The sequence below is a fragment of the Bufo gargarizans genome, chromosome 7 (genome assembly GCF_014858855.1).
Source record: "Bufo gargarizans isolate SCDJY-AF-19 chromosome 7, ASM1485885v1, whole genome shotgun sequence".
NCBI lineage: Eukaryota > Metazoa > Chordata > Amphibia > Anura > Bufonidae > Bufo > Bufo gargarizans.
The window spans coordinates 18,045,011-18,333,368 of NC_058086.1; the positions used below are offsets into that span (position 1 = coordinate 18,045,011).

General features: G+C 44.0%; 2 protein-coding genes across 2 annotated transcripts; both read right to left on the reverse strand.

Moving 5' to 3' along the window:
* Positions 1–13,440: 13,440 nt before the first annotated feature.
* Positions 13,441–31,896, reverse strand: LOC122943564 (store-operated calcium entry regulator STIMATE-like). Its single transcript, XM_044301405.1, has 8 exons — positions 31,645–31,896; positions 25,404–25,452; positions 22,776–22,871; positions 20,131–20,252; positions 18,295–18,407; positions 17,456–17,536; positions 17,224–17,373; positions 13,441–14,908 (listed from the first exon to the last, which is right to left on the reverse strand). Exons 1-8 carry the CDS (start codon positions 31,790–31,792, stop codon positions 14,792–14,794), a joined length of 876 nt encoding a protein of 291 aa, XP_044157340.1. The 5' UTR covers positions 31,793–31,896; the 3' UTR covers positions 13,441–14,791.
* Positions 31,897–85,555: 53,659 nt separating this feature from the next.
* On the reverse strand, positions 85,556–213,033 carry SFMBT1 (Scm like with four mbt domains 1). The gene is made up of 21 exons (XM_044301725.1): positions 212,929–213,033; positions 170,710–170,825; positions 167,387–167,481; positions 166,742–166,982; positions 156,667–156,755; positions 154,978–155,218; positions 154,762–154,856; positions 152,656–152,757; positions 151,652–151,805; positions 150,763–150,845; positions 146,743–146,869; positions 144,848–144,961; positions 144,461–144,500; positions 142,753–142,814; positions 130,597–130,733; positions 125,004–125,113; positions 116,018–116,193; positions 109,132–109,310; positions 101,135–101,332; positions 93,305–93,433; positions 85,556–87,899 (listed from the first exon to the last, which is right to left on the reverse strand). Exons 2-21 carry the CDS (start codon positions 170,813–170,815, stop codon positions 87,759–87,761), a joined length of 2,619 nt encoding a protein of 872 aa, XP_044157660.1. The 5' UTR covers positions 170,816–170,825; positions 212,929–213,033; the 3' UTR covers positions 85,556–87,758.
* Between the last annotated feature and the right edge of the window lie 75,325 nt (positions 213,034–288,358).

Below are 288,358 nucleotides of genomic sequence, written 5' to 3' on the forward strand. Positions count from 1 at the left end.
CACCTACATTTAGTGCACTGTAGTACACTTAAGCTTATATTACACAGGCAGATAATCTTTCAGATGTGTAATACTGCCACCGATTACCCGATGAATGAGAAAATGCTCGTTCATTGGGTAATTGGAATCTTTCAATCCTCGTTTGCTGGCGGCAGATTGTGCTGGGTAATCATGGTCTGCTGCCGGCAAACAATGATTTAGTATGGCGACAAGCGATGGCATTAGGGATCGCTCCTCCCCATACTGTGGAGGAGATCGCTGCATGTAATAGCAGTGGTCTCCACTGACGAGGAGGTGATTGCCGGGAAGGAACGCTTCCCTCCCGACAATCACCTGCATGATCAACTCGTGTAATATTAGCCTTACACATTAGCTGTCTTACATTTAGACATTAGAAAGTTTGCAACAATACTTTAGGCAGTATTTTAAACATCCCAATCTATGCTTAGTGGATAATATAACTTCATATAGTTCCTCAATGCTTCCACTCTGCAATAATACCACCCACTGTTGACGATGGGACTGAATGAAACACCTGAATTCAATGCTGTGTCCTAGTACTTTTATCCACGTAGTGTAGTTCTACAAATTTTCTAAAACTTTTAACATGACCACTATTGTGGTGTAAATAAATGCACATATATGGTGCACGCTAGAACTGTGCAATAATTAGTGACTTTTCACTTGTATCATTTTTGCAAAGTGGTGGAGTTATAAATTATAGTTCAAAGCCGGCGTAGATTGTCCCTTCCTGGGTGCCCTCCTCTCACCCAAAGGACTGTGAAAAGATTATGGGGGAGATTAATCAAAACCGGTGCAAAGGAAAACTGGCTTATTTGCCCATAACAACCAATCAGATTCCACCTTTCATTTTCCAAAGGAGTTCTGAAAAATGAAAGGTGGAATACAATTGGTTGCCAAGGGCAACTAAGTCTATTTTTATTGCACCTTTTGATAAATTTACTGTCACGGTCTTGTTGTTGTGTACCGTGACACGTTAGCAGTGCATGCTGGTTGCCAGTGGCAACGCTTTGTGGTGCAGCATGTTTGTGCTTTCCTTCTTTTTCTGGTTCTTTCCCTGTCTGGTGCTGGAGGGGTTAACTTCCTGGCTAGGTGCGTTCTGGGTGTGGCCTCATGGTTCTTCTTAGGCCTCTTTCACACTACAGTATGTTGAATTCAGTGTTTTGCGTTCCGTTTTTCACGGATCCGTTGTTCCGTTTTTTGCTTCCGTTGTGGTTCCGTTTCCGTTCCGTTGTTCCGTTCCGTTTTTCCGTATGGCATATACAGTATACAGTAATTACATAGAAAAAATTGGGCTGGGCATAACATTTTCAATTGATGGTTCCGCAAAAAACGGAATGGATACGGAAGACATACGGATGCATTTCCGTATGTGTTCCGTTTTTTTTGCGGACCCATTGACTTGAATGGAGCCACGGACTGTGATTTGCGGCCAAATATAGGACATGTTCTATCTTTTCAACGGAACGGAAAAACGGAAATACGGAAACGGAATGCATACGGAACACATTCCGTTTTTTTGCGGAACCATTGAAATGAATGGTTCCGTATACGGACCGTATACGGAACGCAAAAAACGGACCGCAAAACGGAAAAAAAAAACGGTAGTGCGAAAGAGGCCTTAATCTGGTGTTGTGAGCGTGAGGTCAGTAGTTCTCCAGCCTTGGTGTGTGCTGGAGCTATGCAACTGCTCGGGATATTCCATCCTTCCAGTGTGAAGGCCACCTATTTAGACATCAAGGTCATCCTATGTCTTCCTTATTTATTTTCCCATTCCTTCCCTTGTATGTTTAGTGAGGGTTTATGTACAGGGTGCGTTGTTATGTCTAGTGTTGTGTTCCATGTCTGGTCTGTTTTTGTGTGTTTTTTTACAGCATGGTTGCTAGACATTGCCCTGTCTGTCTGTGCCTTCGGTGAGAGGGCCCCTGGGTTCCCCGGAGGGTGAACCACAAGTCAGTGAGCAGCTCTGCCTGGAGCCGCCATGCATTCGGTCCGCATTGGGGTCCAGGTAGTCTTGGTGCTGGTGTTCCCCCTGTTGCTGCGCCAGGTAAGTGCTTATTCCGGTGTGTTGTCGTATCTCGGGGTTCTTACCTGCCGACCCAGGTGTTTTGGAGAAACAGGTCGTCTCTTGCTCCTAACCTTTATTCAGGGGTCATCAGGGCAACTCAGGGTCCGAGGTTCCTGTGTATGAGCCCACCTACCATCTGGGTCTGCTCATACAGTTAGGAGTCAGGGCAAGGATTAGGGCGGCTTTCCAGGCCCAGTTGCTTCCCCGTTTACCCACCCTTTACGGTGGGGAGTTTTCCCCCACTCCCCATAGTGACATTTACCCCAGTATTCTATAGGCCTACTGTGCCAGCCATGGATAAATGTGTCCCACAATGATGTGTTTTGTGAAAAATCTCACAAAAAAAGTATGTTTTCATGACCCTTATAGGGGCTTACGAGATTTTTTTTTTTTTTTTCCAAAGACAGTGCCACTGTAGTACATGGGCTTTGTCTGGTGCTGCAGGTTGGCTTGGTTCAATTGAAAGTAGCTCAGCTGCAATAGCAGGAACAGCCAATGGAAAAAAGCGGCGCTACTTCTGGGAATTACATTGTCAGCAGATTGTATATTAGTATACTTGAGTTGTTTTTCCTTGTAAATGCCCTTTAAGCTCCTCTGCTGGTTTCCCACCTGCTGGGTGGCCAGGCTGCTGCCGGAAGCTTCACGGATACTCCCATTTCCTTTAGTACAGATAGGTAAATTGTCCATCATATGTATGTGAGATAAAGGCCCTATTAGGCTACATTCACACAAACACATTTTGTGTCCGTGTCCATTCGATTTTTTTTTTTGTGGATAGGATGCAGACCTATTCATTTCTATGGGTCCGCAAAATGACCATATGTCCATTCTGTAGCCCCACGAAAAAAATAAAACATGTCCTATTCTTGTCCGTTTTGCGGATAAGGATAGGCATTGTTACAATGGGCCTGAAAAAAAAAAAAGATGCCATACGGCCGTCATCCGTTTTTTTTTGCGGAACACAAAACACATACAGTCGTGTGAAGCTAGCCTTAGACTGAACAATATTCAGGCCAATTATAAGAACAAATTATAAGTGTTCATAGTAACGCTCATTCTGGATAACTGGCCCGTATAATCATGCTGCTGATGAAAGAGCGGCTAGTTGGCATCTATCCTGGATGAAAGATGTCCGATTTTCAAAAGCACATCTTTGTGTAATCAAGAGTTTGCTGTAAATAATCAGTAGAACTAAGTGAGTGAGGAACAACCACAGGCTCCATCCTTTCTCCCCCATTTAGGGATCATGTACACAAACTTATTTTTTTTTTCCATGTTCATTCTGGGTTGTTTTATTTGCAGCCCTTATGCGGAACCTTTCACTTCAATGGGGCCACAGAAACAACAGAAATGTTCCGCAAAAAAATAAAACAGGTCGTATTCTTGCCCACATTACGGACAAGGATAGGACTGTTCTATTGTGGTCTGGACGGTCCATAAAATGCGGACTGTACTTGGCCGGTATTCGCAATTTGTGGACTGCAAGACATCCAACGGTCGTGTGCATGAGCCCTTACTTTGGACTCGTTCACATCTCCGTTTGGAGATTTGACAGGCTATTCCGGCACAGCCTGCTGGGTGCTCATTGACTGCAATGGGGTCTAGCGGTTATCCGATTGATTTCCGGCATAAATGCCGTTTTTTTGTCCAGCCGACATTTGCGCCTGATCAGGCAACCAGATTACAGAAACGGCAATGTGAACACAGCCTTTGCATTAGCCTGTGTCACAGGCTGATGGATGTGTATTTTTATCATACTCTAATATCAGACAGTGTAATGGGGCCCTTAGATTGTATGTCCCACAGGTGACAGGGCGTGACATTAGGGATGACAATCTCTATACAGCGCTGTAAAATATAATGCTGCTATATAAAAAACTGAATTAAAATCATTTAAGGGGATAGGCTGCGGCTGATAGCAACCAGAGGAAAGATTCTCTTATTACAGTAATTGACAGCACATTGCTAGGATATGCCATCACTTACTGATCAATGCAGGTTTGACTGCTGGGAATCTACATTAATCACTCCAAGAAAGTTGCCATAGAGATAATAAAGCAGATGAGCCCTGGATTGTTGTTCTCCTGTGCAGAGCCACTCCTGACACTGTGCAAGTACCTTCATTCACTCCTAATTAAAGAGAATGTGTCACTTATTTTTTTATCCTGCTAATTAAAACCAAATAGTAGCATATTTTTTTTATTTAAATAATGTTTTATTTTCCGATTGTAGATCTTCTATGCAGGATTTACGGGGCAACCATCTTTCCCGAGCTGTTGTTAACAGCATCCACAGACACAACAGATAGGAGGAGAGGTCCTTCACATGTCTGGGAGAGTGTTGTGGGCATGCTCTGGGACCTGTGCAGCTGTTACTGTTCTGGAACAGGACCCTGATAAGTTGCGAGCATCATGTATTGTGAATGGTGGATCCAACGTTATCCATACATAGGTGTTATCTGTCAGTGTAATCGTGCCTGTGATTAGATGATTGCTGAAATGTGATCTATCCAGAACAGAAAGTATCAGCCAGTAATTCTAAGTGGTGCAGGAGCGCACTGCGTCATTGGTTGCTATGACGCCGTGCGCTTCCTGCCGCCGCAGTACAGTAATACACTGGTATAGATCATACCAGTGTATTACTGTACTGCGGCAGCAGCAGGGAGCGCACGGCTTCATAGCAACCAATGACGCCGTGCGCTCCTGCTCTCAGGAGGAATCCAGCCCGTGGTTCCACGGACCGCTCACGGCCGTGTGCATTAGGCCTTAGAATGTGTCCAGTTTCCAGTAACTTGTAAGCAGTCCAAAAGTAGTTTGAGTTGTGTTATAGGGCCCTTTTCCCATGGAAAAAACTGGTGGCTCCCCTATGATGTATGTATAACTTATCGGAAGATCATTTTGACTAGATTTCCCCATTAAGGGGTTGTCCTGCCATTTATATTAATGACTTCATGATAGGTCTTCAAATACCAGATCGGCGGGGGTCCGATCTGGGGAGGAGGTCATTACATTAGCGGTGACGCAGTGCAATTACAAGTTCTTGCTGAATAGCAACATGTACTGTACTGAAGACATAGTAGCGCTTGCACAGAGCCCTGCCTTCTCTTCAAACAGCTGATTGACGGGTGTGACAGGTGTTGGATCTCCTCCAATCTGAAATTGATGACCTGAAGATAGGTCATCAATATACAGTCAGGTCTAAAAATTGGGATATCAACAATTCAAAAATTTTTGGCTCTATACACCACCACAATGGATTTGAAATTAAACAAACAAGATGTGCTTTAACTGCAGACTGTCAGCTTTAATTTGAGGTTATTTACTGTACATCCAAATCAGGTGAACGGTGTAGGAATTATAACAGTTTGCATATGTGCCTCCCACTTGTTAAGGGACCAAAAGTAATGGGACAGAATAATAATCATAAATCAAACTTTAAACTTTTTAATACTTGGTTGCAAATCCTTTGCAGTCAATTACAGCCTGGAGCCTGGAACGCATAGACATCAGCAGACGCTGGGTTTCATCCCTGATGATGCTCTGCCAGGCCTCTACTGCAACTGTCTTCAGTTCCTGCTTGTTCTTGGGGCATTTTCTCTTCAGTTTTGTCTTCAGCAAGTGAAATGCATGCTCAAATCGGATTCAGGTCAGGTGATTGACTTGGCCATTGCATAACTTTCCACTTCTTTCCCTTAAAAAACTCTTTGGTTGCTTTTGCAGTATGCTTTGGGTCATTGTCCATCTGCACTGTGAAGCGCCATCCAATGAGTTCTGAAGCATTTGGCTGAATATGAGCAGATAATATTGCCCAAAACACTTCAGAATTCATCCTGCTGCTTTTGTCAGCAGTCACATCATCAATAAATACAAGAGAACCAGTTCCATTGGCAGCCATACATGCCCACGCCATGACACTACCACCACCATGCTTCACTGATGAGGTGGTATGCTTAGGATCATGAGCAGTTCCTTTCCTTCTCCATATCCTTCTCTTCCCATCACTCTGGTACAAGTTGATCTTGGTCTCATCTGTCCATAGGATGTTGTTTCAGAACTGTGAAGGCTTTTTTAGATGTCCTTTGGCAAACTCTAATCTGGCCTTCCTGTTTTTGAGGCTCACCAATGGTTTATATCTTGTGGTGAACCCTCTATTCACCCTGGTGAAGTCTTCTCTTGATTGTTGACTTTGACACACATACACCTACCTCCTGGAGAGAGTGTTCTTGATCTGGCCAACTGTTGTGAAGGGTGTTTTCTTCACCAGGGAAAGAATTCTTCAGTCATCCACCACAGTGGTCTTCCGGGTCTTTTGGTGTGGCTGAGCTCACCGATACATTCCTTCTTTTTAAAGGGAACCTGTCACCGGGATTTTGTGCATAGAGCTGAGGACATGGGTTGCTAGATGGCCGCTAGCACATTCGCAATACTCAGTCCCCATAGCTCTGTGTGCTTTTATTGAGTAAAAAAACAAAAAATACATAGATTTGATACATATGCAAATTAACCTGAGAAGTCCTGTACGTGAGATGAGTCAGGGACAGGACTCATCTCAGGTTAATTTGCATATGTATCAAATCGTTTTTTTTACACAATAAAAGCACACAGAGCTATAGGGACTGGGTATTGCAGGATGTGCTAACGGCCACCTAGCAACCCATGTCCTCAGCTCTATGCACAAAATCCCAGTGACAGGTTCCCTTTAAGACTTTTCCAAGCAGTTGTTTTGGCCACGTCTAATGTTTTTGCTATCTCTCTGATGGGTTTGTTGTGTTTTTTCAGCCTAATGATGGCTTGCTTCACTGATAGTGACCGCTCTTTGGATCTCATCTTGAGAGTTAACAGCAGCAGATTCCAAATGCAAATAGCACACTTGAAATGATCTCTGGACCTTTTATCTGCTCATTGTAATTGGGATAATGAGGGAATAACACACACCTGGCCATGGAACAGCTGAGAAGCCAATTGTCCTATTACTTTTGGTCCCTTAACAACTGGGAGGCACATATGCAAACTGCTGTAATTCCTGCACCGTTCACCTGATTTGGATGTAAATAGTTAAAGCACATCTTGTTCGTTTCATTTCAAATCCATTGTGTATAGAGCCAGAAATGTTAGAATTGTGTCAATGTCCCAATATTTATGGACCTGACTGTAAATGGCAAGACAACCCATTTAAGGAAAGCATAATCTCCTTATGATTACTGCTATATTTTAAGTTCGGATAAGCTCCTTCAGCTTTCACTAGGTATTAGGAATATTCCTACTTGACATTTGAATTGAGCAAACCTTTAAGCCCCATGCACACGACCATATGTATTTTGCAGGCTGCAAACCGCGGATCAGCAAAATACGGATACTGTCTGCGTGCATCCCGGAGTTACCTAACAGAACTGCCAAGAACAGGACATGTTCTATAATTTGTGGAATGACTGCAAGGATGCAGCCAGTACACTAATCTCTCCGCATTATTTGTAGCCCCATAGAAATGAATGGATCTGCAAAATAATTCGGATCAGACACGGACCCAAAATACAGTCATGTGCATGAGCCCTTAGCAGGGCTCCAGATGGCGACCAAAATGGTCGCCAATGCGACTAAGAATTTACAAATGGCGACAAGACTTTTTAGTCTTGTCGCCATTTGCGACTAGACCCTCCGCGGCAGCTCTGCAGTAGAACAGCGACGGGCACAGGAGCTGATAGTTCTCTGCCGCCGCCGATGTTCTCCTCAGTCTCAGTCAGTGAGTCACAGCACACAGACAACAGCAGAGCCGCTGGCAGCAGGGAGGGGAGGGGCTGGGAGGAGCGTAATCTGATCCTAGAGTGGAAGCTGCTTCTGCCAGCCCCTCCCCTCCCTGCCCACCAACCAATCAGAGCTGAGGCAAGGCAAGCACTAGCAGCTCTGAGTCACTGACAAGTACAGGGAGAAAGAATCGAATGAGTTACAGGTGAAAAGAACTAAAGATCCGACTTGTGACTCATTCGATTCTTTCTTAGACTCCCTGACTACAGTGTGCCCCCCCCCCAACACCCCAGTATCAGAAACATTGGTGGCACAGTGTGCCCCCCTCAACACCCCAGTATAAGAAACATTGGTGGCACAGTGTGCCCCCCGCCCCCCCAACACCCCAGTAAAAAGAAACATTGGTGGCATAGTGTGCCCCCCAACACCCCAGTATAAGAAACATTGGTGGCATAGTGTGCCCCCCCAACACCCCAGTATAAGAAACATTGGTGGCAGTGTGCCCCCCCCAACACCCCAGTATAAGAAACATTGGTGGCACAGTGTGCCCCCCCCAACACCCCAGTATAAGAAACATTGGTGGCACAGTGTGCCCCCCCAACACCCCAGTATAAGAAACATTGGTGGCACAGTGTGCCCCCCAACACCCCAGTATAAGAAACATTGGTGGCACAGTGTGCCCCCCAACACCCCAGTATAAGAAACATTGGTGGCACAGTGTCCCCCCCCCCCCGCCCCCCAACACCCCAGTATAAGAAACATTGGTGGCTCAGTGGGAAGTGCCAATGAGGGTTAAAAAATAACTTTAAAAAATTAACTCACCTCCTCCAGTTGATCGCGTAGCTGTCGGTCTCCTGTTCTGTCTTCAGGACCTGTGGTGATGTCACTGAGCTCATCACATGGTCCATTACCATCATGGTGATGAATCATGTGATGTATCATGTGATGAGCACAGTGATGTCACCACAGGTCCTTTGACAGGTCCTGAAGAAAGAACAGGAGATGATCAATTGGAGGAGGTGAGTTCATTTTTATTTTTTAACCCTCATTGGCACTCCCCACTGCGCCACCAATGTTCATTATATTGAGGGGGGGCACACTGCGCCACCAATGTTTACTATACTAGGGTGTTGGGGGGGGGGGTGCGCACTGCGCCACCAATGTTTATTATATTGAGGGGGGCACACTGCGCCACCAATGTTTATTATATTGACCTTCTACTCTGCATTCTGTATTAAAGAATGCTATTATTTTCCCTTATAACCATGTTATAAGGGAAAATAATACAGTGAATAGACTTTCATCCTAGCAACCATGAGTGAAAATCGCACCGCATCCGTACTTGCTTGCGGATGCTTGCGATTTTCACGCAGCCCCATTCACTTCTATGGGGCCTGCGTTGCGTGAAAAACGCACAACATAGAGCATGCTGCGATTTTCACGCAACGCACAAGTGATGTGTGAAAATCACCCCTCATGTGCACAGCCCCATAGAAGTGAATGGGTCCGGATTTAGTGCGGGTGCATTCCGGTATTTTGAATGCCAGATCCGGCACTAATACATTCCTATGGGAAAAAATGCTGGATCCGGCATTCAGGCAAATCTTCAGTTTTTTTTCGTCTGAGATAAAACCGTAGCATGCTGCGGTTTTATCTTTTGCCTGATCAGTCAAAATGACTGAACTGAAGACATCCTGATGCATCCTGAACGGATTACTCTCCATTCAGAATGCATGGGGATATGACTGATCAGTTCTTTTCCGGTATAGAGCCCCTGTGACGGAACTCTATGCCGGAAAAGAAAAACACTAGTGTTAAAGTACCCTAAAATATTAGGTTTAAATCCCCCCTTTCCCAATTTTACATATAAAATATATAAACAATAAATAAATAAACATATTACATAGCGCTGTCCAAACTATTAAATTATTTAAAAAATGTCTCCTATGCGGTGAGCATTCGCCATTTTTTTGTCACCTTGTCACCCCGAAAAATAGGATAGGACTGTTCTATTATGGGCCGAATGTTTCATAAAATGCGAAATGCACGCGGCTTTTTTTGGTGTTGTTTTTTTTGCGCGGTATTGAGTATCGCAATAGTTTTTTATGGTGACGAAAGCGAATCAAAATTTTGGCATCAAAACAACCCTATGCCGATCTGATCGGCGTAGCGTTGTCACGATACCAAAATTTTGATTCGGTTTCGATTTGGCGACTAAAAATTTGATTTGGCTCCTAAATTTTTCAGTTCAGGAGCCAATGGCTACTAGGTATTTTTTTTAGTCTGGAGCACTGCTTAGGCATACTTCTACTTGGGCAAACCTTTAAGCCTGATGCACACGACTGTACTTTTCATCCGTGCCATTTTTCTTTTTTTTGCAGAGAGCACATTGGTCCATTTATTTCTATGGGGTGATGTGCACAAAATTTTTTTTGCAGACCCACCTGGTCGTTCTGCAACTTATAGGACATGTCCTGTTCTGGTCTACATTGTGAGAATAGTCCTTTTTATTGATGGGGGTGAGAAAAATGCAGAATGCACATGGAAAGTGTCCATATTTTGCGTATCCCTTGTTTTAAGCTCATTTTCAGTTTATGGCCTCATGCACACGACACGTTTTTTTTCACGGCCCGCAAAAACGGGGTCCGTGATCCGTGACCGTTTTTCCGTCCGTGGGTCTTCCTTGATTTTTGGAGGATCCACGGACATGAAAAAAAAAGTCATTTTGGTGTCCGCCTGGCCGTGCGGAGCCAAACGGATCCGTCCTGAATTACAATGCAAGTCAATGGGGACGGATCCGTTTGATGTTGACACAATATGGTGCCATTTCAAACGGATCCGTCCCCATTGACTTTCAATGTAAAGTCTGGAGTTCTGTTATACCATCGGATTGGAGTTTTCTCCAATCCGATGGTATATTTTAACTTGTAGCGTCCCCATCACCATGGGAACGCCTCTATGTTAGAATATACTGTCGGATATGAGCTACATCGTGAAACTCATTTCCGACAGTATATTCTAACACAGAGGCGTTCCCATGGTGATGGAGACGCTTCAGGTTAGAATATACAAAAAAACTGTGTACATGACTGTCCCCTGCTGCCTGGCAGGTGCTGCCAGGCAGCAGGGGGCAGACCCCCCCCCCCCCTGTTTTTAACTCATTGGTGGCCAGTGGGCCCCCCCTCCCCTGTTGTTAACTCGTTGGTGGCCAGTGTGCGCACCCCCCTCCCTCCCTCCCTCTATTGTAATAATAGCATTGGGGCCAGTGTGCGCGCCCCCCCAACCCCCCCCCCCTCCCTCCCTCTATTGTAATAATAGCATTGGGGCCAGTGTGCCCCCCCCCCCCCCCCCCCCCCCATCATCGGTGCCAGCGGAGTAGAAGATTCATACTTACCTGGCTGCTGGCTGCTGCGATCTCTGTGTCCGGCCGGGAGCTCCTCCTACTGGTAAGTGACAGGTCTGTGCGGCGCATTGCTGTCACTTACCAGTAGGAGGAGCTCCCGGCCGGACGCAGACATCGCAGCAGCCAGCAGCCAGGTAAGTATGAAAATCTTCTACTCCGCTGCCACCGATGATCGGGGGGGGGGGGGGGGGTGCGCACACTGGCCCCAATGCTATTATTACAATAGAGGGAGGGAGGGGGGGGGGGGGGGGGTTGGGGGGGTGCGCACACTGGCCCCAATGTATTAAAACAATAGAGGGAGGGAGGGAGGGGGGGGGGGGGTTGGGGGGGCGCGCGCACACTGGCCCCAATGTATTAAAACAATAGAGGGAGGGAGGGGGGTGCGCACACTGGCCACCAACTAGTTAACAACAGGGGAGGGGGGGGCCGCACAATGATATTCAAACTGGGGAGGGGGGGGGTCTGCCCCCTGCTGCCTGGCAGCCCTGATCTCTTACAGGGGGATATGATAGTACAATTAACCCCTTCAGGTGCCGCACCTGATGGGGTTAATTGTACTATCATATCCCCCTGTAAGAGATCGGGTGCTGCCAGGCAGCAGGGGGCAGTCTTGTACACAGTTTGTAGTGTATTCTAACTAGAAGCGTCCCATCACCATGGGAACGCCTCTGTGTTAGAATATACTGTCGGATCTGAGTTTTCACGAAGTGAAAACTCAGCTCTGAAAAAGCTTTTATGCAGACGGATCTTCGGATCCGTCTGTATGAAACTAAAACCTACGGCCACGGATCACGGACACGGATGCCAATCTTGTGTGCATCCGTGTTCTTTCACGGACCCATTGACTTGAATGGGCCCGTGAACCGTTGGCCGTGAAAAAAATAGGACAGGTCATATTTTTTTCACGGCCAGGAAACACGGCTCACGGATGCGGCTGCCAAACGGTGCATTTTCCGATTTTTCCACGGACCCATTGAAAGTCAATGGGTCCGTGAAAAAAAACTGAAAACGGCACAACGGCCACGGATGCACACAACGGTCGTGTGCATGAGGCCTAATAGCGGGGAAAGCGTGAATTTCACCAAATAAAAATTGACAAACTCAAAACCAGGCAGCAATCATTCTCAAACAACCCTGCAAGTCAAATAGCTTAGACACATATACGAAACATACAATGAACAGTTGCAAACTTGCATTTATGTTGAAGAAACAAAGGTGGGGGAAAATGTAACAGTAGACCCCCACTCACCCCGGTTCATATGTTATCAAAAAGTGCATACATCCGATTCACTGAAAGCACTTAGCAATGTAACACATTCCTTTAACCTCATGTCCGCCAAAAAAACACTACCAATGCTTTAGTATAGGTCTGTGGTGTCACATGGCAGAGCGGGTTAAGAATCCCTGAAAAACATCATCTACATACTGAACATATGTCGAGCAGAATGCGTCCTTGTCCGTGTAAAATTATGTGCAAAATACCAGACCAAAAACAGAAATACTCCCGGACAGAAGCGCACCGGAAAAGCCAAAATTCGACTTTTTAACTCCAGCGTATTCCGTGTAACACAAGATAGTTTTAAAAAAAATTAAACAGACAAAACTTCTTTTGTCACCCTTTTTGACCTTTTGCTGAAAAAAAACACCTTTTTTTTTATTTGTATGAAAATATAAATTAAAAAGACTCAAAAGACAAGACTAGACATATGGCAGAACCCCACTCCCCCGTGATGACAGAAGGAAGAGACACGCATTGCACAGCAATAGCGTGCAATCCTTCCCCGAGAGCAAAGGGGTCTGGGAATGATCTAACTGGGTGGGGACTGTAACAATAAAACAAAGTTAAGGCAGAGTCTTCCATAAAGGATTGCGAGAGGGGGGTTTACGCGATACTGAGAATATCATTGGCTTTAAAACATCCTACAGGTATGCAAGCCATTGTTCAAAAGGTTCCTTTGATCTGGCAATGCTGCTCGAAAGAACTGTATCAAGCCACTTGCATATATAGATCCGGGGTGTGGACAACGTTAGTGTTGTACTGTATATACAAAGGATCCTAGCAGATGCTGTAAAGGTTCATACTTAAAAGTTAATATATTAAACTCAGGCTCAAGGGTATCTGTCAGCAGTTTTGTACCTATGGACCTGACCCCGTCACATGTGCACTTGGCAGCTGAAGGCATCTGTGTTGGTCCCATGTTCATATGTGCCCGCATTGCTGAGAAAAATTATGTTTTAATATATGCAAATGAGCCTCTAGGAGCAACGAGGGCATTGCCATTACTCCTAGCCATTACTCTGCTTTTTCTGCAACTGCCGCATCCTCTGCGCTTTAATCGAAAACATCATACCGACTGGCCCTGTCAAAGTGGAAAAAGCGCGGCAGTTGCAGAGAGAGCAGAGCATCTAGGCAATGCCCCCATTGCTCCTAGAGGCTCATTTGCATATGTTAAAACTTAATTTTTCTTAGCAATGTGGGCACATATGTACATGGGACCAACACAGATGCCTTCAGCTGCCAAGCGCACATGTAACAGGTCAGCCAGTGTCATAGGTACAAATCTGCTGACAGATGCCCTTTAAAGGCAGTGAACCTATTCGTAGGATGCCACAAATGACACAGTAGTAGTAACAGGGGTTGGGGGCCCCAATGCCTAACCTGTTGCAGAGCCCCTAAATCCCACATGCAATTTATAAAACTCCTACATTACTATTACTTAGTGAAGGAGGGGATTCTAGGCTCCCTCAGGTACCAGTACCTGGGGGCGACTCCAAACTTCTGCATTTGGGCCATGGAGGATTGAGACTAAACAATCCAAAAGAAAATAGCACAGTATGGCATGGCCAGGATTTTAGTAACCATTTTTTAATGGCAATATTACGTGTAGGCACATGCCACCTTATGCATTTAAGAAATGCAACAATGCATAGAAAAGAATATGTTGGAATGCTATAAGAAGGTTCCTGTATTACTGATACTATGATGAAAGCATCTGGGATTATAACTCCCATTCTGATAAATAGCACTGCAGCTTGATACAAATCAGGGCAGATGGCATTCAGCAATAGAAACATGCCCTGGCCATGCTACCCTGTGAACAGCTGGTATCAGGCAGGAGACGAGTGTTAAAAGGAGGAGGCAATTAAAACACCCTCATTCTTCTGGTGTTAAGAAAAGTAAGAAATCTAAACAAATTAAACGGAAAAAAATTATATATAGATCAAGCAGTCGGGTTAGAAGTATGCCAACAAGCAGGTATTGACTTTGATCTATGGAACACCAGGCGTCTGCATCTTTTACAGTTGCAGGAACTGCATTGGGTACAGAGGTGGGCAGCAGCATTGGAGAGAAATCAAAGTCCAGTGCCCATTCCATAAGGTTCTGACTTGGAGAAGAAAAAGGAAAAAAAAAAAAACACAGTCTATCACCTCCATCTCTGAATGCTGACAAGTAGAGGTAGTGACTCGAAGAAATCTTGTGCCGAGAAGCCAGACCTTGTTTTCTCCTGTAAAACCTCAGTTCGATGGAGGCATAATTGTGCAAAAACTAGAGGAACATCATACGGACAGGCCAAATCGGTGCTTCTTTTTCTTAACAGGCTTGGAATTTGTTAATCTGCGGAGGTCCTCGTCAACATCAGACTCTTCCATTTCATCATCTGCTGAAATGAGAATCTATTGGGAGAAAATAATGGAAATGTCAGGCAACTAAATCACGGTTTTAAGTTAAAAGGGCGTGCGTCAATTAGAGAGATGATATCACTGCCTGTATAGACATATAGTCAGGATGTTCATCTCCTTCTGCATGGCATTTATATACCAGTATAGAAGAAAGCATTGTTTCTGGAGAGATGAGAGCGTGTGCATGTGGTTTTATCAGCCCGATCACAACAGCAAGGCTGAAACTGCAATGTTCCTGAAAAGACATTAATACCTTCCCTTTTTAAGGCTTTTAAGTACCTCAAAAGGTTGGGAGGAGGATATGGAAAGAATGGAAGCCAAGCCAGTGGTGCCTCCAGCTATGCCACTGTCCTAAATAACACTGACGGCATTGTTTAATGTGCTTGATGTTAATTTGTATCGCAGACTCCTGTTGAAAACAGAAAGCTATACAGCGAGCTTTGACCAAGAGAATTTATGATGAGGTTTTACAATGTTCTTGTTATATATTGGATAACATGGGGGCTGTCCAGGATTATGAAACAGGCACTTTTTAACAGAATAAGAGCAATCCTTATACATCTGCTGTGTCTGGTGTTGCAGATAATTCCCCCTTCAAGTGAACGAGGCAGAGTTGAAAATCCACCGCATTGTATAGTATCAGCAAAGTGGATGACAATTTAAGAAATCTTACACACTTTGGGCCAGATTTATCATGACTGACAGCTCACTCCACTTTCACATATGGCTAAAGTCAGTTTTAGCCAAGTCAGATTTATGATCGGCCCTTTAAGACTGTAATAAATGTGGTTTGACTGTAGCAGTTTATCTGTCAGTAAGCAGCTTTACAAAAGTCGCACGTTTTTATGAAAAAGTCGCACGTTTTTATGAAAAAGTCGCATGTTCTATTAAAAAGTCTCATAAGATAAGCATGGTCCTCACTGGAGTGAAATTGAGACTTTTTTGCAACTTTTTAAATAGTCCCAATAGTAAATGTGTCTAGAGATTCATTTACATAAGAAAACACGCCCACTTTCAGAAAACTGGCGAGCATAGTGCAGAGAAGAAAAAAGTCGCAAATTTGTGCGCAGTTTTAGCGTTTGGGACTTTTTCACTCCATTATTCTGACCTGAGCTAATGATAAATCTGGCCCATAGTGTGGCAGCACTCTAAGAAATCCTGCATATAGACACAGAGCCAAAGAACATTTGTTTGTAGCCTCCATAAAATATTTTTATATTCTTATTGTCACATTGTAGTTTAACTTGTTCTCCATTCCATTGGAACAAAATAGGAATTGAAGTGCCAGCGACATATCATTTAACGGGGCTGTCTGAGAATATTTCTATGTTATACCTCCAGAGTATTGCTCTGCACACAAAAAAATGTGTTCCTCTGTAGCTGATTCACTTCAATTCACACGGCTTTATTAGAAAATAAGTGTCATGAAGTAAAACACCTTGTCATGTCACCATTAAAGGGGTTTTCTGAGACTTTAGGTCATCAATATCTGATCGGTTGGGGTCCTACACCAAGGACACCGCCTACCAGCTGTCTGAGAAGGAACAGGCGCTCTCAGTAGCGATGCAGCCTTCTCACAGCTTTTCCTAGGCCAGTGACAACACTTTCATCAGTCACGTGGCCTAGGTGCAGCTCAGCCCCCATAGATGTGAATGGGGCTAAGCACAATACCAAGCGCAGCCACTGTACAACGTATGGCGCTGTGCTTGGTGAGCAAGAAGCAGGCCGTGGCGCTCACAGGATCGCCAATGACTTCTCAAACAGCTGATCGGCAGGGGTCCTAGGTGTCGGATTCACGCTGATCAGATCCTGATGACCTATCGTGAGGATAGGTCATCAATAAAAAAGTAACGGAAATCTCTTTTAAGTGACTGTGGCCTATCAATTTTCTACACTTTGGTATCTAACACGCCTTAGGAGCTGTTCACATCAAGTGTTAGTTCTGTGCTGAGATTTCCACTGGGGGATATGTTTGAATACCCAAAAACAATACTTAAATGTATCCCTCAGTGGATCCATTCACTTCCATGAGGCAAACAGAAAACCATTTGACCCGCTTTCCATCAACTTTTTTTTGGAGGGCTCTATTGCATAGTAAAGTGTACAGATGGAAGGGAGGTCTAATAGAGTCCAACGTTTAATCTTTTGGTGTCTTGTTTACCTCACTGAAGTGAATGGAGGTATGTGGTTGAGTATCATTTCTGAGTTTTTAAACACAGACGCCTGGCTGAAAGCTCAATGAAGAGCTAAAATGCAATGTGAACGGGCCCTTAGATAAAGTTGGAATAAAAACATGGTTACACACTCACTTCAGATTCAGAATCATCATATGACGCTGCCCTCCGATACCGGATCTTATTACCGTTCCGGGACTCTGGGCTACCTTCTTTCTCTTCTATTTTGGCTTTTGTCTTGCCCTTCTTCATCAAGAAGTTGTCCACCACCCAGAACATTAATGCCTGTTGGTAAAAAAGACATTCCTTAGGGATCATCTATAAAGCGACATGTTAATAGAAGTGAATAAATGGGACGGTGACTCACATTAACAAAGAAGGGCACAATAAGCATTACAATGGCCAGCTCCAGCTCTGGGTTCGGGAAAGCAGGCTTTATCATGGCCACCTGTATACAAGAGAAAAGACACATGAAAAACATTAGAAGGTGTATTTTAGACAGCCAGCTCAGCTATTTTTGTACAATAAAATATTATATATATATATGCGAGTATGTGGACCTCCTAGGCATCCTCCTCATTTTTGTAGCCACTTATTCAGTGGGGTTACTCCCATGCTAAATTCTGCGCATAATTTTCTCATAGATCTCAATATGTGCACAAGAGCATTGTTAGACGGATAATGGAATGGGTCTTCCATAAACTATTAAAATTACTTTCAAATATCCTATTAGGGCCTACATATTACAGCGAAGATGAGAGTTCATTTCAATCATAACCGTGTAATGCTTCATTTCTCCTGGGGTGGCGCTGCAGGAGAACAGAACACTTGCAGGTGGCAGATAGTCGGGGATCCCAGTAGCAAAATACTTTTTGTGAGAAGGATCTCCTGACGATAAGCTGATCACTAAGAGATTGTCCAATGCAGACAGAACCCCTTTAGGATTCTGTTCATTGGAGATATTTAGCTCAGTTGAGAGGAGGGCAAAGCATGAGATGGGGATCTACGCAGGTCCTACTGATCTGTTCTGGTGCTGATGTTGCTTCCAAGGGAAGTCTGGAACTCAATATAGTATGTAGTAGCTGAGGAGCAATGAGCTAGGTCAGTGATGGCTAACCCCCGGCACTCCAGCTGTGGTGAAACTACAACTCCCAGCATGCTCCATTCATTTCTATAGAGTTCTGAGAACTCAAAACAGCATCTCACCTCTTTTAGATTGGGTATAAGCAGGACAAGAATTATTGCAGTCTTCTCAAACATCATGATAAGGATGTAGAGTGCACACTGTCCAACCCAGGCTTTACACTGTAAAGGGTCCCCTGCAATAAAAAAATATGAGGCAAACAGTTCATATACATCAAATGCACCAAAACTCGATTTGTAATGGAAGACTAGTCGACATATCTATCTATACCAGAGGTCAGCAGCCTCCAGAATCCCAACTGTTGTAAAACTACAACTTCCAGCATGCTCCATTTAATTACATTGGCATTTCGAACAGCCGAGTAAGGGCTCATTCACACGACCATAGCCCGTTTTGCGGTCTGCAAACTGCGGATCTGCCAAACATGGATACTGGTCGTGTGCGTTCTGCAATTTTGTCCATAATACCGCCAAGAATAGGGCACGTTCTATATTTTTGCAGTTGTCGCTGAACGGACATACAGATACACTTGTGCTGTCTGCATCTTTTGTGGCTCCATTGAAGTGAACGGGTCTGCATCCAACCCACAGAAAATTCAGATCAAATGCGAACTAACACAACGGCTATTTGTAGGAGCCCTACGTTTGAGTGCCGGAAGCAATAGTTTCACAAGAGCTGACCCCTGATCTAGTGACAGATAAAAAAAAATATTTTTAACAGTCCCATATAAAAGGCTGGAAAGTTGGATTTCAGAATTTTAGTTTTTGTAAGCTTGAATGTCAATAAGAACATAAATCATGTGAAATTATCTAATGTTGGCCTTAGCTGTCGGACCAATGACTATTTAGCCATAAGATTTTCCTCCCGGATTCCTTCATAAGTATACATGCTTGGCTCATTGGAGGATGCATGTCATTTCCAAAGCTGGAAAGACAAAGCCTCAGTGGCGACATGTGCATGAGCAGCACCTGACTCAGACAACCCCTTTAAGGGGAGCATCTTCTTGTGGACAATTACACTCAGGAGACACCCTGAGCTCATACACTGACTTACGGTCTCTCCTGAGAGCATATTAAAGTGGGGGCTCCAAGGTGATAATTTAAAACGCAAGACTGTTTAGGTGTGGACAGAGAAAAGCAAATAATACTCACTAAATGGCTCGCTCAGTCTTCTACCTCTGGTTAAAAGTTTATTTACAGTTTTTATTCTCAGGTGTTGGACCCCTACCAATCTAATCATTGAAGGCCTATCCTGAGGATAGAGCATCAATAACAAAATCTTGGACAACCCCTTTAATATCTGTTGAAAGGTGGTGGTCATGCATGTGCACTATGGCACCGTTCACACTGGGGACTTCAGGACACCCATTCTCGTGATCAGTGAAGGTTACAGCATTCGGATCCCCAGCGATCAAACGTTTATCACCAATCTGGCATTTATTTCAAAGGGAAAGCAAGTATTTATTAGTCCTCTCAAAAATCTGCCATCAGCTTTTCATATTCATTACCAACATGGAGTCTTCTTCCTCTTATCACTTCACTTTTCTCCTATGATCATTCAGAATTCCCCATTACATCTCTATGTGCACTGCGTGGGGGGCACTGACAGAATCCTATTTTATACATGTGTGGTAAAGCCACTATAATCATTAAAAGGGTTGGCCCATGACAAACACATGACATATACCACCAGAGTTGAATGAAGCAGAAGTGCACATGTGTGACCACTGCTCCATTCAAATGTGGGAATATGGGGGTCCCCTGTTCTCATGCCCGGTAGTGGCCCCAGCAGTCCGACCCCCTGCCAATCAGACACTTATCCCTTGCCCTGTGTTTGCCATGGGCCAACCGCTTTAACAAATGTCAACAATAAGATATAGATACATATATACCACGTACCATATTCTCCAAACCTCAAGGACTCCCACTGCCTCCATTCAACCACACAGCTCACTGCTCGGACCCCTGCGTAAATAAGTAACATGCCCAGTGTGGCATCCAGGAGGAAGTTGATCAGATAGCTGTCAATGGAAAAAGAAATAAGAGTCAGGATATGTGCAGGGATCCACTTAGATATCAATAAGAATGTGCAATATAAAACGCAACGAGACCATAAGACAGACACATAGCATTTTGGTGACAAACTGATGTTATCCCCTTCAGATAAAACTCTAGGATTGGGGCCTGTAGTGTCGCAAGTTTCAATGCAGCATCTTAACATGGACACATATACATCCCACATAACAAAGATCTAATAAAATGTGAGGGTCATTATCAGGCAAGCTAGATCCTGGATATTATACATGACTGGCTGCAAATGTCTCACCTGTTAACATTGTAGTAGCCACATGGTACCAAACCACAGATATGAGCAGCTAAAGCAGCCCCCTCCCCCTCAGTGTGGAGGAGAATGAGGGAGCAGCTGCAGAGCCGACAGGCGACGCAGAGGCTAACACTGGGTTCACACCTGAGCGTTTTACAGCGCGTTCAAACGCGCTGTAAAACGCTCAACACATGAAAACCAATGCTTCCCTATGGCCCTGGTTCACACTTGAGCGTTTTACAGCGCGTTTGAACGCGCTGAAAAACGCCCTACGCTCAAAAAAGTTCTTGAGCTTCTTTGGGGCGTTTTGTCGCGCGTTCCCGTACATAGACTTTCGGGAACGCACGACAATAGGCGTTTGCTTGTCTCTGTATGCGCGATTGTAAATGCCGGTACAATCGCGCATACAGAGTGCTCCTTTCAGAACGCTCAGGTGTGAACCCAGGGTAAAACAAATGCTTACTGATTTCATGTAATTGCAGGGCTTGTCTCTGGTTAGCTGTATGAGAGAGGATACACACTTCTTGAGGTTAGTAGGGGAAGTTATCTGCATTCTGATTGGTCTTGTCTGTCTCTGGCTATCTGTATGTCAGAGGATACACACTGCTCTGGGGTAGTGGGGGAAGGGATCTGGATTCTGATTGGTCCTGCTAGTTCATGTGAGGAGAGCAAGGGCTTATGGGAAGTGAGGGAAATACAGGATGGCCTCAAGGACCTGGCAAATATCACCACAGGAAGTGCAGCAGAGACCATCTTAGCAAGATGCTGAAATAGAGGCACAGAGAAATCGGGTTGCTAATAACTTCCTCACATATGTTAGGAATTTCATTTTTGGTAGTGAAATGGCAGTTACACTTTAAACAAAAAACATAAAATCCTGCATTTTTTGCCACTAAGCCTAATAATAGGCACCACTTCTTGGACTGTACAGATCACTTTACTACAATTACCTGCTTATATGTCATTCTAATCCTGCCTGTAATGATATCAGCTCTATGTATAGATAAAGGAGGATCCACCAATCACAATATGTGATTTTCAAAGCTTATTTGTTCTTTCCTTGTACAATGACCTCTGCACAGGTCATGCCCAGAAAACTCTCCCATAGAAGTCAATAGGGTCCCCCCCTGACTACTGTGTCTATGGACAATGTGGCTGCCGTAAAGCAATGCTTTAAATACAGCTAAGGACATGGAAAAAACAATTTTCTCCCCAAACCCTCCTTATAAAAGGGAGGCGGACAATTGCTGCCACAAGACCAGGTCCCACTACAGAGGAACAGAATTTTATTTTTTTTCCAAAAGTAGAAAAAACCTTTAAAAGGGAATCTGTCACCTAGTTTGAGCATATTAAACTGTTAACATAGTAATGTTCAATAAAGTACCTTCATTCCAGCATGGGTCTTCTTTCTTTTATTCAAGTTGTCATTTTGATAAAAAAGCAATTTTTCAGATATGCTAATTAACCTTCAAGGTGCCCAGAGGGGCGTTATTCCTCTCCTCTAGTGCCCAGTAACGCCCCCCCTGCAGTGCCCGGCCTGCCTTTATTTCAAGCCCAGCACACCTCCTCATAAATAAATGTACTCCCACAGCCGAGCCGAACGGCGCGCCCCCTCCGTGACGTCATGTAATTTATTCACCCCACGATCCTTGCGTCCTCCGTCCATGCCCATGAAATCTTACGCAGCCGCAGTATCGTTGACTGCCTGCGTCTGTCCGTGAGGGCAACAGCCTTAATAGTGTCACTGGGCATGCGCAGAGCCCAGTGATGTAATCAGAGCGCTGTTGCCTCTGCGGCTGCGCAAGATTTCATGGGCATGGAAGGAGGACGCAAGGATCGTGGGGTGAATAAATTACATGACGTAGCGGAGCCGTTCGGCTCGGCTGTGGGAGTACGTTTATTTATGAGGAGGTGTGCCGGGCTTGAAATAAAGGCCAGCTGGGCACTGCAGGGGGGGGGGGGGCTTTAATGGGCACTAGAGGAGAGGAATAACGCCCCTTTGGGCACCTTGAAGGTTAATTAGCATATCTGAAAAATCGCTTTTTTATCAAAATGACAACTTGAATAAAAGAAAGAAGACCCATGCTGGAATGAAGGTACTTTATTGAACATTGCTATGTTAACAGTTCAATATGCTCAAACTAGGTGACAGATTCCCTTTAAAGGAATGAAACATAAGAATATTGCAATAACCAGCAAGCGAGCACAGTAGGAATCTTACAGCGAGCACGGGTCTTCTCTTGTAAGATCTGATAAGTAGATATTTGCAAAGTGGATGAACAGCATTCCAATCGCTTGCTTGGACGTATCTAGGAACCTACAGACAAAAAGACGACACGATTTTCAAAATGTAAAAAAAAAAAAAAAAGATTAAATCAGAAAGAAAGAAAAGACTGAAAATCGTCACATCATTTGTAACTGTCTATAATGGGACATTACAGAGGACCTGTTGCCTCTATTTTAGTAAAGAATTCCATTCCACGTGAAGTGACAATTCTGGAACATCTATTATTATGACTATGTTGAGCCATTCCTGTATTATTCCTACTAGAAGTTTATAAATAAAATGGCAACTGGGTGTTCTCAGTTGGGGGCATGTCCCTGCACAGTGTGATAATGTCCAATCAACGCTGCCAGTGTCAGACTCTGCAGGGACACACCTCTACTACCCAGTTGGCAATTTATTGGTAGATTTATAGGAGGAATAACGGAACAGCACAACCTACAGTGCTATCGGCCCCTTTGATCTGATATTGATGACCTATCCTGAGGATAGGTCATCAATATAAAAAAATAAAGCGGACAACCCCCTTAAAGGGGTTGTGTCACTTCAGCAAATGGCATTTATCATGTAGACAAAATTTATACAAGGCACTTACTAATGTATTGTGATAGTCCGTATTGCTTCCTTCACTGAATGGATTCATTTTTACTTCACATTATACGCTGCTCATTTCTATAGTTACAACCACCCTGCCATCCATCAGTGGTGGTCATGCTTGTACACTATAGAAAAAAGCACAAGCCTATGTGCGCTACCACAGTCCCAGCCACCAAAGAGGTCGGCGCTTTTTTTTTATAGTGTGCAAGCACGACCACCACTGATGGATTGCACGGTGTTTGTAACCATGGAAATGAGCAGTGTATAATATGATGGGGAAAAAAAGATTTTTGTACTTACCATAAAATCTGTTTCTTTTCCGTTCATTGGGGGACACAGGCTTGACCATGGGTATAGCTGTTGCCGCTAGGAGGCGGACACTAAGCACACAAAGTGTAAGCTCCTCCCCTTCAGCTATACCCTTCCTACAGGGACTAAGCCCGTGATGCACTGCCCAAGAGGCCCCCACTGCCCGAGCCGAATGAGCAGTCACCCGTAAGGGAGGGGCCCGGTACTTCCGTTGTTGTTTTTTTGTTTGTTTTTTATACTCACCTGTTCGGCGTTCTTCTGCCCCCCTGGCTCCAGCCGGATCACCACCTTCGGAGTGCAGCCCCTTGGGGAGGGATGCTACACCGAAACAGAGAGCACTTGCGGTGGACGGCTGTGGTGATCCGAACAACAGAGGCTTTGCAGCAGACCTGCAACGCAGGAAGGTCTGCCTCCTACAGACACTAAGCTAAAACTAATTTAGCTTAGTCCCTGTAGGAAGGGGATGGCTGAAGGGGAGGAGCTCACACTGTGTGCTTAGTGTCCGCCTCCTAGCGGCAACAGCTATACCCAAGGTCAAGCCTGTGTCCCCCAATGATACGGATGAGAAATGAATCCAGCCAGCAAAGGAGGCAATATGGACAATTACAATACATTAGTAAGTGCCTTGTATTAACTCTCTCTACATAATAAATGCCACTTGCTAAAGTGAGACAACCCATTTAAGGCCTGTATACTGATGAGTCGCCTCCAATGTGAGCCAAGCCTTGTGCGTGTGTGTGGTGGTTCCGGTAAAACCTTGCAGGAGGGGAGATACAATTTGAAGGCCTTGAGGATGAATCTCTGCATTTTCTACGTGTGACCTCGCATTCAGTTAGCTACATGAACAAACTGGTCACTTACAATCATGCATATAAAGTGTCTCTGGAAATAAGGCATGCCAGCAGTCTGTAAAATGGGAGTTTGATCGTACAGTGCACTTTAATCAGCTCTCTGGGGACTCCTCCTCTATTTAAAAGCAGTAAATATGCTTTTGTCCGATACCATATGGCTTTTCCTACAGACCATTCCCTCAGGAGCTCACATAATACCAGTCCCATGAATTATGAAAATAATATCAGGCTGGCCATAGTTACAAGCTTAAAGTGGTTGCCCAGTCTTTTTAATACAGGCTCAAAGCTGCGTAAATAGCCACCTCACCGATGCCCCAGCTCTACGTCCTGGTCCCTGTCAACACACAGAAAATGATCGCTCAGTCAATCAATGGCTGCAGCAGTGACTGGTCTCAGCCAGTGATCTCCTGTGCTGAGAGAGACCGTCAGGGAAACGGGAAGGATGGGCATGGAGGCGATGTCGGAATCAGTGAGGCCAGTGCCACTCATTTTATTATTTTACAACTGATCTGTCTACAAAAGAGTCTCTGGCTGGATAACCCCTCTAACCAGTTCAAGACCAGGCCATTTAACCCCCCCCCCCCCCCCCCTTTTTACCTGTCCAGGCGCATTTCCATTTTTTTTTCACCATCAATTTTATGGGGAAATTGGCAATGGAGAATCTCGTCCTCTCAAAGCTAGGACCCACCCCTATCAGACAATTCTGTCATGCCCTGTGGATATGCCATACTTGTCTAAGATGGCAACACACCCTTAGCTTACAGAAGTACATTTCTTGCAGTAGGAGACTCCTCGTATTAAGACTTACCATATCCTCCATGGACGTCGCTCATGCTTTGGTTCTCGAAAACGTTTTACTGCAAATAAAAATACACATACGCGTTAACGGAGGTCTGTACATCACATTGAAAATGGCAAACACTTCCCTGCCGTACAAGCCAGCATATTGCCATATGTGGTCATATAATCACCAGGATGACGTTTTCATGCTCAATCTGATTATGGATATACCACGCTGAAATACTGTTATGTAACAACCACTGTAGGACGGCTGGTGACATGTTCACATCCTTATAGAGGCCACACGCATTGAAATAATGCTGGCAGGACCCAACGACTTCAATAGGTTTACCAACCAACTAATGTGTACGGGGGTGGCACGACTGTTGCCTGATGGCAGATGTTGAGGGGAAAGAAGGATCAGGCATATGATCTTCAACATGCCCTATCATTTTGTTTCGGGGGAGATAAGTCACTGCCTGAGCTACATGGTAGTAGCTTATTACCCTCTCCCCAATCAGAATCAGGCAGACTAAGTGTGTATATTTGTGACCAAGACCAGACCTAGTGTGTACATGGGCAACTGGGCGTATGAAAAGGGTCAGAACAATCCCAGAAGAATATGTAAAAGTAGAACACAGATTCTTACTCCCTGATCAGTGTGGGAATTGCGGACCCGGAAGTGCGGATCCGGGCAGCACATAGTGCGGCCCCACAGAAATGAATGGGTCCGCAATTCCGTTCCACAAAATGCGGAACAGAATTGCGCAGGTGTGAATGGAGCCTAAATGTGTCCCTGGAATCAGACTGACCATTCTCTACAGACGCACTACACGGCTGCACTCTTCTTGTTTGCTGTATGTCTGCCATGCTTCATGCTATGTACACAGTGTAACCGGTGGAAAGGTCAGAACGGCGTACTCGGCATAGATGGACGGGTCGGATGTGATCGAGGAGGCTGGAGGGCAATCCAGGTTACCAGAATATCCCTTTTGTTTAGCAGACTCTCAACATCTACCCACATTTTCTTATCAGATGAGGATTTCTTGGTACAATCCCAATGCTCGTAGAACTGCCATTTGTTTGTGGCTCCATTTTACAGTACGAACACTATACATTGCAATTCCCTTATGTAGTGCTACTGAAATTATTTCTTGAGCTATGGGGAATAATCCCGTAGTTCAAAAGGATTTCAAATGTCCTACAAACTTGTCAGCAGGTGCATGGTGTGTTCATGTCCATTTGCAGAATACATACTGCTGTAAAAGGCAGCCTGCAGTCTTCCTACAGGCCCCGAAAAGCAAGATCAGGGAATCTGAAACACCGTGCAACTTCACATACATGTCTTCTAAAGACATGTGCCCTATGAGGGCACATACGGGGCACACACGCTTTGGCAGACCCTGCTCGCCCTTGTGTTACATGGCTGGCATGTAAAACTCGATCCCATCAATATCAGCAGGACTATTTGACTATCTTATGTCTAGGGCGGCCACCCAACTATTCCGATATGGAGGTAATGCAGATCAGACAACTTTCCCCCCCCCCCCCCCCCTAATAGAGAAGTCTATGGGAAAATGTCGCCGCACCCAGAGCATGCTGCAGTTTCGAAAAGACACCCCAAGGCTGGGCAATCTGTCCTCAAATTAAAATCTCTATTTTTTCCAGGACGACTCTCGATTTTATAACAATTTTCTTGTTTTTATCCGGCCGTCCCATGCGCGTGGGGCGCCCTGACGTCACTCTGGAGCGCCCCGGGAGCCGCACGGAAGGTAAGTATACTGCTCCCCCGCTCCCCACTACACTTTACCATGGCAAACAGGACTTTAGCGTCCTGGCAGCCATGGTAACCATTCAGAAAAAGCTAAACGTCGGATCCGGTAATGCGCCGAAACGACGTTTAGCTTAAGGCCGGATCCGGATTAATGCCTTTCAATGGGCATTAATTCCGGATCCGGCCTTGCAGCAAGTGTCCAGGATTTTTGGCCGGAGCAAAAAGCGCAGCATGCTGCGGTATTTTCTCCAGCCAAAAAACGTTCCAGTCCGGAACTGAAGACATCCTGAACGGATTTATCTCCATTCAGAATGCATGGGGATAATCTTGATCAGGATTTTTCCGGCATAGAGCCCCGACGACGGAACTCTATGCCGGAAGAAAAGAACGCAAGTGTGAAAGAGCCCTTACATTGATGTGATCAAGCAATTTACCCAATTGGTTTGGATGCTAATTACCACCGCATGGTTACTACTTATTCCTCATAATATATATTTTTCTACACTGTATTTTAATCTGGACGGGTAAAAATTATGTTTCCAGAGTAGCTCAGTGATTCTGTCTTTACAGGGCTATCCTATCTTTGGCGATGTTATCTTTAGAATACATCGTCTATCACTCAGTCTGTCCTGACCCGCTTGCTAATGCTTTAGTGATTTTCATTACCACTGTCTGTCCCGAGACATAGGTAACGCAGCGTCATATGGCCACGCTGCCTAAAAGCCAACGCAAGTCACCAAGGTCATACGCCGAGTATACTCAGATTATCTGCTACTTGGGAAAATGCCTGAATCTCTGACTCACAACAGATGTCCTGGAAGAAGCGATGTCACTTGGGTCTTCTATTTTGCACTCTCATGGGAGGACAGGGCAGTAATTCAGAACGCCAGGACAAACTGGTTATGTTACACAGTAAAGAGCACGGCACAAGGCTGCTCACATTTCCAGCTAGTTAATAATTTAGTGATCTCAAGAATACTACAGCACTCACCCTGCTCCTTCAAGGGTAACTCATGTGTCACTCATAACTTTAGTTATGTCACTACGAGAATTCAAAGCCGGCGCATGCGCATTAATTACTGTGATGCCGTACAAGGAATGGGCATCGCAGTGCGCATGCGCCAGCCGACGGACTAAGTGCGCAGGCGCGGGATCTCAGCGAAACAAGTAAGTAAGTAGATGGGCGGTCAGAGGAAAAGGATGGGCAGGCAGAGGGAATGAACGGGCGGGGGAAAGTGACAATAAGGCTGAGTTAGCTGGGCACCTACAAGGGTAACGCCGCCCCTGGGCACTTGCAAGCCCTCATTTGCATATGCTATTAAGTTGTTTTTTGCTGGTTTTATAAGTCCAGGATTGCTCATAAAGGTAACGTTTTTATTAACTGTAAGGCTGCTAGAAAGCTATGGGAAGGGTTAAAAAGGTGAAACTTTGATGACAGACTCCCTTTAATGTCTTGCTGGCAGTGCCCATAGGCCGAAGGTTCTGAAAAGGTAGAAGAGTAAAGAGCCAAGCTAAGCGCTCTCTAGAGCCCCCACGCATACCCTTGCATGCCGCCCCACAAGAAATCACATCTTTGAAACCAAGTTTCCGTCCAGCTGCGACACACGGGCTGTACAGCTCAGTGCAGAACTGACACCTTCTTACCAGGAGCAAACATCGGCTGTTTTCTCAAGGACATAACTGAGAAGAGAAGGTTGCAACGTAGCTCAGTGCGCAGGATTACACCCTTATTCTACACGGCACCCGTAAGGGTAAATCCACACGGGACAGAATTGCTGCAATCGTATTCCGCATGGAAATATCAGCTTGCTCTGCTGCGGATTTTCACTGCCTACTTCACTACTTCACCACTTTCAATGTAGCACGTGAATGGGCAGAGAAATTTGCATGTAACGCGCAAAGATTTTGCTGCAGAATTGCAGGGAGATCACCAAAGATATAACCAATGCTACACAGAAAGTTGTGAAATCCGCCACGAAAAGCTGCAACGGAATGAGCAAGCGGAGGATTTGAACCACGTCTGCAGCATGCCGAGATATCCAAAGGGAAAACTCTACTGCATGTGGAAGAGATTTGTAAAGTTCCATCCACTTTTGCTACTTTAAGGAATTTCTGCGTATTTTACCATGAGATTTTCAGAGCTAAAATCTGCGTCACTACTGTCCCACAAGGATTCATCGTCATTGAGCATCTGCAGGAATCTTGCAGCGTGTGCGCCAAAGTCTAGAGAGGACTATGTGGCCCACTGTATCTGCATCACTCATTTCTAACTGGAGACGGCAGAAAACAATGACATGAGATTTACATGGCATAATCGGATATGACAAAGACATAGTGGAAAAACACGAGCGTCGCCCGGAGGATTACACAAGGAGCAGCCGCAGGGGAATGCTCCGCACAGCTGTGCATGGACAAAGGGAGGAAACTACTGATAGCACTGTGCACTACCACCATATTCCCCTAGGGGCAGTATCAAACTATAGGATTTTCAGACACTATGTGGATCTAGGAACTAAGGCTAGGTCTACAAGACGCATTTGTCGTGCGACAATTTTTATAATGATAGTCTATGTGTCGCACTGCGACATGCTGCGACTGAGACAGTCGCAAAAAATCCATTTGCAGTGCGACACCATAGACTATCATTATAAAAATTGTCAAATGTTGCAGTGTAGTTGCGCCCTACGTGTCATGCGACACATGTCGTCCTGTAGACCTAGCCTAAAGTGGGCACCAATGCCCCGGGTTTCTGGACCTTGATGGTTCTGACCCCCCCTTAAAGCTTTAATTATAAAGGGCAGCCTGAACCAATTAAGTCCTTAATCTTGGGTGAGGATCTCCCCTCCAAAAAGTTGATTTGGAGGGCGGAAAGGGTCCCCCCCGTCAGTTGCCTGCAATGGATCTGTCGCTGCAGGAATATCAACAGACATTCATTGTTAAGATGAAAAGTTCTCCGGTGGTCACCAACCGACTCCCCTCCTCCGATTTCCGTTTTAGCACGTAAATGAAGAGCATTATATAGTTTTTACAATATAACTCTAATAATAAATGTCATGTACTTCAGACAAAGACATCTAGAAGTAGGATCCCTGCCATATTTATACAACCCCTCTGCCCATAACGCAGGCCCCGAGCCTGCTCCGATTAGTCTGCACCTATTTTACCACTTTTTTCAATCCAGTCGATCACTGACCCTCATGCATCAGCAGGTTAGACAATGGGGACTCTGCAGGCATCATGCACATGGACAGAATGAAACCTGTACGTCTCAGCCTATGTGACCCCTCAGTATTCTCCCCTACTAAAAATGCTTTAAGGGGGCACCATAGTCCAGGAGGGCAGCCTGCTCTCAAGAAGGGGCCTGTGATCAAATCTGCTGCAATATGCATCTTATAAAGGGAGGGGCATCATGGAGGGTGCACATAATGTAAGTGGCGACCATACATACCCACAGGGAATACACATCGTATACACAGGGTGACTGACAATACATACGGTAGGTGATACTATACCCCCTGCACCAGCACTCCCAGGGAATATACACATACGGTAGGTGATACTATACCCCCTGCACCAGCACTCCCAGGGTATATACACATCAGGTAGGTGGCACTATACCCCCTGCCCTCCCAGGGTATATACACATCAGGTAGGTGGCACTATACCCCCTGCACTCCCAGGGTATACACACATCAGGTAGGTGGCACTATACCCCCTGCACTCCCAGGGTATACACACATCAGGTAGGTGGCACTATACCCCCTGCACTCCCAGGGTATACACACATCAGGTAGGTGGCACTATACCCCCTGCACTCCCAGGGTATACACACATCAGGTAGGTGGCACTATACCCCCTGCACTCCCAGGGTATACACACATCAGGTAGGTGGCACTATACCCCCTGCACTCCCAGGGTATACACACATCAGGTAGGTGGCACTATACCCCCTGCACTCCCAGGGTATACACACATCAGGTAGGTGGCACTATACCCCCTGCACTCCCAGGGTATACACACATCAGGTAGGTGGCACTATACCCCCTGCACTCCCAGGGTATACACACATCAGGTAGGTGGCACTATACCCCCTGCACTCCCAGGGTTATACACACATCAGGTAGGTGGCACTATACCCCCTGCACTCCCAGGGTATATACACACATCAGGTAACTGGCACTATACCCCCTGCACTCCCAGGGTATATACACACATCAGGTAACTGGCACTATACCCCCTGCACCCCCAGGGTATATACACACATCAGGTAGCTGGCACTATACCCCCTGCACCCCCAGGGTATATACACATCAGGTAGGTGGCACTATACCCCCAGGGTACACACATCAGGTAGGTGGCACTATAGTGTCAGCATATAAGGACGTCCACCTCCCTCTATACTGTCTGGGCATACAATACATACACATAGGGTGACTCTACCCCCGACACGTTATGGGCACACCGTACAGAGCGGGCTCCGTACACACATACTCACACATAAGGATGCTGAAGGCCATCACTGCCAGCAGGCCCTGCAGAAAGATCCCAAAACTGCCCATAAGAGCCCCACTGCTGCACCCCGGGGGTGAGGTGGTGGGGCCAGCCCCGGTGGTCATGTTCCTGTTCCCGGTGATCGGGCCCATGGCTCCCTTACCGGGCCCGGAGCCAGCCCCAGCTGGTCACCGCGGCAACCATGGGACGGTAGCCGGGAGGGGACGTGTCAGATGGTCACATGGGTGCCTGTAGTGTGCCACGTGACACAAACCGAGGGCGTTCTGTCAGAAACGCAGGAGGCGGGGCTGTCAGACCGAGACACGTCAACGGGGCGCCCTCGGAGGTAGTCACTGAGGCCGCCGCATAACCCGTTGTAAGCCAGTGGAAGTAACATATAAAATAATGCTACCGTACAACGGGACCCGGACAGTTCTCGCAGACCAGAGTCATCCAGAGTCTCGTAATAAAAAGTACTGTCCATAGCAACCTATCAGATAACTTATTTCATTGCTAAACCTTCCCTAGAAATATGAAAGCTGCCCTCTGATTGGCTGCAATGACTAAAAGCACTTCTATTAAAAAAAAAACCTCATTATGATAGAAAATGCGCTTAGTCTCCATTGCTGCATTTTCTTCTCATTTGCAGAAAGACATATTGTACAGGATATGATGGAATAAAACTAGCAGCCTGCCCTTAAAGCGTTTCTGTCGCCACACTTTTCACTATTAAACAGGCTGACATTATACATGTGCAAATATAACTTTTAGTATATGCTAATTAGCCTCTAGGAGCAGATGGGGGGGGGCGTTGCAACTGCTCCTAGAGGCTCCATTCGCCCACCTCTTTCCACTTCCTTCAACTCTTGATTGACAGGGCCAGGATAGCGTTGGTCTTCTGCTGGCCCTGTCTGCCGGGGAAATCTCATCCCATTCAGTATGCGGCACAGGCGCAGTGAGGGAAGGGCGCTCGCTGACTTCCTCACTGCGCCTGCGCAGAATATGTCGCAGTTAGGAAGCTGACGAGCATCCTTCCCTCACGCTAGATATCTCCCCACAGAAACCAAATAACGGTACCATGCTTGGACTCTAGTTGTAGCTGGAACCCAGGCGGCTCAATTGGGCCCAGAACCATCTTCCTTGCAACATTGTGGTCTGGGGCTATGACCCCTAAGGGGTTTTATGGGTCATTTGCTGCCAGCACCAATAGGCGGCGAGGGGGGCGGCCGGCTACAGGTCATAAGCCCATACAAGCCAGCAGGCGGCGTCTTTCTCTGTAAGGGGGTCACATCGTGCAAATGTGTTTGGAGAGACCTGGAAACCGCTGACATTACCACCCCCACGTGACTGCAGCTAAGGACTATTCCACCATCATAGAACTTTCAACTACCCGTTAACTGACACTTGCTCTGCTTAACCCTGTTGTACCCATATCACCTGTATCTGTAACCTCAGACCACTGTATATATTCTGTGTATATTGTGTTATATCTAGTGTGGCCTTAAGGCGGTTAAATATATATTTTAATCTTGTGCTATCTTGTATCTTGATCACGAATCCCCACATCCGTGTTTCGGCCTAGTTATAAGCTACCGCGGGTTGGTTTCTCACCCTATATAATCCCGTTAGTGGACCGGGCTTATATCAAACGACAAGCTGGTGGCAGATACCCAGGCTGAGACAGCGCGGTGTTCACTGCGGCAGTGAAAAGGCTCTCTCAGCTTGTTGCCTCTCTGTGCCCACGTGGACACGAGGTGTATTTGTAAACTGTACCAAGCTGACCTTACCTGCTCCTCTGGAGGGCGTAACGTCACGCTTTGGTAACCCGTGACCATACCGCGGCTCGTGAGCTCGACGTAGGTGACGTCAAGCGGGCACAAGGTTTGGTATTCGTCACAAATGGGACTATAGGGCCACCTGCTGTTTGCTCTTTTTCAAATTTCTCTGTCCTGCTTTCTGATACAGAAGCACATTTCATCCTTCAACTGCCACCAGCTTCAGCAGAAAGGACACTCCCCCTAAGCTGACAGCTTGAAATAAATCTATCAGAGCAATTGGAGCAGTGAATGGGGAGATCTCTGGATCCACATCAGGTACAGGGGTGGTTCTAGTTTTCTTAGAAAGAGGTTGTCATGTACTAGATTATGTATGACTTTCAAAGAGGGACACTTAAAGGGGTTTTCCATGATTTTAATACTGATGACCTATCCTCTAGATTGGGCATTATTATCTGATCACTGGGGGTCTGACACGATTAGTCATCATTATCTGATCGCTGGGGGTCCGACACACTCTGTTTCAGAAGGCATTGGTGCCCACAGTAGCAGTGTGGCCCTTTCTCATCTGACAAAGCACAGCGCAAGTCGTCACTTGTCCTAGGAAAAGGTGACAGTGCCGCTGCCTTCTCAAACAGCTGATTGGGGGGGGGGGTCTCCTGAGGGAAGGTCATCCATTCTAAAGTCTCGGAGAAACCCTTTAGGCCATCTGCACACGGGTGCAAGTGAACATACAGAAGATCAGCACAAATATCTGTGTGGATTTCTGTGCGTTTCTGTAGCATATCCGCACCAAAATCCGTAATGTATAATTGCGTTTTTTGGTGAGGATTTTATGTGGTTTCGCTGCAGATCTAAGGGTGAAATACGCATCTAAACCGCAAACATAATTGACATGCTATTAAATTTAAAATCCGTGCAGAAGGTCAATTTTCTCACTGAAAAAATCAGCAAAGTGTACATGAATTTAGTGTAATCTCATACACTTTGCTGGTACTTTATGATGCTGTGGTTTTTCCACATGGAAATCTGCTAGGAAAAACCACACGTATTCCACAACGTGTGCATGTGACCGTAAAGGGGTATTTCCATCTGAGACAATGGTGGCATATCGCTAGGAGAGTTGGGACCCGCACCTACACCGAGAACGGAGCGGGGAAGGTGGTGGCCAGAGAAAGGATAGGTACGGGTCCCATTTGTGGAACCTGCACATATCAGACACTGGGGGAATATACTAGCGATATGACTCCAGTGTCCAAAATGGGATAAACCCTTTAACCACTTCCAGACCGGGCCATTTACCCCTTCCTGACCAGGCCTAATTTTGCAAATCTGACGTGTCACTTTATGTGGTAATAACTTTGGAACGCCTTTACTTAGGGTATTTTCACACTTGCGGCAGGACGGATCCGACAGGCTGTTCACCATGTCGGATCCGTCCTGCGGCTATTTCGCCGTGCCGCCGGAGACACGGCGAAATAGCCGCAGGACGGATCCGACATGGTGAACAGCCTGTCGGATCCGTCCTGCCGCAAGTGTGAAAGTAGCCTTATCCAAACCATTCTAAGACTGTTTTCTCGTGACACATTGTACATAATGTTAATGGTAAATTTTTGTCAATTTGTGTTACCTTTATTTATAAAAAAAATCCAAAAGTTTACGATAATAATTATATAATTACCAGATGTTGATTCAGTTACATATTTAGTCCGAGAGAATTCTTGTACAGTCACTCAGAATTGAGAAAGCTCGTTGGAGGAACGAGTGAAATGTTTTCAAGAAATCTACAGTAAGTCCAGTTGACTTGATTTATTCTTTACAGATATAAGAGATAGGAGGCTTAGACAAGAGTTTAAGGAGGAGAAGAAGATGTAGGTAGAGGAGAGAAAGGGAAAAGAAGGATAGTAGAATGAAGAGGGAGTAAATGGAGGCGGAGATAAAGCATGAGAAAGGAGTACTTCGAAACTAAGAAGGGGAGGAGGTAAATAAAGGAGAGTAAAATAGGACAGTATTCAATGTTTATTAGTTTTTGAACACAGTGGGGGGAATTTATCAAGACTAGTGTTCCCATACACCAATCGTGATCCCCTGTGCTCTGGAGAAAGATGTGCCTATGCCTTTTTTTTAAAATCTGGCCCACCTTTGGCACTCTGTGCAGCAGAATGTCACATCTATGCCAGCTAGGGGCTGGCGTCAACTTGAACCATAACTTAATTTGGTTAAAGCTTAAGTTTTAGATAAACCAGAGGGCTGTGATGGGCCCTGCTTTCTCCCTCTTAGCCTCACCCTTTAAAAAAAATTGTGAGAAACTCAAAAAGTCACAAGTTACAGCACAAATATGGAGAGCGCTATCACTTCCGAGTTTTTAATGCTGCAGTAGTGGCGTAAGGACTTAGAAAAATGCCCCTCAATGACTTTTTAGTTTTAATGTAGGTAATAAGAAGTAAGCATGCAATTTACAGACATTGTCTGTCATGATCTGGTTAAGATGTGTTGTGTTATAAGTAGACATGTGTGTAAAATGATTAGAAATTTTTAAAAAACAGAGTTTACTGACCTGTAATAGATTTCTTTAGTCCCTTGATAGTAGCAGCATGTGGTGCAGTTATAGGTCTATTAAGTATACATCAGAGGATGATGGCTTCTTATTAATCATTAAAGATGTCCAAATTAGTGATTATAAACATGTCTATGCTATTTGTACTTTTCTGTCTATAAGTAATGTTTGTCACTGTTAGGTATTGTGCCAGCTGAAACAGATACTTAACAGCACGGATCTGGAAGCTTTCAAACAGGAAATGGAAAGTACCCATGTTTTATGGGAAAAACAAATAAAGGAACGGAAGGCCAGCAAATTTCACAGAGATTGCCAAGATTACGAACATAAACGGGTCTACCGATGGAAGCAGTTCAAGACGATGCCACGCAGCAGGAGTGTGTCAGTGTCCTCCTATGCCTCGACTGATGCCGAAGGGGCAAGGGGTGACGATGCCGTCGCCTCTCGCCCCACGAGGTATGGGGGTAAACGAAATGATCTGTTGAATAACCAGAAAATCAATAAAAGACACCGCACAGGGGATGCTGGCCCGTCTAGAGCTCAGGTAATTAATCTCTCTGATGTTAACCTCACTGATGCCCAATTAGTGGTTTTGAGTCTGGGCCTTAACTTTGTTCTAACAAATAAATTTGATGTGTTTACAGCGATAAAAGACCTGAATTTATTTGCCAGAAATCTGTTTTTTAAAAGGATTTTTCACAAGGATGGAGACCGTTTGTCGATACCCCTGAACAATGAACAAAGAGCTATACAAGATCTATGTGACCTGTTAGACGAACAGGACCCCAGCCCAGTAAGTAGACTGCCAAGAACTTTGGTGCCTAAATCTAAGAAATTCCCTCCTGTGTCTGTTTCCCAACATAGACATTTTTGTTAAGTTGGTAACTGATGACCTGAGGAAGATTTCCACCAGGTTTCAGTATGGTAATATGAGTGGCGAACTACGTCTGGCCATCAAACAATTGGGGAATATGAAAGATTTGATCATGAAAACCCTCTGACAAAGGGGTAATGTGGTTATTTGGCCAGTTACACTCTATGAGAGGGAGGCCTTTCGCCAGTTGAAGAACACTGTTTGCTATAAAAAACTTACTTTCAACCCTCTCAATTCCTTTCAGGATGCCTTAGGTAAAATATTGCGTTCAGCCTACGATCGTGGCATCATTAGTCAAAAGGAATCCAATTGTCTACTTGTGACCTACCCTACGATACCCAAGTTCTATTTGCTCCCTAAAGTTCACAAGCAGTTATCTACGCCTCCTGGCCATCCGATTGTGGCAGGTAATAACAACATGTGTGAACCTATATGCAGACTAGTGGACCACGTTTTACGACCCTTGGTTGAGAGTCTTCCCTCTTATCTTAAAGACACTGGGGACATTCTGCGCAAATTGAACGGGATTCAGCTGGAGGAGGACATGTTAATTGTGACCTGTTGCGTAGAATTGTTATACACCTCTATCTGTCACAAGGATGGAATGACAGCTGTGGCCCAGTTCTTGGCCATGTCGGATGTTGAAGGTGACTATGCTTCTTTCATTTTACAGATTTTGGATTTTGCCCTCAGGCACAATTTCTTTATGTTTAAGGGTTCTTTCTACCTGCAGCTCCAGGTAACAGCCATGGGGGCGGCGTGCGCGCCGTCCTATGCAAACCTTTTCCTGGGGCTGTGGGAGAGAGGCCTGTTTCTTACTGACCCGGTTCCTTTCATCGATAGGGTACATTTGTGGAACCGCTACATCGATGATGTGCTGATGGTTTGGCAGGGCACGACTGGAGAATTGGATTCCTTTATGACGAATTTAAACAAAATTCATCTGAATATTCACCTTACGTACAAGTCCGGCCGAAAGGATATGGATTTTCTTGATGTTCTTCTCCAAGTGGATCAAGATGGTTACATCTATACCGATCTTCATCGGAAACCTACCTCAGTTAACAGCCTCCTACATGCTGGCTCTGCCCACCCAAGGAAATTGATTGAAGGTATCCCCACAGGGCAATTTCTGCGGCTCAGGCGAATCTGCTCTAATGATGACTTGTTCGAAAAACAGGCACAGGAGTTGACCAGGAGATTTAGAGAGCGGGGCTACAGTGAATCCTCATTGAAGAAAGGCTACTTCAGAGCCCGCCAATCTGGTAGAGACGATATTCTACAGCAACGGCCCAGGGGGGCGACAGTCTCAAAACAGCATGGTACGTTTTATTACCACATTTAATTCCGGCCACAATGCAGTACTGAAATCATTGAGAACACACTGGAATATTCTGTTTATGGACCCCATTTTGAAACATCACCTTCCATCGAGACCTTCCCTTACTTATCAACGAGATGGTAACATCCGAGATGCTTTGGTCCACAGCCATCATCAGGCTTCTACATCCCCCAGATTATTTGGGTCAAAGGGTCCCAAATGGGGCTGTCGTCCATGTGGGCATTGTGTGGCTTGTGCCAATATTCTCACCACAACCTCTTTTACTGACTCCACAGGTCATAAGACTTTCTAAATTACCCATACAATTACTTGCAATACCATTGGTGTGGTATATGTGGCGAGTTGTCCATGTGGTCTTTTATATGTGGGGCTCACTTCACAGGAACTGAAGCGGCGAACCAGAGAGCATGTTCTGCGGATACAGTCTGCAGTGAATGAAGAGGACGATACCGGTCTTAAGATGATTCCACGTCATTTTAAGATGCATCATGCCTGTGATGGTTCCCTTCTTAAGGTAAGAGGCATAGACAGGGTGTTCGTTGGCAGTAGGGGTGGTAATTGGAAGCAGCTATTAGCCCAACGCGAGGCTAAATGGATTTTTCAACTGAATACAGTTACTCCATATGGGTTTAATGAGGGCCTTAGTTATGCCCCCTTCTTATAATACTTCTTTCCACGGTCTTCTGATTGTGAGCGCTGCATCTTTATGTTTATTCGATTTATCACTTTATTTTGTGTGTTCCTCTGTCATTTTATATATATGTGTCTTTATTACATGTTTGGGTGTGTTACCGTCCGGTACACATCCACGCATGGTTGCTTTTAGGTTTTAGGTTTTATATTTGTGGAGACAATCTGTTTGGTTGGTACCTTTCGTATATATATTAGTTGTTCATTGTTTTTAATTACTCTTTTTTCTCTGTTAGCCATTTAGGTGTGGCCGCTGCACTATTTCATCGGTTTTCTCTTCCCGTTCGTTCATCCTTCACCCGGCGAAGGCTTCATCGTGTACCTTACATGCAGGGGCTATCGATGTCTCTCGGCATTTATCTGGAGTTAGCACTTTATTAATTCTTAGCACTATTATTATTATATATCAGTGGCGTAACTACCGGGGAAGCAGCTGCTTCGGGGCCCGGCGCCCCGGCAGCGTGTGTGTCAGTTTTATTTTCAAGTTAGTTAAATATCGGGTTCAGGGCCCCTTCACAGCAGCCGCTAGTGTGATCTAATTTTACTGTCTGCTAAAGTCTCCTGGTCTGGGATTCGAACCCACAACCTAGCAGTGTATCAGTGGCAAAGCATTTACCCTCACAGCCATAAAGGCTGCATTACAACTCATTGAAAAAATATGAGACTTCTACTGTTATAGCTGGCTAATTGTACATCTATACACATGACAGCTGCCCAAACACACCTAGCACTGCTATATCTCTATACGACAGCTGTCCCTGCACACTCAGCTCTGCTATATCTCTATATATGACAGCTGCCCCAGCAAACCCAGCTCTACTACATCTATACACATGACAGCTGCCGAAACACAGCCAGCTCTGCTACATCTATACACATGACAGCTGCCCCAACACACTCAGCTCTGCTATATCTCTATATATGACAGCTGCCCCAGCAAACCTAGCTCTACTACATCTATACACATGACAGCTGCCAAAACACAGTCAGCTCTGCTACATCTATACACATGACAGCTGCCCCCAACACACCCAGCACTGCTATATCTCTATATGACAGCTGTCCCAGCACAATCAGCTCTGCTATATCTCTATATATGACAGCTGCCCCAGCAAACCCAGCTCTACTACATCTATACACATGACAGCTGCTGAAACACAGCCAGCTCTGCTACATCTATACACATGAAAGCTGCCCCCAACACACTCAGCTCCGCTATATCTCTATATATGACAGCTGCCCCAGCAAACCCAGCTCTACTACATCTATACACATGACAGCTGCCAAAACACAGTCAGCTCTGCTACAGCTATACACATGACAGCTGCCCCCAACACACCCAGCACTGCTATATCTCTATATGACAGCTGTCCCAGCACAATCAGCCCTGCTATATCTCTATATATGACAGCTGCCCCAGCAAACCCAGCTCTACTACATCTATACACATGACAGCTGCCGAAACACACCCAGCACTGCTACATCTATACACATGACAGCTGCACCAGCACACTCAGCTCTACAATATCTCTATATATGACAACTGCCCCAGCAAACCCAGCTCTACTACATCTATACACATGACAGCTGCCCCAGCACACTCAGCTCACTATAGCAATACTTAGAGATATATAGATGTAGCAGAGCTGGGTGTGCTGGAGCAGCTGTCATATATAGAGATATAGCAGAGCTGAGTGTGCTGGGACAGCTGTCATATAGAGATATAGCAGAGCTGGGTGTGTTTGAGCAGCTGTCTTATGCATAGATGTAGAAGAGCTGGGTTTGCTGGGGCAGCTATCATATAGAGATATAGCAGAGCTGAGTGTGCTGGAACAGCTGTCATATAGAGATATATCTGAGATACTGCTATATCTGTATATGACAGCTGTCTCAGCACATTCAGCTCTGCTATATCTCTATATATGAGCAGCTGTCATGTGTCTAGATGTGAACCAGCTATAACAGTAGAAGTCTCATATTTTTTTCAGTGAGGAGCAAGGCAGCTGGTCTGGTCTAGTGGTTAGCTGCTTTGCCTCTGAAGCAGAAGGTCGTGGGTTCGAATCCCAGCAGAAGCTTTTTCTGAAATACAAGCACTGACTCCATATAAGGACATACAGGGCGGGACACAGGAAGAGGCTGCATTGCATCGCTGACATGGAGGTAAGTAGAAGTGTTTATTTTTTTAATACCCGACTGTTACTGCCATGGGGGAGCGGGAGGCACCACAATGTACAGTATACCGCTACACTGTGCCAAAGGAGTGGGGTTTACACAGGAGGGAGATGCGAAGCGCGCTGGGGGGGCCCTTACAAATATTTGCTGTGGGGCCCAGTCACTTCTAGTTACGCCCCTGTTATATATATATATATATATATTCTTTGTATTTGGCATATATTCTTTCACATTGTTATTTAGTATATATTTGTTTGTGCTGTATATCACTGGTTTTAACCATCTTGATCACAGTGTGGCTTTCACCACTATGTATTTATATCTGCTATGTACATTTGGTTATAATATCACCATTATTTATTCCTCTTTACTGAGGTTTTAATGATTAATCACGTCTCCTTATAGTACTACCACTTATGGTCATACCTGTTCTGGCGCCGGTGGTGTTGTGGAGTGTGCCTGCTCTGTAACCTGCACTCCCTGAAGTGTATGGTAGCCGTCATGGCACCTAACAGGTAGTATTCAATGCAGGAACGTGGAACCTACACTCCCTGAAGTGTATGGTAGCCGTAATCGCACCTAACAGGTAGAATTTAGCGTAGGAACCAGTCTATCAGAGATCGCCTTGACGCTCGGCAGACGGGCTCAAATAATTTTGTACAAAACGATTTGCCAAGTATCTCGCACTTATAGTGTAGCACTTGTTATTATTATGCAATTTTGTACTCTATATTGCAGTTTATTGTCGCATTGCATGTTTCTGTCTTTTAATGTTGTTCCCTGCCATAGCAATGTGCTACTGCGGTTTGGTATGTGCTGACTGACCCCCTTTTTTGGCTTTTCTTTGCAGTTTGTACTGGAGGTGTGGCTGCCTCCTCAGTCATGCACTCCTGACCATCCTGTCTGCCGTATAGGCTGATTTTAATTAGTGTTAGTACATAGTCAGGCCTGCTCCCCCTCACTCACTGAAGCCATGGCACCAGGAGTGAGATAGTTTGTGGACTCTCACTGCAATCCTTGGTAGCTGTTTGGCGCCGGTGGTGTTGTGGAGTGGGCCTGCTGTGTAACCTGCACTCCCTGAAGTGTATGGTAGCTGTCATGGCACCTAACAGGTAGTATTAAATGCAGGAACGTGGAACCTACACTCCCTGAAGTGTATGGTAGCCGTGATGGCACCTAACAGATAGAATTTAGCGTAGTAACCCATCTAACAGAGATCGCCTTGACGCTCGGCAGACGGGCTCAAATAATTTTGTACAAAACGATTTGCCAAGTATCTCGCACTTATAGTGTAGCACTTGTTATTATTATGCAATTTTGTACTCTATATTGCAGTTTATTGTCGCATTGCATGTTTCTGTCTTTTAATGTTGTACCCTGCCATAGCAATGTGCTACTGCGGTTTGGTATGTGCTGACTGGCCCCCTTTTTTGGCTTTTCTCATATTATATGTACATAAGTCCGGTTATGTGCGTTCCACGGGTCATGTGATCGCCTTTTTGCGTTCCATGCCCGAGATACGCACTTCCGGTCCGCTCGATTTTTATATCTTTTCATTCGCTATTTCACCCTGTCACATCCAGTTGCCATCTATATTTTGCTCCTCTTCATGCCATTATTTTATTCACTTGCTGTATGTCTTCCAGTTCCCTGCTATTTAGGCCTTCTGCTCTTCATCCTGATGTACCGGAAGTGACGCCTTGTGTTCCACGACGCTTGTGCGTTCCATCCGAAGACCGGAAGTGATGCGATGCGTTCCAGGCTGGAACGCACTCGGATCGCTTCCATGTGTGTGGCCACACATACTCCCATCTGTCTACGATTTATCTAATTATATGGCTATAAAAGCCCTCCTAATAGCTCCTCCTATACATACATACCTTCTCCCCCTGAAGAAGCTTTAAGTGAAACGCGCGTTGGGGTTTCGGTTCACCACTCAGGTACCTATGCCATGGCTCCATTGTGGGCAGCTCCGCTGTAGATATCCAGGTTTTGTATAAGGTTGCACTTTGCACTTTATATTGCTTGTACTATTCTGGATCTCCATTCTGGTTTGTTATTGTGGCTTTGTCCTAATATATATATTTTTTAGGTATCCGGTTCATGTTATTTATTATGCTATTTAGATGATCTAATTAGTCTGGATATTTCTAACTATATGTACATGTCTATATATTAGTGGTGCCGTGTTTATATATATATATTTTTTTTTTCCAGTGTGCTCTATATCCACCTCAATATTATTCCTTATCTGTATTCTATTTTATATTGTCTCGTGTTGAGACCTCAATAAAGTTTATATTTATCTATACTTTTTTGTGCCAGCCTTTTTCCCTTTTTTGGTGTTCTAATAAAAAACATCCAAATTTGTGATTTTAACTCAAAGATTGCAGAATACAGTGTTCATTTTTACACTTAATGTTAGTCTGATTTCCTTTCGTTCGTAACAGTGTTGTTATGACCGATGAGGAGTCTAGGAGAGGGTTGGCTGGTTATAAAGGTGTATGAGGAGGCCAGTTATTTTTCTAATTATAATGTACATACAGTACAGACCAAAGGTTTGGACACACCTTCTCATTCAAAGAGTTTTCTTTATTTTCATGACTATGAAAATTGTAGATTCACACTGAAGGCATCAAAACTATGAATTAACACATGTGGAATTACATACATAACAAAAAAGTGTGAAACAACTGAAAATATGTCATATTCTAGGTTCTTCAAAGTAGCTACCTTTTGGTTTGATTACTGCTTTGCACACTCTTGGCATTCTCTTGATGAGCTTCAAGAGGTAGTCACCTGAAATGGTCTTCCAACAGTCTTGAAGGAGTTCCCAGAGATGCTTAGCACTTGTTGGCCCTTTTGCCTTCACTCTGCGGTCCAGCTCACCCCAAACCATCTCGATTGGGTTAAGGTCCAGTGACTGTGGAGGCCAGGTCATCTGGCGCAGCACCCCATCACTCTCCTTCATGGTTAAATAGCCCTTACACAGCCTGGAGGTGTGTTTGGGGTCATTGTCCTGTTGAAAAATAAATGATGGTCCAACTAAACGCAAACCGGATGGAATAGCATGCCGCTGCAAGATGCTGTGGTAGCCATGCTGGTTCAGTATGCCTTCAATTTTTAATAAATCCCCAACAGTGTCACAGCATAGCACCCCCACACCATCACACCTCCTCCTCCATGCTTCACGGTGGGAACCAGGCATGTAGATTCCATCCGTTCACCTTTTCTGTGTTGCACAAAGACACGGTGGTTGGAACCAAAGATCTCAAATTTGGACTCATCAGACCAAAGCACAGATTTCCACTGGTCTAATGTCCATTCCTTGTGTTCTTTAGTCCAAACAAGTCTCTTCTGCTTGTTGCCTGTCCTTAGCAGTGGTTTCCTAGCAGATATTCTACCATGAAGACCTGATTCACACAGTCAGTCTCCTCTTAACAGTTGTTCTAGAGATGTGCCTGCTGCTAGAACTCTGTGTGGCATTGACCTGGTCTCTAATCTGAGCTGCTGTTAACCTGCGATTTCTGAGGCTGGTGACTCGGATGAACTTCTCCTCCGCAGCAGAGGTGACTCTTGGTCTTCCTTTCCTGGGGTGGTCCGCATGTGAGCCAGTTTCTTTGTAGCGCTAGATGGTTTTTGTGACTGCACTTTCAAAGTTTTCCCAATTTTTCAGACTGACTGACCTTCATTTCTTAAAGTAATGATGGCCACTCATTTTTCTTTACTTAGAATTTGTATTATGGCAAGAAAAAAGCAGCTAGCAGTCTATTCAGTAGGACTATCAGCTGTGTATCCACCTGACTTCTCCACAACGCAACTGATGGTCCCAACCCCATTTATAAGGCAAGAAATCCCACTTATTAAACCTGACAGGGCACACCTGTGAAGTGAAAACCATTTCAGGTGACTACCTCTTGAAGTTTATCAAGAGAATGCCAAGAGTGTGCAAAGCAGTAATCAAAGCAAAAGGTGGCTACTTTAAAGAACCTAGAATATGACATACCGTATTTTTCGCCGTATAAGACGCACCGGCGTATAAGACGCACCTAGGTTTTTGGGGAGGAAAATAAGAAAAAAAATATTTTTAACCAAAAGGTGTGCTGTGGGTTTGGAACTAGGTGGTCTGTGGATGGCACTATTACTGGGGATCTGTGGATGACGGACACTGTTATGGGGGGATCTGTGGATGACTGACACTGTTATGGGGGATCTGTGGATGACGGACACTGTTATGGGGGGATCTGTGGATGACGGACACTGTTATGGGGGGATCTGTGGATGACGGACACTGTTATGGGGGCAACTGTGGATGACGGACACTGTGTTATGGGGGAACTGTGGATGACAGACACTGTTATGGGGGGATCTGTGGCTGGCACTGTTACAGGGGGGGGGATCTGTGGATGGCACTGTTATACATGTAATGTATATGTAGGTACTGCGCGACTTGTACTCCCTATTGCTTTCTCAATCAGAATGGCACCATGAAGATACGTAATGGTTATAGCAGGGACTTACAGTTTGGTTGTGATGTCTTAATCCCAGATGCTCCTCTGTGGGTGCTGTTCTCCTGCGTCTTTCCAATTTTCTTCTTTTCTTTTTTTCTTTTTTGTTTTTGGTGCCGTTCGGGATGAGGGAAGGTTTGGGGAGCTGGGCCCTAATAGTAACAACTGTTTTTTAAATAAGAATATTACTTGAGCTTGCCCCGGCCGGTGGCGCCGCTCGTGATTTAAAAGAAGCCGCTTGTTCGCGCTCGCTCGGAGCGCTGCGTGACGTCACGACAGTGGCTACGGTGGACCAGGAGGACCAAAGTTCTCTCCAACGCGTTTCGATTAGTTCGCTAATCTTCGTCAGGGATGCGTCCTCTGTCTCCCGATGCTACTTTTGAAGGTAAGTAACTCCTCCCTTCCCTGATTCCTACATCCCTGGCTTGCTTGATTGATATCTTAGTTGAAGGCAAATAGTTCTATTTCTGAATTGAGACCCGAGGGTACCAGAGTGTTTAAGTTAAATATCCAGCGGCTTTCTGATCTGGACATTTTCTTGATAAAATCTCCTCCTCTTTTATCTTTTTTAACTATTTCAATACCCCGGAAAGTGGTGCCGCTATATTTTCCTCCGTGTTTGTCCTTATAGTGTCTGGAAAGTGGGTGGCCCTCGTATTTCCTTCCTATGTTATAAATGTGTTCCCCTATTCTTTTACTTATAGTTCTCTTGGTTCGTCCTATGTATATTTTTTTGCACGGACATGTTATAGCATATATTGCACCCTGACTGCTGCAGGTTATATGATCTTTTATTTTATATGTTTCTGTGTCCCCTGTCCATTCATTTTTTATTTCTATGCTGGTGTGCTGTTTTTTGTTTGTCTTTAGTTTTTTGCAGACACTACAATAGCCGCATGGGACAAAGCCTCCCTGGGATTTTGTTCCAAGAATGGTTTTTTGTTTCTCATTCTGTTTACTCAAGCATTTGTTAGTGGGGGCTATTATACTGCCCACATTTTTGGCCTTTCTGTATATGAATTTAGGATTTTTTGGGATTTGGTCTCCTATTATTTTGTCTTCCTTCAAGGTTTCCCAATGTTTTTTGATGATCCTTCTCAGTATTCCTGCTTGGCTATTGTATTGTGTGATGATTGGTGGCATTTCAAAGGTTTCCGTTTTTATGTTTTCTTCTGGTTTTTTCTTCTTTTTGATTAACTCCTGTCTGTCTAATTTTCCTACTGATTCTTTCTGAATTTGTAGCTTATCCATGTTGTAGCCTTTCTCTTCAAATTTCTTTATCATTTTGTCTGCCTCGGTTCGGTATTCACTTTCCTTTGTACAGTTACGTTTTAGTCTCATCAATTGTCCCTTAGGAATATTTTCCAACCACTGTGGGAGGTGGCAGCTTTCACGGGATATGAAGCCGTTGACGTCTGTGGGTTTGTTGTATGTCCTGGTTTCTATTTTGCCATCCTCTATGTAGATGGTTAGGTCCAAGAAATTTATTTCATTCTGACTAAATATAGGTGTAAATTCTAGGTGGTAATCATTGTTGTTAATTTCTTCGAAAAATGTATTGAGGGCTTCCTTTTCTCCTGCCCAAATGAATATAATATCGTCTATGAAACGTTTCCATAGGACGAGATTCGACCGGAGCTCGCCGTGGGGATAGATGACTTGATGTTCCCACTGTCCAACATATATGTTAGCGAACCCCGGTGCGAATCTCGTCCCCATCGCGGTCCCCCATTGCTGTATGTAGAACTTGTCCTCAAATATGAAGTAGTTTCTTTTTAGAATGAACATAATGCATGCACCAATAAAATCTATTTGTTTCTCGGGGAGAATTCCCTGGTTCTGTAAGCAGGTTTTGGCTGCGTTACATCCTTTCTCATTTTCAATGATGGTGTATAGGGATTTGACATCCAGAGTGCCTAGAATGTAATGTGGTTCCCATTTGACCTGGTTTAAGATGTTGAGGATGTGCTGGGTGTCTTTCAGGTGTGTTGGTAATAGGTCTACACACGGTTGCAGGAAGCGGTCTATATATTCGGATAGATTGCTTGTCAGGCACTCTACTCCTGATATAATTGGTCTTCCTGGGGGGTCTATTATACTTTTATGGATTTTTGGGTTATAATAAAATTCGGCAATTCTGGGTTGTTTTGTTTCTATGTATTCAGCCTCTTTAGGGTTGAGGATGGCTTCTGTTTTCCCTTTTCTGACTAGTTCACCTAGTTCCTTTCTGAATCCTTCTGTAGGGTCACTTTTTAGTATTTTATATGTTTTTTTGTCGCCTAGTAGTTTATATGCTTCCTGTTGGTATTTTGCTTTATCCATTATCACAATACCCCCGCCTTTATCCGCAGGTCTTAGAATGATTTTATTATTTTCTTGTATCTTTGTTAATGCTTCCCGTTCTGCATGGGATATGTTTCCTAGGTGTTTTTTGTTTTGTTTCTGTTTTTTGGGGCTTTTGATTTTTCGTATGTCCTTTGTGACCATATTCATAAAACTGTTTAGTGCCTGTGAATATTCTTGCACGGGATGGTATTTGGATTTTGCTTTTAGATCCGTATGTTTGTATCCCTTTACTGGATTGTTGTCTTCTATTACTTCTGTTTTGTCGAGTCGGTGGGATTTATTGCTGTCTGTCCCATTAATGTTGTTTTTTTGTTGTTTTTTTATAAAATATTTCTTTAGCGCTAGTCTTCTCATAAATTTGCGTATCCCTATGAAAGCTTCAAATTTGTTGAACGACGTACTTGGTGCAAATTTCAACCCTTTTTCCAGGATATTTTGTTCTCCCTTTGTTAGTATATGTGTGCTAAGGTTAAAAATTTTTTGTTCTGACCCCCTTCCAATCTCCTTTTGTTTTAGTTTCTTCTTTTGGGCGAGTTTCCCTCCTCTATTACCCCTCTTGCGCTTTTTCTTCTCAGAAAAAAATCCTGTTTCACAGTTTTTTTTATAGTTGTTCTTTTTTCTCTCTGTTCATTACGTCCTCTTTCCTGCTCTTGAGATTTGTCTCTGTGTGTGTTTCTTGTTACCATTGTTGGGTTTGTAGTTCTTGATTCTTTTCTCCTGGTATCGTGGTTACTTGTAGTAACCTTCACATTATTTCCATCCATATTAAGTTCTTTCTTATTTTTTTGATTTTTTTGATGATGGTCTTCTAATAGGTCTTGTCTGTCTTTTTCTTCTTCTTTTTCTTCTTTTTCTCGTGTTTTCTTCTGTTGACGGGAGGGAGTTATTTCTTCTTCATCTGTTTCATAATTCGTTAATACATCATAGCGGTTGTCCGTCTTTGTTTCGTTTCTATTTGTTACATCGTTTTGTCCTCTGATTCTGACTTCTGGGGTTATTGGTATTGATTGTTCTATTTGAGTGTTCCCCTCGTCTTGGTAATTCTCCTCTTCATGTACTGTGAAGATGGATGTATGTTCCTCCACTTCACTATATCTACCTTCGTCCAGTGTTTGGAAGGAATCCTGGCTATTATGTTCCGTGTGATTTTTAGGTAGTGCATCGCGGTTGAATTTTCTGCTCTTCTTTTCTTTAATTTCTTTAATCAAAAAAATAAGAAAGAACTTAATATGGATGGAAATAATGTGAAGGTTACTACAAGTAACCACGATACCAGGAGAAAAGAATCAAGAACTACAAACCCAACAATGGTAACAAGAAACACACACAGAGACAAATCTCAAGAGCAGGAAAGAGGACGTAATGAACAGAGAGAAAAAAGAACAACTATAATAAAAAAAACTGTGAAACAGGATTTTTTTCTGAGAAGAAAAAGCGCAAGAGGGGTAATAGAGGAGGGAAACTCGCCCAAAAGAAGAAACTAAAACAAAAGGAGATTGGAAGGGGGTCAGAACAAAAAATTTTTAACCTTAGCACACATATACTAACAAAGGGAGAACAAAATATCCTGGAAAAAGGGTTGAAATTTGCACCAAGTACGTCGTTCAACAAATTTGAAGCTTTCATAGGGATACGCAAATTTATGAGAAGACTAGCGCTAAAGAAATATTTTATAAAAAAACAACAAAAAAACAACATTAATGGGACAGACAGCAATAAATCCCACCGACTCGACAAAACAGAAGTAATAGAAGACAACAATCCAGTAAAGGGATACAAACATACGGATCTAAAAGCAAAATCCAAATACCATCCCGTGCAAGAATATTCACAGGCACTAAACAGTTTTATGAATATGGTCACAAAGGACATACGAAAAATCAAAAGCCCCAAAAAACAGAAACAAAACAAAAAACACCTAGGAAACATATCCCATGCAGAACGGGAAGCATTAACAAAGATACAAGAAAATAATAAAATCATTCTAAGACCTGCGGATAAAGGCGGGGGTATTGTGATAATGGATAAAGCAAAATACCAACAGGAAGCATATAAACTACTAGGCGACAAAAAAACATATAAAATACTAAAAAGTGACCCTACAGAAGGATTCAGAAAGGAACTAGGTGAACTAGTCAGAAAAGGGAAAACAGAAGCCATCCTCAACCCTAAAGAGGCTGAATACATAGAAACAAAACAACCCAGAATTGCCGCATTTTATTATAACCCAAAAATCCATAAAAGTATAATAGACCCCCCAGGAAGACCAATTATATCAGGAGTAGAGTGCCTGACAAGCAATCTATCCGAATATATAGACCGCTTCCTGCAACCGTGTGTAGACCTATTACCAACACACCTGAAAGACACCCAGCACATCCTCAACATCTTAAACCAGGTCAAATGGGAACCACATTACATTCTAGGCACTCTGGATGTCAAATCCCTATACACCATCATTGAAAATGAGAAAGGATGTAACGCAGCCAAAACCTGCTTACAGAACCAGGGAATTCTCCCCGAGAAACAAATAGATTTTATTGGTGCATGCATTATGTTCATTCTAAAAAGAAACTACTTCATATTTGAGGACAAGTTCTACATACAGCAATGGGGGACCGCGATGGGGACGAGATTCGCACCGGGATTCGCTAACATATATGTTGGACAGTGGGAACATCAAGTCATCTATCCCCACGGCGAGCTCCGGTCGAATCTCGTCCTATGGAAACGTTTCATAGACGATATTATATTCATTTGGGCAGGAGAAAAGGAAGCCCTCAATACATTTTTCGAAGAAATTAACAACAATGATTACCACCTAGAATTTACACCTATATTTAGTCAGAATGAAATAAATTTCTTGGACCTAACCATCTACATAGAGGATGGCAAAATAGAAACCAGGACATACAACAAACCCACAGACGTCAACGGCTTCATATCCCGTGAAAGCTGCCACCTCCCACAGTGGTTGGAAAATATTCCTAAGGGACAATTGATGAGACTAAAACGTAACTGTACAAAGGAAAGTGAATACCGAACCGAGGCAGACAAAATGATAAAGAAATTTGAAGAGAAAGGCTACAACATGGATAAGCTACAAATTCAGAAAGAATCAGTAGGAAAATTAGACAGACAGGAGTTAATCAAAAAGAAGAAAAAACCAGAAGAAAACATAAAAACGGAAACCTTTGAAATGCCACCAATCATCACACAATACAATAGCCAAGCAGGAATACTGAGAAGGATCATCAAAAAACATTGGGAAACCTTGAAGGAAGACAAAATAATAGGAGACCAAATCCCAAAAAATCCTAAATTCATATACAGAAAGGCCAAAAATGTGGGCAGTATAATAGCCCCCACTAACAAATGCTTGAGTAAACAGAATGAGAAACAAAAAACCATTCTTGGAACAAAATCCCAGGGAGGCTTTGTCCCATGCGGCTATTGTAGTGTCTGCAAAAAACTAAAGACAAACAAAAAACAGCACACCAGCATAGAAATAAAAAATGAATGGACAGGGGACACAGAAACATATAAAATAAAAGATCATATAACCTGCAGCAGTCAGGGTGCAATATATGCTATAACATGTCCGTGCAAAAAAATATACATAGGACGAACCAAGAGAACTATAAGTAAAAGAATAGGGGAACACATTTATAACATAGGAAGGAAATACGAGGGCCACCCACTTTCCAGACACTATAAGGACAAACACGGAGGAAAATATAGCGGCACCACTTTCCGGGGTATTGAAATAGTTAAAAAAGATAAAAGAGGAGGAGATTTTATCAAGAAAATGTCCAGATCAGAAAGCCGCTGGATATTTAACTTAAACACTCTGGTACCCTCGGGTCTCAATTCAGAAATAGAACTATTTGCCTTCAACTAAGATATCAATCAAGCAAGCCAGGGATGTAGGAATCAGGGAAGGGAGGAGTTACTTACCTTCAAAAGTAGCATCGGGAGACAGAGGACGCATCCCTGACGAAGATTAGCGAACTAATCGAAACGCGTTGGAGAGAACTTTGGTCCTCCTGGTCCACCGTAGCCACTGTCGTGACGTCACGCAGCGCTCCGAGCGAGCGCGAACAAGCGGCTTCTTTTAAATCACGAGCGGCGCCACCGGCCGGGGCAAGCTCAAGTAATATTCTTATTTAAAAAACAGTTGTTACTATTAGGGCCCAGCTCCCCAAACCTTCCCTCATCCCGAACGGCACCAAAAACAAAAAAGAAAAGAAGAAAATTGGAAAGACGCAGGAGAACAGCACCCACAGAGGAGCATCTGGGATTAAGACATCACAACCAAACTGTAAGTCCCTGCTATAACCATTACGTATCTTCATGGTGCCATTCTGATTGAGAAAGCAATAGGGAGTACAAGTCGCGCAGTACCTACATATACATTACTTACATCATTCACTTGATATCAAACGGTGGCGATACCGTTGCGGTACCGCTGCGTCAGCTAAACTCATTGCAAGCGCCGGTGTACTACTATAGTATTACTGTTATACATGTGTCATCCACAGACCCTCCCAGCCCATAACTGTGCCATCCACAGATCCCCCGCCGCTCCAGTATACTAATATAATATGTCTGATTTAATTAATGGTTATTAAATATGCATCTTTATTCCTAATAGTACCTTAAATCCAATAGTACCTGCTTCAGTACAATGCCGGCAGGCCGGGAAGCCGGCGCGGCGCGTCACTCACTGACGTCACTTGCCTGCGCCGCCTGCTTCATTCATAAAGTAGGCGGCGCAGGCTCGTGACATCAGGGAGTTACGCTGCCGCCCGCCCGGCCTGCATTGTACGGCTGCGCTTAGGATTTAAGGTACTATTAGGCATAAAGGGGCATATTTAATAACCATTAATTGAATATGACATATTTTATTAGTACACCGGAGCGGCGGGGCGGGCCTTTAGTACAGTGACTGCACCGCCCCGCCGCTATTGCCGGCCCCAGCTCCTCCTCCCAGTCCCTCCCAGAGTCCCCGCTCGCTTTACATCGCTGCCAGCGATGTAAAACTGACTGCATTCGCCGTATAAGACGCAGGGGCATTTTCCCCCCATTTTGGGGGAAGAAAAAGTGCGTCTTATACGGCGAAAAATACGGTATTTTCAGTTGTTTCACACCTTTTTGTTATGTATAGAATTCCACATGTGTTAATTCATAGTTTTGATGCCTTCAGTGTGAATCTACAATTTTCATAGTCATGAAAATAAAGAAAACTCTTTGAATGAGAAGGTGTGTCCAAACTTTTGGTCTGTACTGTATATCTATGCTAATTTAATGTTTTCAGTCTATAAGAAACATTTGTCACTATTAGGTATTGTGCATTTCTGTTATATTTAATGACTTAGAGACACAGAGTCTGAGAAGGAAGAGTATAAAATGGGAGGCTTAGAAGGCAGTGGAAGAGACAATGGATTAAGGAGGAGAGGAAGCACTAGGTGGATGAGAGAAGAGGAGATGAAGGCTAAGTAGGAGAATAAGGGGGGAGGTAATGGAGTCTGAGAAGGAATAGTAAGAGATAGGAGGCTTAGAAGATAGTGGATAAGACAAGAAATAGGTTAAGAAGGAGGGGAAGAAGTAGGTGGAGGAATAAAGGGGACAATAAGGCTCAGTAGTAGAATGAAGGGAGAGGTAATGGAGGCTGAGGTGAGGATGAGAAAGGAGGTCTTAGAAACTAAGAAAGGGGAGGAGGTAAATGTAAAATAAGATGGGACAGTATTCAATGTTTATTAGCTTTAGAACTCATTGGGGGGCATTTAACAACACTGGTGTTCCCATAACCTTGATCTCCTGTGCTCTGGAGTAAGATGCGCCTTTCTAATAAATCTGGTGCACCTCTGGCACTCCGTACGGCAGAAATTTAAATCTATGCCAGCTAGGGGATAGCAATGACTTGAGCTAACACTCACTCTGATTTCCGGCTAATGTAATAGTAAATCCAGAGGGCTGTGGTGGGCCCTGTCATCTCCTTCTAAGCACCTCCTTTTCCTCACATTTTAAAAAGATTGGTGGGAAGCCCAAGATTCCTTTCTAATAAATCTTGTGTAGTGTTGTAAGTACTTTGATAAATACCCCTCATTGACTTTTCAATTTTAGTTTAGGTATTAAGCAACATAGAAACATTAGCTGTTATAATCTGTTTAAAATCTATTGTTTTATAAACAGATCTTTGTATAAAATATTTAGAAATTAAATAAAAAAATTCCAGTAATAGATTTACTTATTTCTATGATAGCAACAGCATATGCTAAAGTCATGGCCCTATACATTAAAAATCATTGCATGATGGCTACTTATTAATCGTTAAAGAAATCCAAATTTGTTATTTTAATGCAGAGATTGCAGATTACTATGTTCATTTTTACACTCAATGTTAGTCTGATTTCCTCTTGTTCATGACAGTGTTGTCATGACCGATGAGGAGTATAGGAGAGGGTTGGCTGGCTATGAAGGGGTATAAGGAGGCCAGTTTTTTTCCTAATTATAATATACACATATCTATGCTAATATTATTTTTCTGTCTAGAAGTAACATGTCTTACTATTAGGTATTGTGCATTTTTGTTATATTTAATGGCTTAGAATCATAGAGTCTAAGAAGGAAGAGTATGAGATGGGAGGCTTGGTAGGCAGTGGAAGAGACAAGGGATTAAGGAGGAGAGGACGTAGTAGGTGGATGAGATAAGAGGAGATGAAGGCTGAGTAGGAGAAGGAGGGGGAAGGTCATGGAGTCTGAGAAGGAATAGTAAGCTAGGAGGCTTAGAAGACAGTGGATGATACAAAAAAGAGGTTAAGAAGGAGGGGAAGAAATAGGTAAAGGAGAGAAGGGGACAATAATGCTCAGTAGTAGAATGAAGGGAGAGGTAATGGAGGCTTTGGTGAAGGATGAGAAAGGAGCACTTATAAACTAAGAAGGGGAGTGTCACGGACGGTGTACAGGAAACAAGACAAAGCAACATGCATATATGACTGAGTGGATCCAAAGCTAAGGAACCAAAAGGGAGACCCCTGCACAAGACCTGAGACTATCCCTGGCTGCTCAGCCTATGCAAAGATCCGAAAGGTGGAGGTTTGCATATCCACGTACCTTGACTATATTCCCCTGAACACCCTACAATGGTGAGGGGGCACGACCACCGGCTCCCTACTCCAGACACGGAGGGAGTCAGGGTCACCTGGGATCCAGCAAACAGAAAATAACAGATAAATGTTCAGCACTTAACTTTGTAGCAGACAGGAAAACAAGATCAGCATGCACACACACTCCAAGAGGAAGTATAAGCCGCCCAGCAATGCACCATGGAGAGGGATTTAAAGGAAAGCAATTAGTCTAACTCCATGACAGCTGAGAGAGGCTAACGAGATGAGGAACTGAACAGTACAACAAAGAGAACTCAAGGAGGAGCTTCTGAAAGGCCTCTGTCAGAGCTTCTCAGCTGTCTGGTTGTGACAGTACCCCTCCCTCTACGAGTGGACTCCGGACACTCAGAACCCACCTTCTCAGGATGGGACCTATGGAAAGCCCTGATGAGACGAGAGGCCTTAATGTCCGTCACTGGGACCCACATCCTCTCCTCAGGACCATAACCCTCCCAATGAACAAGGTACTGAAGAGAACCGCGAACAAGACGAGAATCCACAATCCTAGAGACCTGAAATTCAAGATTCCCATCAACCATAATCGGAGGAGGAGGCAAAGGCGAGGGTACAATGGGCTGAACATAAGGTTTCAATAAGGACTTATGAAAAACATTATGGATCTTCCAAGTCTGAGGAAGATCAAGACGGTAGGCAACAGGATTGATGACAGACAGGATTTTGTAAGGCCCAATAAACCTAGGACCCAACTTCCAGGAGGGAACCTTCAATTTGATATTCTTGGTAGACAACCACACCAGATCACCAACATTCAGGTCCGGACCAAGCACACATCTCTTATCTGCCACACGCTTATATCTCTCACTCATGCTCTTTAGATTATCCTGAATCTTTTGCCAAATAGATGACAAAGACGAGGAGAACCTGTCCTCATCAGGTAAACCAGAAGACCCCTCTCCCGAGAAAGTCCCAAACTGCGGATGAAACCCATATGCACCAAAAAATGGTGACTTATCAGAGGACTCCTGACGACGGTTATTTAAAGCAAACTCAGCAAGGGACAAAAAAGAACACCAATCCTCTTGATTCTCCACCACAAAACAGCGCAGATATGTCTCCAGATTCTGATTGACGCGCTCTGTCTGGCCATTCGACTGCGGGTGGAAAGCAGAAGAGAATGACAACCGAACCCCCAAGCGAGAACAGAAAGCCTTCCAGAATCTGGAAACAAACTGCGTGCCCCTATCAGAGACTATGTCTGAAGGAATACCGTGCAATTTGACAATGTGATCAATAAATGCCTGCGCCAGCATCTTAGCATTGGGCAAACCAGGAAAAGGGATGAAATGCACCATTTTGCTAAAACGGTCCACCACCACCAGAATGACAGTCTTCCCCGAGGAACGAGGCAGGTCCGTGATAAAGTCCATGGACAGATGTGTCCAAGGACGGGAAGGAATGGGTAAGGGAAGGAGAGGACCTGATGGCCGTGAATGAGGGACTTTAGCACGAGCGCAAGTCTCGCAGGCTGCCACAAAACCCTCAACCGACTTACGAAGCGCAGGCCACCAGAATCTCCGAGCGATGAGATCCAGTGTGGCTCTTGCCCCCGGGTGCCCAGCAAGGACTGTATCGTGGTGTTCCATAAAAATCTTGTGTCTTAAAGCGAGAGGCACAAACAACCTCCCAGGAGGACAAAGATCAGGAGCCTCTGACTGGGCTGCCTGCACCTCTGCCTCCAATTCAGAAAAAAGAGCAGAGACCACCACACCTTCAGCCAAAATGGGACCCGGGTCTTCAAAATTCCCGCCTCCCGGAAAACAACGTGACAGGGCATCTGCCTTCACATTCCTAACTCCAGGGCGGAACGTGACAACAAAATTAAACCTAGAAAAGAACAAAGACCATCTGGCCTGTCTCGGGTTCAGACGCTTAGCTGACTCCAAGTAGGCCAGATTTTTATGGTCAGTAAATACGGTAATAGGGTGTCTGGCTCCCTCTAGCCAATGGCGCCATTCCTCAAAAGCCAACTTGATGCCCAACAATTCCCTATCTCCCACATCGTAATGTCTCTCTGCGGAGGAGAGTTTTTTCGAGAAAAAGGCACACGGTCGCCATTTGGCAGGAGAGGAACCCTGAGACAAGACCGCCCCCACACCCACCTCAGAAGCATCAACCTCAACTATGAAGGGTAAAGAAATATCAGGTTGCACCAAGATGGGAGCGGAAGCAAAACTCTCCTTGATATTAGAAAAAGCCTTACGCGCCTCTACTGTCCAAGAAGAAAAATCTACCCCCTTTCTGGTCATATCAGTGAGTGGTTTAACAATAGAGGAATAATTCAAAATAAACTTCCTGTAATAATTGGCAAAGCCCAAAAAACGCATCAGCGCCTTCTGATTCTCAAGAAGCTCCCACTCAAGCACAGCGCGGACCTTCTCGGGGTCCATGCGAAAACCAGAAGCGGAGAGAAGAAACCCCAGAAATTGAATTTCTGGAACCGCAAACACACATTTTTCCAGTTTCGCATATAATTTATTCTCCCGTAGGATGAGCAAGACCTGACGTAAATGTTCCTTATGAGTTTTGAAATCAGGAGAAAAAAATCTAAATGTCATCCAAATACACTAATACAAATTTTCCCATCAAATGATAAAAAATGCTGTTCACGAAATGCTGAAAAACGGCTGGGGCATTCATCAAACCAAAAGGCATAACCAAATTCTCAAAATGGCCCTCAGGAGTATTGAAGGCCGTCTTCCATTCGTCTCCTTCTCTGACCCTGACCAGGTTGTATGCCCCTCTTAGATCTAATTTGGAAAAGACTTTAGCCCCAACAACCTTGTTAAACAGGTCCGGGATCAGAGAAAGCGGATAAGGGTCACGAATAGTGATACTGTTCAGCTCCCTGAAATCCAGACAAGGTCTTAAAGAACCATCTTTTTTCTTAACAAAGAAAAAACCAGCGGCAACAGGTGACTTCGAGGGTCGTATGTGTCCTTTTCTCAGACTCTCAGAGATATAAGCACGCATAGCGATCCTCTCAGGTTGGGAAAGATTGTATAAACGAGATTTAGGCAGTTTGGCGCCTGGGATGAGATTAATAGAGCAATCGTACTCCCTGTGCGGGGGCAAATCCTGAACTCCACTCTCAGAGAACACATCCGAAAATTCAGAGAGAAAAGATGGTACAGTCTTAGTAGCAACCTCAGAAACAGATGTCGTGAGGCAATTCTCTCTGCAAAAGTCACTCCAACCATTTATTTGCCTCGCTTGCCAATCAATGGTGGGGTTATGTTTAGTGAGCCAGGGTAGCCCCAACACTAGAGGGGTAGGCAAACCGCTAAGGACGAAACATGACACATCCTCAACATGAGCATCACTCACAATTAAACGGATATTGTGAACTATGCCCTTTAATTATTTCTGAGAAAGTGGAGCGGAATCGATAGCAAAAACCGGAATATCCTTTCCCAAAGTGCGCACCTGGAAACCATGAGTTATCGCAAATTGATTATCAATGAGATTGACCGCTGCTCCACTATCCACAAAAATCTCACAAAAAATGTTCTTGCTCTCTAGCGCCACCCTAGCCGGCAGGACAAAACGGGAACTACAAGCAAACGGAAAACCTTCAATTTCCGCCTCAACCCTGCCAATAGTAACAGACGGAACATTTTTAAAAGATTTTTTCCTGTTTGTTTCTTTATTACTCCCAGAAAACTGCCTGAATCTCCTAGAGGGACAAATATTTGCCAAATGATTTATACCTCCACAACAAAAACAAACCCTCCCATGCGGGCTGAATCTTCTATTGTCAGAAGCAGTCAACCCCAGCTGCATGGGCTCCTGCTCAGCAGGGGCTGACAGCGACCGAGACCCCTGCGCACAGAATGAGACCGCTGCACTGTCCTGGGACTGAGTATGACAGGAAGGGGACATCTCTCCTCTCTCTCTAAGACGCCTGTCAATACGAACGGCCTGAGACATAGCAGAGTCCAAAGAAATAGGCCTCTCATGAAAGGCAAATGCATCTTTCAATCCCTCTGAAAGACCATGGCAAAATTGACTTCGGAGTGCAGCATCATTCCAACCAGTATCAGCTGCCCATCTCCGAAATTCTGAGCAGTATATTTCTGCGGATTGTTTACCCTGGCATAATAGACGTAGTCTAGACTCAGCCAGAGCAATACGATCCGGATCATCATATATCTGACCCAGGGCTAAAAAGAATTTATCCACTGAACGGAGAGGCCGTGCCCCTTCCGGCAGCGAAAAGGCCCAGGACTGAGCGTTACCTCTGAGCAGCGATATAATGATCCCCACCCTCCGTTCCTCATCACCAGAAGAATGGGGAAGAAGGCGAAAATGGAGTTTGCAAGCCTCTCTAAAACGCACAAAATTCTCACTACCCCCAGAGAACGTATCCGGGAGCGAGATCTTAGGCTCAGAACAAACTCCATGAACGCAAGCTGAACCGGTCACTTGAAGCTGAGAAAAAGTCTTACGGAGATCAGCTACCTCCAATGAAAGACCCTGGAAGCGTTCAGCCAAAAGTGAAACCGGATCCATGCTTGAGACGGTTTTGGCGGCTTATAATGTCACGGACGGTGTACAGGAAACAAGACAAAGCAACATGCATATATGACTGAGTGGATCCAAAGCTAAGGAACCAAAAGGGAGACCCCTGCACAAGACCTGAGACTATCCCTGGCTGCTCAGCCTATGCAAAGATCCGAAAGGTGGAGGTTTGCATATCCACGTACCTCGACTATATTCCCCTGAACACCCTACAATAGTGAGGGGACACGACCACCGGCTCCCTACTCCAGACACAGAGGAAGTCAGGGTCACCTGGGATCCAGCAAACAGAAAATAACAGATAAATGTTCAGCACTTAACTTTGTAGCAGACAGGAAAACAAGATCAGCATGCACACACACTCCAAGAGGAAGTATAAGCCGCCCAGCAATGCACCATGGGGAGGGATTTAAAGGGAAGCAATCAGTCTAACTCCATGACAGCTGAGAGAGGCTAACGAGATGAGGAACTGAACAGTACAACAAAGAGAACTCAACGAGGAGGTTCTGAAAGGCCTCTGTCAGAGCTTCTCAGCTGTCTGGTTGTGACAGGGAGGAGGTAAAATAATGTAAAATAAGAGAGAACAGTATTCAATGTTTATTAGTTTTGAAACTCAGTGGGGAGCATTTATCAATATTGGTGTTCCCATATGCCAATCTTGATCTCCTGTCCTCTGGAGTAAGATATGCCTAATTTTTTAAGAGGCAGTTTCCTTTCTAATAAATCTGGTGCACCTCTGGCACTCAGTGCGGCAGAAATTGAAATCTATGCTAGCTAGGGGATGGCATAGACTTGAGCTTACACTTACTCCACTTCTGGCGAACGTTATAGTAAATTCAGAGGGCTGTGATGGGCCCTGCCCTCTCCTTCTAAGCACCTCCTTTTCCTCACCATTTAAAGAATATTGGTGGGAAGCCTAAAAAGTCATTGCGCGAATATGGCGAGCACCATCATTTACAACTTTTTAATGCGGTAGTAGTGTTGTAAGTACTTTGATAAATACCCCTCAATGAATTTTGAGTTTTAGTTTAGGTATCACAAAGTAATTAATTAAGCGATATAGAGACATAGCTGTTGTAATCTGTCTAAAATCTATTATGTTATATACAGATATGTGTAAAAAAAAAAATGGAAATTAAAAAAATTATTTCACTTACCAATAATAGATTTACTTAGTTCCATGATAGCAGCAGCATATGCTGCAGTCATAGGACTATAGAATAAAATCATTGCATGATGGCTTCTTATTAATCGTTAAAGAAATCCAAATTTGTGATTTAAATTCAGAGATCTCAGATGTCTATGTTAATTTTTTCACTCAATGTTAGTCTGATTTTCTGTCGTTCGTAACAGTGTAGTCATGACCGATAAGGCGTCTAGGAGAGGGTTGGCTGGCTATGAAGGAGTATGAGGAGGGCAGTTTTTTTTTTCTATTTATAATATATAGAAATCTATGCTAATTTTATTTTTCTGTCTATAAGTAATGTTTGTCACTATTAGGTATTGTGCATTTCTGTCATATTTAATGACTTAGAGACACAGTCTGAGAAGGAAGAGTATGTGATGAGAGGCCTAGAAGGCAGTGTAAGAGACAACGGGGTAAGGAGGAGAGAAAGTAGTAGGTGAATGAGAGAAGAGGAGATGAAGGCTGAGTAGGAGAATGAGGGGGAAGATAATTGAGTCTGAGAAGAAATAGTAAGAGATAGGAGGCTTAGAATACAGTGGATGAGACAAGAAAGAGGTTAAGAAGGAGGGGAAGTAGGTGGAGGAGAGAAGGGGACAATAAGGCTTATTAGTAGAATGAAGGGGGAGGTAATGGAGGCTGAGGTGAAAGATGAGAAAGGAGCACTTAGAAACTAAGAAGAGGGAGAAAGTAAATAATGTAAAATTAGAAAGGACAGTATTCAATGTTTATTAGTTTTGGAACTCAACACTGTTGCTCCCATATACTAATCTTGATCTCCTGTGCTCTGGAGTAAGATGTGCCTAATTTATTAAGAGGCAGATTCATTTCTAATAAATATGGTGTAGTGTAGTGTTGTAAGTACTTTGATAAATACCCCTCATTGACTTTTCAGTTTTAGTTTAGGCATTAAACAATATAGAAACATTAGCTGTTATAATCAGTTTAAAATCTATTGTTTTATAAACAGATGTGTATAAAATAATTATAAATTAAATAAAAAAAATTCAGGTACCAGTAATAGATTTACTTATTTCCATGATAGCAACAGCATAGGTGGAAGTCATGGCCCTATACAATAAAAATCATTGCATGATGGCTACTTATTAATCGTTAAAGAAATCTAAATTTGTTATTTTAATTCAGAGATTGCAGATTACTATGTTCATTTTTACACTCAATGTTAGTCTGATTTCCTCTTGTTCATAACAGTGTTGTCATGACCGATGAGGAGTATAGGAGAGGGTTGGCTGGCTATGAAGGGGTATGAGGAGGTTAGTTTTTTCCTAATTATAATATACAAATATCTTTTTTTTTTTTCCTGTCTATAAGTAACATTTCTTACTATTAGGTATTGTGCATTTTTGTTATATTTAATGACTCAGAAACATAGTCTAAGAAGGATGAGTATGAGATGGGAGGCTTAGAAGGCAGAGGAAGAGACAAGGGATTAAGGAGGAGAGGAAGTAGTAGGTGAATGAGATAAGAGGAGAAGAAAGCTGAGTAGGAGAATGAGGGGGGAGGTTATGGAGTCTGAGAAGGAATAGTAAGAGATATGAGGCTTAAAAGACAGTGGATGAGACAAGAAAGAGGTTAAGAAGGAGGAGGAGAAGTAGGGGGAGGAGAGAAGGGGACAATAAGGCTCAGTACTAGAATGATGGGGGAGGTAATGGAGGCTCAGGTAAAAGATGGGAAAGGGTCTCTTAGAAACTAAGAAGAGGAGGAGGTAAAATAATGTAAAATAAGAGAGGACAGTATTTAATGTTTATTAGTTTTGGAACTCAATGGGGGGCATTTATCAACAGTGGAGTTCCCATATTCTTGATCTCCTGTGCTCTGGAGTACGATGTGCCTAATTTATTAAGAGGCAGATTCCTTTCTAAAAAAATCTGGTGCACCTCTAGTACTCCGTGCGTCAGAAATTGAAATCTATGTCAGCTAGGGGATGTCGTAGACTTGAGCTAACACTCACTCCGCTTTCCGGCGATTATTATTGTTTATCCAAAGGGCTGTGTTGGGGCCTGCCCTCTCCTTCTAAGCACCTCCTTTTCCTCGCCATTTTAAAAAGATTGGTGGGAAACCTGAAAAGTTATAATTCATTGCGCGAATATGGCAAGTGCCATCACTTGCGACTTTTTAATGCCGCAGTAGTGTTGTAAGTACTTTGATAAATACCCCTCAATGACTTTTTAGTTTTTGTTTAGATATTAAGAAGTAAGTAAGCGATATAGAGACATTAGCTGTTGTAATCTGTTTAAAATCTATTGTGCTATAAACAGATATGTGTATAAAATAATTAGAAATCTAAATTTTATTTTTTTAAATTTACCAGTAATAGATTTATATAGTCCCGTGATAGCAACAGCATATGCTGCAGTCATGGGCCTATAAGTATCACTGAACAAAAAAAATTAAAAATGTACTTTTAACATAATTATTAGAATATAAAAACCAAACCCCAAAAACATAGATATAATATGGATAACTTAATGTCTTGTGCCTACACTCAAGATACAACAGTCAGTGTAGTGCATATACCATATTAGAAAGCAACAGGGACAATAGACAATATGACACCTGCACATTTGATAAAGCATAGAACATGCAGTTAAATAACCAGAGGTTGTTGTTGTAAAACTCACGGTTACTTGACACCAGGTTGTCTCTAGGCTAGCAGCCGACAAGGTGGGGTGGGGAAGGTGTGTTATCCCTAAATTGTCCCTAATGGCTACCCCTGCCAAGAAGCAGAGCACCCTCCCCGATAGGGGCGCCCCCACTTATCGATGGCTAAACTCGCAGAGACCCTGGTTGTCCCTGCTAGCTTTTACACTCTTTCCGACGTGTTTCCCCAAAAGGAGATATCCAACTGGTTCATCAGGGGACATTCAGCACTTAGTTAATAAATGAGTGCTGCAATTGGTAAAAGAAAAACACATAATGTGGGCACCAAGATAAAAAGGAACGCACCAGCAATCACACCAGTGTCTCCTTTTAAAGCTCTGCTGAAATCAGCGCATCTGACATCACTTCTGGTCACGTGATTGGTTGAAAATCACTGATAATCTTCTAAACCACAAAATACACCCCTTTCAGTGTCATAGAAAATTAAGTATGTAGAAGTACAAGAGGCGAGAGATGGATTAAGTGCAGGTACTGCATTAGAGATAATAAATCGGGCGGATGGGAGGTCACAGATGCGAGGTGGAATGCATCTGTGAAATGCCCAGGAGGTGGAACGCAACCTGCATTCCACCGACCGGAAGTCAAGTGCCTATAACTGAATGTACCTAGTAAAAGGCAGCACAAGTCATTCAGAGCGCTGCTATGGTTACAGGACGCGATATATGCCAGCACTGTCATTCTGCAACATCACCGGAGAGCAAAATACAGTGCCCTAATGAGGGGAATATAAGAGGAACTTATTAGAATTATAACTGCTGGTATCCATTACATGATAAAGGGAGGGACCCAGAGTGTCTCACAGAAAATTTATATACACATAAATGCCCTTATTTTTAGCTAGAATAGATAGGCAGGATAACAGTCTGTACACTGGCTAGGTGCCCAAATACTCACTATATAAATAACACTATATTGAGATGCATTGGCTACAGGAAGCAGGAGTAGGAGACCTGTTCATTGAGACCCAGTGGATTCATAGTTCTCAACCGGTGAATCCACTGGGCCTCCCTACAAAGGATACTTTTGTCCCAATCATTGGCATGATGTTATCTTATTAATCGTTAAGTCCGAATTTGTGATTTTAATTCAGAGATTGCAGATGACAGATGTTCATTTTTTCACTTAATGTTAGTCTGAATTCCTCTTGTTAGTAACAGTGTTGTCATGACAGATGAGGAGTCTAGGAGATGGTTGGTTGACTATGAAGGGGAACAAAAGTTACTTATAGACAGAAAAATAAAATTAGCATAGATGTGTTTATATTATAATAATAATAAAAAATAACTGGCCTCCTCATACCCCTTCATAGCCAACCAACCCTCTTCTAGACTCCTCATCGGTCATGACAACACTGTTACGAACGAGAGGAAATCAGACTAACATTGAGTGAAAAAATTAACATAGTCATCTGCAATCTCTGAATTAAAATCACAAATTTGGACTTCTTTAATGATTAATAAGAAGCCATCATGCAATGATTTTTATTTTATAGGCAAATGACTGCAGCAGATGCTGCTGCTATCATGGGAATAAGTAAATCTATTAGAGGTAAATGATTTTATTTTATTTTTAATTCTAATTATTTTATACACATATCTGTTTATAGCACAATAAATGTTAAACAGATTCCAAAAGCTAATCTCTCTATATCACTTACTTACTTCTTAATACCTAAACTAAAAAGTCATTGAGGGTTTTTTATCAATGTACTTACAACACTACTGTGGCATTAAAAAGTCGCAAGTGATGGCGCTTGCCATATTCGTGCAATGACTTGTGACTTTTTAAAATGTTGAGGAAAAGGAAGTGCTTAGAGGGAGAGGGCAGGGCCCATTACAGCTCTCTGGATTTACTATAACGTTCTCCAAAAAGTGGAGTAAGTGTTAGCTCAAGTTTATACCATCCCCTAGCTGGCATAGATTTCAATTACTACATATTAGGTATTGCCACGTCCGTAACCGCCTGCTCTATAAAAATACCACATGACCTAAAGAGGTTGAGGAGGCAGTGAATGAGTGGATGTGGCGGTGTAGGCTCACGTGGCGGTCTAGGTGAAAGCGGCGGCGAAGGAGGAATAGGTAGCCAACACAGATGTGTGTTATTTTGCTTTTTTACATAGGGGTATCCCCCAAAATATTGGGACATATAAAAAAAAAAGGAATAAGTGCACTTGAGTACAAGTATGGATGGTTGAGACTGTTAGAACTGTCTATTCTGCACAAGGTACCAGCAAGTCTTGTGGGATCCAGGCCTAGTTCATTTTAATGAACGTGAGCTTGTCCACGTTGGCTGTGGACAGGCGGCTGCGTCTGTCTGTAATGATGCCTTCTGCCATGCTAAATACATGTTCAGAGGGTACACTGGCTGCAGGGCAGGCCAGCACCTCCAAGGCATACAGGGAAAGCTCTGGCCATGTGGACAATTTGGAGACCCAGAAGTTGAATGGGGCAGAACCATCAGTCAGTACGTGTAGGCGTGTGCACAGGTACTGTTCCACCATGTTGTTCAAATGCTGCCTCCTGCTAACACGCTCCATATCAGCAGTTGGGGCCAGTTGTTGCGGCGAGGTGACAAAGATTTTCCACATGTCGGCCATGCTAACCCTGCCTTCTGAGGTGCTGGTGCTGACACAGCTGCTTTCACTTGTCCCCCGGCGTCAGTCGGGAATGCTCTCAGGAGCGCGTCTACCAGCGTGCGCCTGTAGTCCGCATCTTCCGATCACGCTTTAGTCAGGGAATTAAGGACGGCACATTGTCTTTGTAATGGGGATCCAGCAGGGTAGCCACCCAGTAGTCAAGACACGTTAAAATGTGGGCAACTCTGCTGTCGTTGCGCAGGCACTGCAGTAGCTCATGTGTGCCAGGCTGCCCAGAGGTAAGGACAAGCTGTCCTCTGTGGGAGGCGTATCGTCTGCATCCTCCGTATCCCCCCAGCCATGCACCAGTGATGGGCCTGAGCTGCGTTGGGTGCCACCCTGCTGTGAACATGCTTCATCCTCCTCCTCCTCCTCATCCAGTAGTGGGACCTGGCTGGCCAAATTTGTACCTGGCCTCTGCTATTGCAAAAAAACTCCCTATGTGGTATTGTAACGCTGATAACAGCGTCATCGCCACTGGCCATGTTGGTGGAGTACTCGAAACAGCGCAACAGGGCACACAGGTCTCGCATGGAGGCCCAGTCATTGGTGGTGTAGTCGTGCTGTTCCGCAGTGCGACTCATCTGTGCGTGCTGCAGCTGAAACTCCACTATGGCCTGCTGCTGCTCGCACAGTCTCTCCCGAATGTGCAAGGTGGAGTTCCACCTGGTGGGCACGTCGCATATGAGGCGGTGAGCGGGAAGGCCGAAGTTACGCTGTAGAGCAGACAGCCTAGCGGCGGCAGGATGAGAACGCCGGAAGCGCGCACAGACGGCCCGCACTTTATGCAGCAGCTCTGACATGTCGGGGTAGTTGTGAATGAATTTCTGCACCACCAAATTCAGCACATGCGCCAGGGAAGGGATGTGCGTCAAACCGGCTAGTCCCAGAGCTGCAACGAGATTTTGCCCATTATCGCACACCACCAGGACGGGCTTGAGGCTCACTGGCAGCAACCACTCGTCGGTCTGTTGTTCTATACCCCATCACAACTCCTGCGCAGTGTGGGGCCTGTCCCCCAAACACATAAGTTTCAGAATGGCCTGCTGATGTTTACCCGTGGCTGTGCTGAAGTTGGTGGTGAAGGTCTGTCGCTGACCGGATGAGGAGGTGGTAGAAGAGGAGGCTACAGGAGGCAAAGAATGATGCCCTGCGATCCTTGGCGGCGGAAGGACGTGCGCCAAACAGATCTCCGCCTGGGGCCCAGCCGCCACTACATTTACCCAATGTGCAGTTAGGGAGATATAGCGTGCCTGGCCGTGCTTACTCGCCCACGTATCTGTGGTTAGGTGGACCTTGCCACAGATGGCGTTGTGCAGTGCACACTTGATTTTATCCGATACCTGGTTGTGCAGGGAGGGCGCGGCTCTCCTGGAGAAGTAGTGGCTGGGAATGACGTACTGTGGGACAGCAAGCGACATGAGCTGTTTGAAGCTGTCCGTCTCCACCAGCCTGAATGACAGCCTTTCAAAGGCCAGTAGTTTAGAAATGCTGGCATTCAGGGCCAGAGATCGAGGGTGGCTAGGTGGGAATTTACGCTTTCTCTCCAAGGTTTGTGAGATGGAGAGCTGAACGCTTCTGTGTGCCATGGTGGAGATGCTTGGTGACGGAGGTGGTGGTGTTGGTGGCACATCCTCGGTTTGCTGGGTGGTAGGTGCCAACGTTCCTCCAGAGGTGGAGGAAGAAACCAAGGCAGCAGCAGAAGAGGGAGCAGGAGGGGCCTGAGCCCTTTCTTGGTTTTGAAGGTGCTTACTCCACTGCAGCCAGTGTCTTGCATGTAGATGCCTGGTCATGCAGGTTGTGCTAAGGTTCAGAACGTTAATGCCTCGCTTCAGGCTCTGATGGCACAGCGTGCAAACCACTCAGGTCTTGTCGTCAGCACATTGTGTGAAGAAGTGCCATGCCAGGGAACTCGAACTTGAAGCTGCCTTTGGTGTGCTCGGTCCCTGGTGGCGGTGGCCAGTAGCAGGCAAACTGTTTTGGCGACGGCTGCTCTGCTTTTGCACCCTGCTCCCTCCTTTGCTACGGTGTTGGCTCGGTCTCACCACTGCCTCTTCCTCCGTCAGTGGCACGACCTTCATTCCATGTGGGGTCTAGGACCTCATTGTCCCCTGCATCGTCTTCCACCCAGTCTTCCTCCCTGACCTCCTTTTCGGTCTGCACACTGCAGAAAGACACAGCAGTTGGCACCTGTGTTTCGTCATCATCAGAGACGTGCTGAGGTGGTATTCCCATGTCCTCATCAGGAAACATAAGTGGTTGTGCGTCAGTGCATTCTATGTCTTTCAACCCTGGGGAAGGGCTAGTCGGATGCCCTTGGGAAACCCTGCCAGCAGAGTCTTCAAACAGCATAAGAGACTGCTGCATGACTTGAGGCTCAGATAGGTTCCCAAAAATGCACAGGGGTGATGTGACAGACTGATGGGCATGGGTTTCAGGCGCCACCTGTGCGCTTTCTGCAGAAGACTGGGTGGGAGATAATGTGAACGTGCTGGATCCACTGTCGGACACCCAATTGACTAGCGCCTGTACTTGCTCAGGCCTTACCATCCTTAGACGGCATTAGGCCCGACCAAATATCGCTGTAGATTCTGGCGGCTACTGGGACCTGAGGTAGTAGGTTCAGTAGGACGTGTAGCTGTGGCAGAACGGCCACGTCCTCTCCCTGCACCAGAGGCTCCACCAACACCACGACCATGACCGCGTCCCTTATTAGATGTTTCCCTCATAGTTACCGTTCACCAAGCAAAGTAAAAAGTGGTTGAGTCTGTTAAAAATAATTATCCGCCAATAAAAACCCTGATGTAGGGTATTGCACAATTATTATTTTTTTTTAACTCTATATGACAGCGGTATTTGTGGCCTAAATTTCACAGTAACTTATGCACCTCTAATCCCAGATGTGCAGTATATAAAACACAGTTTTTTCCACCCTGGTATGCGAAAGCCGCATTTCTGGCCTAAAATGAACAGTCCCTTATGCACCTATAATCCTAGATGTGCACAATATGAAACAGTTTTTTTTTCACCCAGTATGCCAAAGCCGTATTTCTGGCCTAAATGTGACACTTACTTACTATAATCACAGATGTGCACTATATGAAACAGAGGTTTTTTTTAACCCCAGTGTCTCAAAGCAGTATTTATGGACTTGCAGACATGCAGATTTCCTGTGCTGGTGCACTATCGTTGCATAAAATGGCTGCCGATTATGTATTGACTAACTGAAGGAGAAAAAGTTCGTTTTCAGTAGTAGTTGGCTCAGGGCAGGCTTAAAACAATTGTGCACTGCACCCACAAAACACATTTGCTGTAGATCGCTGAGTAAAGAAGCAGTTATTCATAAGATTCCTCCCTGATCTCTCCTTCACAGCAGCTGCAGCCTATCCCTACACTAATCTGAGCAGAGTGACGGGCGGCGCTACGTGACTCCAGCTTAAATAGAGGCTGGGTCACATGCTGCAGTTGGCCAATCACAGCCATGCCAATAGTAGGCATGGCTGTGATGGCCTCTTGGGGCAAGTAGTATGACGGTTGTTGATTGGCAGCCTTTCATAAAGCGCCATAGAAATCGCCAAACCCCGAACCCGAACTTTTACGTAATTGTTCGGGTGCCGAAAAACCTAAAGTTCGGTACGAACCCGAACTTTACAGTTCGGGTTTGCTCAACTCCATTATTACCACATAAAGTGACATGTCAGATTTGCTGAAAACAGCCTAGGCAGAAAGGTAAAAAATGGCTCGATCCTTAAGGGGTTAAAGTAATCATAGTCCTTTAGTTTCTGTTTGTAAATCCATGAAGACAATGTAAAGCCAAAGTACTAGTCAACTTTAGACTCACACAAGAATGGTTTGTGTGAATCCATGTGCAAGTTAGAATTTGACACGTCCTATCTTTTGCCATATTTTGCAGGTCGCAGACCATTCAAGTCAATGGGTCCGCACCACAATATGGGATTCACACGTCCGGTGCCTATGCATTGCGGACCACTTTTTGCAGTCCACAACAAGAGCATGGCGACGATACGGTGGTGTGAATAAACCCTAAGAGAGACTTTTACATTTTCCACTCATCCACCAAAGGCAAACTGCGCACTATACAGAGCGCCACAGCTCCTAGTTTATACGTATTGGTGGGATGTCCACACACCTTATATACAGTCATTAGGCCTCTAGCTATTTCCTCCTACCTCCCATATACAGTGGACATAAAAATTCTACACACCCCTGTTAAAATGTCAGGTTTCTGTGATGTAAAAAAAATGAGACAAAGATTAATATTTTCAGAACTTTTTCCACCTTTAATGTGACCTATAAACTGTACCACTCAATAGAAAAAGAAACTTAAATCTTTTAGGTGGAGGGAAGAAAACAAAAAAAAATATGAAAATAATTTGGTTGCCTAAGTGGGGATGTAGCTGTGTTCAAAATTAAGCAATCACATTCAAAATCATGTTAAATAGGAGTTAGCATACACCTGCCATCATTTTCAGTGCCTCTGATTAACCCCAAATAAAGTTCAGCTGCTCTAGTTGGTCTTTCCTGAAATTTTCTTAGTCGCATCCCACAGCAAAAGCCATGGTCCACAGAGAGCTTCCAAAGCATCAGAGGGATCTCATTGTTAAAAGGTACCAGTCAGGAGAAGGGTACTAAAGAATTTCCAAGGCATTATATATACCATGGAACACAGTGAAGACAGTCATCATCAAGTGGAGAAAATATGGCACAAAGTGACATTACCAAGAACTGGAAGTCACTCCAAAATTAATGAAAAGACGAGAAGAAAACTGTTCTGGGAGGCTACTGTTATGCAAGCGGGTGTGGACCCACTGCGCCACTGACTGGGTATACTCTGGAGGGGCGTAACTAAGCAGCTACCTGGTATTCACTAGAGCCCCTGATGGTGGGGATAGGCTTGGGCCGTAGGGTAGCAGCCAGGTGCCACTCCAGAGTAGTCGACAAGTCAGTGGCAGTTGACCAGGGGGTCAGAGTGCTCGATGCAAGCATCCGGGTCAGGACAGGCAGCAATCCAGCAATGTCAGTAAGCGAAGTCCTAGGTCAGAGGCAGGCGGAAAACAAACAAAGTCCATAAACGAGATCCGAGGTCAGAGGCAGGCAGCAAACAGGCAAAGTCCAGGAGTTCAATAGCAGGTACACAGGAAGGCACGATAAACACCTTTGCACAGGGACTAGACAAACTAGACACTGAGGTTCCTCAGCCAATTCCTGTAGCAGGAAGCGCCTTTAAATACATGCTGCAATCCGGCCATTGGCTGCTGAGACAGAGGGCGTGCATGTGTTGCCACATAGGAAAGAGAGACACACCCACGCAAGCTTCAGCAGCAGTGCAAGTCTCCAGCAGCAAGGAAACACTGACATGGATCACATGTAGCAGAGTCAAGTTGTTGCTGCCCGTGTTTGTCAGCTGGGCGGCAGGAGGGAAAAGAGGGAGACCGGCGCCCGTGCCTGCTGATAGCGCCCGTGCCTGCTGATAGCCCAGCGGCCTGTGTCGGCGCCGCTGCCCCTAACAGCTACCAAGAGGCCTACAGCAACATTAAAGGAGCTGCAGGAATATCTGGCAAGTACTGGCTGTGTGGTACATGTGACAACAATCTCCCATATTCTTCATATTTCTGGGCTATGGGGTAGAGTGGCAAGACGAAAGCCTTTTCTTACGAAGAAAAACATCCAAGCCAGGCTACATTTTGCAAAAACATATCTGAAGTCTCCCAAAAGCATGTGGGAAAAGGTGTTATGGTCTGATGAAACCAAGGTTGAACTTTTTGGCCATAATTCCAAAAGATATGTTTGGCGCAAAAAGAACACTGCACATCACCAAAAGAACACCATGCCCACAGTGAAGCATAGTGGTGGCAGCATCATGCTTTGGGGCTGTTTTTCTTCAGCTGGAACTGGGGCCTTAGTTAAGCTAGAGGGAATTATGAACAGTTCCAAATACCAGTCAATATTGGCTCAAAACCATCAGGCTTCTGCTAGAAAGCTGAACATGAAGAGGAACTTCATCTTTCAGCATGACAACGACCCAAAGCATACATCCAAATCAACAAGGGAATGGCTTTACCAGAAGAAGATAAAAGTTTTGGAATGGCCCAGACCTGAATCCGATTGAAAATCTGTGGGGTGATCTGAAGAGGGCTGTGCACAGGAGATGCCCTCGCAATCTGACAGATTTGGAATGTTTTTGCAAAGAAGAGTGGGCAAATTTTGCCAAGTCAAAATGTGCCATGCTGATAGACTCATACCCAAAAAGACTCAGTGTTGTAGTAAAATCAAAAGTATTAGTTTAAGGGTATGCATACTTATGCAAGCATATTATTTTTATTTTTTTTCTTCCCTCTACATAAAAGATTTTAGTTTGTTTTTCAATTGAGTTGTACAGTTTAAAGGTCACATTAAAAAGGTTGAAAAAGTTCTGAAATGATTTATCTTGGTCTCATTTTTTTTACATCACAGAAACCTGACATTTTAACAGGGGTGTGTAGACTTTTTATATCCACTATATGTGCATTCTAGGTCAAGCATACATATGTTCTCAATTATGGAAGTGCTCATCTCTCTAACTGTATTGCCGTTCTCAGGAAGATAGTAGAAATTACTCTTACCGGTATTTGGATTTTCCAATAACCTTCACAACGGCACTGACAGGAGGGTGTCCCCGTCCCCAGGACAGTAAACAATGCAGGAGCACATGATTTAAAAGGCCTCCTCCCCCTTACCTATCCAGTCAGTAAGAGAGTACTCGGAATTGATGCAAAAAGAAAAATTGTATTAAATATCAAATTACATCATTTGACAAAAATAACACAATATAAGAATAACATCACATAATATGAATCCACAAGAGAGGGGAAAAAATTCTGTGCTGGATTGGAAAATCCAATTACCGGTAAGATTAATTTCTGCTTTTCCCCGACACCTCCACAACGGCACTGACAGGAGGATTAACAGAGTAATCTACTGGGGAGGGCAACAGCAGCAAGAATTCTATGACCAAAGGATGTCTTGATTTTTTTTGAACATCAAGTCTATAATGGTTGTAGAAGGTCATAGGGCTTGCCCATGTGGCCGCTTTGCAGATCTAGTCTAAGGAGACCGAGGCCGACTCTGCCCAAGAGGATGACATGGCCCTTGTAGAGTGAGGAAGGAGATCCTTTTTAATATAAGTTGTTGCAATGACCTCTCTAATCCATCTTGATATAGATGACTTGCTGGCCCGTTTTCCTTGTTGGCACCTTGATACTAAAGGAATAATTGATCTGAGAGTCTGAAGGACTCTGTGGCTTTTAGGTAAGCCAACACAGTCCTCCTAACATCCAGGTTGTGGAAATTCTTCTCTTTTTCGGTAATTGGTTTCGGACAAAATGAAGGCAACGAGATTTCCTGATCACAGTAAAATCTAGAGACCACTTTGGGAAGGAACGAAGGGCAATGCCTTAGGATTATACGGTCGTCCAGTATAGTTAGGTAAGGTGGTCTACAGAAAAAAAGCTTGTATTTCCCCGATCCTTCTCGCGGTGGTTATTGCTACTAAAAATACAGTTTTGTAGGTTAGTAGCTTCAAGGAAATTTTGTCCACTGGTTCGAACTGATGCTCCATCAATATTGAGAGAATTAAGATCCCATGGTGGGATTACAGAACGGACAGTTGGTAACTTTCTTGTGGCCCCTTTAATGAAGCGCTTAATAAGGGGTGAGTCATCAAATTTTTTATCTAAGAAGGCGCTGAGGGCGGATATTTGCACTTTTAGAGTGGCGGGTCGAAGGCCTTTGTTCAAGCCCGATTGTAAGAATTCTAGTACTTGAGGTATGTCGGGAAAAGGAGAATTTTTAGGGAAGGACAGGAAGGCTTTCCAGGTTCTTAAATACATTTTTGAGGTAATTGGTTTACGACTCAGCATAAGAGTGGAAATGACTTCACCTGACAACCCTTTATTTTTTTAATCTGACCGTTCAACTTCCAGGCCGTCAGGTTGAGCTTTAAGTCTTGGATGATAAATTGGACCTTTATGGAGGAGATTTGTGGCAAGGTCCAGAAAACCCCCGCAGATAGTTTGAGGAGCAGGGGAAACCAGGCCCTCCTTGGCCAAAACGGTGTAAAGAGGATCACCTGAGACTGTTCCTTCTGTATTTTCGCAAGCATCCTTGCTATTAGACTGGAAGGAGGGAACGCATACAGAAGAGTGTTTGGCCAAGGTTGGGATAGGGCATCTATCCAAAGTGGCTGATCTTGCTAGGAGAGGGAGCAAAATTTTTCGGTCTGCCTGTTGTCCCCTGTGGCGAACAGATCCAAGTCCGGATTTCCCAATTTTTCGCAGATGTTGCGGAAGATCTGGGGATTTAAAGACCATTCCCCTTCCTTCAAGGTTGTTCAACTGAGAAAATTTGTTCTCCTTTGACATGGACTGCGGATAAGGACAGAAGATTTCTCTCTGCCCAGAGAAATATGTCGCGAGCTACGGCTGCTAGGGAGTGGCTTCTGGTTCCGCCCTGCTTGGTGTTGTCTGATAGCACTTTTACGTGTTTTGAGGATAAGGGCTTGTGTAGAGAAGTGATGACTTTGTAAATGGCCGTAAGCTCTTTTAGATTTAAAGAGCCTTTTAACATATCCGGGCCCCATTTGCCCTGTACTATTTTCCTGTTTGCGTGGCCTCCCCACCCTGATCCGCTGGCATATGTAGTGATTATCATCTGATCTTTTTGTCTCCAATAAACCCCTGTGTTTAGTTTTTTTCCTAGTTTCCACCACATGAGGGATCTTTTTACAGAATTTGGGATGTAAACCTTATTTTCTAGGACAGAGATTGTTCCGTCCCACGAGGATAGAAGGAAGGACTGAATCACCCATGTATGGCTTTGAGTCCATCTGACTGACGGGATTGTGGAAGTGAGAAGACCCAGAACTGTCATAATGTTCCTGAGAGAGGCAGTCCTTAGACTGCAGAAACGGGAGATCTCCAGTAACAACCTGGTCCTCTTCTCTATTAGTAGAAAGGACATTAGTAGATTAGAGTCCAATAGAACTCCAAGGAAGATCTTTCTTCTGTCTCGAGACAGATCAGATTTTTTTTTATTTATGATCCACCCTAGGGTGGTGAAACAGTCCTGAACCAGCGAGAGATGGAGTTTGAGGAGTACTTCTGAGCCAGATGCTATTAAGAAGTCGTCCAGATATGGTATTATTAGAATTTTTTGGAAGGGCTCTGAATTGGAAGTGGCACAAATTTTCTCCCATGAAAACAGCGATTCATAAATATTTCTGATGGGGTGGATATATTGGAACATAGTAGTAGGCGTCCTGTAAATCTAATGTTGCCATGAAACAATCTTGAGGAAGCAGATTTACGGTGGATTTTATGGTTTCCATCTTTAATTTTTTGTATATAAACGACCTGTTTAGGGATTTTAGATTTATTATCAACCGAAAGGATCTGTTTGGTTTTGGTACTAAAAAGACTGGGGAATAGAAACCCTTTCCGTATTGATCTTTTGGGACCGGAAGGAGTACCTTTTTTTCTATTAAGGAGGAGATTTCTGACTCTAGACAAAGTTGTTTTTGTAGAGGAGACAGCTTTTTGTTAATTGTCAACTGAGTTAATGGAGGGGATAAAAATTCCAGTTTTAATCCTTCTTTTAGAGTGTTTATTACCCACGGGGAGGCATGGATTTGTTCCCACGCAGGAATGAAGCCGTTAACTTGCCTCCTACACTACTTCTGGCGTCATTGGGTGGGGCGAGAAGAATTTTCGGGGTTAAGTAGGAATCCTCTACCCCTGCCTTTGGAATCCTGCCTCTTTCTTTTTGGGGTCCACTCTATTCTTTCTTTGGTTCTGAAAGGACCGTCTTTGATGAAAATTTCTATTTTCCAGGGGGAATCCTTTTTTTTTTATCAGATGCTTTTTCAAGGATATCATCTAATCCAGAACCAAATAATCTGTCCCCCTCACAGGGGATGGAACACCGGCAACGTTTTGAGTCTGCGTCCCCTAACCAGGATCAAAGCCAAATTGTTCTTTGGGCCGCGTTTGAAAGTGCAGCTGATCTAGCGGAGAGTTTGCGGCAGAGGCGTCCGCTAGAAAGTTAGAAGCTTTTTTTAACATGGGTAGGGATGCAAGGATTTCTTCCCTAGGGGTACCCACAGCAATGTGTTCTTCTAACTGATTAAGCCAGATTGACAGAGTTCTGGCTGTACAAGTAGAGGCAATACTTGGGTGTAGCATGGCCGTGTTAGTTTCCCAAGCCTTTTTTAGAACATTTTCGGATTTTTTTATCCATGGGATCCCGTAGAAGGCCCATGTCTTCAAACAGGAGAGAAGATTTTTTGGAGATGCGGGCAACTGGTGCATCTATTTTAGGTGTTTTGTCCCATAAATCTGTTTCAGACTTTTCAAAGGGGTATTTCCTTTTAACAGAGTTTGTGACCGTTGTTCTCTTTTCCGGGTCTTTCCACTCTTTTGATATTAGAGATTTTATTTTATTATGGATTGGGAATACTCTTCTACGTCTTTCGGTCACGGCTGAGGATGGGGAAAACCCTCAGCCGTGCGATGCCAGAAGATGGATGGTCAGTGCAAGGCCAGGACAGGAATCAGGGAGCAGGTCATCTCCTATCAATCCCTAATTCTGACCCAGTCTCCTAGCCGTATGAGCCGACCCTGATGGTAGGAGGGCTCATACTCCGGAACCTGATATTCCTGCTAGCCCTCAGGGTGGCCCTGGACTAGGAGTTGGGTAAGACTACCTGTTCCTCCTAGATACGGACGAACAGGAGTCTCACTGGCCAAGCTATAAAGAAAGGGGAAACAGAAACAGACATATGGCAATGGCAGGTAAGTGCAACTAGTACCACACCTACCTGCCACCGACACAGAGCCTGGAACCCATGTATAAGTGCTGCTGTCCACAACACCACAAAAGACACAGCACACACCACACAGGAACCCAGGAAACCATACGCTGCAATAAATAAAGAGACCAAAGCAACATCAACTAAACATCACATATAACGTTTTATGACCACAAGGGTGGCCCTCACTGGCAGATGGTATTAGAGACCAGGAGGGTGCCTCCAGCTTACTAACAAGGCTGGAGTACCCCTCAGACTAGTGATCTTAACTGAGGCTTTATAGGCCCAAGTAGCCACACCCACACAGACACACCCAGTGTTCACACACACAGAAGGGATTTAACCCTTCCAACACAAGGCAAGGGAAGACGGCCACTTAAAGGGGAAGTACACACACAAACACACACTTCACCTGTCGCCGCGGGCAACGGCATGCGTGGCAACCATGTCCTGGGGATCAGCCAGAAGGCCGAGACACTGCCACCACATGCATACAACACCAAACGCAGCCACGGGCAACCAAGTGAAGGAAAATTTCACTATACACACCATAGGCTATGACACTCTCACCCCTCAAAGCCCCCTCACCAACACAAAAGGGAAAACAAGTGTGGGACCCCAAACAAGGAAGGGAGAAGGAAAAAAATATATATAGCAGAATCAGTGTCAGCGAATCTCCCCAGGACTGCTGCCAGCCTCTGGAACAACACACAGGGACCATGGTGCTGACTGCCAGCCTCTGGAATAACACACAGGGACCAGAGACCAGCAAAGAAACAGCCCGGAGAGACCGCACTGAACACTGCGTCCACTCTCAGCAAACGGTTCCCACAAAGTCGCTGCTAGCATGCATCCTCTCCCAGCACACACTAAAGCCAGTCCAACGAGGACTGCAGCCAGCCACACCGACATAAGTGAGCGAACCACTGAGACGTGGACGAAGAGAAACCAAACCACTAGTGTCAGTTCACAGACACTGCAGCAACAGCCACAGAGAACTGCACAGTATCAGGGTTCCCCTTTCACCCTCCCTCCGGAGGATAAGCATGTGTGCCAGAAAGCGGCAGGCACCACATGCTGCGCCCTCTTCCGAAGGCGGGAGACTCCCACCCCTCAAAGCCCCTCCCAACAACAAAAGGGGAAAGTTGGTGAGGCACAAAAACAATGGGAGGGGGAGGGGAATGACAAACAAGGGGACACCAACACGGACAACGGTGAGAAAGGAATGGCGGGGGAAAGCCACTCAACCTCCATAACGCTCTCCCTCCGGAGAACGCGCATGCACCCCGTCAGCAGATGATGGTACATGCTGCACCCTCTTTCGAAGGTGTGCGCCACGCGAGGAGCCTTTGTGGTTATACTGTCACGGCTGAGGATGGGGAAAACCCTCAGCTGTGCGATGCCAGAAGATGGATGGTAAGTTCAAGGCTAGGACAGGAATCAGGGAGCAGGTCACCTCCTATCAATCCCTAATTCTGACCCTGTCTCCTAGCTGTATGAGCCGACCCTGATGGTAGGAGGGCTCATACTCCGGAACCTGATATTCCTGCTAGCCCTCAGGGTGGCCCTGGACTAGGAGTTGGGTAAGACTACCTGTTCCTCCTAGATACGGACGAACAGGAGTCTCACTGGCCAAGCTATAAAGAAAGGGGAAACAGAAACAGACATATGGCAATGGCAGGTAAGTGCAACTAGTACCACTCCTACCTGCCACCGACACAGAGCCTGGAACCCATGTATAAGTGCTGCTGTCCACAACAACACAAGAGATACACACCACACAGGAACCCAGGAAACCATACGCAGCAATAAATAAAGAGACCAAAGCAACATCAACTAAACATCACATATAACGTTTTATGACCACAAGGGTGGCCCTCACTGGCAGATGGTATTAGAGACCAGGAGGGTGCCTCCAGCTTACTAACCAGGCTGGAGTACCCCTCAGACTAGTGATCTTAACTGAGGCTTTATAGGCCCAAGTAGCCACACCCACACAGACACACCCAGTGTTCACACACACAGAAGGGATTTAACCCTTCCAACACAAGGCAAGGGAAGATGGCCACTTAAAGGGGAAGTACACACACAAACACACATTTCACCTGTCGCCGCGGCATTGTGGCAACCATGTCCTGGGGATCAGCCAGAAGGCCGAGACACTGCCACCACATGCATACAACACCAAACGGAGCCACGGGCAACCAAGTGAAGGAAAATGTCACTATACACACCATAGGCCGTGACACTTTCTCCCAGACCCTGAAACATATGGTCTTGAATTTAATGTCACTCTTTAACATCTTCTATGTGCATAGTAGCATGGATGGTTTTAAGGAGACCGTCAGTTTCTTCTGGGAGAAATAAGGGCCTGCCTGAGCCCTCATCAGAAGAGGCTGAGTCGGATTCAGAAATCAACTCTCCCTCATCAAGATCAAAAGGCAATTCAGAGGTATGCGATCTCTGGGATGTGGATGGTTGTGGAGATTAGGACGCAATTCTTAAGTCTACAGCCGTATTCACCTCCTCCTTAATAATAGTTCTCAGGGACTGTGTATTTCTGGCACAAGGGTTTTCTATTTTTTGAGGTAAAGGATTTTTTGCAAATGGCACATTTTTTGCGTCCTGCTTCCCCACTGACTGGCTTGGGAGTCATGGACTCAGTGCCCTAAAAGACAAACTAGAGGGCAGTAGGACCATGAATCCGACACTTGGACTTAGCCACCACCTCACCAGAGTGAAAAAAAATGTGTGCCATAACCATGCCCAATAGTGAATCAAACAGGGTTAGTTACACAATAGAAGGTAGCATAATCATCCTCCAGGGGAGAAGGCTTACTGGGCTGAGGGCAGAGGCAGCGGGATCACTAGAATTTCTAGCAGCGTCTTCCATTGGAGCGAGCATGGCAGCGTCCTGCAAGCGGTGAGCGTGGGCTGGCCGGCTTCTCGCAAATGCCGGCATCTCAGCCCCGTTCTTATCCTGGAAGTGCGCCGAATTATCGCGAGATTCTCTTGCCCTAGGAGAATCTCGCCTGGTGACATCACAGATCCCGCGCGATTTCTCTCTTCTCATGGGAAATCGCGAGCCCGGGGATGCCTGCACGCAGGTCTTACTCCGAGGGACGGGAAAGGGAGGCACGCGCGTCCCTGGGAAACCTGTCCCCTGCACCAGCCCTCCCACCGCGTGGGGAATGAAGAATGAGGCTGGGCGAACTGAAAATCTTCCTGGCACGACAGGAGCGGCTCCTACGGATCCCGAGGACAGGAAACAATGACTGGATAGGTGAGGAGGAGGAGGCCTTTTAAATCATGTGCTCCTGCGTTGTTTCCTGTCCTGGGGGCAGGGACACCCTCCTGTCAGTGCCGTTGTGGAGGTGTCGGGGAAAAATGCAGTTAAATTCTTCTGTGGGGCAGGGAGATAAATGCTCCTTGAAAGGGTTCTGCTTCTGTATGCACCCCGATTCCTCCTTCATCCCCAATGACAGGCGTCTGGAGAGCTATGTCAATGACACACACACAGTATGGCCTTTGACTCCTTTGTCCCACAGTTCCCTCTGATAGGCTATAGGCACTAGGTTGTCATCATCGCTCTGCCTGAGCCAGGCTGCATACAGCTCAGGACACAGCCCAGAAGAGGCCTGTGTCCTGCACTGCATCCTGAAGTGGTGTGTAGGTAAGTATTTAAGTTTACTATTTTTCTTTGGCAGCATTTCATTGAGCCTTTAAGGGGGGGATCATTATTATAACTAGAGGGCACTATGGGCACATTGGTTCTACTGGGAGCACTAAAAGGGTTATTTTTTGTACTAGCACACATTATAAAAGGGTATTTTTGTACTGGCACACATAAAGGGAGGAAACTCTGAACATGTCCACTGGGAGCACTTAAAGGGGGTACTTTTGTACTGGCATACATAAGAGGCATTTTTGTACTGGCACTTATTATAAGGGGGTATTTTTTTGTACTAGCATGTTATAAGGGGTATTTTTTTAAATGGCACACATAATTATTACTACTGGGGGCCATTATAGTGGACTTTATTACTACCGGGGGACTGTGGGGAACATGATTACTAATATGGGCACTATGGGGGGCATTATTACTTCTGGGGCACAGTTGGGGACATTACTACTATTTGGGGCACCGTTACCACCAAGTGCACTCTGGCAGAGAATTATAACTATTGGTGGGACTTTAGCGAGCACTATTACTGTGGGTGGCACCCTGGCACACTATCAGCTTAGCACAATTATTTTTGTATGTACGACACTATTACTGTCAGGGGCACTCTTTGCTGGCCACAGTTATTTTGAGGCCACTGTGTGAAAATAATTATTGAAGGGGGCATTACCTGTGTGGTACTGGTATTTTCAGGGGAATTATCCATTTCTGCAGTTTAGTATTGGGGAGCACAGTGGGCACAGTATTGGGATGGCAGGATGATGGAAAAGTAATAAAGTAAGATGTCTGTGTCAAAATCTGCAAAGACGAGAGATGGCTGGAAAAAACCATCATGGCGGTCTGGACTGAATGGAGAAGATGAGGAATGAGAACATCTACATCAGAGGAGACATCACTGGATGTAAGAGGTATGTGGTGTTGTATTAACCTATATGTTTTGTAGTACTGCATGTAATGTTTTTGGCACTATTTCAATTTTCTCCTCAGACAGCATAAAGGCTATATGCAGCCCTGGCAATAAGCCACTGCCAGATACAATCTGACATTGGCAGGTTTCATACTAGCGTGTCCACTACGTGAAATACACTCTCTCTGGGATAATTATTTCCCATAGTGAATACTGGTTCTTTTGACCAGACCGCACAGCATTATGATGATTTAGAATACTGTGTGTCTCTGCCTGACCCCACTGTATTGATTTGTACTGACATAGTGCAGTCAGTACAAATCATTATGGTTGAGGTTGGGCAGAGACACACAGCATTCTAAATCATCATAATGCCTTGAGGTTTGGTCAAGGGGGCAAAGTTAGCTATGGGAATTTACATTCCCAGACAGGGTGTGTTTCACGCAGTGAACACACTTATCTGAAATTGGCCAGTGGGAGAGAGTTGAGATACCCCTATGCACATATATTTGTATGGGCACCATTACAGCAGTCTGATATCTTCCACCATATGCTAAAATGCTTTTAGTGCATTGAGGCTGCAGAAGAGTTTAAATTAAAAGGTGCTCATACACCTCCAAAGGCCACTGGCTACAGCTAGCTCATTGAACCAACTGCTCTCTCTCCCAGCTCCTCCATACACTTGGTTTGGTGTTAGCATGTATGTGTTTTCAATAGGGAGAGGGGAGAAAGCTGGCTTATCTCCCAAAATAATCGAGCATTACAATTCAAAGTTCTGGATCCCTCTCTTCTTCAACATCTTTTGTCAAGAGAGAGTCAGGAGGCCCCATACACATTAGACCAGTGATGGCGAACCTTTTGGAGATTGAGTGCCCAAACTGCAACCCAAAACCCATTTATTACAAAGTGCCAACAAGCCAATTTAAAAGGGTATTCCCATCACAGACAATGGGGGCATATTGCTAGGATATCCCCCTATTGTCTTATAGGTACGGGTCCCAGAGGATACGCCGAGAACGGAGCGGGGAGAGTGGTGGCTGGAGGACCCCGGGTTTCTAGGGGTCTGGCCACCACCAAGCACTCTCCCCATACAAGTGAATGGGAGTGCACCGCGCTTGCACGGCCACCTCTCCCATTAATTTCTATGGGGCCGACGGAAATAGTCGAGCCAGCGCTTGCCTATTTTTTCGGCGGCCCCATAGAAATGGATAAAGGGCAGCTGTGCATGCGCCCTCCACCACCTTCCCTGCTCCATTCTCGGTGTTGGTGCGGGTCCCAGAGGTGGGACCTGCATCTATCAGACAATGGGGGAATATCCTAGCAATATGCCCCCATTTTATGTGATGGGAATACACCTTTAACCTGAATACTGAAAAATATCGGCCAAGTTAAGCTGTGGGGGTGTGGCTTAACACAGGCCCCAGTAAAATGAATGCCCCTCTTGGTGCCCCCTAGTAATAATATTCCATTAGTGGCACACTGTATTCCAGTAGTGGCCCCCAGTATTAATAAGACCCCCTTTAGTTGTCCCCAGTATTAATAAGGCCCCATTAGTGTCCTCAAGTATCAATAAGGCCCCCATTAATGGCCCCCCAGTAAAATAAATGCCCCCATTAGTGTTTCCCTAATATTATTTTTCCTCCATTAATGGCTCCCAGTATTAATAAAACCCCCATTAAAGGCTACAGTATTATTGTCCCCTTCTCCACTCTTCTTGCGCAAAAAAAAATATAAACTCACCTCATCTACTTCATCACACCACAGTGAACACTTGCTGTTCATTGCATGTGCAGGACAAGACCTGCGCTCCAGCGTGATGACATTTTGCACGTTCTGCTGCTTCCAGTCAATGCTGAGAAACATCCTGCATATCCAGTGAGCAGCGAGTGTTCCCCGCGCCATGATCAAATGGATGAGGTGAGTTTAATTTCTTTTTTTAACACAAGCAGAAGAGGGGGGCAAATGCTGTACCAATGAACGCTCCACAATGGAGCACAGGTGGCAACCCTACAAATGATAAAGAAAAAAAAAGAAAAAAAGAAAAAAAAAAAATGAGGAGGTTAAACAAATCCTCTGGGTGTAGGCAGAGTCCCTTGAAGAAGATGTGAAACCTTTTGGGCGCCTGCAGTGATGGAAGGAGGAAGAGGAGGAATAGAGCTACTGGATTCCAATGGGGAAGGCAGCTAGAAATAGCGTTAGTGATTACTAAACGCTTGATAACAAAGAATTGGTGAAAACAAAAGAAAAGGAACTGGCGGTAGTGGAAGGTGGAATCATCCGCCAGGTTAATAGGATCACTTGCTAAATTCCGAAACTAGGAATAAGCAAGTGTTGAGAGGTAGCGCCACTCCCCAATAAAGCCAATAACGGAAGTATAGAGTATATAGTGTCAAAAGATAACTGTTAATTCGTCCCTTATAGGATAATCATAAAGGATAGTCATGACTTAAAAAATACTATATATAAAAACAAGTAGGTTTTAAAATAGATAGAAGAAGATATAAAAATTATCTCCACTCACTTCACTGGGGCGCTGTCAGCAGGATAAGCTCAAGACACCTGAGACATTTGAACCCCCCTGGCCAGGATGGCATGTAGAATGTTGGAGATTGAAGTCCGCGTACTCTCTTTATTAGGGTAATATGTGGCTCAACGCATTTTTTTTTTGTTTTGTTTTTTTAAATAACCCCTTTTTCAGGAGAATATACATAAAATAGGCAACCCTACAAATGGACCACAGAGAGCCGCATACCCACAGAAAGGGCTCAGAGTGCCCCCTCTGGCACAGGTGCCATCGCCACCACTGCATTAGACTGTCAGCTGGTCCAGCTAAAAAGGCCAAAAATAGTATAATGTGCATGTGGGGTTTGGACACACTGAAGCAAATAAAGGAGTGGACACTTCATATTAAAATATTACAAATTTATTAAAAACCTGTTTAAAGAAATCAAGTCTGATTCATTGTGTTCTAATTTGTACATCATATACACAAGTTCATTCCAAACATAGAAAATGTATTTAAATAAGTTGGTTTCATGGCTAGGAGTAGAATAATCATTTAAAAGGAGGACACTTATGCTACAAGACAATGCAGCTGTAGGAAGGTAGTCTCACTCCATTACAGTGCACGCATTAAATAAATAACACAGAAACGCAACCTTGTGTTTCCGTTTGTTATTTCGATATCTAAATTGGGTAAGTTCAAATTAATATTTCCAAAAATGCACTGCTAAGATGAAAAAGAAGTGGCAATAAATGCTGATACAACAGAACCTAATTAGAAAGGTATAAGCCGGACATAACTTCTGTCATCCCACTAAGCCGTTTTTTTTGTTTTGTTTACTTATAATCCCTATACTGCGATTTATGCATACATAATCTAATTAATCATTTCGGTTCAGTAGATTGTGTTAAAAACGTGCTTTTAAAATATGCAAAATTACCTTGCTACCAGCAAGTAGGGCGGCTACTTGCTGGTAGCAGCCGCATCCTCTGATCCTAAAGACGCCCCCTCCGCATGTTGATTGACAGGGCCAGTGAACGGGATCGTCCTCTGCTGGCCCTGTCTGCTATCAAGATCTCGCGCCTGCGCCGTACTAGTATTCAGTTGGCGCAGGCGCACCGAGTGGCGGCCGCTCGCTCGGCCGCTCCATCCTCAATGCGCCTGCGCCGATGACGTCACATCTACACCAGGCGCATTGAGGATGGAGCGGCCGAGCTAGCGTCCGCCTCTCAGTGCGCCTGCGCCGATTGAAGACAGGTACGGCGCAGGCGCCAGATTTTGAATGCAAACAGGGCCAGCAGAGAACGATCCCGTTTCCTGGCCCTGTCAATCAACATGAGGAGGGGGCGTCTTTAGGATCGGAGGATGCGGCTGCTACCAGCAAGTAGCCGCCCTACTTGCTGGTAGCAAGGTAATTAGCATATTTTAAAAGCACGTTTTTAACACAATCTACTGAACCAAAATGATTAATTAGATTATGTAGGCATAAATCGCAGTATAGGGATAGGGATTATAAGTAAACAAAAAAAAAAACGGTTTAGTGGGGTGACAGAAGCTCTTTAATGCTTTGCTGATTTACATAACTGTTTAGGCGTCTAACCTGTTAGACATTATAGCTACATCACTACCTAAATGCTGAAAAGAGAAAAAAAAAAAAAAAAAAAAAAACACAAGAAAAAGATGTACAATAGGTAAAATACTGTTCACACAATAATGGCTCAGTAGCAATAAAAAAACAAAAAAAAAATCACTGGGTTATATAAATAAGCCTCTTTACATAGGTAGCGCAAGTAACGTAGCACAGAACTCTAGTCTTGTGCAGCTTCAAGTATATACACAAGTATATATTAATGGGTCATTTTAACAGGAGATATTGGGTTCCCGTTTCCTAGGTGGCAGCAATCCGGGCCGTTTAGGGGGATCTATCACAAGACAATTTGATTGATAGCACAAGTGTTACGTTGGCCATATACATAAAATAGTGGTCAGCCGAATGCTCACTCATCTGATAGAGATCTCTACCAATCTCCCATATACATGTGCATTCGGCTCAGCCGAGCAAGCATATATTCTCTATGGGAGAGGAGAATAAGCTAGTAAGATATCTTAGTCTTTAGTCTTGTGGTAGATTCCATTTCCTGAGAACAAAAGGATCAGACATGTTGAAATTCAACACGCCCGATCATATTCTCCCCAACATCTAGTCATGGGAGATTCAGAAAGCCCCCCATACACATTAGAAGGTCAGCCGGTCCCAGCAAAATCGTTGGGTTTGGCCGACATTAAGTCATCTAGACTGTTTTTAAAAACTATAAGTGCACAACTCGTCCTCAAAAGCTGAACTGTACAATATCCTAATGACTGCAGCCTATAGTTCTTTGAATGGACAGAGCAAAGTGGCTACTACAATGCCCATAAGGATATAACAAAATCCTGCATGCTCTCTCCCCTCACCGAAAACAAGGATCTACACTCTCCGGCCCTAGAGGGCAACAGCATGAATTTGATATATCGTCAGCAGCTCTGCAGTATTACGTGATGTGTCCAAGATGTAGGGTCCTCCAGCCAATATCTTTAGACACTCTCCATTCTGGACACAAGGAACTTCTTTTCATATGTGCAGGCAGGATGCAGGGATTGAAAAAAATGACTCGCCTGTCACCGATGCTCCAGTTCCAGCACCAAGCTCCCTTCTCCACTTCTGGTCCCCGATGGACTGGAGGCTTGAAGTGCAGTCTACATGCACGTCACTGCTGCTATCCAATGTATAGGCATGGCCTGATGCCAATTATATTACAGCTAAGGCCACTGATTGATGAGCAGCGGTGAGGTGTGTTTAGATGGCATATCATACCTTTGGTCCAGCAGTGAAGGAGAACGGAGCTTGGTGTTAGAACAGGAGCTCCTGTGACAGTCGAGTCAATTTTTTTGTAATCCTTTGTCCCAGTCTCAAAGAACCCCTTCAACTGAGAACTCCTCAACTTATTATTTAAAAATGCATTACCAGATACTGCCTTTAAGGAGTACTTTAAGGATTGCCTTTCAGGATAATACTTTAATCAAGTATTTTTGCCTAAAAACATATAGAAAGCTGAAAGATACTAACTTCAGTTTTAAATTGCATTGGTTAAACTGCTGTCCAGAGATTATAACTCCCATCTTCTTCTCCATGTGCATGTTTAGGACAGAAGTGTATGTACAAAAACTACAACTAAAATTAAGACTTTGTGCAAAGTTAACACACAAAAGAAATAAACTAAACACATCTTAAAAGGTCTTTTTCAGATAAATCCATATTTCATATATCATACAACAGCGTCCCTTTACAAAAACAAATTAACTTTCTCTAGCTCCAGAAGTCTAAATCAATAAAGAAAAATGGCTGCTTATCAAGTACCCTCGTCACTTCTTACAAATACAAGTTTTCATCCAGCTTGCTATACTGCATTGCATATCACATCCCCAATAACCCATGGGTGAGTTGGTGGCTGCTGTAGTAACTGCACCATAAAAGTAAGTGGGTAGCAGTGACTATATACACATCTCCTCATATTTCCAAGCCTAGGACTGAAATGGCCTGAGGACTTGTAAACAAGTGACAGTTCTATAAAAGTGCAAATCCCTTAAGGCTGGTACATATATGGGCTGTGCCGGGCACAATGTATGTCCACTATCCAAAAACAGGATACTTTATTGAGAAAAGCTTTGGTAGAAAGCCAGCTTCACTCGTTCAATGTGGTAGCACAGTTTGATGGCCATGGCAGGCTTGAGATCCATACAGTCCTGAACAGCAGGGAGATTGAGCAATAAAAGTGCCCTTCCATCTATTTCCTGGATAAAAGCAGAAGGAAAAAAAAAACAACATTAACACAGCGAACAGTGTCTTTGTAAGAATTTGAGCTCTTAAAATGAAACATCAACCTAAAATGGATCTGTCAGCAAATGTATAACTATGAAACTGGCTGCCCTGTTACAAATGCACTTGAAAGCTGAAGGCATCTGTCTTGGTGCCATGTCTATATGTGCCGATATTGCTGCCAAAAATGAAGTTTTAATATATGCAAATGTGTCTCCAGGAGCAATGTGGGCTTTGCCGTTACACCTAGAGCAGGCATGCTCAACCTGCGGCCCTCCAGCTGTTGTAAAACTACAACTCCCACAATACCCTGCTGTAGGCTGTTTGGGCATGCTGAGAGTTGTAGTTTTGCAACAGCTGGAGGGCCGCAGGTTGAGCATGCCTGACCTAGAGGCTCCATTTTCTTTACAACTGCCGCACCCTCTCCACTGATTGACAGGGCCAGATGTTTTCACTGCCTGGTCCTGTCAAAGTGCAGAGGGTGCAGCAGTTGCAGAGAGCAGAGGTTCTAGGTGTAACAGCATTGCTCCTAGAGGCTCATTTGCATATATTAAAACTTAATTTTTCTCAGCAGTGAAGGTACATATGAACATGGGACCAACACAGATGCCTTCCGCTGCCAAGTTCAGCCAGTTTTATGGGTACAAATCTGCTGACAGAGAGAGTTTAACTAGGGTAGACTTCATATTTTCATGCCTACTAATTCTAGTACCCATCACCTAATCATAGTGACTACTGCCGAGTGATAAATAGGATTTATATGCATTGCTGCCTCCACATATAACAGTTTTAAGCCCTTAAAGGGATTATCCAAAATGCGCCACAATCCTGTGCAGCCATCACTTCCGGGATCAGGTGCTGTATATTGGGCACATGATCCCTGCCTGGGATTACAACCTGCAGCGCAACTGTGAGTCTAAATCACTCACGAAAGCACTTGCAAGAGATTAAGACTCACGCATGTGCAACGGGCTTAAACCCCAGGCTGGGAACATATGCCCAATGTATGGCATGTGATCCTGAAAGTGGTGGCCGCACGGGATTGCGGCGCATCTTGGATAACCCCTTAAAGGATGCAGGCAGTTTTAGTTTTCCGGTTGAAGCCCCAATTTTAAAACTTGACATTTGCATCAGTGATGGATAGAAGATTTTGACTGGTGTGTTTCCAAGTGCGGAGATCGCCATTGATATAGAAGGGCTCGCATAGACCACTGTGCCTCCATGCAACAAGATACATTCTCATAGACTTTATACGGAGTCTGTTTTCAGCTCTCTGTGTGAATCTCAATCAATCTCTAATCAAAACCTTTAATATGGGACTGTGGAACAAACTGCACTTTTCATTCGTACCATTTTGGAGGGCTTTTAGATCTCCATTTTTGGGAGCCAGGGTGGCCAAATAACAGCAACTCTGTCAGTATTTTTATTAATGCAATGTAAATAACATGACAGAACTGTGATATAACTGTGGGTGATACGATTATTACAATACCAATTTTACATATTTTTTTATAAATGTTTCATTACTTTTATACCATAAAATCACTTAAAAAATAAATTACTTTTACTTTGTGTCAAAATATTCTTGAAGTCATTACTTTTATTATATTTCTGTTTGTGAAGCTGTAGTTTATATTGGTACAATTTTGGGGTACATATGACATTTTGATCACTTTTTTTATTCCATTTTTTTGGGAAGTGAGATGGCCAAATACTAGAAAGTTTCATTTATTTATTTATTTTTCCTATGGGATTCACTGTGTGCTAGAAATCAGATTAAATGTATTCTGTAGTTTGTATGTTTTACTACTTATGCATCATAAAAAAAATGTCATTAACATCCATATTTTTGGTCTCGTCCTATTCTAAGACCCATAACATTTTGCTGTTGAGGCAATTATTAGTTCTTTGGTTGCTATAGCATCCATCAATCATACCTGTAGGCTGTTCGGGCATGCTGGGAGTTGTAGTTTTGCAACAGCTGGAGGGCCACAGTTTGAGGATGCCTAATCTAAGGGGTTAAATGGCTGGCAACAGGAGTTTTAATAGATTAAATATAACTTGTATTTTATTAATTTAAATCTCTGCTCATTCTGGGCTTCACACTCAAGAGGGATGCTCCAACTCAGTCATGGATAGCTTTCATTTTAAACACCTAAAATTTAATAGAAAAATTAATCTGAACTGAATATTAACCCTTTCATGACCAAGGGTCATTGATGCCCTAGTGTCCAGGTCAAAATTTACAAATCTGACATGAGTCACTTTATGTAATAGCTTTGGAACACTTATTCTTATCCAAGCCATTCTGATATTGTTTTCTCGTGACACATTGTACTTCATGATAGTCATATATTTGAGTCAATATATTTGAAAAAATACAAAATGTACCCATAATTTTGAAAAATTCACAATTTTCCAAATTTCTATTTCTCTGCTTCTAAAACAGAAAGTAATACTTCATAAAATATTTATTACCTAACATTCCCCATATGTCTACTTTATGTCGGCATCATTTTGGAAATGTCATTTAATTTTTTTTAGGACGTTAGAAGGCTTAGGAGTTTAGAAGCAATTAAAATTTTTAAGAAAATAGCCAAAACCCACTTTTTAAGGACCAGTTCAGGTCTGAAGTCACTTTGTGGGGCCTACATAGTGGATACCCCCATAAATGACCCCATTGTAGAAACTACACCCCTCAAGTTACTCAAAACTGATTTTACAAACTTTGTTAACCCATTAGGTGTTCCACAAGAATTAAAGGAAAATGGAGATGAAATTTCAAAATTTTATAACATTTTTTTATTTAACACATTAAGGGTTAACAGCCAAACAAAACTCAATATTTATTACCCCGATTCCGCCGTTTACAGAAACACCCCACATGTGGTCGTAAACTGCTGTATGGACACACGGCAGGGCGCAGTAGGAAAGGAATGCCAGACGGTTTTTGGAAGGCAGATTTTGCTGGATTGGTTTTCTGAACGCCATATGTTTTTTATTTTTCTGCCGATCGTCTTGTGCAGGGGCTCGTTTTTTGCAGAAAGTATTGAGGTTTTTATTGGTACCATTTTTTAGTACATAGGATTTTTTGATCATTCATTATTACACTTTATGGGGCAAGGTGACCAAAAAATTGGCTGTTTTGGAACGGTTTTCATTTATTTATTTTTACAGCGTTTATCTGAGGAGTTAGGTCATGTGATAGTTTTCTAGAGCAGATCGTTATGGACATGGCAATACCCAATATGTATACTTTTTCTTATTTATTTAAGTTTTACACAATAATAGCATTTCTGAAACAAAAAAATATGTTTTAGTGTCTCCATAGTCCGAGAGCCATAGCTTTTTTATTTTTTGGGCGATTGTCTTAAATAGGGTATAATTTTTAGCGGGATGAGGTGACAGTTTGATTGGTACTATTTTGGCGGTCATAAGCCTTTTTGAGCGCTCGCTGTTGCACTTTTTTGTGATTTAAGGTGACAAAAATAGCTTTTTGGCACTTTTTTTTTTAATGGTGTTTATCGGACGGGGTCTATCGTGTGATATATTTATAGAGACGGTCGTTACGGACGAGGTGACACCTAATATGTGTATTTTATTTTATTTTTTATAGGAAAAGAAATTTCTTTTTTTTATTTACATTTTTTATATTTATTTTTTTCATTTTTATTATTTTCACTTTCTTTTTTTATCAAGTCCCTCCTGGATCATGAAGATCCAGTGGGGCTGATGGCTGTACTATATGCTCTTTCATTGCTTTTGCACAGCGTGGCAGCCCCGATGGTTGAGAGAGGGAGCTCCCTCCCTCTATTAAACCCATGGATGCTGCAACCGCCAACATTGAGGGAGGCTGGGGCAGGAGGGGTGGGGAGAATGCATGGGGCGGGGAGGGGGTGGACTGCATCAGGGGCAGACTACATGAATATGGATGGGGTGGGGGAACTGCACTGCATCAGGGGCAGGCGCGGATAGGGGGTGTTGGAGGTGCAAGATCGGGGGGCACAGAGACACTACCTGATTTCAGGCTCTGATCTGCAGAGCGCAGTTCTGAGCCTGAAACCGGCATTTTTTTCACTGCCGCGATCCATCCGATTGGTTAGTCAGACTAACCAATCGGATCAATTGCCGGCAAGGGACCACTCTGATTGGTCCCTTGCCGGCATTACTGAACTGTGTGCTGTCCGTGACAGCAGCAGTGCAGGGGCAGAAGCTTTAATCCAAGCGCTTTGCAGCTCTTGGATTAAAGAGCTGGTTTGACGTTTATAGACGTGATAGCTGCACGGGGCATGTGCAAACATCACATATATAAACGGATTGCAGTCGTGAAGGGGTTAATGTTTTATTATCAAACCATATATCAATATCTCAATCTATTCAGCAAATCCAGCTTCTCTCTAACATGCTGCTGCAGACTGCACAGCATTTTCAGTGTAGCAGGATCCCTTTTAAAGCAAGTTTTATGCAAAGGAGTTTGTCCCATTGGTTCCCCCAGTCAGGAGAGTCACCATCTGTTTGGCCAATTACACATGAGTGTATTCAATGTGAGAAATACGCTCCGTGTGTCAGAAGTATTTCCCGGCCTGAAAGCTGCTCCCAGGGGACGTAGCTATATAGTGGAAGCGACTGCTATAGGGCCCAAACTCAAAAGGGTCCCGCCCAGGAGGAGGACTGAAGGATGCTATTGTCAGGGCCCCCTCAACAGTATTATACAATGACATTATATATAGTGACACTATATACAGTGACATGACATATAGTATATACATGTAGAAAACGGACGGAGCGGCTGCTTGGTCTGGTGTGAGACCAAGATCTTGACTAGCCGCAGTAGTGAGGGTTGCACAGGAGAAGAGAGGGTTGCTTTGGGGGGAGGGGGTTTCAAAACTTTAGTGTGGGGCCCAGTCAGTTCTAGTTACGCCACTGGCTGCTCCTTTGACATGGACCCACGGCATTATAATGCTATGTATTCCTGCCTGACCTCAACTGTAATGACTTGTACTCACATATTGCCATCACTACAAATCAGAGTTGATATCGGGCAGAAACACACAGCACTGTAAATTACTATAATGCTGTGTGTCCATGTCATAGGAGCAGCACTCATGACAAGAAATACCAGAGACACACGGAGCACATTTCTCGCACTGTATCACCTGTGTGAAATTGGCCTTTGTATGAAATGCATACATGAATATACCAATGTTAAAAAACCTGGTTCCTCTCTCAGCCACAGACAGATGTTATGCCAATTGCTTGTCTATTAAAAGCCACATTTTGTATGTTAAACAGTGTGTATACTGTCATTCTTATAAAATAGAAAAACATTGTTTCTTTATAAGTTATAACACTCTCCTAATTGATTGTGGTTAGATTTTACCTGTTCTTGAAAGAGTCGTGCAAGATGATTACAATCTGTGGACTTGATGTATTCGACAACATCATTCACAGTCCAGTCCAGTGGGCTTCCATTTAGTGTCAAGGGCTCCTTCAACTCAATACGGATATCCTGCAAAGTGACAGTTTGTTAACTCCTAAATGGGCAATTAAAAAACAAACAAAAACAAAACAAAACACATTTCCCGATGTCCAGGTCTCTCACTATTTGTGAATAGGAAGAGACCTTTTAATTTAGCGGAGCAGGATAAAGCCAAAGGGGAGCCAACCTTTCTCCCTGTCCCCTGCTTGTTTTAAAGTAAGGCTACTTTCACACTTGCGGCAGGATGGATCCGACATGCTGTTCACCATGTCGGATCCGTCCTGCGGCTATTTCGCCGTGCCGCCGGACCGCCGCTCTGTCCCCATTGACTATAATGGGGACAGGGGCGCCGGACTAAAAAGCCTGACATACAGTAATTTTAGTCCGGCGGCCTTTCGCCGTGCTGCGCCGGAGCTCCGCCCCCGTCCCCATTATAGTCAATGGGGACGGAGCGGCGGTCCGGCGGCACAGCGAAATAGCCGCAGGACGGATCCGACATGGTGAACAGCATGTCGGATCCGTCCTGCCGCAAGTGTGAAAGTAGCCTTAAATCTATTTTTTGGTAATTGCGGAATCCGACAGTAAGCTCTGGGAAAGTTCCCTTTAACGACTGTTTGGAAGCAGCCATTCCTCTATAAAAAACAAAAACAAAGGTGACATCTCTTGAAGAACATAAGGATGAGGCAGTTGAATTTTAAATACCCAGGTATACTCTCCCTTAACATCTGCCATCAGGGGACAGAAGGCCTTCATACACTTTAGATGGCCATCCAGTTCCACCAAAATTTCAGAATTCAGCCAACATTTATTTAATACTAACAGAAGGATCCAGCTTCGCACAGGTATATTTCATCTATTTGATTCAATGTTTTTGTGTGTCGTTAAAAGATAGACAGTATCCCCCATAACAGTGACCTCTACAGCACTTCGCCCCCTTAACACTGACCCCGCACAGTGCCCCGCCTTCTTAAAATGGGATCTTCACAGCAGCCCATCCCCTTAACTTTTACCTTTACAGCAGACTGCCCCTTTAACCGTGACAGCACCCCACTCCCTTGACTGTGACCTCTTCAGGGGTCTGCCCCCTTAACAGTAACCTATACAGCCCCCCCCCCCCCCCAAACACTGACCTCCATAGGGGACCGTCCCCTTATCACTGACCTCCACAGTGCCCGCCCCTTTAACAATGAGCTTCACAGCAGCTGCCCCTTTAATAGTGGCCCCTGCCCCCTTAACAGTGACCTCCACAGCTCCCTGTCCCTTTAGGGCCAGGGCTACACATGTGTCGCAATTTTTTTTATAATAATAGTCTATAGTGTCGCACTGCGATATGCGACATGCTGTGACACAATAGTCGCAAAAAATCCATCCAAGAGGGAATTTACTGTGACTGTCGCATCACAGTTGCAGTATGTTGCAGTGCAACACCATAGACTATCATTATAAAAATTGTCACGCGACATCAATGTCGCAGTGTAGTTGTGCCCTATGTGTCTTGAGACTTATTGTCGTTGTGTAGCCCTAGCCTAAAGCTGACCTACAGCAGTGAAGAAAAATTGCTGGATTGTTATGGAAACCTGGAGTTAAACTGTGTGTTAAACTGCATGCATCTCAGGAATGGTACGTCCTAGAGAGCCGAGACTGGACACCTGATGTATAGTACAGACCAAAAGTTTGGACACACCTTCTCATTCAAAGAGTTTTCTTTATTTTCATGACTATGAAAATTGTAGATTCACACTGAAGGCATCAAAACTATGAATTAACACATGTGGAATTATATACATAACAAAAAAGTGTGAAACAACAGAAAATATGTCATATTCTAGGTTCTTCAAAGTAGCCACCTTTTGCTTTGATTACTGCTTTGCACACTCTTGGCATTCTCTTGATGAGCTTCAAGAGGTAGTCACCTGAAATGGTCTTCCAACAGTCTTGAAGGAGCTCCCAGAGATGCTTACTGCACTTGTTGGCCCTTTTGCCTTCACTCTGCGGTCCAGCTCACCCCAAACCATCTCGATTGGGTTCAGGTCCGGTGACTGTGGAGGCCAGGTCATCTGGCGCAGCACCCCATCACTCTCCTTCATGGTCAAATAGCCCTTACACAGCCTGGAGGTGTGTTTGGGGTCATTGTCCTGTTGAAAAATAAATGATGGTCCAACTAAACGCAAACCGGATGGAATAGCATGCCGCTGCAAGATGCTGTGGTAGCCATGCTGGTTCAGTATGCCTTCAATTTTGAATAAATCCCCAACAGTGTCACCAGCAAAGCACCCCCACACCATCACACCTCCTCCTCCATGCTTCACGGTGGGAACCAGGCATGTAGAGTCCATCCGTTCACCTTTTCTGCGTTGCACAAAGACACGGTGGTTGGAACCAAAGATCTCAAATTTTGACTCTTTTTTTGTGTTCTTTAGCCCAAACAAGTCTCTTCTGCTTGTTGCCTGTCCTTAGCAGTGGTTTCCTAGCAGATATTCTACCATGAAGGCCTGATTCACACAGTCTCCTCTTAACAGTTGTTCTAGAGATGTGTCTGCTGCTAGAACTCTGTGTGGCATTGACCTGGTCTCTAATCTGAGCTGCTGTTAACCTGCGATTTCTGAGGCTGGAGACTCGGATGAACTTATCCTCCGCAGCAGAGGTAACTCTTGGTCTTCCTTTCCTGGGGCAGTCTGCATGTGAGCCAGTTTCTTTGTAGCGCTTGATGGTTTTTGTGACTGCACTTGGGGACACTTTCAAAGTTTTTCCAATTTTTCGGACTGACTGACCTTCATTTCTTAAAGTAATGATGGCCACTCGTTTTTCTTTACTTAGCTGCTTTTTTCTTGCCATAATACAAATTCTAACAGTCTATTCAGTAGGACTATCAGCTGTGTATCCACCTGACTTCTCCACAACGCAACTGATGGTCCCAACCCCATTTATAAGGCAAGAAATCCCACTTATTAAACCTGACAGGGCACACCTGTGAAGTGAAAACCATTTCAGGTGACTACCTCTTGAAGCTCATCAAGAGAATGCCAAGAGTGTGCAAAGCAGTAATCAAAGCAAAAGGTGGCTACTTTGAAAAACCTAGAATATTACATATTTTCAGTTGTTTCACACTTTTTTGTTATGTATATAATTCCACATGTGTTAATTCATAGTTTTGATGCCTTCAGTGTGAATCTACAATTTTCATAGTCATGAAAATAAAGAAAACTCTTTGAATGAAAAGGTGTGTCCAAACTTTTGGTCTATACTGTACATACATATATACATACATACATACACACACACACACACACACACACACACACACACACACTGAACAAAAATATAAACGCAACACTTTCAGTTTTGCTCCCATTTTGCACGAGCTGAACTCAAAGATCTGAAACATTTTCTACATACACAAAAGACCCATTACTTTCAAATATTGTTCACAATATTGTAAGTGAGCACTTCTCCTTTGCTGAGATAATCCATCCCACCTCACAGGTGTGGCATATCAAGGTGCTGATAAGACAGCATGAATATTGCACAGGTGTGCCTTAGACTGCCCACAATAAAAGGACACTCTGAAATGTGCAGTTTGATCACACAGCACAATGCCACAGATGTCTCAACATTTGAGGGAGCGTGCAATTGGCATGCTGACTGCAGAAATGTCTACCAGAGTGGTTGCCCATGCAATGAATGTTCATTTCTCTACCATAAGCCGTCTCCAAAGGAGTTTCAGAGAATTTGGCAGTACATCCAACCGGCCTCACAACCGCAGACCATGTGTAACTACACCAGTCCAGGACCTCCACATCCAGCATGTTCACCTCCATGATCGTCTGAGACCAGCCACCTGGACAGCTGCAGCAACAATCGGTTTGCATAACCAAAGAATGTCTGCACAAACTGTCATAAACCGTCTCAGGGAAGCTCATCTGCATGCTTATCGTCCTCATCGGGGTCTGGACCTGAATGGATGAGTCCCGGTTTTCACTGTTCAGGGCAGAAGGCAAACAGCATGTGTGGCGTTGTGTGGGTGAGCGGTTTGCTGACGTCAACGTTGTGGATCGATTAACTCCATGGTGGCGGTGGGGTTATGGTATGGGCAGGCGTATGTTATGGGCAACAAACACAGGTGGATTTTATTAATGGCATTTTAAATGCACAGAGATAAGGCGACGAGATCCTGAGGCCCATTGTTGTGCCATTCATCCACGACCATCACCTCATGTTGTAGCATGATAATGCACGGCCCCATATTGCAAGGATCTGTACACAATTCCTGGAAACTGAAAACATCCCAGTTCTTGCATGGCCAGCATACTCACCCGACATGTCACCCATTGAGCATGTTTGGGATGCTTTGGATCGGCGTATACGACAGCGTGTTCCAGTTCCTGCCAATATTCTGCAACTTCACACAGCTATTGAAGAGGAGTGGACCAATCAACAACCTGATCAACTCTATGCGACGGAGAAGTGTTGCACTGTGTGAGGCAAATGGTGGCCACACCAGATACTGAATGTTTTTTTGACCATCCCCCCCCCCAGTAAGGCAAAACTCTGCACATATTTTAGAGTGTGCTTTTATTGTGGGCAGTCTAAGGCACACCTGTGCAATATTCATGCTGTCTAATCAGCACCTTGATATGCCAAACCTGTGAGGTGGGATGGATTATCTCAGCAAAGGAGAAGTGCTAACTAAAACAGATTTAGACAGATTTGTGAACAATTTTTGAGAGTAATGGGCATTTTGTGTACGTAAAAATGTTTTAGATCTTTGAGTTCAGCTCATGCAAAATGGGAGCAAAACCGAAAGTGTTGAGTTTATATTTTTGTTCAGTGTATATGTAAAAATAAGACCAGCAGAAGGACCAGGCTTCGCACGGGTATATTTAATCTATTTCATTTAATGTTTCTGTGTGTCGTTAAAAGATATCGACAGTATCCCCCATAACAGTGACCTCTACAGCACCCCGCCCATTTAACAGTGAACGTCACAGTTCCCCACTCCTTAACACTGACCCCCCCCCCACAGTGCCCCGCCACTTTAAAATGGGACCTCCACAGCAGCCCATCCCCTTAACTTTGACCTTCACAGCAGCCCGCCCCTTTAACAGTGAGTTTTGCAGCACCCTATTCCCTTGACAGTGACCTCCTCAAGCCGTGCATGCTTGCTGCCGGTGGCAACGTGTTTTAGCATGTGTGGTCACTTCCCCTTTTAGTCTGGTGTTCCTTCCCATTTTGGGGTCAGTTGTTTGTCTGCCTTTGTAGGAGAAGGAGCTTTGCTCCTCTCTGGATGTTTCACCTGTCCGTGAGGGCCTCCTTGTGGAACATACTGTCATGGTGGGGACAATGTACAATGTAAAGCAGACGGACAAGCAACTAGGCCAGAGGCTGGCATAAGGGAAGGTAAAGACATAGGGAACATCGGGGAGACATCAAGGTGACATTGATGTCTAGCTAGGAGGCCCTCCCACTGGACAGATGGTATATCCAGGATAGGAGCAGCACTCCAGCTTACACAAAGGCTGGAGGGCAACTGACCTCAAGCTCACAACACAACATATAAAGAACCAAAATGCCACACCCAAGACACACCTAAATCCACACCAGCCAGATAATTAACCCCTCCGGCACCAGACAGAGAAGGACCCAGGGGAAAGGAGGAGCCACCTACATGCTGCAACCAATACACGTTGCTGCAGGCAACAGCATACATGGCAACCGTGTCACGGCGCACACAACAGAGGCCATGACAGCTGCCTTAACAGTGACCTCCACAGCAGTTGCCCCTTTAATAGTTGCCCCTGCCCCCTCAACAGTGACCTCCACAGTGCCCGCCCCTTTCACAGTGACCGTCCCCTTAACAGTGACCTCCACAGTGCCCGCCCATTTAACAGTGACCTCCACAGTGCCTGCCCATTTAACAGTGACCTCCACAGTACGCGCCCCTTTAACAGTGACCTCAATAGTGCCCACACCTTTAACAGTGACCTCCACAGCGCCTGCCCATTTAACAGTGACCTCCACAGTACGCGCCCCTTTAACAGTGACCTCAATAGTGCCCACCCCTTTAACAGTGACCTCCACAGCGCCTGCCCATTTAACAGTGACCTCCACAGTACGCGCCCCTTTAACAGTGACCTCAATAGTGCCCACCCCTTTAACAGTGACCACCACAGTGCCTGGCCGTTTAACAGTGACCTCCACAGTGCCCTTCCTCTTTAATGCTAGGGCTACATGACATGTGTCACGCAACATTTTGTCTCAACAACTTTTATAAATGATCGGCTAGGGTGACGCACTGCGCCATGCTGCAACTGCAACAGGACAGTCGCAATATATCCATCCAAGATGGATGCATGTAGCAGCGTAGTTGTGCCTTATGTTTCATGCGACTTATTGTCGTCCTGTAGCCCTAGCCTAAAGCTGACCTAGAGAAGTGAAGAAAATAGGCTGGGTTGTTATGGAAACCTGGAATAAAACTGTGTGTATGGCAGTTGGGATTTGAAGAGAAAGACTTGCAGGCTTGTATTGGCTAATGCAGGTCATTTTTTGGGAATATCTCAGGAACGGTACGTCCTAGAGAGCTGAGACCTGGTCTAAAACCTTCCCGGACACCTGATGTACCTGTGTGCAAAATTTGGTGAAGACCGGTTCAGTCGTTTGGTTGTGCATAAAGAACAGACAGACGTACGGACAGACAGACAGACAGCGAGACAGACTCTCTCTCTCTCTCTCTCTCTATATATATATATTTATATATTACACATCAGCTTTATCATTCTGCTACCTTTATCTTATAGCTATAGACTGAGGCTTTTTATCAACTACTAACAGGGTTGGACTGGCCCACCAGAGTACCACAGCATCCTCTGATGGACCCAAATTTGATACATTAATGGGTCTCTTATAAAACAGGACCCCTGAGGTCTAGCAGATCATTTGGAGCGGACCTTTGAACCGAAAAGCACCAGATATCCTATTAAACCATATAAATGATAAGATCTGAATATATAAAATTATAGCAAAAGTGACTTAAAGGGAACCTGTCACCTGGATTTTGGGTATAGAGCTGAGGACATGGGTTGCTAGATGGCCACTAGCACATCCACAATACCCAGTCCCCATAGCTCTGTGTGCTTCTATTGTGTAAAAAAACCGATTTAATCCATCTGCAAATTAATGAGATGAAATGAGTCAGAGCTTGAAAATATGACTCTTCTCTGGTCACACAAGTAAGATATGACTCTTTTATGTTAATTTGCATAAAAGGCAGGAAGTACAAAATTCATAATACTTATTAAATTTGTCCGCAAATAAAATGAAAAGTATAATTTATATGTTTAGGGTAACACAAAGAACATTTAGAAACACTCAGTGAGGGTAACATAGTAGAGGTGACAGGTTCCCTTTAAAAGAGAACGTACATATGTCCTGTATAAGCATTTACTTTAATAATTTACTCTGGTGAGCCCAAACAAATTCAGTCCTGAACACGGACTATTAAGCAGAATTTCTTGGCATCTGGCTGTTACGCATATATAAATCAATCTGCATGTTCATTTACTGAAAAACTTTCTGAATTACACAACGAATGAATTCCTACCAGGTTTGTATTCTAGCCAATGAACATTAATGTTCCTGACAAAGGATTTGACTAAACTGCAATGACCTTGGTAGTCACAGCTCATCTGTTTTGTTCTATGATTGAGGTAATTACAGTTACTCGTTTCCCTGTACCTTAGCAGACAGAAGCTTTTCACTTTCGAGCATCCAAGGTTTTCTTTTCTTCTCACAGTTCAGCGACTGTTCACTACGAGTAGGGGAGGCTGATGAAGACCCTTTCCCAGAGAGTTCTGAGCCCTCTTGATGTTCTTGAACACTTTCTTCACTTGGGGAGTAATCCTCATCTTCCTCCTCCTCCTCGTCACCACTTCCCTAGAGAAGCAATCAAAAAATTCATATGAATATTAAGCAGAAAAAACATTTGTCTTTGAAGATACCAGATTTGTAGTGTGACCTCCATGTGAATTGTGGATTCTTTTATGCAAAATCAGATGCCTGACAGAATACAGTGACTTATTGTCGGGTTTATCCTGGTGTCCATTTGCACTACCCCAGATTAACCGCCTCCGGACCGCCTAACGCAGATCTGCGGTCCGGAGGCGGCAGCTCTGCGCAGAGTCACGCATATATGAGTCATCTCGCGAGAGCCGTGATTTCCTCACAGGAACGGAAGGTAAGAGAGTGGATCTCCAGCCTGCCATCGGCGATCGCTCGCTGGCAGGCCGGAGATGTGATTTTTTTAACCCCTAACAGGTATATTAGACGCTGTTTTGATAACAGCATCTAATATACCTGCTACCTGGTCCTCTGGTGGTCCCTTTTGTTTGGTTCGACCGCCAGAGGACACAGGTAGCTGTGTAAAGTACCACAAAACACTACACTACACTACACCCCCCCCCCTGTCACTTATTAACCCCTGATCACCCATGATCACCCCATATAGACTCCCTGATCACCCCCCTGTCATTGATCACCCCCTGTAAGGCTCCATTCAGATGTCCGTATGATTTTTACGGATCCACGGATACATGGATCGGATCTGCAAAACACATACGGACGTCTGAATGGAGCCTTACAGGGGGGTGATCAATGACAGGCGGGTGACCACCCATATAGATTCCCTGATCACCCCGTCATTGATCACCCCCCTGTAAGGCTCCATTCAGACATTTTTTTTGTCCCAAGTTAGTGGAAATTGTTTTGTTTTTTTGCTTTTGTTTTTTCTTACTAAGTCTCATATTCCACTAACTTGTGTCAAAAAATAAAATCTCACATGAACTCACCATACCCCTCACGGAATCCAAATGCGTAAAATTTTTTAGACATTTATATTCCAGACTTCTTCTCACGCTTTAGGGCCCCTAAAATGCCAGGGCAGTAGGGGCATATTGAGTCCATGAAAGTGACATTTTTGTCACAATTAGCTTAAAGGGAGACTTTGTGAGAGAAAAAAAAAAAATCAATTTCCGCTAACTTGTGCCAAAAAAAATAAAAAATTCTATGAACTCGCCATGCCCCTCATTGAATACCTTGGGGTGTCTTCTTTCCAAAATGGGGTCACATGTGGGGTATTTATACTGCCCTGGCATTTTAGGGGCCCGAAAGCGTGAGAAGAAGTCTGGGTTCCAAATGTCTAAAAATGCCCTCCTAAAAGGAATTTGGGCCGCTTTGCGCATCTAGGCTGCAAAAAAGTGTCACACATGTGGTATTGCCGTACTCAGGAGAAGTTGGGGAATGTGTTTTGGGGTGTCATTTTACATATACATGCTGGGTGAGAGAAATATCTTGGCAAAAGACAACTTTTCCCATTTTTTTTTTATACAAAGTTGGCATTTTTATCTCACCCAGCATGGGTATATGTAAAATGACACCCCAAAACACATTCCCCAACTTCTCCTGAGTACGGCGATACCACATGTGTGACACTTTTTTGCCGCCTAGGTGGGCAAAGGGGCACACATTCCAAAGAGCACCTTTAGGATTTTACAGGTCATTTTTTACACATTTTGATTTCAAACTACTTCGCACACATTAGGGCCCCTAGAATGCCAGGGCAGTATAACTACCCCACAAGTGACCCCATTTTGGAAAGAAGACACCTCAGGGTATTCCGTGAGGGGCATAGTGAGTTCCTAGAATTTTTTTTTTTTTGTCGCAAGTTAGTGGAATATGAGACTTTGTAAGAAAAAAAAAAAAAGAAATCATCATTTTCCGCTAATTTGTGACAAAAAATAAAATAAAAAAAGTTCTATGAACTCACTGCCCATCAGCGAATACCTTAGGGTGTCTACTTTCCGAAATGGGGTCATTTGTGGGGTTTTTCTACTGTTTGGGCATTGTAGAACCTCAGGAAACATGACAGGTGCTCAGAAAGTCAGAGCTGCTTCAAAAAGCGGAAATTCACATTTTTGTACCATAGTTTGTAAACGCTATAACTTTTACCCAAACCATTTTTTTTTTTTTGCCCAAACATTTTTTTTTTTTATCAAAGACATGTAGAACAATAAATTTAGCGAAAAATTTATATATGGATGTCGTTTTTTTGCAAAATTTTACAACTGAAAGTGAAAAATGTCATTTTTAATGTCATCGTTAAATTTCGATTAATAACAAAAAAAGTTAAAATGTCAGCAGCAATGAAATACCACCAAATGAAAGCTCTATTAGTGAGAAGAAAAGGAGGTAAAATTAATTTGGGTGGTAAGTTGCATGACCGAGCAATAAACGGTGAAAGTAGTGTAGTGCAGAAGTGGAAAAGGGGCCTGGTCATTAAGGGGGTTTCAGCTAGCGGGGCTGAAGTGGTTAAAGAGGTTGTCCGGTCCCAAAATCAATTATTTTAATGTGCTCCTAACACCCCTCACCATGCATACATATGCCCCAATACTTGGTTTTTCATGTATGAGCTTTCCTTCCCCCCTGGAAGACATCACATTATCCTGGCAGATCTGTTTACTTTCTCCCCTTCTTGTTTTATTGAATACATAACTTTATTGCTACACAAGCCTGGCTTCACTGCACAATGATGAGTCACAGGCTGGCCACACCCCAGCCACCCCCCCCCCCCCCCCCCCACACACACACACACTGCTCTGTCTGCAGCAGCTCCACCCACTACAACTCCTGTGTCCATGTTACTACACCCAGACATGAATCTACTTCTCACTCAGTGTCTAAATCTCATCACTGACCGTCCATGGGCTTTTCCCCCACCATCTCCAGAGTGTAATAAACACATCATATCCAAACACATCTGTATCTAATCCTAACATGTATGTGTGCATGATACGATACTGCCCGCTGAAGTGTGTATCTAATCCCATGTTCTATGATACAGCCTGCTGAGCTGTGTATCTATCTCATCACTGACCGTTCACAGGCTCTTGCCTCACCATCTCCAGTGTAATAAACACATCATATCCAAACACATCTGTATGTAATCCTAAGGCTACTTTCACACTTGCGTTCGGGGTTCCGCTTGTGAGTTCCGTTTGAAGGCTCCCACAAGCGGCCCCGAACGCATCCGTACTGCCCTAATGCATTCTGAGTGGATGCGGATCCGCTCAGAATGCATCAGTATGGCTCCGTTTGGCCTCCGTTCCGCTCAGCAGGCGGACACCCAAACACAGCTTGCAGTGTTCGGGTGTCCGCCTGGCCGTGCAGAGCCAAATGGATCCGTCCAGACTTACAATGTAAGTCAATGGGGACGGATCCGTTTGACATTGACACAATATGGTGCAATTTCAAACGGATCCGTCCCCCATTGACTTTTAATGCGAAGTCAGGACGGATCCGTCTGACTACCTTTTAGACTTAAATTTTTTTCTGAAATACAATGCAGACGGATCCGTTCTGAACGGATACCATCGTTTGCATTATAGGAGCGGATCCGTCTGTGCAGACACCAGATGGATCCGCGACCAAAGGCAAGTGTGAAAGTAGCCTTACATGTATGTGTGCATGATACATAGCATGTTGTATGCAATGCTGCCCGCTGAAGTGTGTATCTAATCCCATTTTTCGGTCTGCGAGATGCAGGTCCACTAAATAAGGATACTGTCCGTGTGCGACCAGCATTTTATTTATTTTTTTGCAGTCTCATTGATTTCTATGGATTTCAGGTCTGCATTATGAGGACCAAAATAAGACTTTTTTTTGCAGAACTGACACTTTGCTTTCCACATCCGTATATTAGTACAGCAAAAGATAGAACAGGTCTTATTCTGGTCCTCATAATGCAGATCTAAAACCTATAGAACTCAATGGCTCTGGAAAAAAATGCACATCTCACACAGGCAGTATCCTTATTTAGCAGATCTGCTACTTGGAAAAAGCAGAACGAATACGGTCTTGTGCATGAGGCCTAATCCTAATCCTATCTTTTTTGGTCCTGACTGCTGAAGGGTTTACCTTAGGCCATCATGCGCGATACACGTGAGATAAGACCATGATCAGCCTGGGAAACAAGGTCTCTGTGTCGCCGCATCTCCCAGGCCGACCGCACTCTCCTGACCGAACTGATATGACAGTAGTGTATGTGTAAGGGTCAGCCCCTAGAATACTGTTCTTTGCACAGATATCTACAATATGGTGCACATGACTGTAATGACTTATTTCAGACACTAGAGGCCACTGTGGCTCTGAGAAAGAGGAAGCTGAACTGTTTCTGAGATACACAAGAGGTAGGAGGAGCCAGAAGTTCCCGGGGTTTGAGTCCTGGCTAGAGGTGGGAGTGCCTGAGAGCTGTGAGAGGATGGCTGCCATGTTAGGAGCCAAGTAAAGGCTAGTGATGGGACATGGAGCCTGACTGATGGAGTCCTGAGAAGCTGGCTGTGCTGGAGACAGGCCAAGATAGACTCTGAACTGAACTGCTGCAGCTGTGACCCAGAGAAAAAGACTGCACAGTGTGTTACAGAGGAGTGGGACCGTGTATCAGAGACCACTACAAGCCGGATTCTTCCTGCCAGAGCTGAAGAAGATCTGCATCTGCTGTAACCAGAGAGAGAAAGACAGACAGGCAAGCGACCGGACCTGGAGCCACACTGCATCTTATGGGATCAAGGAGAATCTGCAGAACTGTGAGTGGCACCGGTGCTTATCTGTGATAGGTTATAGAGTCAGGGACTTAGTCAGTGCGCTGCAGAAGCGTCCACTGGGTAGCAGGGCTAGATAGGAGTATATTAGCTGAGTGTAGCCTGGACTCTAATGTGTACACTGTGGAACGCATTTATTCTAACTCGTGTTCATGTAATCTGTGTAAACCTGTTTATACTGTTAATCCGATTTTCCGGCAGTTATATCTGGTTCTTTAATAAAGCTGTTTTTTGCTTCAGTCTCCTTGTCCGCTGTACTGTACTTGAATCCTGCTTTGCGGTCTCTCCCTCCCCTGACCGCTACATATGATACAGCCAGTCTCTTATCTGGTCAGGGAGCCAAGGTTGGCCTGGAAATTGTGGCTAATATTGTGGCTAATACATGGACTGAGACATGTTATGGGAGCACTGTGGATATCACAGTTATGGGGTCACTCTAGATGTTCTCTACATGATCCCTTTCACTCATACTGAGCCCCCATAACAGTGACATCCACAGCGCCCCCATAACAGTGACATCCACAGCACCCCCATAACAGTGTCACTGTTATGGGAGCACTGTGGATATCACTGTTATGGGGGTCACGCTAGATGTTCGCCACAGTGCCCCCATGTGCCAGCCACAGTGCCCCCATGTGCCAGCCATGCACAGCTCCTCCAATGACCTCCACAGCATAGCAATCAGCCTCTGTGGCTGATCGCTATGCTGTCACTCATGTACAGTGCTTATATCGTGCTGTACATGAGTCAGCACAGGCTTCACATAGAAGCCTGTACACTCAGAAGATGGCCAGCGGTCCGAAGAAGGCTGGCAGGAGGCAGTGACGTCAGTGATGAAGTTCCGTCTCCTGCTTCAGGCAGGAAAAGAAGAGGACTGCGCTGGACCGGAAGACTGTGACCGTGAACAGTATCATAGGAAGAGCTGCGCTGTGGAGGGTAAGTATTGGTGTAATAACCTTCCCTCCACAGGTTATGAAGATGGACAATTTTCAAGTAGAGGCCCGAGAACCCCTTTAAGGTACTTGCAAATTGTTATTCTATGTTATTTGATGCAGTGTATAAAAGCCATATAACTTTGTATGGATCAGTCAGGGTGAACAATCCTGACTCTGCTCCTGTAGGAAGCTAAGAGACTCCAGTCCGCCCCTAGCTCAGTCAGTCTAGAGCAGTGGTGGCAAACGGTTTAGAGGCAGAGAGCCCAAACTGCAACCCAAAACCCACTTATTTATTGCAAATTGCCAACACGGCAATTTAACCTGAGTACTACAGTATAGTGTAGTATATCTTCCATGTACTTTATAATTTAGCTATAATAGCCTGCCTACATTCAATGCATGGCCTGTGCCATTCATAGCGCGCCCTGCGCTGATGAATGGCAGGAAAAGTCTAAGACATATTGATTTACCTTAGAATTTTTCCAGGGCGTGGGTGCACACAGAGAGGACTCCGAGTGCCCCCTCTGGCACCCGTGCCATAGGTTCACCATCACTGGTCTACAGTTAGCTGAGGAAGTAAGAGGAGCTTCATGTGTTCTCTCCTGAGAGTACTAGACCTACATCCGAGAGAACCACTATCTCAGAGATCCACAGAGATAAAACCATCTCTTCTTCACAGTACTCCAGAGAGAGAAAAAGAGAGAATGGAAGAACCTAGAAGGTGCAGAATGTGCATGGCTGAGCACTGGAGTCAGTCAGTAAGGTATTTGCCGATAGAGACTTTACTGCAGTGAGAGGGACATTGCTAAAACACCCTTCCACACTGGCCCACCCCATCTTAAACTGTATTGCCAGCCTTAAATTCTGGAGAGAGAGGCTCAACCTTAATTATATCCGCACATCGCGATCTGTGAAGATTTGCAATGTGAATTGTTTGTAACTGTTTGATACCATTTGGATGGACTACAACAACCATTCTGCACTTTAGTAAAAAGAGAGACTATTTTCTACAATCAGCCTGGTTACTGACTCCAGCACCATTTGCTGGCCACAGCTCCACCTCTTGCCTTGTACACGTGCAGCACTCAAAACACCAAAGGCACCCCAACTACTATCAGACAGGAACCCGACATCATGGTCTCCATGAAGGAAGAAAAGGTGCGCCCTCCTATCACTGCACTGCCCAAGGGAGCATTAGTGTGAGGATTGCCACTGTGAATAACTGTTGCAGCCAGAGCCACTACAACTCCCATCCTCAACCCCACTGCTCCTGGGCACGCTGCATATTATTTTGATGGCAACAATAGTGCTACATGCTCTGCCATTCTTACCATAAAAGGCTACACAACTCTTGACAGAGGTTTTAACCTGAGCCTCCAACACACAAATCTGGACACCGCCCGAGTATGGTGCATTTAAAGGACATGACCAAAACTTCTCTTGTTAAGGCTACTTTCACACTAGCGTTCGGGGCTCCGCTTGTGAGTTCAGTTTAAAGGCGCTCACAAGCGGCCCCGAACGGATCCGTCCAGCCCTAATGCATTCTGAGTGGATGCGGATCCGCTCAGAATGCATCAGTATGGCTCCGTCTGTCCTCCGCTCCGCTCAGCAGGCGGACACCTGAACGCTGCTTGCAGCGTTCGGGTGTCCGCCTAGCTGTGCGGAGGCAAACGGATCAGTCTAGACTTACAATGGAAGTCAATGGGGACGGATCCGTTTGAATTTGACACTATATGGCTCAATTTTCAAACGGATCCGTCCCCCATTGACTTTCAATGTAAAGTCAAAACGGATCCGTTTGCATTACCATGAAGAAAAAAAAACTAAAAACTTATTTTTTTTGTTTTTTGTTCGTGGTAATGCAAACGGATCCGTTCTGAACGGATCTAAGCGTTTGCATTATAGGTGCGGATCCGTCTGTGCAGATACCAGACGGATCCGCTCCGAACGCAAGTGTGAAAGTAGCCTAATACTGCCATATAAGATCTTCTACAACTCACAGACTTTATATACATTTACACATACACTATGCCCGAATGGCAGGTTAGACACACAGTAAATGAAGGCCTGGTTTGGAGGAACATATGACTGGTGAAGTCATATCACAGGAGTAATATTAGATCTTTTTTTTTTTGAGAATACATACCTGAGGACTTCCGACAGGTGTGTTCTCTACAGAGTTGGATGAGCGCTTCTTCTTGTGGACAAAGAAGTGTTTCCTTCTCTTCCTCCTCTTAGCAGGCTTCTTCAGGGCAGCCTCTATGCTGCGCAAAATGCCTGTAGGATTGCTCAAGTTCCTCCCACGACGCTTTCCATAATAATGAGCTATTCAAGAGAAATACAGAGGAATCCAATATGGATCTGACCAGCAGACTCTTCTGTCCTAACCCAGCAAATGTCACTGGTCGCAGCCTAGTATAAAAGCCATGCTTTTCTTAAATGTGGCAGTGCTATACAGTCTCGCGATACTTAGCATTATAACTTCAGATATTGATTTATACTGGAGAAAAAACATATCCTGAACTCTGGATATTTTAGTAATAACTTCGGCTCATCGGAGACAATACATCCTAATACTGTACGGAGCTCCTGCTCAATATAGTATTGAATTAAGTTTTATGCAAAGTCGATTCGCTCATTCCTAGTAATAGCTAGCGGAGGACACCACAGCTATCTGACGATTTGCCGGGAGGGAATGATTCCCTCCCAACAATCGTCTGGGGCATAGGGGTGTCTAATACACTCTTTACTCTTATTACAGTCCTGTATGCCACGCTTTTGTTTTTAAACTGACAACTCCTTTAATTGAGTTTAAATGAGCCGAATCTGCTGAATCAATAGGAGAATGCATAGATAAGTGGGGCTTTCTTTATACATTACCATCATCACTGCTTTCTATCATATGAACTTGTCAGAAGTTTACTATGTAGATGGTCTGAACCGTTTTAAGGTGATCTCCACACAGACATGTCAGAAGATTGCATTATTGGAGGTCCATGCACCGGGCTGCCCACCAATCACTAGAATGTACAGCGCTTGTTAGTGCTTTTAGTTTTCAGCTTGGAAGCTTTGTGTTATTTAAAGTGTTAATGATATAGAGAATGAGATTAAATGGGTTATCCAGTGATCGATAATGATGACCTATCCTGAGGACTGGCAGGGTCCGAGTTCCGGCTCCCCCGCCGATCAGCTGGTACAGAGGGCTGTCGCGCGCCCTAGACCTCTGAGGAACGTAGCCGGCTCCCAGCAGCTTTCCAAGCACAGAATTGTACATAGTACAGCGTTTGTGCAACGAGGCCATGTAATCGATGTACGGCGACGTCACATGGCCTAGGAAGAGGCCACGTCACTCAATGAGCACACAGCCTCTTCTAACAGCTGATTGGTGTGGGTCCTGAGTTGATACTGATGACCTATCCTGAGTATAGGTTATCAATAGACATTACTGGATAACCGCTTTAATAGCACTCTTTCTATTTTTGTTAATGACACAGACTGCAGTACTGTACAGTCTATGGAAAATGTCCAAAAATTATGAGCTAACACACAGAGTCTTTGGGCATCCACTTCAAATGAGGTTCAATGTGAATAAACGTAAAGGTATGTATCTGGGTACTAATAACCTACATGCATCATATGTCCTAGGGCAAGTAACACTGGGAGAGTCACTTGTAGAAAAGGATCTTAGTGTACTTGTAGATCATAGACCAAGTAGCGGCATGCAGGCTAGCAGGATATTGTCATGTATTATATAAAGCATGGACTCACAGGACAGGGATGTAATATTACCACTTTACAAAGCTTTGTGTGGTCTCACCTGGAATAAGCAGTTCAGATACGGGCACCAGTTCACAATAAAAAAGGATAAAGAACGACTAAACTAAAGCTACTTTCACACTAGTGTTTTTGCTGGATCTGGCAGGGTTCAGCAAAAATGCTTCTGTTACTGATAATGCAACCATCTGCATCCGTTCTGAATGGATCCGGTTGTATTATCTTTAACATAGCCAAGACGGCTCAGTCATGAACTCCATTGAAAGTCAATGGGGGACGGCTCTGTTTTCTAGTGTCAGAGAAAGTGATCTGTCCCCATTCACTTGCATTATGGGTCATGATAGATACCCGTCTTGATCCACATTCCATGACTGAAAGCAAACCACAATATGCTGCAGTTCTCTCTCTCCGGTATGAGAACGCAACCAAAAGGAACATTTTGGAGCATTCCGTTCTGTTATGTTTTGTTCCTATTGACAATGAATGGGGACAAAAAGGGAGCATTTTTTTTTTTCTGGTATTGAGACCCTATGACGGATCTCAATACTGGAAAATATTAACACTAGTGTGAAAGTAGCCTAATAAGGGGCATGGAGGGTCTAAGGCTACTTTCACACTAACGTTAATAATTTCCGGTATTGAGATCCGTCATACGGTCTCAATACCGGAAAAAAAAAAGGCCTTTTGTCCCCATTCATTGTCAATGGCTATGTTAAAGATAATAAAACCGGATTCATTCATTACGGATGCAGATGGTTGTTGCTGAACCCTTCGGGATCCAGCAAAAACGCTGCGTGAAAGTAGCCTTAGTTTTGAGGGAAGATTAAAAGAACTAAACTTACTTATCTTGAGAAGAGGCGTCTAAGGAGGAGGAGGGGGGGGGGGGGGAGACATGATTAACCCACATAAATACAGTATATAAATGATATAATAATATAAAAATATTGTGAAAAGCTATTCCATGTAAAATCCCCTCAAAGACAAAGGAGCATTGAGTCCATCTGGAGAAGAAAAAGTTCAGTCTCCAGAGGTGACAAGGCTTCTTTACCATGAGAACTGAATCTGTGGAATAGTCACCTCAGGACATGAAAACAGCAGGAATAATTGGTGCCTTCATAACAGGCTTTGATGATTTTTATAGTAAAACAGTTTCACTTGATGGACATACAGTACAGACCAAATGTTTGGACACACCTTCTCATTCAAAGAGTTTTCTTTATTTTAATGACTATGAAAATTGTAGATTCACACTGAAGGCATCAAAACTATTAATTAACACATGTGGAATTATATACATAACAAAAAAGTGTGAAACAACTGAAAATATGTCATATTCTAGGTTCTTCAAAGTAGCCACCTTTTGCTTTGATTACTGCTTTGCACACTCTTGGCATTCTCTTGATGAGCTTCTAGAGGTAGTCACCTGAAATGGTCTTCCAACAGTCTTGAAGGAGTTCCCAGAGATGGTTAGCACTTGTTGGCCCTTTTGCCTTCACTCTGCGGTCCAGCTCACCCCAAACCATCTCGATTGGGATCAGGTCCGGTGACTGTGGAGGCCAGGTCATCTGGCGCAGCACCCCATCACTCTCCTTCATGGTCAAATAGCCCTTACACAGCCTGGAGGTGTGTTTGGGGTCATTGTCCTGTTGAAAAATAAATGATGGTCCAACTAAACACAAACTGGATGGAATAGCATGCCGCTGCAAGATGCTGTGGTAGCCATGCTGGTTCAGTATGCCTTCAATTTTGAATAAATCCAACAGTGTCACCAGCAAAGCACCCCCACACCATCACACCTCCTCCTCCATGCTTCACTGTGGGAACCTTTTTTGCATCGCACAAAGACACGGTGGTTGGAACCAAAGATCTCAAATTTGGACTCATCAGACCAAAGCACAGATTTCCACTGGTCTAATGTCCATTCCTTGTGTTCTTTAGCCCAAACAAGCCTCTTCTGCTTGTTGCCTGTCCTTAGCAGCGGTTTCCTAGCAGATATTCTACCATGAAGGCCTGATTCCCACAGTCTCCTCTTAACAGTTGTTCTAGAGATGTGTCTGCTGCTAGAACTCTGTGTGGCATTGACCTGGTCTCTAATCTGAGCTGCTGTTAACCTGCGATTTCTGAGGCTGGTGACTCGGATGAACTTCTCCTCCGCAGCAGAGGTGACTCTTGGTCTTCCTTTCCTGGGGCGGTCCGCATGTGAGCCAGTTTCTTTGTAGCGCTTGATGGTTTTTGTGACTGCACTTGGGGACACTTTCAAAGTTTTCCCAATTTTTCGGACTGACTGACCTTCATTTCTTAAAGTAATGATGGCCACTCGTTTTTCTTTACTTAGAATTTGTATTATGGCAAGAAAAAAGCAGCTAACAGTCTATTCAGTAGGACTATCAGCTGTGTATCCACCTGACTTCTCCACAACGCAACTGATGGTCCCAACCCCATTTATAAGGCTAGAAATCCCACTTATTAAACCTGACAGGGCGCACCTGTGAAGTGAAAACCATTTCAGGTGACTACCTCTTGAAGCTCATCAAGAGAATGCCAAGAGTGTGCAAAGCAGTAATCAAAGCAAAAGGTGGCTACTTTGAAGAACCTAGAATATGACATATTTTCTGTTTCACACTTTGTTATGTATATAATTCCACATGTGTTAATTCATAGTTTTGATGCCTTCAGTGTGAATCTACAATTTTCATAGTCATGAAAATAAAGAAAACTCTTTGAATGAGAAGGTGTGTCCAAACTTTTGGTCTGTACTGTAGGTCTTTCTTTAAGGCCTCATGCACACGACAGTATTTTTTCACGGTCTGCAAAAACGGGGTCTGTAGGTCTGTGATCCGTGACCGTTTTTTCGTCCGTGGGTCTTCCTCGATTTTTGGAGGATCCACGGACATGAAAAAAAAGTCGTTTTGGTGTCCGCCTGGCCGTGCGGAGCCAAACGGATCCGTCCTGAATTACAATGCAAGTCAATGGGGACGGATTCGTTTGACGTTGACACAATATGGTGCCATTTCAAACGGATCCGTCCCCATTGACTTTCAATGTAAAGTCTGGAGTCCCTTTTATACCATCGGAGTTTTCTCCAATCCGATGGTATATTTTAACTTAAAGCGTCCCCATCACCATGGGAACGCCTCTATGTTAGAATATACTGTCGGATATGAGTTAGAGCGTGAAAACTCATTTCCGACAGTATATTCTAACACAGAGGCGTTCCCATGGTGATGGGGACGCTTCTAGTTAGAATATACTACAAACTGTGTACAAGACTGCCCCCTGCTGCCTGGCAGCACCCGATCTCTTACAGGGGGCCGTGATCAGCACAATTAACTCCTCAGGTGCCGCACCTGAAGGGGTTAATTGTACTATCATATCCCCCTGTAAGAGATCAGGGCTGCCAGGCAGCAGGGGGCAGACCCCCCCCCCCCCCTCCCCAGTTTGAATATCATTGGTGGCCAGTGCGGCCCCCCCCCCTCCCTCTATTGTAATAAATCGTTGGTGGCACAGTGTGCGCCCCCCATCGGGCCCCCCCTTCCTCCCTCTATTGTAATAAATCGTTGGTGGCACAGTGTGCGCCCCCCATCGGCCCCCCCCCTCCCTCCATAGCATTAACAACATTGGTGGCCAGTGTGCGGCCTCCCATCCCCCCCCCCCGATCATTGGTGGCAGCGGAGTTCCGATCGGAGTCCCAGTTTAATCGCTGGGGCTCCGATCGGTAACCATGGCAACCAGGAAGCTACTGCAGCCCTGGTTGCCATGGTTACTTAGCAATAGTACAATAGTAGAAGATTCATACTTACCTGCTGGCTGCTGCGATGTTCGTGACCGGCCGGGAGCTCCACCTACTGGTAAGTGACAGTTCATTTAGCAATGCGCCGCACAGACCTGTCACTTACCAGTAGGTGGAGCTCCCGGCCGGACACGAACATTGCAGCAGCCAGCAGGTAACTATGAATCTTCTACTATTGTACTATTGCTAAGTAACCATGGCAACCAGGGCTGCAGTAGCGTCCTGGTTGCCATGGTTACCGATCGTAGCCCCAGCGATTAAACTGGGACTCCGATCGGAACTCCGCTGCCACCAATGATCGGGGGGGGGGGGGGGGGAGATGGGAGGCCGCACACTGGCCACCAATGGTGTTAATGCTATAGAGGGAGGGGGGCCGATGGGGGGCGCACACTGTGCCACCAACGATTTATTACAATAGAGGGAGGAAGGGGGGGCGATGGGGGGCGCACACTGTGCCACCAACGATTTATTACAATAGAGGGAGGAAGGGGGGGGCCGGGGGGCCGCACACTGGCCACCAACCTATTATTACAATAGAGGGAGGGAGGGGGGGGGCGCACTGGCCACCAATAATATTCAAACTGGGGGGGGTCTGCCCCCTGCTGCCTGGCAGCCCTGAGCTCTTACAGGGGGATATGATAGTACAATTAATTAAGGGGTTAATTGTAGGATCACGGTCCCCTGTAAGAGATCGGGGGGCAGTCATGTACACAGTTTGTAGTGTATTCTAACTAGAAGCGTCCCCATCACCATGGGAACGCCTCCGTGTTAGAATATACTGTCGGATCTGAGTTTTCACGATCTTTGGATCCGTCTGTATGAAAGTAACCTACGGCCACGGATCACTGACACGGATGCCAATCTTGTGTGCATCCGTGTTCTTTCATGGACCCATTGACTTGAATGGGTCCGTGAACCGTTGTCCGTCAAAAAAATAGGACAGGTCATATTTTTTGGACGGACAGGATACACGGATCACGGTCTCGGCTGCAAAACGGTGCATTTTCCGATTTTTCCACGGACCCATTGAAAGTCAATGGGTCCGCGAAAAAAAACGGAAAACAGCACAACGGCCACGGATGCACACAACGGTCGTGTGCATGAGGCCTAAATCGTATGATCTATGTAATGTTAAGCATGCTGCCACAGAACTACATGGAACTGTAACATGCATCCATGAATGCTGCTTTAGTGTCATCTAAGATTTGCAAAGGGATCAACACATAGTCCTCCAACCTACACAACCTATTATTTCCATTACAGAAAATTCTGAATGAGTATAGATTATAGGCAACTAAACCAGCACTGACAAATATAATTAGAAGATAGCTTCCATATAGGCAGATGTGCCCTAGTAAGGAAGCCACAATGTTGACAATGTTTCTAGATGTATGTATTTTACTCAAATCTAGGCAGCAGCAAGTAAAACAAATACCTCTAAAAGAATCTAATTATTGCTTATACTTACTATATTTAGTCTTTGTTAGTACTGAACAGTTTTCAGAGCACTGGTCAAGAACCATAAGAGGCCCAAAGAGATTTGGGCAGCATTCCAGTTTGATACAGGTTTTCCGACAAAACTCTGACACCTGGTCTGATGTTCTCACCAATTCGACTGTGGCACGGTATGTTTTTCCTTTATATCTGAAAAGTAAACCCAGACACATAGTCAGAACATGAAGACAGGGTAAAGAGTATTGCAGAACCGTGGAACACTAAAAGCCCCTTGGGGCGACCTAGAAATGTCTGCTACACAGCATACTATGATACATCATTTTAAGCAACAATCAATTTCAATCAAAAATGGCGTTGTGTTTAGACCTAGTTTCCCACGCTTACACCCTTGAAAGATATATTGATACGTTTGCACAGCTTTGCTGATGTTGCACTGTTACACAACATCTTGTACCCCACAGAGCCCAGGCACCACTTAGTGCAAGCCGTAGAAGTAGAACGATGTTCCTGGATATTATCCTGCAGGAGGTATCAATTACAATGGAATACTGTCCTGGTGCCCAGATTTGACAGTGGATCTTGCAACACCAGAAGTACTGTGTCATAGCACCAGTAGAAGGGGTGTCAATTTAGTGCCCCGTGTGTGCATGCAGCAAGTGCATGCGAGACAAAAAAACCTGCGGAGAGACTAAGCATAAGGTTACATTCACACGACCATATGAATGAGTCTGCATCTGTTCCGCAAAATTTTGCGGAATGGGTGCAGACCCATTAATTTTAATGGAGCTGCAAAAGATGCGGACAGCACATGTCCTAATCTTGTCTGCAATTGCGGACAAGAATAGGCATTTTCTATAGTAGCGGCGGCCATGTGTGGTCTGCAAATTGTGGAACGCACACGGGCCGGTATCCATGTGCCTAAGGCCTCATGCACATGACCGTTTTTCGGGGCCACATTTTTTGCAGCTCGGGTGAGGACCCATTCACTTCAATGGGGCCACAAAAGATGCGAACAGCACTCTGTGTGCTGTCCGCATCCTTTGCTCCGTTCCGAGGCCCCGCAAAAAAAATATAGCATGTCCTATTCTTGTCCGTTTTGCGGACAAGAATAGGCATGTCTACAAATTGCAGAAAGCACATGGGCAGCTTCCGTTGTTTGCGGATCTGCGGTTTGCGAACCGCAAAAAACGGCACGGTCGTGTGCATGAGGCCTTAGTCTGGGACCTAGAAAGCCACCTTGGAGCATGACAGAAGACAGAGTCTGAGGCAGACAGTGATTGAAGCCTGAACAGAGACTGCCTTGTAGAGATTGAGGAGGAGAGCGACAGGTCCTGGAGACTGGAAGCCCTTAAGTGATCACTCATGAGACATAAAGAGTCATAAAGGCTAGCAAGTCTGACAGATTAGTGTTCAAGGAAGCCAGTTGCTGTGTTTTTGTGACCAGATCATTTTATTGGATGACGCTAGGAAAGGCATCTACAGGTGTCACGATCCCTCCCATGACAGATTTTAGAAGATCTGAGAGGGTTGCATCACGTGAGGTTATCTAACAGCCTCTCGGTTTTCACTTGCAGTGTTGTTGTTGGTATGACCACACCTTTTGTTTCAGGTGTAGCTTGTGGTCATTTCTGCTCCTTTATTTAGTCTGGACTCACACTTCTTACCATGCAATTGATATCATCTGCCTGGAGTTGGATTAGCTGGTGTCTTGTCCTCTTCTGAGTTCCTGCTCATCCATTTTATATTGAATATAAGTGTACTCCCCTTTCATACTCCACTACTCCTGATAGTAAAAGTCCACAAAAGTTATGTTTGTAGTGCTCTCCTCAGCCTCTACTTAGTGGTGTTAGCAGTTTAGAATGGTCAAAGAAGATTTCCTTTAAGAGTAGAACAGAGGGGCTAAGCTTATTGTGCCTCTCTGCCTTATCTGAAATATGCATTCTGCTGAGACCAGTGACTGTCTGCAGTGGTCATGTGCGTTATATCATGTCATCACTGCAACTGCAGGATAGAAGTGGCAGCGCTGGAACGGTTCAAGGCGGTGATTATAACATTTTTGTTTTTTCATTTTCCTAAGCGGTTCCCTCTCTTTGTTCATTAAAGGTGTTGTCTCACTTCAACAAGTGGTATTTATCATGTAGAGAAAGTTAATACAAGGCACTTACTAATGTATTGTGATTGTCCATATTGCCTCCTTTGCTGGATTCATTTTTCCATCACATTATACACTGCTTGTTTCCATGGTTACGTCTACCCTGCAATCAGTCACCGCTTGCCATGCTTGCACACTATAAGAAAAAGTTCCAGCCTCTCTGGTGGTCGGGACTGTTGGAGTGCCCATAGGCCAGTGCTTTTTTCTACAGTGTGCAAGCACGGCCACCGCTGCTGGATTGCAGGGTGGTTGTAACCATGGAAACGAGCAGTGTATAATGTGGTGGAAAAATTATTCCAGCCAGCAAAGGATGCAATATGGACAATCACAATACATTAGTAAGTGGCTTGTATTAACGTTCTCTACATAATAAATGCCATTTACTGAAGTGAGACAACCCATTTAAGGTTTTGTCTCATAGGCGTAGTCTAACTTATTTCCAAGTTTAAAAACAAAAACATATTTTCATGTGTTATGGAAGTGAACATGACAAGGATGTCAGCCGTATGAGGACTTGTTTTTTGCGGGACAAGTTGTACTTTCTAATGGCACCATTTAATATTGCATAGGATGTAGTGGGAAGCTGGAAAAAATGCAATTCAGCCACAGGGTTTTGTTTTTACACTATGCAGTAAAACTGACCTGTTCTCTTCATTCTTCAGGTTTTCTATAGTTTTTCTTGTGTTTTAATACTGAAAATAAAAAAAACTTTGCGAAAAATGTGTTTTTATTGCCATACTCTGACCCCCGTAACTTTTTTAATACTTACATCTACGGAGCTGTGTGAGGGCTCATTTTTTGTGTGACGATCTGTAGTTTGTATTGCTACCATTTTGCAGTGTGGATGAGTTTTGAAATTTCTTTTATTCAATGTTTTGGGGGACATGAAGGTGATGAAAACGAGATTTTGTGAAACTCACCTGTAAAATCTTTCTCACGGGGTTCATTGGGGGACAGAGGACCATGAGTATAGCTTGCTGCTGACACTAGCAGGCGAGACTAGGCTGAAAAAAGACTTAGCTCCCCTCCTGCAGGCTATACCCCCTCCAGCCTGGAGAGAGCATGTCCGTTTGTGCACAAGCAGTAGGAGCAGTAGAAAACATGTGCCAAGTAAAAGAGAATGCAACCATAATAAATACTGGGTGGGTGCTGTGTCCCCCCAATGAACCCTGCGAGAAAGATTTTACAGGCGAGTTTCACAAAATCTCATTTTTTCGCTGGCATCATTGGGGGACACAGGACGGTGGGACGTCCTAAAGCAGTCCACGGGGAGGGAAAAAGATCCTTGCCCATGGAATAGTTCTCACGAGAATGCTAAATGCACTGCTGCCTGCGAGACCCGGAAGCCCGGAGCCGCACCGGCGATGCCTAGGAGGCACCTGGCAAAAAAACTTGGAGATCGTGCGCCAGGAAGACCAAGGTGCTGCCGTACACAACCACGAAGATGATGCAGGGTGAAACATGTATCCCCCGAAGAGCTGACCGCTGGTCAGATGTCCCGAACTCGGCTGGGCGGTGTTTTGCCCCGGGAGCGGAATGCCTAAGCAGCCACCAACGGATCCACCTGGAATACCCCTTGGAGACCATCGAGCACTTCCAAGGACCTCTAGGAATGACACGGTAAAAATCTGCACGGCAGAAGAGCTAGTCATGGACAAACAAACTTCCGAGCTCGAATACATTCTGATGGAGAGCTCATTCTCTCGAGTGCAAGGGAGAAGGAAAAACAAAAGAAAACAATGTCCTGTCGACGCGGAAGGCGGCGACTACCGTCAGCAAAAGGAAGGTAATGGGCGAGGCACTGCCTTATGCGAGTACCTGATGATAAAAACGTACTTACAAGAAAGGTACTCCCAACTCCCAAATTCGTTGGGTGGAAAAGCCCACCCCCAGAAATGGCACCTTCCCAGAATAAAAAGAGGGGAAGAAGACTCACAGAGAGGGGATATGTTCCTCACTGAAACGCCACACGACCCATCGGTCGTCTGGACGAAACCAGGTACCTGGCCCTAACCCTGGATGTAGATGACTTGGAAAAATGTACGTACAAAAAGGCGCCATCAACTCGGAAAGCTGCCGGGTGGAAGATCCCGCCACCCGGAATGCCGCCTTCCTAGAAATAAAAAAGGAGAAGAAGAAGTCCCAGAGGGAAGCCCCAGAGAAGAAGAAATCCCAGAGGTGTCTAGGACGAAGCCGGCTGCTGGCCACAACGGTGGAAGCAGAACCAAAATCCAGGTCCGCAGGGTCCTCCTCTGGTTAAAAGGACACCCCTGAGAAAGCGGTAACTTGGTAGACTAATGCCCCTAGAGCCTTCGGGCTTGTGGTGAGACTTCTGGCGAGACAAGCTGCTTGAGAAACTACAGAGAAAAAAATAAAATTCCTGAGCCAGGCGTGCCCAACTGCAGTTCAAAGAACCAATACCTCGGATAAAGGTAGAAGCAAAAAAACAAAACAAAAAAAAAAAACGAGGTGAGCATCACCGGTGAAGGAAAGCCCCATAAGTGATATATATTGACCATGCGGAGACACTGCCTGGACAGGCAGATGACCAAGAAACAAGAATACTCCTCGTGGAAAAAAATTGATTCCGGATTCCCTAGCCGTACAACCCAGTGCTACCGGTCGAGTAGATCGATGGGGAAGATGGCCAGTCATATCCAGCTAGAGGAAGGACAGGAAAGAAAAGGGTGTCCCGTTTCGGGGACGAAACCCCCACCAGTGGTGGCAAGGCGTGAAGACACCCGTAGTCCACCCCCGGAATGAGCAGTGAAAGGAAAGACCACCAACGGCTTGAGGAGACACAGACAGTAATCATATCTGAAGAAAGGTATCACTGTAGTGGTAGACAAGTGCCGCAGGGACTCAACTACTCCGAAGAGCGCACCCAAAGTAAGGCGCTGAAAGCTATGGCATGTACGTCAATGCAAAGCCCAAGTTGACGACACCAGAACAACAGTAGTCAGGGCAACGGTCAATTAACAGTAGTATAGACCATTAAGAGGCCAGGGCTAAAGCCCATTGCCATAAGAGACTGGCAATCTACAGAATCTCTTGGTAATGCAATACACCGCCTGAGGAGGAGCCCAGATAAGGGAAGCCACAAGAGTAATGCTAACGCCATATTCTGGCTGAGGAGGAGTCCACACCGTAGAGGATACTGATTCCAGAGTCAGTAGAAACAGTCATCTGACGAAGGAACTGTGCAGTAGGAACCCTAGTATGTAGTGGGGGTACAAATACCCATTGTACAGTAAGAGCTAAAGCATGCTCCGCCAGCAAAAAATCGAGGTAGAGGCCTAAGGATACCCAGAAGTAGCATGGTACCATGGTGTCTCAGTTAAGTAGAGCAATCCTGAGGTACTCTGTGAATAAAGGGGGCTGAACCGGAGCGGATAAGGAAGAGTGGTGGCACAAGGACGACACATCTGCGCCCCCAACCAGCACCGGAAGAAAAGGGAGGATAGAATATGGGAGTAGCCACATTATCCAGTGGCAGTATCCATATGTCACTAGATGAAGAGTACAAGGCACCAACAGTGACGACTATTGCCACGGCCTACCTGAAAGACGGCAAGGCATCTAGTGTCGTGGCTTAGTTGAAATAAAAGCATGCAAGATGCGTAGTGAATTCCCGTTAGATGTAGAAGGGGGTAATGCCACGACTGTTGAATAGTATTCAGTAGTAGCGCAATCCTCCGGTCAAGGAAGGGGGGTAGCGAGATAATCAGAACCGTATCCAACGGAAGTGTAATCACCCCTCCATGGAAGGGGGGGGGGGAATACCTACGGTAAGCACTAAACTCAGTGGGAGTGCAATTACTCCTCCTATGAAAAGGAGAAAAATATACAGGAAGTACTGTATCCTGAGTTAGCACAAGAACCTCGCCTATGGCAGGGAGTAATGCACCCAACAGGAACTGAACTCAAGGGTAGAGAATTACACCCCTAAGGAAGAGGGTAATGCATATTATCAGTCCTGTACCCGGTGGGAAGAGAAATTCCTCCACCTATGTAAGGGGGAATGCTTACAGCAAACACTGCACCAGTGATTTTGCCATAACGTCCCCTATGAGAGAGGCTAATGTATACTGCCAGTACTGTACCCAGTGGAATGGCAATTCCATCAAGTACGGAAGGAGGGACGCGAATGGCTGGCACTGAGACAAGTGCTAGTGCAGTCAGTCCACCTATCCAGTAGTGGTGCAATGCCGCCTAAGGAAGGTGGTAATGCATACCATCAGTACAGGTCAGTATGAATGCAATACTAGAAAATTGAACTGGATTCATATCAGAGTCCGCATAACAGATCCCCCCCCCCCTTTCCTCAGAACCAACCCCTGCAGGAAGGAAGGGTTCTGAATAGAACCTTATTGAGGAAGGGAGGAGGTGCGGAGGAGACCGAGGAGGAAACATGTCCTGCTCTGGCCCGCTCATGCGCAGTTCTACCTCTCAGCATCAGCCATGGTGGATGCAGGCTGTGTCGGTGATAAAATAACAATCAAACCACCCAGGAGGTGGAATCGGCACCTCTACAGGACCGCTCACTGGATTGAGTGGGCAGTACTTAATCAACCCACGACCCCGGAGGGTGGATTGGGAACTTCCAGAGGTCCCCCATTGGATTGTGCAGGTGGAGAATTATTAACCAAATGACCCAGGAGGGTGGATTGGGAATCCTTCCGATGTGATCCCCTGGATTTGTGTAGGTGGAGTATTATCAACCAAAAGGCCCCGTAGGGCGGATTGGGAATCCTTCAGATGTGCTCCCCTGATTTTGCGCAGGTCGAGTATCATCAACCAAAAGGCCCTGTAGGGCGGATTGGGAATCCTTCAGATGTGCTCCCCTGATTTTGCGCAGGTGGAGTATCATCAACCAAAAGGCCCTGTAGGGCGGATTGGGAATTACAGAGGTCCTCCACTGGATTACACAGGTGGTGGCATATCAACCAGACGACCCAGAAGGGTGGTTTGGGAATTCTTCAGATGTCCTTTATCAACCAAACGACCCCGGAGGGCGGATTGGGAACTGTGAGCAATCCTCCACTGACCGGATAGGACATGGGCTAGTCTAGTATCACACCATCAGGATGGTCCTGCGGTGATGTAGGCTGAGGGGGGCAGGACTACCAGTAATGCCCCCGCAAAATGAATAAGAGGCAGGAAGAAGTTAAATTTTTTAAACTTAAGGGCTTTGGTCTGCAGAAAGGGGACACTGGATAATCCAGTGCCTGCTGCAAAAATGCAGCTTACCATGAAGGGTTAACCCAGCTTAGAGGACGGAAGGCGGAGCTCAGCTGGCACCTGGGGAGGGGAACCGCTAGTCAGGGAGAATTCGCTCCTGAAGGACAAACCTGCCCCCTCCATAATCGGAATGAAAGTTGCGGCCTAGTAGGCCGCAAAGCCGGGACATAAAGTCGGCGCATGGCCAACTGGTACAACAGAGGTACTTGGCAGATTACCTCTCAATCGGCGGTCGGATGTGTCCGCTTGCGTCCACCTGCCGCGGGCCGCAAAAAAAACGCGCGGGCCAAGTACCGGTAGGCCCGAAGAGAAGTCAGGGCCTAAATTTTCGGCGCCCGGCCGGGAAGCAAAGTGTCCGGAGCGGCGCTCTCGAGCGCCCTGGATGTATACCGGCCACGGGTGCTCACCATGCAGGCCGGATAAGGTGAGACCGCGGAATGTTAGAGATGCGCCCTTGGATGATCCCCCCCCGCCCAGACCTACATCAGAGGCTGAGGTAATGTGGGGCCCTCACCGGGGAATGGCCCACATTAAGAAAAGAAGGTCCTCCATTTATGACGAGGTGACCAAAGGGGAGGGGGGGGGGGGGGAATCTGAGGATACTTACCCACTCCGGACTACTCACCTGCCTTCATCTGTGTTCTTCACCCTTCTGACATCTACCAGCAGAGCCACCTCTTCAGTCCCTGGCACAAGTGACAGGGACTGGGTTGAAGGGTAGGAACAGGTGGCCCTATGGCTGGGGGGAGCAGGAAGGTCAAGCCCTCCTGGTCCACTTTGTCTTCTTGTGGGAGGCAGAGCGGTGGAATAAGAGTCACCGGTCAGCTTTCCCGGGGATGCAGAGCTCTTAGTAGCCCCGGACCCCAAACCTAAAAGGAAAATAAAAAGCAGGGGGTCTGCCTCTTACGACACCAAGCTAAAAACCGACATGCTCTCTCTAGGCTGGAGGGGGTATAGCCTGCAGGGGAGGAGCTAAGTCTTTTTTCAGCCTAGTGTCTCCTCCTAGTGGCAGCAGCAAGCTATACTCGGGGTCCTGTGTCCCCCAATGATACCAGCGAGAAAATGCTGAAAATCAGTCATTGATTTATTTTTGTTACGCCATTCACCATATGGGACAATTTTTTAAAAATATTTTTATAGTACGGGCATTTTGGGATGCAGAGATGTCTATGATGTTTATTTGTTTTATTATTTATTTATTTTGGGGAAAGGGGGCGATCAGAATTTTTATATTTTTTTCAAAAAATGTTAAACTTTTTTTAGGCCCCCAAGTGGACCCCAACATGCCATCATTAGATTGCAATTTGTACAAAGTAATTGAATTTTATCCCATACACTATACAAAGATCAGTATATTACAATTCAGTGTTGCCTCCTGCAGGACTGAATTGTAATATACAAGTAATAAACCTAGAAGCCTATTACAGGCTCTGGCTTATTACAGCAATGGAACATCTTCCTCAATCTCAGCCAGGGGAAGGTGCACGCATATAACAACAAACAAACAGACTTTACATCATACACCAAAAAATAGACTTCATATGATAATCCTACTAATCTCAAAACATCAAGGTAATACGCTAGAGCATGGATAAAATGGGCTTACTTGGCTTTCAAAATTTCTGCATGCTGAGGCCACAATGGTTCATCCTGTAATTCCAGTTCATGTAGGACTCTGCTTGGCTTGTAAGCGGCGTTGATGATTAACGATAAGACCTATGATAAAGACAGAGTTTATGATTAATTCTCTACAAATACTATGGCTTGATCAGAGGCTCGAAAAATTAAGTTAAAAACATATTTTCAGCAGTACAATGATTATACACATACTGCCATTTTGAAAATATTTTATATGTTATATACATACAGTTAGGTCCACATATATTGGGACAGAGACAACATTTTTATAATTTTTGTTCTGTACATTACCACAACAGATTTTGAACAAAACAATTCAGATGCAGTCGAAGTTCAGACTTTCAGCTTTATTTCAGTGGGTTGAACAAAATAATTGCATAAAATGTGAGGAACTAATGCATTTTTTAAACTTAATCCTTTTTTTTTTAGGGACTCAAAAGTAATTGGACAAATTAAATAATTGTAAATAAAATGTTAATTTCTAATACTTGGTTGAAAACCCTTTGTTGGCAATAACTGCCACTTGAACTCATGGACATCACCAGACGCTGTGTTTCCTCCTTGTTAATGCTCTGCCAGGCTTTTACTGCAGCGGCTTTCAGTTACTGTTTGTTTGTGGGCCTTTCTGTCTGAAGTTTAGCCTTTAATAAGTGAAATGCTCTATTGGGCTCAGATCAGGTGACAGACTTGGTGATTCAAGCATATCCCAATTCTTTGCTTTGATAAACTCCTGGGTTGCTTTTGCAACAGGCACCTCCCCCTAAGCCCCTCTATATAACGTCCCAGGTTTAGGAAATGCAAAGTGGTATAGTGCGGCCTAAAATGTCTCTATATGTGTCACGGTACTCCTACCTGGATACGGCTGGACCCAGGCTTTGGCTCCATAGCAATAAATAGGGGGAATATTTGAGGGATTTGAAAGAAAGATTGAGTCCAGACCTTGTATGTAGTTGAGCAGCAGCTTTACTTTGCATAAACGTTCATCAGAAACAGTCTTCAAGCTTTGTATTAGTCCCAGCAGGCTTTAGCATTAAAACTGACAGGCAAACTGGACTCTGCTACATCTGTTTCTCTCTGGCTCTGCTGTACTGACAGGCTGGTTGTATGACTTTGCTTCTTCATGTATGGTCTGTCTCCTTATTAGGCCAGGGAATTTTCCTCCTGGCTCCTGAGGCTTCAAGCTTTGGCCTCTATGGCCAGCAGAGCTTAGGGTGCTCTGGCTGGCTTAGACACGTCCAGCAGAGACATGCCCTGCACACCTTCCCCTAGCAGGGGGTAAGCCAGACTACCTTTCAGGAAGTGGGACTAGCCCACTCCGCTACAGAGGGTGGAGGTTACAGTGGAATGGAAGATTCCATTCTATCTAACGGTAGCTCTGTCGTGTTTGCTGCCACCTACTGGTGAACCAGGCACATTACATACAAACAGTTGCAAACATTAGAAATGCACAGTGTGGTTTTCCATGCCTTTGCCATTATTTTTGTCTTTCCATCATTCTGGTAGAGGTTGATCTTTGTTTCATCCGTCCAAAGAATGTTCTTCCAGAAGTGTGCTGTTTTTTTTAAGATGTTTTTTTAGCTAAGTTCAATCTAGCCTTTTTATTCTTGAGGCTTATGAGTGGCTTGCACCGTGCAGTGAACCCTCTGTATTTACTTTCATGCAGTCTTCTCTTTATGGTAGATTTGGATATTGATACACCTATATCCCGCAGAGTGTTGTTCACTTGGTTGGCTGTTGTGAAGGGGTTTCTCTTCACCATGGTAATTATTCTGCCATCATCCACCACTGTTGTCTTCCGTGGGCATCCAGGTCTTTTTGCATTGTTGAGGTCACCAGTGCTTTCTTTTTTTCTTAGGATGTACCAAACTGTAGATTTTGCTACTCCTAATAGTGTATCAATTTCTCGAATGGGTTTTTTCTGTTTTCGCAGATGAAGGATGGCTTGTTTCACCTGCAAGGAGAGCTCCTTTGACCGCATGTTTACTTCTCAGCAAAATATTCAAAATGCAAGCACCACATCTCAAATCAACTCCAGTCCTTTTATGTGCTTAATTGAGAATAAAATAATGAAGGAATGGCCCACACATGCCCATGAGACAGCCTTTGAGCCTTTAAAAACTCCTAAACCCTTCATCCAATTTTAATATGGATACCCTCAAATAAAAGCTAAAAGTCCAGGACTTTGTCCATGTCCATTATATAACTATAACTTAAATATATGTTTTAGTAAACAGTGTGTCAGTGTCCAAATATATATGGACCTAACCATGTTTGATAATATCAAAATATTTATGGTAAATGTAAGACAAGCAGTATTCAAAATGACTGATACAGTTTACGAAAAGCAATGTTTTTTGGGGTTTTTTGTATGTATAATTGACTTTGCTCAACAATCAATTAATGATTTTTTTGGGCATTTAGACTAGCCAATATTTTTTCCTCATTGCTCAGAAATCAAATGAATGATTAAAGATTCATTGCCCTAATAAGTATGATCTGTCTACCATCGGCTCATCCCGCCTTGTATAGAGGTCACATTATATGTTACTGACGTACTGGTGGCGCACCAAGTACCAACATGCCACCAGCACTTTAACCCATAGGGGGGAAAAGTTTTTTCCAATGCAGTAACATAAAATATTAGGAGATTATATATATATATATATTATACATACACATACATACATACATACATACATACATACATACATATACACACGCACACACACAGTACAGACCAAAAGTTTGGACACACCTTCTCATTAAAAGAGTTTTCTTTATTTTCATGACTATGAAAATTGTAGATTCACACTGAAGGCATCAAAACTATGAATTAACACATGTGGAATTATATACATAACAAAAAAGTGTGAAACAACTGAAAATATGTCATATTCTAGGTTCTTCAAAGTAGCCACCTTTTGCTTTGATTACAGCTTTGCACACTCTTGGCATTCTCTTGATGAGCTTTAAGAGGTAGTCACCTGAAATGGTCTTCCAACAGTCTTGAAGGAGTTCCCAGAGATGCTTAGCACTTGTTGGCCCTTTTGCCTTCACTCTGCGGTCCAGCTCACCCCAAACCATCTCGATTGGGTTCAGGTCCGGTGACTGTGGAGGCCAGGTCATCTGGCGCAGCACCCCATCACTCTCCTTCATGGTCAAATAGCCCTTACACAGCCTGGAGGTGTGTTTGGGGTCATTGTCCTGTTGAAAAATAAATGATGGTCCAACTAAATGCAAACCGGATGGAATAGCATGCCGCTGCAAGATGCTGTGGCAGCCATGCTGGTTCAGCATGCCTTCAATTTTGAATAAATCCCCAACAGTGTCACCAGCAAAGCACCCCCACACCATCACACCTCCTCCTCCATGCTTCACGGTGGGAACCAGGCATGTAGAGTCCATCCGTTCACCTTTTCTGCGTCGCACAAAGACACGGTGGTTGGAACCAAATATCTAAAATTTTGACTCATCAGACCAAAGCACAGATTTCCACTGGTCTAATGTCCATTCCTTGTGTTCTTTAGCCCAAACAAGTCTCTTCTGCTGGTTGCCTGTCCTTAGAAGTGGTTTCCTAGCAGATATTCTACCATGAAGGCCTGATTCACACAGTCTCCTCTTAACAGTTGTTCTAGAGATGTGTCTGCTGCTAGAACTCTGTGTGGCATTGACCTGGTCTCTAATCTGAGCTGCTGTTAACCTGCGATTTCTGAGGCTGGTTACTCGGATGAACTTCTCCTCCGCAGCAGAGGTGACTCTTGGTCTTCCTTTCCTGGGGCGGTCCGCATGTGAGCCAGTTTCTTTGTAGCGCTTGATGGTTTTTGTGACTGCACTTGGGGACACTTTCAAAGTTTTTCCAATTTTTCGGACTGACTGACCTTCATTTCTTAAAGAAATGGCAACTCGTTTTTCTTTACTTAGCTGCTTTTTTCTTGCCATAATACAAATTCTAACAGTCTATTCAGTAGGACCATCAGCTGTGTATCCACCTGACTTCTCCACAACGCAACTGATGGTCCCAACCCCATTTATAAGGCAAGAAATCCCACTCATTAAACCTGACAGGGCACACCTGTGAAGTGAAAACCATTTCAGGTGACTACCTCTTGAAGCTCATCAAGAGAATGCCAAGAGTGTGCAAAGCAGTAATCAAAGCAAAAGGTGGCTACTTTGAAGGACCTGGAATATGACATATTTTCAGTTGTTTCACACTTTTTTGTCATGTATATAATTCCACATGTGTTAATTCATAGTTTTGATGCCTTCAGTGTGAATCTACAATTTTCATAGTCATGAAAATAAAGAAAACTCTTTGAATGAGAAGGTGTGTCAAAACTTTTGGTCTGTACTGTATATATAAAAATAGAAAAAGCAGGCAGCACTCCATGTAGTAAAATGAAAAAGAAATGTATTCACATATAAGGCAATGCGACGTTTCGGCTCAGTGCTAGAGCCTTCCTCAAGCTCTATTTTCTATATATGTATACATGTGTGAATAAATTTCACTTTTTTACTTAAAGGAGTGCTGCGGACTTTCCTTTTCTACTGAATTTGTCCCATATCGAGGGACCACCGCGTGCACCTGCATTATTATATTTGCACTAAAGGGAGTGCTGCCTGAATATCTTTATGGATATATATATATATATATATATATATATATATATATATATATATATATAAAATGTATTGTATTGCAGGATATTATCCTACCCATCAGTGGGGCTTTGCTCCTTGAATCCAGGTTCTTAATTAATAAGTCTTAATAAATCATGTTTTATTCTTGGAGGCTGAGTTAACTTATTTCTTTTTCTAGTTTAGTTGATGTTTGTCTTTTTTGATACCAGGCCTGCACTCCTCTCTGTATTGTCAGGTGTGCCCCTCATTGTTTAGTTTCACAGTGCAGATAGACAATGACCCAAAGCATACTGCAAAAGCAACCAAAGAGTTTTTTAAGGGAAAGAAGCGGAATGTTCTGCAATGGCCAAGTCAATCACCTGACCTGCATCCGATTGAGCATGTATTTCACATGCTGAAGACAAAACTGAAGGGAAAATGCCCCAAGAACAAGCAGGAACTGAAGACAGTTGCAGTAGAGGCCTGGCAGAGCATCACCAGGGATGAAACCCAGCGTCTGGTGATGTCTATGCGTTCCAGACTTCAGCCTGTAATTGACTGCAAAGGATTTGCAACCAAGTATTAAAAAGTTAAAGTTTGATTTATGATTATTATTATGTCCCATTACATTTGGTCCCTTAACAAGTGGGAGGCACATATGCAAACTGTTGTAATTCCTACACCGTTCACCTGACTTGGATGTAAATACCCTCAAATTAAAGCAGACAGTCTGCAGCTAAAGCACATCTTGTTCGTTTCATTTCAAATCCATTGTGGTGGTGTATAGAGCCAAAAATGTTAGAATTGTGTCAATGTCTCAATATTTATGGACCAGACTGTGTGTGTGTGTGTGTAATATATATATATATATTATATACACATACATACATACTTTTTTTTCTTAATTGTTAGCATATATACTTTGGAGAGAGGTTCAGCATTACCTCTTTAAGGACCAAAACACAGTTTCCTGGACCCACAGATTTTGGTAGCTCTGCTATCCGTCCTTTGTTCAGATAGGGACCTGAGAAGCAGCGATGGTTGAAAAAGATCTTGGGGCAGAGATATTTCCCATTGGATGCTACGGAGAAAACAGGAATAAATAATGTCACCACTTCATGTGTATAATATACAATACAAAACTATATAAAAATGTGCAATAATTTCTACAGTACATCTTAGACGATTATTAATCATTATGTAAATATGTTCTAATCTGCATAACATAAGATTTATTAATATATTTTTACATCTGATAATCAGTTCAGTGCAATCAATAGATTAAGGTGACCTAATATAACAAACAACACAGGAAATTTCCATTTTGCTATTTAATATTCCTCTTTTAGGGGATTATTTAATGTTTTTCCCAGGGAGTATAATCTCAAAAACTCCTTAAAGGGAACCTGTCACCGGGAATTTGTGTATAGAGCTAAGAGGACATAGGTTGCTAGATGGCCGCTAGCACATCTGCAATACCCAGTCCCCATAGCTCTGTGTGCTTTTATTGTGTATAAAAACCGATTTGATACATATGCAAATTAACCTGAGATGAGTCAGGTTCATTTGCATATGTATAAAATCGGTTTTTTTAACCCAATAAAAGCACACAAAGCTATGGGGACTGGGTATTGAGGATGTGCTAGCGGCCATTTAGAAACCCATGTCCTCAGCTCTATACACAAAATCCCAGTGACAGGTTCCCTTTAAGGCTACTTTCACACTAGCGTTCGGGCGGATCCGTTCAGAACGGATCCGCCCATAATAATGCAGACGGAGGCTCCGTTCAGTACGGATCCGTCTGCATTATTTTAGCAAAAAAAAGCTAAGTGTGGAAATAGCCTGGGACGGATCCGTCCAGACTTTCAATGTAAAGTCAATGGGGGACGGATCCGCTTGAAGATTGAGCCACATTGTGGCATCTTCAAACGGATCCGTCCCCATTGACTTACATTGTAAGTCTGGACGGATCCGCACGCCTCCGCACGGCCAGGCGGACACCCGAACGCTGCAAGCAGCGTTCAGCTGTCCGCCTGTCCGTGCGGAGGCGAGCGGAGCGGAGGCTGAACGCCACCAGACTGATGCAGTCTGAGCGGATCCGCCTCCATTCAGACTGCATCAGGGGTGGACGGCTGCGTTCGGGTCCGCTCGTGAGCTCCTTCAAACGGAGCTCACGAACGGAATACCGAACGCTAGTGTGAAAGCAGCCTAAGTTTACTGAATCTTCTAGTTATATTTTGTCATTCAAAACAAATACCAGTGAGCACTTTATTGTCATTGTCCCATATGTTATCAATTACTTAATGCAGTACTTTCTTTTGGCATCCGTCACCATAGAGTTCCATTGTAAAAAAAATAAAGAAAATGTACAGGTGAAACTCGAAAAATCTGAATATCGTGCAAAAGCTAATTTATTTCAGTAATGCAAATGAAAAGGAATAGCATTAATGCAGCTTAAAATTAGAATTTTGTGAAAAGGTTCAATATTCTAGGCTTAAAGTGTCACACTCTAGTCAGCTGGCTGAGTCTATCATATTAGTTTCACCTTTTAAGTTGCATTACTGAAATAAATGAACTTACACGATATTCAAATTTTGAGATTCACCTGTACATGTTAACGCATACATATTTTTGCAGGTGTCACAGTATGGACTCCTGCAAAGTCCAGCAAAAAAAGCTAGATTTTTGTACTTACCGTAAAATCTGTTTCTTTTCTATTCATTGGGGGACACAGTCTTGACTTTGGGTATAGCTATTGCTACTAGGAGTTGACACTAAGCTATATCCCTCCTGCAGACACTGAACTAATCAGTTTGTTCAAAAGCAGTAGGAGCAGCCAGGAGAAGCCAACAGCCAATAATACAAAGGAAGAAAACCGGAGATGGGTGATCCTGAAGAACCAGAAGGATCCATCTAGGAGAATCAGTAATGTACATTACAGGGTGGGAGCTATGTTCCCCCAATGAACGGAAGAGAAACAGATTTTACGATAAATACAAAAATCTAGTTTTCTTATCTGTATCATTGGGGGACACAGTCTTAACCTTTGGGATGTTCCAGAGCAGTCCCCGGGGTGGGTCATAAACGAAGAAGCCATCCTGCCAATCTGAGAACTGCTTTCTGCAAAAAGTGTCAGAAGATGCAAAGGTGTGCACTTGGAAAAGTGTGCCCAGATGATCAGGCAGCTGCCCTGCACCCCTGAAGGGCCGAAGCCCCATGATGTACTGCCCAACCATAATGAGCAGCAACCCGGAAAGGTGGAGCCCGTCCACTGATGTGGTACGCTTCCACAACAGCCAAACAAATCTATCGGGAAATGGAAACTTTGGAGACAGCCAGCCCTCATCTCGGTTCCTCCGGAATGACGAATAATGAATCCGTCCGTCGGAAAGAGGACGTCTGAAACAGACCTAAGGGAACTGCACCCACATCCATCTGTACTAATAACCAGCACTGCAATCCTCAGCAGAGAGCCCAGAAGCACTTTCCTCAGCACAGTAGCACTGAGGCAGGGAAGGGGTTAATCAGAAGGCAGGGGCAGAGCTTATTGGCAGCTGGTGGGGCTAGAGCAATTATTACACCAGGTTGGACTCTCATCAACAACACATCCTGCTTGGCTTCCAAATGCACATGCAGGTTAATCACCAGATTACTAGGGCATCTTTCTTATGAAACAACCTAATAACACACTGAACTATTATAGAAAGTCTCCCCCCCCCCCCCGGGGAAGGAACACCTGCCGAAACTGAGGCCTCAGGTGGAGGTAAGTAGGCCTCCATAGGGGATATTCACATGAAAAAACCTGAGGAGGGGGAGGGAGGAGGAATGGGGGCCTTGGGGACTGAGAGAATACTCACCCGTCTGGCGTTTTCTGCCCCCCTGGGTCCAGCTGGGTCACCAGCTTTGGTGTGTTACCCCTTGGTGAGGGTAGCTACATTGGTAAACGAGGGGACTTTGGCGGAGTACGGACCTGGTAACCCGAAATCTGGCGGGAGACAGAGGTTTTTACAGGAACCTCTGGTCCTCCTTGCCTTCTTTTTGCAATGAAACTCTATGGTGACAGACGCCAGAATATGGCATCTGTCCGAGGCATCCGTTAACGTATAGGGTTTTTGTGTACGTTAAACATATGGCAAAAACCTGACATGAACCCAACCTTATAAAAGTTGGCGTAGAAACCTGTATCACGGCTTCCTTATAAATGGCAATGAAGATGTAGTGCCAGATCCATAGCATGAATGACATCACAGGCATCTAAACATTATAACGAACCCGGTGACTTGCAATGGGGTCATTAAGGTTCCACCCAGGTATCCATCATTTTGATGGAAAAAATAGCACTGCACACACAAAACGTGAATGTAACCTAACAAAAGTGATTTATGTAGATAAAAAAATGATGAGTACACTTACTAGTAATCAGATTTTCCAGACCCCACGACAGCACCACAAAGAGATGGTTCCGCCTCCCAGGACAGAAAACCAGCAGCATAAAAAGGTGGAGCCTCTCTCCCACCTCAATGAGTTTACAGAGCATGAGAGATGGAAGTTTTTGAGGCTGTCTTACCCTTATTTATACCTGAAGAAAAAAGAACAAATAAAGCAGACAACTTCCTGCACTCCTTGGTCACTTCTAGGTAATGGATAAGAATTTGTCTCACATCTAAAGAGTGAAAAACCCTCTCTTCATTATCTTTGGGCTCGGCAAAAAAGGACAGAAGGACCATCTCCTGGAGCTCATTAGACCTGGATGAAACGTTTAGTAAAAATTTGGGGTCTGGCCTAAGTACTACCCTATCCTCCAGAATCGACATAAAGGGAGGGTTGATAGAGATAGATTGAATCTTGCCAACCCCTCTAGCAGATGTTAGAGCTACCAACAGGACTAGCTTAAGGGTAAGCATTTTTTACTGAAGAAGACTCCAAAGGCTTAAAGGGTTCCCTAGTTAACGCATTCAACACTAGGTTCAAATCCCATGGAGGAAATTTAGGACCTTTCACTGGGATGATTCTATCTACCGCCTTGAAAAATCTCACTATCCAAGGGTTTATAGCAAAATGTTTACCTCCGAGGGCAAAAAGGGCCGAAACTTGCACTTTAAGAGTGCTCTTAGCTAACCCCATAGACAAACCCCTTTGAAGAAACTCTAAAATCACTACAATAGAAATTTCACAGGGCCATGAATCTGCCTTTATTCCTGCAAAGGATGGGAATCTTTTCCAAATCCTAGTATAAGGCCTCATGCACACTGCCGTGTTTCACGGCCGTATGCGGGCCGTGGAACCGCGGCCTGGATCCCTCCTGAGAGCAGGAGCGCACGGCGTCACTGGTTGCTATGACGCCGTGCGCTCCCTGCTGCCGGCACAGTACAGTAATACACTGGTATAGATCATACCAGTGTATCACTGTATTGCGGCGGCAGCAGGGAGCGCACGGCGTCATAGCAACCAGTGACGCCGTGCGCTCCTGCTCTCAGGAGGGATCCAGGCCGCGGTTCCACGGCCCGCATACGGCCGTGAAACACGGCAGTGTGCATGAGGCCTAAATAGAATTTGTCACTGCTTTTCATAAATTTAAGTAAGGTAGCTGTTAAGGCTTTAGAAAAACCCTGGCTGATTAGGAATGACCTCTCAAGTACAATGCCGTGAGATGCAGCCTCCCCACATCTGGATGATGTACTGGGCCCTGCACCAGAAGATCCGGAACCTCCGGGAGGATCCAAGGATCCGAGACTGACATGGATCTCAGAATAGAAAACCATGCCCTTCTTGGCCAAAACGGGGCAATCATGATCATCCTTGCACCCTCGTTCCTGATTTTTTTTTGAGAACAAGAGGGATCAACTGTAGAGGGGGAAATGCGTAACCCAGAAGATAGTCGCATCTCTGGAGCAAAGCATCCACCCCCTTCAGGAACTCCCTTGGATTGAGAGAGCAAAATTCCTCTACCTTCCTGTTCTTTCTGGTGGCAAATAGATCTATTGAAGGACAGCCCCAGAGACTCACTATCTTTGCAAAAATTATGGGGTTTAGGGACAACTCCCCCTGCCTCAACCTGTGACGGCTCAAAAAATCTGCCTGGAGGTTTTCCTGTCCCCTTATGTGTAGGGCTGAGAGATGAGCAATCTTTTCTTCCATCTCTTGGAACATCAACTCTGCTTCCTTCAAGAGACTGATCTGGTCCCCCCCCCCCCCTGACTTTTTAAATAAGCCACCGTAATGCGATTTGTCGAACATTATTCTGACATGCCTTTGCTGAATAAAGGGTAATGCTGTTTTTAGAGCTAATCTTACTGCCAGCAGCTCCTTCCTGTTTGATGAGAAATCATTCTGCATTGGAGACCACTGACCCTGAATGACCTGATCCAAGAAATGGGCTCCCCATCCACAAGGGCTGGCATCTGTTGTTATTACCACAGGGTCTGGGTAACACCAAGAAATCCCCTGGCTTAGGTTAGTATAATCTTCCCACCAGGACAGGGATATAGGTGTATTTTTGGAAATCATCATCTTCGAGTCCAAAGATCCCCCAAGTCTCTTTAGTGATAGAAGAATCTCTCTTTAAAGCTGTAGAGTATGGAAATGACCCTAGAATAGACATTGCCTTCTGAACTGTTAATTTGGGTCTGATCAAATCCACTTTATTTTTTGCCTGTATATGAAAAATCTTTTCCTTGAGTCAGAAAGATTTTTTGAGCTTCAGAGTCCAGGAGCAGACCCAGGAATAATTGTCACGTCTGTGGTAACATTCTGGATTTTTTTAAGTTTATGATCCAACCTAAGCTCTCCAAGATGTTCCTCACTTCTTCTACTGCTGTCACACAACTCTTCTGAGATCCCGCTACGATAAAAAAATCGTGAGGTAGGGTATAAATGTAATGTCCTGTTTTCTGATAAAGCTACATCTGCCACCACTTTCGTAAAGATCCTTGGTGCCATGGAGAGGCCGAATGCAAGAGCCTGAAATTGAACGTGACTTACCTCCCCCTCTATGTTCATCGCTACCCTGAGGAATTGTTGATGAGCTGGATGAATGGGTATGTGATGATAAGCATCTTTTTTAGTCTATGACTGCCATAAAACATCTGGGAAACAGAAGATGAACTGCTGATTTTACCTGCTCCATCTTGAATTTCCTGAATAGTAGGTATTTGTTCAGTTGTTTTAAATTTATAAAATCGTACGAAAAGAATTGTCCGGCTTTTCTACTAAAAACAGGGTTGAGTAGAATCCTTTCCCTTGTTCTGCCGCTGGAACCGGAACTAATACCCGTTTGTTTAATATTTTTTACAGACACACACACACAGATACATTCTAGGTTTGTACTTTTTTAGTAGATTTTTGTTTTTACTGGGTATCCACTATTAGCTCTCTTTCACACGAGCTTGTCCGGATAAGGTCCGGATGCGTTGCAGCAAACTCACGCGAGTAGGTACGCAATTGCAGTCAGTTTGACTGCGATTGCGTTCCGTTGTTCAGTTTTTATCGCGTGGGTGCAATGCGTTCTGCACGCACGTTCTGCACGCACAAAAAACTGAATGTGGTACCCAGACCCAAACTTCTTCACAGAACTTCAGGTTTTGGTTCAAGGTTGTGTAGATTGTATTATTTCCCCTTATAACATGGCTGGAGGAGTTTAAAAAAAATATATATATATTTTTTTTTTAACTCACCTTAATCCACTTGTTCGCGCAGCCGGCATCTCTTCTGTCTTCTTCTTTAAGGAATAGGACCTTTGATGACGTCACTACGCTCATCACATGGTCCGTCACATGATTTATCACAATGGAAATAACAGGGGAAATAATAAAGATCGGGTCCCCATCCTGATAGTCTCCTAGCAATCGTGCGTGAAAATCGCACCGCTTGCGGATGCTTGCGATTTTCACGCAGCCCCATTCACTTCTATGGGGCCTGCATTGCGTGAAAAACGCAAAATATAGAACATGCTGCTATGAAAATCACCGCTCGTGTGCACAGCCCCATAGAAATGAATGGGTCTGGATTCAGTGCGGGTGCAATGCGTTCACGTCACGCATTGCACCGGCGCAGAATACTCGCTCGTGTGAAAGAGGCCTTAACGTGAGTCTATCAGAAGAAAAATAAGCGGAGTCACAATGCCTGCTAGGCCTTGCTCGCCATAAACCAATTGTACCTTTTATTCTTTGATCTATTGTTGCATTGCTGAGAAAATCAGTTTTTAATCCTTAATGCAAAAGAGCTGTTAAGTGTACTGTGGGAGGGCCTGAACCTCTAACTCGGTTCCATTTATTTGCCAGCCCCAGGGGCGTAGCGTGGGGGGGGGGGGGGGGGGGGCTGGAGGGGCCATTGCCCCGGGCGCCAAATTGCAGGGGGCGCCAGGCAGCCGAAATTTCAATGAGGGCTCCCGTCCCCTCCGTTTTGCTTCATAGGCTTCAGGCCACTAGGCCTGAAGCCTATAAGGCAGTAGAGCGATGCCGGACTCGGTCACGATAACCTCACTGTGACCTCCTGCGTCGGATCTCGCGAGATGACGCGGCGCAGGAAGGCACAGTGAGGCGTTCGTGACCGCCTGCGCCGGGACGCCACAATCGGGGATGGAGAGAGGTAAAGTATGTTTTTAGATGTTACCTTACCTAATTGCAGAGGCACTGGGGGCAGTATGGGGGGTGGGATAGGAGAGGACTGGAGCAGAAAAGAGGCTATCCTATTGAATGGCACACCAGGCACAGTAATAAGAGGGTGGAGAGGCGGCCATTATATTAATAATAAAGAGGGGGCCAGTACATTAATAATAAATATGGGGGCCAGTACATTAATAATAAATAGGGGGCCAGTACATTAATAATAAATAGGGGGCCAGTACATTAATAATAAAGAGGGGGCCAGTACATTAATAATAAAGAGGGGGCCAGTACATTATTATTATTATTATTATTAATGTAATGGCCCCCTCTTTGTTAATAATGTAATGGCCCCCTCTTTGTTAATAATGTAATGGCCCCCTCTTTGTTAATAATGTAATGGCCCCCTCTTTGTTAATAATGTAATGGCCCCCTCTTTGTTATTAATATAATGCCCCCCTCTTTATTATTAATATAATGTCCCCCTCTTTATTATTAATGTAATGCCCCCCTCTTTATTATTAATGTAATGCCCCCCTCTTTATTATTAATGTAATGCCCCCCTCTTTATTATTAATATAATGTCCCCCTCTTTATTATTAATATAATGTCCCCCTCTTTATTATTAATGTAATGCCCCCCTCTTTATTATTAATGTAATGCCCCCCTCTTTGTTATTAATATAATAGCCCCCTCTTTATTATTAAAGAGGGGGGCAGTACATTAATAATAAAGAGGGGGCTAGTACATTAATAATAAAGAGGGGGGCGATTATATTAATAATAAAGAGGGGGGCATTACATTAATAATAAAGAGGGGGGCATTACATTAATAATAAAGAGGGGGCCATTATAATATACAGGGGGAATAATATTATGGGGAATGAAAGCTATCTGTCTGGCTCTAGCTCAGTATTGGGGGGCAGCAGGATGACAGTGTTGAGACACCAGGAAGGAGAGCATAATAGTAAAGTGAGGAACCTAAAAAAAAATTCTGTGAAACTCTGAAGAGACGAGAAGCGGCTTAAAGAAGGTATCATGGCGGTCTTATCTCTGAATGAAGACGTCGAGGAGAGTCTACATCACAGGAGACGTCACTGGATGTAACAGGTATGGTGCGGTATTATACTGTAATAATAATGTCCATGCACATATCTGTTTCATGGTAGGGTTGTGGGAGGAGATTGAGAATATGGCCCACCCTGCCACATTCTGGCCCCAGACTTCAGGTCACACTGTGTTTTGAATTCTGGGGCCTCACACCCATCTACTACATTATCTTTACTCAGAGAGTTATCTCTGTGTTATCTGAGGTGTTACATAGGACTGCTAGTGATCTACTACAGTATCTGTTAAAAGTGGCGTGCCTAGGGTAGGCAGGGTGGCACAATTTTTGGCTTTCCCCGGGTGCTGGCAACCCACGCTACGCCACTGGCCAGCCCCTCTCTTTCATGGATGATCAACAGGGCAGGCTACAGAATTGTTCTCTCATCTGGCCCTGAAATCTCATGTCCGTGCTGTCCCTTACAAGCCTGGTGCATGCGCAGTACAGCCACGGACGAAAAATAAGAGTTCATCAGGTGATCCTGTCGTTCGTGTAGGCACACCAATCATCATTTCTGGGCAGCAGATTGTGCTGTCTAAACAGCGATCTGCTACCTAGAAACAGTGTAGCTGTATGGGGACGAGCGATCGCAATAGCCATGCCTCATCCTCATACACTGAACGAGCAGCCGACTGTCGGGAAGGAACGCTTTCTACCGACAATCTGTTACATCGTGCAGTGTGAACCCGCCTTTAAATAAGTGTTATGACCTTTTCGTTATTTAGAGATAAGGTTTATTAGATGACAGCACAAAGTAAAAAGTTTCATATATACAGCTAGAAAAACAGTTAATCCATGTGACAGAAAGGCTAAAAAATAAAAAATAAAGACCAATTGAAAAAAAAAAAAAAATGTTTTAACCCAAAATCATAAAAATAATTCCCCCAAAAGTGTACCTAGCCTTCAACAACTCATCTGCACACAGATTGAAAATACAATTTTTTTAATTAATGCACTGGACCAAAGAATAAAAGCTGCTGCTGGATTACGGTGAGTGAACACTACCAGGTATTGTGCCTGGTTGAACACTCATTTTCCTGCTGACAGGTTCCCTTCAATGTATGTTAAAATCATGCATCTAAACCTACAGATAAGGCAAACATTAATTTGACGCTTAAACAATACAGACACAGTTAGGGTTTTGTTTATTATTGCATTCTACACAGTTTTTGCTCTGCAGCTTTCACATTCAGTGCATCTGCAAACTGCTGCTGCTACCTTACAGCTCATAAACATTCACTATAGGTGAATTCTTATCAGTCTGATAAGAATTTAGTTTAAACAAGTGTTTAGGAGCCATCACGAGTTCAGGGGTTATCAGATTTCAGAAACATCCCCACCCATGTGTCTGGCCCCTCACAGGTAATATACTTAGCCCGCTCCCCTCCTGGCCCCTAGTGTCACCCCTGTCCCTGCCTGCTTGCCCCCCCAACACCAGATGTATTCATCAGTGTACAAGGAGAAGCAGCAGGGACCAGGAGCGGGATAAGTATATTACCTGTTAGGGGCCCGGCACATGGGGGTGTTGTTTCTGCAATCGGATAACCCCTTTAAGGACTACAAATCCAGCCGTCAGGGCAGCTCTCACAGATGCAGAAAGCAACTGAAAAGTGCCCAAAATAAGTAGAATCGGATAATAAAAAAATGCCACAAGTGTAGCACAGCCACAAAGAAAAGCTCCAACTGCATTGCAATAAAATGTATTATCTGAACAGATCAGGAAGGGCAGCACACAGACACCGATGCTGTGTACACACAGCAACATCCACTGCAGAATTGTGGCGGATCCTTTTGTACCTTTGCACTGTAATGAGTGAAAGCTGCTTTAAATTAGAAGAAATTCACCTGAAATACTGAAGACTGCAGATTTCAAATTTCAAAGCACTTCCTCAAAAATTAGCAGCTATTTTCATAGTGTGTGAAGGTGTAAAATCACATTTACTTGTATTGCACATGGCCTAAGCTGAAAACATTCTTCTCTCTGAACAGTTATGATATCAGAATGTAATGATGACAACATGGTAAGTTCACGTGGCGGATTCTGGTTCTGTAAAAATTCACCCCATACTCCGTGGCAGAAACAGTTGTGGTTTCTGCTGGAGTTGTTCACTGTCAATGACGATGACCTTCTCGCACTTAGCTCCATTGAATGGAGCTAATCCAAGAGCTGAAACATGCCGTGGTTTCAAGCGGCATCCATCCAGACACTGTGCCAAGAAGGGGCATGTCCCTAGGCATGGTTGTGGCTTTAGACCACTGGCCGTCTCTGGAATTTAAGCGTATTCTACAGAGAGCGGCAGTGTTACCAGGGCTGTAACTTTGATCTCCTGGGCCCGACATTTACCATGTGCCATTTATGACAATGATGTCATCTTAAAGAGGTTATAAAAAAAAAAAAAAAAAAGTATTATGCAATGAATAGGCATTTCAAGAAAAATATTACTGCAATATACATGCATAAAAATTATTATTATTTTTTTTTTAATGTACATTACATTTGTATCTCAGGTAGCGCCCCCTGCTGTTTATCCTTCTGGTCAAGCTTCTCCTGCATTCAGTGGTGGACCAACATGCTTAGTAGGTTCCCTGCAACCTTCCCCTCCTTTCAGTGCTGGCACCATAAAGCAGGTGAAGTGGCCCAGACACCTTCCATTCATCCCCAGTTCTAAATGTATCAAAGTATATAGCTATATATCTCTCTAGACAGTGGAGAAGGACCAGAGTTATATATTTGTTTATATGCAAATGAGGCCTTTGGTGCAATGAAGGCATCACCATTTCCCTTGTTCCACCAAAGCTCCACTCCTTTCTGGGGCCAGACGCTCTCTCACTGCTTTGATTGATAGGGCCAGGCAGTGGTAAAGAAGCCTGGGAGGGGCTAGCCTGAGAAAGGAGCGGAGTTTGGGTGCAACAAGAGCAACGGTGAAGCCTTCATTTCACCAACAGCTTAATTTGTATATTTAAAAAATATATATCATAAATCGGGAATGGAGCCCTGGATCACCAAAAGAAAAAAAGCTATTTAATCAGGTAAACCACAGCTATGTGTCTACAAACAGTTGGGTAGTCTCTGGAGACAGATTATCTTTAAATGTAGAATTTCACAGGCATGAGTAAGATTTATTTTTTCATTAACGAGTAGTGATCAACAATTTAGCAAGTTGTTAGCGTTCAGAAGATGTTTAATTATACAAAACAATAACCGTTAAATATTTTCCAATGTTTGCTCATTAATACGATTGTTGCTCGTTCACCCCTAGAGCATTTACACTGTTATTTAGACCCTGGCCACAAATCACTGAGGGAAGGGGGGCCCAAGCTGAGCTCTTGCACCAGGGCCCATAATCCTTTAGTTATGCCCCTGGCACTTTAAATACTAGAGAAATAGCTTACTGATGTTGCTGGCTGTAGTATCTGACTCATTTACTCCATGCTTATTCTTAGCAGTCACATCTCTAAAAAAAGAACAGAAATGGTGTCACACACATGTAGATTGGGAAGGCGAGATTACAAGGGTAAAGATGGCCTCTATACCCATTTACTATTATTAGATGTGGATCTTCTTCTAAGAGCCCCTGAAACAAACAGTCCAGGAACCAGGTAGAGAAACTAAGGGCCTTCACATCTTGGCCTTCTCCATGTTGGCTGGCGTATCAGATGCAATGGGGCTTGACTACATTGATGTGACCAAGTTTTGCATGGCGCCATTTGCAGTCATAGCACGTAAGACAAAGCAGCCAAACCCTACTCATTTCCAAAATCCTACCATCATCATAGTGCAAGTTGATGTTCTCCATCAAAGGCTCAAATTATAGTAGATTCAGTAGCGCTACGGCTCCTTGGCAGAACCTGACTGACTGTACTGTAGGTCAATGGGAGCCGCTGGTTATCTGCCATGCGATGGATGCAGAACTATGTCGTGGTTTCCGTTTCAAATGGAACAGAGCAGCTGTGAACAGAGCCCAATACTCATGAGGAGAGAGATGGTGGGGGGAGATCAAACGAAGAGGTGAAGTGCTCCACTGGCTGCTTTTGCCTCTATGTTCTAGGAATCGGTGGCGCTCCTTGCTTCTGGACTTACAAGGCTTGGCCACACCCTCATCATGTTGATTGACAGGGCCAGGCAGCGTTCACATCATCTTGCCTGGCCGTGTTATAATCAACATGATGAGGGCACGGCCAGAGGAGTGTGAGCAGAGCCTCTAGTTAATGTTTCACAAAAACAGGGGAACATAGAAAGAAGGGACAAAGACTGTTCGCTTCAGCTGACAGTAACATATGTCTAAAGTCAGTGTGTTTAATAACGATGTTCCTGATAACAGAAGCCCTTTAAAATGTAAGCAAAAAAACGGACATGTGTAAAATGTCTGAAATGTGCCAAGCACCTGTAGGACGTTAAAGGGACTGTCCAAGTTGAATAATCTCCCCCAGCTCCTGTAAATGGTGTGAAATAACAAAAGAAGCAATACTTACCATTTGTCTCTCCTGCCACTTCCATTGTCGTGCTCTGGTCCCTACCCCTCTGGCGTCATTCCCATTGCCCAAGTTCCATGTACACAGGTCACCGTGCAGCCAATGACTGGTCTCAGCAGTATCCGGGATGTTACTGCTAAAGCTTGTGATTGGCTATGCCAGGGACATGGTGTATATGGAACATCACTGCTGCAGCCAAGAAAATAGACAGCGGCAAGAAGGAACATCGCAGGAATGGCAGAAGAAAAGTATCACTTCTTTTGTTATTTTAGAGCAGGGATGCTCAACCTGCGGCCCTCCAGCTGTTGTAAAACTACAACTCCCACCATGCCCTTCTGTAGACTGATAGCTGTAGGCTGTCCGGGAATGATGGGAGTTGTAGTTTTGCAACAGCTGGAGGGCCGCAGGTTGAGCATGCCTGTTTTAGACAATTTACAGCTGTCTCCTAAGTTTTTATTTAAATCAGACAACAATCAGTGGCAACTACAAGCATGCAAACAATGCTGTCCACATGCCATAAACATGTGGTGTATGAGTATGTGCCATTCTCGTCCTCAGGCCTATGGCCTGTTTGCGGTAATTTTTGCGGGCAACCCCTTTGGGTGTAGATTTGTGATCATTTACTTACTGTTTCTGAGAGTGTCTAGCAGTCTTCTTCCGAGGTTTTGCTAATGAAAAGAAAAAGCAAACAATGAAATCCATGTTATGCCCAAATGTAATAAGGGCACATGCACAGTTTTCTGGCAAGTCTATCTAACACTGCCTAAAAGACACAAAAATATGTAAAAGTAGCACAATTCTAGAAAATGATCACATTTCAATGCAACTAATTATTTCCTGATCTGCCAAACCCAAAGCTGGTTAGCATACAGCACCCCAATCTCTCCCTGGGGTAGTACAGGAAAGCTAAAAAAACATCTCAAACATGCTGATAAATGTTATTTGCAGCTATTACTGTGTTTCAGGAACATTTTAATAAAAGCTTGCATTGAATCAGAATAAAATGAAAATTTACCATTTGTAGGAGGTGGGGTACATAAGGGGTGCCCATTAGTTTCACACCATCCCATTGGAAAGAGGTCAGTGGATTCTACATGCACAATGCACTCGGGAACAGGAGTCTTCACGCCTAGTGAATAGTGAAATATGATGTTATTTTAAAAATGTTAAGCCTAACATTTGTTTTTCTTATTTAAACCACAAAATCAGAGAATATAGCACTCCCTTCCAATGAATCTGTCAGGGCTGTAGGCATGTCACCATAGTAAGGGATCTATTCCCATATCAATCCAAAACCACAGACAGGTAACATGGACACAGGCACATGGACTTCAGGAACAATTCAAGAAAGGCTCAGTGCAGAGTCAAAATGTCACACACCTGTGGTCGATAAATCCATGTTTGAACTGTTACTGAAGTTGTTACCTGTTCCTTTATTTTATTTTTCACATTCAATTGGCAAAATACATTTACAGATCACTATTTTACATTGATGACCTATTCCCAGGATAGGTCATCATAATCAAATCTATGGGGGTCCAACACGAAGGACCCCCGCTGACCAGCCTTTTGAGGAGGCCACAGTGCTGTGGCCTCCTCACGGCTTACCAAGCACAGCACCGTACATTGTATAGCAGCTGTGCTTGGTATTGCAGCTCAGCCCAATTCACTTCAATGGGACTGAGCTGCGCCTAGGCCAAATGATCGATGTTCGTGACGTAAGATGCGAGAAGGCCGCGGCGCTCTAGTGACCGCTGACTGTCGAAGTGTCCCGGGTGTCAGAATTAATTTTCCATTTCCCCCATTTGCATGGAGTGGTGGTTGATCATGCACGCTCTCGCTCTAGTAAAAGTTTATGGGACTGCTGGAGACAGTCGAGTACAGTGCTCCTTTCAGGAGTACACAGGGGAGTCCCTGCTGCAATCAGAAACTTTTTTAACTTTCCATCTTTAGATAGCTGGTAAGTCTCAGTCTTAGGAAAACCTTTTAAAGGGGTTGGCCCATCTTAAACATAAATGGCATATACATAGAATATGCGATAAATACCTGATATGTGCAGGTCTTACCTCGGGTTCCTGTTCAGATTCATACTGGCTGCTTCAGAAGTCAGTGAAGAGGGGGTCATGCTGTTATTTTTGTAGTTTACGGGAGTTACAGAAAGAGTGAAGCACTGCTCTTTCCAAAACTACCATGTGAATATTTCACACTAAAGTGAATGGGAGTTGTCAAAACCTCATTCACATACATTGAGCTGATCTTTGTGGATTCAGCATCTGAAAATCTGCAACTGATACACTGTAAGGACCAGGAATAGGTATTATATGCAGGCACATATGTTTAGGCCTATTAAGAACACAGCCTGAGAGGCTCTGTGTCTCCAGTCAAATGCGTTCAAAAAGTAAAACTTCAGCATTCCTCCAATTCAAAGCAATGTGGTTATTTATTCATTAGGCATCACTACAAGGTGACATTCGACTCTAAGTCTTTGAAGAAGAAAAAGACTTGGGAGAGTCGAAATTTCGCCTTGTATTGATGCCTAATAAATAACCACATCGCTTTGAATTAGAGGAGTGCTGCAGTTTTACTTTTTGAACTACTGTCTGGGACCATAGGCCAGGGTCCGACACTGCTTGCACCCAATACTCCCTTGAGGATTACTTCTTTGGAAACACCTATTGAGGTAAACGTAGTGCTTCTCTCTCCTGGATCTTTCTTTTTCCGTCAAATGCAGACACTCAGCTCCGTTTCCTCCTTATTGACAGCCAGTTAGAGTTTGTACTAAACCCACCCCCCACTTGCTGAGGTTTCAGATTATTTGACCATGTCAGACATTTGTAAAACACCAACATAAATTGCGCTAACTAGTAGTAAAACTTAATTTTAAGGTTCAAATAATTTGAGAACTAAAACCTTCTAGCTGGAGCCAGATGTAAAGGCCGTTGACCCTCGTTACAGTGGCAATGCAGATATCCCGTGGCTGAAAGGGATTGACGGCCTCGAGCTTCATGCGTTCCTGAAGAACATGTTCATTCTGGACCTGCATACAGAAGAAAAACCATGTAGGTCAGAATGTGCAGCAGGAATCAAGAAGATTACTAGCATCAGTGTTTGGTCCTAATGAATAGACTAATTTATAATTCTCCTACTGTACATGGGGAACAATATTGAGCCACATAGTGTTTTCATTTAGTTATCCCATTACATAGACTCCTCTTATACTACATAATTAGTTGCTTGGTGAGTCTTGCGCAACCGTGGCAAGGTAAGGCAAACTATTTTAATGGATCCAAAATATTCCCATGCCCATGTCGATGTAGGTAAACCTATATGGACAGCAATTACCCCCTTACCTTTTTATGTGCCTTAGGCAGGGTGATGAATCTCCTTAAAGAAACCAGTCCTTTCTGGAGACTTATTGGCAATGGGGAACAAATATGCAAGGAGGTATCTCCCAAGAAAGAGAACCATCCTGCCAGCGCCACCTATTGGAAGTGGCTCCTTATAAGTCAAGATCCAACTTTCTAACAAGCCTTGCCTGGCCATATTCCCTTGTCAAATCCCAAGGCTTGTTGGAAAGTCAGATCTTGACTCATGGGGAGCCACTTTTAAGAGGTGGCGCTGGCGAGATGGTTCTCCTTCTTGGGAAGATACTTCTTTGCACTTTATGTGGCCAAATAGGTAGAGAATTAGAATTTTACTACAAACCAGGAAGCAGGAGCAGACTGTGAACTTATGTACTGAACTATGTACCCAGCCAGCAGCAGAGAGGAGGGCTTGGGCAGCTCCCTGGGCATCAGCCCACCATGACATTTTACTGTAGGGCCTATAGCCAGTCTGCCCTTGCCTGAAAGTCAAAACATATTCCTAAGCCAATCCGCAATTTCACATTCTTCAGCAAGTTACTCCTGCATTAAGGAACAACGTTAAGATTTGCTGGTGACTTCAGGCAAAATGCCTAGATCCATCCGTGTTGCCAGTTGTTACCACTGACACAGGTAAGAGCATACTGAGCTCTGATCTATGGTTTCATTGCTTACCTATTACTGTGGGAATAGTAAATATAAAAGGACTCATTTTATTGTCACTTTATTAATCGAGAGGCTTTTTATTACATATTTGGAAGTTAGTTTGAAACAGGACACAGATGCCTCAAACAGTCTAAGTTCTGAAAATAAGAAATTATTCATGACATACTTACAGCCAACTCTATGTGAACCAGACGGCACATACAGAGGTAATCAAAAGAAACGTTTTCTAGACTCTAATTGTCTCTAGCTGACCACTAGGTGGTACTGCAGGGCACACTTTCAGCAGGCTGTAGAAATTCAAGCTCTATACCAGGAAACATCTTATAGATACAATAGACCTCACCTACACAAGATCTTCAGATGTTGTGCATATTAATGGTGTTAAAGGGAATGTGTCAATATCTATATTTAAACAAACAATAAAATCCAGCAATTTTCGCACTGACCACTAAGCAGTTATCTGCTTATCTGTCATTCTAAATCTGCCTATAATTATATCACCTCTGGTTACAGATATTACAGGATCCTCTATTCACAATACTTTGTCAAAGCTTATCTATTCTTTCCTTCTACAATGACCTCTGCACAGGGCACAGAGCATGCCTAAAACTCTCCCATGTAAGTCAAGGAGGTACCCTGCTGACCATTGTGCTTATGGCGCATGTGGCTGCTTTAAAGGGAACCTGTCACTGGGATTTTGTGTATAGAGCTGAAGACCCATGGCCACTAGCACATCCGCAATACCCAGTCCCCATAGCTCTGTGTGCTTTTATTGTGTAAAAAACCCGATTTGATACATATGCAAATTAACCTGAGATGAGTCCTGTCCCTGACTCATCTCACATACAGGACTCATCTCAGGTTAATTTGCATATGTATCAAATCGGGTTTTTTACACAATAAAAGCACACAGAGCTATGGGGACTGGATATTGCAGATGTGCTAGCGGCCATCTAGCAACCCATGTCCTCAGCTCTATACACAAAATCCTGGTGACAGGTTCCCTTTAATGCAATTTTCTTAATGCTTTTCTAACACTGTTAAGAACAGCTCAGACAAGATGTCCGCCCCCTTAATCATGTTCAGGAAAACAGAATAAATCTGCAACCAGAAAATAACAGATTAGAAAAAAAACATATGTTTTCAGAGATTCAAATTCAGATTACCTATCCTCTGGATTGGGGGGCATCTTGGGTGTTGATCAGCTGTTTGAGAAGGCACTGGCGCTCCTTTGAGCGCCATGGCCTTTTCCGTGTTCACCAAGCACAGCGCCACACATTGTACAGAGACTGTGCTTGCCATCGCGGCTCAGCCCCATTCACTTCTATGGGCCTGAGATGTGCCTAGGCCATGTGACCAATGTTGACATTTGGCCTTGGAAAAGCTGAGAGACAGCAGCGGCACTACTGCGAGGATAGGTCATCAGTATTTAGAGAGGTTGTCTCACTTCAGCAAATGTAATTTATCATGTAGACAAAGGTAATACAAGGCACTTACTAATGTATTGTGATTGTCCATATTGTTTCCTTTGCTAGCTTGATTAATTTTTCCATTGCAATATACACTACTGATTTCCATGGTTAGGACCATCCTGCAATCCATCAGCGGTTGCCGTGCTTGTACACTATAAGAAAAGGGCCGCCTCTCTGGTGGCCAGGATTGCAGGAGTGCACACAGTCCAGCACTTTTTCCTATGGTGTGCAAGCTCGGCCACTGCTGGATCGTAAGGTGGTCGTAACCATGGAAATGAGCAGTGAATAAAGTGATGGAAAATTGAATCAAGCCAGCAAAGGAGACAACATGGACAATCACAACACATTATGCAGTAAGATTGACCCGTTACCTTCATTCTCCAGGTCAGTACGATTACAATGATACAACACTTATATCGTTTTTCTTGCTTTTTAATGCTGAAACAAAATGTAAAACCTTGAAAAAAATTCTCTTCATCACCATATTCTACCCCTATAACTTTTTGGGAGTTACAAGTATAGAGCTGTGGAAGTGCTCAATTTTTTTGCAGAGCAATCTGTACATTTCAGCGGTACCATTTTGAAGTGTGTGTGACTTTTTGATCACTTTTAATAAAATACTTTTTGTGAAAAAAAATGGCAAATTGGCAGTTTTTAGGGTTTTTTTCCATTACACCATTTGCCGTATGGGATTAATATTGTTATATTTTAATAGTACTGGCATTTTCGCATGCGGTAATGCCCATGATATTTTTTTTGTTTTTTTGTTAAGTATTTTCATTTTGGGGCAGAGTTGAACCTTTATTTTATTTTTTAAACTGGGTCATTATAACTGGCAATCATTAGATTATATATATTATACAGCCATCATTGAACACTTCATTTTCAATATAACAATACAGTGCTGCCACCTAGTGGCCTGTATTAATATATTCCAGTAATAGCTGCCAAAGCCTGCTTGAGAATTCGGGCTATTAGTATGGTGTAACAGGTTTCCCGATCTCAGCCGGGGAACGCTGTTACAGGAGCGGGAGCGTGCGGCTCCCGCTTCTAGTCTGCTCAGATGCTGTGGTCACATTTGACCACGGCATCTGAGAGGTGAAATGTATGTGATCAGTCTTATGGCCGATCTCATACATGTGCCTCAGGTCTCTGCTGAAACAGCAGAAACCCGGCAGCTATGGCGCCCACTGCACGTGCAAGTGGGTGACATGTTTAAAGAAAGGGTTAATAGCTAGTGGGATAGATTGAGAGATAGGTTTCTTTTTATTTACAGGACGGTAGTTCTTTACCACCATACCTTGTCTGCAAGAAATTGTCTTTGCTTCTTTTGTCCTTTGCTAATAAAAAAAAAACTCCTGTGCACATCTATAGCTGAACATACAGAAACGTCTAGGGAGCCTGCTAGGTTTCAACCGTGAAAAACTCACCTCGGGGAAGCAACTGTCGGGAGCAGCGTGCGCATTGCAATGAGTCAGATATTTATCCCAGTCAAAGACCTCTTCTGAATAACCTGAAGGAGAAGAATGACAAAGTAAAACATGTTACCTAGATTTACCAGATGTGGAAGAAGGCAACCTAAGAATGTACATGCAACACAATGTCTGTTTATAGGATCTTCAGGCTGTTTATAGGCATCTTCAAGGTTATTATATTAAGTCTCAGCAAAAGCAGGAAACATTCACATTAGACAGAAAGCCCTAGCACAGAATCTCACACCGCTGCCACAGATCCTCCATAATACCTTAAAGGGAACCTGTCACCTGGATTTTGTGTATAGAGCTGAGGACATGGGCTGCTAGATGTCCGCTAGCATGTCCGCAATATCCAGTCCCCATAACTCTGTGTGCTTTTATTGTGTATAAAAACCGATTTAATACATATGCAAATTAACCTGAGATGAGTCAGAGCTTGAAAATATGACTCTTCTCTGGTCACACAAGTAAGATATGACTCTTATGTTAATTTGCATATGTATCAAATCGGGTTTTTTTACACAATAAAAGCACACAGAGCTATGGGGAATGGGTATTGCGGATGTGCTAGTGGCCATCTAGCAAACCATGTCCTCAGCTCTATACACAAAATCCCGGTGACAGGTTCCCTTTAACGCCAGTGATCTACTGCCATGTCCTCCCAAGCTGTCACTGACATTACAATAGGCATTCAATACTCATTTCACGCACTGCTTTTTATTAGCTGTTCCAAAAAGGTATCTTTAGATATCAAGATAACGTATCCAATCATAACTATACAAAGTTTTGTATAGGCGAGACCTAAGACAAAAGGGCGTGCTTTATACACTTTATGTGGACATACCAGAAGGGGAGCAGACAGTCAGGCCCATCTTCAGGCTCCATCGTGCAGGGAGAATGTGTGGGCTATTCCTGTGACACACCATGGACTGATGGTCCGTAGAGTTGTCAGGCCTTAGATCATCTAGTTCAACCAGGAAATACTGGTCATTGAAGACCTAAGACACAAAAGGGTTTAAGTGAAAAATAACATGGGAGCAACAAGGGCAGATGCTGACCACAAAAGTGCAAGAACAGTATATGGGCACCAAGGGGGTTATTGATTAAGACCGGCGTTTTAGATGCCCGTCTTAATAACCCCTATAGCTGGCGGTGGATCCGCCAAAGTTATATAGAGGCACTGGCCTCTATATAACTTTGGCGCAGCCAGCGCCAGTTCTTACTGTAAGACAGCTTCCTTGCTTGCTTACATTTAGACCATTTTCTTCGCTTAAAACATGCATAAAAAATGATGAATGAGACAGGCCTGCCAGGCCACTTTCAGCTGCATTCTGTGCCAGATAAAATGCCTATAGGCATATTTCTAATCGGAAATGACACCCCCAGTTTTTCAACTTCCAATTTGATAACACAACACAGTTACCTACAGACCACCTCATACAGGGCTTGGCAGAAAATCTCTGGTGACTGTTGGATGGGAATAAGCATAGTCCCTTGCAAAGGATCTAATTGACAGAGAGCACTATCAAGTTCAACATGTTAAAAGGCACATGCAGTTCTCCATTCTTTCCTAAAGCTTGTTTAAAGAGGTTCTCGTAAGATCTGGACGTGTGTGTATTACACAAACGGAAAGGATGTTCCTCCAGGCAGAGAACCTGGCACAGAATATCTATTCTGCCTGGATGGACATCATTATAGGGTATGTACACAATCACAAACTATATTGCAGGGTCAGAGAAGTGTACGTGCACTGCACATCAGACCACATCAGTACAAATGAAGAACTGTTAAAATAAAGTTGTAAGAACATGAGACCCACCATAGTAAAGAATAGGACACTTGTCGTACCTCAGTCACTGTTGCAGGAACAATGCATGATGGATCTTTGGGGTTTATTGCCTCAATCTTCATGCCAGACTTAAATGTATGATTGGGAATTTGAGCCTGTTCCTAGAAAAACACATCAATAATATAGTGATTTTTCTGAAAAGAAAAAAGAACAGCCATTTTATATCTGAGTAATTTTGCACTGGAGTTTCCGTTAAATGTTAAAGGGGTTTTCCAAGAGTTTTACACTGATGACCTATTCCCTGGATATGGTCTTCAGTATCTGATCGGTCGGTTTCCGACACCTGCGACCCACGCAGATGAGCCGTTTAAGAAAGCAGCAGCGCCCGCAGTAGCACCGCAGCCGTCTCTCAGCTTTCCCTAGGCCATGTGGCGTCACGTACATCAATCACATGGCCTAGGCGCAGCTTAACTCCCTTGAAGTGAATGAGGCCGAGCTGCAATACCAAACACAGCCGCTATATCAAGTGCTGGGTTTGCAGAGACGGCCACAGTACTATTGCGAGCACTGATGGCTTCTCAAACAGCTGATCGGCGGAGATCCCAGGTGTCGGACCCCTACAGAACTGATTCTGATGGCCTATCTAGAGGCTAGGTCATCAGTATAAAACTCCCGGAAAACTCTTTTAATGTTCAGGCTGTTTCTTAATGCCCTTTACACTGCCCAGTATTCGAGCAGATTATCTCTAACGAACAATTATAGGAAAACTCATTAGCGATAGTCTGCCAGTGTAAAGGTGCTGCTGATTACCCGATAAATGAGCGAAACGCTCGCTCACCAGGTAATTGCATCATTCATGAGGTCACCTAAATCTTCGCTTGCCGGCAAACAAGGATTCTGTATGGGGACAAGCGATGGCATTGGTGATCACTTCTCATAATGTAGAGGGGATAATTGCATGGAAATGCAGAAGTCCCCTCCACTAATGACCAGGTGCTTGCAGGGAAGGAACACTTCCTTCTTGACAATCGTCAGCCTCGTCTGTCAGTGTAAAGGGGCCCTTTAGAGACACAGGGGGCATTTATCAATGTTTCTATGCCACAAATGTGGCATAAAAAAAAAAGAAGTAAAATTCACATTTTGGCGCATGGCATCTATGCACCATAATTTGCGACTTTTTGAGGTTCTCAACACTTATCTGAAGTGTCGAGAAAAGGGGCGTTGCTTCGCGCCACCCGCCACATTTACAACTTTCGCCAGAAGTTATAGCAGAAGTCTACGCCGGCCTGTAGTTGCCGTAGACTTCACTTTCTGGTGCACAGCAGGGCAGCAAATCAGGCGCATCTCACGCCAATGCAGGGAGATCATGACCGGCGGATGGATCCGCCAGTCCTGATATATCTCCCCACAGACTGAGACACATGAGTGACATCAACAGGTTGCGTGATAGTTATCCCTCTCCACTGCTAAAAAGAAGGAAAATATGGGTGAAAGGGGTCTGCATGGTGATCCTCCAAAATTCTTAATACTACACAAAATACTATGAGAAAATTGGAAAGTAAGACTTGTTAAAATCCATGAAGTAATATCTTAATCTAATTTCTTCAGGTCTCTAAGGAGCTTTTCGCATGAGCCGAGGACTGGGAAGTAACAAATATCATTGACCCAATAAACATGCCACTAATCACTTTACAAATCAAAGATGGATAGATAGTAGTGTTGAGCGAACTTGTGTTTTAAGTTCGGCGTCTAAAGTTCGGTTAATCGGAGTATCCCGTTATGGATTCCGCTACCACGGACCACAACGGAATTTAGAATCCATAACGGGATTCTTTGATAACCCGAACCTGAACTTTAGACGCCGAACTTAAAACACAAGTTCGCTCAACACTAATAGATAGATAGATATCGGGTTCTTGCATCTTTTACGTGTGATGAAGTATTGGTTTTCTGCAGCACATGACCCTGTGTAAACAGGGAAGAGCTGTTGGCCCATCTTTTGGACCAGAGCGGCAATCAGCATGCTACATCAGTGAACAGCAAAGAAAAATAAAAACGTGTGTGTAAAAGGCAGATTTCAATCCAGGAGAATCTCCTAGATTAATTCCAGATGGCAATGACTTCTCGCATTGTAGAACCACCACATGTGGTGCGTCCTTACTAACCTGAAAGAACTCAGTTGGTACAAAGTTTTCACTGTCTTCTAAGCACTTGGTCAGTATTTCTTTCCATTTCTCATCTGTGTTCAGAGAAACAATTTCTACATAAAAAAAAAAAACGAAAAAAATAAAAATAAAAAATTTTATTAGTAAGAATTATCGACAATCTGACCAGAGTGCAGAGTGTTCTCATCCAGTGTCCTGCAGAGTAAATGTACTTACCTTTGGGGGGCTTTAGTTCATAGCCATTTCGATTAGCCCACCCTATTTCATGCAGGGATGAGTTAAGGTAGAAACAGTGTAGCAATGGGCAGTCAGGGGCCCCTTCATACTGCAGCTGAAGTCTTCCACCAATGTTGTCTAGCACTTGAACTGGCCATGTGGCCAAGGAGTCCTGTGAATGCTGAAGCTCCAGCCTACAACCAGGCCCGAACAGATCTAGCGGGTCTTTTCCTCTGTGTGGCTGCATAAAAATACAAATTGGCAAGGGATGAATAACACAAAAATTTTAATCACTGGAATAATCAAAACTTATCTAAGCAGTAAGATCAGAGGCTTAAAAGGGGTTGTGTCACAAAACACATTCTACATTTTTCAAACCAGCATCTGGATCTGAATACTTTTTTAATTGCATGTAATTTAAAATTTAGTATAGCCATTTAATAAAATGTATAGCACCAGCTCCTCTTTTTTTTTTTTTTCTTTTTTTTTTGTCTGTCTCACCGAGCTGGTCGAACATGTTCATTTTAAATCTTCAATTACCATAAACTGTTAGAAGCAGCAGAAAGGACACAGCCCCTGAGCTGCCAGGGTGAAGTACATTTAGTAGAGCAATTGGAGCAGTGAATGAAGAGATCTCTGGACCCATGTGAGGTACAGGGCTGGTTTTAACTTGGTTAGAAAGAGATCGTCATGTGCTATATGATCATTTTTTACTTCAGTCATGGCATAACCTCTAAGTTGGCCATACACATTCAATCTATGTTGACCAAACCCAATAATTCCAGCTGGTTCGGACAACTATCTAATGTGTATGGGTTTTCAGCAAGGATGGGGCATGTGGGATTTCAGCTGCCTGATCCTTTTGTTCTCAGATGTCACTGCCAGGTGTCCAGCGGCAGCTTTCTCTCCTCTCCCCATTCACTACTTAGCTGAGCATACATAGGTACAGAAGGATAAGGAGAGACAGCGGTCAGATACATGATTGGCCAGCAGCTATGTTTTGTGTATGCCCAGCTTCATAGTCGAGGGAAGGTAGTACTTAAAGGGGTTGTCTCACTTCAGCAAGTGGCATGTATCGTGTAGAGAAAGTTAATACAAGGCACTTAACTAATGTATTGTGATTATCCATATTGCCTCCTTTGGTAGTTTGGCTCATTTTTCCATCATATTATACACTGCTCATTTCCATGGCTACGACCACCCTGTAATCCAGCAGTGGTGGACGTGCTTGCACATTATAGGAAAAAGAGCCAGACTCTCAAGCGGCTGGGACTTTGGCAGTGTGCAAAGACTGGTGCTTTTTCTTATAGTGTGCAAGCACGACCACCACTGCTGGATTGTAGTGTGGTCGTAAGGCCTGGATGCAAGCAATCTATAATGTGATGGAAAAATTAATCAAGCCGGGAAAGGAAGCAATATGGAGAATCACAATACATTAGGTAAGTGCCTTGTATTTACTTTTTCAGCCATTTGCTGAAGCAAGACAACCCCTTTAAAACATAGAAATTAAGAAGCCTGAGGAAACAGATCTAAAGAACCTGACTGTACATTGGCGGAGACCATGAGTGGACTTGAAGAGACCAGTTTACATTAGTGTGGCCTTTTCAACAAAGGAAGAGCATTAATTTCCCTATGTGTGTAAACCATCACAGTTCATTCTACACTAATACATATGAAGGGTATACTCACGCCCTCAAGCAGATGAGTAGGTGCACTGAAAGCTCCTTTCAATGTCTCTGCAAGAAATTCTTCCCAATTCTGCAATTTGTCCTTTAGAACTAAAGGTGAACAAAGATAATTCAGAACAGCCCAATAAGGGAAATAAGAGATTTTTAGAAAGAATATAAAAAAAAACGTCTCCATCCGTTATATACAGTCATGTATTTGGATTCAACGGTCATGTTACTTTGCAAATATTACTACTTTCTTTTTTTTTATTTGATGAGGTCATCTAACATGCAGATAAACTACAGAGTCTATGAAGCAATACTGGATCTTGTGTATATGCTTCCCCATCTTCTAACACCTCACACAACATGTTAGAACAATGCATTGCTGGGAGTTCAAACCTCCATGCCTCTAGTGGAGGCAGTCTTAGAGCTTGCAAAATCTTCAATGAATCAAAGGAGAGTCTCACAGTAAAGCCTTCAAGCATGGTCATTTAAAGGGAATCAGTAGAAAATTATAAAATAACCAGCACTCACCCCTTTAAGGTGTCACATATATTGCTCACATTACAGTTAATAGGGCTTTCAAAGACTTTAGAACTGATGACCTCTGGATAGGTCAACTGTCTGAGAAGGCACTGATGCTCCTTTGAGCGCCACGGCCTTCTCCGTGCTTACCAAGCACAGCGCCGTACATAGTATAGTGGCTGTACTTGGTATCGCAGCTCGCCCCATTCACTTCTAACGTGTTGAGCTGCGTCTAGGCCATGTGACCGATGAACATGTCGTCACTGTCCTACAGAAAGCTGAGAGCGCCGCTGCCTTTTCAAACAGCTGATCGGCAGGGGTCCTGCATGTCGGACCCCCACTGATCAGATACTGACGACCTAGCCAGAGGATAGTTTATCAGTTCAAAAGTCTTGGAAATCCCACATCCTCCTTTTCACAGTCCTGTGACTTTCAATAAGACAACTAGCTGGAGCAGGACCCTCCCTGCTGTGCCCCTTGAAGTTGTAGCAGCACTGCAGTGACGAGCTCAGCTCACCACAGAATAGATGAAGCTGTCTTCTTCTACCACAGGAGATATTGCTGGTGAAGGGTGTCTGACCTCTGCCGATCAGCCAGTGATGCCCTATCAAGAGTATAGGCCATCTTTTAATAAAAGGTGGACAACCACTTTAAGAGAATTGTGTTCAGTTTAACTACGGTGGGAATTAAAGCTCTAACCAACTCTCTTCCAATAAAATGTTTCTTGTGTATGTGGTTCCATTATTTATTTATTTTTGCCTGAGGACTCCTGTTTTATGCAAGGCCCTATTATGGGCCCTGCGGTCCCTACAACAGTTTCAGGACCATGGAAAAAGTTCTACAGACTGAAAAACAGCGAGGGCAAGATTATCTCCCGTTTACGGGTATCATCTATTTCCAGGATTAAAGCTATGATATCTTATATTTTAATGCATTCAGTATCTAATGGAAAATGGCCTACAAGATTAAAAAAAAAAACATGTCTGCCTTCCTCCAGATGAGCCGTCTCATATTCAAATAAAAAGGTCTGTGCTGCAATACTAGACACAGCCAATGCACACGAGTGGGACTGTTCCTGGAACAAAGGAGGCTTGTTTTTCTAATTTCTTAAGGGACACTTCCATTAACACCTTCAGAACCTTGGACGAGTCACAGCTGTCCCCATCTGACGATCGCTGTGATTGGTCAGTCAATCCAGACTGACCAATCACAGCCAAAGGCACCTATTTCAACTCTGATCTCCTGAGTTTTGTCATTATTGTCACAGTGCTCTAAATCTTCAGCAGTACCCTCCTAATAGCTGAGGAGATTGCTGCAGCAGGGTGTTGTCTCCAGTGCTGAGGAGATCGAGCTGTGGATAAGCCTGCCCTTCCCCCTCGGCTGCAGAATTAACCCCTTCAGTCCCCCTCACACATCTATAGCCCTTCATTAGAGCTCCCTGATGTTTGGGGAGCTGTGTGACCAGTGCAGTTAACCCCTAAAAGGCAGGACGCTGTAAGTGTATTACATTGAGTAATACACTTACAGCCAATGCATTACAATACAGAAGTATTGTAATGCATTGTAAAGGGGATCAGACCCCCAAAAGTTGAAGTCCTAGAGTGGGGGGGGGGGAGTGAAAAAAAAATATTGAGAAAATGTAGACATATTAGGTATCGCCGCATCCGTAGCGACCGGCTCTACAAAAATACCACATGACCTAACCTCTCAGATAAACACCGTAAAAAAAAAAAAAAAGGGGCAAAAAAGCCATTTTTTGTCACCTTACATCACAAAACGTGTAATAGCAAGCGATCAAAAAAATCATAAGCACCCCAAAATAGTGTAAGACAATCTCCTAAAAAAAAACAAAAAACAATGGTTCTCAGACATATGGAGACACTAAAACGTTTTTTTTTTTTTTTGCTTCAAAAATGCTGTTATTGGGGGGCGGAGCCTGACCGAGCTTGATGGCAGACGCTTGAAGAGAGCTCTCCCGCCAGCAGACCCTCATCAAGCCCTGAAAATCGCAGATATCCCCCATCATGGTGAAAACCAACAGCAGAAACTGGGACACAAACTGCACCCCGAGGGCACAGTGCTCACAGTCAGACATGGAGAAATACCTCCAGAAACAAGGGGCCAAACCCTTGGCACAGATGTCTAAGATGGCCCGTCACAGCAGGAAGAGGTGCAGCTCAGGTGAGTCCCTCGCAATCACCTGGGGCTTCTTACAAAAAGCTCTCAAAAGAGCTCTAGCCCCGATTGCATCGGATCTAGCTGACATTAAGACGGATGTCCGCCATATTGGGGATAGGGTTGAAACCCTGGAAAACTCTCATCAGGCCCTAGTGGCCTTTGATATAGCAATTAAAGATAACCTAGCGGCACACTCAGCCCGCATCAATGAATCCATGCTCCTATTAGAGGACCAGGAGAACAGAAGATGCAGGAAAAACGTCAGAATCTGCAGTATACCTGAGGCCTCTGAAGACTCTGGAATATTAGGTGGAGAAAGAGCAGACGCCATTATTATTGAAAGAGCTCATAGAGCCCTGCGCTCTAAACCACCACCCACTGAGTGCTCCAGGGACATCATTTGTGGCCTCTTGTCATTCTGCGACATGGCAGACAAATTATCCAAAGCAAGAGAACTTGGTGAAACCCAGTTTGATGGCTCAAATGTGCAAGTTTTTCAAGATTTAGCACCATCCACTCTGCATAAAAGGAAACTCCTAAAGCCTCTTAGGCTACTTTCACACTAGCGTTCGGGCGGATCCGTTCTGAACGGATCCGCTCATAATAATGCAGACGGAGGCTCCGTTCAGAACGGATCCGTCTGCATTATTTTTAGCATAGAACAGCTAAGTGTGAAAATAGCCTAGTACGGATCCGTCCAGACTTTCAATGTAAAGTCAATGGGGGACGGATCCGCTTGAAGATTGAGCCACATTGTGGCATCTTCAAACGGATCCGTCCCCATTGACTTACATTGAAAGTCTGGACGGATCCGCACGGATCCGCACGCCTCCGCACGGCCAGGCGGACACCCGAACGCTGCAAGCAGCGTTCAGCTGTCCGCCTGTCCGTGCGGAGGCGAGCGGAGCGGAGGCTGAACGCCGCCAGACTGATGCAGTCTGAGCGGATCCGCCTCCATTCAGACTGCATCAGGGCTGGACGGCTGCGTTCGGGTCCGCTCGTGAGCTCCTTCAAACGGAGCTCACGAGCGGACCAGCGAACGCTAGTGTGAAAGCAGCCGAAAGCTCAGAGCGGAGGGGATCCCATATAGGTGGCTATTCCCTTTTGGACTCCTCATCGTTCATGGCAACAAAAGGCTGACTGTTAGGGCACTGGAAGATCTCCCATCTGTTTGGGACTCTCTTCGTATATCACCAATGGAAATTCCTTTTCAACTATATATCTGTTATTACTCATGGATACATACACATAGGGAGATTTCTTTAATGCTTCAGTTGCTGGGCTTTTAGGATGGGGGCCTGTTCGATCAGGCTATTCATGAAACATCACCCCTTCCCCCTTATCTGCTCCATTCGGAGCCCATACTTCCTAAGCCACACACTTTGTTCACATTACTATACAACACCACATTTATTTGGTATTATACTGTTACCTGTATTATTCATTGTTATTGGTTTGTTCGTGGGAATGAGGCCTAATGTATCTGATAATACCCATGTAACCTACTATGGCTAAGCTACATATTGGCTTTGCCTCCTTTAATGTAAAAGGAGTTAACTCACCACTTAATAGAAGTCATGTTTTCAAAGTGTTGAGAAAGACCAAAGCTGACATTGTTCTGTTACAAGAAACACATAAAAAAAAAAAAAAAAAAAAAAAGGCGATATTCCCAATCTCTCTCACTCCCACTATCAGAAATGGTACCACGTGTGCCAAGATTGGCATCTAGGGGTGTCAGCATTCGCCTTCATAAAAATGTTCTCTTTTCATTGTCAGACAAGCTTATCGATCCAGAAGGGAGATATATCTTGCTTGAAGCCCAAATTGACAGTAAGGAACTTACCATATGTAACCTCTACACCCCTAATAATAACACACTGAAATGGCTGAGAGAGACACTATGCAAAATCTCTCAATTTGCCTCAGGTCTTGTTATTTTGGGCGGAGACCTTAATCTTGCATTGAATCCTGTTGTGGATTCATCCTCTCAGAAATCAGCTCTCCCCTACAAAGCCTTAAGGGGAATCCACCGTCAATTACAAGATCTTCACCTGTGTGATGTCTGGCGCACCCTCAATGCAAATGTCAGAGATTACACCTTCTATTCCAATGCCCACAAATCTTACCAAAGATTGGACTACTTTTTAATTAGCAGTGGATGTCTCCCTCTGGTGGTGAAAACTGACATACACTGTAATCACAATATCGGACAATGCTCCCATTACATTTATTCTAGAATTCCCTGAGTTACCTGAAAGGATGTGGACGTGGAAACTCAATCCCACTCTCTTAGACTCCTCTGATACGGTACAAGCATTTTCTGAGAAACTACATAGGTATTTCGCAGAAAATGCATCCCCTCAGACACAAAAGTCATCTATATGGGTTGCCCATAAAGCTGTGATCAGGGGTGAGTTCATAGCATTCGGTTCCTTTTTGAAGAAACAACGCTCATCTCAAATTACTGCACTCCTCCAAAATATAGCCAAATTGGAGAAAACACTCAAACGATCTTTTGCATTGCGAGACCACGGAGAACTAACAAAATTATGCAACTTCCTTAAGGATTTACTGAATATTAGTGCAGCTAAAGCTTACCGTATATGCGGGTAAAACAAACAGTACGCACATGGCGAACAAGGGAATAAGATTATGTCTGCCCTAATAAAGAAAAGAATAGAACAAACCCACATAAAAGCGATCAAAACGGCAACATACTAACCGACATGTCAGATATTGCTTCCCCTTTCTCCACGTATTATCACTCCCTATATACTTTGAGAAAAGAGGAATCTCAAGAAGACCTCACAAAAAGATCCTCACTTATTAAAAAATTCCTAGACTCCTTACAGTTTCCCTCCTTAAGTGACGAAGACACTGAAGCCCTCATAGCCCCAATTCATTTAGATGAAATTAAATCAGCGCTATATTCCACACCCTCTGGTAAGAGCCCCGGCCCAGACAGTTTGGCTATCTCATATTATAAAAGATTTTTTCCCGTATTGGGCTTTTGCATTGAACTATATTTCAATGCACTCTGGGAAGGATCACCCCCAGCTAAACAATCATTAGAAGCACACATAGTTGTACTGCCTAAACCGGGTAAAGACCCTGAAGCAACAACCAGCTACAGGCAAATATCACTTTTAAATGCAGATACCAAACTTTGGGCCAAAGTCCTGGCATCGCATATCGCCCCACTGCTTCAAAAAATAATCTCTCCAGAACAAACAGGCTTTGTTAAAGGAAGGGAAGGTAGAGACAGTACCTTCAGGGTTATACAGGCCATAGAGTATGCCAACCGTACTGGAACAGGTCTAACGCTCCTTAGCACAGATGCCGAAAAGGCGTTTTATAGGGTTGACTGGAGGTTCATGGAGCTGACACTGCAAAAATGTGGCTTTCCAATTCCGTTTATCAGAGCGGTTATGTCCTTATATTCTTCTCCTTACACTAGGGTCCAAGTAAATGGTATTCTCTCTCTTCCTACTTTCAACATCCACAATGTCACAAGACAGGGATGCCCCCTATCCCCTTCCCTTTTTATTTTATGACTAGAGACTCTAACTCAAACCATTAGGCAAGTTACGGCTATTCAAGGGCTGACTATCATGAACTTTACTCATACGGTTGCTGCATTTGCAGACGATATGCTACTCTTCCTTACGGACCTGGTCAGTGCATTCCCGGCCCTTCTGAATCTATTTGACAGGTTTGGCTCATTGTTGAACTTCAAGATTAATTTCCCAAAATGTTCGGCGTTAGGGATCAAAATAACACATGTCCTACCTAGGAATTAAAATAGCTCCCAAGACAGAGACCTTGTTCCAGCTAAATTATCCCCCCTCTATTAAAAGAGATTACACAACAACTAAACAATTTAGGTATCCCGTTCATGTCTTGGATAGGGTGTGAAAACTTATTGAAAACCTTCATGACCCCAAAACTACTATATATTATGCAAACTGCCCCGATACATGTCCCATCTAGCTTTTTGGCCTCAATCAAGAAACTCTTTTCAGCATTTGTTTGGAAAAATTCCCGCCCACGATTATCTTATAAACTCCTGACTTTGCCTAAGAGTATGGGTGGCTTTGGTCTTCCAGATATCACAATGTATTACAGAGCGATCCAACTACGCCTGCACATAGAAGTGCTCAACCCTGGGTTCAGACCTGAGCGTTCTGAAACGAGCGCTCTGTATGCGCGATTGTACGGGCGTTTACAATCGCGCATACAGACACAGGCGTCCACACATTGTCACGCGTTCCCGAATATCTATGTGCGGGAACGCGCGACAAACGCCCCAAAAAGCTCAAGAACTTGTTTGAGCGTCGGGCGTTTTAAAGCACGATCGTACGCGCTGTAAAACGCCCAGGTGAGAACCATTCCCATAGGGAAGCATTGGTTTCTCCTTGTTGAGCGTTTTACAGCACGTAGGAACACGCTGTAAAACGCTCAGGTGTGAACTTAGGGTCAAACTAACAAACTAGGTGTGAACATAGCTTCTCTGCTTCTCTCTCCATCTGAGATATCTAATCTCTGGAAAACCCCTGGCAAACCCCAACCGGGCTTGGCAATTCACCCCCTATAAAAAAGGGGTGTTATACACATGGCAAAACCTAGCTACCCCTTAACAACTACTCTATTCCCCTTCTTCTCTCACTCCTGCCAAATTACTTCCTCACCTACTGCGGTTTGACTATAGAGATTATTTCGCCATTGATCACTGGAGTGATCCTGTATGCGAAATAATGTAAGGTTAAGAGTTATCCCAATACTACTGTACATTTACGATTTTACTTGCAGATAATCACCCTCGCTTCACAGAAGCAGCAAACTGACAATAGATTACCAATCTGTATGGGAGTTTTCGCTCTCTGAGCTGACTGCTACAGAACGGCAACATTTTGTATTTAATTTTCAATGGCATTGTACTACCAAAATGAAAAAGCAAGCAATTCTTTAAAAAAATGTTTTTCTTTATATTTTGTTTAAATAAATACAGAGTTTAAAAAATACCCCTTTTTAACGGAAGGGTCTTTTTTTTAACCTTTTAGCTTATTTAACTGACATTTCTTTGCTATTATTCAGATTTTTTTTCATTATGGAAGACAATTGTATGTGTAAGAGTTAGTGTGCACTGGGGTTCTCAGATGCCTGCCCAACTCTGGAAGGCCACATTGCTAACCACAGGGCCACCTTCGGTTATAACCTAAAATCAGAAGGTGATAACAACCAGCTAAGGCTACTTTAACACTCGCGTTTGGTGCGGATCTGTCATGGATCTGCACAGACAGATCTGTTCAGATAATACAAACATCTGCATCCGTTTGTATTATCTTTAACATAGCCAAGACAGATCCATCTTGAACACCATTGAAAGTCAATAGAGGACGCATCCGTTTTCTATCGTTTGTCTCAGTTTCGTCAGACTGACACCAAAACGCTGCAAGCAGCGTTTTGGTGTCCGCCTCCAAAGCAGAATGGAGACTGAACGGAGGCAAACTGATGCATTCTGAGCGGATCTTTTTCTATTCAAAATGCATTAGGGCAAAACTGATCCGTTTTGAACCGCGTGTGAGAGCCCTGAACGGATCTCACAAACGAAAAGCCAAAAGTAGCCTACCCTGTTGAACAGAGGCCGCCTCAGTCTGCAACATTAACATTTTCTCCTTGCCAAAGGCATAGTTTTGCTACAAGCAGGCTTACTCTAGGGAGTGCACATTCAGACAGAAAACCCTGTGCCCAATTGTTCTCATTGTAAGGTGCGGGTCCCATTGTCTGAGATGGTAAAACCTCTTTAAAGGACTGGGCCAATTATTTTTACATTTTCGTTTTTCCTCCCTGCCGTTCAAGAGCCAAAACTTTTAGCATTTAACAGGTTTTGCATTTACGGTGTTCACCATTATTCTGTGGGTTAGTACAATTACAGCAATACCAAAAATTCATATAGTTTTTAAATTAACAAAAGTTAATTAACATATTCTAACACCCATAACTTTTTCATAGTCTTATCTACAGAGTTGTGTGAGGCCCCTGTTTTTGCAGGGCATTTTTTTCTTCCATTATCACATTTACCATATGGGCTAAAAAATTTAATAACTCATATTTTTCGATGTGGTGATACATGATGTTTAATGTTTTTTTTTTTTTTTCTTAACACTTTTCAGGGAGCTCCCTCCCTTAAAATTACCATTCAAATGCTGTGGTCACAATTGAAAATGGCATCTGGCATCTGAGAGGTTGAATTTCTGCGATCAGTTGCAAAAGAGTAGATATCGACCAGCTATGGTGCCTGCTCACCACCCAAGCGGGCCCCAACATTTGCCATTCATAAACCGCAAATCTTGCCAAAGACTAAGGCCTCTTTCACCGGTGTCGCATGTGAGGGCCGGATAGGATGCATCGCGGGAAAATGCCTGATTTTTCAGCGCGAGTGTAACGCGTTTAAATGCGTTTTGCACACGCGTGAGAAAAATCGGCATGTTTGGTACCCAGACTCGAACTTCTTCACAGAAGTTCGGGTTTGGGTTAGGTGTTGTGTAAATTTTATTATTTTCCCTTATAATATGCTTATAAGGGAAAATAATAGCATTCTTAATACAGAATGCTTAGTAAAATAGGGATGGAGGGGTTAAAAAAAATTAAGTAAAAAAATTTAACTCGCCTCATCCACTTGTTCGCGCAGTCCGGCTTGTCTTATTTCTTCTTCTTTGATGACTTGGGAGGAAAAGGACCTTTGTTGACGTCATGATGATGGACCATGTGAGGAGAGCAATGACGTCACCAAAGGTCCTTTTACTCCCAGGTCATCGAAGAAAAAGAAAGAAGACAAGCCGGGCTGCGTGAACAAGTGGACAAGTTTAATTTTATTTTATTTATTTTTTTAACCCCTCCAGCCCTATTTTACTAAGCATTCTGTATTAAGAAAATAATAATGATCGGGTCCCCATCCCGATAGTCACCTAGAATCCATGCGTGAAAATCGCACCGCATCCGCACTTGCTTGCTTGCGATTTTCACGCAGCCCCATTCACTTCTAAGGGGCCTCCGTTGCGTGAAAAACACACAATATAGAGCATGCGGCGATTTTCACGCAACGCACAAGTGATGCGTAAAAATCACGGCTCATGTGCACAGCTCCATAGAAATTAATAGGTCCGGATTCAGTGCGGGTGCAATGCGTTTACCTCACGCATTGCACCCGCGCAGAAAACTCGCCCGTGTAAAAGGGGCCTAAGGCCCCCTTCACACCAGTGAGTTTCACACACTGGACTCGCAGGGTGTGCCAGCGAGAGCACCTGGCATGATATATCCACAGGATAGGTCATCAGTTTAAAAGAACTGCAAAAACCCCTTTAAACTATCCTATCAAGGTTGTATCTTACTTTCAGGGGGTCTAAGGGTCTTCTTGTTCTGCTGGGCCCAGCCAATGGAATGAAGGTCAGAAGTCACAATATCACACCAGAAGTCTGCAGATCGATCTTCTCCACATCCGTCATATCTCAGAAGCAGCAATTTGCCACAAGTAGTGATGATACTTGCAATCCAGTAAGACTGGGGGTCTGTCCCAAGCGGGACCTCTAATTTCATTCCTGGGGACAAACCAGTCTGCATGGAGGTGTCGACCTGTCCAGATACAGGACATAGGATGTGAACTAGAATTGAATCATTCTTTATAGTATGCATAGTATAACAAAGAGTAATTAAAAAATGCATAACCTCCCCTACCTGGCTAGCTGTGGGCAACAAAATATTTTTGGTAATAAGATTGGGATTAAGTAGCTAAAGAAATATTTTAGGTAGTGATTCCAAGCCTTATTGCCATGGGGAAACTGGAGCATACAAAAAGAATTGAAGTATAATGTAAAACATTCTGACACTGCACGGTATATGAAATGAGAACTGCTAAATTTTGCACTTTGTCTAGACATGTTTTGATCGAATGATCCAGGTCTCTGTGTGAAGTATGATGATATTAAACACATTGGAATACGTCCATGAAATTATGAGGCAGATTTTCAATAACTCACATGTTTGAAAAAGCTGTGAGGAGCTGTTGTACTCCCCGTCTCTTCCAGATACTCCTCCCAGTTAAATTCTGCCTCCTCAAGACTGGAGTCTGCATCTTTGCCAAAACAAGAAAAGAAAAAAGACAAATAGGATTTTTTTTATTTTGGTTCCTGACACACAAACTTTAAAGCCTTTAAAGGGGAATAAAGAGAAATAGTAATTTCGGTAGTATGCTCCTCTTCCAGTACAGACTCCCGGAATACTGTAACGCAGATGTGGACATAGATTCATTTATATAAGGATATACTAAGGCTAAGTATCCAGCAAGTATGCAGTCATGACTTAAGTTAGATTATATATAATAATGTTATGTGGACAAATTGTTCAGGATAAATAAGCAGCACAAATTTTTTACAAACGTGTGACGTGCACATGAAAAGTTTAAGGAATATTTAGCATGCAAGACCACTTATGGCAGCCATTTACTACTGGGTATTTCCAATACTTCTATATGCCTGAAGAAGTTTAAGGAATATGGCACACAACTGGTGTCAGAACAATAAAAATAAATAAAAGACAAAAAACAGTTTTCATAAATAAAACAAGTGAATTCGGACACTTTTCATATATTAGTATTATTTGTATACTGTTCATCATAGTGTTCACGTCGAAGGTTAGCTTACTGTTGCATCAGTCACTATCAGTCCTGTATGTAGCAACTCTACTACAGGACGGACTAGGGAGGGTTGAAGATCAAACCCTCATTAGATACATGAGGTCAAGATGTGACATTGCTGGACTTTGGTTTCTTTCAGGTATAAATTGTGGATCGTTGGCTCCTATTTTTTTTCCAGCTATCTCCCAGGCCTAACTAAGACTTGTCCAGTGATTTTCTCCATACTGTTCTCCTCCTTAAGGTTGGACGTTACTGAGTGGATCCTGACCACACTGGCAGCGCCGTCTACTCTTCACTAATGGATCGCCATTAGTGTTGTGCCTAATCTAGCACAACACAAGCTGGTGAGGACTCACTATATTCCTAACACATTTGATCTCAACATACTCACTATATGTGAACCTCCCTTTATTTGTTTCTTGCCATTTTGTAGTGTACATATTAAGACACTTTGGCACTGTTCAAAAATTTCTGTTCCTGATAATCTTGCACAACGATCTGAACACGCTGTCCTTGATCCGAATAGTCCTTTTATTCTAATTTGGTGTCAGAATGTCAATAGAAAAATCTCAGTTCCAAAAGGGTTTGAGCGTCCTATACAGCTCATTCTATCAGAAACTCAGTGATCTGCTCACTTGTATATGACATCAGAGAATCATGATTCCCCTTTAAAGTGCAGTGCAATCTGCAGGCAGCATGTTCTAGCGCAGGAGGAGCTGAGCAGACTGATGTACAGTTTTATGGGAAAAGATACAGTAAAGCTTGTAATTTATACATTTACAGTACAGACCAAAAGTTTGGACACCTTCTCATTTAAAGAGTTTTCTTTATTTTCATGACTATGAAAATTGTAGATTCACACTGAAGGCATCAAAACTATGAATTAACACATATGGAATTATATACATAACAAACAAGTGTGAAACAACTGAAAATATGTAATATTCTAGGTTCTTCAAAGTAGCCACCTTTTGCTTTGATTACTGCTTTGCACACTCTTGGCATTCTCTTGATGAGCTTCAAGAGGTAGTCCCCTGAAATGGTTTTCACTTCATAGGTGTGCCCTGTCAGGTTTAATAAGTGGGATTTCTTGCCTTATAAATGGGGTTGGATCAATCAGTTGCGTTGAGGAGAAGTCAGGTGGATACACAGCTGATAGTCCTACTGAATAGACTGTTAGAATTTGTATTATGGCAAGAAAAAAGCAGCTAAGTAAATAAAAACGAGTGGCCATCATTACTTTAAGAAATGAAGGTCAGTCAGTCAGCCGAAAAATTGGGAAAACTTTGAAAGTAAGGCTTATTTGACCATGAAGGAGAGTGATGGGGTGCTGCGCCAGATGACCTGGCCTCCACAGTCACCGGACCTGAACCCAATCGAGATGGTTTGGGGTGAGCTAGACCGCAGAGTGAAGGCAAAAGGGCCAACAAGTGCTAAGCATCTCTGGGAACTCCTTCAAGACTGTTGAAAGACCATTTCAGGTGACTACCTCTTGAAGCTCATCAAGAGAATGCCAAGAGTGTGCAAAGCAGTAATCAAAGCAAAAGGTGGCTACTTTGAAGAACCTAGAATGTGACATATTTTCAGTTGTTTCACACTTTTTTGTTATGTATATAATTCCACATGTGTTAATTCATAGTTTTGATGCCTTCATAGTCATGAAAATAAAGAAAACTCTTTGAATGAGAAGGTGTGTCCAAACATTTGGTCTGTACTGTATATCTCAGCTTTTTGTATACATTATTGGGCATATTTATTAAGACCGGCGTTTTGCTGGCGGTGGTTCCGCTGAAGTTATGAAGAGGCGCAGAACTCTCCATACATTTCGAACTGGCGCTAGATGTGCCAAAGTTAAGACAGCTTCCGAGCTGTCTCACATTTAGACCATTTTCTATGCCTAAAACAGGCATAGATAATGGCGAATGAGATGGGACTGCGGCCCGCTCCTTTCCCGCCCACAATTTTAGACCTGGCGTGAGTGGGGAGTTAACCATTGCACAACAATCTGCGCCTGAAATACACTTAAATTTAGTCGTATTTCAGAACAGTAAATGACCCCCTACGTGTTTTACTGAATTCCTTCCCACAGAAATATATATTAATCTGCTCGGCTACTCCTGCTCTATAACATGCTGCCTATAATTTGCACTGCATTTTGTGGTGACAGGTTCTTTTAGAAGTGTAACTTTATTATTAGTTTTTCTTTTTTTGTAATGTCTCCACAGTTCAGTAAACAGAAGATGGGGAGTGTTGCTAAGGCAAAAAATGGGCCACTTTAGAGCTATTTTTGGTAATAGAAATTTACAATTTCAGTAATTAAAGTATATTGAAAAAATTGTCAATATTACTGCCCCTACACATTACAATATTTTTTTTTATGAATGAAACTTTAAATGTAGTCTGTCGCCATGGAGACAGTGAGAAGCACTGAACAAACAAATGGCTTGCATCAAACCTTTGCAACACTGAACTTTAAATTTCTCATAGTTTTCACTCAGACCATATGCCAGATTACATCATATTTTCTGTATTGTCCGACAAAGGATTGGCTGCACAGACACATACATGTATCGCCGAAGTGGCAATTTCACATGGATTCAAGGTAAAATTACAGTTAAGAAAACAAAACAAAAATGTTGGTTAAAAGGCGTCAGGATTGTCACATACTTGTATCTTCATGTTTTTTTCCCTGGGCGATCATCTCAGTAGGGGGACCACCGGTGGGATTTGCAAGCGGTGTCTGTGACATCAGGCCAGCACTCAGAGTTCCCATTCAACCAACCCTAAAACAGAAACAATATAGTACACCTTACTCTTTAGAATTGAGCCTGACAGAAATAAATGATTGAACAAGCAAGTCAGTGCCCCACAGTCCACCGCCATTTGTTGTAGTAACACATCCATCTTCTATTGCGTCTCTGTCAGAAATTGTTTATACCCCACGTCCTTCCTGTACATAATGAACTCACCCTTTGTCACTCCCCTGTCTTACCATAGCTATTTAACCACTTAGATGATCAGCAGGAGAAGATCCTGTATGCTTCAGATATACAGCAAAAAATACTGGTCCTGGCAATCCTTCGGGTATATGCATATTGGTCAGCACCAAAGAACAGATGTAATATGCATGGATAACTTGCACGGATACAATGCACTACCCCCATATTATAAAGCAGGGATCAGCAACCTCCGGCACTCCAGCTGCTCTGAAACTCCAATTCTCAGAATTCTCCATTCACTTCTATGAGAGTAGAACAGCCAAGTTTATTTGCTGGGAGTTGTAGTTTCACAGCAGCTGGCGTGCCGAAGTTTGCTGATCCCTGTTATAAAGTGAAGGCACGTCACTTTGTGATTAGTGAGGCTCCAATCCCAGCAGAGGCGGAGCATTGAACTCAAAATGGCCCTAGAAAAATCGCAGATGTGGCCCTGTGTTGCAGGTGGAGCCAAAGCGGTAAAAGTTGTGGCCAAGCCCAATGGGCGGGGTCAGCAAAATGGTAGGCATGGTCATAATGTTGGCTGGTGGCGCCAATGCAGACAAAACACTTTTCTCTCCGGTATGGGAACGCAACCAAACGGAACAGAATGCATTTGTGAATTCCATTCTGTTCAGTTTTGTTCCCATTGAAAATGAATAGGGACAAAACGGTATTCTCCGGTATTGTGAAAGTAGCCTGAGGCTACTTTCACACTTGTGGCAGAGGAATCCGGCAGCTGGAACTGCCTGCCAGTTCCAGAAAAACGTATACCAACGGATTGCATTTTAAGACTGATCAGGATCCTAATCAGTCTTACAAATGCATTGCAATAACGGGTCCGTCGGTATCCGGCACTAATACATTCCTATGGGGGAAAAAATGCCGGCATTCAGGCAAGTCTTCATTTTTTTGGGCCGGAGATAAAACCGTAGCATGCTGCGGTATTATCTCCATCCTGATCAGTCAAAAAGACTGAACTGAAGACATCCTGATGCATCCTGAACAGATTGCTCTCCATTCAGAATGCACGGGGATATGCCTGATCAGTTCTTTTCCAGTATTGAGCCCCTAGGACGGAACTCTATGCCGGAAAAGAAAAACGTAAGTGTGAAAGTACCCTAAGGCTACTTTCACACTTGCGGCAGAACGGATCCGACAGGCTGTTCACCATGTCTGATCCGTCCTGCGGCTATTTCGCCGTGCCGCCAGACCGCCGCTCCGTCCCCATTGACTATAATGGGGACGGGGCGGAGCTCCGGCGGTGCACGGCGAAAGGCCGCCAGACTAAAATTACTGCATGTCAGGCTTTTTAGTCCGGCGGCTTTCGCCGTGCACCGCCGTGCTGTGCCGGAGCTCCGCCCCCGTCCCCATTATAGTCAATAGGGACGGAGCGGCGGTCCGGCGGCACGGCGAAATAGCCGCAGGACGGATCCGACATGGTGAACAGCCTGTCGGATCCGTCCTGCCGCAAGTGTGAAAGTAGCCTAAGCAAGGCACTGCCACTGGTAGACAGGGCCAACGCAATGGAACTGTACTTGATGCAAAGACGGCAGTAGGTCAGCACACACATCAGTTATGTTTGCCACATAATCAGAAAAACAATAAACAATGTAAATTTTTATGCTGCAAATTCTGCAACATTCACTTTGCAGCAAAAGTGACATAATTTTGTTTTCAGTACAATTACAGCAATACCGAATATAAAATATAAAAGGTTTTACTAGTTTTCCCTCAATAAAGACCATAACTTTTTTTTTACTTTTTATGGAGAATTTTTGCAAGACGACTTGCAGTTTTCATTGGTATCTTTTTGGGGTACATGGTATTTTTTAAGCTCTTAATCAGTGTTTTTTTGGTAGCACACAAGAAAAAAAATGGAAACCTCCGTTTTTTTAATAATAAAAGAAAGAAGAGAACAAAACGAGCGGCACTCACCGATGATAGGCAGGTAACTTTATTCCATGGCAGGAGGGGGGTGCAAGGGTTGCAGATACAGCAGCAAGTAAGCGACAGCCGTTTCGCGCGTATATGCGCTTCTTCTGGCTTTCCATCCATTATTGGTTTATGTATTTTCATATATGCACATTACATCATTGAAGAGGTCCAGCTAGATTGAAATCCCTGCCCTCCCTTTTGAGAGGCCAGGTGTTGATTATTTAGTAATTAAGCAAATTACTGCGATGACGCGGCTTCCTGTGCACTATATAAGGTGCCGTGACCCCTTCAGTGATGGAAAGCCAGAAGAAGCGCATATACGCGCGAAATGGCTGTCGCTTACTTGCTGCTGTATCTGCAACCCTTGCACCCCCCTCCTGCCATGGAATAAAGTTACCTGCCTATCATCAGTGAGTGCCGCTCGTTTTGTTCTCTTCTTCCTTTTATTATATATGCTCACTGCAGCTACAAGCTGAGCACCTCCGTGAGGCACCAATCCACGGCAGTCGCATCCTGATAATTTTAGGTTTGGTGTAGTGCCACTGGTTATCTGCTCTACATTTCACATGAACTTTTTGAACTCAGTTTTTTTATGCTGCTCGCTATGCAGGATAAATTACTAGCTAATTGTATAGTTTGGGTTCTTACAGATGTGGCGATACATGATATGTGGAGGGATTTTTATTTTTCAGTTTTTGTTGAAAAGCATTTTTTTTTCAATTGAAAAAGGGTAAGCATGTTTAACAAAGTTTTATTTAATTCTTATGGTTCCTTCACCCTTTGCAGAATTTTCAGCAAAAAAAAAAATCCGCAGTTGCGCATTTTTCAAAGTTGCGTTTTTTGTGTGTGACTAAGGGTCTATTTACACGTCCGTGGTGTGTTGCGTATCCGCAACACACCCGGCCGGCACCCGCTATAGAAATGCCTATTCTTGTCCGCAGCTGCGGACAAGAATAGGACATGTTCTATCTTCTGTGGAGCTGCGGACCGGAAGTTCGGGGACGTGTGAATGGACCCTAATGTTGAGGATTTCTGTGCCGATTAATTCCCCACTGAAATTAATGGAGACAATCAGCTACAGGGAATCCGGAACAAAACTTTATCTGCATTCTGTTCCACTGTGGAATGTTTTCATCCCCATAGGCTAAGGCTACTTTCACACTTGCGTTGTTGGATTCTGGCAGGCAGTTCCGTTGCCGGAACTGCCTGCCGGACCTGGAAATCTGTATGCAAACGGATAGCATTTGTTTCCGGATCCGGCTGACAAATGCATTAAAACACTGGATCCGTCTCTCCGGTGTCATCCGGAAAAAAGGATCCAGTATTTATTCGCATTTTTAAAGGTCTGCGCATGCGCGGACCGGATCGGCATTAATACATTTTAATGGAAATTAATGTGCTGCGGTATTTTCCCAGGCCAAATACCGTAAGAGTGACTGAACTAAAGACATCCTGATGCATACTGAACAAAATGCTTTCCATTCAGAATGCATTAGGACAAAACTGAAGCGTTGTGACGGAACTCAATACTCTTTGCAATACATATCACAGGTAGTGTTGGGCGAAGCGAGCTTCGGATCATAAATCTAAAGTCGCTTCAGTCAAAACTTAGTTTGAATGCTGTAAGAAGATCTGTCTCCTTACAGCATTAAAATTGTTTTCAAGTTGAAAAATCGAAGTCTGAAGTTTTTCACCTAAGTCTTGGAGATAATGAATTGCACCTCCGCGGAGCCCATACATTTGAATGCAGTATAGAGACGGATCTCCGTACAGCATTCAAACTAAGTTTTTATTGTAGTGACTTCGGATCTATGATCCAAAGCTCGCTTCGCTCACACTAATCACAGGCAGCAGACAGCCCTGCTGTGCTGTCAATTATAATGTCACACATGATAATGATCGCACGGCACTCTGTGTAGGGAAAAACACCACCATTATTAACATCTAAGGACTGGCAGCTGTCCCAGAATACAGTCCCCACTGATCACAAAGTGACAGCAAATCCCAGCAAAGTGCTATGTTTTTACGAGATGGGAATAACCAAGTCTTCGAGGGGTTGCATCATGAGAGATAACTCCTTTCAAAATAAAGGCACCCCGCTGATCTCTGTGGGCACAGCTCCTGGCGCCCCTAGAAACAGCTTATTTTGTCAGGGGAAGCTGCATCCATCCCATTAAAATATAGTACTATATGGTATCTATTCAGATGAATAGCCATCCATGCAATACAAAGAGTGCAGGAGGTGGCAAGCAGAGGAAATTAGGATATAGACAGGTGTTGTCTTCATGACAACAAAAGGACACAGCCCCAGTTCTGCACAGGTCCACAAAATGGGTCTGCATCCGTTCCTCAATTTTGTGGAACAGGTGCGGACCCATTCATTTTCAATGGGGCCGGAATGTGCTGTCCGCATCTGAACTTCCGGATCCGCACTTTCTTTCCGCAAAAAAAAAAATAGAACATGTCCTATTCTTGTACGCAATTGCGGACAAGAAAAGGCATTTTCCATGAGAGTGCCGGCGATGTGCGGTCCACTAAATGCGAATTTGCGGATCCACAAAACACATACGGACATGTGAATGGACCCCAAGTAGTTGCTCCAAATTCCATGGTATTAGGAGAAAATGAGTCACCAAAATAGTTTTCTGACAGTTAAAACCAGATAATGACACATATCCTTTTTTTTATTTTCTTATTACAGATTTTTTTATTCTATTTACTGAACAAGATTATGGGGGCGGCCATCTTGCCTAAGCTGTTCTTAACAGCATTTAGAAAGCATTAAGAAAATTGCTTTACAGCAGCCACACGGTCCATAGACATAATGGTCTGGAGAGGACCTCACTGACTTCTATGGGAGAGTTTTATAGCCATGCTGTGTGACCTGTGCAGAGGTCATTGTACAAGGAAGGAATAGTTAAGCTTTGACAATCACCTATTATGAATGGAGGATCCTGTCTTATCTACACACAGAGGTGATATCATTACAAGCAGGATTACAATGACAGATAAGCAGGTAACTGCCGTAAATTGGACTGTACAGACCAAGAAGTGGCGCATATAATTAAGCTATTAGTGGCCAGTGCGAAAACAGCAAGATTTTATGGTTTGTGTTTAAATATAATGACATGGAAAATTAAAAGATTACATAAAAAAAAAAAACTTTAAAAATATGTTAAACATAAAAATGTGATTTCTGATGACACATTTCCTTTCAGATCCCTAAAGTGGCAGCCATAGCTTACAGAGAGGTGATAAAGCAAATGCCAGTTTTTGAGCGGTCATTATGATCTACTGCTTACCACTCAGCCGGCCTAACACTCTCCAGTATCCACCTGACTTCTCTTGTGCTGCTCCTGTATTCATTCCCAATTGAATTAACAAGATAAGGATAAAGAGCCATGTTTGCCTTTCTAATCCACAATTTGAGTCCATATAGTTAAAGGGGTTAGGGTCCATTCACACGTCCGCAAAATGGATCTGCATCTGTTCCGCAATTTTGCGGAACGGGTGCAGACCCATTCATTTTCAATGGGGCCGGAATGTGCTGTCCGCATCCACATTTGCGGATCCGCACTTCCGCATCCGTGCTTCCGTTTCCGCAAAAAAATAGAACATGTCCTATTCTTGTCCACAATTGCGGACAAGAACAGGCATATTCTATTAGTGTCGGCAATGTGCGGTCCGCAAAATGCGGAACGCACATTGCCGATTTCCGTGTTTTGCGGATCCGTGACTCCGTGTATCCGCAAAACAGGTTGCGGACGTGTGAATGGAGCCTTATCCGACACTAACAAATGCACTCCATATGTCCGGGCCCCTCACAATGATTCTACTTACCTGACTCTCCGCTCTGTGCACCGCCGCTGCGGAGACAGCCAAATGGGGACGAGCCTCTCTAGCATCACCCGCAATGCTAGGGAGGCTTGTCCCCATCGCTGCCTGCCATTGGCTACCTTCGGGGAGAAGCAGCAACAACAGCGGTGCAGGGACCAGGAGTGACGCAGGGAGTCAGCTAAGTATAATCAGTGTGAGGGGCCCGGCATTTGTTAGTGTCGGACTTTAAGTTATATTAAATTTGGAACACCTGGGTCTGAATACTTCTGTAACTGCGTGTAATTAAAAATGTATTATAGCCGCTGGGTTATTCAATGAAATCTATCTGTATAGCGCCACCTGCTGTTTGCTCCTTTTCTAATTTCTCTGTCCACCCCACCGAGGTAGATGCACATGCTCAGTTCTTTAACTGCCACCAGCTCCAGCAGACAGGACACACCGCCTGCGCTGCCAGCTTGAAATCAATGAATGGGAAAATCTCTGGATCCATGTGAGGTACAGGGATGGTTTTAGCTTTGTTTCAAAGAGAATGCCATGGACATAACCCCTTTAAAAAGCAGAAAGACAACCTGTAATCACATGGGGGATGCAAGTAGTTACTAAAACAGACATGTCATGGGAGGTGCCAAGTCCTCTTTAAATCAGGAGTGGGACTGTCCATCATGGACTCTCTCCCGCAGGCAGCCCCCATGGACACAGCTGCAGTATGTCCAAATGTCTTTTCCTGCATATTGCACACAAATGTATGTGTCCAAATGCAAAAAGGGGTTAAGCTAAACTTGAAAATGTCTTTTAGTGGAGTCACCTCTACATAATGGTATTGAAGACCTTGATTTCCATAACCTCTGTTGCAACTGGACTGCTTAATTCAACTGGCAGTGTACTGCAGCAGCTCTGCTCTCCTCCATATTCCTCGTCAGTGCACGTATACAAATTACACTGGTGCTTTCTGAGATCCCACTCTGTGACCGCCTCATTCTGCATTCTTTATAACCCCCACTCCTGTGGTCCACTGTCCAAACAAGAACGCCTAATAAGTGACCCCCTCAGAATTTAAGCTCTAGTCACAGGGTAATACTAGTCTTCTTGCCTTTTTTAAAATTAAAAAAATGTTTGCTAACATCATCCCCTAATTGATAAGGAAGCTTATAGGTCAGAAAGGCAAATAATGTAATTTTGCACAAAATAAGTTTCACTTTCGTTTTCACCCGTTTTTGTTTCTGCAACATATTGCATATGACATACATAAACTAGTACACCTTAGCGTGACCACACAACTTTGCTACCAGTTTTCAAATGGTTGAGACACAGGTAAAAAATAAAAATAAAATAATCGGATCTGTATTTGAAGCGTAATCTGCGGTAAACCCTCAGATTTCTGCCAAGAATTAGCAGTTTGCTATGATGCGGATGCGCACATGGATTAGCCCGGTGGTTTCCACACAGAGTTTGCACAGAACGTGAGTCAAGAAGTGGCATGTAACATTTTTTATTTTTTTTTAAAGGTAATATGTCACTAGTTTTATGGTGTCCTAACTAAGGGCAACATAAACTAGTGGGTCCCCTTAGCAAAATGCAGGGTCACTCAGTTTAAATGACTCATCCATTTTGCTAAAATCTTGTACTGAACAGCTCCAGCACATGGTGAACGAGTCCTGATATTCATGAGCTCCTTGCTTTCCCCCCCACCTGCTGCTGATTCATATGGAAAAAACCTGTCAATCAGAAGCAGGTGGGCGAGGAGAGCCGTGAGCTCATGAATACGCGGACTCACTGGCATGCGCTGGAGCGGTTTAAACCTAGCAGCAGGAAACTGGTGACAGATTCCCTTTCAATCCACAGTGGAAAAAAGAAAAGTCGTATGAACTATGAGCAGATTCTCATTTACACTGATCGGTTGCTGAATACATGCCTTCTTATGGCATGTTTGTATGTTCCTGCTTATTCTGAAAACAGAACCTTGACGCTGCTTTCACACCTGAGCGTTTCTCAAACGCGCGTTTTTGTAATAGTAAACGCGCGTTTGACGCGCGTTTGTGTGATTGACTGCAGTGTCCTATGGCCACAAAACGCGCGTCAAAACGCCCCAAAGAAGCTCAAGAACTTGATTATGCGTCGGGCGTTTCACAGCGCGATGGTACGCGCTGTAAAACGCCCAGGTGAGAACCATTCCCATAGGGAAGCATTGGTTTTCATGTGTTGAGCGTTTTACAGCGCGTTTGAACGCGCTGTAAAACGCTCAGGTGTGAACTTAGGGTTAGGCCTCATGCACAGCCATGTGTATCCTTCACTTTTCACCGTTTTCTTTCCTTCCAGACAAGAATAGAACATGTTCTACAATTTGCGGATGCGGACAGCACATGGAATTTTTGCAGGCCCAAAGAAATTAATAGGTCTGTGTGCAATCCACAAAAATTAGGCTTGGACACGGATCCAAAATACATGTCATGTGCATGAGGCCTTAGACCAGGGATGGCCAACCTGAGGCTCTCCAGCTGTTGCAAAACTACAACTCCCAGCATGCCTAGGCTGCCTACAGCAGGGTAGTTTTACAACAGCTGGAGAGACACAGGTTGGCCATCCATACCTCAGCCTCTCAGCCACACGCAAACTCATTCTCGGTGGGTTTGGCCAAGAATACAGTAATTTGTATGGGGACGGTTAGCCCTCACAGCATTAGGGCTCATGCACACGACTTATGTATTTTGTGGTCGGCAAAACACGGATCTGAAAAAAATACGGATGATGTCAATGTGCATTTTGTGGAATGTAACAGCTGGCCCCTAATAGAACAGTCCCAGCCTTGTCAGTAATGCGGACAATAATAGGACATATCAATTTTTTTTTTTTTTTTGTGTACCGAACATATGGAAACGGAATACACATGGAGTCATTTAAGTTTTCTTTGCAGCCCCATTGAAGTCAATGGTTCCGCATAGCATACGGGCTGCAAAAAAAAACAAAAAAAAACGGAACGGACATGGAAACAAAATAAGTTCTTGTGCATGATCCCTTAAAGGTGTTCACCTGTTTTAATACTGAAGACATATCCTCAGGATTGGTCATCAATATCAGATGGGTGGGGGTCTGATTCTCAGCACCCCAGCCGATCAGCTGTTTGAAGAGAACGCAGCATTTGTGCAAGCTCTGTGTTCTTCACCATTTACCTGATCCCTGTCGACACTGCAGCGGCAGAGCGCTGTAATTAGAGTTGTTCTGTCCAATCATGTGAATGGGATGGAGCAGCTGTAATTTCACTGCTCCGCCCCTGCAATGTCGAGCTTGCACAAACGCTACAGTCTCTGCGGGGGTGCCCATTAAATGGAAACTGATGACCTATCCTGACATTTTTTTTTTATATTAAAATATATATATTATTATTTTTATTTTTTTGATAAATTAAGTCATGAATATGAGGACAGGTCATCAATATGGGAAAGCTGGACATCCCCTTTATTGTCCCCTCCATTACAGGTTTGCACTGTCACTGTGACAAATCTGCATTCTGTATCCTGTTGCAGCTTTGTGCCATGTAGCTCTCGTCTTAATGTAGTATTACTGACAAAGCACAACTACAACTGTCCACAAAACCTTGTAAAACCTGCGCATCCCATTAGTATAGCAGTCTCTATGACCACCAAACATCAGCCATGTCAACAGATCTTTGTTCCTGTCCCTGACAAAGGTGGCCAGCCGAGGGCTCACATTTACCGGTAGGTTTTTTTCTGGGTATATTTTTAACCTGTTGTATCTTCCATTCAACCATTAATAAATCTCCTTTCATCCTAGAACGAGGTTTGCAATCTTGACACTTCCGCTGAGGAGCATCTTTGTTTTTTTTCCTCATGCTTTTCACTTTTTATAAGAATCAATAGGTTGATGTATAATTTACTAGTGAATCAACAAGTCCAGGACTACACAGTGATGGGAGGACTGTCGGGGCAGCCTGCCACAGGTTGCTTGCTTTCACTTTTCGTTTTGGCTACATTACAGCTAGAAGTAAATATATTGTAAGAGTCGCTCCCTATTCAAGCCATCAAAAATAATGTAACCCTGACGCTGGGTTCCGACCTGAGCGTACTGAACGTACGCTCTGTATGCGCGATTGTACGGGCGTTTGCAATCGCGCATACAGAGACAAGCGAACGCCCATTGTCGCGCGTTCCCGCTGAAGTCTATGTACGGGAACGCGCGACAAGACGCCCCAAAGAAGCTCCTGTACTTCTTGGGGCGTCAGGCGTTTTACAGCGCGATCGTGCGCGCTGTAAAACGCTCAGGTGGGAACCATTCCCATAGGGAATCATTGGTTCTTGCCTGTTGAGCGTTTTAAAGCGCGTAGGGACGCGCTGTAAAACGCTCAGGTCTGAACCCAGCCTGACAGATCACATTTTAGGTCACTGGGGTCTATCAGAATTAATTGGGAAAAGGATCTACCAGTGGAGAAGTTAGAGGGGTTTCAGTGGTCTCACTTGCCACGAGCCCCTAAGCCAGGGTTGCCACCCTTACCACACTAAGGCCTTATTTACACGTCCAAGTTTGTGACTGCACCAATGACAAGACGGTCACTGTTTCACACAACATTCGTTAAGGGTCCATTATTGGTCCATGTGTCAATTTTTTGCCCTCTGTGGGTCATCCGTTTGCCATATGCACTGCAAGACTGAAGAGGGCATTTCCAGAGCATCTCCTACCAATGGTCAGTGAAAACCACTGACAGAACACGGATGACATCCATGTTTGGTCATTGGTTTCACAGACCCATAGCCTTTAATGTGCATGTTTGGTCCACAACAAGGGCCCAAATTAGTGCATGTTGTTTTTTCCACTTACCCACAGAGGAAGAACAAACACAATAAAATAAATGGATACACGAGTCACACAGCACACGTCCGAGAGTCGATGATCTGAACGTGTCTTGCACAGTTACCTGTACCTCTTCTGCTCTGTACAAAGAAATAGATGGACAAAGTGCTGTAGTGGCCAAACAAGCCACTCCTGTAGTCACCAGGCAATGAACCCCAAAACTTTGCATATTGGCTACCTGGTTTTTGGGATTTGTCCACCATGCTCTAACATTGCCATCTTTTCAAAAGGTCAAAAGGTAGCCCTCTAATTTGGCCATTATTCATGGCTATGGGAATCATGGCATACCAGCTGTCTCACCCGAGGTAAGCGCTTGAATGTACCATTGCTGGTCTGACTTCAGTTTTTTTGTCAGCTGCTTTCCTGTGTGTCCCCCTCACTCTCAGACAGGAATTTGGCATATTTTGGCTGACGACTGTTTTATTTTGTGGGAGTTCATTGTTCTATTTTTGGTCTACTTTGTAACACGTGTAAGCGAAGAGGAACTAGACATTTACTACAATGTACAGACCTTACTTACTAAAATATTAATATATTATTAGAGATGGACAAATCCCATGGGCTAACTTTTAGTCCGTGTCCTTTGTAAATTTTTATAGTAAACCAGCATCTGTTGGGGCTGAACTGACTTCTACAATCTTAGTTAGGCCTCTTGCACACAACCATAGGTATTTTGTGGTCCTCAAAAAATACAGATGACAGAACGGACACGGAAAGAAAATGCGTTTCTGTGCAAGAGGCCTTAATTGTCCACCTCTGTGGTGGACATTTACTATGGCCTCTTGCACACGAATGTTATTTTTTTTCCGTTTACGTTCTGTTTTTTGCGTTCCGTATACGGAACCATTCATTTCAATGAATCCACACAAAAAAAAACGGAAGGTACTCTGTATGCCTTCCGTTTCCGTATTTCCATTTAAAGATAGAACATGTCCCATTATTCTCCGCATAAGGCCTCAAGCACACAACCGTTCAGTTTTTTGCGGTCCGCAAACCGCGGATCCGCAAAAAACAGAAGCTGCTTGTGTGCCTTCTGCAATTTGTGGAACGGAACGGGCGGCCCATTGGAGAAATGCCAATTCTTGTCCGCAAAACGGACAAGAATAAGACATGCTATATTTTTTTTGCGGGGCCACGGAACGGAGCAACGGATGCGGACAGCACACGGAGTGCTGTCCGCATCTTTTGCGGCCCCATTGAAGTGAATGGGTCCGCACACGAGCCGCAAAAAATTCGGTTCGGATGCGGACCACAACAACGGTCGTGTGCATGAGGCCTAACTGACAAGGATAGTATTGTTCTATTAGAAGCCAGCTGTTCCGTTCCGCAAAAAACTGAATGCACATGGACATCATCCGTGTTTTTTTGCGGACCGCAAAATACTAAAAAAGCCATACGGTGGTGTGCAAGAGGCCTAAGACTGCTTTTTGCGCCGGTCTTAGCTTAGTATATGGCTAAATTAAGCACATATATGGCAGTCCGTGTGCCTGTCTGAAAAACGTGTCTACTTTTTGCCTGTTTCCAGGTGAAAAAGTAGTACCGTACATTTGTCTTGTCCAGCATTTCCCATCCTGACCATCTTTTGCACTTGGCATACAAACGCCTGTGCGACAAAATAATGTTGCACGGGTGTTCAAATAGTTTAAAAAATGCCCTTTGCAACTATTTTTATGCCAGACAACCTTAATAAATGACCACCCAAATGCAGTGCATGTTAGTGGGTTAATAGATAATACATCAGGGGGTACATGTATCAATAATAGGCGTAATTCACGCAAAAAAAAAAAAAAAAAAAGTCTTACAATTCAGAACTGGTGATTATTTTCACCTCATATCTAAGGCACACAACACTTTTAAAATATGACTTTTTAAAATATAAACTTGATTATCCGCATATTTCTCTTGATTTGCCACATTTTAAACGCCAATAGCAATAAAATAGGACTTTTTAAATACTGTGCCATTTCAGCCAACCATGCCAGACCGCACTTGCGACTTTTATCTCAGACTTGGGACGTTTGTTATTGTTTTGTTGAATGTCAATTTACTGACAAAACCCTATTTAGCTCATTTATATTAGATCAAAATTAATGCATCCTGTTTTATTATTTACCTATCACTTGTTCCCACGACAAGCTGTTTTTCTTTTCATAAATGCAACTTTCTGACAAAAAGGTTGCATCTTTATGCCATAAATGCAAATTCTTACACAAACCACCACCACATAAGCTGGCTTAGGCTATTTTCACACTTGCGGCAGTGCGATACGGCAGGCAGTTCCGTCATCGGATCTGCCCGCCGGATCCGCCGATCTGGATGTGACTAAAAGCATTTGTGAGACGCATCCGGATGCAGATCTGTCTCACAAATGCATTGCAAGAATGGAGCCGTCTCTCCGCTTGTCATGCGGACAGATGGATCCGTCTTGTATTTCTTTTCACATTTTTACCGGTCTGCGCATGCGCAGAACGGACAGGCAGATCCGGCATTTTGAATGTCGGATCCGGCACTAATACATTCCTATGGGGAAAAATGCCGGCAAGTCTTCAGTTTTTTTTATTCCGGAGATAAAACCGTAGCATGCTATGGTTTTATCTTTTGCCTGATCAGTCAAAATGACTGAACTGAAGACATCCTGATGCAAACTGAACGGATTACTCTCCATTCAGAATGCATGGGGATATGCCTGATCAGTTCTTTTCCGGTATAGAGCCCCTGTGACGGAACTCTTTGCCAGAAAATAAAAACGCTAGTGTGAAAATACCCTTAAGGCCTCTTTCACACTACCGTATGGCTATTTCAGTGTTTTGCTGTCCGTTTTTCACGGATCCGTTGTTCCGTTTTTTTTTTATTCCATTGTGTTTCCGTTTCGTTTTTCTGTATGGCATATACAGCATACAGTAATTGCATAGAAAAAATTGGTCTGGGCATAACATTTTCAATAGATGGTTCCGCAAAAACGGAACGGATACGGAAGACATACGGATGCATTTCCGTATGTGTTCCGTATTTTTGCCATACGTTCGCCGCACGGATCGCACCCGCACGGAAAACTCGCCCGTGTGAAAGGGGCCTAAGACTGTAATAAATGTGGTTTGACGGTAGCAGTTTATCCGTCAGTAAGCAGCTTTACAAAAGTCGCACATCTTTACGAAAAAGTCGCACGTTTTTATGAAAAAGTTGAATGTTCTATTAAAAAGTCTCATAAGATAAGCATGGTCCTCACTGGAGTGAAAGTGCGACTTTTTTGTGACTTTTTAAATAGTCCCAATAGTAAATCTGTCTAGAGATTAATTTACATAAGAAAACACGCCCACTATCGGAAAACTGGCGAGCATAGTGCAGAGCAGAAAAAAGTCGCAAATTTGTGCGCAGTTTTAGCATTTGGGACTTTTTCACTCTATTATTCTGACCTGAGCTAATGATAAATCTGGCCCAATATGTCCACAAAAAAATATATACAGAATGCATATAGAACACATCCGTATGTCATCTGTTTTTTGCGGATCCATGCCCACTTTGCCCATGTGTATACTGTTAAAACTCTAAGGTACATTACATTAATGATTACAAATTTTATGTTTCTGTTTGTGATCTGCCAAAAAAACTGACCGTATAAGAAAACCATACGGAGATTTATTTTTGCAGAACTACGGAACGGAAACAAAAAACTGAACAATGGATCTGTGAAAAACGGAGCGCAAAATACAGAAAAAGGTCATACAGTCATGTGCAAGAGGCTTAAAGGGACTCTTCCATCAATTTTGTTTCTCACAGCCTATGGCCTCCTGCACACGACCGTATGGTTTTGCAGTCCGTTTTAAATGGATCCATTTTATGTTTCAGTAGTGTTTCCGTTCCGCTTTGCCGTTCCATTTTTCCGTTTGTGATCCCTTTTTTGCAGATCGCAAACGGAAGCATACAATAATGTTTAAACAGTAAGTACATAAAAAAAATTGGGCTGGCATAACAATTTCGATAGATTGTTCCGCAAAAACAAAACTGATATGGATGCATTACTTTTTTTTGCGGACCCATTGACTTGAATGGAGCCACGGAACGTGATTTGTGGGCAATAATAGGACATGTTCTATCTTTCAACGGAACGGAAAAACGGAAAGGAATGCATACGGAGTACATTTTTTTTGCTGAACCATTGAAATAAATGGTTCCGTATAACGCAAAAAGCGGCCCGCAAAACGGGGAAAAAAAAACGGTAGTGTGAAAGAGGCCTAATTGTCCGCAACTATTTCAGCCATTTCTGCCTATAAGAGGATGATAAATGAAGTGTAATATGCGCCAATTTGACAGCCCATTTATAACTCATTTCTGGCGTGATGCATTTGTTATGGGGAAAATTGTGGAGAAAGCAGTTGATATATTTGGTGCAAATCAAAACGCCATTCTTTTTGGTGCATTTTACACCATAATTCTGGCGCAACTTGCTTAGTAATGTATAATGTATCATTATTATGTATTCTAACACAATATTCAGGGAAATCTGCATCATATAAAGACAGAGTGACTAGAATGTAAAATGTCTCCATTTCTAGCAGTGATCACACGTATGGACACATTATGAAAGCACATTTTGTAAATCTGGTTTAGAACATAGCAGATCTCTTCTGGATGCTTATCAGCTCCTAGACAATTGTTCTGCCCAACCAAGTAAATAATCAAACCATGTAGCAGGATATACTGAACGGCTTCTGACAAGGAGAAGCTCTCCATACCGATCAAAACAGAATTTACAACGTGCTGTAAAAATCTCTGAGATCCTTCCCTTTTCTCACAGAGAAAAAAAAAAGAGAAGTAAAGGACCTGCTGTGCTAGCCTTTCACCAGCTGTGGTGACAGCCAGACATTTGTCAGTCTGTGGTCATCATAAGGCTACCCACGCATGTTGCATATTTGCATGCAGAAAATCCGCACAAAACCTGTCCGCATCCGTTGCCCCGCAAAATATATGAGGCATGTCCTATTGTTAGCAAAAAAGAACGATGATCCAGCACTTGTGGACCCCTCTGAACACTAGCACCCCTTCAGTTTACGCGTTTTGACCCCTTCTTGGTCTTAATCATAACTAGTAATATGATTAAGACCAAGTAGTGGTCGAAATGCGTAAACTGAAGGGGTGCTAGGGTGCAGAGGGGTCCACTGTATGCGATTCACATTTTGCCAATATAGTCGGAGCAACTATCCCACAAGTGCTGGATCATTGTTCTTTTTTGCTGTGGACACAAGACTTACCTGGTTCGATCCATGCACAAGGAATTCAACATACGGGGTGAGCTGGATTTGTCGTTGGTTTCTTCATGTCGTTTTGCGGACAAGAATAGGCATTTCTATGATGGGCCTCCTGTTCTGTTCCACAAATTGCGGATGACACACGGGTAGCATCGTTGTTTTGCAGATCCGCAATTTGCGGACCGCATAAAAAGGCACGGTCGTGTGAATAAGCCATTACACTGATCTCTATGCCCAAAAAAGTTGATTGCTATTTGCAATCTGTAACCGAAAAGGCAGCAGGTTTTGAGTTTTTACAACTCTTGTTAATTTTGCACCATGACCAAATCCACAAATATTACATGTGTTTCGCAATTTGACCATGTTATCTTGGCGTAGCATGATCAACGTGGTATTTGTAGAACCAGGAAGAAATGGTAGCACCAGGCTATGAGAAAACATTGGGGGAGATTTATTAAAGGGGTTGTCCGCTTTTTACTATTGATGACCTAGTAAACCCTAGTAAAAAGCAGACAACCCCTTTAAGACTAGCGCTATTTACACCGGTCTTAATTTGCCCTGGGCTGCAGTGCGATGCGAAAAATTTATTAAGAGGCTGCCACTTAAAGTTGTCGCATCTCCTGCTGTGCATGCGTCAGGCTGAAACCTAGGTCAACCAAGAGCTGGAGTGGATTTCAGGTATAAAGTCGTCCCGAGAGGCTCCCTCCCACACGCCACCCACTTTTTGCTAAAGTCGCAAACTTTGTCGGGATACGGCACTTGCAACAAAATTTGCAACTTTAGCATGCCAGAAAGCTAGCGTATTGCTATAATAAATCTCCCTCATTGCCTACATGATAGAAAAACACCTGCACCAAAATCCGCATGTGTTACTTGGGAATTTTGTTGTGGATCTGCCCCAGATGTCACTCTTTGCATTGCAAAGGAGAAATAAGTAGATATAAACTTCCTATTTGACTGCAGCAGTCTTTTTGTCTGTGTCTCTTTTGTCTCGCTTGTCTCACAAAGCTGTTGCTCACTCCTCCCCCCCTCCCATCTCAATAGACTTGTATTGACACGTGTGATCTGATCCTTCAGTGAGCTGGTCCATCTTGGACGAATTCAAGTGAAATTTTAAGGAGAAAAGCATTTAGCAAGCAGGCACGTTGGTAAGTAAACAGCTGATAACAGAACTAGACATTTCTATTTGAAAAGGTATATTACAAAGTTTCTTGTGGTTGCCTGTACTACAGATTTTTGCAAAGTTGTGTGAAAAGTAAGTGACCATTTAAGGGTCCCCACACACATGAATTTGCACCAAACACATTTTTTTCCCCCTTTTTTATCCACTGTGTGAACAATGGGGTACATTTATCAAAACTGGTGTAAAGGAAAACTACCCATAGCAACCAGATTCCACCTTTCATTTTCAAAGCTCCTTTGATAAATGAAAGGTGGAATCTGATTGTTTGCTATAGGCAACTAAGCCAGTTTTTCCATTACACCAGTTTTGAAAAAAAATCTCCCACTGATTTTTTTACTGTCTTTTTTTTTTAACATGCTGCATTGAAAAAATAAAATAAAAATAAAAGCCAGAAACCCCCCAAAATGCCACCTAATTAACAAAAATTTCAGTATTATGGTTATGTGCCCTAAGTTTAATTTGTTCCAAAAACTTTTAGCAAAAATCTGGAGCTGGTACTTTTACCGCAAAGAAAAAAAAAAACGGCCAAAATCATGGGTGCAAGAAACACCCCTAAAAAACCAAAAGTGTGTAAAACCACCACTAAAATCCTATGTGTGAACCTACTCTAACAACACCTGCACATCTGCCAAATTCCTTATAGCCGCATGCACACGGCCGTGAGCAGTCCGTGGTAACACGGCCTGGATTTCTGCTGAGAGGAGCGCACGGCGTCATTGGTTGCTATGACGCCATGCGCTTCATGCCGCCGCTGCACTAGAGTAATACACTTGTATAGATCATGTATTAAGCGCACGGCGTCATAGCAACCAATGACGCTGTGCGCTCCTGCTGTCAGCAGGAATCCAGGCCGTGTTAACACGGCCGTGTGCATTCGGCTTTACCTGCAGACGACATATAGGGCCCCAGGTATGGAAAACAATTCAGAGAAGAAGTGCACTGGGTGCCCAGAGCAATCAATAAGATTTGTGTAGTTAACCTGCAGTGGGAAAGTGAAAGCTGAAGTCTGATTAGTTGCTACTGCTGCTCTCCTCTACTTCTTTATAGGGGAGGGTCAGTTGTCCAACATGGCTGTGAATCTCATGGCTAAACTAATAATATGGGGGGGGATTTATCATGAGGGGAACTTCTGAAGTAAATTTTGCTTGGGTGTACATTACCTTTATTTGCACCAAATTTATCCAACGTTATACATTGTTTCATATGTTTGGTGTATCCTTAAATATTTTAGGAGATGCAACTGGGTAACGCTAGGGAGGCTGGTCAACGTTGCAGCCTGCTATTGGCTGCTCCCCCCCCCTCCCATCGCCGGATGTTTTGATCCACACGTCGGGGAGATGCAGCAGTGGCTATGCAGGGATCCGGAGGGACGCAGGTGCCAGGGACTGGGTAAGTATCATCTATAGGAGGGGCCCGGGCATTATGGGGGGGGGATATTTGTATTATTGGATAACCCCTTTAACATAGCCAACCATGCAAACTTTTCAAAACTAGAGCGAGTGGTGTTTACAAAAAAAAAAAAATATATAAAAAATACTAAAAAGCTGCACATTTTTATGCAAGGAAGCCCTAAAAGTCTTAACAGCCATCTTTTGTGAGTTTTTGAAGTCAGAATTCTGGAGTGAAGGGTGTAATAAATCCAAAACACTGAATAAGAAATACCTGCTGACATAGCTGCTTTGCTGTAACACACATTTAGGCCCCTTTCACACGGGCGAGATTTCCGCACGGGTGCAATGCGTGAAGTGAACGCATTGCACCCGCACTGAATCCAGACCCATTCATTTCTATGAGGCTGTGCACATGAGCGGTGACTTGTGCGTTGCGTGAAAATCGCAGCATGCTCTATATTGTGCATTTTCCACGCAACGCAGGCCCCATAGAAGTGAATGGGGTTGCGTGAAAATCGCAATCATCCGCAAGCAAGTGCGGATGCGGTGTGATTTTCACGCACGGTTGCTAGGAGACTATCAGGATGGGGACCAGATTATTATTATTTTCCCTTATAACATGGTTATAAGGGAAAATAATAGCATTCTGAATACAGAATGCATAGTACAATAGCGCTGGAAGGGTTAAAAAATAAATAAATTTAACTCGCCTTAATCCACTTGATCGCGCAGCCGGCATCTCTTCTGTCTGTCTTCTGTGCTGTGTGCAGGAAAAGGACCTGTGGTGACATTACTCCGGTCATCACATGATCCATCACCATGGTAAAGATCATGTGACGGACCATGTGATGACCGGAGTGACGTCACCACAGGTCCTTTTCCTGCACAAAAGCACAGAAGACAGACAGAAGAGCGAGCAAGTGGATTAAGGCGAGTAAAATTATTTTTTATATTTTTTAATCCCTCCAGCCCTATTGTACTTAGCATTCTGTATTCAGAATGCTATTATTTTCCCTTATAACCATGTTATAAGGGAAAAGAATACAATCTACACAACCCCGATCCCAAGCCCGAACTTCTGTGAAGTGGTTTGGGTACCAAACATGCCGATTTTTTTTCTCACGCCCGGGCAAAACGCATTACAATGTTTTGCACTCGCGTGGAAAAATTGTGCATTTTCCCGCAACGCACCCGCCTCTTATTCGGGCAAAAAACATGACGCCCGTGTGAAAAAGGCCTTAGTCTTCTTTTTCTATGACTGTTTATAGGGTCTCCTCCACAAATCTTGTTTGGTGCAAGAAAACCACAACAAAATGCCCTAAAAATGCAACAGGTCAAACTGAAGCTTATGGTACCATTTTTTTTTTTTGTTAAAAAATTTGAGGTACATGGGTGGTAGACACCCCAAGGCCTAATACACGCCACCATATCTGCTTTGCAAAACACAGATCCCAACTGTGTGCATGCCGCTATCTTAAAAGGGTTCTTAATATTGTTGTGGAAAAATTATTGTTCGCCGTATGGTCGCCATCTATCCTATGGAGATGCGCAGCTGATTTGTGCCCGGCCTGGTATTACTGCAGGATACCAGTGTCATGGCGGCGGGAGGACCGGCGAACAAAGGTTTCTTCATCCATGAGGATAAGCGCAGCAACGAAAAAGGGCGAGAACGCGCAATCATTCACATCTTCGCCAGCCAATCACCTGTCTCCCCATTGGTCATGATTGTAAGACCGCCTTCCAGCCAATCACCTGTCTCCCCATTGGTCATGATTGTAAGACCGCCTTCCAGCCAATCACCTGTCTCCCTATTGGTCATGATTGTAAGACCGCCTTCCATCTTCTGGTATAAATAAACCTCGCCACATTATTGGATCCTACTTGAGAATGTCTCTGTGACGTTATTTTGGAGGAATTGCGCACACATCGACGCACACTACACCAAGGATTTCCCGATTGTACTTCTGGCGGTCGTTTTCGGTTGTGAGAACGAGACAAAGGAGCAAACGGCGATATCAATATTGATTACCTATCCTCAGGATCTGACAGCTGTATGAGGAGATGACGCGCACAGTGTGAAAGTGACGTCTCCCATCTCTCTTCCTGCTGCTGCTATGTGTATGGCAAAGCAGCAGCGAGTAGGAAGAGTGAAGGGAGACAGCACCTGCACACTGTGTGCGTCATCTCCTCATACAGCTGATCGGAGGGGGTGCCGGGAGTCGGACCCCCGCCGATCTGATATTGATGACATATCCCGAGGAACCTCTTTAAACCCCTGTAGAAACGTCCCATCCCTGTATGCAAAACAGACAAGAATAGGACGTGTTTTTTGCGGGGCCACAGAGCGGACAGGCGTGCTGTCCACATCTTTTGCGAACCCATGGAAATGAATGGGTCTGCATCTGATCCACATCAGATGTTGGCAAGAAAATATGGTCGCGTACATGAGGCCTAAAATAACACTGCGTCTGAAACAAGTTGTGTTTTGGAGAAAATAACTCAAGGTTCAAAACTGTCAAAAATGTGTTAAAAATTTAAAAAATAAAATGCAATGTGTAAACCTCATACTAACAACTAGAAAGCAGCTGGCTGTATTTTTAGCAACCAAAAACAGATAAAAACCACCATGAAATCCTGACCTATATTCATATTGAGGTTTCTACCCCCATTGAGAATGGTGTAGAGAAGACTGCCACGCCTAGGATATTCCACCGTTTCACAAACATTGCTGCAGGCTCTAGCACTACGGTAAGATAAAAAGTGTAACATGAGAACGTTTGATATTCACTCCAACTAGAACGTACGGTGAGAGGGTAAGGTGCTGCATCTGCAGAACCACCACAAAGACTTTACTGTACACAAAAAATCTTAAGGGAAAAAGGTGCTACATAGTGTTCAAGGGGGAAAAAATTCAGAAAAAAAAAAAGTATAATCTTCACTTCTTATCATTCTCACCTCCACATCCTAGGCAGACAAAATATAAAAAGGTCTGTATGTATAACAATATAATAATAGTAGATGGATTACTAATAATTATCTTTATCAAATATTACCCATTCTTGCTTTACACTAAGGCTAGTTTCACACCAGCGCTAAAATCTTCTGGCAGAGGAACAGCCTCCTGGAGTTTATCATATCTGGCATAGGCAGATACTGCTTTTCTCTGCAGAAGCCCATTGCCCAAGCACCCTTTTGTTTGTTTTTTTCCAGCTGAATTCCGGCACCAATTCCGGAAAAAGACCGATTCCCATTAGAGTTAACGGGCCATGGCGGTGTTCCAGCAGTTTCTGGATATGCAGCTTCAGATGTTGCATGGAAGTCTGAGAAATATTTAGGGTCATTTCAGAGAAGGGTGTCCGCTGCAGAAAATATGCTCCGTATGGAAGCGCAATTTCCCATTACAGACATTGAACGCACATAAGATCCACACAAATTTCCATCCAGATTTATTTGCGTTTCTGCAGCATAAGCGCACCACAATCCACAATGTCCAACAGTGGTTTTTGGTGCGGATTTGATGTGGTTTTGCCGCAGATCTCATTCTTCCATTGAAAAGGGTGAAATATTCTGCTAAAACAACAAACATAATTGACACGCCGCATATTTTGAAATCGGCAGCTCGATTTCCGCATGTAATTTCAGTGTACATGAGATGTGTGCAATCTTATACACTTTGCTGGTACTGTAATACGTTGCAGTTTTTCCGCATGGGAATCCTCATAGAAAAAAAATATATGCACATATTCCGCAATGCGTGCATGTGGCCTAATGATTTATAAGGCCTCTTTCACACAAGCGTGGTGGATTGGCTCTGGATGCGTTCAGGGAAACTCGCACGATTTTGCAAGCAAGTTCAGTCAGTTTTGTCTACGATTGTGTGCAGTTTTTTCCACACAATCGTAGACAAAACTGACTGAACGTGCAATGCGTTTTGGTGCATTTTTTATGCGCGTGATAAAAAAACTGAAGGTTTACAAACAACATCTCCTAGCAACCATCTGTGAAAAACGCATTGTATCTGCACTTGCTTCCGGATGCAATGCATTTTTCATTAAAGCCCCATTCACTTCTATGGGGTCAGGGCTGCATGAAAAACGCAGAATATATATAGAACATGCTGCGTTTTTCACGCAACGCACCCGCACGGAAAGCTCGCTGGTGTGAAAGGGGCCTAATGCTGTGTGCCTCTGCCTAAGCTATGTCCCACACAGAGCATGTTTTCCGCAGTGGACACGTTCGTCTGAAAGTAGCCTAAGGCCTCCTGCACACGGATGTGCGCTGCCCGTTGCCGTATTGCGGACCGCATTTGCGGACCCGCAACACACGAGCGCCGTTCCGTGGGCATTACGGATGCGGACCCATTCACTTTAATGGGTCCGCAAATCCAGAGATGAGGAATGGTGCAGAACAGAACGGAACCACTACGGAGTGCTTCCGAGGGGTTCCGTCCCGTACTTCTATTCCGCAAAAAGACAGAACATGCCCTATCTTTTTGCGGAACGGGCAGATCGCGGACCCTCTAAAGTAAATGGGTCCACGATCCGCTGCAGCTGCCCCCCCCCCCCCTAAAGCCTCTTGCACACTAATGTTTTTTGTTTCCGTTTGTTTTTGTGGATTCAGTTTGCGGTCCGTATGCATAACCAGTCATTTCAATGGTTCCGCAAAAAAAAACAAAAAAAAAACGGAATGTACTCCGTATGCATTCCGTTTCAGTATATCCGTTCCGCTGAATGATAGAACTTGTCCTATTATTGCCCACAAATAACTATCCGTGTCTCCATTCAAGTCAATGGGCCAGATTTATCATGACTGACAGGTCACTCCACTTTCACATACGGCTAAAGTCAGTTTTAGCCAAGTCAGATTTATGATCGGCCCTTTAAGGCCTCTTTCACACGGGCGTCAGTTTTTTTGCCCGGATAAGAGCCGGGTGCGTTGCGGGAAAATGCGCGATTTTCCCGCGCGAGTGCAAAACATTGTCATGCGTTGCACTCGCGTGAGAAAAATCGCGCATGTTTGGTACCCAAACCCGAACTTCTTCACAGAAGTTCGGGCTTGGGATTGATGTTCTGAAGACTGTATTATTTTCCCTTATAACATGGTTATAAGGGAAAATAATAGCATTCTGAATACAGAATGCATAGTAAAACAGCGCTAGAGGGGTTAAAAAATAATAATAAATAATTTAACTCACCTTAGTCCACTTGCTCGCGAAGCTGGCATCTCCTTGTGTCTCCGCTGCTGATGAACAGGACCTGGGGTGAGCTGCTCCATTAAATACAGGTTAAGGACCTTCGATGACGTCATTCCGGTCAGCACATGGTACGTCACATGATCTTTTACCATGGTGATTCACCATGGTAAAAGACCATGTGATGACCGGAGTGACGTCATCGAAGGTCCTTAAGCTCTATTTAATGGAGCAGCTCACCCCAAGTCCTGTTCATCAGCAGCGGAGACACAAGGAGATGCCGGGCTTCGCGAGCAAGTGGACTAAGGCGAGTTAAATTATTTAATTTTTTTAACCCCTCTAGCGCTGTTTTACTATGCATTCTGTATTCAGAATGCTATTATTTTCCCTTATAACCATGTTATAAGGGAAAATGATAATGATCGGGTCTCCATCCCGATGGTCTCCTAGCAACCATGCGTGCAAATCGCACGGCATCCGTACTTGCTTGCGGATGCCATCCGATTTTCACACACCCCATTCACTTCTATGGGGCCTGCGTCACGTCAAAATCGGACAATATAGAGCATGCTGCGATTTCAACTGAACGCACAAGTGATGCGTTAAAAACATCGCTCATGTGCACAGCCCCATAGAAATGAATGGGTCAGGATTTAGTGCGGGTGCCATACGTTCGCCGCACGGATCGCACCCGCACGGAAAACTCGCCCGTGTGAAAGGGGCCTAAGACTGTAATAAATGTGGTTTGACGGTAGCAGTTTATCTGTCAGTAAGCAGCTTTACAAAAGTCGCACATCTTTACGAAAAAGTCGCACGTTTTTATGAAAAAGTTGCATGTTCTATTAAAAAGTCTCATAAGATAAGCATGGTCCTCACTGGAGTGAAATTGCGACTTTTTTGTGACTTTTTAAATAGTCCCAATAGTAAATCTGTCTAGAGATTCATTTACATAAGAAAACACGCCCACTTTCAGAAAACTGGAGAGCATAGCGCAGAGCAGAAAAAAGTCGCAAATTTGTGCGCAGTTTTAGCATTTGGGACTTTTTCACTCTATTATTCTGACCTGAGCTAATGATAAATCTGGCCCAATATGTCCACAAAAAAAAAAATACAGAATGCATACAGAACACATCCGTATGTCATCTGTTTTTTGCGGATCCATGCCCACTTTGCCCATGTGTATACTGTTAAAACTCTAAGGTACATTACATTAATGATTACAAATTTTATGTTTCTGTTTGTGATCTGCCAAAAAAACTGACCGTATAAGAAAACCATACGGAGATTTATTTTTGCAGAACTACGGAACGGAAACAAAAAACTGAACAATGGATCTGTGAAAAACGGAGCGCAAAATACAGAAAAAGGTCATACAGTCATGTGCAAGAGGCTTAAAGGGACTCTTCCATCAATTTTGTTTCTCACAGCCTATGGCCTCCTGCACACGACCGTATGGTTTTGCAGTCCGTTTTAAACGGATCCATTTTATGTTTCAGTAGTGTTTCCGTTCCGCTTTGCCGTTCCATTTTTCCGTTTGTGATCCCTTTTTTGCAGATCGCGAACGGAAGCATACAATAATGTTTAAACAGTAAGTACATAAAAAAATTGGGCTGGCATAACAATTTCGATAGATTGTTCCGCAAAAACAAAACTGATATGGATGCATTACTTTTTTTTGCGGAACCATTGACTTGAATGGAGCCACGGAACGTGATTTGCGGGCAAAATTAGGACATGTTCTATCTTTGAATGGAACGGAAATACGGAAACTGAATACATACGGAGTACCTTCCGTTGTTTTTACAGACCCATTTAAATAAATGGTTATGCATATGGACTACAAACGGAATCCGCAAAAACGGAAGGGAAAAAAATACGGTCGTGTGCAGTAGGCCTATATGTGTATTTTTATTATAAAAAAAAAAAATGATATCCATATTTTTTATTAAGTCACTCCATCTATTCTACATTCCTCTTTTGTTTGGTCTTGGCATGACAACAGCCTTGCTTGACTTTCTCAGACCATTTACTGCGGCCAGAGAGGGAAGGAGGATGAGTGACTCAATAAGAGCGAAACACATTACACTAATAAGCGTCCCATCTTTTTGGGTCAGAGAGGGACACTTATGGTTCATGGTCTAAAACAGGGATGTCAAACTCGTGGCCCTCCAGCTGTTGCAAAACTACAACTCCCATGGTCTAAAGATCCATTTTCCATTGCATAGTCAAACACTTTAATAGTTTTCTTTTACACAACAGCACAAAAATGATCTGATCTGAATATAGAAATTTCTAAAATCCAAATATAGGAACCAGACAAACACTTTCTGGATCAATATTGCAAATATAATAATGCAAATCTATACCTCAGATCAAAAAGAGGGGCATTGAAAGGCTATGAACATCTTTTGAGGCAATTTTGTTTTTATTATTGCATTGTACTCATTGTGCTAAAAATAATTTTTTCAATTGGTCTTTATTAAAAATATGGTGTCTTTTATTTCTGTACAGAGCTGAGATGCTCTAGTCTAGTAGCACCCTTTGGATTTTCTCTTTTCAGTCAGACCAGGAGCAGAGGAACTCCTTAGGCCTCCTGCACACGAACGTGTGCGCCCTGTGGCCGTACTGCGGCCGCAATGCACGAACACCAACCGTGGGGCAGCCGCAGCAGATCGCGGACCTATTCATTTTAATGGGTCGACGATCTGCCCGTTCCGCAAAAAGATAGGACATGTATTATCTTTTTGCGGAACGGAAGTACGGGACGAAACCCCATAGGGTGCTTCCGTAGGGTTCCGTTACGTGCTTCCGTTCCGCACCATTCCACATCTCTGGATTTGCGGACCCATTGAAGTGAATGGGCCCGCATCCGTGATGCAGAATGCCCACGGAATGGCACCCGTGTATTGCGACCTACGGTCGTGTGCAATAGGCCTTACTGTATCTCTGCTCTCTACCCTGTTAAACCCTCATTATAGCTTAGTCCTGATCTTACTCATAAGAATGTGGCTTAGGCCTCCTGCACACGACCGTTTTCTTTTCCCCGTTTCCTGGCCGTTTTTTGCATTCCGTATACGGAACCATTGATTTCAATGGTTCCGCAAAAAAAAAAAAAAAAAAAGAATGTACTCCATATGCATTCTTTTTCCGTATTTCCGTTCCATTGAAACGGTATAGATCATACCAGTGTATTACTGTATTGCGGCGGCAGCAGGGAGCGCACGGCGTCATAGCAACCAGTGACGCCGTGCGCTCCTGCTCTCAGGAGGGATCCAGGCCGCAGTTCCACGGCCCGCACACGGCTGTGAAACACGGCCGTGTGCATGGGGCCTTAAACAGCTAGAAAAACTGTTAACCCTTTGTGACAGAACAGATCAATATTTTTAATAAAGGCCAATTGGAAAAAAAATGATTTTCAGCCAAAAATAAGTAACATGCAATCATTAAAAAAAAATACATAGAGCCAGATTTATCATTAGCTCAGGTCAGAATAATGGTGTGAAAAAGTCCCCAAAAAAGTCCCAAACGCTAAAACTGCGCACAAATTTGCGACTTCTCTTCTCTGCACTATGCTCGCCAGTTTTCTGAAAGTGGGCGTGTTTTCTTATGTAAATGAATCTCTAGACAGATTTACTATTGGGACTATTTAAAAAGTCGCAATTTCACTCCAGTGAGGACCATGCTTATCTTATGAGACTTTTTAATAGAACATGCGACTTTTTCATAAAAACGTGCGACTTTTGTAAAGCTGCTTACTGAGGGATAAACTGCTACCGTCAAACCACATTTATTACAGTCTTAAAGGGCCGATCATAAATCTGACTTGGCTAAAACTGACTTTAGCCATATGTTAAAGTGGAGTGAGCTGTCAGTCATGATAAATCTGGCCCAGAGCCTTTAAGGAGCAAAGAGGGATAGAGGGACTTGGGTTGAAAGTAGGCACTTTCCTTCCAAAAGTGGGACACTTGGGAGGTCTGAATAAGTGCTTTGCTATTTTAAGGGCCATTTTATCAAGGTCTATAAAAATAACAATAGAGGTGTCATACGGTCATCCTAAATTCTACAACTACTGTTTTACTGGTGGACAACCTCTCAGCACAAGTAAACTAACAAAGGGATGCCTACCCTTTACAGGAGTGTAATCTCTGTGTTGAGAAGGACAAGATTTTGTATTTTTGAGTGGCACAGTACTGCCGAAATGAACATCAAAAATTCTACAACTGTATTCTATAAATCTTAAGCAGAATTTTTAGGGTCAGCGATGCTTTCCTTTTACTTTTTTGCAGTATCAGCATGCTCTGCGTGGGGGGGGGGGGGGGCGTATATACTTTCCTATTAAAAGAAAAACATACAAAAATACCATTAAATAAGACCCCTAGTAAAACATACTACATGGGGAAAAACACCTCAAAAACAAAAAACTAAGCAGACAGGCTTTTTTGGTCCAGAAATGCACAACAGAAAACTGTCTGTGCAAGCATCCTTAGGCCTCATGCACAAGAATGTTGTGTACCCTTGGCCGTATTGCGGCACGCATACGGCAGGTCTGTAATACACGGACACCGGCCTGTGTTCTCTCTCCATCACGGATGTGGACCCATTCACTTGAATGGGTCCGCAATCACGGAGATGCAGAACGGAAGCACGGCTCGGAACCCCACAGAAGCACTACGGAGTGCTTCCATGGTGATTCTGGCCATGCCTCCGCACCGCAAAAAGTGTGGACAGATCACAGACCCATTCAAGTTGAATGGGTCTAAATCCGTCCCGGCCGCCGCACGGACACTGCCTGTGCATTGAGGACCGCAAATTGCGGTCCCCAATGCACGGAACGGACGCACAACATTCGTGTGCATGAGCCCTTAATTTGGGTAATCAGACCTGTGGTCAGTCTGGGATTTGTTACTAGGTCCCTCTATAAGAGGCCTAATGGAAACATTTGTACCACCTCCGTGCTTTGGACCTAGTCATAGTTTGGGCTTGGGCCATGTTCACATATGTGCTAGTTATTTCAGCTGTTCTGTTCCATTAGAAAAGCAGGAAAATGAAAAGAACAGAAGTGCCCGATTCGGCAGAGAAACCAATGGAGCCGAAAAGACCCCACTGACTATAATGGGGTCAGTTTGATTTCCGTTCAGGTGTCTGCTTTTTCAGGGGAAAGAAAGTCCTGCATGTAGGACTTTTGTCTGCTGCTATTTGGCATAACCTGCGACAGAGCCTCCAACAAAGATGTGAACATGCCGTTCCCAATACTGGGGTAAAATACTAATCTAAATACGGCCATGTGAAGTGGGTCCTTTTTTTAATTACATTCTTCATTGCACTATTTTTTTTTAGACGACAACGCAACCATATATTAGTCTAGGGCTACACAGCGACGTGTCGTGTGACAATAAGGCTACTTTCACACTACCGTTTTGGCTTTCCGTTTGCGAGATCCGTTCAGGGCTCTCACAAGCGGTCCAAAACGGATCAGTTTTGCCCTAATGCATTCTGAATGAAAAAGGATCAGCTCAGAATGCATCAGTTTGCCTCCGTTCAGTTTCCATTCCGCTTTGGAGGCGGACACCAAAACGCTGCCTGCACACAATGTAAATCAATGGGGACGGACCAGTTTTCTCTGACACAATAGAAAACAGATCCGTCTCCCATTGACCTTCAATGCAGTTCATGACCGATCCGTCTTGGCTATGTTACAGATAATACAAACGGATCAGTTCATGACGGATAAATGCGGTTGTATTATTGTAACGGATCCGTTTTTGCAGATCCATCACGGATCTGCCCAAAACGCGAGTGTGAAAGTAGCCGAAGTCGAGTGACAAAAAGGGAATAACTACACTGCAATATGTGTCACACGACATTCATGCTGCACCAATGTCATGTGACAAAAATCCAACTTTGATGACGTTTTTGCGACCGTTGTGTCACAGTTTGCAGACACTATTAACTCATTATAAATGTTGTGCGACTTTTCGGCCCCACATGTCGCCGTGTAGCCCTAGCTTTAATAATGACGAGAATATGGTCAAAAGAAAAAAAAATTATTCATACAAATAGGAAAGGAAAAGAAAAAGTGAAGTTCTTATCCATGACAATCAGATGGCCGTTTGCACTTTCCAAATGACTTCTGAGAAATGAGACCTGAAATCTCTTCCACTTTTCCCTGGAACTCATTTTTTCCTAAAGTATCCATTTTAGTCCGTCAAAGCAGCAAATTAATAGTTACAAAATCAATTCTTTTAGTTTGAGATTTAGGAATTGTAAGAAAAACACATAGGGTAGGTGCTTTCACACTTTTTGTGCACCACATTTTGGGAAATATGATGCGGGACACATTTTTATTTTTTATTTTTTGTTCCTGCCGTTTTTGTTAATTAGGTGGCTTTTTTTGTCATTCTGGCTTCTCTTCAAAAATGTTGTATGCCGTGGCTCAGCTTTATCAGGCGTCTTCATGCCACAACACAAGAAGTGCTGCAAAACTGGAAGGGGGCCAATTAAAAAATGTTCTGCTTAGGCCTCATGCACAAGGCCATTGTGCTGTCCGCATCCGTTTCTCAGTTTCGTGGACGGCAAAAAAATATAACGTCCTATTCTTGTCCGCACTTTGCGGACAAGAATAGGCAGTCATATTAAAGCTGTCCGTGCCGTTCCGCAAATTGCGGAACACACACACGGACGCCATCCGTGTTTTGCGGACCACAAAACACACACCGGTCGTGTGCATGAGGCCTTAGGCCTAGTTCACACAATCATTTTTTTTTTTTTTTTAAGTGTACGGGCCATTTTTTTGTGTTCCGTATACGGAACCATTTATTTCAATGGTTTCGCATTAAAAACTGAATGTGTTTCGTAAGCATTCCGTATTTCAGTTTTTACGTTCCGTTGAAAGATAGAACATGTCCTATTATTGCCCGCAAATCATGTTCCGTGGCTCCATTCAAGTTAATGGGTCCACAAAAACGTAACACATACCGAAATGCATCCGTATGTCTTTCGTATCTATTCCGTTTTTTGCGGAACCATCCATTGATATTGAAAATGTTATGCCCAACCCAATTTTTTCTATGTAATTACTTTATACTGTATATGCCATACTGAAAAACAGAACGGAAAAACTGAACGGAAACCCAACGGAACAACGGATCTGTGAAAAACGGACCGCAAAAAACTATAAAAGCCATATGTTCGTGTGAACTAGGCGTTCACTACACTGGCATTTTTTTTTTTTTTACTGGTAAAAAAAGCTAGTGCAAATTCATGTGTGTAAGGACCCTTACCCTAAGTTCACACCTGAGCGTTTTACAGCTCGTTCCTACGCGCTGTAAAACGCTCAACAAGGAGAAACCAATGCTTCCCTATGGGAATGGTTCTCACCTGGGCGTTTTACAGCGCGTACGATCGCGCTGTAAAACGCCCGACGCTCAAACAAGTTCTTGAGCTTTTTTTTGGGCGTTTGTCGTGCGTTCACGTACATAGACTTCAGCGGGAACGCGCGACAATGTGTGTTCGCTTGTCTCTGTTCGCTCAGGTCTGAACCCAGGGTTAGGCTACATGCACACGTTGTAGATTGTGCAAGTTTTTCCACACGGAAAAAGGGTAGGTCTTAGGCCTAATGCACACATCCGCATGTCGCCCGTACCTGTGCTACGGAACGCAAATTGCAGTCATCTGCGGACACAGACCCATTCACCCATCCTACAGTCCGCACCGCAAAAAAGTAGCGCATGTACTACTTTTTTGTGGTGCGGAGGCACAGATAGAAAACCCACAGAAGCACTCCGTAGTGCTTCTGATCTGTGGCTCTGTTCAGCTCTGCACCGTATGTTCCGGACTGCGGACCCATTCAAGTGAACCATGAACCAAGTGAATAGGACCACATCCATGATACAGTACACACCACAGTCGGTGCCCGTATATTGCGGACCCAATGTATGCAGGCCGCAATTTGGGCACAGACCTGCTACGGTCATGTGCATGAGGCTTTAGGCTTCATTTTTAGGACACACTTTTGTATACTGCACCTGAAAAAAAAAGTCACTTATCCTAAATATTTAACATACCGTATATGCTGCCGCTCATATTTTACTAAATAGACTTTAAAGTAACATCTGGAACAGTAGTTTTGAACAAAAAATTGCTTGAAAAATACCAAAAGACACAGTATGTTGGTTTTTTAAAGAAAAAAAAAAGCAAGAAAGACAAAAAAAAAATCACCAGCACACAAAAAAAGAAGAAGAAAAACACTTGTGTGTCCTGTGTTTCATATTTTCCACAGACCTTCAACTAAGGCCTCATGCACATGACCGTTGTGTGCATCCGTGGCCGTTGTGCCGTTTTCCGTTTTTTTTTTTTCGCTGACCCATTGACTTTCAATGGGTCCGTGGGAAAAAATAAATAAATCGGAAAATGCACCGTTTTGCAGCCGAGACCGTGATCCGTGTATCCTGTCCGTCCCAAAAATATGGCCTGTCCTATTTTTTTGACGGACAACGGTTCACGGACCCATTCAAGTCAATGGGTCCGTGAAAGAACACGGATGCACACAAGATTGGCATCCGTGGCCGTAGGTTACTTTCATACAGACCGATCCGAAGATCCGTCTGCATAAAAGCTTTTTCAGACAGTATATTCGAACACAGAGGCGTTCCCATGGTGATGGGGACGCTTCTAGTTAGAATATACAACGAACTGTGTACATGACTGCCCCCTGCTGCCTGGCAGCACCCGATCTCTTACAGGGGGCCGTGATCCGTACAATTAACCCCTCAGGTGCTGCACCTGAAGGGGTTAATTGTGCGTATCATAGCCCCCTGTAAGAGATCCGGGGCTGCCAGGCAGCAGACCCCCCTCCCTCCCCAGTTTAAATTTCATTGGTGGCCCATCACCATGGGAACGCCTCTGTGTTAGAATATACTGTCGGATATGAGTTTTCACGATGTAACTCATATCCGACAGTATATTCTAACATAGAGGCGTTCCCATGGTGATGGGGACGCTTCAAGTTAAAATATACCATCGGATTGGAGAAAACTCCTGATCAGATGGTATAAAGGGACTCCAGACTTTACATTGAAAGTCAATGGGGGACGGATCCGTTTGCAATTGCACCATATTGTGTCAACGTCAAACGGATCCGTCCCCATTGACTTGCATTGTAATTCAGGACGGATCCGTTTGGCTCCGCACGGCCAGGCGGACACCAAAACGACTTTTTTTTTCATGTCCGTGGATCCTCCAAAAATCAAGGAAGACCCACGGACGAAAAAAACGGTCACGGATCACGGACCAACGAAACCCTGTTTTGCGGACAGTGAAAAAATACTGTCGTGTGCATGAGGCCTAACATCTACAGTTGGTGTTTTTACCACACATAAAACACAAAAGTACACATAAACGCCACCAAAAGCCTGTGTGTGAAAGCACCCTTAGGTCAGTTTTAAGACAAGCGTATTCACTGTGGAAAAAACACTCAGTGTGGACTTATAATCCTGTGTGTCTCTGCCCAATCTTCACTGTAATGATTTGTACTCACATAAATTATTACAGGGGAGGTCGGGCAGAGACACACAGCATTATAAATCATTATAACGCAGTGCAGTTCTGTCACAGGAGCAGAGTTCACTATGAGAAATCACGCTTCTACATGTCTGAAATTAGCCTTAGGCCTCTTTCACACGAGCGTGACGGATTGGTTCCGGATGCGATAAGTGAAACTCGCACCATTTTGCAAGCAAGTTCAGTCAGTTTTGTCTGTGATTGCGTTCAGCTGTTGGTTTTTTTTTTCCGCGCGGGTGCAATGCGTTTTGATGCGTTTTTCACGAGCGTGATAAAAAAACTGAAGGTTTACAAACAACATCTCTTAGCAACCATCAGTGAAAAACTCATTGCATCCGCACTTGCTTCCTAGGGGTTTCTCTCAGAGCCTCCGCACCGCCCAAAAATAGAACATGTCTTTTTTTTTTGTGCGGACGGCTCACGGACGCATTTCAGTTAAAAGGGCTGGATCAGTTGCTGCAGCCGCATTGATATTGCCCGTGCTTTGGGATCAGTGAATTGCGGTCCCCAATGCATGTTCTGCATCGGCCGTGTGCATGAGGCCCTAATTTGGTGTTTTTTAGGTCAGTGCCATGCTGTACTTTTCAAAACATGCTGTCAATATGGCTTTCTTCATAGACGTCTCTGTAGGACTTGAAAAGCGCCAAAAACACATGCACAATGTGACACTAACTAATATAACATACAGTCAGGTCCATAAATATTGGGACATCGACATAATTCTAACATTTCTGGCTCTATACACCACCACAATGGATTTGAAATGAAACAAACAAGATGCTCCTTAACTGCAGACTGTCAGCTTTAGGCCGAATGCACACGACCGTGGAACACAGACGTGAGCGGTCCGTGGTATCCCGGCCTGGCATCCTGCTGAGATCTATAAGAGTGTATTACTGTACTGCAGCAGCTGCGCGAGGCACACTGCGTCATAGCTCTCAGCAGGATGCCAGGCCGGGATACCACGGACCGCTCACGTCTGTGTTCCACGGTCGTGTGCATTCGGCCTTAATTTGAGGGTATTTACAGCCAAATCAGGTGAACAGTGTAGGAATTAAAACAGTTTGCATATGTGCCTCCCACTTGTTAAGGGACCAAAAGTAATGGGACAATTGGCTTCTCTGCTGTTCCATGGCCAGGTGTGTGTTATTCCCTCATTATCCCAATTACAATGAGCAGATAAAACGTCCAGAGTTTATTTCAAGTGTGCTATTTGCATTTGGAATCTGTTGCTGTCAACTCTCAAGATGAGATCCAAAGAGCGGTCACTATCAGTGAGGCAAGCCATCATTAGGCTGAAAAAACACAACAAACCCATCAGAGAGATAGCAAAAACATTAGGCATGGCCAAAACAACTGTTTGGAACATTCTTAAAAAGAAGGAACGCACCGGTGAGCTCAGCAAGACCAAAAGATCCGGAAGACCACGGAAAACAACTGTGGTGGATGACCGAAGAATTCTTTCCCTGGTGAAGAAAACACCCTTCACAACAGTTGGCCAGATCAAGGACACTCTCCAGGAGGTAGGTGTATGTGCGTCAAAGTCAACAATCAAAAGAAGACTTCACCAGAGTGAATACAGAGGGTTCACCACAAGATGTAAACCATTGGTGAGCCTCAAAAATAGGAAGGCCAGATTAGGCTACTTTCACACTAGCGTTCGGCTGTCCGCTCGTGAGCTCCGTTTGAAGGGGCTCACGAGCGGACCCGAACGCTTCCGTCCAGCCCTGATGCAGTCTGAATGGATGCGGATCCGCTCAGAATGCCTCAGTCTGGCACCGTTTGTCCTGCTTGCAGCGTTCGGGTGTCCGCCTGGCCATGCGGAGGCGTGCGGATCCGTCCAGACTTACAATGTAAGTCAATGGGGACGGATCCGTTTGAAGATGCCACAATATGGCTCAATCTTCAAGCGGATCCGTCCCCCATTGACTTTCAATGTAAAAGTCTGGACGGATCCGCTCAGGCTAATTTCACACTTAGCTTTTTTTTATGCCAATTTAATGCAGACGGATCCGTTCTGAACGGAGCCTCCGTCTGCATTAATATGATCGGATCCGTTCAGAACGCTAGTGTGAAAGTAGCCTTAGAGTTTCTAGTAAAGGGCTTTAGCGGCCCAAAATACAACATATTTAGTATATTGGAGACTGGATTTATTAAAAATAAAGGGAAAAAATGCCTAATATGTCGAATGGTTGACTTGGTTTGGAGTAAAATAAAAGGAATATTAGGAATTTTGAAGACTTCACATTTTTCACCTTTATGGTGCAATAGTAATATTAATGAATTTCAATTAATCACAGATCACAAGTATTGGGAAAAATACGGTATTATTTATGTATCACAGTTAGTTAAGAATGGGGAATCAAGATCACTAATAGAATTATGTCCTGGAATGAATTTAGACTTAATAAGCTGATATCGATATCACCAATTAAAACATGCATTTGATGCTACACAAAATAGGGAATATTTTGTCACAACAAAACACGAATTGATAGATTTTTGTTACCAACAAACGACAATAAGGGTGACTATCTCCCAAGTCTACAGGGAGAATAAGGAAGGGTCTGGGGAAAATACTAAAGTTTAAGGCCTCTTGCACACTGCCGTGTTTCACGGCCGTATGCGGGCCGTGGAACCGCGGCCTGGATCCCTCCTGAGAGCAGGAGCGCACGGCGTCACTGGTTGCTATGACGCCGTGCGCTCCCTGCTGCCGCCGCTATACAGCAATACACTGGTATGATCTATACCAGTGTATTACTGTACTGTGCCGGCAGCAGGGAGCGCACGGCGTCATAGCAACCAGTGACGCCGCGCGCTCCTGCTCTCAGGAGGGATCCAGGCCGCGGTTCCACGGCCCGCACACGGCCGTGAAACACGGCAGTGTGCAAGAGGCCTTACAGTGAGAAAAAATGGGCAAAGGATATAGGATCAAACACAATAGAATAGGTGAATATATATAAAAAAGAGAGATGAGAGTAACCAACACTAGCGGCGCGCACCGAGAGGGGGGTGGCTGGGGTTGTACGTAATGCGGATGACAATCAATCCGGATAGATTGAAATTTAACGGAGCGCTTGGGAACCCTTCATAACAGAGTACACAATTTGCTAGCTTTGTTGTGTTTTTGTTTATTGTACTTTATCATATTAACTGTCCTGGCAGATTGGTATTTAGGAATCCGGATTATTGTATTGTCAAATTGTTTTATTTTTGTATTTTGTACTGGAAAATGAATAAACAAATACAAAAAAAAAGTTTGCCAAACAACATCTAAAAAAGCCTTCACAGTTCTGGAACAACATCCTATGGACAGAGACCAAGATCAACTTGTACCAGAGTGATGGGAAGAGAAGAGTATGGAGAAGGAAAGGAACTGCTCATGATCCTAAGCATACCACCTCGTCAGTGAAGCATGGTGGTGGTAGTGTCATGGCGTGGGCATGTATGGCTGCCAATGGACCTGGTTCTCTTGTATTTATTGATGATGTGACTGCTGACAAAAGCAGCAGGATGAATTCTGAAGTGTTTCGGGCAATATTATCTGCTCATATTCAGCCAAGTGCTACAGAACTCATTGGACAGCGCTTCACAGTGCAGATAGACAATGACCCAAAGTAGGCCTGCACAATATATCGCCAAAGCAATCGCAATAAATCGCCATATCGCAATCGCCAATTGGCCGACCCTAGGGCTGCAGCTAACGATTATTTGAATAATCGATTAGTTGCCGATTAATTTCTACGATTAATCGATTAATCGGAAAAAACGACAAAATTACAAAACAGAGAGGTTTATATGATCTTACTTGAAAAATTATGTGGACGACACTATTATGGGGGATCTGTGGACGACACTATTATGGGGGATCTGTGGACGACACTATTATGGGGGATCTGTGGACGACACTATTATGGGGGATCTGTGGACGACACTATAATGGGGGATCTGTGGACGACACTATAATGGGGGATCTGTGAACGACACTATAATGGGGGATCTGTGGACGACACTATAATGGGGGATCTGTGGACGACACTATAATGGGGGATCTGTGGACGACACTATAATGGGGGATCTGTGGACGACACTATAATGGGGGATCTGTGGACGACACTATAATGGGGGATCTGTGGACGACACTATAATGGGGGATCTGTGGACGACACTATTATGGGGGATCTGTGGACGACACTATTATGGGGGATCTGTGGACGACACTATTATGGGGGATCTGTGGACGGCGTAGTTATGGAGAGGGGGATCTGTGGACGGCGCAGTTATGGAGAGGGGGATCTGTGGACGGCGCAGTTATGGAGAGGGGGATCTGTGCACTGTTATGGGCATAACAGTGCACAGATCCCTTTCCTCATAACAGTGCACAGACCCCCCTTCCCATAGCAGTGCCATACACAGACCCCCCCCCCTCCTCCTCCCCATAGCAGTGCTATACACAGACCCCCCTCCCCATAGCAGTGCCATACACAGACCCCCCCTCCCCATAGCAGTGCCTTAGACAGATCCTCCCCCCTCCCCATAGCAGTGCTATACACAGACCCCCCCTTCCCATAGCAGTGCCATAGACAGATCCCCCCTCCCCCTTCCCCCTAACAGCCCCGGCCCCGATGCTTGCATCTTTATTTTACCTTTTTACAATGACGCTCCCGCTCCTGTAACAGCCAGGCAGAGCGGACGGCGGCGTAACGTCACTCAATCACGTGACGCGCCTGCTCCGCCCACTTCATGAATGAAGGAGGCGGAGCAGGCGTGTCACGTGAGTGAGTGACGTTACGCCGCCGTCCGCTCTGCCTGGCTGTTACAGGAGCGGGAGCGTCATTGTAAAAAGGTAAAATAAAGATGCAGCGACCGCCCGCCCGCCCGAATAGCAACGAATCGGCGATTATTCGATAACTGGATTCGTCGACAACGAATCCAGTTATCGAATATAATCGATTACATCGATTAATCGTTGCAGCCCTAGCCGACCCATAAATGCTGCAATTGTATTACCATATTTTTCGCTTTCAGACAAACTTTTTTTCCCCCAAAAGTGGGGGGAAAATGGCAGTGCGTCTTATAAAGCGATGGTTGACTTTTTACGTGGCTGACACGGATGTATTGCCGGCCGCTATGTTGCACAGCGCGGCCGGCGATACATCAGTTACAGTGCGGGGAGGAGGGGCTGGAGGCAAGTCGTTATTTTAATGAACAAATGTTCTTCTATTTATTCTGTTTATCTGTTCTGTGCAGTGCTATTAAGAAAATGGCAAGTTTTGTATTTTGTACTTTTGCAGTAATGCAAATATTTTATTTTATTTAGTAAAAGATGTTTTATTTTGAAAAACACTGTATTTCAGTTCTTGAGTTAAGCATAACTACATTTCAGCATTATCAGTAATTTCTGTGTGCTTTTGCCTTGAAAATCCAAGCAAATAGACCTCTAGCACAATTCCCTTAAAATATCGCATTGCATACCGTTATCGCAATTTTCAGGGCCCTAATCGCAATCGCACAAAATTCCCATATCGTGCAGCCCTAACCTAAAGCATACTGCAAAAGCAACCAAAGAAGCAACCCTTTAAAGGAAAGAAGTGGAATGTTATGCAATGGCCAAGTCAATCACCTGACCTGCATCCGATTGAGCATGCATTTCACTTGCTGAAGACAAAACTGAAGGGAAAATGCCCCAAGAACAAGCAGGAACTGAAGACAGTTGCAGTAGAGGCCTGGCAGAGCATCACCAGGGATGAAACCCAGCGTCTGGTTTCAGGCTGTAATTGTCTGCAAAGGATTTGCAACCAAGTATTAAAAAGTGAACGTTTGATTTAGGATTATTATTCTGTCCCATTACTTGTGGTCCCGTAACAAGTGGGAGGCACATATGCAAACTGTTGTAATTCCTACACTGTTCACCTGATTTGGATGTAAATACCCTCAAATTAAAGCTGACAGTCTGCAGTTAAATCACATATTGTTTGTTTCATTTCAAATCCATTGTGGTGGTGTATAGAGCCAACAATGTTAGAATTGTGTTGATGTCCCAATATTTATGGACCTGACTGTATAAAAAAATGCTGACGACTTGAGGGGTTGTTCACATCACACTTTACTGCTTCACTGAGGAAAAACATCTGAATAGCTGAGGACAGTACTCAAACGTATCTTTCGTTGGATCCTTTTGCATCAATGATGCAAGTGGAGTCCAAACAATTAAACATTGGACCTTTTGACTTGCGTTATGTCAGTTTGTGTTTTTCAATATCATAGGCTACCATGTCATCTGGCAATAAATAGACAAAGAGACGTAAAGCCGGTCAAATGGAGTCCAACGTTTACCGGTTTGGACTCCAATCGCCTCATTATGAATGAATCCACCAATACTAGTTTTTTTTCCCAGGTATTAAAAAATATCACCCCAGCAAAGTGCTAAAATGTGCACAGCCCCTTTTAAATGGGTTTTTTCACGCAGTTTAGAAACATTGGCCTAATCCTACAGATGGCGTAAAGTTAGACAGCTGTCACCATAGACACTTTTCTCTGACTCTATACCAACTCTTAGGCCACCTGCACACGTTGCGGAATATGTGCAGTTTTTCCATGCAGATTCCTGTGCGGAAAAACCACAGTGTAGTACAGTGCCAGCAAAGTGTATGAGATTACACAAATCTCATGCACACTATGCGGATTTATTCTGTACAGAAAGTGACCTGCCGTGCAGATTTCCAAATCCGCAGCATGTCAATTATGTTTGGGGTTTTAGCTGCAGATTTCATTCTTTTCCAATGAAGGCAGAGATCTGCAGTAAAACCGCATCAAAGCTCTGTTAAAAATGGCGGATTTGGTGCAGAAGCGCACAGAAATCTGCAAACTGGCGGCTCAACTTTGCAGCAAACTAGCACATCTTAGGCCCCGCATGTCGTATAAGAGTGTGGAAACCCATGATGTGTCAAATTGCTCCACTTTTTAGGCTACTTTCACACTTGAGTTGTTAATTTTGGTATTGAGATCCGGCAGAGGATCTTAGCACCGGAATTAAACGGATCTGTTTTGATTTTGCACAGCAGGATGCATCTGTTGCGTTAGGATGTGGTTTTGTGAAATCAAAATGGAAAAAACCGGATCCGTCACTAAATACACAAAGTCAATGGGTTACTGATCCGGTTATTTAGGCTCCCAAAAAAAACTAAAAACGGATCCGTCACCATTGACTTACATTGTTTTCAGTGTCGGATCAGTTTTTTCCCCGTTTTTATGACCGGACACAAAACCGCATCTTGCAACGGTTTTGTGTCCAGTCACAAAACACAATGCTGCCGGAACGGAAGATGTCCTGATGCATCCTGAACGGATCTCTTTCCATTCAGAATACATGAGGACTAAACGGAAACATTTTTTTTTTTTCCGGTATTGAGAGCCTCTGCCGGATCTCAATACTGGAAAACAACAACGCAAGTGTGAAAATAGCCTATGGCTCCATTCACACGTCCCCATCATGGGTCCGCATCCGTTCCACAAATTGCGGAACGGGTGTGGGCCTATTCATTCCCTATGGGGACGGAATGCATGCGGCGAGCACACTATGTGCTCTCTGCATGCGCATTTCGGGAGCGTGCCCCTGATCTTCCGGTCCGCAGCTCCGGAAAAAAAATAGAGCATGTCCTATTCCTGTCCGCAATTGTGGACAAGAATAGCCAGTTCTATGGGGGGGGAAATACAGAATGCACACGGACGTCATCCGTATTTTGCAGATCAGATTTTTTTTTGGACCGCAAAATACATACAGTCATGTGCATGAGCCCTAAAACTGATTTTTATATTACCCCCAAAAAATTATAATATATATTTAATTATCAACCTACAAATACCCTGTAGAAATTCACACAGCTTGTCACTGTTCTTAATATTTGAAAAAAAAAAAAAAAAGAAGATCTTTGTAGAAAAGGAATGTGGATTTGCAAAAAAAAAAAATGGAGAACGACAATTCCCTGCCGGCTGGATGCCTGTATAAAACCAGAAAAGAAAAGGAAAAGGAAAAGGAAAAAAAAGGGGGGGGGGGGGGAAATCCAGTCAAGAAGTAATGTTCTGCATTGTGGCACTGAGTGGGTTAAATAATTAACATTAAAAGGACAGCATTCAAAGAACAAGCCCCATTGTATCGTCATCCAGCAGATCCCTATAGTAGAGCCTAAACGTGCGTGTTTTTTTTTTTTTTTTCCCTTCTTTAGTCGTCAGTAATAGAAATAGATGACAGACTGTGAGGACAGAGCTCAATCCCTGAAGGATGAACTGACCCCCCCAAAATATCTGACTATTCCCAGGACTCATACACACCATGCATTACAGCTGCTGACTTTGCACGAAGTTGTTGATCTCGAGGTGTTTTTTTTTTTCCCCATTATTAGTATTTATATATTATTATTTTTTTTCTTGCATTGTTCCATCAGATCAGAAAAGTCGTGGAGAGGAGCAATGCCAGCACACGGGCACAGCTAGGCATGTATCTAGAGCTATCCATGCACTGCTAAAGTGCAGCTGCCCCCTCCCATGCTCACACATATACACAACATCCTCCTACAGGAATACATTGTTGCAAACTTAGGAAGCTCTTAAAAAAGCCCAGAAGCCCCTGGGAGGGGGGAAAAGCCCCTCAGCAGACAGCTCAGACTCCCCCCTGTCTGAGGAGACCCGTTGCAGAGCTTTTTCTTACCCGTCCGGACTTTTTCCAGGCAGATTCCCCGGGCCCGGTGCGCTGCTCTCTCTCCCCTCAGCTCCTCACCCCCCACCGCTGCTCACTGCCTCATTCCAATATGGCCCAGAGGCCGCCACTGCGCATGCGCTTCGCTCTCCTCCTTCACTCTCAGCCTTCTTTAATTTTTTTTAGGGCATTTTTCGCTTTTCCTCCACCCACTTTTTTCCCCCTTTTAGCTTTATTTTGTCCCCCTCTCCGCCTCCTTTAACTCTTCTTCCCCCCTAGTTCTCCAGTCACCGTGTTTGGGGGTGCACTTTTTTTTTCTTTCTTTAATGACATGTCGTTTACTAGTAAGGTGCCTTGGAAGTATCTTTTAACCACAGGAAGTGCTCTAAAATTCTCTTTTTTAGACGGAATACTAAAGAAAGCAGCTCCTGTGGCTAAAACAGCCATGTCCTTGCAATGTTCTCGGCTGTGGACGCATTTTGTCACTTGAAGTATAAAAATAATAATAATAAAAATCAGCATATACGGCATTGTTGCATTATTCCTCTGTATGTCCATTTAGTCAGGGTATTAATACACACATGGGGCTGTTTGGCCAGAAATTGATGAAGATGTGCCATCGGGGCTGTGTATTTGGCACCTATAATGCTCTCAATTACTAATATATTCACTAGTATTTGTTTGTTTTTTAGCAAATAGTAGGGTGAAGTGTATAGACCTAATCCCTCCTGTCCCTATGCAGCCATGGGATGCTCTTTGGGCAAGATTTCTCCGAACTGGTGCAGAAGTAGAGCAGTTGCCCATAGCAACCAATCAGATTCCAGCTGTCATTTCTGAGAAGTCCCTCAGACAATGAAAGCAGCCTTCTGATTGGTTGCTATGACCACTGCACCGCTTCCATATGAAAACTTTCCATATTGGCCCATGCTTTGATATTAAATGAGGTGAAAACCAACAATGAAAGTGAAACCCAAACGAGGGGAAAACCCAGAAGGGACGCTATAGTTTTATCTAAATATACTTCATTCATTATTGTTGCTCATGGACGTTAAATACCTCATTCATAGAGCTTGTCCAGTTTCCCATCTGCAAATACGGATAGCTTCCGTGTGCATTACGTTTTTTTTTTTTTCTCACTTCCATCAATAGATATGGCTTTTATGACCAGAAATGGACCAGAATAGGAACTTCTTGGATCGGACACCTGAATCTGTCATAAAAAAACTGATGTGTGAATAGCCCCATAGACTTGAGTGGGTTCGCGTGATGTCCTTTTTTAAAAAAAACGGATAGCACATGTAAGAAAAATACGGCTGTGTGAATAAGCTCTTATCCACAAAGATGTTTTATTGCATTCAGCAACAGATTTAAAAAAAAAAGGTTTTCACCCAAAAACGAAGAAATCCCAAGTAAGCACTAGGTTAGAGAACAGCAACCTTTGGCACTCCAGCTGGTGTGAAACTACAACTCCCAGCATGCAAACATGCTCAGCTTCTCTTGTAACTCCCAGAGAAGTGAATAAAGGATTCTGGGAGTTGTAGTATCAGAGGTTGCTGGTCCTTGATTTCTCCCCTTCTGTTAAGTGGTGAAAAAATCCTATTCAGACCTTTTATTTATTGTGTATGTTTCTTGGGTATATGGCTGCCATTACAGCTGGCAGTATGGTGACACCCAGCTTTCCCAGGGTCCTGAATGGAAAATCTGCCTAGTAAGGGCAATGGCCACATGGTCTGGCTTCCTGATGTAATTTTGGAGCCCAAAACCAAGAGTAAATTAAAAAAAGAGAAGTCATCTGTGTCCTTTATAGTTTCTCTCTTATTATGATCCACTCCTGATTTTGGCTTCCTAAACTGCATTAAGAAACCTGACTGTGTGGGCATAGCCTTATATGAAATGTAGGAGTCTATGTGACTAGACAAATTGCCATTAATAAATATAGAGAAACAATGAATTTCCACATGGATTTTCATGCTGATTTCTCTGCGTTTCTGCACCAAGGTGCGGATTTTGATGTGTTTTCCCCCGATCTCACCCCTTGCATTGCAAAGAATAAAATTCTCACAAAAAATCCACAGAAACATTTCCACACAGAAAAAATACGTGTCCAATATCATTCACTTTAGGCTACTTTCACACTTGCGTTCAGAGCGGATCCGTCTGGTGTCTGCACAGACGGATCCGCTCCTATAATGCAAGCGATGGGATCCGTTCAGAACGGATCCGTCTGCATTATAGTTTAGAAAAAATGCTAAGTGTGAAAGTTGCTCAGACGGATCCGTCCAGACTTTACATTGAAAGTCAATGGGGGACGGATCCGTTTGAAAATTGAGCCATATTGTGTCAACTTCAAACAGAACCGTTCCCATTGACTTACATTGTAAGTCTGGACGGATCCGCACGCCTCCGCACGGCCAGACTGAGCGCTGAGCGGAGGACAAACGGTGCCAGACTGATGCATTCTGAGCGGCTCCGCATCCACTCAGAATGCATTAGGGCTGGACGGATCCGTTCGGGGCCGCTTGTGAGAGCCTTCAAACGGAACTCACAGGCGGAGCCCCGAACGCTAGTGTGAAAGTAGCCTTACTGGTAACGTATTTTCCTGCACAAAAATCTGCACAGAAAGACTGCAGGTAAAGTCTCATTAACACGTCAGTGATTCACGAACATGCGCTGTATGTGTTTTTAATGTCTATATTCACAAATCAGTTTACCACGGTCCGTGGGTCTGTGTTTGTAGCACAGACACATGCTCTATTTTGTCCATGTTCACGGATCCATCACGCTTATTATAGTCTATGGATCCGTGAAAGACATGGATGCCCTCTGTGTTTCACAGACCATTAGGCCTCTTTTACACGAGTGTGACGGATTGGCTCCAGATGCATTCAGGGTGCATTCAGTGAAACTCGCGCCATTTTGCAAGTAAGTTCAGTCAGTTTTGTCTGCGATAACGTTCAGTTGTTCCGTTTTTTTCCACGCGTGTGCAATGCGTTTTGATGTGTTTTTTTACAAGCGTGATAAAAAACTGAAGGTTTACAAACAACATCTCTTAGCAACCATCAGTGAAAAATGCATTGCGGATGCAATGCGTTTTTCACTGAAGCCCCATGGGGCCAGGGCTGCTTGAAAAACACAGAATATGGAACATGCTGCGTTTTTCACACATGCAAAACTGATGCGAGAATAAAACGCTCATGTGCACAGACCCATTGAAATAAGTGGGTCAGGATTCAGTGCGGGTGCTATGCGCTCACGTCACGCATTTCAACCGTGCGGAAAACTCGCTCGTGTGAAAGGGGCCTTAGGAGGAGATGCAATGAAAATTAATTTAGAATTGTGCAGTATCCGTGAAAGACAGATGACACATGGAGAGCAAAAAAACGGACACACGGACCAAACTCGGATCCTTCCCGGATATCTACACAGTTACATCACGGACATGGGCATGTGAATGAGGCTTAATCTGCATCATGTACAGGTCGTCTTAGGCCCCTTTCACAAGGGCAAGAATTCCACGCGGGTGCAATGTGTGAGGTGAACGCATTGCACCGGCACTGAATCCGGACCCATTCACTTCAATGGGGCTGTTCAGATGAGCAGTGATTTTCACGCATCACTTGTGCGTTGCGTGAAAATCGCAGCATGTTCTATATTCTGCGTTTTTCACGCAATGCAGGCCCCATAAAAATAAATAGGGGTGCGTGAAAATCGCATAGCATCTGCAACCAAGTGCGGATGCAATGCGATTTTCACGCATGGTTGCTAGGAGATGTTGTTTGTAAATTGATCAAAGTCAATTTACTGTATTATTTTCCCTTATAACATAGTTATAAAGGAAAATAATAGCATTCATAATGTGGCTTGAGGGGTTAAAAAATACTAAAATGTGGCTTGAGGGGTTAAAAAATAAAAAATATATTAACTCACCTCATCCTCTTGTTCGCGCAGCCGACATGTCTTCTTTCTTCTTCTTTCAGGACATGCAAAAGGACCTTTGATGACGTAATCTATCTTCATTCAGCAGGACGTGCACCACGTGGTGAGCGCAATTACGTCATCAAAGGTCCTTTTGCAGGTCCTGAATGAAGAAAAATGAAGACATGCCGGCTGCGCGAACAAGAGGATGAGGTGAGTTCATATTTTTTTTATTTTTTAACCCCTCAAGCCACATTTTAGTAAGCATTTTGTTTTCAGAATGCTATTATTTTCCCTTATAAGGGAAAATAATAAAATCTACAGAACACCTAACAGAAACCCAAACTTCAGTGCAGAAGTCCGGGTTCGGGTCTGAGTACCACATTCAGTTTTATATCACGCGCGTGCAAAACGCATTGCACCTGCGCGATAAAAACTGAACATCGGAATGCAATCGCAGTCAAAACTGACTGCAATTGTGTGCCTACTCGTGCAGTTTTCCCACAATGCACACGCAACGCATACGGAGAAAATCCGGAACGCCCGTGTGAAAAGGGCCTTAGGGTCCCTATAGACATAAATTTGCACTGGTGTTTTTTAACCACTAAGAAAACCGTTTGTAGTATTCTTTCTAAAGGACTGGGTGGTTTTTTATTTTCCTGCATCTTATTCCCCATAGTGATGTGAAGACGTCAGAAAAAAAACTCCAAAAAGCAGCACCTAATTAACAAAAATGACAGTAGCAAAAAAAAAATATAATAACTCACACACTTGTGTGTCCTTCATTTCATATTTCCAACAGACCTTCAGCTATCATCTGGAGCAGTTTTTTATTTATTACGGCACACAAAAAAAAACGCACCAAAAACACAGGTGCAAAAAATGCTGCTAGAAATGCAAAACACCATTATAAACCTATGTGTAAATCCACCCCACGGCTAGGGCTACATGGCGACTTGTGTTGCACGACAGGAAGTTGCGCTACAAAAAAGGGTACAGCTATACAGCAACATGTGTTGTGCGACTTCTTGTCGGCAAAAAGTCACGTGTCATTTTTTGTAATTATAGCTAATGGTGTCGCAATGTGACATACGACCTGCAGCAACTGCGACAAGACAGTTGCACAAAAAAAATGGTAAGATGTCATGCAACACATGTCGCCATACCCTAGAGGTGGTTCCACACATAGGGCCAGATTTAGCTCAGGTCAGAATAATGGAGTGAAAAAGTCCCAAAAAAGTCCCAAACGCTAAAACTGCGCACAAATTTGCGACTTTTTTCTGCTCTGCACTATGCTCTCCAGTTTTCTGAAAGTGGGCGTGTTTTATTATGTAAATGAATCTCTAGACAGATTTACTATTGGGACTATTTAACCACTTAAGGACCACAGGTTTATACCCCCCTAGTGACCAGGCCCTTTTTTACAAATCGGCACTCCACAACTTTAGCGGTTTATTGCTCGGTCATGCAACTTACCACCCAAATGAATTTTACCTCCTTTTCTTCTCACTAATAGAGCTTTCATTTGGTGGTATTTCATTGCCGCTGACATTTTTACTTTTTTTGTTATTAATCGAAATTTAACGATTTTTTTGCAAAAAAATGACATTTTTCACTTTCAGCTGTAAAATTTTGCAAAAAAAACGACATCCATATATACATTTTTCGCCAAATTTATTGTTCTACATGTCTTTGATAAAAAAAAAATGTTTGGGCAAAAAAAAAAAATGGTTTGGGTAAAAGTTATAGCATTTACAAACTATGGTACAAAAATGTGAATTTCCGCTTTTTGACGCAGCTCTGATTTTCTGAGCACCTGTCATGATTCCTGAGGTTCTACAATGCCCAAACAGTAGAAAAACCCCACAAATGACCCCATTTCGGAAAGTAGACACCCTAAGGTATTCGCTGATGGGCATAGTGAGTTCATAGAACTTTTTATTTTTTGACACAAGTTAGCGGAAAATGATGATGATTTTATTTTTTTTATTTTTTCTTACAAAGTCTCATATTCCACTAACTTGCGACAAAAAATAAAAAATTCTAAAAACTTGCCATGCCCCTCACGGAATACCTTGGGGTGTCTTCTTTCCAAAATGGGGTCACTTGTGGGGTAGTTATACTGCCCTGGCAATTTAGGGGCCCAAATGTGTGAGAAGTACCTTGCAATCAAAATGTGTAAAAAATGACCGGTGAAATCCAAAAGGTGCACTTTGGAATATGTGCCCCTTTGCCCACCTTGGCAGCAAAAAAGTGTGACACATCTGGTATCGCCGTACTCAGGAGAAGTTGGGGAATGTGTTTTGGGGTGTCATTTTACATATACCCATGCTGGGTGAGAAAAATATCTTGGTCAAATGCCAACTTTGTATAAAAAAATGGGAAAAGTTGTCTTTTGCCAAGATATTTCTCTCACACAGCATGGGTATATGTAAAATGACACCCCAAAACACATTCCCCAACTTCTCCTGAGTACGGCGATACCAGATGTGTCACACTTTTTTGCTGCCAAGGTGGGCAAAGGGGCACATATTCCAAAGTGCACCTTTCAGATTTTGCAGGCCATTTTTTACACATTTTGATTGCAAGGTACTTCTCACACATTTGGGCCCCTAAATTGCCAGGGCAGTATAACTACGCCACAAGTGACCCCATTTTGGAAAGAAGACACCCCAAGGTATTCCGTGAGGGGCATGGCGAGTTCCTAGAATTTTTTATTTTTTGTCACAAGTTAGCGGAAAATGATGATTTTTTTTTTTTTCTCTTTTTTCCTTACAAAGTCTCATATTCCACTAACTTGCGACAAAAAATAAAAAATTCTAGGAACTCGCCATGCCCCTCACGGAATACCTTGGGGTGTCTTCTTTCCAAAATGGGGTCACTTGTGGCGTAGTTATACTGCCCTGGCAATTTAGGGGCCCAAATGTGTGAGAAGTACTTTGCAATCAAAATCTGTAAAAAAAATGACCGGTGAAATCCGAAAGGTGCACTTTGGAATATGTGCCCCTTTGCCCACCTTGGCATCAAAAAAGTGTCACACATCTGGTATCGCCGTACTCAGGAGAAGTTGGGGAATGTGTTTTGGGGTGTCATTTTACATATACCCATGCTGGGTGAGAGAAATATCTTGGCAAAAGACAACTTTTCCCATTTTTTTTATACAAAGTTGGCATTTGACCAAGATATTTTTCTCACCCAGCATGGGTATATGTAAAATGACACCCCAAAACACATTCCCCAACTTCTCCTGAGTACGGCGATACCAGATGTGTCACACTTTTTTGCTGCCAAGGTGGGCAAAGGGGCACATATTCCAAAGTGCACCTTTTGGATTTTGCAGGGCATTTTTTACACATTTTGATTGCAAAGTTCTTCTCACACATTTGGGCCCCTAAATTGCCAGGGCAGTATAACTACGCCACAAGTGACCCCATTTTGGAAAGAAGACACCCCAAGGTATTCCGTGAGGGGCATGGCGAGTTCCTAGAATTTTTTATTTTTTGTCGCAAGTTAGTGGAATATGAGACTTTGTAAGGAAAAAAGAAAAAAAAAGAAAAATCATCATTTTCCTCTAACTTGTGACAAAAAATAAAACATTCTAGGAACTCGCCGTGCCCCTCACGGAATACCTTGGGGTGTCTTCTTTCCAAAATGGGGTCACTTGTGGCGTAGTTATACTGCCCTGGCAATTTAGGGGCCCAAATGTGTGAGAAGTACCTTGCAATCAAAATGTGTAAAAAATGGCCGGTGAAATCCGAAAGGTGCACTTTGGAATATGTGCCCCTTTGCCCACCTTGGCTGCAAAAAAGTGTCACACATCTGGTATCGCCGTACTCAGGAGAAGTTGGGGAATGTGTTTTGGGGTGTCATTTTACATATACCCATGCTGGGTGAGAGAAATATCTTGGCAAAAGACAACTTTTCCCATTTTTTTATACAAAGTTGGCATTTGACCAAGATATTTTTCTCACCCAGCATGGGTATATGTAAAATGACACCCCAAAACACATTGCCCAACTTCTCCTGAGTACGGCGATACCACATGTGTGACACTTTTTTGCAGCCTAGATGCGCAAAGGGGCCCAAATTCCTTTTAGGAGGGCATTTTTAGACATTTGGATCCCAGACTTCTTCTCACACTTTCGGGCCCCTAAAAAGCCAGGGCAGTATAAATACCCCACATGTGACCCCACTTTGGAAAGAAGACACCCCAAGGTATTCAATGAGGGGCCTGGCAAGTTCCTAGAATTTTAATTTTTTTTGCATAAGTTAGCGGATATTGATTTTTTTTTGTTTTTTTCTCACAAAGTCTCACTTTCCGCTAACTTAGGACAAAAATTTCAATCTTTCATGGACTCAATACGCCCCTCACGGAATACCTTGGGGTGTCTTCTTTCCGAAATGGGGTCACATGTGGGGTATTTATACTGCCCTGGCTTTTTAGGGGCCCTAAAGCGTGAGAAGAAGTCTGGAATATAAATGTCTAAAAATGTTTACGCATTTGGATTCCGTGAGGGGTATGGTGCGTCCATGTGAGATTTTATTTTTTGACACAAGTTAGTGGAATATGAGACTTAGTAAGAAAAAACAAAAACAAAAACAAACAAAAAATTTCCGCTAACTTGTGCCAAAAAAAATGTCTGAATGGAGCCTTACCAGGGGGGGGGGGGGGGTGATCAATGACAGGGGGGTGATCAATGACAGGGGGGTGATCACCCATATAGACTCCCTGATCACCCCCCTGTCACTGATCACCCCCCCTGTAAGGCTCCATTCAGACATCCGCATGATTTTTTACGGATCCATGGATACATGTATCGGATCCACAGAACGCATGCGGACGTCTGAATGGAGCCTTACAGGGGGGTTATCAATGACAGGGGGTGATCAGGGTAATCAGGGTGATCACCCCCCTGTCACTGATCACCCCCCCTGTAAGGCTCCATTCAGACATCCGCATGATTTTTTACGGATCCATGGATACATGTATCGGATCCACAGAACGCATGCGGACGTCTGAATGGAGCCTTACAGGGGGGTTATCAATGACAGGGGGTGATCAGGGTAATCAGGGTGATCACCCCCCTGTCACTGATCACCCCCCCTGTAAGGCTCCATTCAGACATCCGCATGATTTTTACGGATCCATGGATACATGTATCGGATCCACAAAACGCATGCGGACGTCTGAATGGAGCCTTACAGGGGGGTTATCAATGACAGGGGGTGATCAGGGTAATCACCCCCCTGTCACTGATCACCCCCCCTGTAAGGCTCCATTCAGACATCCGCATGATTTTTTACGGATCCATGGATACATGTATCGGATCCACAAAACGCATGCGGACGTCTGAATGGAGCCTTACAGGGGGGTTATCAATGACAGGGGGTGATCAGGGTAATCACCCCCCTGTCACTGATCACCCCCCCTGTAAGGCTCCATTCAGACATCCGCATGATTTTTTACGGATCCATGGATACATGTATCGGATCCACAAAACGCATGCGGACGTCTGAATGGAGCCTTACAGGGGGGTTATCAATGACAGGGGGTGACCAGGGTAATCAGGGGTGATCACCCCTCCTGTCACTGATCACCCCCCCTGTAAGGCTCCATTCAGACATCCGCATGATTTTTTACGGATCCATGGATACATGTATCGGATCCACAAAACGCATGCGGACGTCTGAATGGAGCCTTACAGGGGGGTTATCAATGACAGGGGGTGATCAGGGTAATCAGGGTGATCACCCCCCTGTCACTGATCACCCCCCCTGTAAGGCTCCATTCAGACATCCGCATGATTTTTTACGGATCCATGGATACATGGATCGGATCCACAAAACGCATGCGGACGTCTGAATGGAGCCTTACAGGGGGGTTATCAATGACAGGGGGTGATCAGGGTAATCACCCCCCTGTCACTGATCACCCCCCCTGTAAGGCTCCATTCAGACATCCGCATGATTTTTTACGGATCCATGGATACATGGATCGGATCCACAAAACGCATGCTGACGTCTGAATGGAGCCTTACAGGGGGGTTATCAATGACAGGGGGTTGATCAGGGAGTGTATATGGGTGATCACCCGCCTGTCATTGATCACCCCCTGTAAGGCTCCATTCAGACGTCCGCATGTATTTTGCGGATCCGATCCATGTATCCATGGATCCGTAAAAATCATGCGGACGTCTGAATGGAGCCTTACAGGGGAGTGATCAATGACAGGGGGGTGATCAATGACAGGGGGTGATCAGGGAGTGTATATGGGTGATCACCCGCCTGTCATTGATCACCCCCCTGTAAGGCTCCATTCAGACGTCCGTATGATTTTTTACGGATCCATGGATACATGGATCGGATCCACAAAACGCATGCGGACGTCTGAATGGAGCCTTACAGGGGGGTTATCAATGACAGGGGGTGATCAGGGTAATCAGGGTGATCACCCCCCTGTCACTGATCACCCCCCCTGTAAGGCTCCATTCAGACATCCGCATGATTTTTTACGGATCCATGGATACATGTATCGGATCCACAAAACGCATGCGGACGTCTGAATGGAGCCTTACAGGGGGGTTATCAATGACAGGGGTGATCAGGGTAATCAGGGTGATCACCCCCCTGTCACTTGATCACCCCCCCCTGTAAGGCTCCATTCAGACATCCGCATGATTTTTTACGGATCCATGGATACATGTATCGGATCCACAGAACGCATGCGGACGTCTGAATGGAGCCTTACAGGGGGGTTATCAATGACAGGGGGTGATCAGGGTAATCAGGGTGATCACCCCCCTGTCACTGATCACCCCCCCTGTAAGGCTCCATTCAGACATCCGCATGATTTTTTACGGATCCATGGATACATGTATCGGATCCACAGAACGCATGCGGACGTCTGAATGGAGCCTTACAGGGGGGTTATCAATGACAGGGGGTGATCAGGGTAATCAGGGTGATCACCCCCCTGTCACTGATCACCCCCCCTGTAAGGCTCCATTCAGACATCCGCATGATTTTTTACGGATCCATGGATACATGTATCGGATCCACAAAACGCATGCGGACGTCTGAATGGAGCCTTACAGGGGGGTTATCAATGACAGGGGGTGATCAGGGTAATCACCCCCCTGTCACTGATCACCCCCCCTGTAAGGCTCCATTCAGACATCCGCATGATTTTTTACGGATCCATGGATACATGTATCGGATCCACAAAACGCATGCGGACGTCTGAATGGAGCCTTACAGGGGGGTTATCAATGACAGGGGGTGATCAGGGTAATCACCCCCCTGTCACTGATCACCCCCCCTGTAAGGCTCCATTCAGACATCCGCATGATTTTTTACGGATCCATGGATACATGTATCGGATCCACAAAACGCATGCGGACGTCTGAATGGAGCCTTACAGGGGGGTTATCAATGACAGGGGGTGATCAGGGTAATCAGGGTGATCACCCCCCTGTCACTGATCACCCCCCCTGTAAGGCTCCATTCAGACATCCGCATGATTTTTTACGGATCCATGGATACATGTATCGGATCCACAAAACGCATGCGGACGTCTGAATGGAGCCTTACAGGGGGGTTATCAATGACAGGGGTGATCAGGGTAATCAGGGTGATCACCCCCCTGTCACTGATCACCCCCCCTGTAAGGCTCCATTCAGACATCCGCATGATTTTTTACGGATCCATGGATACATGGATCGGATCCACAAAACGCATGCGGACGTCTGAATGGAGCCTTACAGGGGGGTTATCAATGACAGGGGGTGATCAGGGTAATCACCCCCCTGTCACTGATCACCCCCCCTGTAAGGCTCCATTCAGACATCCGCATGATTTTTTACGGATCCATGGATACATGGATCGGATCCACAAAACGCATGCTGACGTCTGAATGGAGCCTTACAGGGGGGTTATCAATGACAGGGGGTTGATCAGGGAGTGTATATGGGTGATCACCCGCCTGTCATTGATCACCCCCTGTAAGGCTCCATTCAGACGTCCGCATGTATTTTGCGGATCCGATCCATGTATCCATGGATCCGTAAAAATCATGCGGACGTCTGAATGGAGCCTTACAGGGGAGTGATCAATGACAGGGGGGTGATCAATGACAGGGGGTGATCAGGGAGTGTATATGGGTGATCACCTGCCTGTCATTGATCACCCCCCTGTAAGGCTCCATTCAGACGTCCGTATGATTTTTTACGGATCCATGGATACATGGATCGGATCCGCAAAACGCATGCGGACGTCTGAATGGAGCCTTACAGGGGGGTTATCAATGACAGGGGGTGATCAGGGTAATCAGGGTGATCACCCCCCTGTCACTGATCACCCCCCCTGTAAGGCTCCATTCAGACATCCGCATGATTTTTTACGGATCCATGGATACATGGATCGGATCCACAAAACGCATGCGGACGTCTGAATGGAGCCTTACAGGGGGGTTATCAATGACAGGGGTGATCAGGGTAATCAGGGTGATCACCCCCCTGTCACTGATCACCCCCCCTGTAAGGCTCCATTCAGACATCCGCATGATTTTTTACGGATCCATGGATACATGGATCGGATCCACAAAACGCATGCTGACGTCTGAATGGAGCCTTACAGGGGGGTTATCAATGACAGGGGGGTGATCAGGGAGTGTATATGGGTGATCACCCGCCTGTCATTGATCACCCCCCTGTAAGGCTCCATTCAGACGTCCGTATGCTTTTTGCAGATCCGATCCATGTATCCGTGGATCCGTAAAAATCATACGGACGTCTGAACGGAGCCTGACAGGGGGGTGATCAATGACAGGGCGGTGATCAATGACACGGGGGTGATCAGGGAGTTTATATGGGGTGATCATGGGTGATCAGGGGTTTATAAGGGGTTAATAAGTGACGGGGGGGTGTAGTGTAGTGTAGTGTGGTGTTTGGTGCGACTGTACTGACCTACCTGAGTCCTCTGGTGGTCGATCCTAACAAAAGGGACCACCAGAGGACCAGGTAGGAGGTATATTAGACGCTGTTATGAAAACAGCGTCTAATATACCTGTTAGGGGTTAAAAAATTCGGATCTCCAGCCTGGCAGTGAGCGATCGCCGCTGGCAGGCTGGAGATCCACTCGCTTACCTTCCGTTCCTGTGAGCGCGCGCGCCTGTGTGCGCGCGTTCACAGGAAATCTCGGCTCACGCGAGATGACGCCAATCGGCGTTAGCGTAGCCTGGGAGCGCCGCGGAGATGACGCCTTTCGGCGTTAGCTTAGCGGTAAGTGGTTAAAAAGTCGCAAAAAAGTCGCAATTTCACTCCAGTGAGGACCATGCATATCTTATGAGACTTTTTAATAGAACATGCGACTTTTTCATAAAAACGTGTGACTTTTTCATAAAGATGTGCGACTTTTGTAAAGCTGCTTACTGACAGATAAACTGCTACCGTCAAACCACATTTATTACAGTCTTAAAGGGCCGATCATAAATCTGACTTGGCTAAAACTGACTTTAGCCATATGAGAAAGTGGAGTGAGCTGTCAGTCATGATAAATCTGGCCCATAGAGTTTTTAGCGGGGAAAAATGCAATTTTACCGTGGTTTTTTGTTGTTGCAATATTTCAAGTGTTTTTTCTTTTTATACTGCAGCAGGTTGATAGCAGGAAGTTAATGGGTAAATATAAAATTCTGTACTAATAGTGCATTTTTTGTGACATTTTTCTTCACTATTGAGGACGTTCATACAAGACTGAAGTGCTGAGGTGGATTTGTGTGCAGAATACCCCCAGCATTTACAGTACTTGCAAAGTGGATGAGACTTTAAGAAATGCAATGCACAGAGTAAAATCTTTGATAATTACACAGTTTAATCATCGACAGATCCACATGTAACACATGCAGAAATTCTGCGTTATGTGGCTATACCCATGATGTTTTTTAGGTCCATGCCCTTTTTTTTTTAAATGCAGCAAGCTCTTGCGTGGCATCCGCTCCGTGAAAGAGGGCTAAGACCCGATACGGACAGCAGAGACACGGAGCAGTAACATGACTGATAATGCTCCGTGCCTCTCTGTGATCTCTTTACTACGGTCAGTATCAGTCATGTTAATGCTCCGTGTCTCTGCAGTCTGCATCGGGTCTTGGCACTCTTTCACGGAGCGGATGCCACGCACGGCATCCGCTCGTGTGAAACAGCCCTTAGGGTGGCATTTCTTCCAGACAGTTTTTCATAGGCTTTGCAGTAGAAAATAAAGAAACACATATAAAAAAATGTGTGAATAAAAAAAGCACCACCCAAAATAAATTTTTACTCTCCAGCCCCCCAAAATACTGCAGACAAGTGTGTGAAGGGAGCTTCGTCTACACGAAGACATTTGTAGCGCGACAGATAGGGCACAACTACATTGCAACATTTGTCGCACAACATTTTGTCACTAATGTCGCGCGATAATTTTTATAATGGTAGTCTATGGTGTCGCACTGCAACATGTGACATGCTGCGACTGCGACGCGACAGTCGCAGAAAAATGTATCTTGAATGGATTTTTTGTGACTGTCGCAGTTGCAGCATGTCGCATGTTTCAGTGCGACACCATAAACTACCATTATAGAAATTGTCACGCAACAAAATGTCGCGCAACAAATGTTGTTGTGTAGATCTAGCCTTATGCTGCCCATACTAACGGCAGAATAAAGTAGAGACAGGTGAGTTGATTTCAGAGGTTCTCAGCAACCACTTAGGCCCCTTTCACACGGGCATTCCGGATTTGCTCCGGATGCGTCACGTGTGCATTGCGGGAAACCACGCGAGTAGGCAGGCAATTGCAGTCAGTTTTGACTGCGATTGTGTTCTGATGTTTAGCTTTTTCCACACGAGTGCAATGCGTTTTAAACGCGCGTGAGAAAAAACTGAATGTGGTACCCAGACCCAAACCCGGACTTCTTCACTGTAGATTTTAATACAGAAAGCTTACTATAATGTGGCTTGAGGGGTTAAAAAAATAAATACAAAAATTTACTCACCTCATCCTCTTGTCCGCGCAGCCAGCATGTCTTCTTTCTTCTTCTTTCAGAACCTACAAAAGGACCTTTGATGACGTAATCGCGCTCACCACGTGGTGACGTCAGCGCAGGTCCTGCTGAATGAGGCTAGAAGATCCTTTCCCTCAAGCCACATTTTAGTAAGCATCCTGTATTCAGAATGCTATTATTTTCCCTTATAACCATGTTACAAGGGAAAATAATACAGTGAATACACATTATTGGGGTCCGGGGTTGCTTTCATCCCTATCATCTCCTAGCAACCATGCGTGAAAATGCACTTGCTTGCGGATGCTTTACAATTTTCACGCAGCCCCATTTATTTCTATGGGGCCTGCTCTGCGTGAAAAACGCAGAATATCGAACATGCTGTGATTTTCACGCAACGCGCAAGTGATGTGTGAAAATCACTTCTCATCTGCACAGCCCCATTGAAGTGAATGGGTCCGTATTCAGTGCGGGTGCAATGCGTTCACCTCACGCATTGCACCCGCACGGAATTCTCGCCCATGTGAAAGGGGCCTTACTTTTAGCTAATGAGTGACTGCTGAAATCAACATGTCTCTCTATTTTATACTGCCCTCAGTAAGGTCAGCATAAAATTAATAACTTAAAGTAGTAATAGTAGCCGCATTTGTAGTAGTCTTAAATAATAATGTATATACACTCTTCAACACTGAAATTGCAACACCAAGAAGGGAACATTGTGGAATTATAGAAATTACAGGATCAACAGACGTATTAATAATATGTAAATTGTAAAAAAATATGGAAACAGTATGAAGTATTCAGCACGTGGATTTATTCAGTATCATGTATAAGTGCTTTGCCCAGAAATGCATGCACTTACACACCTTGGCATGCTTTTAATGAGGTTATTAACAATTGAGATCTGCTGCTAGCAGCTCCCTTTGCAATTGACCAATGTGCGCAATGGGAAACCAGTCTAGAGACTCTTCAGGCAATGGTACCATGTTTAGGCTGCTCACAGTAGCACAAGCAACATCGTGCCTGGCCTTGTACTGTTGAAAAACGGCTGAGACATTTTGGAAAAATGGACGTACCACTGGTTTCATGACCAAATCAATGTAACGCCAAGCTATTTGTGTATCCCAGGAGTAGGACTGGTGTGATGTCCTGTGTGAAGATCTCTCCAAGGTATTGCCCACCTGGTCTCCAGACCAATCTCCCCCTATCATTGTGTCCGAGACATAAATGGGGCTAGTCGCTGAAGAGTATAGCCTTCCATTCCAGCCTTCATGATGTACACCATAATAGCCTTTAAGAGCAGTGGCAGGAGGTCAACAGAGCATCTATTGCAGGATGTCTGACAAGTAACACAATGTCACACCCGCTGCTGAATGTGGCACTGGAACCAGTGGGGTACTGTCAATGGAGGCAGACCGCACAGTCGCGGACTCCACTACCACACTGTAAAGAGTACCTGCACTTCACTACCGACCTGCTATATGAGAGACACAAACCTTAGCAATTGAGCCATAGACCTCACTAGTCTTCTTCTCGTGTATAATGTACTGATATCTATAGGTGCATCACTATGTATCAGTACACTGTATATTAAAGAACCTCTGTCAGCATGAAAAACACTAATAAACCAGGCATATTGCCTGGTAGGGTTGATCATGGTAAATAAAATGATACCTTACTTTTCTTTGTTGATTGCAGTGTTCCCAAGATGTGAGGATTTTTATCTTTATGTAAAGTAGGCAGTTGGAGCACCAAGGGAGGGCTGTAGCCCTTTGAGCACCGTTTCACCCCTAGTGCTCATTACACCCCCCTCCTTTTTATTTACAAATGGTGCTTGAGCTGTGACTCACAAATAATCATTGGTGGTCTAGCGTAATATGGGAGCAAGCTCTGTGCGGGTAGGAGAGAATACTTACCGTACCTTTCCATCCTGCCAGCAGCTGCACACCTCCGCTGTGTCAAGCCACCAGCACCTTCACTTCCAGGTGGACTGACATGCCGCCGGCTTCACACATAGCAGAGGAGCGAAGCTGATAGGAAGATGGCAAGGTAAGTATTTTCTCACTTCTCTCTGCAGATGCTTCGCTGCCATCAGTGATTGCCATGGCCACTTTGAACAGCTGATCTCGGGGTGCTGGGAGTCCGAACCCCACTGATCAGATACTGAAGACCTATCCTGAGGATAGGTTATGAATGTATGAATCCCAGAAAACTCCTTCAAATCTCTTTCCTATACTGTACATTGAACTTTGTAGAAGAATTTCTGTGGGGATTCCGCAATCCATAAATGTAGCAAAAAATATGCAGTGAGCGAACTCGTTCTTAAAAATAAGCTTGTCAGGGTTTGTTGGAATCCACTTGAAAACAAACCCGTCATAGCTGCCTGTGAGGAATATGGAGTATGATTTCATTCCTGCCATATGCTCCAGGAGTGGGCAGAGGAAATCAAGCTCCACAGGGGGGGCCCTGCTTCAAACCACAGCCAGATAGCAGAGGTCAGAGAACTCCACAGGAGGTCCTGGCCAAGCACGCCACCTTTGTTTACATCTTACACCTCCATTCAGACCGCACATAACCTGCAGGAAAGCTCACTTGCAGGGGATCTAGGCCATTCCCCAGTTCAATGAACATTATCAGACATCATGGAACCGGCGATTCATAAGAAATTATGAATCGCCGGTCCATCACAGACATAAACCAGATTTGTCTCCCTGTGGCTACGATGAACAGGCCCGTGGTCATAGTTTGGTGGTGGGATGCCAGGGAGAGGAGATATACATATCACCCTACAGAAACCAAATAACTGTACCATGCTTGGACTTTACTGGTAGCCAGAACCCAGGCAGATCCATTGGTCCCAGAACCACCTCCCTGTGACATTCTGGTTTTGTGGCTCATGTGCTGCCAGACCAGCAGAGGGGGAGTGGACCCCTCCCAGAGGAGGTGCCGGATACAGGTTAAAAGGCTTGTGCCAGCAAGTGGGCGTGTCTTTTCTCTGAAGGGGGGTCACATCGTGCCATGCGTTTAGAGGGACCTGCAACTTGTTGAGATCACTGCCCCCCACGTGACTCCAGCTAAGAACTCATCATAACCCACAAGACTCATATACCTGGTAAACTGACTTATTATTCTGCTTAACCCTGTTGTACCCTATCATCTGTATTTGTAACATCAGACCACTGTATATATTTTTTGTGTGTATAGTGTTATTTCTAGTGAGCCCTTAAGGCGAATAAATACATAATTTAATCTTGTGTTGTCTTGTATCTCGATCACGAATACCCACGTCCGTGTTTCGGCCTAGTTATGTTCTACTGCGGGTTGGTTTCTCACCCTATATAATCCCGTTAGTTTCTCTGGGACAGTGAAAAAGCTCTCTCAGCTTGTTGCCTCTCTGTGCCCGCGTGGACAGGAGGTGTCTGTGTAAACTGTATCAAGCTGACCTTACCTGCTCCTCAGGGATGGCGTAACGTCACGTCTTGGTAACCAGTGACTATACCGACTATATGTTTTTGACGTCCGACATCAGTCGGGGTACAGTATTCATCACATATTGGTGGCAGAAAAGTGGGATCAAGATACTAGTTTGTGTGAGTGTGGGACCCATACTCCCAGACACTAAAGACTACCAGCAGTAGCTTTTTCCACTGGAGTCTTAAGATCAGCTCAACACTAGACAGAGTGCAAATACAATAAGGTGTGTGTGTGTGCATCAGGTTGCAGTCTGTGTCAGTGATCACCGGTGGCAATGATGGCCAGTATCACAAGAAGAAAGGCGAAGGAGATGGCCGATGCTAGGAACGGTGACGGGGAGGACGCAGTCCAGATATGGGGCCAAGAGGAGGTGGAAGGCGACTTTCTTCAAGGCGAGGGGGAGCACAGCCAAAGCTTCCCAAGTAGCCAGTTGTCGGCAGTGAGGCCCGCGGTGGGCCGCACTCCACCTGCCCATCCCCCCAGCCAGGCAGGCTTGTCTGCTCTCCTACAGGTTGCCCTAGACCGTTTCCAGGCCAGAGACCAGGCTTTCTACGAGATCCTCATGGCAGTTGCAGAGCATCGCGAGCAAGCCATATGTGACGAATACCGTACCCCGACTGACATCGGACGTCAAATAAGTAGAGCCAGCTAGATACGGTATAGTCACTGGTTACCAAGATGTGACGTTACGCCGTCCCTGAGGAGCAGGTAAGGTCAGCTTGATACAGTTTACACAGACAGCTCCTGTCCACGTGGGCACAGAGAGGCAACAAGCTGAGAGAGCCTTTTCACTGCCCCAGTGAAACAGCGCTTTATCAGCTCGGGTATACTGCCACCAGCTTCTCGTTTGAAATTATGTATTTAATCACCTTAAGAGCTCACTAGAAATAACACTATACACACAGAAAATATATACAGTGGTCTGAGGTTACAAATACAGATGATAGGGTACAACAGGGTTAAGCAGAACAATAAGTCAGTTTACCAGGTATATGAGTCCTGTGGGTTGTGATGAGTTCTTAGCTGGAGTCACATGGGGGGCAGTGATCTCAGCAAGTTGCAGGTCCCTCTAAACACATAGCACGATGGGACCCCTCTTCAGAGAAAAGACACGCCCGCTTGCTGACACAAGCCTTTTAATCTGTAGCCGGACCCTCCCCTCCCGGCCTCTGGGAGGGGTCCACTCCCCCTTTGCTGGGCTGGCAGCACATGAGCCACAAAACCGATTAGGGCTCATGGCTCCAGACCAGAATGTCGCAGGGAGGTGGTTCTGGGACCAATGGATCTGCCTGGGTTCCAGCTACCAGTAGAGTCCAAGCATGGTACCGTTATTTGGTTTCTGTAGGGAGATATGTATATCTCCCGTCCCTGGCATCCCACCACCAAACTATGACCACGGGCCTGTTCATCGTGGCCACAGGGAGAGAAATAAGCATCTGGTTTATGTCTGTCATGGACCGGCGATTCATAATTCCTTATGAATCGCCGGTTCCATTATGTCTGATAATGTTCATTGAACTGGGGAATGGCCTAGACCCCCTGCAGGAAAGCTTTCCTGCAGGATCCGTGCGGTCTGAATGGAGGTGTAAGATGTGAACAAAGGTGGCGTGCTTGGCCAGGACCTCCTGTGGAGTTCTCTGACCTCTGCTATCTGGCTGTGGTTTGAAGCAGGGCCCCCCTGTGGAGCTTGATTTCCTCTGCCCACTCCTGGAGCATATGGCAGGAATGAAATCATACTCCATATTCCTCACACTGCCATGGCTTTGTTTAGAGAGTTAGTCATGGTGGTAGTCAGCATAGGATAACTCTACGGTAAAATATTAATATATACCAATGTGTGTATTGTTGCAACACTTCCACTCTCCATGAAACATATGTAAAAGTTGGCAACAGTTAGAAAGTCATAACTTTTGAAAGTTGTGTTGCACCCGCAGTTTATCATCAATTTATATATTATATATTCTCTGTACAGACAACACACAAAAAGGCCAGTAATATGGGTGCATAACTGCATCGGTATTGCGGCCTCAAGTCCCGTTCTGACCATGAATCGAATCAATTGAACTGACAGCATCATAGATCCCTATGATCTAGTTTACATCATAAGACCCACAGGCCAGACGGGGCTTGCAGCTGTAGCACAGATGCAGAAATGCTGCTGTTTTTTACTAGTGTGAAATTGGCCCTAAGGCTCATGCACACGACCGATGTATTTTGCAGTCCGCAAAAAACGGATCCGCCAAAAAAATACGGATGACACCTGTGTGCATTGCGTATTTTTAGGAACGGAACAGCTGTATCCTAATAGAACAGTACTATCCTTGTCTATAATGCGGACAATAATAGGAAATGTTCGCACATCCACATCGCTTCTGATGCCCGCACGGCCACCACTGCATCTCCGGCGAGCAGCCTATAGCAGGCTACGTCGCGGACGAGCCTTCCTAGTATAGAAGGGGATGCAGATGCGGGAGATGCAGCAGCGGCCGTGCGGGCATCAGAACCAACGCGCGTGCCAGGGATCAAGTTAAATACAACCTGTGCGAGGGGCCCGGGCATTAGAGGAGGCATTATAGGGGTTAGATAACCCCTGTTAACCAGTAGGTTAGCCATTGTTGACTGTAATAATGTTTCTGTAATTTTTTTGAATAATAAGCCACAGGCTACTGTAAATTAGCCAATTCAGGGCAGAAAATCTTTTGCACTCATGGCACCTGCTTTCTTTCGATAAAGCAAATGGAATTTGTTTTATACAATGCACAGCCTGTAGTAAAGAATAAATGAAAACAGCACAAATGTAAATAAAGTAAAATAAAGAAAAACATTTGCTAAATAAAAAGCACTATTGCCTTGCAGCACTGGGGTTCTGGGTTTGAATCTGACCAAGGGCGTTATCTGAGTTTGCATGTTCTGGATTCCTCCTACTCTTCAAAATATACTGATAGGAGAATTGGCATAAAAAATGGTGTTCAAGGGGTGCGTGTGTACTCGTGATAGAGAGATTAGACTGTGATCTTCACAGGACACAAGGACTATTGTGCAGGATTGTGGAATAGGCTGTTACTATAAAATTAAGGAGAAATAACACAAAATACTAAAATAATATTAAACTAGAAAACATGAAACTGTAATAAATAGCCAATGTTATTCACCGTGGATCTTTACTTATATAATGAGCACTTTCACTTGTGTGCTTCTCGATCGCTTGCCTGCCTCCCATTGAATAAACATGTTGTACTTTGTCATCTTACCAGGAAGTAAAAAACACCTAGATATTACACGTGGTCACATACCTAACCCATGTCATAACTGGCAACTTCTGGACTTTCAGTTCAGCCAGATAACTGCACAGATTCACTTTCAGATTTACTGCAGTTTAGCCAGCCATTGTCAAAGGGGGCGATTTATCAAAACTGGTGTAAAGTAGAACTGGCTTAGTTGCCCATAGCAACCAATCAGATTCCACCTTTAATTTTTCACAGCTCCTTTGGAAAATGAAAAGTGGAATCTTATTGGTTGCTGTTGGCAACTAAGCCAGCTTTCCTTTGCACTAGTTTTGATAAGTCTCCCCCATAGTCATGACAACAGACATTAGTGATCATTTCTATATCTATATATACAGGACTTTATCAGGAACAAATCTTTTTTCCTTATAACTGCCTAATCCTTGAGCGAATGTGAGAGCTGCATTAACATGCAGCAATCACCTCTGCTATATGGAACAAAGACAGCGCTACTGTGATGGGTCGTCCACATACAGATTCATTGTTTCTGGGCAGCAGATTCCATTTGCAGAGGATAATCTACTGCCTTAAAAAGTAGAGGGATCGGCCACTTCTTTACACAGGGCAATTATCAGGAATGCAACCAATGATTGCCCCAATCAAATCGTTTAGGCACACAAAAAAAAAGAAGTTTAACTAATTGAAACCCATTATGTGTAGCTAGATTTAGATGTACAAGGACCTTTCAGACAGGACATACTGTCCTATCGCTATGGGGAGGACTCGGAACTTAAAGTGGCCCTAAAAAAAAGTGGCCCAAAGTTGTAGGCCAGTCCAAATTGACAGAAGGAGGGGCAAAACAAGTAGGCATGGACAACGCATTAATTAACGCTCAAAGCATCAGATCGTTATGTTCCTGGCCAGTGGCAGTGAGGAGGGCCGAGGCGCCTTGCAGGAAAATTTCCCGGGGGGCCGATGCCCAGAGGGCCACCTGGGCCCTTCTCAAGGCCATACAGTAGTACTGGTACCATAGAAGTCTAGCGAGCGTGTGGACATAGGGCGCAAACTCACAACCAGATGACAAGTATAATAAGGTTTATTTGAAGACAACGCGTTTCGGGGTTCAACTGACCCCTTTATCAAGTCTGTGAGGCTGCAGCAGACAGAAGATTTAGTATGGCCGCTTGCTATCGTTGAACCCCGAAACGCGTTGTCTTCAAATAAACCTTATTATACTTGTCATCTGGTTGTGAGTTTGCGCCCTGTGTCCACACGCTCCGCTAGTCCAGTGGAGCTCCAGTACGAGTGTTTACCCGATTGGCGGTCTGGCCCCCGCCTAAGGCTTTTTCAGACAGATCCGGTGGCATCAACCAGTTACCTGTAATTTCTCCAGTTGGCCTTCATTGTGGTTGCGCCCAATTTGGTGCAACCCTAATAAGTGAGGATAATTAACTCCCTTGTGTTTGGAGGACACTGTTTTTTTTTAATTATATTTTGAGCGCCTTTTTTTTGTGGCCATTAAAGGTCATCCAGTGGAAGTTTTTGAGGATGTATTTTGTGCTGCTGGGGCAGAATTTTGTGATGGACTGTGATATTTGGCTCTGTTGGGGTGATATAATGTGCCACAATATGGTATTGCTGGCCCTGCCTTCTATCAATTTTTGACCCAACTACAAAACGGGTATTTTTTCCAGGGCCACTTTAAGTTCCCAGTCCGCTTCTGGTTACACCTGCCACATAGCTAGATAGATTTGCTGATCGGGTCACTAGGGAACCAGAGCTGTAGTGGTGACCATCATGGGTCTCCATAGCAATGTCAGGGATGGTGATGTCAGAGATGGTGTCTCACCACCTACTCGAATGTGAATTGAGCTGACAGCCGATTAACTATTTCTATCTGGATATTAGTGTCAGATATCTTCTGCAGAAACAACCACCCACATTATAGGGCTGAATAGCAAAAAGTGACCATAAAAAGCAACAGTATTCTTGTGCATTGGGGCCCCTCAGTCTCCGAGTCCCATAGCAACAGCTATGGATGCTATGGCTATAGTTATGCCTAATCTGTCAATAATGGTTGTCACTAAGGTTTCCTAGAAATAGCTCAGAAACGGATAACCACATCAATTATTAATTTGTGAGCTAGTCAACAATAGTGAAAACTGTGTGAGGGACGTTTTGGAACAATGCCAATCTATGCGTGTATTCACACATCTATTGTTTTAATAGACCATGAATATTGGCAGTCAAAAATAGGAGATGTCCTATTTGTGACATTTTGACAGCCTGAGGAAGGGTTCATTTTTAATGGCCATTCTGCAGAATGGCATCCGTCTGACGGTCGTTGAAAATAGGTTGGTTGCTAGGAGACGCTGAGGAGAGGCAGGATGCAGTAGAAGGCGGACTGGGCGATCATGTGACAATACTGTAGGTATCGTCAGGGGGTCAGGAAAAAAAAATCCAATGAAATCAGATTTTTTACTGCTATTAAAAACGAATGGTGAATGACGGCCAAGAAAGGAATCAAACATTTGTCACACACGGATGCAGAACGGTGATGAAAAATTTACATTTTAACAGTTTTTCATGGTTATTTGTTCTTCACTGTTGTGTGGCCTTAGATATAGAAAATAGTGCTCTGGAAACAAACAGCAAAGTAACTTCCCGTTTTTTCTGCAGTTTCACTCACAGATATTGTAGTTGTGAAACAATTTCCATTGTCAGTAAAAATTTCTTAAATGTGTGCTTACAATTGTGTAAGTCGTGATATAATATGCTTAGTAGTCACATTTTCAGTGGTGTTTTAAAAAACAATATAGAAAAACATTAGGCGCAGTTACAGCTGGTGCCATCTGGGTGCGCTGTGGTGCTGAATGTTACCTCTTGCTGTTGAGGCTGAAGAAGTAAGGAAGTAAGGCGACATGAATATACAAATGAAATTCATGGCTGACGCTTTCAATTTCCCGACAGTTTATTTTAATCACATTCTGATGTCTTTTAACTTCAGTTTACCTTCTAGGCCTCTACTCATCTAATAAAAATATCTTAAATGTGTCTCATTTGGTGGTATATTGTAAATGTTACTGTTTGTGTGATAACCTGAAGCTTTTATTACTCTCATATGACACCTGAGAACACCTATCATTTAGGCTTTATACACGAGTGTTGTATTAGGTGTAATGTGGCACCTATGAGGCTCTACTGTAATTCTGTGGGGGTGATTTATCAAACTGGTATAAAGGAAAGTGTTTCCTGAAGCCATGTAGGGTATTTCAACAACAACTTTATTCAGACACAAACAATATAACAAAGGTTATAAACTGTCATATCTATATAGCCTACAGGTGGCAGTAAACATGTTAACATGTATAACTCCTAACATCCTCCCTTTCTTGTGAGATCAAGCAATATATAACATAAGATGATTGGATACCACAGTACATTCCAAAGGTGACATTTTTTTATATAATGTATCTAGCATACAAAATCCTTATATCTTGTTGGTGTCCTAATAACACTAGTTCTAGTACGTCTTGGTGTGGCAGGAGCTTCACATTGTTGCATATGATCATCCATCCCTGTTTCTTCGGGAGTTGTCTCATCTGGAGATGTACCTGGTGTAATCACTTCACTTATTTCAATGTCAGATTTGTCATCCGCAGTCCTCAGAAACTTCCTGTTCCTTCTGTACAACTGTCGATTTTCTTCCACTTTATAAGATCGAGGAGCAACTTTCTCCAAACAAATACCTTGTCGCCAAATTTAATCTGTTGATGACGGCGATGGTTGTATTCGCACTGGCTGACCAATGCTTAGTTCGGAAAATTCCTTGGCTCCTTTATCATAACATGCCTTTGCTTTTTTGCGTCTTTCAGTTAGGTTCTCAACCACTCCTTTTATAACCTTTGGAAAAAGCAGTTTCTGAGCAGTCGGAAGTGAAGTCCTGGTCCTTCTTGACATTAGCCGTTGTACAGGACTACTGCTGGTGCCTTCTGATGGGGTATTTCTCCAGTCAAGAACCGCTTTCCAGATATCCTTGTCATCTTGTTTAGCTTTCTTTATGAGTGTTTTTGCTATTTTTACAGTAGCTTCAGCTTTACCGTTGGGCTGACTGTGATATGGGAATGATGTAAGATGTTCAAATTCCCACTCTCTGCAAAATCGGTCAAACTCTGAATCAGGGATTCCATGTCTGCTAAAATGTGCTTTGCAACAATCTATAATTGTTTTAGAGGTGGTATCAGAAACTAAATCAATTTCCCAGAAATTTGAAAAATAATCAACAATTATTAAGTAATCTTGTCCTGTTAAGGAAAAAAGGTCCATGCCTAGTTTGCTCCAGGGTAGAGTGGGCAATTTGTGAGTCATCAGTGGTTATTTTTATTTTTTTTATAATTAAGAATTTTTATTGTTTTTACTAGGTAGTCACAAATATCCATGAGTGGAAATCATACATACAATCTTGTACACGCAAGTTACAGATATAAGTGCAAGAAGCGAAAATGAACCTATGACAGTCCCAACACGGGGATATAGGTATTATATTCATTACAATTAGTAACATAACTGTAACAACAAAAGGTAGACATGAAAAGATACAAGTAAATACTTGTCAGAGTTAAAGTGCGTAGTGCACAGCTTGTCAATAATGCTGTATAAGAGGACATTCAGTGTAGGAAGATAAACTATGAGAATTCCCTATATTTTCTCCAGGGTGACCATATTTGAAGAAAGATGTGTCTTGATTTTAACTCCCAGTGGGAGATCTCTTCTAATCAATAAATCTGATCAACTTTGTTGATCCACTGCTGGACCTTTGGGATTTCAGGGGCGAGCCAATGAGAAGGCAGGAGAATTCTGGCTGCTGCTAGAAGTAGAAAGAAGAGGGAGGTTTTATGTTTATTGCTACCTTCCAGTCCCAAAGTGAGTAGCACCAGTTCCGGGGTACAAGGGACGGAAGTTTTGCATATCTGGTTGCTAATTTTAGCTATCTCCGACCACCAAGTACCTCTTAATTTGCAGGACCACCATATATGAAAAAAAGTGCCCTTCTCCTCCTGACATCTCCAGCAGATATCCGAAGAGCCAGGCTTATACAGGCTCGTTTTGTCTGGGGTCTTATACCAATGTAACAGTACCTTGTAGCTGTTTTCCTGTATACGGATACACCTAGAAATCTTATGAGGGGTAATTAGTATCCTTTTAATTTCAGGAGTTGACAAGGATCGCTCCAAGTCTCTCTCCCATAGTCCAATTGCCGCAGGTTTGGTGATGGAAGGGAGGGACTTAAGAGATTTATAGATTGTTGATATTACTTTAGGAGGAGGGTTTAAGCTGGCTATCAACTTCTCAAACCAGTCTATCTTTCAGACGGGGAGTGTTTTTTGTGAGGCTGAGAGTTTTCCTCTTAATAAAGTGTATCAACATATAATTGTGAACGGACAACCCCAATTTTTTGTTCAGAGTCGGAGGGAATACATCCCTCAGAGTCCAGGATATCAGAAACAGGGAGCTTAGATGTTCTCAGGGTAATGGGACAGCTATCTCTAAATTCCTTAGGAGACAGATCCAAGATGCCTTTTAAAAGTAACAGGGGGTGGGGGAGGTGGCAGTGCCAGGGCCCGACCACCAGCCAAGAACCACCCCCAAACCCTCAGCGTGTTACGTATCATGGGATTAGATATAGAACTAAAAGTCGGAGGTGATCTATCGGCTAATAGCAGGGCCCGAGCCGGAGTGGGTAAAAAGGAGTTTTCCAGGGCAATCCATGTTTTGTGGGGTGGACTTCTTATCCAATCAACTGCTCTGGAGAGCTGGATGGCTTTCATATACATTTCAGGGTCAGGCAACCCAATTCCACCCTGTGTTCTGGGCTTAGTGAGCGTGTGAAAGGAATCAGTGGTTCTTTTGTTTGTTTACGCATATACTCATTGCAAGTATTACAGTTCTTTATTGCCTCTATAATCTCTGGGCCCATGTGTGGCCAAAAGATGACATCCTTGGCCTTGAGAAGGCTTGCTTCTATTCCTAAGTGGTTAGAATGAGTCCTCACTATCATTTCTGGGCGCATATTTTTTGGTATGATGACTCTGTGTCCTTTATACAGAATTCCATTTTGTATGCTTATCTCATCTCTAAAGCCCCAGTAGTCCCTAATACAAATCAGTATTTTTTTCTTTCTGGTCTGGCCATCCTGTAAGAACAGTTGTTTTTTTATGCTTGCAAGACTTCATCTTGTTCTGTGAACTTCTAAATTTGTTGTAGGTGCAAATCAGACACTCTTAGATATTCTGCAAAGTTTATCTCTTCCAGTTCCTTAGAAAATACATCCTGTGATTGCATCAAGAAAATCTCATAATCTGGGGTGTCCTTGTCCATTGTTTTGTGAGGTAACGCTGCTCTTGATAAGAAGTCTGCAATATACATTTCTGGTCCTTTTTTGTAAACCACATTCAGGTTGTATTTTTGCAACTGTAGCATCACGCGCTGTAGATGTTTTGGTGCTACTAGGAAAGTTTTTTTTTTAAATGCTTTCTCGTGGCTTATGATCAGTCTCAATGTTAATAATATTTTTTCCATGTAAGTAATGATTAAACTTCTGGTAGGCATATACAATGGCAATTTTAAATCTGGGCATATCTTTGTTCAGTTAAAGATAGTGTACATGATGCAAACGTCACTGGCTGAACTCCTTGCAAAAGTGTTGCTCCAAACCTTTTTCACTGGCATCACATTGGACTGTTGCTTCTTTATTGACATTGTAGTATCTCAATACTGGATGTTTAATAACAATATTTTTTATTATCTTGAGGGCTTCATCATGGCTGGATTGCCAGGCCCACAAGCTGTCTTTGTCTGTCAGTCTGCGAAGTGGTTCACATACATCCAGTGGCGTACACACAATCCATGGGGCCCCGGTGCAAAACTGAACCATGGGCCCCCCCCCCCCCCCCGTCGCCACCCCCCCCCCCCCCCCCAACCTCCCTTCACCAGCAGCAGAGTCAGGCTACTTTCTGGGTCCGCCTGTGAGATCCGTTTCAGGGTTCTCACAAGCAGACCAAAACGGATCAGTTTAGCCCCAATGCATTCTGAATGGATAAGGATCCGCTCAGAATGCATCAGTTTTGCTCCGTTCAGCCTCCATTCCGCTCTGGAGGCGGACACCAAAACGCTGCTTGCAGCCAAACGGATCCGTTCTGAACGGATACAAGCGTTTGCATTATAGGTGCAGATCCGTCTGTGCAGATACCAGACGGATCCGCACCTAACGCAGGTGTGAAAGTAGCCTAACTCTGTTATATTTCTGTAGCCTGCAACCTCTGACTGCCCAGTTGGGCTGGAACTACTACACCCAACATGTTCTGGCAGTAATAGTAAATGGATATTGGGGCAATTCTGAGCTACTAGTCTATATAATACATATGTATTATATAGACTAGTAGCTCAGAATTGCACCAATATCCATTTACTATTACTGCCAGAACATGTTGGGTGTAGTAGTTTCAGCCCAACTGGGCAGTCAGAGGTTGCAGGCTACAGAAATATAGGAGAGCTAGTTATAAAGCCAGCCCCTGCCAGCCCCCAGCAGACCCTACTCTGAGTCTATTCTGAACTCACTCACCATAAATGTGGTGAGCAATTATGAAGACCTTTTTTTTTTTTTTTTTTTTTTCTTTACAAATCGAATCTTATCTTCATTTCCGGACCGGCACCGGCATCTTCGCGAGCTTTTCCGGCGCCTTCTCCCTGCTGCGTCTCGTCGTTGTTGTGCGTCTGCGCAGCCTTGGGAAACGTCATGTCCGGTGCGGCCGCCCAACAGGAAATAACGAGGCACGCCGCACCCATGGAGAGGAGAATCGGGGGGAGGAGACTGAAGGAGGGTAGGGCTGGCCCTGCAGCGCAGAAACGTAACACTGGGAGGCGGGCCGCCCGGTTTATACAGGCAGGCACAGCACTACTGCAGGGCGGGGCCAGGGGTCCACAGGCAGCCGGGCCCCCTGGAGTGCCGGGCCCGGTTGCAACTGCGACCCCTGTATGTACGCCCCTGCATACATCCGAAAGATGTGGCAAGAATTTTGAAAGGTAGTTTACAAACCCTAGCAGTCTAACTGCTTGTACATAGTCAGGCTTTGATACCTCGAAAATTGCTCTGACTTTTTCTGGATCAGGAGGCAGCCTTCTGCTGTGAGTAAATGGCCGATGTATGGTACAGAAGATAGCCTCAATCTCAGCTTCTTTTTATTGAATTTTAGGTTCAGCTCCTCGTGCTCTCTCTAAGAGTCCAATCAAATTCTTGTCATGATCCTTTGTGGTCTCCTCTGTAGTGTCACCACAGCCATACACCAATATATCATCTGCAATAACTTCCACTCCGGGCAGGTCTTCTACTGCTTCATGTTGTCTACGTTGATATTTTGTTCTGGTGCAGTAGCAATCCCAAAAGGCATGCGTAGCCATCAGTAACACCCACAAGGAGTCCAGAATGTAGTGAGATAACAGTTTTACATGCCAGAAACCATCCTTAGCATTAGGGATGAGCGAACTCGAACTGTATAGTTCGGGTTCGTACCGAATTTTGGGGTGTCCGTGACACGGACCCGAACCCGGACATTTTCGTAAAAGTCCGGGTTCGGGTTCGGTGTTCGTCGCTTTCTTCGCGCTTTTGTGACGCTTTCTTGGCGCTTTTTGAAAGGCTGCAAAGCAGCCAATCAACAAGCGTCATACTACTTGCCCCAAGAGGCCATCACAGCCATGCCTACTATTGGCATGGCTGTGATTGGCCAGAGCACCATGTGACCCAGCCTCTATTTAAGCTGGAGTCACATAGCGCCGCCCGTCACTCTGCTCTGATTAGCGTAGGGAGAGGTTGCGGCTGCGACAGTAGGGCGAGATTAGGCAGATTAACTCCTCCAAAGGACTTGATTAACTGATCGATCTGCAGCTGTGGATCATTGAGCTGCTGATCCTCAATTGCTCACTGTTTTTAGGCTGCCCAGACCGTTTGTCAGTCACATTTTTCTGGGGTGATCGGCGGCCATTTTGTGTCTTGTGGTGCGCCAGCACAAGCTGCGACCAAGTGCATTTAACCCTCAATGGTGTGGTTGTTTTTTGGCTAAAGCCTACATCAGGGTGAAGCTGTCACACCAAGTGCATTTAACCCTCAGTAGTGTGGTTGGTCAAGCTATCACACCAAGTGCATTTAACCAGCAATAGTCTGTTCATTTTTTGGCCATATACTAAATCAGGGGCAAGCTGCGCCCGTCACCAAGTGCATTTAACCCTCAGTAGTGTGGTTGGTCAAGCTGTGACACCAAGTGCATTTAACCAGCAATAGTCTGTTCATTTTTTGGCCATATACTACATCAGGGGCAAGCTGCGCCCATCACCAAGTGCATTTAACCAGCAATAGTGTGGTTATTTTTTGGCCATATCCCAGTCTAATTCTGTCACTAAATCCATACCGGTCACCCAGCGCCTAAATACTAGGCCTCAAATTTATATCCCGCTAAATCTCTCGTTACCGCTGTCCTGTTGTGGCTGGGAAAGTTATTTAGTGTCCGTCAAAGCACATTTTTTGTTCTGGGTTGAAATACAATTCCCAATTTAGCAATTTAAAAATGTAGTGGTTTCTGCTGTATCAGAGCTATTTGAAATCTATCCCTAAAAGGGTATATAATATTCAAGGTGCACATTGGGTCATTCAGAATAACTTCACACACCCGCTACTGTGCATTTCCAAGTCTAATTCTGTCACTAAACCCATACCTGTCACCCAGCACCTAAATACTAGGCCTCAAATTTATATCCAGCTAAATCTGTCCTTAGTGCTGTAGCTGGGCGAGTTATTTAGTGTCCGTTCAAGCACATTTCTTGTTCTGGGTTGAAATACAATTCCCAATTTAGCAATTTCATAATTTAGTGGTTTCTGCTATATCAGAGCTATTTGAAATCTATCCCTAAAAGGGTATATAATATTCAAGGTGCACATTGGGTCATTCAGAATAACTTCACACACACCCGCTACTGTGTATTTCCAAGTCTAATTCTGTCACTAAACCCATACCTGTCACCCAGCGCCTAAATACTAGGCCTCAAATTTATATCCTGCTAAATCTCTCGTTAGTGCTGTAGCTGGGCGAGTTATTTAGTGTCCGTTCAAGCACATTTCTTGTTCTGGGTTGAAATACAATTCCCAATTTAGCAATTTCATAATTTAGTGGTTTCTGCTATATCAGAGCTATTTGAAATCTATCCCTAAAAGGGTATATAATATTCAAGGTGCACATTGGGTCATTCAGAATAACTTCACACACACCCGCTACTGTGTATTTCCAAGTCTAATTCTGTCACTAAACCCATACCTGTCACCCAGCGCCTAAATACTAGGCCTCAAATTTATATCCTGCTAAATCTCTCGTTAGTGCTGTAGCTGGGCGAGTTATTTAGTGTCCGTTCAAGCACATTTCTTGTTCTGGGTTGAAATACAATTCCCAATTTAGCAATTTCATAATTTAGTGGTTTCTGCTATATCAGAGCTATTTGAAATCTATCCCTAAAAGGGTATATAATATTCAAGGTGCACATTGGGTCATTCAGAATAACTTCACACACACCCGCTACTGTGTATTTCCAAGTCTAATTCTGTCACTAAACCCATACCTGTCACCCAGCGCCTAAATACTAGGCCTCAAATTTATATCCTGCTAAATCTCTCGTTAGTGCTGTAGCTGGGCGAGTTATTTAGTGTCCGTTCAAGCACATTTCTTGTTCTGGGTTGAAATACAATTCCCAATTTAGCAATTTCATAATTTAGTGGTTTCTGCTATATCAGAGCTATTTGAAATCTATCCCTAAAAGGGTATATAATATTCAAGGTGCACATTGGGTCATTCAGAATAACTTCACACACGGGCGATACTGGGTCATCCTTGGATGGTGCCATGTCACTGATAGATAGCTTTGGGAGCTTCTCCGGTCTTAGGATTAATTGGCAAAAATCTGCTTTGATGCCTGTGGATGGACAGTGTGTGCCTGAGGTGCGAGAGGATGATAGAATTCCTTGGGTGACGAAGTTTAAATATTTAGGATTGTACATAACGCCTAGACTGATGGATTTTGAGGATCTTAATCTAACCCCTCTGCTGGTAGCTTTCAGGCTGAAGGTGAGAATTTGGTGTAAGCTCTTTTTGTCGGTAGTGGGTAGAGTGAACCTTTTAAAAATGGTAATGATGCCGCAGTTACTCTATGTGCTTAATAATGCCCCTGTCTGGATTCCGCGAGATAGGTTTAGGAAAATACACTCCATTTTTAGAGATCTTATTTGGAAGTATGGCCAAGCAAGGATTAAATTGGAGACGCTGCAGTACTCTAAGACGGAGGGCGGTTTGGCTGTACCTAATGCTTGGTTGTATTTCCTGGCGGCTCAGTGTCAGCATTTTAAGGGCTGGATTGACTTTCAGGCCGTGGATGTGACGGGAAAGATATTACAGCATTGGGTGGGTAGTAGGGACCTTATGTGCATTTTGGAGGGGGCGGGCATGCATGGGGGGAAAGATAGGGTCCTAGTAATTGATCTTATGAAGAAAGTGTGGGCGACGGTGAAGCAAATTAGGGGTGTGGGAGGAGTGGGGGAGCTTTCCCCAATATGGGACAACTGTCTGTTGCCAGAATTCATGTCACTGTCGGGACTTAGGAACTGGGAGTCTAGGGAAGTCATGAGGATAGGTCAATTACTTGATGGCACGGTATTCAAATCTTTTCAGGGTCTGCAACAAGAGTTTGATGTCCCCAAGAATTGGTTCTATCAGTATCTGCAATTGCGGCATGCATATGAGGTCACGGTGAGAAAAGGGTGTCGTATAGCTACAATGGATGTGGTGCAGAAACTTATCCTTCCGAAGGGCGGGAAGAGAGGACTGATTTCTCAGGTGTATACGGTGTTATTGGATAGCTTTCTGGAGGGATTCCCCCGGTCAAGGATGATGAAGTGGGAAGGGGACTTAGGTGCAGTTTCGAAGGATCAGTGGGATGATATATTGGAGGCGGTTCCCAGAGTGTCTCTCAGCGAGCAGGCAAAATTATCACAACTTTTTATCATTCACAGAGTGTATAAGACACCAGTGTTTTTACGGAAAATTGGGGTCAGGACCGATGATAGGTGTCCGAAATGTATGGTGGAAGGAGCGGATCTGGTGCATATGTTGTGGTCGTGCTCGGTTATAAGTGGATATTGGGAAAGGGTGATGAATAGGATTAACCGGAACATGGGGCTGAGATTGCAAAGAGATCCTAAGATGTGTGTGCTGGGATATGTAGCTGAGATTGGAGAGAGTGAGTTGGTTAAGGTGGCGGTGGGAAGACTGCTTTATGTGGCTAGGAAACTGGTGGCGCAGAGGTGGATCCAGGGGAGTCCGCCAACTATAGAAGAGTTTGAAAGGAAGGTGAATGACATGTTGATCTTGGAAAAGAGTGTGTTTGTAAAGCGTGGCTGCCCTCAGAAGTTTGAAAAACTGTGGAATGAATGGTTGTCTCATACTCATCTCATGTTATAAAATGGGTTTGAAGGTTTAATACTCCTTTTTCTTTGTTGGGGGGGGGGGACGAGGGGGGAGGGGGGGGGGGGAGATGTCCTGTTGGTCAAGGGAAAGTTGTCCTGTTTAGGGATATGGTAGATTTTGGGGGATGTTTACTCTCTGCGATTTCATGTACTCAAGTGTGAGTATGCTGTGCTATGGTAATAATTATTATGCTTGTTGCTGTGAGCCATGATGGAATTTTATTCTGTTATTCATTTTGTCATATTGTGATTGTGAACCCTGAAAATGTCTTTTTTGGAAAAAAGAAAACAGAAATTTCAATTTCAATAAAAATGATTTGATTTAAAGAATAACTTCACACACACCCGCTACTGTGTATTTCCAAGTCTAATTCTGTCACTAAACCCATACCTGTCACCCAGCGCCTAAATACTAGGCCTCAAATTTATATCCTGCTAAATCTCTCGTTAGTGCTGTAGCTGGGCGAGTTATTTAGTGTCCGTTCAAGCACATTTCTTGTTCTGGGTTGAAATACAATTCCCAATTTAGCAATTTCATAATTTAGTGGTTTCTGCTATATCAGAGCTATTTGAAATCTATCCCTAAAAGGGTATATAATATTCAAGGTGCACATTGGGTCATTCAGAATAACTTCACACACACCCGCTACTGTGTATTTCCAAGTCTAATTCTGTCACTAAACCCATACCTGTCACCCAGCGCCTAAATACTAGGCCTCAAATTTATATCCTGCTAAATCTCTCGTTAGTGCTGTAGCTGGGCGAGTTATTTAGTGTCCGTTCAAGCACATTTCTTGTTCTGGGTTGAAATACAATTCCCAATTTAGCAATTTCATAATTTAGTGGTTTCTGCTATATCAGAGCTATTTGAAATCTATCCCTAAAAGGGTATATAATATTCAAGGTGCACATTGGGTCATTCAGAATAACTTCACACACACCCGCTACTGTGTATTTCCAAGTCTAATTCTGTCACTAAACCCATACCTGTCACCCAGCGCCTAAATACTAGGCCTCAAATTTATATCCTGCTAAATCTCTCGTTAGTGCTGTAGCTGGGCGAGTTATTTAGTGTCCGTTCAAGCACATTTCTTGTTCTGGGTTGAAATACAATTCCCAATTTAGCAATTTCATAATTTAGTGGTTTCTGCTATATCAGAGCTATTTGAAATCTATCCCTAAAAGGGTATATAATATTCAAGGTGCACATTGGGTCATTCAGAATAACTTCACACACACCCGCTACTGTGTATTTCCAAGTCTAATTCTGTCACTAAACCCATACCTGTCACCCAGCGCCTAAATACTAGGCCTCAAATTTATATCCTGCTAAATCTCTCGTTAGTGCTGTAGCTGGGCGAGTTATTTAGTGTCCGTTCAAGCACATTTCTTGTTCTGGGTTGAAATACAATTCCCAATTTAGCAATTTCATAATTTAGTGGTTTCTGCTATATCAGAGCTATTTGAAATCTATCCCTAAAAGGGTATATAATATTCAAGGTGCACATTGGGTCATTCAGAATAACTTCACACACACCCGCTACTGTGTATTTCCAAGTCTAATTCTGTCAGTAAACCCATACCTGTCACCCAGCGCCTAAATACTAGGCCTCAAATTTATATCCTGCTAAATCTCTCGTTAGTGCTGTAGCTGGGCGAGTTATTTAGTGTCCGTTCAAGCACATTTCTTGTTCTGGGTTGAAATACAATTCCCAATTTAGCAATTTCATAATTTAGTGGTTTCTGCTATATCAGAGCTATTTGAAATCTATCCCTAAAAGGGTATATAATATTCAAGGTGCACATTGGGTCATTCAGAATAACTTCACACACACCCGCTACTGTGTATTTCCAAGTCTAATTCTGTCACTAAACCCATACCTGTCACCCAGCGCCTAAATACTAGGCCTCAAATTTATATCCTGCTAAATCTCTCGTTAGTGCTGTAGCTGGGCGAGTCATTTAGTGTCCGTTCAAGCACATTTCTTGTTCTGGGTTGAAATACAATTCCCAATTTAGCAATTTCATAATTTAGTGGTTTCTGCTATATCAGAGCTATTTGAAATCTATCCCTAAAAGGGTATATAATATTCAAGGTGCACATTGGGTCATTCAGAATAACTTCACACACACCCGCTACTGTGTATTTCCAAGTCTAATTCTGTCACTAAACCCATACCTGTCACCCAGCGCCTAAATACTAGGCCTCAAATTTATATCCTGCTAAATCTCTCGTTAGTGCTGTAGCTGGGCGAGTTATTTAGTGTCCATTCAAGCACATTTCTTGTTCTGGGTTGAAATACAATTCCCAATTTAGCAATTTCATAATTTAGTGGTTTCTGCTATATCAGAGCTATTTGAAATCTATCCCTAAAAGGGTATATAATATTCAAGGTGCACATTGGGTCATTCAGAATAACTTCACACACACCCGCTACTGTGTATTTCCAAGTCTAATTCTGTCACTAAACCCATACCTGTCACCCAGCGCCTAAATACTAGGCCTCAAATTTATATCCTGCTAAATCTCTCGTTAGTGCTGTAGCTGGGCGAGTTATTTAGTGTCCGTTCAAGCACATTTCTTGTTCTGGGTTGAAATACAATTCCCAATTTAGCAATTTCATAATTTAGTGGTTTCTGCTATATCAGAGCTATTTGAAATCTATCCCTAAAAGGGTATATAATATTCAAGGTGCACATTGGGTCATTCAGAATAACTTCACACACACCCGCTACTGTGTATTTCCAAGTCTAATTCTGTCACTAAACCCATACCTGTCACCCAGCGCCTAAATACTAGGCCTCAAATTTATATCCTGCTAAATCTCTCGTTAGTGCTGTAGCTGGGCGAGTTATTTAGTGTCCGTTCAAGCACATTTCTTGTTCTGGGTTGAAATACAATTCCCAATTTAGCAATTTCATAATTTAGTGGTTTCTGCTATATCAGAGCTATTTGAAATCTATCCCTAAAAGGGTATATAATATTCAAGGTGCACATTGGGTCATTCAGAATAACTTCACACACACCCGCTACTGTGTATTTCCAAGTCTAATTCTGTCACTAAACCCATACCTGTCACCCAGCGCCTAAATACTAGGCCTCAAATTTATATCCTGCTAAATCTCTCGTTAGTGCTGTAGCTGGGCGAGTTATTTAGTGTCCGTTCAAGCACATTTCTTGTTCTGGGTTGAAATACAATTCCCAATTTAGCAATTTCATAATTTAGTGGTTTCTGCTATATCAGAGCTATTTGAAATCTATCCCTAAAAGGGTATATAATATTCAAGGTGCACATTGGGTCATTCAGAATAACTTCACACACACCCGCTACTGTGTATTTCCAAGTCTAATTCTGTCACTAAACCCATACCTGTCACCCAGCGCCTAAATACTAGGCCTCAAATTTATATCCTGCTAAATCTCTCGTTAGTGCTGTAGCTGGGCGAGTTATTTAGTGTCCGTTCAAGCACATTTCTTGTTCTGGGTTGAAATACAATTCCCAATTTAGCAATTTCATAATTTAGTGGTTTCTGCTATATCAGAGCTATTTGAAATCTATCCCTAAAAGGGTATATAATATTCAAGGTGCACATTGGGTCATTCAGAATAACTTCACACACACCCGCTACTGTGTATTTCCAAGTCTAATTCTGTCAGTAAACCCATACCTGTCACCCAGCGCCTAAATACTAGGCCTCAAATTTATATCCTGCTAAATCTCTCGTTAGTGCTGTAGCTGGGCGAGTTATTTAGTGTCCGTTCAAGCACATTTCTTGTTCTGGGTTGAAATACAATTCCCAATTTAGCAATTTCATAATTTAGTGGTTTCTGCTATATCAGAGCTATTTGAAATCTATCCCTAAAAGGGTATATAATATTCAAGGTGCACATTGGGTCATTCAGAATAACTTCACACACACCCGCTACTGTGTATTTCCAAGTCTAATTCTGTCACTAAACCCATACCTGTCACCCAGCGCCTAAATACTAGGCCTCAAATTTATATCCTGCTAAATCTCTCGTTAGTGCTGTAGCTGGGCGAGTCATTTAGTGTCCGTTCAAGCACATTTCTTGTTCTGGGTTGAAATACAATTCCCAATTTAGCAATTTCATAATTTAGTGGTTTCTGCTATATCAGAGCTATTTGAAATCTATCCCTAAAAGGGTATATAATATTCAAGGTGCACATTGGGTCATTCAGAATAACTTCACACACACCCGCTACTGTGTATTTCCAAGTCTAATTCTGTCACTAAACCCATACCTGTCACCCAGCGCCTAAATACTAGGCCTCAAATTTATATCCTGCTAAATCTCTCGTTAGTGCTGTAGCTGGGCGAGTTATTTAGTGTCCATTCAAGCACATTTCTTGTTCTGGGTTGAAATACAATTCCCAATTTAGCAATTTCATAATTTAGTGGTTTCTGCTATATCAGAGCTATTTGAAATCTATCCCTAAAAGGGTATATAATATTCAAGGTGCACATTGGGTCATTCAGAATAACTTCACACACACCCGCTACTGTGTATTTCCAAGTCTAATTCTGTCACTAAACCCATACCTGTCACCCAGCGCCTAAATACTAGGCCTCAAATTTATATCCCGCTGAATTTGAATACAATACATTGGGCCAAATAATATATTTGTTGTTGTGGTGAACCATAACAATGAGAAAAACATCTAGTAAGGGACGCGGACGTGGACATGGTCGTGGTGGTGTTAGTGGACCCTCTGGTGCTGGGAGAGGACGTGGCCGTTCTGCCACATCCACACGTCCTAGTGTACCAACTACCTCAGGTCCCAGTAGCCGCCAGAATTTACAGCGATATATGGTGGGGCCCAATGCCGTTCTAAGGATGGTAAGGCCTGAGCAGGTACAGGCATTAGTCAATTGGGTGGCCGACAGTGGATCCAGCACGTTCACATTATCTCCCACCCAGTCTTCTGCAGAAAGCGCACAGATGGCGCCTGAAAACCAACCCCATCAGTCTGTCACATCACCCCCATGCATACCAGGGAAACTGTCTCAGCCTCAAGTTATGCAGCAGTCTCTTATGCTGTTTGAAGACTCCGCTGGCAGGGTTTCCCAAGGGCATCCACCTAGCCCTTCCCCAGCGGTGAAAGACATAGAATGCACTGACGCACAACCACTTATGTTTCCTGATGATGAGGACATGGGAATACCACCTCAGCATGTCTCTGATGATGACGAAACACAGGTGCCAACTGCTGCGTCTTTCTGCAGTGTGCAGACTGAACAGGAGGTCAGGGATCAAGACTGGGTGGAAGACGATGCAGGGGACGATGAGGTCCTAGACCCCACATGGAATGAAGGTCGTGCCACTGACTTTCACAGTTCGGAGGAAGAGGCAGTGGTGAGACCGAGCCAACAGCGTAGCAAAAGAGGGAGCAGTGGGCAAAAGCAGAACACCCGCCGCCAAGAGACTCCGCCTGCTACTGACCGCAGCCATCTGGGACCGAGCACCCCAAAGGCAGCTTCAAGGAGTTCCCTGGCATGGCACTTCTTCAAACAATGTGCTGACGACAAGACCCGAGTGGTTTGCACGCTGTGCCATCAGAGCCTGAAGCGAGGCATTAACGTTCTGAACCTGAGCACAACCTGCATGACCAGGCACCTGCATGCAAAGCATGAACTGCAGTGGAGTAAACACCTTAAAACCAAGGAAGTCACTCAGGCTCCCCCTGCTACCTCTTCTGCTGCTGCCGCCTCGGCCTATTCTGCTGCTGCCGCCTCGGCCTCTTCCTCCGCCTCTGGAGGAACGTTGGCACCTGCCGCCCAGCAAACAGGGGATGTACCACCAACACCACCACCACCACCTCCGTCACCAAGCGTCTCAACCATGTCACACGCCAGCGTTCAGCTCTCCATCTCACAAACATTTGATAGAAAGCGTAAATTCCCACCTAGCCACCCTCGATCCCTGGCCCTGAATGCCAGCATTTCTAAACTACTGGCCTATGAAATGCTGTCATTTAGGCTGGTGGACACAGACAGCTTCAAACAGCTCATGTCGCTTGCTGTCCCACAGTATGTTGTTCCCAGCCGGCACTACTTCTCCAAGAGAGCCGTGCCTTCCCTGCACAACCAAGTATCCGATAAAATCAAGTGTGCACTGCGCAACGCCATCTGTAGCAAGGTCCACCTAACCACAGATACGTGGACCAGTAAGCACGGCCAGGGACGCTATATCTCCCTAACTGCACACTGGGTAAATGTAGTGGCAGCTGGGCCCCAGGCGGAGAGCTGTTTGGCGCACGTCCTTCCGCCGCCAAGGATCGCAGGGCAACATTCTTTGCCTCCTGTTGCCACCTCCTCCTTCTCGGCTTCCTCCTCCTCTTCTTCCACCTGCTCATCCAGTCAGCCACACACCTTCACCACCAACTTCAGCACAGCCCGGGGTAAACGTCAGCAGGCCATTCTGAAACTCATATGTTTGGGGGACAGGCCCCACACCGCACAGGAGTTGTGGCGGGGTATTGAACAACAGACCGACGAGTGGTTGCTGCCGGTGAGCCTCAAGCCCGGCCTGGTGGTGTGTGATAATGGGCGAAATCTCGTTGCAGCTCTGGGACTAGCCAATTTGACGCACATCCCTTGCTTGGCGCATGTGCTGAATTTGGTGGTGCAGAAGTTCATTCACAACTACCCCGACATGTCAGAGCTGCTGCATAAAGTGCGGGCCGTCTGTTCGCGCTTCCGGCGTTCACATCCTGCTGCTGCTCGCCTGTCTGCGCTACAGCGTAACTTCGGCCTTCCCGCTCACCGCCTCATATGCGACGTGCCCACCAGGTGGAACTCCACCTTGCACATGCTGGACAGACTGTGCGAGCAGCAGCAGGCCATAGTGGAGTTTCAGCTGCAGCACGCACGGGTCAGTCGCACTACAGAACAGCACCACTTCACCACCAATGACTGGGCCTCCATGCGAGACCTGTGTGCCCTGTTGCGCTGTTTCGAGTACTCCACCAACATGGCCAGTGGCGATGACACCGTTATCAGCGTTACAATACCACTTCTATGTCTCCTTGAGAAAACACTTAGGGCGATGATGGAAGAGGAGGTGGCCCAGGAGGAGGAGGAGGAGGAGGAAGAGGGGTCATTTTTAGCACTTTCAGGCCAGTCTCTTCGAAGTGACTCAGAGGGAGGTTTTTGGCAACAGCAGAGGCCAGGTACAAATGTGGCCAGCCAGGGCCCACTACTGGAGGACGAGGAGGACGAGGATGAGGAGGAGGTGGAGGAGGATGAGGATGAAGCATGGTCACAGCGGGGTGGCACCCAACGCAGCTCGGGTCCATCACTGGTGCGTGGCTGGGGGGAAAGGCAGGACGATGACGATACGCCTCCCACAGAGGACAGCTTGTCCTTACCCCTGGGCAGCCTGGCACACATGAGCGACTACATGCTGCAGTGCCTGCGCAACGACAGCAGAGTTGCCCACATTTTAACCTGTGCGGACTACTGGGTTGCCACCCTGCTGGATCCACGCTACAAAGACAATGTGCCCACCTTACTTCCTGCACTGGAGCGTGATAGGAAGATGCGCGAGTACAAGCGCACGTTGGTAGACGCGCTACTGAGAGCATTCCCAAATGTCACAGGGGAACAAGTGGAAGCCCAAGGCCAAGGCAGAGGAGGAGCAAGAGGTCGCCAAGGCAGCTGTGTCACGGCCAGCTCCTCTGAGGGCAGGGTTAGCATGGCAGAGATGTGGAAAACTTTTGTCAACACGCCACAGCTAACTGCACCACCACCTGATACGCAACGTGTTAGCAGGAGGCAACATTTCACTAACATGGTGGAACAGTACGTGTGCACACCCCTCCACGTACTGACTGATGGTTCGGCCCCATTCAACTTCTGGGTCTCTAAATTGTCCACGTGGCCAGAGCTAGCCTTTTATGCCTTGGAGGTGCTGGCCTGCCCGGCAGCCAGCGTTTTGTCTGAACGTGTATTCAGCACGGCAGGGGGCGTCATTACAGACAAACGCAGCCGCCTGTCTACAGCCAATGTGGACAAGCTGACGTTCATAAAAATGAACCAGGCATGGATCCCACAGGACCTGTCCGTCCCTTGTCCAGATTAGACATTAACTACCTCCCCATAACCATATATTATTGGACTCCAGGGCACTTCCTCATTCAATCCTATTTTTATTTTCATTTTACCATTATATTGCGAGGCTACCCAAAGTTGAATGAACCTCTCCTCTGCCTGTGTGCTAGGCCTAAATATATGCCAATGGACTGTTGCAGTGGTGGGTGACGTGAAGCCTCATTCTCTGCTATGACATGCAGACTGATTCTCTGCTGACATGAAGCCAGATTCTCTGTTACGGGACCTCTCTCCTCTGCCTGTGTGCTAGGCCTAAATATATGCCAATGGACTGTTGCAGTGGTGGCTGACGTGAAGCCTCATTCTCTGCTATGACATGCAGACTAATTCTCTGCTGACATGAAGCCAGATTGTCTGTTACGGGACCTCTCTCCTCTGCCTGGGTGCTGGGCCTAAATTTATGACAATGGACTGTTGCAGTGGTGGCTGACGTGAAGCCTGATTCTCTGCTATGACATGCAGACTGATTCTCTGCTGACATGAAGCCAGATCCTCTGTTACGGGACCTCTCTCCTCTGCCTGTGTGTGTGCTGGGCCTAAATATATGCCAATGGACTGTTGCAGTGGTGGCTGACGTGAAGCCTCATTCTCTGCTATGACATGCAGACTGATTCTCTGCTGACATGAAGCCAGATTCTCTGTTACGGGACCTCTCTCCTCTGCCTGTGTGTGTGCTGGGCCTAAATATATGCCAATGGACTGTTGCAGTGGTGGCTGACGTGAAGCCTCATTCTCTGCTATGACATGCAGACTGATTCTCTGCTGACATGAAGCCAGATTCTCTGTTACGGGACCTCTCTCCTCTGCCTGTTGTGTGCTGGGCCTAAATATATGCCAATGGACTGTTGCAGTGGTGGCTGACGTGAAGCCTCATTCTCTGCTATGACATGCAGACTAATTCTCTGCTGACATGAAGACAGATTCTCTGTTACGGGACCTCCCTCCTCTGCCTGGGTGCTGGGCCTAAATATATGCCAATGGACTGTTGCAGTGGTGGCTGACGTGAAGCCTCATTCTCTGCTATGACATGCAGACTAATTCTCTGCTGACATGAAGACAGATTCTCTGTTACGGGACCTCTCTCCTCTGCCTGTGTGTGTGCTGGGCCTAAATATATGCCAATGGACTGTTGCAGTGGTGGCTGACGTGAAGCCTCATTCTCTGCTATGACATGCAGACTAATTCTCTGCTGACATGAAGCCAGATTGTCTGTTACGGGACCTCTCTCCTCTGCCTGGGTGCTGGGCCTAAATTTATGACAATTGACTGTTGCAGTGGTGGCTGACGTGAAGCCTGATTCTCTGCTATGACATGCAGACTGATTCTCTGCTGACATGAAGCCAGATCCTCTGTTACGGGACCTCTCTCCTCTGCCTGTGTGTGTGCTGGGCCTAAATATATGCCAATGGACTGTTGCAGTGGTGGCTGACGTGAAGCCTCATTCTCTGCTATGACATGCAGACTGATTCTCTGCTGACATGAAGCCAGATTCTCTGTTACGGGACCTCTCTCCTCTGCCTGTGTGTGTGCTGGGCCTAAATATATGCCAATGGACTGTTGCAGTGGTGGCTGACGTGAAGCCTCATTCTCTGCTATGACATGCAGACTGATTCTCTGCTGACATGAAGCCAGATTCTCTGTTACGGGACCTCTCTCCTCTGCCTGTGTGTGTGCTGGGCCTAAATATATGCCAATGGACTGTTGCAGTGGTGGCTGACGTGAAGCCTCATTCTCTGCTATGACATGCAGACTAATTCTCTGCTGACATGAAGACAGATTCTCTGTTACGGGACCTCCCTCCTCTGCCTGGGTGCTGGGCCTAAATATATGCCAATGGACTGTTGCAGTGGTGGCTGACGTGAAGCCTCATTCTCTGCTATGACATGCAGACTAATTCTCTGCTGACATGAAGACAGATTCTCTGTTACGGGACCTCTCTCCTCTGCCTGTGTGTGTGCTGGGCCTAAATATATGCCAATGGACTGTTGCAGTGGTGGCTGACGTGAAGCCTCATTCTCTGCTATGACATGCAGACTAATTCTCTGCTGACATGAAGACAGATTCTCTGTTACGGGACCTCCCTCCTCTGCCTGGGTGCTGGGCCTAAATATATGCCAATGGACTGTTGCAGTGGTGGGTGACGTGAAGCCTCATTCTCTGCTATGACATGCAGACTGATTCTCTGCTGACATGAAGCCAGATTGTCTGTTACGGGACCTCTCTCCTCTGCCTGTGTGCTAGGCCTAAATATATGCCAATGGACTGTTGCAGTGGTGGCTGACGTGAAGCCTCATTCTCTGCTATGACATGCAGACTGATTCTCTGCTGACATGAAGCCAGATCGTCTGTTACGGGACCTCTCTGCTCTGCCTGTGTGCTAGGCCTAAATATATGCCAATGGACTGTTGCAGTGGTGGGTGACGTGAAGCCTCATTCTCTGCTATGACATGCAGACTGATTCTCTGCTGTCATGAAGCCAGATTGTCTGTTACGGGACCTCTCTGCTCTGCCTGTGTGCTAGGCCTAAATATATGCCAATGGACTGTTGCAGTGGTGGGTGACGTGAAGCCTCATTCTCTGCTATGACATGCAGACTGATTCTCTGCTGACATGAAGCCAGATTGTCTGTTACGGGACCTCTCTCCTCTGCCTGTGTGCTAGGCCTAAATATATGCCAATGGACTGTTGCAGTGGTGGCTGACGTGAAGCCTCATTCTCTGCTATGACATGCAGACTAATTCTCTGCTGACATGAAGCCAGATTGTCTGTTACGGGACCTCTCTCCTCTGCCTGGGTGCTGGGCCTAAATTTATGACAATGGACTGTTGCAGTGGTGGCTGACGTGAAGCCTGATTCTCTGCTATGACATGCAGACTGATTCTCTGCTGACATGAAGCCAGATCCTCTGTTACGGGACCTCTCTCCTCTGCCTGTGTGTGTGCTGGGCCTAAATATATGCCAATGGACTGTTGCAGTGGTGGCTGACGTGAAGCCTCATTCTCTGCTATGACATGCAGACTGATTCTCTGCTGACATGAAGCCAGATTCTCTGTTACGGGACCTCTCTCCTCTGCCTGTGTGTGTGCTGGGCCTAAATATATGCCAATGGACTGTTGCAGTGGTGGCTGACGTGAAGCCTCATTCTCTGCTATGACATGCAGACTAATTCTCTGCTGACATGAAGACAGATTCTCTGTTACGGGACCTCTCTCCTCTGCCTGGGTGCCGGGGCCTAAATATCTGAGAATGGACTGTTCCAGTGGTGGGTGACGGGAAGCCAGATTCTCTGCTATGGAACCTCTCTCCAATTGATTTTGGTTAATTTTTATTTATTTAATTTTTATTTTAATTCATTTCCCTATCCACATTTGTTTGCAGGGGATTTACCTACATGTTGCTGCCTTTTGCAGCCCTCTAGCTCTTTCCTGGGCTGTTTTACAGCCTTTTTAGTGCCGAAAAGTTCGGGTCCCCATTGACTTCAATGGGGTTCGGGTTCGGGACGAAGTTCGGATCGGGTTCGGATCCCGAACCCGAACATTTCCGGGATGTTCGGCCGAACTTCTCGAACCCGAACATCCAGGTGTTCGCTCAACTCTACTTAGCATCCAAGACAGAAAATACTTTTGCATTTGTTAAACTTGGCAGGATTTCCTCTATAGTGGGCATTGGATAATTTTAGCGTTTTAGTGCTTTATTTAAGTCTTTGGGATCAATGCATATTCGCAGCTTGCCTGGTTTCTTAACAGCAACCATACTACTTATCCATGTCGTAGGTTCTATGACCTTTTTTATCACTCCCAGTGTCTCTAATCTCTCTATTTTCGCCTTTAAGTCTGCTTTAAGTGGAGCCGGCACTCTATGTGGTTGGTGTTGAACAGGAGGTATTGCTTCATCTATTTCTAGGTGATATTCTCCAGGTAGACACCCTAGTCCTTTTAAAAATGTCTCTATATTCAGTTGCGATAATTTCATCAGAAATGAATGAAGTTGTAGTTGTTTTCTGGTCATCATGTAATAATACATTATGTTCTACATTCAGTGTAAGTAGGCCCATTATCTGACATGGAATTGCAGTGGATACGTTTTATCTTTGTATGTACAATTTAGATTACATTGGCCTATAGGTATCATATAGGTATCATTGTACCATTTTAATTTGACATTACTCTTCTGTAATGATGGCTTTCCTTGTTTAACAATTTTGCAAAAGTCTTTGTATGTCATAAGGTTGCAGGTGGCCCCACAGGCTAACTGACAGTGTAACCTTTCCCCTGCTTCTCTGTCAATGCTGAGTTCTAGTGGTACAAACCACTGTGATCCCGAACTGCTTACTGCTCCTATTTGATGAATAATAGTGATTACTGATTCTTCTGAGCTGCTGCTTCTGATCTGTGCAGCCATATGTATTCTGGCATTTGCTTTCTGCCTGCATACTCTAGAAAATGGTTTTGCTTTTTGCATTTACTACAGGTTTCTCCATATGCAGGACAGTGGTCTCTGCCCCAGGGGTGGTTGTTTCCACAGTATCTACAATATCAACAGACTGTGTTTTTATTTTTACTTTGCTTTCTTTCATGGGCTTTTTATATGTTTTAGCAGTATAATGTACAGCTTCGGTTTCACTTTTGCTTTCTTGCATTGCTTGTATTTGCATTTCTGTAAGTTCATGGCTTCTAAACATATCAATGGCTCTCTGTAGGTTCAGGTCTGGTACTCTGAGCATTCTCTTTCTAGCATTAATGTATTTTGATCCCAGAACTATTCTGTCTCTGATAAGTTCATCATGTAATACCCCAAACTCACATGTAGCGGCCTGCTGCCTCAGCTTAGTCACATACTGATCTATAGTTTCCAATGGGCCTTGGTTTGTGGTATTGAATATGTACCTCTCATATATGATGTTACGTGAAGGCATACAAATACTCTGTAATGCATCCAGAGTTTTCTCTATGTCCTGCTTGTCGGCATCAGAGAGTGAGAGGTGCTGATAAAACACCAAAGCCCTCTCCACTTCTGACATCATGTTTCCTGAAGCCATGTAGGGTATTTCAACAACAACTTTTTTCAGACACAAACAATATAACAAAGGTTATAAACTGTCATATCTATATAGCCTACAGGTGGCAGTAAACATGTTAACATGTATAACTATAGCCCATAGCAACCAATCAGATTCCACCTATCATTTTCTAAAGGAGCTCTGAAAAATGAATGGTGGAATCTGATTGGTTGCTATGGACAACTAAGCCAGTTTTCCTTGACACCAGTTTTGATAAATCTCCCCCACTATGTCTCATATTTCATACGGAGGCATACAAACGATTTATTCTGTCAGAATCCGTACCAAAAAATGTTTCTGTCATGATGTTTCATCCAATGCTATATCAATGGATTTATTCTCCTCTGTATGGGGGCTTCATACAGCGGCAAATGGATTGCCTATGGCTGTCTGAGCCACTGAGAATCTGTATACCTCTGTGCTGCCCTCGTGCACTTAATTTTGTCCTGACTGATTGAATTATAAAAAAATAAATCATGTGGACCAGATTAGTCAAGCAGAATGGGGCAGAATAATGGTTTTTATTGTCCAAAGCAACCAATCACAGAACAGCTTTTATTTCATATTCTATTCTTGAAATATTAAAGCTGCGCTGTGATTGGTTGCTATGGGCAACAAAGACAATTTTTCTTTTTGCCCGTGTTATACATCTGTTTTTATTCTGTTCTATTGTCAGTCTGAAACCCCTTTTTTCCCCTAGGACAATAGGTTCAGTCTACTGCACTAGTCCTGTATCTTAGTAACTTAGCCAAGGCCTTGGCAACCTGCTGGCTTCCAGCACCTGGGGCACATGCCCTGCAAGCTGGGGGACTCTTCAAGGAAATAATAGATAGTTCCCTAAACCCTAAACCACCATTCTGTCCTACATACTTATCACCTGCTCTATTTACACGCTTCAGAGATCTGATAAGATTGCAGGGCTGTACAGAATTCAACATTTCCACCTTTGTCCTGCAAATTCCTCAGCAGAACGCTGTGTATATCTCCATATGAAGCAGCAGGCATGACACATGCTGTTCTAAAGAAGCTGCATCTGGGTGCCTGCACACGCAAAATAACGCCTGAATATCCAAGTGTTTTTTTGCTGCCCAGATTTATTAATCCTACGGATGGTGTGAGCTCAGACAGGCTGTCTAGACCTGCACCAGATTTATCACAGGGGCTCAGGCTAGATGATAAATTTGGTAGAGGGCTAGGCTTTTTGCTGACTCTTTGGCCTCATGCACACGGCCGGGCATGGGCCCGTATTGTGGTCTAAAAACAGCGGGTCCGCAATATGCGGGCACCAGCCGTGTACTCACCACCTCACGAATGTGGAATGGTTCCACAATCCGGAAGGTGCAGTGCGGAACGGAGGTATGGGGGGTTTCTATATGTGCCTCCGCAACGTAAAAAATAGAACAAGTTCTATTTTTTTGCGGTGCGGACGGATCACGGACCAATTCAATTTGAATAGGTCTGGATGCGTCTGCAGAATCCGCCCATGCAATTTGTGGTCCCCAAAGACAAATTTTTACTCCAGAATTGTGGTGTCATTTTGGATCAAAATGGCGCATTTTAGACTATCTTTCCAGCAGAGTTATTCATTCTTTTTGCTAAGCAAGTCATAAAAAAAGCGCAAAAACCCTAATTGCCCAAAAACTGCACTAAGTTACGCCACTTTTCAGATGGATTGTAGGCGCAAACACATTAGCAAAGTTGGGGCAGCGTGTTTGTCCACTAGCATTTTCTTCATGGTGATGTGAAAACACCTTTCATAACGCCAAGAGCTACAGCATGCGGAGATTTTCAATAGAAGCCAGAAAGACAAAAAATACCTAATGAACAAAAACTCTAGTAGTAAAAAAGCTTCAGCTGACATCTGGAGCTGGCATTTTTACACCGTTTCAAAATAACTGCACTAAAACACACAAAAAATGCTGAAAAACACAAGCAAAAACCTACATGTGAACCAACCCTCTTACTGGCTGATATTGAAGAGACACAGTTCTGCCTTCAATATCAGGAGAACCTACAATGGTTCATCTTCGACACTTCCTTGGAATAATATAGAGTCTACATAAATTCTTCCCCTTTTTGATGAAGCCAAATAAAACAGCAGATTGTTGACACTCCATCTCATTGTTTGAGTAAGGTCATCAAGGCGGCAATTACATTGTATTAGAAGTGAGACAAGTCTGTAGATCCGCACATAGCTTCCTTACAAAGAAATCATCAGTATGTGTGTCTAGCCAGTGTCTCTCTGCAAAGCGTTGGAGAAATGAGCTGTCCTCTGGGCTTGTCTCACTAATTTAACATGGGTACGGAACCCTTGCATATGAGATGTTCTTTAAAATTGATGCTAGCCACATTTTAACAGTTTGTGAATTTTAATCAAATAAATTATATATGATTTGAATTGAACAATCTATATACTGCATATACTGTATCAATGGGGGTACGAAGGGTACAACTGCACCAAGGCTTTTATGCCTTTGGGACCTATAGGCTCTGCTGCAACATGGTAAATAACAGTGATACAATAACATAACAGGATCAAAGTATGTAATACATAACATAGCTTACGGCTTAATGCACACGTGGCCGTCAGTTATTTCTCCTGATTCTGAGTGTGCCTATTTATATAACTGGGTAGAGAAGAATAAAGGGCCTGGGAGATGGAGTGATTATCATTAGAATTTTCATATAATCATTTGAATTTATCGTTAGTCACCACCACATCTCCTTGGAAATCTGCGAGCCGTTAGCAGTTTCAATGCTGTAGGGGCCAACAAGCAATGATCACAATGAGCAGCCTGCAGTGATCTTTCTGTGTAATTTAAAAGGAATGTGTCATCAGAAAATGACCTATTGTTTAAATTACGCTTTTATGTTTAACATATTTTTAAATCATTTTTCATGAGGTTATTTTTAATTTAATCAATATCTGTATTAAAATTAAAAAAAAACATAAAATCCTGCATTTTTCACACTGTAGTTACCTGCTTATCTGTCATTCTAGCCCTGCCTGTAATAATATCACCTCTGTTATAGATAAGACAGGGTCCACCATTTACAGTAGGTGATCGTCAAAGGTTTCCTACTCTTTCCTTGTACGATTACCTCGGCACAGAGAATGTCTAGGAAACAGAGAAGTCAATAGGGACCCCGTCCAGACCATTGTATCTGTGGCCCAGGTGGCTGCTGTAAAGCAGTAAAATGACCACCCCCATAATCATGTTCAGGAAATAGAAAAAAAATCTATAATTAGAAAAAATAAAAATAGGTTCTAAAAAAATTATATGTGTCACTATCTGGTTTTAACTGGCAGATAAAAAATTTTGGTGACACATTTCATTTAACGTCTTTAAAATGCAAACGACTCGCTAAATCATTGCTCTCCGGTCACTGATGAAAAGATATCTTCCTGTCTAATACAACCCTAAGATGTTGTTAGACACCATTGACAGCGGTTTATCTCTTGTGTAAACTAAGGATTAGTCATGTTGAAATTTAGCTTTTGCCTATGCCAGGAAGTTGGGAGATCCCCATACACATTAGATCATCAGACCATCTGTTAGAAACTTTACCCAGCCACGATCATGTGGTGTCCTCGTCTCCACCCAGCAGCTGCTGCTCCGGTCCATGCTGTGGTGCTGGGAAAAAAAAAAGCTGCCTACCAGGGAGGGAGGGAATGCCAAGTCCATCAGGGATCTAGCTCAGCATCCAATCAGAAGGCTGAGCTGGGGATATAAATCAGGCACTGACTATAAGTAAAACTCTGATTTGTCTCTGTCTTAACTCTTTGTCTACTGATTTGACTTCAACTGTTTCTCATGTGGAACTGACTTTGGCCTGTCTCTGGATGAACCCTTTGTCTACTGATTTGGCTCTTACTTTCTCTCCTGGTTCTGACCCTTCTTGCAGACTACTCGTCTGCACCCCATGGTCGTTCTGGTAGGTCCTGCCACCAGTGAGCCTGCACCTGTTTTCTACCACTTTACTCTGCAGACTTAACCTGGGTCCCTAGAATTCAAGTCCATCTGGTCTAGTCTTCAGTGAATAACCTAGAGGTAGCCTTAGTTTCTACTAACCAAAATAGTGAAAGAATTTTGATAGTAGTTTTTGAGTTTTGCTGGCTGTGGCTCCAGACGGTGTCCTTTTTCCTTACACCATCTTACTGAAAGACAACTATCTTGTATGAATTTAAAAATAATCTTTATTGATACTATGGAGTGAAGTCTTCATGTGCAGTAGCAGGTGACATGTAAGTGATATACTTTTTACACCAGATCCCAGAAACTTATAGCTAGTGTTGATCGAATCGAGCTTCGGATCATAGATCTGAAATCGATTTGTTCAAACACTTTGTTTTAAATGCTGTCCGGAGACCTGTACAGCATTAAAATGTATTGCCTCCGTGGAGGCAAAATTCGTTTTAGCCAAAGTTGTGTGAGACTTCGGTGAATGAATTCGGTAATCACTTCTGCGTCTTTAAAAACATTTTAAAATAGCAATAAAAAATCGGGTTTGGTACCGAGGTACCAGCCGATACCAAACCCAACTTTTGATTCCGAATTTTTTAATGTTTTCAAAGATACAGAAGTGAATACTGAATTAATTTACCATAGTCTCGCGCGACTTCGGCTGAAACTAATTTTGCTTCCACGGAGGCAATACATTTTAATGCTGTACAGAGACCTGTACAATACATTTTAATGCTGTACAGAGACCTTCAAAGTGTTTGAACAAATCAACTTTGGATCTACGATCCGAAGCTCAATTGGCTCAAATCTACTTATAGCTATGTCTTGAAGCTGTGAATAGCTTTGGGAAGTGCAAGTGCATGAAGGAAACTGGGGTGAAGGGGATGGAGAGTACATATTAAAAATAACCAAATGAATTGGTTGAGAGAAGGATGACAGAATGAGTTTAAAGTATAACTGTCGTATATATATATTTTTTTGATTATTGGATTGTGGTGATTAATATTTCCTTGGTGGCCCTATTTCAACTTTTCACTGTGTATTCAATTACCCCTTAATTCCACATTTTTGTTCCCTGTACTGCCTACTTTTACCTGTGCTTAAAATAGGGTTGCTATGCAGGTCCGTCTATGTGTTGGATAGACGGAGGACGCTGCGTGCATGGTCAGATTACTGACAGACAGGGACTGTAGGTAAATGATTAAAGGCAGGTCCTCCCCAGCAGCTGATAACAGTGCCTGGGCTGTGTGCACTTCTCCCTGTCCCTGCACTTGGCAGACGCTCCCTCACTCAGCAGACTGGGACAATGCAGAGTTGGAGCAGCGCAGACCAGAGAAGGGAGATCTGCCATCTGCTCAGTGTATAAATGAAAGCAACATGTGGTAAGAGGACCCCTTTGTGCTGCAGGAGATTAACCCTTTAGGGGGAGGGCTCTGGTTACTGACACTTTTGGGGGTCTATTGTTACTGGCTAGTGAGGGCAGGCGGGATTAGCCTCAGGGTGAGAGCAGTGGCGGCCATTTTAACTGAATAGTGAAATTGCAGTTTTATACAGACTGGTTGCTAAGGGCTGAATCTTATTAAATATGGGGTAAGTCAGTCTAATAGTAACTGATTCTGGAATATCATGTTATTAGTAACTACATATATGAAAATTGAAATTAAGGTCTAAGTGTGACAGTTATCCTTTAATAAACTCTTGTCGGGGCCGGTTATGTCATTTCTGTATTTATCTGTCTTTTACATATTCTATTTATTTATTTATTTTTATTGCTACCTTCCTCTTTTAGTTATTTAGGTGCTTTCTTTGTATCATTGCTCCCTTTATATTTCTATTTATCCACATGTTTTTTTTGCTGTTCCTAACCCTTTTATTCCCATAAGGTATGTACCTTGCACAGTGAAATTGTAGGATGCTTTTAAAAAAATACTATTTTGTGTCTGTGTATTTTTATTTTAGAGGACATTGTTCCAGTTAGTGAGGCTAATGGACTCTCTAAACTGAAGTTCAGCGTTTTTGTGCCTCCCTGACGAAACACCTTATTGAATGACAATTGGAAGGTTATTATATTATGGTCACTATTTCCCAGGTGTCCCCCAACCTGCACATCTGTTGTTCTGTCAGGTCTATTGGTTAATACTAAGTCCAGTATGGCCGTCCCTCTAGTCTTGTCCAGTACCAGTTGGAAAATTTATAATCTCCCTTAGTCTGAAAAGAGGTGTTAAAAAGTAGCAAACTATGCATTTTATCCCCCCCACCTTATGATGAGCTGTGCGCATTTTGATAAATCTCCCACATTTTCTTTACTTATTAACAAGAACCTGTTTCCTTTATGAGATCCACAGGTTTCAGGTTTCCCATCTATATCTAGGTAGTTGAAGTCACCCAAAATAACAACATCAATATTATTTGACTCCTCTTCTATTTTCCCTTATTAGTAGATGGGGGGCTGATATGAGGTGTGATATCAGTCTGATATGGGGTCTAATCAGAGGGATATAGGATATAGGGGTCTGATCTGAGGATCTGACATAGGGGTCTGATTTCAAGTCTGATATGGGGTTTGATTTGAGGTCTGATACTGGGGTCTGGTCTGATAAAGTGGTCTTATCTGAAGATCTAATATGGAGGTCTAATTTTGGGTCTAATTTTAGGTCTGATATGAGGGGCTGATTTGAGGTCTGATATGGGAGATTAATTTAAGGTATAATATGGGGGTCTTATTTTAAGTGTGATATTGGGGTCTGATTTGAGCTCTGATATGGAGGTCTGATATGAGGATCTGATATGCGGGTCTGATCTGAAGATTTGAAATGGGGGTCTAATTTGAGGTCTGATATGGAGGTGAGATCTGAGGATCTGATATTGGGGTCTTATCTGAAAGGTAAGGGAGTATTTTCTTACTGGCGCACAATATAAAGAGGTATTTTTTTGTACATGAGTGTATTATAAGGGGGTACTTTTGTACTGGTGTACATTATAAAAGAGCATTTTTTTGTACTGGCACACATTATAAGGGGGAATTTTTATACTGGCACACATTACAAGACAAGTTTTACTACTGTGGAACTACGGGGAACATGATTACTAGTATGGGTGCAATAGGGGCATTATTACTATTGGGGAGCACAGCGGACAAAGAATGGGGTGTTCAGAAGGTAAAAGGATGAAGGAAAACTAGGAAACTATGATGTCTGTTTTTTTTCAGAGATACCTGAATGAAATCATCATGTCTGCTCTGAATGGAGAACATGAGGAAAAAGAATGTCTACATCAGAGGAGACGTCACTAGATGTAAGAGGTATTGGGCACTGTATTATCCTTTATGTTTTGTAGCACTGTATGTTATGTTTTCCAAGCATGTTGGAGTCTGTTTAGAAAGGATCGCCAAAACCGGAGGGGGGGAGGGGTCTGCCTTTATGTAAAGTCCTGTCTAAAGCCCACACTCCGGGAAGATATAAGTGAGGGACATGAACATGTGGAGTCACTGTGGGTAGAAATACATGGAGGCAAAAACAATAATAAATTACTAATAGGAGTTTATTATAAACCACCTAATATACCAGAGTCCACAGAAAACCTTCTACTAAACGAGATAGATGAAGCGGTAAGCTTAACATCTGTCATGGGTAAACTGTTTGAAGGTTTTCTAAGAGATGCTATCTTGGAGTACCTCAATGGAAATAACGCCATATCAGCATGGCTTCATGAGGGATCGGTCATGTCAAACTAATTTAATCAGTTTCTATGAGGAGGTAAGTTGTAGACTTGACAGCGGTGAATCAATGGATGTCGTATATCTAGACTTCTCCAAAGCATTTGACACTGTACCACATACAAGGTTAGTATATAAAATGAGAATGCTCGGACTGAGAGAAAATGTCTGTATGTGGGTAAGTAACTGGCTCAGTGATAGAAAACAGAGGGTGGTTATTAAACTGTGTAAAGTAATTGACACGGAAGAGGACAGTATACAGCTACTGATGGATCTGGATAGATTGGAGGCTTGGGCAGATAAGTGGCAGATAAGGTTTAACACTGACAAATGTAGGGTTATGCACATGAGAAGGAATAATGCAAGTCACCCAGTACATACTAAATGGTAAAACACTGGATAACACTGACATAGAAAATGACCTAGGAATTTTAGTGAACAGCAAACTAAGCTGTAAAAACCAGTGTCAGGCAGCTGCTGCCAAGGCCAATAAGATAATGGGTTGCATCAAAAGGGGCATAGATGCCCGTGATGAGAACATAGTCCTACCACTTTACAAATCATTAGTCAGACCACACATGGAGTACTGTGTACAGTTCTGGGCTCCTGTGAATAATGTAGACATAGCAGAGCTGGAAAGGGTACAGAGGAGGGCAACTAAAGTAATACCTGGAATGGGGGGACTAACCCCTATCAAAATTAGGGTTATTCACTTTAGAAAAAAGACAACTGAGGGGAGATCTAATTACTATGTATAAATATATCAGGGGTCAGTACATGAGATCTATCCCATCATCTATTTATCCCCAGGACTGTGACTGTAACGAGGGGACATCCTCTGCGTCTGGAGGACAGAAGGTTTGTACACAAACATAGAAGAGGATTCTTTACAGTAAGAGCAGTGAGACTATGGAACTCTCTGCCTGAGGAGGTGGTGATGGTGAGTTCACTAAAAGAGTTCAAGAGGGGCCTGGATGTATTTCTGGGGTGTAATAATATTACAGGTTATAGCCACTAGAGATGGGTCGTTGAACCAGGGAGTTATTCTGATTGCCTAATTGGAGTCGGGAAGGATTTTTTTCCCCCCTTAACTGGGGAAAATTGGCTTCTTCCTCACAGTTTTTTTTTTTGCCTTCCTCTAGACCAACTTGCAGGATAACAGGCCGAACTGGATTGACAAATGTCTTTTTTTTGTCCTTATATACTATGTTACTATGTCTTTAACAGTATGGCAGAAGGAAAGAGGTTAGGTTGAGAATTTGGCATGGTGGGGGGGTGCCATTTCAATTATTACCTCAGACAGCAGAAAGGCTAGGAGCACCCCTGCCCCTTGCCATAGCCAAGCAGGGAGAGAGGGGGCCCAAGCTAAACTCTTGCACCAGGGCCAATGAGCCTTTAGCTACGCCCCTGTCTGATAGTATTTTATTATTGGTTTTTAAACCATTTATTTCTACCTACAGTGACTCCACGTGTTTATTTCCCTCACTTATATCTTCCCTTATTATGGATTATTAACATGTCATACAGTATAAAATAAAAATGAGAAATTACTTGGCCACTGAAAAAAACATAAAATGGAACAAAAAGTAAATAAATATTATTAAAACTGTAAAAATGCATAAACATATCACTATAACCAAGCAATAAATGTATCAACTTATTTATAGAGTCTATAATGTATTAGAATAATGATGTCAGTAATGTTTAAATTTAAAATTTTCATCACATTTTTGTCTTTATTTTGCTCTCTGTAAATCAAATATAAATTTGTATTTACCTCAAAAGGACACTTGGAAAAATAAAACACAAGTCCACATTTACAAATGTAAACAGCGTAAACTTAAGACAGGAAATCTGAAAATGTGCCAGGTTCATCACAGTGGTTCACACTGTATCATAAATCTGGCACATCTTTAGACACAGAGGGGTAGATTTAATAATCAAAATGTGCCAGAATTCTGGTAGCAAAAAGCTGGCAACCACATTTATTAAGGGGTTTAGACACTTTGGGGAACATTTATTCTATGTAGGTCTGTTTTTTTGCAGTATTTTGCTGCATCAATTGTGTCCCAAAATTTTGCAACATTTACCTACTGATGCCTTTGCTACTTTTCCTACCTTTTTTTAGTGGTCTATGTTTTAGGACATGTTTTCAGTTTAGATGTGTTTGAATTTGGGGGGTACTATCTCTCCTTGGGGAGAGCACCTTAATCGGCGTGAGGAGACTTATAGGCCATTCATGCTCCTCTGGAATTCTGTGAAGGAAGGGATGCAAATGAGCTCTTAACAAGCTCTGTGTCACAACTGAGGGATGGGGGGAAACCCTCAGCCGTGCGATGTTACACGTATGTGGAAGCTGCTTGGCCAGGACAACAGAATTAGGGAGCAGGTCACCTCCTACAGCGTCCCTAACTCTGACCCTAACTCCTAGCTGTATGAGCCAACCCAGATGGTAGGAGGGCTCATACTCAGGAACCTCGGGTCCCTACTAGCCCTCAGCAGATCCCTGAGCTAGGAGCTGGGTAAGACAACCTGTCCCTCCTAGACACAGGAGGAACAGGAGTCTAAACTGGCCAAACCAGGAGTCTAAAGTGAAACCACTTCCACACCTACCTGCCACAGACACACTGACTGGATCCCCTGCTCACATGCTGAATGTCCATACCAAACATAAAAGGACACAGCACACACACATAAACACACAGGAACCCAGATCCATAGCTGCAGAAAGATAAGACATCACGCATAACTTTTATGACCACAAGGGTGGCCCTCACTGGCAGATGGTATAAGAGACCAGGAGGATTACCACAAGGCTGGAGTACCCCTCAGCTTCAGATCTCAGCAGAGGCTAAATAGCCCAAGTAGCCACACCCACACAGACACACAGTGGAAAGGGAATTAACCCTTCCGACGCCAGACAGGGTAGTGAAGCCACTTAAAGGGCAAGTGCACACACACACCTAAACCCCGTGTACACCAAACAGATAAAAGGCAGACCTACAAAGACAGGTTGCCAGGTGCAACCGCATGCACCTGACAGCAAGCTGCCTAGCAACAGCTCAGGCTGCTATACTACCAAATACATCATGTTGCCGGTGGCAACCACACGTGAGGCAACATACTTCAGCCCTCACATGTGATCGACCAGAGACAAGACCGCAGGCAACTGCATGCGTTTCCAGGAGTCACGGCCATGACCATGATAGTGACACTCTGCCTATCATGCCACTAGATGTAAGGCAGCTATTCTATAAGTCAATGTTGGACCCTTTAACTAGGCCTTGAGACATGGCTTGGGTAGTAAAAAAGCGCTCTTTCCAAGAAGAGATAGTACCCCCCAAATCCTGACTTAGGCCTCTCAGCCAGTTAAGCCAGTACTCTCTGCTCTGCACTGATGAGGCGCAATCACCTCAAAACAGATGTCTGCAGATGGGGTGATGGCTTGTTTATTATCCAAGTTATGTCTCATGTCTAGTTAAAGGGTTGAACATTGACTTATCGGACTGCTGCCTTACATCTGGTGGCATCCGAGGCAGAGCTTGTTACAAGCTCATTTGCATCCCTTTCTTCTTTGATGTGTTTGAAGGCACATTTACTATTTGCAACATTTGTAAAAGTCACAAAAGTCGCATCGCCACTTTTTTATATTTAAATAGCGGATGTGGGAACCATTCATTTGCATTGTATCTTTTAAATGACAATGGCTTGATCTGTTAAACACCAGATCCCTATAGCACAACTGTGGATGGGCTTGGTATGTATTGTGTTTCCAAATTCAATTCACAGAAGGAGTTCCTAAAACAAGCTTTTCCACCAGCTATAATGCATAGGGGTTTAAAGCATAGGCATAACTATAGCCATAGATAACTATAGCCATAGCAGTCACATATCTTGCTATGGAGCCCAGAGTTTGAAGGGGGGATCCATCAGGTGCGAGAACATTGTACATTTTGTGGTGAATAACAATATGGAGGCTTTTTGTTATAATGTTGGTTTTCTGACATATGGTGCTATTATACATGCATTTAATTATTGCTTCTTATGGTACTGTTTTAAAGGGAACCTGTCATCAACTTCATGCTGACCTCACTGAGGGCAGCATAAAATAGTGACCGACGTGTGTTTTCAGCGGTGTGTCACTCATGAGCTAAAAGTAAGTGGTTGCCAATAACCAGCATCATAATCATTGCAGCACAGGCCTTGAAAAGAGTCAAATCTACCTGAGAACATCTGACAATGATTGGCAGTTCTCTCCTAGATTGAAAGGGAGAAAACTAGGTAGAAGACAGTCAGTCATCAGCTGGTGGGCAGAGAAAGCAGGAATTCATGAATAACCATGACTCTTCTCAGGTGGCCGTTATTCTTTACCAGTAGTGATGGACTAACATCGGCCGGAACGATTTGGGAATGCGCGTTCACGATCAAATATTCACGAACCGCGCGTTCGCGGCGGACCCCATTGACTTTAATGGCAGGCGAACCTAAAAAACTTCAGGTCATATTTGCAGCCACCAAATACTTACTAGAAGTGCTCAAATAGTCCCACAACATTGACAGTGACATACCAGAGGGGGATCAATGGCAAAAATTCCCACAAAAAATATGTATTTTAATCAGGGGCCATTTTTATGCGTCTTAGAGGGAAACGCTCAAAAATGTGCCCTGCTGAAGCCTAGAAATTTTTATTTTAGGAGACGGGAGTACAGGCCCCAAAAATTAGGCATTCACCTGACAGAAAAGAACAAGTGATTATGTGGCTGGAGGTACATTAGGCGGTCACTAGATAACAATTTTACTGTAGGCCAGTGGAGTACAGGCCCCAAAAATTAGGCATTCACCTGACAGAAAAGAACAAGTGATTATGTGGCTGGAGGTATATTAGACGGTCACTGGATAACAATTTTACTGTAGGCCAGTACAAGCCCCAAAAATTAGGCAGTCACCTGACAGAAAAGAACAAGTGATTATGTGGCTGGAGGTACATTATTAGGCGGTCACTGGATAATAATTTTACCGTAGACCAGTGGAGTACAGGCCCTAAAAATTAGGCATTCACCTGACAGAAAAGGCCTTTTATGCCGCTGTATATACAAAAGACAAGGACCATTCTTTGTTCTGGGTGGTGACGGATATGTGTGGGCTGGCATGAGGAAATTCAATTACACGTGGTCGTCACAGGTGTTGAATTCCTCTGAGATCCATGCCATTTTTAGAAATGTGGGGTAGTCCACAATGTAGTGAGCTATGCGAGTGCGCTTATCGGTCACAATTCCCCCTGCTGCGCTGAACGTCCTTTCGGACAGGACACTCGACGAGGTTCCATGGCAAATTGTGCCAGCTCTGGCCTGGTCAAGCCTGCACACCCAGTAGTCCAGGGGTTCCTCGCTTCTCAGAGCGTCCACATCGGCCTTTAACTCGATGTAGTCAGACACCTGTCGGTCTAGGCGTTCCCTGAGGCTGGATCCGAAGGGCGGCTGTCGATGGGTGGGCTGCAAGAATGATCTCATATCCAAAGTGACCAACACATCTTCAAACCGCCCTCTTCTTGCAGGCACGGTAGGATTGGTACCTGCACCTGTTTTGCTGTAAGTGGAAATTCCTCTGCCAGCACCTGCAAAAGCAGAATGCAGCATCTCTCGCAGCAAGGCCTGGAAATGCTGCATTCTGACAGCCCTCTGTGATGCTAGTAACATGTCCGCCATTTTGTGTACTGGTCCTTTCCCTTTTATGCTTTTTATACAGGGTCCCTCTTCAAACTCTGGAGCATGAAGGCTCCCATTTGCACTAAATCTTAAGCGGTGGAGCGCCCTGGCTCCTGCTCATCGCCCAGGAGAATGTCATCCTCAGTCTCCTCCCCCCAGCCACAGACAACATCAGGGATCCCCAAAAAGTTTAAAGTCCCCCTCTTTTAAGTTTAAAGCCTGCTCTTCTTGCTCCTCCTCCTCCCCCCAGTCACCATCCTCCTCTGACTCCTTTTTAGACTCCTGCTGACTTGTCTCAGATGGAGTAGCCCCCCTGGGAATTCATTCAGCATTGTGACTCATCTTCCAGCTCCTGCTCCTCGACGGCATGATCAATGACACGACGCAATGCACGCTTCAGAAAGAAGGTGTAAGGTACGATGTCACTGATGGTGCCCTGGCTGCGACTGACCAGTTTGGTGATCTCATCAAATGGCCGCAGAAGTCTGCATGTGTCGCGCATGAGCAGCCACTGGGTTTGTATAGGTAGTCGTTAACGGCACGTTGCTGCTGGAGCAGCCTATCAAGCAAATACAAGGTGGTGTTCCAGCTCGTCAGGCTGCACAAATCAGACATCTGACGGGCGGGTTGTGTCGCTGCTGAACGTCAGCAAGGCGAGCCTGGCCTGTAAGATCTTCTAAAATGGCCAGAGATTTTCCTGGCCTGCCGCAAGATGTCCTGGACCCCGGGGTATTTGGCAATGAATCGCTGCACAACTAAGTTTAGGAACGTGTGCCATGCACGGCACGTGTGTCATTTTGCCCTGTTTCAGCGCACTCAGCAGATTGGCACCGTTGTCGCATACCACTTTACCAACTGTCAAATTGAGCGGGGTTAGCCACTGATTGGCCTGTGACCGCAGAGCTGAAAGCAGTGCAGGACCGGTGTGGCTCTTGGCTTCCAGGCACAACAGCCGCAGCACAGCATTGCAACATCTCACCTGGCAAGTCGAATAGGTTCTGGGGAGCTTGGGGGGTGCAGCGGAAGAGGCGGTAGCAGTGGAAAAGGAGGAGTCAGCCGAGGATGAGACGGAGGATGGAGTAGGAGGAGGAGAAGAAGAGGCAGGCCTGCAAGCAATCCGTCACAGTAACAACAAATCCACACGGATTCCACGGGTTACATGCTTGACGGCCGTCAGAAGGTTCACCCAGTGGGCAGTAAAAGTTATGTACCTTCCCCAACCGAAACTGTGTGCCATAGATATATTCACTTGCCGCTGAACGTGGCCATATAGCTCTGGGATGCCCTTCTGGGAAAAATATTTCCTCCCGGGGACCTTCCATTGCAGTGTGCCAATAGCCACAGATTTTCTGATGGCCTCTGAGTCCACCAGTTTATATGACAGTAGTTGCCAGGCTAGCAGTTCCGACAAGCCATCGGTCAGCCGTTGGGCAAGAGGGTTATCCAGCATCAGAAACTTTTTACGCTCAAACATTTGGGCCACGGAAGCCTGCCTTCTGCCAGATGAACGCGATGACGGCACGGTGGAATGTGGAGTGGAGGACAAATGGGAGGAGAGAAGAGAAGGAGAGGAGGTAGGACATGGAGCGCCGGGAGTGTGGCTTTGTGGGTTCTGATGGCGTTGCTCCCACTGGGCTCGGTGATGGGAGGCCAGGTGCCTTCTTAAGACGGTCATCCCTAGGCGAGTGTTGGGCTTACCGTGACTGATGCGTTGACAGCACAGGCTGCAGATGGCAACACTATTGTCAGCAGCTGACACATTATAAAAAAGCCCACACTGCGGAGCCCATGTGCCGGCATCCTGGGAGCGCAAGATGTGACCGTGCATGGTGGATGGCTCGCTCCAGATACATTTGCAGTCTGCTTTTTGCCTCCTGTGCACTGCAAGTTCTGCCTGCTCCTCCTCCTTCTCCTCCCTATCTGCTGCTCCGTCTCTCCCTCTGAACTCTCCTCCGCTTCCTCTCTTGTGGGCACCCACGTGACGTCCATCGACACGTCATAATCGTCACCTTCACCACCACTGACATTAGAGATCTCATAGTAGGCAGCAACAGTAGGGATCTGGGTACTGTCGCCAGACCGCTGGGTGGCGGCCGTTGATACCTCCTTTTCCTCATCCGATGCCAAGAATGGCTGCACATCGGTAAGGTCTGGGAATGGATGGGAAAATAATTCCTCTGACTCGAGTAGAGGAGCTATGGTGGTGGTGGTGTCTTTGGGGGTGCACACAGCAGAGACTGAGGAGGGTGCAGATACAGAGGATGAGGACGGTGCAGAAGCAGGAAGACTGAGTGAGCCACTCAACCAACTCTGGTGCGTCCTTTGACGTAATCGCACGCACCTTCTCCAACTTCCCACTTAGGCTCCGGCCTGGTGCACCTGCCCGACCCCTACCACCACTGTGGAACGGCCTGCCTGTTCCTCTGCCTGTCTGCCAAAGTCCCTATAGAAGAGCAGTATTTGTGAAAGCAGGTATATCGCAGGCCTCAATCAGTATTTGGTGGAAACAGGTATATCAATCCCCTTAATCAGTATTTTGTGGAAGCAGGGGTATTGCAGGCCTCAATCAGTATTTAGTGGAAGCAGGTATATCGTACCCCTCAATCTGTTTTTTGTGGAAGCAGGTATATCGCACTCCTCAATCAGTATTTTGTGAAAGCAGGTATATAGAACCCCTGTAACAGGGTGCCGAAGGCGCACTCGGTCTCCCATCAGCCGCAGACCTGCTGCTTAGCTTCGGGAGCGAGGATCTGTGTTTGACCTCGTTCCCAGGGTGGCTTTGCTAGCTGGGAGACTCCCTGCTCCTAGGTCTGCCTTGAGCGCCGAGCTGATCACTCGGTGCTCGACTGGTCGGTCTGTCCGTCATGTGACGTTGGCCACGTCACATGACCCTCACTCCACACTATAAATACAGGCAGCCTGCTGGCCACAGGTTGCCTGTTAATTTAGGTTCCTGGCGTTTGTTGGATACCTGTATACTTACCTAATCCTGTTCCCTGACGATCCTTTGCCTGCTCCTCCTGTACTGTGCATCCCTGACTGTACTGTGCTTCCACCTGACTATTCTTTGTGGACTCCTTTGGTACTTCTCGACTCTCCTGGTATTTATGACCCCGGCTTCTCCTGACCATTCTTTGCTTATCCCTCTGTACTGCGTGGTCCTCTTGATTTTGACCTGGTCCGTTCACTATCTGTTATTTGTCTTGTCTGTCCTTCCCACACGTATCCTAAGTTAGGGACTGCCGTCCAGTTGTCCCCTGTCATCAGAATTCATGAGGCAAGTAGGCAGGGCCAGGGATGAGGGTGGAGCGCAGTGGTCATTATCATCCCCCCTGTGTGTGTGTGTGTGTGTACGAGACTGTTACAACCCCTTAATCAATATTTGGTGGAAGCAGGTATATCAAACCCCATAATCAGTATTTTGTGGAAGCAGGTATATTGCACCCCTCGATCAGTATTTTGTGAAAGCAGGTATCTCGCAGGCCTCAATCAGTATTTGGTGGAAGCAGGTATATCAATTCCCTTAATCAGTATTTTGTGGAACCAGGTATATAAAAACCCCTTAATCAGTATTTTGTGAAAGCAGGTATATTGCACCCCTCAATCTTTATTTTGTGGAAGCAGGTATATAGAACCCCTTAATCAGTATTTTGTGGAAGCAGGTATATTGCACCCCTCAATCAGTATTTTGTGGAAGCAGGTATATAGAACCCACTAATCAATATTTGGTGGAAGCAGGTAAATCACACCACTCAATCTGTATTTTGTGGAGGCAGGTATATAGAACCCCTTAATCGGTATTTTGTGGAAGAAGGTATATCGCACCCCTCAATCAGTATGTGGAAGCAGGTATATCGCAAGCCTCAATCAATATTTGATGGAAGCAGGTATATCGCACCCCTCAATCAGTATTTTGTGGAAGCAGGTATATCAAACCCCTTAATCAGTATTTTGTGGAAGCAGGTATTTTGTTTTTTTTGGGGGGCAACAGGTATATCACACCCATTGCAAATAGAAAATATTGTTCCAATAGCGTTTGTCCCTCTATATAGCTGCGGTATTGCAGCAGAACCGCACACAACTGCTGCATAATACAAATGCACTATAATATACTTTCTATGTTAGAAAGTATATTATAAGTATATCACACCCCTCAGTATATCACATCTATCAATAGCACACCTATACCAGTCCTTAAAAGGACTTTTGTGGCCCTATTAGCTAGCGTTTGGTGTCCCTAACAGTCTGTCCCTGCTATACAGCAACCTCTCCCTACACTGGCAAAACACAGAATGTAAAATGGCTGGGTCCATGTGCTGAAACGTCTCAATTGGCTGTCCTGTCCCACCTGATGTGTATGTCATGGGTCAAAGTTGGGTGCAATGCAAAAGAATATGGCACCGGTGGACATCGCCATATGTTCGCAAAGTTTGCTGCAAAACGACCGCTGGGCGATCCGCAAGGCCATCTCTATTTAACAGGTCTAATCTGCAATGATTGTGATGTTGGTTCCCGGCAACCACTTACTCTTAACTTTTAAATGACAAACCGCTGACATCAACTCACCTGTCTCTACTTTATTCTGCCATTAGTATGGGCAGCATAAAGTTGGACAGGTACCCTTTAATTTTCTTACACTAGGTGGTAGGGGCCCCATCTTATTTTGTTGTGGGGCCCTATGTATTATAGTTATGCCACTAGTTAAAGTTATTGTCCAAAATTATAAATCACCTACATGCGTTCTGAATTAACATCACTGAACTACAACAATGATGCTACAAAGCAATAAAAATTCTAGTCCTGTCTTTTTAGTAATCTGTTGCTTCAGGGGATTTGATACAACACTAAAATCTTGTGTGAAAAAGCTATAACAAACCATAACTATAACATTTCAGTTGGTTATTATATCTTCATTACTATTATATTCAAGTTAATAATGATATTGGTAACCTTAGGATACTTGCACACTTTGCAGATTATGTGTGGTTTTCCCGTGCATATTCTCGTGTGGAAAAAATGTAGCATAATACAGTACCAGAACATTATACGAGATAACATAAATATCACATACACTCAGTTTTCTTCTTCTGTGCGAAAATTGACCTGCAGTGCAGATTTTCAAATCCCCAGCATGTCAATTGTTTGTACAATTTATATTTGTGCATATTTCACCCTATTCTATGAAAGGGAGAGATCTGCATCAAAACCAAATCAAATCTGCACCAAAAACAAGTAAAACATGCGTTTTTTTGTGTGGAAATCTGGGTGGATTTTCTGTTGATAAACTTGCACCCGTCTGCAGGTAACCCTTAGGGCTGTTTCACACAAGCGGAGCCGTGCATGTCATCCGCAGCGTGAATAACAGCCAATAAGTCGCAAGACACATAGGGCACAACTACACTGCAACATGTGTTGCATGACATTGAGGTTGCACTAATGTCACGCAACAATTTTTATTAGGATAGTCTTTGGTGTCGCACTGCGACATGCGTCAAGCTGCGACTGCAACGCAACAATCACAGAAAAATCCATCTTGGATGGATTTTTTGCTACTGCCGTTTTACAGTCGCAGCATGTCACATGTCGCAGTGCGACACCCCCATAGACTATTATTATAAAAATTGTTGCGCAACATTGGTGTGACAAAATGTTGCGCAACACATGTCACCGTGTAGCCCTAGCCTAATACGTTTCCTGTCTTGATTTTGGATCTTCAGACTGCTCTGTGGAAGATTTTTTATTTTTTTTTCCTGGTCTCATAATTGCATAATTTTAGTCTAGTCTTTTGTGCTTAAAGTCAAAAGTCAGATTTAGGCCTCCTGCACACGACCGTAGCTGTTCCGGATCCGCAATACACGGGCACGGTTCCGTGTGCATTCTGCATTACGGATGCGAACCCATTCACTTTAATTGGTCTGCAAAACCGGACATGCGGAATGGTGCGGAACGGATTTTTTTTTTTTCTGTTTTCGATCCGTATACGGAACCATTCATTTCAATAGATCCGCAAAAAAACGGAAGGCACTCCGTATGCCTTCCATTTCCGTATTTCTGTTTTTCTGTTCTGTTTAAAGATAGAACATGTCCTATTATTGTCCGCATAACAGACAAGGATAGTACTGTTCTATCAGGGTCCAGCTGTTCCGTTGTGCAAAAAACGGAATGCACACGGACGTCATCCGTATTTTTTGCAGATCCGTTTTTTGCGGACCGCTAAATACTGAAAAAGCCATACGGTCGTGTGCAAGAGGCCTTAGGTGTGCACCCCGTGGCCATGCTGCGGCCCGCAAATTGCTGGCCGCAATGAACAAGCACCGACAGTGGGGCAGCCACAGTGGATCGCGGACCCATTCACTTTAATGGTTCCGCGATCCGCCCGTTCTGCAAAAAGATAGGACATGTTTAATCTTTTTGCGTAACGGAAGTACAGAAGGAAACCCCACGGAAGCACTCCATAGTGCTTACATAGGGCTCCGTTCCGTGCTTCCGTTCCGCACCATTCCGCATCTCCGGATTTGCGGACGCATTGAAGTAAATAGGTCCGTATCTGCGATGCGGAATGCCAACGGAACGGTGCCTGTGTATTGCGGATCCGCAAATGCGGTCCGCAATACGTCAACGGGCAGTACACGTTCGTGGGCAGGAGGCCTTAATTTGATCAAGGATCTATTTGTTTGTTTTCTTGGATATGCAATTTAGTATGAATGTGGTTTTTTTTACCAATAAAAAATACATCAATACCTTTTTGTCCATCTCCTTCATTAGATTTCACATCTACAAGGAAATACAGAAAATGCCTTCACACGGACCATTCTAATTTTTGTTAAAGAATGCATCATTTTAATTTGACGATCTTTGAATGGCTATTTGTGTCATATTTCCAGCTGAAATATATTATTAAAGGGAAGTGTCATCAGAAAATTGCCTAACTTGGTCAAATAAAATGTTTCATGTTAAAATAAAAAATTATTCTTTAGAATTTACCCAAAATTCAAAAAAAAAAAATTTATATGAACAATTTTTGATGTCACTATCTATATTTTAGAAAAAATCCTAAAATGCTGTAGTTTTCACACTTCCAGCTAAGCCTCAAGCTCCCTCCATAATCTGGTATAGAAAATATAATATAATTTACAACCAGAAAATAAAAACAATTTAGTAAAAATAATACAGGTATGTATCACTATCGGGTTTCAAATACATTGTTTTTCATAGCCGATCCAAGCCAAGGTGTAACTTGAAGTTCCTGGGCCACAATGCAGATCTACAACAGGTCCTGCCACCTACCATTTTCCATTTATAATATGGTGTCTTATTATATGAATTCACTTTATAGTTATCGATTCTTAGTAAACAAAGGTAATAAGCAGCAATCCAAGAGGAGCACATGGAGGAATGGTAGATCCAATTTTGGATCTGGTCACTGTGTTCAGGCTGAACTGGATGATTGTTTGTCTTTTTTCAGCCTAACAAACTATGTTTTAGGGTTTAAGACCAACCATGCAAATTATAGGTACAGTAAATGTCATGTCTTTAAAGGTGGTGCCTGCTCAGGAGCTGAGCGGGCACCATAGTTAGTGGGTGACTGCTGTGTTACATAGCAGGCACCAGTCAGCAGTGTCCGTGATTGGAGACAAAATGGATCACGAACATTTAATCCCTCAGATACCATGACCATTAGGCTAGGGCTACACGACGACATTTTGTCGCACCAATGTCGCTCAACAATTTTTATAGTGATAGTCTATGGTGTTGCACTGCGACATGCTGCGACTGCGACCTGACAGTGGCAAAAAAAACATCCAAGATGGATTTTTCTGCGACTGTCGCCTTGCAGTTGCAGCATGTAGCAGTGCAACACTATAGACTATCACTAGACACATGTTGCAGTGTAGTTGTGCCCTATGTGTCGTGCGACACATGTTGTCGTGTAGCCCTAGCCTTAGTGACCACAGCATCTGAGGGGTCATTCACTGGGAGAAGACTGCAACCAAACAACCCCCCCCCCCCCCCCATGTCAGCATTGTGGGAGTTGCTATGGCAGCTGGGAGCCTTGTTCCCTGGCCTAATATAGCAAAGTTCCTATTAATAGGAACACAGCCATTTTCAGATAGACTGCAATAGTAATCCATTGCAGTCTACAGTAGAAGGAATCTGACAATTACATGTTTAAGTCCCCTAGGGGGGGCTAAAAAATAAATCTAAACAAATTCAAATCACCCCCTCTTTTTCCATTTTACATAGAAACAAATAAGCAAACAATTAAAAACATTGTTGGTATTACTGAAAATGCCAAATTATGAAAATATAAAAGTATTATCCCATACTGTGAATACCGTAATGGAAAAATATTAAAATGGCTGAATTGCTGGGTTTTTTTTTGGTTGCTTTGCCTCCCTGAAAAAAAGTTATCAAAAAGTGTTCAAAAAGTCATACATACCCTAAAATGCTATCAACAAAAACTACAGATCACTGCAAAAAAATAGCCCTTACAGAGCTCCATAGACGGAAATATAAAAATAAGAGCGTCAACATATGACAATGCAAATAAATTATCTTTTCAGAGTTTTTTCTTTTAATTGTTAAAACATTGTAAAAATAAAACTCGTTAAATCACGGTACAACAATAGCATATTTTTTTTATTCCACCCCAATAATAATTTTTTCCAGCTTCTGAACACAGTGTATGAAATAATAAATGGCATCATCAGAACGTACTACATGTCCTGCAAAAAAAAAAAAAAAAAAACTTTTATAAGGCTAATTGAATGAAGAAATAAAATAGTTATGGTTTTTGGAGGCCAGGGAGTGAAAAATGAGAATGAAATAATGAAAACGGTTTACGAGGGGAAGGGGTTAAAAAACTGTCAAGTATTATACAGCGAAGATCTTTTCACCATCTTCTAATTATTGTATTTTTCACTTTTTTACTGATACAATAAAATGCCAGCTTTAGGATAATTTATTTCAATGATGTAACTGATGAACCTGTGTGCTGTGTCCTTGGTAACGGGAGTGTTTTTTTATGTTGATTTCGCTGGATTTTTCTGAAGGTGTCTGCATACTGTATTAGAAGTAGTTCATTGCTGGCGAGAATCTTGTTTCATAGAATGGTATGTATTATTGCCTTATGCCTTTGCCCTACCTTTCACATTCTTTCCTTACCTTACCAGTTTCCTGCAAGAATACTTGACAGGTCATCAGTACTTTGTGTGCTCCGATCCTTCTTAAGTAGCTAGATACAGAAACTTTGATTCATTCATGGGTCTACACAACCTTCAGATATTAAGGTAATATTCTTTTCTGGAACCTGTGGAGGAATAATATAAGCATGATCAGCCATGTCCATGCGAAATGTATCCTGGCAGGAAACAATACAATGCATTCAATGATGTAAGCATCAAGTATCTTCGTGCAGTTTCTTTTGCTTATTCTGTATCTTTATACAGGTCTACAGAGTTAACATAGAGTAAGTAACCACATGTCACCACCAGACATCTGAGAAGCTCTGTCAGACGTTCTTCAGAACCTCCTGCTTGAGGTTCCTTTTGTTTTGCTTTCGTTTTCTCATCTTGTTAGCTTCTCTCAGCTGTCATGTAGTTGCACTGATTGCATCCCTTTAAATCCCTTCCCATACTGCATCACTTTGCGGTTTTAACAACTTCCTGGAGTGTGTGCATGCTGATGCTACTACTGAGTCTTCTACAGATAAGTTTTGTTCATTAATTTGTGTTTTCCTGTTTGCTGGATCCCAGGTGACCCTGACTCCCTCCGTATCAAGTGTAGGGAGCCGGTGGTCGTGTCCCCTCACTATTATAGGGTGTTCAGGTTTCATACAGTCGAGGAACGAGGATATGCAATCATCTACCATAGAGATTTTTGCATAGGCTGAGCAGTAAGGGAGAGAGCCAGGTCTGTTACAGGGCTTACCCTCTGGTTCCTTAGTTTTGGATCCAGTCAGTCAGATCTTCATTTTGTGTCTTCTAGTTTCTGTACACCTTCCGTGACACCACAACACTCAAATTCCCATGCAATAATTCAACTTATTTTATTAGAATTTCCATCAAAGACACACGGTGGCCGACACTAAAGTTTCGGTCTGTCCCGGACCTTGGTCACGACCAAACAGAGCAATGCGTGGCAGGGGGAGTGCTACATAGTCGAGACCTATCCTTTCCCAAACACTGTAGTACACTCAGTCTCTATACCCTATTGAGGCTAGGCCGTCAATATCAAAATCTTGGATATGTTCTATGTATCCCAAAATGGTACCAAGGAAAACTACAACCTGTCCCATAAAAATAAGCCCTCTTATAGGTCCATTGATGGAAAAGCAAAAAAAAAGTTTGCACTGACGTATTTAAAAAAAATAAAAAGGGCTTTTATTGTTAAACATTGGTAAAAGATTTGGTATTGCCAAGATTGTAATTACCCATAGAATAACATTAAGATGTCACTTACTTTGCAGGGATGCCATAAAAACCAACAAAAAAAATAAAACAAAATAAAATGATGGCATTGCTATTTTTTTTCACATCCATATAAAAATGGAATTAAAGTTAATGATCAAATTAAATGTACCACAAAAAGATGGCACTAGAAAATGCTGCACATGCAGCCACAAAAAATCTGCAAAAAAAATAAACAGTCATGAACTATAAAAAAAGATAGCTGCCTCCAGAAGGACCAAAAGTGTTGTGTGTTGCTAAACCGTAAGTACTGACATGCTTTTACAGTAAGTTCAGTTTTTATGAAGCCATTAAATGGAAATATCACTTTCTATAGTCACATTGATAGAAATGACATCCAGTAGTTGTCACTTTACGTGACATGCTGACAACCACAACAATTATAAGATTAAATACTGTACTCTTATCTGTCAGTGTTAAAATACATGTTATGCTTGAATCCACCTGTGACAAGATGGTCATTCAACTTGATAAAAATCAAGAAAAGAAATAAAATTGAAAAAAAATGACACTACAATAAATAAAATACATTGTATGGCATAAACACACGCAGATAGTAATATAACCTCACATGGTGTGGTCCCTAAGGGGTTAAAATAGTTTATTTTCCTCCTGATTATGGTCTTCAATCCTTAAGAGCTCATGCACACGAAAGTATTTTCTTTCCGTGTCCGCTACGTTTTTTTTGCGGTCTGCATGCGGAACCATTAATTTCAAAGGGTCAGCAAAAAAACGGAAGTCACTCCGCGTGCATTCCGTTTCCGTATGTCCGTTCCACGAAAAATAAAACATGTCCTATTATTGTCCACATCAGCTGTTCCGTTACGCAAAATACAGAATGCACACAGACGTCATCCTTATTTTTTGAGGATCCGTTTTTTTTGCAGACCACAAAATACATACGGTTGTGTGCATGAGGCCTAACTTTGTCACCGAGTCACTTACCACATCCCAAATCAAGTCCTTTGTTGTGTTGCATGGACTTTAATTCACCTGACATTTGAGTGACATGAGGGCCAATGTCATTCTTTTACCATTCTATTTTTAGTCTGTTTTAGGTGAGAACAAAAAATAACACTTTTAGACTGTTCTTTCCTCAAAAAAGCTTTCTAACCTTTATTCTTTTTATGTTATTTACTATTCTTTTGAAGCTGAAACCGAACAAGCAGAGTAGAAAGACTGTGGAATAAAAAATGTAATAAGAAGGCAGAAAGCAGCATAATGAATGGTACAGCTCAAAGTAAAAGCCAATTGAAGATTTGGGCTTGTAGATGCAATACTTCTTCAAAAGAGAGAAATCACGTAAAAACAATAGTGGCTGTAAAGACATAACTTAAAGGGACACTGACAGGCCCAATTAGCATATTTAGTTATATATATGTCAGTACAGGTCTTATAAAGTCTATTAATATCATCTAAGTATCCCCCCTCTCCACCTTATAAATACGGAAATATAAAGTTTTATAACCTGCTTGTTCGGTCACCAATCTGCCCAAGGGGCGGCGTTTCATCTGAAAATGCGCCCAGCCAGCCGCTTCCAACTGCCGTTCTGAAGCCCCGCCCAGCTCATCAATATTCACTTCGCTGGGCGGCGGCTACAACTCTCCACGGTCACGATCCTGCGCATGGGCAATCAAATCCTCCTGGCATCGTTCATGTCTAATCTTCTGCGCCTGCGCCCCGCCGTGGTTAGATCGCGCCTGCGTACACACCCTGCCTGCGTCCCCGAGGCCGCTGCAGCCTCTGCCTCATGCGCATGCGCCAGGCACTGTTCATAGCAGCGCTTCAGAGCGCTGCTCACTCACATCTCAAAAGGGGTTAATGATAGGTGCCCATGCGCAGGATCGTGACCGTGGAGAGTTGTAGCCGCCGCCCAGCGAAGTGAATATTGATGAGCTAGGCGGGGCTTCAGAACGGCAGTTGGGAGCGGCTGGCTGGGCGCATTTTCAGATGAAACGCCGCCCCTTGGGCAGATTGGTGACCGGACAAGCAGGTTATAAAACTTTATATTTCCGTATTTATAAGGTGGAGAGGGGGGATACTTAGATGATTTTAATAGACTTTAGAAGACCTGTACTGACATATATATAACTAAATATGCTAATTGGGCATGTCAGTGTCCCTTTAACTTTTCTGCTAAAACTGATTATATTATGTGTGGAATTTACCTTTATAAAAAGCCAAAAGCAAAGTGCAGAATCTGCATATTTTGTGCATGATGTCAGTCTGACGTTGATTTCCATACCTTTGCTGTTACATTATGCACAGTTGCTTAAACGTGTAGTTCTACCTTTGTGTAACTTGGCCAACAATATAAATAATAAATGGATTTGTTTAATAAAGTGTTAACTATCAGTTGGTGACCCATAGGCTTCTGTTTTGGCCTGTGGCTGACACTTTGAAGCAGTGGATCTGACCTCTAGGCCTTATGCACACGACCGTTTTGTGTTTTGCGGTCCGCATATTGCGGACCTGCAAAACACGGATGGTGTCCGTGTGCGTTCCACAATTTGCGGAACGGCACGGACAGCCATTGATATAACTGCCTATTCTTGTCCGCATCTTTTGTGGCCCCTTTGAAGTGAATGGTTCCGCATCCAAGCCGTAAAAACTGCAGCTCGGATGCGGACCAAAACAACGGTCGTGTGCATGAGGCCCTACACTGAGAGCCATATTGAGGAGTGAGAGGTGATCCCGAGCCACATTCAGCAAGGCAGCGGTGGAGAGGAGTATGGGGGTAGGGACTTCGCTCTTGGTGGGAGAAGCAGTTAGAAATGGGTATGGATAGTGAGTCACCTGTGATAGCAGGTACAATAAGGCACCTGGTGGAAAAAAGGGTAGCAGAGACAGAGACACCTTGAGGGAGAGGCAGCAGGAACAGTGGGGCACCTGATGAAGTCAATGCCCCTGCTTGGTGGAAAAGGCAGTACTGGGGTGGAATAGGGAATCATCATAAGGTTGGGCAGGTTGGATTTAAAGAGAATGTGTCATTTGAAAATTACATTTTGTTTAACTCATGTTTTATAGTAAACATATTTTAAATAGTTTTGGCGATTCTTTTTGAAATTTTCCATGTTAATATAAATATATATATATATATATATATATATATATATATATATATATATATAATATATATATATATGTATATATATAAAACATAAAATCCTGCAGTTTTCACACTAGCCGCTATGCCTAATAATAACCTCCACTTCTTGGTTTATACAGATCACTTTACTGCAGTTATCTGCTTATCATTACTGACAGGATTAGAATGATAGATATCACCTCTATATAGATGATCCACCATTCACAATAGGTGATATCACAGGTTATCTACTCCCTGCTCTAAAGCATATCTCTAAATGCCGTTAAGAACACTTCAGGCAAGATGGATGCCCCTATAATCATGTTCAGAAAATATATACAAATCTGCAAACAAAAATACAAACAGATTACAAAGACCACTGATAAAGGGGTCATTCTTTAAAAACCCCAAAACGCGTATGGTACTATCCCCCAGTATTGGATTACAGACACACGATTATTTACCACCTAAGGAGGAGTGGAGTTTACCATCCTGCAAACTCCATTGGCGTGAACAACGCCTGCTGCACGAGGAGAAGCCTTTATCGTTTGCGGGTCCACGTGGATTGCCATCCTTGGCGCGGGATCTTCTGGTAACTGACAGCCCTTGAGACTGGAGCACCGAAACACACATTTGTTTGTGAGAGTAAGCGATCGCATTCTTTGAAGTATACAGCGGGACGCCGCTGTTTCAGTTAAGTGAGCGGGACGCCGCTCTGAATATTGTCAGCGCTTGCTTGCGCTTTAGACTGGAGACTACCTGGCATATTGTTTCAAATTTGAAAGATATATGACTGCAACTTAATCATATTGATATATCCCTTATATTGCGGACTATTCAACACTATTGTGGTTCCGGATGATCAGTATCCCATTCAGCCATTGGGAATTATTGAAGGCTACTAATGGACTATTGAAGGAGTTGTCTTTTGGAAATATTGCACAACTGGTTTTAGTTTACTATGCATTATTGTCTTTGGTAATCACTATTATTGCTGCTAATTCAATCAATTAATATAGATTTTAGGCATCAATTTATTTTACATTCATATTTATTGATAAACCCTACTGTTCTCAATACTACAGAGAGTGCCCCACTACTACTTATTTA

Bases quoted from the DNA above. Each gene is read 5' to 3' on its own strand.
- LOC122943564 (XM_044301405.1), bottom strand. From the start codon at position 31,792: ATGGGCCCGATCACCGGGAACAGGAACATGACCACCGGGGCTGGCCCC. The intron at 20,253-22,775 runs GTAAGATTCCTA...TTCCATTGACAG, and splicing joins AGAGAAGACCCGTGCTCGCT to CTATCTGATCAACTTCCTCC. The intron at 17,374-17,455 runs GTGAGTCACCGT...TTTTACCAACAG, and splicing joins TTGTGCCCTTCTTTGTTAAT to GCATTAATGTTCTGGGTGGT.
- SFMBT1 (XM_044301725.1), bottom strand. From the start codon at position 170,815: ATGGGAACTCTGAGTGCTGGCCTGATGTCACAGACACCGCTTGCAAAT. The intron at 166,983-167,386 runs GTGAGTTATTGA...GTATCTGGACAG, and splicing joins CTCACAGCTTTTTCAAACAT to GTCGACACCTCCATGCAGAC. The intron at 116,194-125,003 runs GTAAGCCCATTT...TTTACTTTTCAG, and splicing joins GCAGAAATTTTGAAAGCCAA to ATATAAAGGAAAAACATACC.